The sequence below is a fragment of the Aulonocara sp. 'chitande type north' Nkhata Bay genome, linkage group LG11, assembly GCF_057382095.1.
Source record: "Aulonocara sp. 'chitande type north' Nkhata Bay isolate Kocher_YH1m ecotype deep benthic linkage group LG11, A_spYH_male_GT1.1, whole genome shotgun sequence".
Classification (NCBI taxonomy): domain Eukaryota; kingdom Metazoa; phylum Chordata; class Actinopteri; order Cichliformes; family Cichlidae; genus Aulonocara; species Aulonocara sp. 'chitande type north' Nkhata Bay.
In genome coordinates this window covers 35,704,113-35,943,136 of record NC_141354.1, presented here as the reverse complement: position 1 = coordinate 35,943,136, position 239,024 = coordinate 35,704,113, and the positions used below count along the sequence as shown (strand labels likewise).

At 40.1% G+C, this 239,024-nt stretch overlaps 9 protein-coding genes across 26 annotated transcripts; 5 read left to right on the top strand and 4 right to left on the bottom strand.

The window, feature by feature from the left end:
* Window positions 1–2,254: 2,254 nt before the first annotated feature.
* LOC147319667 (transcription factor HES-4-B-like) lies at window positions 2,255–3,377 on the top strand. Its single transcript, XM_086310081.1, has 3 exons — window positions 2,255–2,346; window positions 2,588–2,680; window positions 2,801–3,377. The coding sequence occupies exons 1-3, from the start codon at window positions 2,302–2,304 to the stop codon at window positions 3,329–3,331; spliced, it is 669 nt and encodes a 222-aa protein (XP_086166207.1). The 5' UTR covers window positions 2,255–2,301; the 3' UTR covers window positions 3,332–3,377.
* Window positions 3,378–13,983: 10,606 nt separating this feature from the next.
* Window positions 13,984–21,334, top strand: LOC147319666 (NACHT, LRR and PYD domains-containing protein 1 homolog). 8 transcript variants are annotated; one of them, XM_086312359.1, is made up of 11 exons: window positions 13,984–14,050; window positions 15,298–15,346; window positions 15,464–15,537; window positions 15,676–15,890; window positions 15,992–16,236; window positions 17,218–17,346; window positions 17,937–18,090; window positions 18,521–18,550; window positions 18,882–18,923; window positions 20,784–20,822; window positions 21,016–21,334. In XM_086312359.1, the coding sequence occupies exons 2-10, from the start codon at window positions 15,341–15,343 to the stop codon at window positions 20,798–20,800; spliced, it is 912 nt and encodes a 303-aa protein (XP_086168485.1). In that variant the 5' UTR covers window positions 13,984–14,050; window positions 15,298–15,340; the 3' UTR covers window positions 20,801–20,822; window positions 21,016–21,334. The 8 variants fall into 8 exon arrangements, with proteins under 8 accessions (XP_086168485.1, XP_086168490.1, XP_086168489.1 ...); XM_086312364.1 differs by having other exon boundaries at window positions 14,010–14,050; window positions 15,467–15,537; XM_086312363.1 differs by having other exon boundaries at window positions 14,029–14,050; window positions 15,303–15,346.
* Window positions 21,335–22,590: 1,256 nt separating this feature from the next.
* LOC147319665 (transcription factor HES-4-B-like) lies at window positions 22,591–24,413 on the bottom strand. 2 transcript variants are annotated; one of them, XR_015131423.1, is made up of 4 exons: window positions 24,311–24,413; window positions 23,894–23,986; window positions 22,943–23,773; window positions 22,591–22,809 (listed from the first exon to the last, which is right to left on the bottom strand). XR_015131423.1 is itself a non-coding variant. In XM_086310079.1 (3 exons), exons 1-3 carry the CDS (start codon window positions 24,371–24,373, stop codon window positions 23,252–23,254), a joined length of 678 nt encoding a protein of 225 aa, XP_086166205.1. In that variant the 5' UTR covers window positions 24,374–24,413; the 3' UTR covers window positions 22,928–23,251. The 2 variants fall into 2 exon arrangements, 1 of the variants encoding a protein (XP_086166205.1); XM_086310079.1 differs by lacking the exon at window positions 22,591–22,809 and having other exon boundaries at window positions 22,928–23,773.
* Window positions 24,414–29,887: 5,474 nt separating this feature from the next.
* notchl (notch receptor, like) lies at window positions 29,888–43,183 on the bottom strand. The gene is made up of 11 exons (XM_086312349.1): window positions 43,049–43,183; window positions 41,808–41,952; window positions 40,767–41,099; window positions 39,231–39,442; window positions 38,662–38,986; window positions 37,140–37,315; window positions 36,063–36,124; window positions 35,678–35,801; window positions 33,834–33,931; window positions 33,316–33,647; window positions 29,888–30,827 (listed from the first exon to the last, which is right to left on the bottom strand). Exons 1-11 carry the CDS (start codon window positions 43,098–43,100, stop codon window positions 30,317–30,319), a joined length of 2,370 nt encoding a protein of 789 aa, XP_086168475.1. The 5' UTR covers window positions 43,101–43,183; the 3' UTR covers window positions 29,888–30,316.
* A 799-nt stretch (window positions 43,184–43,982) lies between these two features.
* Window positions 43,983–50,509, bottom strand: LOC147319663 (uncharacterized). 3 transcript variants are annotated; one of them, XM_086312354.1, is made up of 5 exons: window positions 50,120–50,509; window positions 47,918–48,025; window positions 46,790–46,939; window positions 45,046–45,648; window positions 43,983–44,907 (listed from the first exon to the last, which is right to left on the bottom strand). In XM_086312354.1, the coding sequence occupies exons 1-5, from the start codon at window positions 50,130–50,132 to the stop codon at window positions 43,988–43,990; spliced, it is 1,794 nt and encodes a 597-aa protein (XP_086168480.1). In that variant the 5' UTR covers window positions 50,133–50,509; the 3' UTR covers window positions 43,983–43,987. The 3 variants fall into 3 exon arrangements, with proteins under 3 accessions (XP_086168480.1, XP_086168479.1, XP_086168481.1); XM_086312353.1 differs by lacking the exon at window positions 50,120–50,509 and adding an exon at window positions 48,358–48,549; XM_086312355.1 differs by lacking the exon at window positions 50,120–50,509 and adding an exon at window positions 48,209–48,348.
* tap1 (transporter 1, ATP-binding cassette, sub-family B (MDR/TAP)) lies at window positions 50,167–59,668 on the top strand. 2 transcript variants are annotated; one of them, XM_086312350.1, is made up of 13 exons: window positions 50,167–50,284; window positions 51,067–51,399; window positions 52,268–52,496; window positions 53,158–53,272; window positions 53,625–53,755; window positions 53,938–54,143; window positions 54,278–54,475; window positions 55,149–55,277; window positions 55,352–55,546; window positions 55,620–55,793; window positions 57,461–57,620; window positions 57,722–57,858; window positions 57,942–59,668. In XM_086312350.1, exons 2-13 carry the CDS (start codon window positions 51,079–51,081, stop codon window positions 58,161–58,163), a joined length of 2,217 nt encoding a protein of 738 aa, XP_086168476.1. In that variant the 5' UTR covers window positions 50,167–50,284; window positions 51,067–51,078; the 3' UTR covers window positions 58,164–59,668. The 2 variants fall into 2 exon arrangements, with proteins under 2 accessions (XP_086168476.1, XP_086168478.1); XM_086312352.1 differs by lacking the exon at window positions 50,167–50,284 and adding an exon at window positions 50,392–50,528.
* Window positions 59,669–64,312: 4,644 nt separating this feature from the next.
* Window positions 64,313–76,218, top strand: brd2b (bromodomain containing 2b). 7 transcript variants are annotated; one of them, XM_086312346.1, is made up of 12 exons: window positions 64,313–64,459; window positions 66,768–67,056; window positions 67,362–67,511; window positions 68,514–68,658; window positions 68,922–69,085; window positions 69,303–69,803; window positions 69,996–70,124; window positions 70,269–70,502; window positions 70,615–70,865; window positions 71,054–71,370; window positions 73,040–73,165; window positions 74,567–76,218. In XM_086312346.1, the coding sequence occupies exons 1-12, from the start codon at window positions 64,428–64,430 to the stop codon at window positions 74,695–74,697; spliced, it is 2,469 nt and encodes an 822-aa protein (XP_086168472.1). In that variant the 5' UTR covers window positions 64,313–64,427; the 3' UTR covers window positions 74,698–76,218. The 7 variants fall into 7 exon arrangements, with proteins under 7 accessions (XP_086168472.1, XP_086168469.1, XP_086168473.1 ...); XM_086312343.1 differs by having other exon boundaries at window positions 70,269–70,514; window positions 74,567–76,217; XM_086312347.1 differs by having other exon boundaries at window positions 67,362–67,499; window positions 74,567–76,216.
* Window positions 76,219–90,445: 14,227 nt separating this feature from the next.
* LOC147319660 (vitelline membrane outer layer protein 1 homolog) lies at window positions 90,446–95,448 on the top strand. The gene is made up of 4 exons (XM_086312341.1): window positions 90,446–90,723; window positions 91,597–91,709; window positions 94,032–94,335; window positions 95,370–95,448. Exons 1-4 carry the CDS (start codon window positions 90,511–90,513, stop codon window positions 95,370–95,372), a joined length of 633 nt encoding a protein of 210 aa, XP_086168467.1. The 5' UTR covers window positions 90,446–90,510; the 3' UTR covers window positions 95,373–95,448.
* A 5,295-nt stretch (window positions 95,449–100,743) lies between these two features.
* On the bottom strand, window positions 100,744–234,841 carry rftn1b (raftlin, lipid raft linker 1b). Its single transcript, XM_086312340.1, has 10 exons — window positions 234,233–234,841; window positions 212,356–212,539; window positions 172,354–172,531; window positions 161,609–161,717; window positions 153,868–154,330; window positions 145,414–145,617; window positions 130,448–130,566; window positions 112,074–112,177; window positions 106,688–106,763; window positions 100,744–105,957 (listed from the first exon to the last, which is right to left on the bottom strand). The coding sequence occupies exons 2-10, from the start codon at window positions 212,501–212,503 to the stop codon at window positions 105,310–105,312; spliced, it is 2,049 nt and encodes a 682-aa protein (XP_086168466.1). The 5' UTR covers window positions 212,504–212,539; window positions 234,233–234,841; the 3' UTR covers window positions 100,744–105,309.
* Window positions 234,842–239,024: the final 4,183 nt, after the last annotated feature.

The following is a 239,024-nucleotide window of genomic DNA, read 5'->3' as shown; positions in this document are numbered from 1 at the left end:
GGAGTGGAAAATAATTGAATCTGCAGCTAAAATTTAATTTGTAAGCTATATGCCGTACTGCATAAATATATGCTATACTCAAAGTTGGACTTTGAGTCTCAAGATAGAACATGACTTAAACATATAGTTGTTATAACCTTTCCACTTCAGCATAATGATGTGAATAGAAGTGTCATGTTACTATCAAGAATGCCATTGGATAGTTATATAGAGAGGGTCCTTTTTACTGAGCCCTACAGGCCATGTGCTCACTGCCTCATCCAGGGTAATATCTTTGCTTATTGTCCAAGTTTGAAGTGCTTTTAAAATATGTTTTACTGTATATAAAGCTTTCTCATTTTGAATTTATTGAAAGAAAAATAATAAAACTTTTGCAAAGGAATCAATACCACATGGACAGACCAAAAGGTAAAATTATAACAGCTCCTTTATACCCTTTGTGCGGATACAGTCTTTGTCTATTCACATGTAGGAAGTTCTCACCATCATGTAAGCAACAGCCTGATAATGAAGTGGGTGTTGACCTTGAATTACACTTAGTTGCTTCCCATCTTTGCTCAGTCCTTTGTACAACAAAGTCAGAATTACATATCAGCAGTACACAGAGGTTAGATGAACTGAAGCATTAACATTGCAGTCACTGATTAAGAGCCATTTTTGTATCCAAATGTGCTGAGTAAACCCAGCTTCAATTTTGAGTGTTTTTATACTTTGCTTAAAAATGAAACAGGAAACATTAAATTATATTTTTTTACAGTAAAAAATAAAAATAAAAAAATAAAATACTCTTCCTTTGAACTGTCTAAGTAATCAAAAAACGAATCTGAGACTGTGTGCCATCACGTGGGGTGTGGAGTTCAATCCGGAATCATAATTAAAATTTCGCATGTAAATTGTGGTCTAATATAATTAAAGAATGATAATGAATCCATATGTGGGACCTCTGGGGCTCCATGTTCTCCAGCCTGGGAACCACTGCCTCACACGTTAAATTAAAAGGGTGTCACGTGGGGTGTGTTCCCTGCTTTCCCACGGTCACTTTCCAAGATCAAAGGATTTGCACAAGTAAAGGTCGAACAACTGCGGGGTTAAACGGCGCGTCAGCACGAGACAGGGGCCCAAATGGCACGCGTGGTCCATTGTGACACGGAGGTGTCAATGCAAAAATTTAGGCTTCTTGCACGCTCCCCCTGCGGGGGTGACTAACAAATGCAAAAGTGTGAAGTGTGAATAAGGAGGTGTCGGTATTCGCTCTAAGGAACAAGTTTGAATAAGATAATATATTAAAGCACATGCAAATGGTTTTCCGAAATCTCTACCAAAACAATTTAATATTTCCCCCAACTTTTAATGGGAAGCAACGATGGCGCACGATTTAGCGTTTAAGTAAACGTGGGATAAAATGCAGTTTAACAACAATCAACCCCCAATCTACTGCGAATAGCGAATATCATATTATTCGTTTTACACACGTCAATGCCTTCTCGTGAACTGTTTTAATCATAAAATAAGAAACATTTAGTCCAGTTTAGACAATCTCAGGATTAACAGGACTATTGTCCTAACTTGCTTTTGGTTGATTTCTGTTTTTATGTTTTAGCTTTTCTGTGAAGCACTTTGTGATTTTTGTCTTGAAAGGTGCTATATAAATAAAATTTTACCTTACCTTTTTACCTTATTTAGAATTTCATTCACTGCGTAACCAGCTCAACGGGTACAGAGACGGCAAGGAAAAGTCAAGTTCCTTTAAATAAATCAGATTCTGTGTTGACAATACACGAGACTTCATAGAATATAAGACCCCAAATCTTACTGAAATATAATGGGATTAAAGCGCAGACACATGACCAGAAACTCCCGTGGTAGCGTTATAGGAAATGCATATGTTTCCAACACTCAAAATCTGGTTTTGTCACTCGGGGTAAAGGAGCTGTTGTGAAGCATTTCATTCAATGTTTGTCACCTATAGTGTGTACAAAAATGAGTTACAAATGTCATTCTTTTTATTTAAATTATTTTTTATTGGTTATTTTTACGTGTGAGTTTTTATGCATACACGTAAAATTTCTGCGCAATGGGGAAGATCTCCGTGTTTGGTGAATATGAGACTGTGATAGGAGATTTAAATTAATTAAATCTTGGTTGGGTTTTAAGGAACGACGAGGTTGAGATACCAGGAGGAGGGGTTTGGAGGAGGAGGAGTCTTTTAGCTACAGGGAGTCAGTAAAAAGAAGTCGAACAAGAGCCTCATTACCTGATCGGTGTCAGCCTGAGAAAGAAGGTGTTAGAGCATCTGCAACCATGAAGCTGCTACAGGAAGCCGAGGAAGCAACAAACAATAAAAAGGTAAAAAAAGAAAAAAACAACTTTGATTTTTTTTATTCACATGGGCAAATGCAGCCACTTTGACAAAGATTCTAATGAGGATTTAGTCGTTTGTTTCAATCAAATTGGAATTTAGACGCAGCTGCGATTATATTTCGTTTGTTTCTCGGGTAACGTCTGATCAACTTTGCATCACTTGTAACACAGAAATTAAAACAAAAAACAAAAACACTTTTAGACTTTTCTTTTCCTTTTGCGATAGTTAATAAAATCTCAGATGGAGAAACGTCGAAGGGACAGAATGAACCGCAGTTTGGAGTGTCTGAGGACCATGTTGCTGCAGGAGCCACAAGAAGTAAGATCATATTTTAGTTCTCTTTGAATATGGTTCATGAATTTCAGTACTGTTTATTTATTAATGTTTTCTTTTTTTTAATGTAATGTAAAGATCAGTTAACTTGCTGCTCTCATGCAGGGGTCCACTCAACACCGAGTGGAGAAAGCTGAGATACTGGAGCACACAGTCCTCTTCCTCCAGAACACTGCCAAAGGAGACAAGACTACAGGTGGACGTGGGGACCAGAAACGCTCCTTCCAGGACGGTTTCTCCACTTGCCTGCAGACAGCTTCGGGGTTTCTGGGCCCCGAGGGGAAAGGGTCGGAGCTCGGATCGGCGCTGCATGCAGCTTTTCCCGCTCGTTTGGCCCGTTCACACTCACAGCCCGAAGGTCTCCAAAGCAGAAACTTTTTGCCGCACGCAAAGTTTATTCTGCGGATGCTGAGGCAGAAGTCCAAGCTCAAACTCAAACAAGCTCAAGCACGTGCCTCAGGGGAGAAACGTTTGATCCGACCTTACCCACTCCCACTCCAACAAAGGTTTCCCAGAGTCCCCAAACAGCCTCAGAAACAAAGAGAGTCCGAGATCAGAGCGGAGAGAGGAGCGACCAAACAGAGCTCAGCCCAGAGCTCCCCCTCCAGCCACACTTTGTGGAGACCTTGGCCCTGATCACCAGGCAGGGACTTCAGAGCTATCAATGACTATAAACTATTTAACATAAACACTCAAAAATATTTAACAATGATTGTTGGTATCTATTTTTTGTAACTGAAAAGGATAGGTGTTGTAGTCTTATAAAGACGCAGAACCTCAGATCCTGTAAATAATGTAGCTAAATGTATGTTTTCTACCTGCGCTGTATGTGTGATAGGGTTAACTCACTGTTTTAAATACTTTTCAATAAGCTCTGTCAGTGGGGCATCCATTTAATCTGCTTACACAGGGACTCTACCGCGGGACACAGGTGAGCTGGATCAGCCCAGCAGTCCGGCTGGGATTGCTGCGCTGAAGAGCGAGTGAAGAGGTGAGTTTCACGAAACTCAAGAGCTTCTATTCTCTTTTATGAACTGCTGTGACTGAGTGTCCATACATCACATTTCCAGGTGTGGAAGCCCAGTGTTTGAGGCTGGGAGACCCACGCAGCTCCTCATATTCACCTCTCTGCTGGCAAGAGCGACATCTGTATCTCTGTGTAGGCTACAACATCACTTGTATTCAATCTGACGTTAAATCTTGTCTTTTTTGCACAATAATTTATTCTGGATTCTCCCTATGGTGAGCTGTACTCTTTAAAATAAAAAGACAAAAAAAAAACTACAACAACACGTGGTGTGGTTATTTTAAGATTAAAAGAAATCCGGAAGACTCTAGTCTGCGGTTGCTCTGACAGCTCCCTTTAGTCCGGATCAGAGGTGTGAAGCTCGACCTCCTGCAGAGTTACATCCTCCAGGTGTGAAATCTGAGCATGAAGCTCTGCAGCATCTCTCACTTCAAAGACCTCACAGAGAGCCTTCTGTATTCACTGAAAAATAAGATAAGATAAGACTTTACTGATCCCACAACGGGGAAATGTTTGCGTCACCTCACCTCAGCTCAGGTACAGATATCAGATAAAATGTTTATATAACTAGGAAGACTTAAGAAATCACGTATCATGTATTTTTCCCCTCATATTCATCATTTATATTCTTTTGTTGTTGTTTAGTTTACATTTTTCTCTACAATAATTTCTCCTATTATTAACCTGTAATTACACTGATGTTAGACTGGACCTCTTTGAGCTAATGCCACTGAATTAGTTCACATTCTTTTCCCAACTAGAGGAGCATCGCATCTTTGTCTTTATTCCTTATTTGAACAATCTGTCACGATAGCTTATCAGTGTATATGACAGGATGGAGCCGAACATCTGACACTGCTTATGGCTCTCGTCCGCGTTTGTTTCTCTATTGATTAGCGTCTATCCCATCACCAGCACCACCCTCAGCTGCTTAGAGGCCATTTGTTTTCTACGCGTGTCTGGTGTCATGTCCCAGGAAGCAAAACGCGTCTTAACACCTCATGTAACCCTTTGAGTTTCAGGCACAGAGGAAGCTTATCCTTTATTTGCCACAGTTTTCTGGTGAGAAATTTGTCTGACTAAGCTTGTTCTTTTAGTCTTTTTTCAGTGAGATAACCAAAAACAAACCAACATAGTAGTAGACTGTCTACACATGAAGTGTATTTGCTCATTCGCCAAAAGAATCTTTGTACTAACACACTAAATATCTATTTAGGGTTGCTTAGATATTACTGTCCAATGAGCTCAATGAGACAGATTTCTGTGCCTTTTTTGTAGGAAAACACGAGGGAAGCGGCTCTTTACAATGTCATTAGAGACTTTGAAGCTCTCAAGCTTCACTCAATCAGGCGGGCTTGCCTTATTACAACATACAATTACTGTGACCTTGGAGTTTAGTGCAGTATCTTCAACTGGTGGCCTGAGACCTTATGTGAGCCAAGCCCTTAGGTGTGCTCAATTTACAAGGATTTAAAAGATTCATATTGTCTGACTCGGGAATAGGAACTAAACTGGTTTGATTTCAGTTTTAAAACAGAATAAGTTGTGTTGATTAAGTTTCTGCCAAAGCAAAACAACTGTGTGCAACTAAGGTCCACTATTGAATTAAGTAAATCCAACATGCTCTTTTTTCAGTGTACTTGTTTGATAAAGTACACTTGATGAATTTTTATCTCGTGTATTTAAGAAGTTACGGGGACTGAATGTTAAAAAAAAAACAAACTAAAATAAAGAGTGCAGAACTTCGCACACAGCATACAACTCGAAAAAAAATTAGTATGAATTATGTGGATGAAAATCGATGGATGGGTTGTTGTGCATTTCTGAGTTGGTCAGGTGACTGATCTTAATAGAAAAGTATTAATTATTATAATTATTATTATAATAAAAAAAATGTCATGCAGACAGAAGTTGGATACGTGTCATAGTGGGAAACGTTTTGTAGTCGTGGGAATGTGGAGCAGAAGGCTCAGTCGTTGTTTTATTACCTGTTAAAATTGATGCTTCATTGTGTCCTTGGAGGAGAGGTGGCTCTCGGGTTCCCACGCACAGCACATGCTGGAGGTTCTCACGCGAGCCGAAAGTAATTTTTTGTTTTTGTTTTTTTTAAATTTTCTTTTGTTTTGTTCGTGTGACTCAACAATTTGAACAGTTACGCGTAAAAAGATTTATTTTACTTGGATCATAGATTTCTGTCAAGAATACTTTGTATTTCTGTATAGTTTTTTATATTTATATCCTGTTCATAGCCTGTACATCGCTTGTACTCACCACAGCATGTACATACTTATAGTTATAGCATATTCATAACATACGTTATAACATACCATAATAGACCCATTTCTGTAATATACTCACATATCTATATTATTGCTAATATATATTGTAATATATCTATATCATGGCTAAAGCACTTCTGGATGGATGCAAACTGCATTTTGTTGCCTTGTACCTGTGACATGTGCAATGACAATAAAGTTCTATTCTATTCTATTCTATTCTATTCTATTCTATTCTATTCTATTCTAACAATCTAATATAATTTCTCAAAAATCCAGACTGAAAACTTGAATTAAAATTGAATTCCTTGCAAGTTATATAAGATCAGAAAATGCGTAAGCTCAAGCTCAGCTCTTCTGTTGCATGTGATCACCTCACCTAACTTTCTCGTGGGAATCGGGCGGAAGAATGTCACACTTTATTACCTGTTAAAATCGATACGTCGTAATTAAGAGTAGCTGGAAGAAGAGGTGGAAATCAGTTTCCCATGAGCAGGGCTCCTAAAAATTATGCATTCACAGCTGGATTGATACACAGACTTCTGACCACGTTTTTTTAAGGCTTTCAAGGCTGAGGAAAACGGCTGCCAATATTCTGTACCGAGGGAATGATTATTAAAATGTGAAGAGTTGTGAATAAAAAGAAAAAAGTCAGACAACTACTGAAAGCTTTTCTCCTTGAATGAGTTTTTGTATTTCGCGTTTTGCGGGGCTCCATAAACATTTTCTTCCTAGCAGCGCTGAACCGAGAACCTGTCGCCTGAGGACACATCTCATTTCTCCTTCCATAATGATCACCTGGAAGTTTACAGTCATTTGTCTGATCTCACACTGTTTGGGCGGATGTTGGTCACACATGTAAATAACCCTCACACGAGCTGATAACACCTTTCACAGGCGCGTGCAGCTCTCATTTATCGCAGCAGCTGCACGCGCCGGTGGATTAATGATGGGCTCCCACAGCGGCGCCTTTCAGTCTGTATTCATCTTTAGATTCTTGGTGAAATCCCCTCGTAACCGGTAAAGATGATCCTGGAGTATAGAATGACTCAAATGCATTGATTACACATACCTATCATATCCCATATCAGTGACCAGCAGTGGTGAAAGTGGAAACAAACCTATAAGTTGTGTTGTGATCAGTATTTATCCTGTCACCAAACAAACAAAACAAAAATCTGAAATGTGTAATTAGTCCTGTCTGTTGTAATTTATGGCCCCTGACTGATCCCCAAAATGACATTATATTATTTGATGCTCATAAAAAACACAAAGTTGTGTCTTATTGTGCTGAAGTTTGCTAACTTGATTTTATTTACTGGTCTCATCTGTTACTTACTTTAGCTCACAAAGGCAGTGTTAGCCTGCAGTTTAGCTAACCTGTGGTCTACTGACTGCACTATTTAAGCTGCCTTTGGTTATTGTGATCCTGAGTTAAATGCAAATCGAGTAACTCTTTGACGTGTTTGTTGTTTTTATAATTATATTTCATATTTATTTGATGATATTTCCTTTTTACTTACATTGAACTGTCAAAAAACTAAACAACCATTCTTTCACATAGTGGGAAATAAGCTCAGTGGTCATGGGATTAATATACTTGCTTCACGTGTTGTTAATGTGATATCATTCTCTCAAAAATTCAAAACCAAAATAAAGATTGGGGGTGTTTATTGCAGATTGTAAAACATGTTGATCTTTTTATAGTAAGCAGGCAATGTTGCTCCCTGTTATGTTTAGAAACTACTGGCTGAAACTGGAGTCCTGGAATCCCAGTAATGTGCCAAGTTGCGCGTAAAAAGTTAATTTTATGCACGTCTCATGCACGAGACTCGGACCTTTAAAACACCAACTTCGTCAAATAATAAATTCCTCTAGTTTTGGTGACAAAACGTCCACTCTGAGTCAAAAGTCCTGATGGACTGTGTCCATCATGCTGATAGAAGCTTTAAACATTTGGCGTATAATATTGCTGTAGCGAAATATTAACATGTGATATTCCTTTATGACTACGCCGCATGATACAATCTGTACATTAATATATGTGATTTTCTATATATGATACAGTGATTTTTAAAGACAACACCCATATTTTTGTGCATCAACTGAAGCACTAACTGAGAAACAAGCAGCTTCAATGTAAAGACAATAAAAAATGAAGACTGTTGCCATGGTAGCAGGAATGTTACCGTAACACAGAAGCTAAAACTCAACTGTGACATCACCTTGACGTCATGGCTGTTCCTTTGATCTTTTTTTTTTATCTGTCAGTTGATTTGATCTGTTTCCCTTAAATAGAAGTTATCCCCCTTACACGCAGCACCTTGACAATACGTCGGACAAACCTCTGTTTTGCAGGATTGTAAAACTAAACGTAGGATCGTACTAGACAGTTTCTGTAATCTCCATTGAACTAGCTTTATAGCAAGCATGCCTCTCTTGCTTTTGACTCATCATGTGATTCCTTGGGCTTTTAAAAAGGCTCGACAGCTCGTGAGATCTGCTCTGGCACAACCACAGGCAGAGTCTTGTCCACCTAATACTGAGACAGATTCTGTAGCCAACAGGCTCACAGATCAAAGGTCACTGAATTACACAACAGGCTTGGAGTGCCTGAGTGAAAATCAGCAGAACACAGCTGAACAGCACACGTCTGTCATCAGCAGAGATAATTTACTGAACAATACTTGTTCTACACATGTGGATACACCATGTGATGAATCCTGTGAGCAATTTCACAGAGGTTCAGCAACCGTGACAACTTTTCTCAACATGGCGGTAGATGGCCTTTCGAAAATCAGAGGAATACTTCGAATTTTATTCCCTTTGACTAGAGAAGATTTTGATTATTCTACCAAAGTCGCCGTTGAGATAGGGCCAATAGGAGGACCACTTATAGTTATCACCTGTTGCTTCACTGTAATTTGTCTCATTTTCTTTAGATTTTGGGGAAACTGTCTGTTTAGACTCAAGAAAAAAGTTTCACAAGCTTTGAGCTGGGTCCATAAGAAAACTTTAGGCTCGGAGTGCCTGAGTGAAACTCAGCAGTACTCATATGAAGAGTTCATGTTTTTGACTGGCAGAATTAATTCACTCAACAATACTTGTTCTACACATGTGGATACACCATGTGATGAATCCTGTGAGCAATTTCATAGTGATTCAGAAGATGACATTTTTCTCGATTTGAACTGAAATTCATGAATCTCAGTCAAATCTTAGAGAAGAAAGCATCAGTGAGACTGACAGGACAGGAATCTGTCAGACAGACTGATTCCTTAAAATAGCAAGATGAGGTAAGTATTGAGCGTGTCTTTAAAGAGGCACAACAAAATCTTGATTTGGTTAAAGCTGTTTTAAATTAGCTATAAAATCTTGACTGGAGTATAACAATATTCATTAGACTCGTACCATCTTGATCAGGCAATACACACAACAGTTCAAAACGTACATCAACCCAAACAGCCGCGACAGATGGCTGCCCCTCCCTGAGCCTGGTTCTGTCGGAGGTTTCTTCCTATTAAAAGGGAGTTTTTCCTTCCCACCGTCGCCAAAGTGCTTGCTCATAGGGGATTGTTAAATCCTTTTTGGGGTTATCTCTCAAATACTGCAGGGTCCTTCCCTTACAGTACACAGAGATTTGGGATGACTGTTGTGATTTATGGGTGGATGACTGGATATGTAAAGCGCTTTGGGGTCCTTAGGGACTAATAAAGCGCTATACAAATACAGGCCATTTACCTTTTTTTTTTTTTTTTTTTTTACCATTTATTGCCTTATAAATAAACTTGAATTGTAAATAAAAATGTCAAATTTAAAAAGTAATGGTTTGTGTGTACTTTTAAGTGATGTATGTCAAAGTCAGCGCAACAAGTCAGTGTTTCTTGATATTTATTTATAATCACCTCTGCTAATTCTTGATATTTATTATTGAGTGAGCTGTATATATTAGTGCTATTTCTTAAATGTGTAAAATCTGTAACATATTGTATTGTTGAAATTGTTTAGTCTGTTACTGTTACTGTCTTGGAGCAACAGTAACCCACATCATTCCCTTATGGATTAATAAAGTATTCTGATTCTGATTTGTGTAGTATTTAATGATTCAGTAATGAATGAAGGTTGACCTTCTGGGAAAGCCTTTCGCTTCATGTGAAAAGCAGTGTTGTGTTAAGCTGCCTTGTTGGCCAAAATAGTTTACAGATAAAGCATGTCCTCTCTTGTCCTGTGCCTTTCATTCTCATTCCCTCTGCTTTATTGCTTCCATGATGTTAAGCTGATTTTATATACTGATCTGATGCTTCCTGGAGGTTTTTATTGAAGAAAAACTCTTTCTGATGAAAGATCAGCTGAACTTGTCAGATCAGTGTGCTGAAAGGAAAAGGTATAACATCTTTTCTGACATGCAGTGGAGCCCCGAATGTCTGAGACCAAGAGTGAGAATCCTCCTCTTGCTTGTGAATTTAGTTTTGACAAAGTTTATTCTGAAATGATAATATTGACTTAAAAATGCGATGGAAAATTTAATCTATTAATGGGCTTTTCTGTGTTAAAGACAACCCCTCTGCATGGATGTGTGTTTACATACTGCTTTGCTTTTAATCAGTTATTATTAAATTCTCTCTTCCACAGACTTCCCACTTTTGTCCTCTCTCACTCCGCTCACCCTCATAGAAGATGTCTGTCTCTCCCTGAATTTGGTTCTGTTTGAGGTTTTTCTCTGTTAAAGAGGAATTTTCCTTCCACCTTTTGCCCAGTACTTGCTCATAGGAGTTTATCTGATTGTAGTTGTTTTCTCTGTGTAACTGTAGGATCTTTACAATTTAATAATCCAGATGTTGGTACATGGTACCCCAGATGATGTTTATGCAACGTTTTATCGAGATTTGTTTACTTGTCTAAAACAGGCCGTTCATGCTATTAAGAAAAGAAAAGAAAAACCTCAAATGTTGCTGATTTAAAATAGTTCAACAAAGAAGATTGAGCCAAAATTTCTCCACAGAAATTTGAAAGATTGCCATTCAGTTTTAGATCTTAATGCCAAGATAAATGTAGCCTCGCCTCTGTCAGTGCGCCCCAGGGTGGCTGTGGCTACAGTGTAGCTTGCCATCACCAGTGTGTGAATGTGTGTGTGAATGGGTGGATGACTGGATATGTAAAGCGCTTTGGGGTCCTTAGGGACTAGTAAAGCGCTATATAAATACAGGCCATTTACCATTTACCATGTATTCCCACAGAGGAGTAATTTACTTGTAAAGGCTAAAAACAGCATTACGAAAACTGAAGTGTGTCAGTACTGCCCATCTTGTCCACACTGCTGAATACATGCATATGCATATTTTCCATTAAATTTGTTTTACTTCTCACAGTTGGGCTTCATTTGGAATTCCCTTTGGAAGTACGAGTGCTTTAGAAAGATTGGAAAGTGAGAAGTGTGCATGGATCACATCACGGTCTTCCTCACCTCTCAGTCAAAGGTCCTGATGAACTCTGTTGCTCTGTCCATGGTGCTGATGTAAGCTATATATGTATATGACAACACATGTTCAGTGGAATTTTAACAAGACACCCACATTTCTGTTTTGTACCCGAGATCCAAACAGCTTTAATTTGAAAAAACAAACACAAACAAACCACTAAATGCTGTTGCTAATGTAGCTAGAATGTTACCACTGCTTAACGTTTACGTCGTACCTCGTGACTACCCTAGAACAGTAACTTTGACGTCACCTCTGTGGCCGTAAACCAATTGTCGCGTTGATACTCGAATTCTTTCATATTTATCCCTGTAAAGTAAGGAGACCGTAACCCTTTATTCGATTAATTTAATTAAACCCTTTATTAATATTCTGGCGCGTGCGGCTCCCGTTACAAGTTTGAAAGACACGTGCAGATGAGAGGCGTCATCAGCTCCTGTGAGACAAATTTGACAAAGATCTGTGACAAAACCGAGCGATAAAGTAATAAATCGGAGGTGTAAAAACACATTTTTTTTACTGTTCTTTGAGGTAAAACCCAACATTTATGATTTTCTGCAGCCTGTCCTGGTAGCTGCCATTCATAAGGATTATTTCTGCAGAAAAAGAATCACATGACGGATTAAATGCCCCCTTTCATGTGCGCGAGTCATGGCCATCTCTGACGGAGGTTTTAGAAACCCCTAATGGAAAAAAAAGCCAGTCTGTGCTGAACTTCCTATGCAAAAACTTTATTCTGAGTATTTTTCACAGTAAGAGTAAACAGTTGACTTTTCATAAGAAGTTCCTGGTCTATAGACACGTTTGTGTTTATTTGTGTGTAAATGAATAAAAGTGTGTAAATACATAAAGTGTTAAATACCGTTTTCACCGCTCCATTTTGACGGAAAAGAGTTCGGTAAGGGGATCCCACACTAAATCAGCAATGAAAGTGTGAAAGTGCGCATATGCTCCACATCCAGCCACAAGCAGCTTGAGCTTTTGTTCTGTTTTAGATAATCTACACGGGATTTCATTTTATTTCACATTTTAGTCTGAATTATTAAAATGCGATGTTTGATTTCTTGTATAATGGTTTTCAAAAGAAACTTTGATATGCGTAAAATCCATGGTTTTACGCGCGACTCCTCACGTCGCCATGTTTGGTTACATGATCACAACAAAATAACAGCTTGTTTTGGACCCGTGTGACAACCTCTCACGTGTGTTTCGCGTGGGAACCAGAAAGTCACTTCCCCTCCGAGCACATTTGTTAAGTGAGGTATCAGGTTTAACAAGTAATAAAGCGAAGATTGAGCCTCCCTGCGACCAGAGAGAAGAGCTGAAGCACACACTCCCACTTAAGCAACATTTGTCTGCACGCTGCCATGTGTTTAGAGGGACAAACGCAGGTCTACTAGACTTCGTTTATTTATTATGACGGTGTTCGGAAAACGCGGTAACATTTGCTTTAAAAATAACGAAATCTTTAAAGACTTTAAGCTCAACTTTGATTTATAAGCAGATCCTTCCGCAACCGTGAGAAAAGCACACAGATTTGACTAAAATTACATTTAATACGCCGTGAAAGATTGCTTCTTCACACAGAATTCGTCGCAAATAAATAAATACAGTCTAAATAAATGAATACAAATGATCCAAATTTGATGAAAACATATATTTTAAATGAGAAATAGTGAACTATTTCTGTGAGGAACACAAAACTCCGATTCTATTAAGAATAAAAGCCTGAAAGCACACATTTTTTTCTACTTTGTGATTCTGCAGGTACTCTTTAATTTCTGTGGGGTTAAATTATTTTTTGTGTGGTGCAGGATTGATCAAAATCGCTGTCTCCTCCATTATATACTTTTTTTGGTCAAACAAAATAACAATTACAGCACTTATTTTACATATCAACAAAAAGTTATATACAGGTATAAGTAGTTAAGAACAAAGCAGTCGTCGAACAAAGAACATTTAAAGAACAGTATAGGTGAGAGATACCATAAAACAGCATACAAGTACAGTAAGGTGACCTATCATATAAAAGTAAAAACAAAAGTACGCACATACAATCTAGCTACATCAATTGAAAAGCTGCATCAAAAATTCAAGTAAGGTGTGAGCTAAGTTACACTTATCCAATGAAGCCTTCCACAGCAGGACTTCATTTTTAAAGCCAGCAAAACACGTTTTCAAGAAGCGACATTTGTGAATGAAAAATTTTGCAACTATAAATAAGTTGTTAATCCCAAAGTCTATTTTTTTATTTTCTGTTTGTAGGCCAAATCTAATTACTTGAAAGGTTAGAGAAGGGCAGTCAAAATTTTTAGAGGTTAACCAGTACTGAAAATCATCCCAAAAACATCTGGAACTAAAAAATATGCTCTGTAGTTTCAACATCAGTACTGCAGAAAGTGCATGCGGTCGTATCTATATTGAATTTCTTGTGAAGATAATCATTGGACGGATATATGGCATTTAAACAACCGGATGTTGCTACAGCTTGTCACAAACCAGGAAAAGAACCCGGAGATTCTATTGGTGGAACTCGGTCGGGAGGCGGGGCTTGTGTAGGATACAGGAAAAGGTATTTTTTGTCTTGTAATTGGTGTGAATGTTAAAAACACATAAACTTTTTTCCATGTAAGTTGAAGTATTAGCATATAAGACAAATGCACCGTTGTTACACAAACTGCATTGTGACTGTGCGCAGGGAAGTGAGCGTTCATGTTAGGAGTGAAGAGGCTGGAGAAACGGTTCGTGTGGGGACGCTATTTTAAAGCCTAGGCTATAACTAACTTTTAGACTTCACTGGTTTGAGCGTGTTATTGAAAGAGCCAGTGCTGTTTCCTAACCTTTTCCCCGTTTCAGAGCTTCTAATTTAAATAAGCAAGTCGTAAAACAACGGGAGAGAAAGCGAGTGAGCTTTATTTCCGCGTTTAGCGTCAACTGAATGTAACGCCATAGTTTGTCTGTATACGAGCTATCATTCAGTCTTTCTGCAGCAGGTTTTTGTTCTAAAAATGACATTTAAAGGCGTTTTAACATTTTAATATTCTTAAAAGTTATTTAGTAGCAGGCTGCTGAAATATGAGGTGGTTTGAAATTAATCTAAACAATTTAAAAATCGTTCGGTAGAGGATGCAGGGTGTCTGCTGTCGCCTCATGATTGCTTATCGTGATTTCATTACAGTGTAACTCTGTCCATAGCCTTTTTAATAGTTTGAATAACCTTTAATTAAATTCACAACATGTGAAAAACTCTACCCCCCCCCCCCCCCCCCCCCTCCTTTAATCTCACACAGTGGACGTAAGACAGTTTGATCATGAAGTTAAACAGCTTAAATAACTGAAGCAAAGTATGAATCCAAACATTTTTTCTGTAGATTCTTCCTCCTGCAGTGGTTTGTATATTCCACCTATTCTACTTTTATACCTTTCTTTTAAATACTCAGGCTAGACCTCTGCGTTCGTGATTATGGTGCTCTGTCAAAGGCTCCTCTCTTTTCCAGATCTATTTCAGCAATTGAGACATTGTTCAGTATAACAAAAGATGAGGTGCAAATTAGAGAAATGAGAGGCTGATTAGTCAGTGTTCAAAAATCATGGAATTTCTTGATGCAAACAGGTTTCCTCTGTGTGGAAATGACACTTCAGGAGACCCAGATTTAAGTTTTATCACTTGGCTTACTTGATAGGAGAGGACAGCTAAGGAATAAAATAGAGACTGATGTTTGAGTGTGTTTTATTAACTCTCCTGAAGCATCCTGACCTAAATTGCTTCATTTGCACTGTACTTTGTAGTTTGTCCACTTAAATTCTCTGTGTTTCAAGACAAGAAGCTTCCAGAAGCTCTGAGATCGAGGGTTGTGCAACTATGATGGTACTTTCATACATTCACTCACGTTTCTTTCATTAATTTTTTAAATATGTATTTGTTCATATATGTGGTGTTACACAATGTAAAATCTGCACTTATTTAATTGATTGTCTTCTGCAGCAGCATTCCAGCAACTGGACTAAACTTGAGCCTGGGGTGAACACTACAGATGCAGACAAGGCTCCAACTTACAGGTGAATTACGGGAAATCAACAGTGATTCAGATTTCTTTGCCAGAAGAAGACCCAGTTTTGCAAAATCTTAATTCTGCATTTGACATAAAATGAAGTGTTAAAAATGACGCTGTGTTCCTTTTTATTTTTTCACTTTAGCCTTCAGTCTGAAGCGGGAGACTTTGAATGCAGTGTCTCTGGCTTGCGCTGGGTTTGTAAGGAAAAGATCAGCTTTCAGTACCACTTCTGCTCTTGGGGAGGACACATGGAGAGAGTGGAAAGCAGACAGTACATGCCTGCAGGTCCTGTAATTGATGTTGCAGTCACTGCTGGGCAGTTAAGTGAAATGCACCTGCCACACTGGGTTTGTATAGGTAAGAGGACATGAAGAAGTTACTAATATATTAAAAAACTTTTGCATTTCTGATCCAAACTTTCTTCTTTCTCTTTGTGTTTTCTGTGTATTTTTGTGCAGATGACATCCCCGACAAGTTTGCAGTCCTGCATCTAGATGACTGCGGAGATTTTGTAGAAGAAGTGCGTGAGGTCACAGCATCACACGTCAAGTTAAACGAGTTAACTTACTTTCCGAAAGCAGTCGTGATGAAGATGGGCCCCCCTGTTAAAATCAGCTGTAACGTGTTGCTATACTACAAACCCAACACCCCATTCCTCAAACTCCACGTCTTTGTGATTCCAAATGATCCTGCTCTACAACGGGTAACTGAATCTGTATTTGTCACAGGAAAAATAACACAGACTCAGACTGACCCCAATAGAGTATTAGACATATGCTGTAGTTGAATGATGGCTTTAACTTGCAGGGCTGAAAAGTGGAGCCAATGCGGAATATGCATTCTTTCTAATTACTAGAAAGGGAAGACTCCTCTGGTCTACTCTAGGGAAATTGCGATTGTGTTTCAGGGACTTCACAAACTTTGAAAGGTGGCAATCTTACTTATATGGTCTGTTTCATTAGAAGATAGATGTTCAAATTTGGAGAGTAGTATTTCATAAGAAAAGTTATTTTAAGATAATTAAAAAAAGAATTAAGGGATAAAAGTGAATATTAAGAGAAGGAAGTCATTTTACTTTAAGATAGAATGTATACATTTGTGGAAAATATTTCAGTTTTCTTTTTATAAGCTGGCTGTAAACACTTGTTTTGGTAACCCATGGATTAATGATGTATGTGAATGCAGTTGCAGTGACAACAGAAAACGGTTAATCTTCATGTACGAGTCATGAGATCTGTCTGTCAGATAATGTTACATTTTACCGACTTAAGTAAAATATAATCTCACTGATTTATAGCCACAGCAGATAATAACATTATAAAATTGTTAATGAAAAGCTGAATATAAATTATATATGAAATATAATCCTAGAGTTCTGGAAACAAACAGGATACAAAAGTAGAGTGTTATAAATATTATTTTAAGTCTGCTTTGAATAATATCTTTATTCTCGGCAACAGCACTTTTTCTTCAAATGTATTTACACTAATTTAGAGTAAACTCCATACATTGTTTTTAAACTGTATTTAAAGACAACAGATGGAAATGCTGAGGCAATCCTGAAGGACTTTTGGACTTGACGTATATTTGTAGGGTCTTTACCTCACAACAGAAAGCACCTTGAGGCACCTGGTGTTGTGATTGGATAATACTGAGTTGAATTTTTTTTTTTTTTTCCTCACAGAAAGTGGACAAGCAAGAATTGTGTTATGGATATGAAAAAATTACCAAGCCACGCCCAGATGAGTACCTCAAAATGCATCATGGTTTCTCCCTCACAGCCGACACCGACTCGGCAGAAATTCAACCAAAGGTACGCTTTTTACACTCTGTCAGCAACTGTGGTGCTTTAGGATCAGAGCATTTTTACGACGGGTTGTAAATAGTGTGACCAGTATGGGTGGGAATCACAGAGGAATCTGCAGTAAGATATTGTCACATTTCTTCACTACTCTATGAATAGATAAATGCATTTGAATACACTGTCCTGTGAGCAAGAGTCAGGAAGATTTCTGGTTTCCATTTGTAGTCCACTAATAGTTCTTTCAATCGGTTACTTAGAGCAGGTTTTGCATTTGCTGGAATGCAATCTGGAAACCATCGGCTGTCACCCAAAGATGGTTTAGCTTTTTATTTACCTTGTTAAACGTCTCTGTTCCTCAATAAAGAACGTGTGGACATAATTGAAATACTGGCCTGAGAATCCACTGTGTGGACCAGAAGCACTGAAAAATTGGTGACTTTCACCAGAAGCTTTGTCATCAGACTTGCTGATAGATTTCCAGGTTAAGTCACAGAGCAGCTGCATATTCAGTTGACTCTTTGCAGTCTTTTATTTTTATTATTTTGCTTCTGATGGAACTGGACTAACTCCTCTCCCTTCTCTGTTATATTTTTAACTAGAAAATAACCCTCAGATATAATGGCCAGGACTCCAACTTCTATGAAGTGTACATTGAAAATCCCAAAGGATGCTTCAATCTAAAACTTCAGTATGCTTTGTCCAAAAAATATGAACCGGTGTATGAACCTGTCTGGACCTGTAAACTCCAAAAAGGTCAGTAATTGAAATGAAACAAATCAAATTTGTATATCCTAATGCACACTCAAAGGGTTAGATACTGTTATTTTTAATATACTATTGTCAGAAAACATGATATTCTCAAAGAATATGTTTTTAATATATTTTTACTTAAAGATGGAGATCATAGCTTTGATAAGCTTTTTTTTTTTTTTTTTTTTTTTTTTTTTTTTTTTAATTCATCCCAACCCACTCACCAAAGCTTTCAGGGTCCTTTTTATTTGGCTGGAGCCATTTAAATTTTGCTCACTTGTCAATTATTATTTCAAAGAGATTGGAATATGTCACATTTAACTATTAAATAGAATACTTCAGATAGCACGTAGCTTTTTGTATAAAATCTTTATGGTGACTGTAAAATAACATTTACTGTTTAGATTGTTATTTGCTTTGTATTTTATTTCAGACGATCATCCAAAGTCTGGTTATGGGGAAGGTGAGATCCAAACAGCTTTCGCTAATCTATCAAGTAGAAAAGTATTCAGTGTTGTGTTCTTGTTATTAATCTTTTGCATCTAGAAGAATGCATGTTGTGCAGTTCCACTTATAAACGGTTCATGTTAGAGACCCATCTGAAGTGATAAATGTAGACTTTCAGGCAATAAGTAATTCAAAGGTAGAAATGTTGTGAGTGCATAAGGGAGAGAAAGTTCAGGACAAATTTGAAAAAAGATTACATTTCAGACATTTTGAGAACAAAACAGTTAGATTATTTAGTGCCAGTGATTTATAATAAGTGTGAAGTCATTTTAATATTTTCTGTACAGGTCCAAGATCCTCGAGGGGAGTAACCGGTGTCACTACTGTTGGTAAGTTCACAAATATTAACTCTGCTCTCTTCTCAGTAAATGATTTTCACATTTCTGCGCTAAAATTACTCAGGACCTCACTGCAAACACAACTAAGACTGTAAGACAAGTTTAAAACTGAACTGAACTTTTAATCAAGAATGGAAACTGGGGAAAATAAACGAATACCAATATCCTAGAAGAAAAAAACAAACAGTGGGAGGGTGAAGGACTTTGAATGAGATGAGATGATGACTTAACAGAGACTGAGGAAGAACAGATTCAAGAACCATGACGGGGGGCAGGTGAACTCAGTTGAGCCAAAAAAACACTGGTTTGGGGCATCAAAGGCTACAGAGGGTAATAATTAAACAAAACTTTCCACTCTTTATACCCAGTAATACTCGTTCTGCTTCATCCACACTTACTGTGTACTCGGTGAAACAATAATTGTTAACCGTCACAACACTTAAAGCCAGGAAATATTCGGATAAAGTTTTTGTGGCTCTAATCTGGATTCGAGTCCTTTGATAGTGAATATCTGTTGATACAGAGTCTGATTCATATATTGACATGCAGTATCAGCATGCAATGTGAATATTTGTTGTAAAAAATATTTGTGCAGACAACCTTGAGACAAATATTTCCATCCCTCCCTCCCTCCCTTTATCCGGGGCCGGGTCGCAGGTGCAGCAGCCTAAGCAGAGAGCCCCAGACCTCCCTCTCCCCAGCCACCTCCTCTAGCTTATCTGGGGGAACACCAAGACGTTCCCAGGCCAGCCATGAGATATAATCTCTCCAGCGTGTCCTGGGTCTGCCCCGGGGCCTCCTCCCGGTGGGACACGCCCGGAACACCTCACCCAGGAGGCATCCTTGTCAGATGCCCGAACCACCTCAGCTGGCTGATTTCGATGTGGAGGAGCAGCGGCTCTTCTTTGAACCCCTCCCGGATGACTGAATTTCTCACCCTATCGCTAAGGGAGAGGCCAGCCACCCTTTGGGCGAAGCTCATTTCCGCCGCTCGTATCCGCGATCTTGTTCTTTCAGTCACTACCCACAGCTCGTAGCCATAGGTGAGGGTAGGGACGTAGATCGACCAGTAAATTGAGAGCTTTGCTTTTACGCTCAGCTCCCTCTTCACCACGACGGACCGGTGCAGCGGCCGCAGCACCAATCCGTCTGTCGATCTCCGGCTCCCATCACTCGTGAACAAGACCCCGAGATACTTGAACTCCTCCACTTGGGGCAGGAACTCATCCCCGACCCGGAGTGGGCACTCCACCCTTTTCCGGCTGAGAACCATGGCCTCAGATTTGGAGGTGCTGATCCTCATTCCCGCTGCTTCACACTCGGCTGCGAACCGTTCCAGTGCGAGCTGGAGGCCATCACCTGATGAAGCCAACAGAACCACATCAAAATATTTTTTCATTAGGTTTTATTCTTAATTTATGATGCATAAATGATTTAACACAGACTGTAAAGATAACAGAAAACCTGCAAGTTTAATTCTTACAACCTGCAGCAGGGATTTTTACTATTTTAATTATTAATTTGAAAAGCAGCTTTCATGCTTGGCACTTTGAAAGTGATTGTAGTATTGGACTAGTATGAATCTTCCCAGCAGCCTGCTCAAACATTTGTTTGCATTCAAACACAGTGTTGCAGGCCCTGTGCAGTCAAATGATCTGAAACTGTTCTGCTCTAATCCAGTCCTTTAAAATGTTTCAGCCTGGCAAATCTCAACTTCAAACCCATAGAGATGAATTAGGAAAATACTTCCCAAATCTAAAAAAGAAACGTCGGATGTGATCCTTTTGTATTCTAAATATTTATAAAATACTTATAAAAGCATCCTGTAATTTATCATTTTCTTCCTCCTAGACAAACACTGTGAATAAGCTGCCTGCAGTGATGCAGAAAGTAAGTAACATCAGTTTACTCTGACTTCATGCTGCAAATCTTAATGTGATAGGATGCAAGTGGATGATTTATAGTTTTAAAATTGTGTTAATAAGCTTGTGATTGAACTGGATGTGTAGCTTGTCATCAGTTATCCGCCAGTTAAGTTATGGTCAAGTCATACCCCTTTGTTTGTTTGACTTGACTTCATCAGGGACCAACGGCAGCATCAGATGGAGAGAGGCTTTAGGAGGGAGAAGCTCAATGAATTTAAGTTGTTTCTGAGGCACGGAAACATCGTTACTGAACTTTCTCGCATCCCAGATGACAAACTGGAGAACACAGACCAGTCAGGCCTGTTCGATCTCTTGCGTAGACTTACACTTAGCAGTCTGTGGAAGTGACCAAAGATTTTTTCAAGAAATGTAAAAACCAAGACCTGGTATATATGCCATCAGACATCATGATCCAAAGTTTCTTTTAAAAACTCACTGTTTATCTAATAAAATGTTTTGCCTTTTGATTGCACAGAATGTGGTCCATCCATCCATTCTTTATTTATTGTCACTTGTTTGGATGCAGGTAGTGGGGGAATGTCTTCACAGACATTCAGGAAGAATCCTTATCAGATGCACATGAGTCAAATAACAGAACCACAGTATAACAGGGGTTGGTGTTATATATACATGTACATTATATATAATATACAAGTATAATGGTGCTGACTGAGCCATAAAGCAGTAAAACTCTGTCAAGACGTTACTACAGTTATTTTCTTCAGAAGATTGAAATTAATGGAGAAAAGGTTTTGTCGGGGGAAGTTGCCTATAACGAGCTCCAGGGCCGGAAGTGATGAGGCATTCACGGTCCATAAATTGCACTTCATATAAAATGTGTATGAGAACTATAAGGATTCAAGGAGCTTTATTTGTCATTCGCATCACATGTTTACATGAGGTGGAACGAAGAAACAGAATTTAAAAAAACAGAATTTAAAAAGTATTAAAGTTTTTGGGTTTTTTTTTTTCAAAACAGAAAAACAAGTAATAAAATAATACAATAGAGTACCAACCTGAGTACAAGTATGAATATAGAATGTAGGTATAAATACTTTAGCAGCAAAAGGGCATGATGACCAGCATTGAGACGGTGTCACTTTATCACTGCTGGTGTCACATAAAGCCTGCAATATAGTTTGAAACTAACGCTGACGATAGGGGAAAAAATGCCACTGATTCTTACGGGGTTAAGACACGTTTTGCTCCCTGGGACCTGACACCACACACGCGTGGAAAACAAATGACCTCTGAGCAGCTCGGGGCGATGCTGGTGACAGGATAGACGCTGAATACAAAGGAAACAAACGCAGACGTGAGCTGTGTGTTAATTATGTGAAATGATCTTGACTTTAATGGATCCTGCTATTCTAAATATGTTTAAAGGCAACTGTGAGAAATGAAACTGGATGATGCAGAAAAAAGTGGATGTAGTTATTAATATTATTATTCATATTCATATTATTATTATTATTGAGTTGTCTTAAATTATCTGAACTATATTAACTAATCTTAATCCAAAAGTCTTTGAGTGCCAGTAAATAAAGTGCGACAATGGCTATGATGTCTTTGAAGTGAGAGCTGCTGAGCTCTTTCATTTCATGACCAGTCTTCACACCTGGAGGATGTAACTCTGCAGGAGGCCGAGCTTCACACCTCTGCCTCGGACTAAAAAGAGCTGAAAGAGTAAAAGGCCTCCGGGTTTCCTTTAATCTTGAAACAATCATCTGACATGGTTTTAAAGATTTATTTGGTTGTTTTAACTTTGAAGAGTACAGCTCGCCATAGGGAGAAATCCAGAATAAATTATTGTGCAAAAACCGACCAGAAATATCTTCAGATTGAATAGAAGTGATGTTGTACACAGAGACACAGGTGTCGCTCGTTCCACCAGAGAGGTGAATATGAAGGTCTGCGTGGGTCTCCCAGCCTCAAACCCTGAGCTTCCACACCTGGAAATGTGATGGATGGACACTCAGTCATTATCCACTACCGCAGCATGCTCTTTAATCATGACGGCACATAGTAGCAGCTTTTAGTAGCGCATCAAAGAGGACAAAATCTCCTCGGCTTCGTGAAACTCACCTCTTCACTCGCTCTTCAGCGCAGCAATCCCAGCTGGACCGCTCGGCTGATCCAGCTCACCTGTGTCGCAGCCTGAGAGAGTCCCCGTTCCCCTGAGCCACTTACGTGGCTGACTGAGCTCATTGAAAAGTATTTAAAACAGTGAATCAACCCTATTACACATACAGATCAAGTCATACTCGGGTATTTACAATATTTACAGGACCTGAAGTTATGCGTCTTCATAAGACTACAGTTTTTAAAAAGAAGTTGTGTGTTTTTGCCAAATAGTTTATAGTCATTGATTGTTCTGAAGTCCCTGCCTGGTGATCAGGGCCAAGGTCTCCACAAAGTGTGGCTGGAGGGGGAGCTCTGGGCTGAGCTCTGTTTGGTCGCTCCTCTCTCCGCTCTGATCTCGGACTCTCTTTGTTTCTGAGGCTGTTTGGGGACTCTGGGAAACCTTTGTTGGAGTGGGAGTGGGTAAGGTCGGATCAAACGTTTCTCCCCTGAGGCACGTGCCGGGAGTCTGAGCTTGGACTTCTGCCTCAGCACCCGCAGAATAAACTTTGCGTGCGGCAAAAAGTTTCTGCTTTGGAGACCTTCGGGCTGTGAGTGTGAACGGGCCAAACGAGCGGCAAAAGCTGCATCCAGCGCCGATCCGAGCTCCGACCCTTTCCCCTCGGGGCCCAGAAACCCCGCAGCTGTCTGCAGGCAAGTGGAGAAACCGTCCTGGAAGGAGCGTTTCTGGTCCCCACGTCCACCTGTAGTCTTGTCTCCTTTGGCAGTGTTCTGGAGGAAGAGGACTGTGTGATCCAGTATCTCAGCTTTCTCCACTCGGTGCTGAGTGGACCCCTGCATGAGAGCAGCAAGTTAACCTTCATGTTTCATAATAATAAATTAATAAAAACCACAAGTATGAACCACATCGATTTATTTCTATAAAATTCATAGAGAACTAAAAACTTCTCTTACTTCTTGTGGCTCCTGCAGAAACATGGTCCTCAGACACTCCAAACTGCGGTTCATTCTGTCCCTCCGACGTTTCTCCACCTGAGATTTTATTAACTATCGCAAAAAAAAAAAGAAAAAAAAGAAAAGAAAACCAAAGTCTAAACGTGGTTTCCTGATTTTGTTTAATTATATACCGCGTAAAAAGAAAAACTACCAAAGAAAAGCAAAAAAAAAAAGGAGCAAATGGAAATGACTAAATGATTAGAGGGAATTCAGCGCACTAAATTATACAAACTATTTCATATCTCCAAATTACTGAAATTTTGACAAAGCTGATGCTTTAATCTTCAATGAATCTGATTGTTATTGTGGTAATAACAGAGAATCACTATATGAAATGAAATCACGTCACTTGACAGGTATCTGGACTTCCGTTACCTTTCTATTATTTGTTGCTTCCTCCGCCTCATGTAACAGCTTCCTACCAACCGATGGTCCCATGTTCTGCTCTGGTCTACTGGTAACAGCTTCCTTCGCAGTCTGTTACTGATCTGGAAATGAGGCTCTAGTTTCCTGCCACTTATTTTTTACTGTGGTCCTGACAGCCTCTCAGACTCCTCCTACTTCCCTACCCCTCCTCCAGGTCCCTTGGTCTCACCGTTTGGTAACACTGCAAATGAAAAAATCCTAGATTTGTTTTTATTTTTGAACTTGTCTAATCTCGATCTGATGTCAAGAGTATAAAACAAGAAAATGAATCTTATGCGCAGTCGCGTGCGTAAAGTTAAAAAAAAAGTCTTGCGTCAAAACGTTTGAAAATTTAACTTAAAATAAACATAATTTTACTCCAGATGCTGTTCTGTTTTTTCCTGCTCTTGTGCTTCATTTGAAAAAGCTGGTAGCTCATTTTGCTTTGGGAGAGGGGGGCTATTTGCGCATGCAAAGCTGACACGTGCCTTAATCAAGGAAAGCTTGCTTTTTAGGAGCGACGGTGTGATCCTATGACCAGTTTTCATTTCAGAACTATTTTAAGTTGAATAAAAAACAATCACTTACAGGAGGAGAAAGATTTTCAGATTTTTCGCCGAGCCAATATAGGGGAGACCGGGGATAGTTGTAACATTTTTGACATTTCTGTCTGTAAATTGGAGCTCTTTTAAGGTAGTGGATTCAAAATGTTATGCAAAGTATTTACATGTCTCTGCTATTAAATAGTGCAGCTATTTTCTCTGCAGCACAATTACCCATTGCATGGTATGGCCTCAAACACAAAGAGTGAAATGTTACAATTAACCCCATAGTCTGGGTTAGTTGTAACATATCCTGGGGTGAAATGTAACACAATGAAATAAGGGTACTAACAAAACATTAACATGTAATCTTTGTTTATTCATCACATGAATGCACTTACATCCATTTATGTAGCTGTGTGTGTGTGTGTGTGTGTGTGTGTGTGTGTGTGTGTGTGTGTGTGTGTGTGTGTGTGTGTGTGTGTGTGTGTGTGTGTGTGTGTGTGACAGAATGCAGAAATCTAGCTTTTGAACATATTCCAACCCCCCAAAAAAGACAAATTATGGAATTTTCTGCAACTGAATATTTCATTAATTTTGGTTGGTCTTCCTTGAGTTTGGCCTCATTGGCTCAGTGGGCATTATAACCTACAACTCTTGCACCAATTTTGAACATAACAATGAAGCTGAAAAATGTAGTTGTTCACCAGCATCGCAATTCCATTACTTTTTATCATGGCTTACCTTGGTGTGGTCTGCAAAGTGCTTCAGAAAGATGAGGAAATCTGTTTCTTGCACCCATCCTGATTTATTTCCACTACCAGTACTTCCTACTGGTCCATCTCTGACACAGTGGTCTGCATAATGTATGTGTGGGAACACAAACAGTGGGGGAATTGTGTTGCCAATGGCATTAACCGCATATACAAATGCGACCAGTGAACCTCTCTCTGCTGATGTCGTTGCCCCAACTTGTTTAATATAAGTTAAAGTAAAAGTGTGGTAAGTTGTAACATCTGCATTATTGTTACAACTAACCCAGACTGTTGCTGTTACAACTGACCCAGACTCCTATAGCCATGAACTAGCTAACATTACAGCCAACGGCTAAAACATTAGCACTAAAGACCTACACAGAATATATCCCCACAGACATACAAATAACATAATTTAGGTTTGATGAGTTTAACTGCAAAGCAGATAATGCTATTAGAAATTGAAATAAAATAGAAAAACTTACTTTTTGGCATACAAATTACTTTTTTTCGTGTTAAATTGTCTGTGTTTGACGAAATGTGCTGATTTTTCACATGTGATAGCAGAACTGAGTTGGGCATGCACAGGATGAGTCACATCATTTGAAACTTAGCCCTGATTGGAGAAATTGGAAGTGTTACAACTGACCCACGTTACAACTATCCCCGGTCTCCCCTACTTAATTCAGAAAATTCTTTAATTTGTACAGAGAAAGCAGCATCGAAATGATCGAGATATTTCTCGTGGGAAAGGAGGAATTAGCGCTGCATTTACAGCTACCTGTTAAAATTGACACAACTCTGAAAGTGAGAGGCGACACTTCCCACGTTCGCACGCGTATTTTCCACTTTTTACAATCCAGACGCTTTTCTTTCCAAGCTCCTTAGAATTCCCACCGACATTCATGCAAATAAGATGCAGACAGAAAAAATTCTTCCAAGATATGAACAGATCTTTAAATTAATGCAGTTAAATGCCAGGGAACAACTAAAAAAAACATCCCGGTCTTCATGTAGTCAAAGTTGATTCGTCAGTTTTAATTCCTGTTCCCTTAAATCTACAGATACAAACATTTAGACACTAAAACAGCAACACATAAATGCCAGCCCGTTTATCACCGACTCACTGTCACTTTGAAAATAGACCTTTTGTCGCACAGTATCATGCAAATAATTATTCATGAACGCCGATAAAGGTAGTGTGAGGTTTGTGAATCACCTCAGGGTGACTTTGATATTCAGTGTGGCAACACGAGGCAACAGACACGTGCCAAAATACAATGACTATTCAGTAGATCTTTATTATTATTCACGGAAGTGAGATAGATTATTAGTAATGACAAATACGCCGTGATTAGAATTAATTGATAAAGTTTTTCAGAAGCTCACTAAAACCTACTACAGGTAGGAATACATCAATAAATGTGACTTTTAAGTTCATCCCTCCACAACTGGTCGCTGAAGATGTAACAAATATAAACATGTATGCATATATTTAATTACTGATTAAGGCATCTAATTTCCTTTAAACGTTTTACTTTTAATACATTTGTAGTAATTTTGGAGATACATGCAGACTGAATGGCGCGTCGCTTGGAGTTTTCCCTAATCCTCTGGCGCGTGCAGCTGCCCATACAAGTGGGAGAGGCACGAGCCTTTGAAATGTGTAATCAGCCCCTCTGAGACTTTACTTGCATATGTGACAAAAGAGCCGCCCACACAGCGTGAAGCTCAGGTAAATCACTCCGACCTTTTAGGCCATTATCCTGTACAGAGAAATGAGATGTGTCCTTATAAAACAGGCTCTGGGGTAAAATGGTTATGAAGACAAAGCCGAGGCATCTTTCAAGTGTCGAAGTTTTTAGCAGTGAGCAAAAATCTGCAGCAAGGAAAAGTCTCATGTTGTTCCTATATTTTTTTCATTAACATTTCTATATTCATGTCTGTAGATATTTGTCTTTTAATCATGACTGTATAACAACAACTTTGTGCACACATGTTTCGCCGACTAAGAGTCAGGAAAGTGTATTCTGAATTTGAGGGAGTGCGTAATTTTTTTAGGCGCATCCTTGAAAACGTGTGAAAAAGGGGACTGATATCAAAAGGTAACAGTAGCCTGTTTGTGTGTTTAATGTAAATATGTAATTTTCTTGTTTTCCGCCTCCTCTCCCAAAGACTCTTCTTTAGGATGTATCACTTCTAACACGTAATAAAGTGAGAAACTATTCTACAGTTCGATTCCCATGAGAGAGAGTTTGGTGAGGTATCCCACGGTAAACGATGGCGATAAAAGTGTGAATATCCATTAAATATTCAGCCAAACTCAATCAACATCAGCTTTTATCTGTTGTTAGATAATCTAAAAGGGATTTAATGTTAATACAACTTTTCAGTCTGGATTTCTGAATTGTTATGAGAGGTCTGCAAAGGGATCTTCAAAAGAAACCGTGACGCTAAATTCCATATTTTTATGCGGGACTCTTTAAATGGTTAAGTTTGGTTAAATGGTCACAAAAATGAGAACCTATTTGGGGATCTTGTGACAAGGTCTAACGTGTGCTGTGCGTGGGAATCCAAGAGTCACCTTTCCTCCAAGAACACTTTGCAAATGAAGTATCAGTTTTAACAGGTAATAAAGTGAAGATTGAGCCTGCTGCTCCACATTCCCACGGCCAGAAAGAGCTGCAAGAAGCAGTTTCCCACTGTCACACTTTTCCAACATTTGTCTACTTAGTGCTGTGTGCCACGACAAATGTGCATCCACCAAATTAAAAGCATTTTTTGTCACATGGTTTGGAAAACACCGGAACACTTGCTTTACGCACCTCTAAGTCTCACCATTAATATATAATCAGTTGCAAATAAAACACATTAGTACTAAATACATCCAAAGTAAAAAATATTTTTTTATATACACTGGCATTAGTAATAGGGTGTATGAGTATATTTGTTAGTAGTAGATGGGCTACCTGATTCCGGTAGAGAGCTTTTCGGGATGACCAGATATATCTGAGCTCTGATACAAAGAAATACACAAAGAAATTTAAATAAATCCAATAATTTTCTTTCACAGCAATAAAACAATAAACGTAAATAAATGTAACTAAATATACAAATTTATGTTGTGACTGTCATGTAACTTAGTGCAGAAATAATACCACATTTTGTGGTGTGCGTAAAAGTGCTTTAACGCTCACTGATTACATTTAATTCCACCTGTTTACAGACCTGCCTTCGCCACGATTCTCTTATCATGCAAGTCATTTACACCTCTGCAGCTGACAAATGCGCCTGGGAACCCAAATGCAGACGTGTAAATGACGTGCACACCTTGTGCTAGTTTTCGGGATGTATCAATTTTAACACTTAGCTGTCAGCGCAACTCTAATTCAGTCTTCCCACAAATACGCTCCTTCATCTGAAGAAAGACATTTATAAAAAAAAAAAAAGAAGAAGAAGAAGAAGAAGAAGAGGAAAACAAACGGAGAGAAAAATATTTTTTGTTCTGATTTAATTCAATTAGTAGAAAAAAGTCAAGAATGAAAATGACGATTTTTGTCTTTTTGTCAGTAGAAATCAAAACAGTTCCAATTGTAGCCAGAATTTCGAGTATAACAACAATAATTAATAAATAAATGAAATCTGTGCTGAGAACCATTCATCTGATAATTATTTAACTTAAAAATAATGAGACCAGAATATCTGCAGGACGTTTCCTCGGAGCAGTAGCTGCTGGCCTTGGACGTCACCAGAAAGAGGCCAGTGTTTTACGCATCACTGCCTGTGCAAAAGTGAAAACCTCGCACATCTCATCATAACTCATTTCTGCAGTCCCAAAAGCAGAATCTGACTGTTATTAAAAACGTCATCAAAGGCGATTCAGTTTTTATGGTATTTTACAATTATAGTGATTCTGGGAGCCGGTGGGGGGGTGGGACGATTGAAGCAAACATTTTAAGCAGTTTTAATCTATTTTTTTATTGTTCACTCTATGCACGCAGTTTCATTTAATTAAAGTTATTTTTGATTTCAGTTTTTAAGTCCCCGGGTAAGTACCCATGAGTTGTTTGAGTGCTGCTGCACAGTTGCAGGACTTGCTTCTACAAAGACTTTGGTTTTATCATTAATGCTTGATGATCGTGAGTTGAAAAAAGATGATAGATAAAGGACTTATGATAACTTAAGAATGCGCAGACTGTGGATGTAAATTAACGAGAAAAAAAATCCACAACATGTCAACAAAAAGTCACTTTATTGCATGCATCCCTGACATCTCTGTGCAGCTATGCATGTGTTATTCATTTATTTTTCCTTGAATATTTCTTCAATGAATACCAGCTGTTGCATATTTGAGTAGAATTCATCTTAGACATTCAGTTTTATTATTTACAAAATCTGAACATGCCATATAGGAGAACATTTACAACAGTATCCCTCAATCTTAACAAAACAAGAAAACAATTATTTACATGAGGCTGATTTAAAAAGAAATAATTAAAAAAGAGGTAATAAGGGAAGGAATATCTCTCTATGCTGTTGTGTATTAGTCTGACACCAATCCACTTAAGAAGCAATGGGCAAAGAAACACTGGATACAAACAATTAAAGTCCAGCTTAGGGCTTTGCACCGAATGACAAACTAAAACTGGGTGTCTCTAAAGGAAGCTGAATTTCCTTTCCTACAGGGCTGTTTGTGTGGAGTCACTCATGTTGTTTAACCTCTCACTTCTGGACTTCTGCTCCGAGTTTGTTGAACTCAGTGCTGCTTGCTCTACTCTAATAACACTGTCTCCGTTTGCAGCCGGCTGGTGTTCTGGTGGGGTAGCAGTATCGGTGGGAGGGGAAACAACTACTCTCTCTACGGGCTCATTGGGTGCTCTGTCTGACACTATAAGGTAATTGGGTTCTGGATGGTGGGCGCTAGAGCGGCGCTGCAGTGCATGCTGGGTGCAGGAAAAGGAACGCTGCCGAGGGGCAGGCTGGGGGGACAGGAAGTGAGGCGTGGCGGCTCTGGGGACTTCCTGATGCCTGTCACGGTCCTCGTCTTCTGATGTTACCTCTTGTAAGGTGCTGATTGGCCGAGGGGAGCGGCCCATGACCCGTGGAGGAACGAGAGCTGTTGCTGACTGGTTGAGCTGGGGTCGCCAGTTCTGAGGAGGAGGGTACTGCACTCGGCCCATGGACCAATCACTGGCAAGACAAGAAGGTCATCATAACATTAGACAGCATAAAAACAAACAAACAAAAAAACCTAAAGAGGTCTTTGGGAATGAACCCTTAAAACTGGAAATAACTGGTATTTTTGCAGTTCTGGGTATGGACATCAAAGACTTCACGTTTTTGGTGTAAAAGCCTGAAATAAGGTCTTGGTTAACACAAACTTATGTCCAAATGAATGTCTACATCTTCATTTTTTCTTCTGCAAATTCATAAATAACATAAAATAATGTCCCACTGATTAAATTTGAAACTTTTACATAAATAAAATATTAATTTAAATATTAATGTGCCAGTTTTGGCGACTGAAACAGCAATATATTATCTCTATTTTACTCAGTGCTAATTTCTGGGTGTCTCTGTTGGTTCAAAGAACTTATACATACACATGCAGCCACGGATGCACCTGGCTAAACCAAGCTAGCAGGTGTTAGCTGATAACTTAGCATTTCACCCATGTTGTCATTTCTTACCCCAAGAAAACAAAGATGGCAACAGCCAAAACATTCACACTGATGCACAGTGGCCATATTTTATGTACAGTCTATGTTAACAATATCTTGGATGAAAAATCAGCTAAATAACTTTAATTTTGTGACTTCAGCGTATCATCGAATGAATCTCCAAAGAAGTTCAACTATAACTACAGGAGATATTCACATTTGTTTTTATTTTCTTTGTTTTTTATGTGTTAAAATCATTATCTATTTTATTTTATGACATATTATCTCACATTACCAGGCCCTTACTATGCACATGTGGGAATATTTGCTAAAAGGTAGGTTTTATTCCCACTGCTGTCAAGTGCTTGCTCAAATGGGGTCGTTTGATTGTTGGTGTTTTGTATTATTATAGGGTCTCTACTAGAGATGGACCGATCCGATATTACGTATCGGTATTACTGGATCGGATATCGGAGAGAAATAAAAAATGCAATCTGATCCATTAAATATCAGGAAAACACCTCACAAAACTTGCGACATGGCATAACTCAGCTCATAACCTTAGCACGTCGGAGCAGTATGCTTCACATGATAGAGCGGCTGTGGCGTGCGAGAACTCTCGGCGGTCTGGTTGAGCATTTGAAGCCTCGCTACCAAACCAGCATTTCATCTCCGAGAAAGTTATCCCAGAGAGAAGTAAAGCAAGTGTGTAAGTTTCATCTCTGAATGTTTGTAAAGCATTCCCACGTTAAGCTTAACAACCGATATATGGAGTGACTGCTTCTCTCCCTCCCTCTCCTGCTGCTACTTCAATCATGAAACTGATCAATGATCAGCTGATCGGCTTTTCTGTCGCGAGTCCGTCTCTCTTGTTAGTTTATCGCCCACTTTGCGCCAGAAAGAGGAAACCAGCGGCTGAACAACAGCAGCAGCTTGATAAGCTGTTGTTAGAATTTATTTAATATTACTTTCTACACCAGGATCCTTTTCTACGTAGCTGACGGCTGGTAACTGTGCAGGGGCGGATCTAGCAAAGTTATGCAGGGGGGCAGGTAGGGCATTAACAGAGAAAAGGGGGCACAAAGACATACTTTTCTTTCTTATTCTCAGTTAAAATGTCTCGCTTTTAATAAATAATTATCTGAATCTTACACTCAAAGTTTTAATCTGATGTAAAATGTATAGATGTCCATTACTGTATATAGTAACTGTTAAGTCTAATATACCTAGTAATATCTAGTAAGCTATAGTACTTTTTCCTTTGGGAAGGTACCATCTGTGCAGTCTGCAATTCTTTTGAAAAAAGATGTTGAATCTATTTAATTATTGTGGAAAAATAAAAATTTATTGTGAATTTTCTTTACACGTGCATTAAATTAAAGTTGATTGCGTCGATTAAGCATCACGAGGCAGAGGGGGGTGGTTCCCTATTTTTTTCAGCTGGTAGTTGACAACCCTATTAGTTAGGCTGCTTAATATTTCCGCTAAGTACTCTTTAAAACACCAGAATAGGGAGGATGGTGCAGGTTTACGTTTATTACGTTGATCAGTATTGCTGAACTATGAAATATCTTGGGTGCAGTGTATTTTTTGCATACAAGTATAACAGAATAGCTTTAGTGTTTTGTTTTTTAACTTGAGTATGAACTTATACAAAATGCAGCGAGATATTAAAAAAAAAGTTTTATTGATTAAAAAATACACTATATCGGATTCATATCGGTATCGACAGATATCCAAATTTATGATATCGGTATCGGACATAAAAGAGTGGTATCGTGCCATCTCTAGTCTCTACCTTGCAGTATAAAGCGCCCTGAGGCGACTGCTGTTATGGTTTGGTGTATATGAATAAAACTGACTCGAATACGTTACCCTGTTGCCATAACACAAAAATTTCCCCTTTAGAGCCTATGGAGTATCGATCCATCCATCTACCTAGCTAAACCTGTTGATTTAGCTATAAGGCTGGTAAAAAATTCTATACTTTGATCGGCCTTATAATTCCAAAATCTTACTTTTGTACTGGTGGGGTCATATCCCGATGCCCTATGATACCAGAGAAGGAGGCACTTCTTCCAGGCAGGCCTTGTGAGCCCACCCACGGTGAGTACATCAGAGTGCGCTCCTCCCACATCATGTCGCTTCCCGTGTCCACAGGGATGGGTCCTCTCTGGATCTCATGAGCCAACAGGAGTTCCAGCACTTGGTGACGCATTCCCTCTCTGGCCACGTCAATTGGCCGGCGTCCCCTCCGGTCGTGCAGCTCAAGATTGGCACCATGAAGAAGAAGAAGTCTGGCAGTGTCATAGCAGCCATGGAGGGCAGAGAGGAAGAGTGCTGTTTCTCCCTAGCAAAGAAATAATCAGGAATACCACACATTACTTATATTTATGAACACTTAATGCTTCAGAAATTCAAACATAAATGTTACTTCTGTTTGCAATTCAAAACTATAAACAACAGAAGTGATGCTAAATAAATGTCAGGATTAAAAGTCTTCATTTAACACTAGAGAAAATCCATCAGAGCTTACCTTATTGTCTTGTAGGTCCACAGCAGCACCGTAGCGAATGAGGGTCCTTGCTAGTGAGAGGTGGTTTACTGAGCATGCCCAGTGCAGGGCTGATCTCCCTGAGAGAGACAGTGTGAGTGGAGGGGGAGGTTGACAGGGGAAGAAGGGAGGGAGTAAGTCAGCCAGTGAACAACTATTACACAACGAGCCCAGAGGATGAGGAGAGGGAGGATGAAGGCAGGGGATGACCTGCCTCAGCCAAACTGGAAAAGAGATGACGGGATATAAAGGTGGAAGAATAAGAGCTGCAGAAGGAGATAGATAGAGACACAGAGGCCCAAAGGAAAGTAAAAGTAAAAAAAAAGGAAGCATGAACACCAAAGCTAATATGTCCATCGACTTGAGTTTAAGTACTAGAGCACATTAACTTTGTTCTGAGTCAGAGGAGGGCAGCAGGGGAGCTGGAGAAGGAGAGAGAGGAAGTGATGGAGGTCACAGACAGCAGAGGACAGGACAGGAGGGACACAAAAAGAGGACGTGAGAGAGATGGGGTAAGTTACAAGTTACTCAACCCCTCCGTGTGCAGGTGTCAGAAAAAAAATGACTTACTCATGAGCTGTACATGTTTGGGTTCAGGAGGCAGACATCCTCTCTCTTAGTTATTCTGCTACAGGCTCAGACTGCTCATACTCCACATTCCTCTCTTTCAGCCACTGTGCATTGATACACCACTACTGCATGTCTTGTGTATCTCTCTGTACCTTTCTTCCATCTATCTCTGGGTCAGAGATTTTGTTCTGTAACTGCTGGCTCACAACTGGGCAGGTGTTTACGATTTGCATTGTGTTTTATTTGTGTGCTGTTGCACCCCAGCTATGTCAGGGGAGATTGGCCCTGCTTCTGTCATTGGTTTAATCCTGTTAAAAGGTAGTTTTAGGTACTAGGTTTATTTTTGTAACAGATATCAGAACTTTTACTTTGCCAAGTGCCTAAAGATAACATGTGTTTGACTATATCTCTGCCAGAGGTCTCTTCCTGTTAAACAGAAGTTCTGACTGTCTGATCATTGAGGGTCTCTCTCTGTTTTGAACTGGTGCTATATAGACTAAATTTAAACTTCAATCCACTCTCGTCTAAACAGATATTGCATTTAGACGCGTTCTTTTTTTTTTCATCACCCTGTACTGCACACTGTGAGGTGTGGGGCCACTGCGTGGGTGCATAGACAACCAGGTAAAAACTGTGAAGTAAAACTAATGTGAAGAATTGTTTGTGTTGTTTACTGAACAAACAAAAGTTTGCTGATGCCACTGTGCCGACGATGTGCACGTTTATTTAAGTAAAAATTAATATGGGTTGTGGGGAATGAACTTTGGCCTCTAAAGTGAGGCATGGCAGAAATTTAAGAACCACTGCTCTAAACAATGTAAGTTGGTGGTCCAACTCTGAAGAGTTGTTTGAAATATACAAACTTTGGTGATCCCATGACGTGAACCAACAGACAGTCAACAGTTCTGGTTTGGAGAGACATCACAAAAGGTATCGGCTGTAATGCCATTAAATTTCAAAGAGAGACCTTTTGAGGAACCGTTGTCTACCGGGTACCTTTTAATCTTTCCATTGTTTTTGTTTCTAAACATATAGTTAAAGAATTTTAGAATCATTAGCTTTAATATTTGTCATTTTGACCATGTTGTGTGTGTGTGTGTGTGCTGGAATGGCTTGGATTTTGTTCATTGTTACAACTTTTTCTTAAACCAAATGATTAAAGGAATAAACGTTTAGATTGAAATTCTATTTTAGGTTTATTAGGTTTGGTGTTGAGCCATGTTTTCGTGATAGTAACTGGGACCAGGAAGCATTACCAGTATGATCTGTATTGTTGACTGGCACTCCTGCTCGCAGAAGCTCCAAGACCACTCTGTCCAGCCCACTACGCACTGCTCGGATCAGAACCACAGACCCATCTGGGCCACACCACTCTGCAGACTGCCAACACAACCAAACCACAATGACGAGACACATAATCAATACAAACTCTGTCATAATGCCTTTTTTAAATTTATTTTAAAGAAAAGTTTAAACCTTCTTTTCTAAAATCTTGTTCTAAAGTCAAAACATAAAGAAATCTTCTTAAGTAAAACATGAAACTAAATACACCATCAGAATCTCTCTACAGTCACAGGGCAAAAACTGTTTAAATTCCTGGCATATAATGGCTTCTCGAAACATTGACATAATGAAACTGACCTGCTGAGGAGGACTGAGCAGAGGAGGAGGCATGGCATTCCTCTCCCAACCTCTAGGTGGAGCTGAGGGAAAGCAAGCAACGTTTCAGGGTTAAGGACATTATAAAAACAGGAAATGTATAGTTGTCACGAACATTTTATGTCCCACAATGCAATTTCGTGCTGCAAAGTGTGTTTGTATGAATCCTGCTTTACTATAAACTTTATTACTTTACTTTACTTTATTAATCACTTTATTCACTTTACAACAATAGTCTGTGAGTTTAGCTGTGAGATACTGAAGATACTAAATAGAGTGATTCTGGGTCTGACAGTGAATACAGTTTGAATTTCAGCTTTGTATGTGTGACATCTGTGGTGAAATGTTCAGCCTATAGGTGCAACAAATTATTATTTTTAATAATCATCTGGATAAAAATAGCTTAAAGCTCCCAAGTTTACTTTAATATTTTACTTTGAGAAACTACCAAAGCAATCAAATGCAAAAATATCAAATGAAAAACATTTTGGAGAAACTGGAAACACAGATTTGCTCTTTGAATCATAACAGTGATCTTTTCTGCTGCTGAGGTCCATCAGAAACCAGCATTTTGTGACTACAGTTGAATAAATTCAAATTCAAATTTTATTTGTCACGTACACAGTCATACACAGTACGATATGCAGTGAAATGCTTAGACAACTGCTCGTGACCTAAAAAAAAAAAGGCTATGAATAAGATAGGAAATAAATATGAAAAATTAAAAAGGGTAAATTTAACTAGGAAAGAATAAAATATAAATTAAGGTTAAAAATGAAATAACTGTACAACACAATTTAGAATGAAGGGTAAATTTAACTGGGAAAGAATAAGATAAAATATATAAATTAAAGTTGAAAATAAAATAACTGTACAACAAAATACACAATACACAGTATAGAACTATATAAGAATGTATTGTGTATTTTGTTGTACAGAATAATGACAGATTTGATTACAATATCTGCCATATTCTTTACAGCAATAGAATTTATGGTATATAGAGATTACTAAGCCAGATAGTCAAGCAACTGAGACAAAATACTGATGTTTCCTTACACTGTATAGCTCTGCGGGGCTGAGCGGCTCCAGCACGGTAGTGTTTCTGCTCCTGGGTCCTGTGGTCACAGATGGAGGCATCGTCCTGACGTCTGGAGCATCTCACACTGAGGTCCTCCATTGAACTCTGAGTAAAGTCTGTGTCACTTCCTATATCCTGGTCCCTCTTAAGAGGCCTGAAAACCAAAGCACAGTTTTGATACGGCACACTGAAAACTGCAGTAGTTTTCATGTGGGCACATTGTGTTTTCATGTCCTTTGCTTTACTTTCTTATTTTTCAGCACAGTTAAGAACAATAATATATTATGTAAATATCGGCTGATATGAAACAAAGGTATTCATGCAGAAATGAAGAGGATATCACTGGGATGTCTCAGGTCCAGAAATATCAAATGTTCCTGTTTTCACCATAAGCCCAGTACTATATCTTAACTATGGGTACAGTTATTGATTATATGCTGTTTCACCTAAGCTTTTGATTATATTTTGAGGTTAATCAAGACTTAAGTAGAAAATATATAAGTTAAAACATATTTAAAAATGCCCTCTATGATTTTCTACATCAAATACAATGTTTAACTTGACTAAAAACCAGAAATCCTCAAACTAGCTAATATAGAATGATAATATTTGAATATATATGTATCTAAAGCCCACTGTTACGCAGATGATACATGTTCACAGCTGAATTATGATTAGTCATAGATGGGAATCATTTAAGCGTTGATGTTCACCACTATTATGTAATGAAGGTAAAATCACTGCAGTCATGGACAAAACTTGTTTTCTGCAAGGAACAAAGTTCTTTGTAAAACTTTGTCATTTGTGCATGCATAAATGCATAAATGACTGGTGTGTCTGCGTGTGTGCGTGTGTGCTTATGATGTTTTTTAACTTTATGTATGTTTTACTGTTTATCAAATATTTCCGTATCTCACCTAACAAAATATTTCCTTTTTTTGCCTGCTATTTTGAACCAAAACTTGGTAAGCATCTAAATCGGCTTTTTATCTGTTGTACAGGGGAAAAAAATTGTTAATTCACAAAGGGGAAAATGAAAATATCATAAATAATAAAATTAAAAAGCAGTTGTCTAATTCTATGAATTCCTTTCTATATTTAGAAAAAACATCTTAAACACTTGTTATTTACATATCAGACACACAGACAATTTTTTAAATGAAATCTTGTAAACAGTTACCGAAACTTAACTGGCAGCTCTTTTCAAAACTCCTGACTCCTCTTTTATTAAAAATTCTGCTTGCTGCAATCCTACAGCAATTCCTGTAAGAACAACATGGTCTAGTTTTACTCTTCACCAACCACTGGTCACCTACCTTTAAGAAACTGGGAATTGTGTTTCAGGGCAGGATTAGATGAGAAAATGTACCAGGGTGAAAGTGAAGTGACATTCAGCCTTTGTAATAATTATACAGGATGAGCTCTCTCTTGTTACTGAATGCAATGACATCATTCCGGAGATTGGCAGACAAAACATCCTCTCAAATGAGCTCCACTCACCGCATTCGCATGGCATCCTCCCCTAGCGGTTCCCTCCTTCTCTTTTTTTCTGCTTCCTTGGCCTTTTTCTTTTTCTTCAAGCTGACCTTATCTTTCTCTCTGCTGGTTCTGACCCGTTGTTCTTGGTGTGTAGCATGCTGTATCCAGGCCTTGGCTTTGCTGTCACTGTCGGTGACTTTAGACCGGTGCTGCACCCTGTCAGTACTGTTCCTCTTTGCCCGCTGCTGCCTCACCCTCCTCACTACCAGGATTACCACGAGAGGCAGCAGCAGCAGAAGCCCAATAGCTATGGCAACTACGGCCCAAAGCCATGCGGGAGTCGGCTCTTTAAATGAAAAAATTCAAACAATAAAAGAAGACACAAAGACAAAAAAAAACACTTGAAAAAGATTCATTTTTATCTTTTTGCTTGTATCTATTTATATCTGAAATATGAAACACATCAACAAATCTGAAAATCTGCACAAAATGTACACACTGGAAACACAAAGGTGTTTTATAGTGTTTTGTTTGGATGAAATTCAAAGCTGGAAATGTGCGTGTGTGGGAGACAGGACATGTGAGCCTACCTTCAACTTCCTTTTCCTCCTCTCTGCTTCCTATTTCCTCTCGGACACCTCTAATGCTGATGACGGCATCCAGCTCTGAGAGGTTGGGGAAAGAGGTAGGTTTTAGTTCCTTTACAGCACGCAGGAAATTTGCGGCCTCAGTTGCATAAGGGAAACAGGTAGAGGGTGAACGGGAGCATGGCCTGTTGTCCACTTGGAGGAAAAGGAGGGAGCTAGGAAAAAGAGAGTAAGAAATGATTGGAAAAAACATGTATGTCATCTTTGAGCATTGTTTTATATGTATTTTCGCATGGGTAAAATTACCTTTGCAAAAAGTTATACTCTTTCAACAAAATAAATTAAAGAAAGAAAACAAAACACAAAGATAATTTCAAAACAAATAAAGCTACAAAGCTCAATTATGACTGGCTTATTGTAATTAATGGAGTTCCCCAAGGTTTTATGTGTGGCCCACTTTTTTTGGTCTTAATTGTGTTAATGCACAATGATCCAAAACTTTTATGGAGAATATGGAATTTCACATTTCTGTGAATCTTCTTTCCCAGTTACTTTATTTGCTTTAAATATGTTCAAGTCTTAACTATATAGATTAAGGACCAGATTTACTAACACACTATGCCCCAAAACTGGGCATTTACAAAGAGAGTGTAGTGACATGATTGCATCTAAGAAGTGGGAACACAGACTTACTCTGTTGTATATATATATTTAGGAGTTAACATTTAGGGAGGAGAATATTTAAACCAAGCATGTGAACGGATTTACTAACTACTCCAACATTTAAAGCAGAAAACAAGCATGTCTTATTTTTTGCACTTGATACTGAAATGAATTGACTGTGCCTGTGTTTAGAAAACAGTATAACTGTAAATCACCTAAAAGACTAACCACAGCTATTTGGGGAATGGGATATGCTATTTTCCCCTATTTAGCTAAGAGCTAACACTTTATTTTTTGAATGCAAACAAATTTAAAGTTACAGATTTTTCTACATCTCTGACACATAGCCTAATCTCTAACTGAAATCAAATGGATAATTCATTAATTCTACTCTACCTCTAAGCTCATTTGTATATTTTTGTATTTTTACACAGATATTCCTAAATAATTGTACTTTTGCTGTGTAATCTTATTTTACACAAATAAGGATATGTGAAATCACAAGAGGAAAAATAGCCTCAATTTCTTCAGCTTCAGGCTCTTGGATGGTCTACAGGACAAATGTAAACAGAGTGATATCTATGGCAAAGGTAAGAGTGAGAAAAATAGAATATTTATCTTTCTTTTATAATACAGTTATCGATACTCTGGTGCCAAATATCAACATTTTAATTAGAACAGGACTTGACAGGGCCACTTACTCCTTGTGGTGGTGCAGATTTGCATATTTTTAGAGTTATTATTGTGTTGCTTTGTCTTACATTTTTTATGTTGCCAGGCCAAAATGTCTCTTGTTACATAAAGGTTAAACAAAGAACATGCACTGTTTTTGAAACTCCCAATCACAATGTCAGAAACATTTGTCTCAGTACCCACCCATCTGAGTCTGCTGGTGACGCCTGCGCCAGCATGTTAGCAAGCTCCTGAGCATTAAAGTCGAACAAATTCCTGGTGGTGGCGAGGGGCACGGAGTCTCTCAGCTTGAGCGGTGACAGGAGGAGGACGCTGAGTGCCCAGAGCACGGAGCTGTTGAACGAGGCGCCACGTTGATGTGGGAATCGAGTGTGTAGGATCAGGGTGCCTTTAGCCCACACGGGGCTCTGGTGTTTGAAGCATTCGCTGCTGTCCCATCCACAGGCCGCGCTATCACATCCCTGATCACAGAGGGAGTTGGCAAAATGATCACGGCAGTAGTGAATGTGGCCCGGGCTGAGAGTCATGATGAGAGTGGAGAAAAACAAAACAAAAAAAGAATAGGTGATCTAAGAAATAATCTCAACTCAAGGTATACTGAACAGTAACAGATAACAGACTACTTGTACTAAGGTTACTTAATGTTTTCATTTATTCTACTTTTATAGACACCTTTGTGCTGCCTGGATCTCTTTAGTATTGTAGTTTGTATTAGTGTTTTTTTATAGTTTCATTTTTTTTTAAAGACTGAACACTAAACTTCCATAAATGATTATAAAAGTAATAATCAACAGGTTTTACTCTTAGATTACATTGATTGTTTGTATTTCTTGGCCCAGTTTCTTTTCCATAAGGTTTTCTTTAACATAAAAATAAAAGGTAACCACAATAAAATGAGGAAAAGATGAAGAAGAACAGGTGATATTACCTCAGTTTAAAAAGCAGAGCCACAAACTACATCTTAGTTGATCAAATATTTATAAGAAGCATTAGAATACAGTGCATAAATAAGCTGTTATGACTGTTTAGTGCGTCACTATCTTATTACCTTTTTGTTTCATGATATATGGTTAATCTATCTGTTCCTACACCCAAACATTTTGAAAAAAATTATATTTATATATATGTCAAAGTCGTTTTGAATTTATCACTAAGTTAAAAAATATTTGTAAGGGCTCTGAAAGTCAGAGGGCTGTAATGAAAAGAAGAACAAAAGTATTTTACTTGCAGGGAACCCTGTCCTTCAGGCAGTCAAAGCCGTCTCTGAGACACTCAGGGTCCGTACACTCTCTGTTACACGTCCCATCTGCGAACTTTTCCTTACATTTTCGGTTCACTGGGCAGTGGCCCCATGGATCACCAGATGCAGCTGTGGAGACAGATGCATATTAGACTTTAGAAAAAAACAAACAAACAACAACAACAAAAAACTGCACTACACCACACAGCGTGATTCTAGTATTCCTCACTAAATTAAAGAGTATTTGCAGATGTAGTATTTGTAGATCTACTTTTTAATTAATATTTTGTCCTCAAATGAAGCACACATGGGTATTTTAAACGGCAGGTGACTTTTATCAGCAGTGAGATATGTCACAGGTAAATAAACTTCCACAGCTCTCCAGTTTACTATTTTCTGGTACAGCAAAATAGATCCGAGGTCCTAAATTTCAGCTTATCTAACCAGACATTATGCACAGCTGCAGAAAATAAAATGACTGTACAAGCAGTTTTCTCTAACTGTTTTTATCTCCAGACCAGCTCACACACAAATTCAATCCACTCATTGTTTCAGACCCATTAGCAGCTTTTCATAACAATGCAGGTCAAGCCATAAAAGGTGGCTCCTGATTCGTACTGTTAAAGGGAACAGGAAATGAGCCTGACACAAACAGGAAGTTTCCAGGAGAAACGAATAGAAACAGGAAATGGAGTGGGTCGGGAACTTGATAAAGGTCGAAGGTTGTTACTCTGGCAATGAAGAATGTGATGGAGTTGGACAATGGGTTTGGCAGGTGTGTGCGGGACCATAAAGTCATGGTAGAAAAAAAAAGGATAGACAATAGAGCTGTAATTAGACATGTTCACTCGCCAGCAAAGGGAGTCTTTTGGATACGAGTAATTTTACAAAACTGAGCCAGGAAAGATTTAAAAAATATGTATATATACTGCTGACATAAAAAAAATAAAAACACTTTTCATTTTGTCTTTAACAAAACTATGAACTACATTTTGACGCAAGTGTGTTTGTAAACCATGTAAACTTATAAATATTTTACACATTGAAAGAAATATAAATATGTTTGTAACTGAATGCATTTTAAACCCCTCTTCTTTCAGAATGAGCTTTCTGATCATGACATATAGCTACAGGGTTCAGTTTGGTCACTCACTGAGCAGGTGGTGTGTTTCATGTAGGTTCAATAGAAAAAGGAATTCTTTGATGGGGAAGGGGGGTAACTCACCTTGACATGTCAAGCTCAGTGCCAGAAGAACAAACGTCCTCAGAGCTATCATCTTCAGGCCGTCCCGGTCACCAGGTGCTGCCCCTTCTTCTCAAAAAGCCGTCCTCCAGTCCAGCTGTGTGGTATTATTCCACTACAAACTGCTTCTGATGTGCCAACGCTCAGATGAGACTCTCTATTTCACGTACTGAAAAGACGCTGTAGCTCTTCCGTAGCTGCAGCCCGGCTGCTCAGAATGAATAGTTAACTGTGAGTGAAGTCACCAAATCCCCATCACTGCTGCCACCAACACCTTCCAACTCCACCACCCAGCCCACTTTGTTCACTCGCTCTTTTTTCAGAGGGCCCTGCGGATATCTGGACAACTTCCTGCCACTGTGTGGAGAAGAAAAGGAAGGGCGATAACCATGTGTGCATGTATTTGTGTGTATGCGTGTGTTTGTAATTCTTACTGTGACTCAGGGAGCTGCTGGGAGAGCCGTTACTTCATATTGTGTAAAAAGCAGCAGGGCGTGACGAGACAGATTGGTTTGGATTTGATGATTTCACACATACACACATCTGGGGAGTCCTAACAGCTTGACTGTGACTGCTCTGCCTTTGAAAGAATTCTGGAAATACTTCTGGTAGCTGTTAATATTTAATTCACAAGGGAAAATATCAACTTTGACACTTGAGTTGACTTTGACCTTTTACATCATACATATCGAAACGATAAAATAGCAGTTTTGTTGTGCTCTAACAAAATGATGCTCCAAATAACACGAACCACTCGGAGGCCTCAAAATGAACGTAGTGCTTAAATTGTTTCAGCTACATCGAGACAACTACACTGCTTCAAGAAGTGCAAATATAAAAGAAGGATCCACCATCAAGTCTCAAACAAACGGTGTATAATACAAAGTTGGTATTAACTTGGCAACAAACACCAACATTGGTCTACGGGTCACCGACTCTCTCAGGTTGTTGCCCTGGAGCTCCTCTTTCCAAGCAGTATTCCTCCCAAAGCTCATTAAACAAGTTTCCAGTTCCACCAAAAGAACAACACTGGTCCTTTTTGGAGTCACACAATCTTAAATTCATTTTTTTAAACACAGCACAGAAAACCTGGCGTGAAAGCGGCGCTGTCTTCTGATCCACGCAGTGGCTGTAGTAGTACCTGTAGACCTCGGACATGTTTGAGAAGACTGGCTCCAGACAGAGCTTAGAGGTGGACGTTCCACCACAGGAAGGTGACACTTTTGGTAAACTCTCTAGAAACTCCTTCAGGACTATATGCTCAGAAGCTTTACGGGATTTCCTCTGCATTCGCTTCTTACTGTTCTCCTCCGAATCGTCTAGCTGGGAGGCATTCTGGGCCCAGTTAAGCACTGACCACTCTCCAATCCCCAAAGTGGAGAGGAACATTTTTTTGCAAACTTGTTTTTTATCGCCATCTGCTATCAAATGATATCTCATTGAGACTGATCTTCTAGACTGAGTCCACGGTGCACGGGTTCTTTCCACCGGATCACAGTCCACAAGCCCAGCCACATAGACCTTCCTCTGAGTCCAGTTCATACACTGCCAGAAAGCAGTGAACAGCCCACTCCGCGTTTCGTCACTAAAGTCAGCACAAAAGCGGTTCGATGCCCTTTTGCAGGCACCGGATGTGCATCTTGGCCCCATTGACCTTTGAGCTTTAGTAATAGCGGCGCCATCTTTCTTTCTCTTGCTGGTGTACGGTTTTCCCTCCATCCTGAGTTGCTTCTGACGATTTTGTTTCCATGTTAGTGGTTTTGCAACTCTGGATTTCTTTCGGATTGCCCCCTCTTTTTCTGGTAGCCTGTTTTTGTCTTTGTCAGTTGCATTCATGTGTTCTGTAAAAACATGGGAACCTTATTAACATGCACGTATCATTATTGAGATATACCTCATTGCTTCTGCCAAAACTTGTGTAAATCAGGTCAACGAGTTTATAAAGTAACTGATAAACAGTCAAAGAAAAAAACACTCACCTTGAGTAACTACTGCAGTGTTGCTGTCTACAGGAGGGGCAGTCACAACTGGCTTTTTTTCTGACTTGCTCTTGTTTGATTCAGTCTTTTCTGTTGCCCAGTTGAGCACAGACCATTCTCCAATCCCAAGCGTGGACAGGAACATGTTCTTACATACTTGTGTCCGTTTGCCATCCACCATCAAATGATAACGAAGTGATACCGATCTCCTTGAAGGCAACTCCGCAGCCCGAGATCTTTCCACAGAGTCACGATCGACTTGTCCTGCTACATAGAGCTTTCTCTGAGCCCAGTTCATGTGCTGCCAAAATTCATTGAACACCTTCTTCCTTGTTTCTTCAGTAATTTCACTACATAGCCGATTTGTCGCTTTTTTGCATGCATCCGAGGTGCATCTTGGTCCTATGGCTCTTGGGTGTTTGGTTACAATCTCACCATCTTTCTTGCGTTTGCTTACATATGATTTTCCCTCCATCCTCAGTTGTTTCTGCCTGTTTTGCTTCCACTTTAATGGATCTGCAACTTTGGCTTTGGTTATTTTTCTGACAGCGCCTGCTTTATCCAAATTGGTGTTTCCATTTTGGGCAACTGTATTAAGATGTGCTGTACAAACAGATCAAAAAACAGAAAAACATTTTTGTTGTTATTTTTCATTGCTAGCACTGGAGGTCTGGGATTTTTCAGAAACAATGAAACAATGAAACAATCATTCAAGTTTAAACCCTCAAAATCTTTTCTCAGAAATATTGGGGATGTTTATTGGTCTTATTATTATTCTGATAGCACTCAAGCATTTCAGTTGAATGTTCATGGCAAAGAGACCAATTCTGAATACATTAAGAGAGGGAGATGGAGGGCAATGTACTCATCCCTAGTGAAAATTGGGTAAAAATGTGTCAACTGCAGTGGACCATAAAAGTCTCCAATACATGGCGAGAGTTTGGATGGAGACACTTAGTGAGATATTTTATTACACCAATTCAAAAAAGGCACAGAGGAGGTCGCGACTTATGTTGGAGGCTTTGTGGGACCTCTGGAGCTAAACATTATCATATCTTCTGGGGATGTAATGTAATTTTGGTCCTGTATGTGTAATCATATAAATTTTGTTTATGGATCTAAAATCCCCTGTTCATTTCAGTGTATATATTTGGGAGCTGTAAACACGCAAAACTGGAAGAAGTCTGATATGAGACTGTTGGCAATTCTATTGATTGCTAGCAAAAAAGCCATTACAAGGAAATGGTTAAAGGTTGAACCACCGTCACAGGAGGACTGCATCAATATAGTCAACGAAATCTACATTACGGAAAAACTATCATTCACTTTGAGGATTCACAGTGACAAGTTCTATGAGCAACGGTCAAAATGAACCAAATATGTTAAACCAATAAGATCTGACTTTTTGTAAGGTTCTGGAACTACGAGTGATACATGGATTTCGGGGATGTCTAGGCCCGGTGGCGCTGAAGCAGCTGACTTTTCTGTTGACCCAAATTAATTTAACTATATACGTAAAAGTATATATATTAAATAATAATGGATAAATGGATAATAATAACAATAACAAGAATAATTATAAAAATATTATTATAATAAATAATCCACCAGTGTTACTGAAAATTAAAATATATATATATATATATCAATTGAATGTTCACAAAATTAACTTTTTATAATACTTGCATGCACACTTATACATCCAAGTAAAGGTGGATGTACATTAACTCTTATCTGTACTTACTAGTGTCAGCACCCACAGGTGCTTGGTGATGTACAGGAAATTGGGAGATCATCTGCTGCTCAGATATTGTCATTGAGTGGGACCGTTTTTTACCCACTCCATCTTTGTCCATGTCAGATTTCCTGCTTGCATCACCGACATAGAGGTGGTCTATGTAGAGAAGCATACATTGTAACAAGCAGCAATGAGTTGACTGTCCAGAATTCTGTCAGCAGTAACTCTCCCCCTAGTCTCCACATGTAATTGTGCACACATCAACAGCCTGTTTTACATTGTTGTAGCCCACATTCATGTTCAGTAAATATGTCTGTTTGTATGAAGCTTTGTTTTGTTCTGTTTGCTTGTATCAATGGCTCTGTGGATTATTGAGTCATTTATAGGCTCAAACTCAGGAGGCAGGAATTGAACTCAAAATGAGCTTTAATGTTGATTTCCCAGGTGATAAACAGTCCAGAATCCACAAGACAAGTTACAGAAAATAGGACATCTATACATCTACACAGTAAATACAAGGGCTACAAAGACAAGGAACAGGTAGCTGGAGGGATGAATCAATAAAGGTTAAAAACACAAGACTATACAGAAACAACCCTAAAAAAAGAATATTAACAAAAATGAGAAACAAAGAAGTGAAACCCCAGATACTCAGAAGCTACTAATCAACTGTAATCAAATAGACACTGACATTGACCCTTAAATGAATAAAAAGAATCATTTAAAAGTGTAAAACATGCAAACACGTTTTTTTTTTGTGCCTTACCTTGTATATTTGTGTGTTCTGTGACTGGTAAATAGTCACTCGTGCCCCACAGGAATATTTGAATATGAAATATTGATATCATGTTGGTAACACAAACTGTGTACTAAAGATAATTCTTCTCTTTGTATGGCTTTGGCATACTTGGCATACAAACCCTTTTCACTTCCCAGCACTCACATTTGAAATGTAACATTCTTGCTAAACAAAAATATACTACTAAACCTATACTTCTTATTTGAAGTGACCAGAGTGGCCTGGGATTATGTTACAATTTGTGAATTGTTTAAGTCTGCCTCTGCTTGTTAGGACAGGTGAATACCTGATATTTTTCACATTTCATTAAACATTGCATGAGCTCATATACCCACCTGGTGGGATGTGATGGTGCCCAAAAGTCTCAGGGACTGTGGGTCTGTGGACTGGGGTTTCGGGGGTGGGTTTGGGAAGAAGACCAATATCCTCCATTGCTGCAATAGCTAAAACATGAAAAAGAAAAGAATTATTATTGTATTTTACGATTGATTTTAAAATCGCATTTTCTCCAGCCATCTTTCTTTCCCCTCTTAGGTCATCACTAAAATCAGCCTGAAACCCCGTCAGCGCAGCTGTTTACTGTGCACAACAAACCCATGTGGCCAAATCCAGATGTTTTAGCTTACGTAGAAGTAGGCGTTGCTGGGCCTGAGAGTCACGGAAAAACTGCAGATCGAGAAGCTGCTCCTAACGCGGTATATCTGGCTAAGCTCTCACCCTTCATGCAGGCTGAAACCTTTAAAACGACACATTTCTGGCGTTCGTGTTTGCTTACACAGCGTTATACATTTGAAAACGTCTCGTAAACCCGTCGCTTCCATCCAGACCAGCTCACAAATGTCCCCGCTGCCAACTGTTTACTCCATCGCGGCTCTGGCAGCGAAACTCCGCAGCAGTCAAATCAGTTAACTCGACTTTTATTTGGCTAAATGTTCATAACTGTATGCTCTGAGGGGCTTCTCACAGGCAGCTGCCATGTCTGAGCATGCGCATCCAGGCTTTCCAGGGTACATATACAAGTGACTTTGGTGTGACAGTTTATAACAGAGATGGGAGCTCAGTTTCACAAATGTATGAATCACATATGTGTAAAGTTACGCCTTAATTTCAGCCAAAGGGAAACAAAAATGAATATTATTGTTGCAAATCCCATAAAGTCTTCTGACAGTATTCTGATGCAGGCCATCTATGCAAGGATTATTTATATCATTCAATTCTGCGGTTACAAAGAGATTAATTGCTTTAGTTTGCACTAGAAGAACAATGACAACAATGTGCCATGTCTAACAACATGTAAATATGCTTTTATATACTGAAAAAAAGACAGTGTAAGAGCATAATTCTCCATAATAATAGGTCTAATGGGTCAACATAAGGGTTCAAATTAGAATTATTCAGTGGCTGCTCTCAGTTCAATATTTACCATAGTAGCCTATTTTATTTACCAACTGTGGTTTGCACCATTGCCTCACAGCAAGAAAACCCTTTGTTCAAATCCATCACAAGGCTGGAGCTTTCCTGCAGGGACTTTACATGTTCACAACCCTAAACTGGATAAGCAGAAGAAAGTGAATGGATGGACTTTCCTTGATTTTTTTCATTTAGTAAAGCATTCTACTTTTGAACAGATTACTGTGGATTTAATTAACAGTTATGATTACTAGGTACTAAAAACGCTTCATTTTCTCCAAAGTTAACCTCAGTGAACTGCAGTATAAACATGCTGCATACATTTTAAAGAAATCATTATCCCAAAAGTGCTGCTGCAGTAGAAATTTCGGAAATATTTCCCGACATAGAAACTAGAATACAGTGAAAACACAAAAAGGGATATTGTATTGGCTGAATCCAGTTTGAATTAGTTTAGAATTCTACATTTTAAACTTAAAACTTTTAAACTAAAAGTTTTTTAATGCAATAAAGGACTATAAATCTGTCGTTTTTTAAGTGCTGAAGTGTAAGAAATTGACCAAAGATGTATTTTATTGCTTTTTATTTTTTTCAAAATAAACAGCAAAGCAAACACATGCTTTGTGGTTTACAGGGGTTTACAAAGAGGGTTCCTAAAATAGTAGGAACACTTTTAGCGTTGCTTTTTCCAGCCATCAAACCGGAAAGAAGGGAAAGGAAGGAAACTGTCAGGGAGTTCAAAGTTTCTGTTGGGGGTTTCAGTGTCCAAGACCAGGCAAGAGACAACATGTGACCGTCAGGCAGGCAAATCAGGCAACAAATAAGCAGCCGCAAGGCAGGATGAAAAGAGGAATACCTCAGAGGAGGTTCATGTGGCTATTATTGGATGGGTTTACACTCAATGTAAACCAGTAAAGATAATTAAACAATATATATCAAAACTACATCACAAAACAATATACATAGCTATTTAGTCTACTATTGCTTCTGGGACCAGAATGCATGAATGAATGAATGAATGAAGAAATATATGAAAGTATAAAGATATATATCCAAGCGATTTATGTAATTACTGTGATTCTAGCTGTTGTTCATTTAAAACGAGTAAAAAGCTCATGCAATTGTACCTCCTCGCCACATGGGGTCGCTGTTGGACTGATTTTCATATCAGGCACATCCTATCAACTTTGCAGTGTTGGTGGCAGCAGGCACTCCACACACTGAAGTTATTCTTCAAAAACAAGATTTCTGAGTAGTAATGTTGAAATAAAAACGTCACGGTTTAAATAAAGGTAAGTTTTGTTTGTCGTTGGTCTTCGGTAGGAGGACGTATGTGGGACTTTCCATTCCAAAAGCTCTATAAATAGTTAGTTTCGGTTTCAGTTTTGCCAGTCAGTGGTTGTCGGTTCGTGACTGAACAGGCTGCCGGTTTGTAGATATTAAATTAACGTTATTTACTTGGTCTGAGGTTATATTCGAGTTTTTCAAAGGTTTGGGACGTTCGTCGAAGCAAATAGGTCGTGTCAAGGAAACCGAGTAAGTAGGTTGGATTTAAGGGTAATTATAACAGTTGCTATCCCCTGTAAACTCATGTAGTATACGCTATCAATGCTGTTTATGATAGTAGGTGTCAACATTTGCCATAATTGTTTGTGTTTGTGTGTGATGTTTGGTTTATTCACGGAGCCATTTCAAAGAAATCATCAGGGCAGCAGAAAATGAAAGTAAATGCAATCGGCAGCAAAGTGAAAGTAAATAGGGACCATTGTCCTTAAAGGGCATTCAAAATGTAGGCCTGGTGTTTGATGTTTGATCATGTTTGATCCGTCAGTCCCATCCACCCAACACTTATAGACGTAATGTCACTCTTCCAGGGGGAAAAGGAAATACTCTAGTGTACAAAGACTAGTGCATGGTGCGTTATAGCGTTAATATATGAGTATAAGCTGAAAAAGTTGCTTTAAAAAAAGTTTGCCCACTGGTGACACATAGATCATTCTTATTTTATGTTTTTGCATGTTTGCATATTTTGCTGATATTAATACTCAGCTGTCTCTGTCATTTGTTTTTGCAGAGTGTGTGCGTAATGCAGAAGATGAGCTACTTTTTCCCGGTGCTTTGCGTGTGCCTGGATGTGTGTGTGGTGCACACCATCCGCCTGGCCCAACTCTCGCCTCTCCTACTCTCTCATCCATTCATCACCCTATGGGTAGGAGCCCTGACCAGAGCCTCCCTCCTTGCCTTCCTGGCCTTCACCTACCCTGGAAGCCTACCATGGACTAAAAGCTTCGAGGGGATCCAGAGCTTAGGGGTCCTTTGCTTCCACTTCCCAGTGTACGCTACTCTTCTCTGGGTGCTGGGGCAGTCCACCATGGAGGAACTGTGGGGGTGGCACTCTTGGGAGAGGGTGAGTGTATGTGTTTTGTTGCCTACCATGCTACAATATGTGCAACCTTGGTGAGCAGCAAGAAGGAAAATATGAATTCATTACCTAATGCACTTTGAGGGGACATATCTCAATAAGAAATGTGCTTTTCTTTACGTGCAATAGCTATCTGTGAACTGCAGGATTCTTACCAGCTACTTTGAAGTGTAAAATGCATCACACAAATCTTATGATAAGAGTTGAAGTTTATTGTTCTATATCAGTAACTTCTCCTGCAGCAGAAAGTTGTAAAAGTGCCAGTTAAAACTGCAGTATCAGTAAGAACAGTCAAATATATTAGATAATGAAAATATCAGGAGCATTTAGCTGAAATAAGAAGTATGAATACAAGTATTTGTTAATGTATCTATAATCTACATTTTTTATGCTATTTTTACTTGGAATCTTTTTAAACTGTGTTACTGCTATTTGTGGCCACCTCCTTTACCACTGTTATTGCCACCCTGGAGGTCTTCAGTTCTTCTTCTTTTGTTTCATGACAGAAACCACTTAACAACTTTGTGATTGCTGCCAGCATGGATGGGATGCATAAATTGTTGCTTTCATGTCTTAAGTCTGATCAGCAGACAAAACACACATTTACACATTAATATAATGAAAAAGTGAATAATTTTTTTCTCTATATGTGTTTATTAGATTTCTAGTAGTAGATCTCTCAGATAATTGAACAGTTTCCAGTGTAATTGAACTTTTTTTGAGCAGAAAATAAAAATAATGCATAAAACATACTCAGCCTGGAACAAGATCTGAGACCAAAACCAATTTATTTCATCTAAGCTAACTAAACACACGTGTAATGGTTATATTAAACCTGTCCTTTGTCCTGCAGGTGTTACAGGGTTATATCGTGACACTAGTGGCCTGGCTCTACTGGAGTCGGTATGTGTCATCTCTTTTGATCTCCTGGGGCCAGTACATTTCATCTTTTATTAAGAGGACACCATCTCAGAAGCCAAAAGAGGAGACTGGGGCCTCTCTGAAGAGACTGATGGGATACATGCAGCCCTTTTTCTGGCGCTTTGTTGCTGTGCTGATACTTGTCTTTCTCTCGTCTTATGGTATGTGAAATAACACCTTTGAAGTGGGGTCTGTTGCGCTTCTTTCATTCCATCGTATTTATAGTATTACAATTGTGTATTCTCATATTAAACATCATCAGAGTGGCAAATAATGAGGTTAGCATACGTGAAAGTAAACCCTGTATGCAGAATGTCATGCTTCAGACTCGGTTTCAGATAGTTTTTTAAAGAGAGGGAGAAGGGTGATAAATGTGCCCGTTCCAGACAGTGAATTACCTAGAGGGTTGCATTAAGGCCCAGTATAAGATAAATAAGGATTATTGTGAACTTTGAATCATGTGTGGAGTCCAAGAATACAAATCTGGAGCCTAAAGCGTAATACGCCTCTTTTCGTTTAAATTAAAGCATGCATGTGCTTCTTGCCACTACAGTGTTTTGAAATTATATCCTGTAGTTATCATTGTGTTCGTGTCATTGTCCTCATGCTGTTAATTTAAGTATAGGAAAAAAGGTCTTGTTTTCTGCAGCACTAGCTGCATATCTGTAATAATGCCAGCAACATGAAACTGTAATTGTAGGCAATTGTAATTGTAATTGAAATGTAATCACAGTCCACTGACGCTGCTGAATGTAAAAGTTAACCTGGCAGTTGGGCTTTGCCAAAGATCAGTATGGTGATAATGTTAACACCTGCTTTCAGGTGAGATGGCTATTCCTCAGTACACTGGACGCATGGCTGACTGGATCATGAATGAAGAAGCACCTGACGCCTTCACAGAGGCCATTACAATCATGACACTAATGACCATTGCCAGGTAATACAACCTTTGTCTTCTTTGGTTATTAAAGTTGGTTTTTAAAAGGTTCTCTCCGTTTACTAACGCAGAACAATTTAATTAGAATAAATAAAAAACATGTGATCTGTTTGCTAAAAATTTCAGGGATTTTTTTTAATACTCAGAAATGAACTGAAAGAGTGTTGTGAGGATGGTCAGCGTTAACCTAGGATGCTTTTTACACCCGAGCTCCTGCTCCAACCCATGTAGTGTAGTTTCAGTCACTTCTGAGGATATGTGTACAACAGAAGCTTAACAAAAGCTTAAAGATATGGCTGTAATAATATTTTATGTACTTTTAGTGTAACTCTTCCTCTGCTTTATGTCTCAGTGCTGTGCTCGAGTTTATATGTGACCTCACGTACAATATCACCATGAGCCGCATACACACCTCGGTGCAGGGAGTCGTCTTCCAGGCCGTGCTGAAACAGGAGATCGCTTTCTTTGATGCCACTTCAACAGGTAAATTATGTACAAACTGTATATAAGATTAATGTTTCATTAATTAATAACTAAAACCCTAAAAGCCAATCTCAGTTTCCTCTTAAAAAGTTTTGTGAACTTGTTACAAATAATCCAGAAAAAAGAAGTATATATACACTTAAAATGCGATCCCTTTAAGAAGACTCATGCTGTACTGTTAGGTGAACTGGTGTCACGGATTACCACTGATACCAACAGCGTGAGTGAAGCTCTGAGCGAGGAGCTGAGTCTTCTGATGTGGTACACGGCTCGTTTCGGCTTCCTCTTGTTCTACATGGTGAGCCAGTCATGGAAAATGACGCTGCTCACATGCATGGGGCTGCCCATCATCTGGGTCATACCCAAGCTCACCGGACGCTTCCACCAGGTGATGTGAAAAATTTAGCTTTAATTACTTGTTGATCAAATCTCCTCTGATCAGTTACAATAGTGACAAATCAATAAAATATGTCTTGTTTTACTGAATCAAACTGTGTAGTTTAATTTTTCATTATATTTCAGACTATTGCTGTGCAAGTTCAAGAGTCACTGGCAAAGGCTAACCAGGTGGCCACAGAGACCTTCTCAAACATGAAGACAGTGAGGAGTTTTGCCAATGAGGACGGTGAGACAGAGAAGTACAGACTGCGCCTGGAGGACACTTACGCCCTTAATAAAAAGGAGGCAGCTGCCTATGCGGCTTCTACCTGGGCTAACAGTGTGAGTTGAACACTGATCTATGCTACAGAGTATTTGCAGTTTTTGTTTAGCCTGACTTGTGTGAATATGTGGCAGTGGGAGTGTCTAAAGGCAGCTAACAAGACATTTAAACACCTTTTATTTGTTGTTTTTATAGCTAGAAATTGTAACTGAGATAAATACACAAGGTGAAATCTGATTATAAATTTCAAAGAGGATCTATTGTGCTTTTCGGTGCATGCGAAAACATAAATGCAATCAGATCTGACCTTTAACCTGCCTACTCCTGCTCCTGCTGTTGTGCTGTAAGTTCAGACCTCTGGTGGTGTCTTTGTTGACAGAGGATGTTAAGCAGTGCATTTCTCGCACCTATGAATATATATAGGCCTTGTTATTAAGAGGCCAAACCCATCATTATATCACACAATAAGCAGTTAAGGAGTGTAGCAGATACCAAACATTTGTCCAGCTGCAATCTTTGGTGCTTATTATATTCTCTTGTTTCAAAGTGAAGTGCATAAAGGGCTCTAACTTTAAATCACACAAAGCAAATTTCAATAAATCTAAAAGAGGGCACACCAAGGTGGTACACTGTAAATGTAGACTTCAGCATCACGGTCAATTACTCATTAATACTTAATGTAACTCATTTTACAGTTGATCACTCTGTAAGCTGTTGTTCTTGTTTCTCCAGATGACTACCCTAGCTTTGAAGGTATGCATTCTGTACTACGGGGGCACACTTGTGACCAGGGGGGCCGTCAGCAGTGGAGATCTTGTGTCGTTTGTCCTTTATGAGCTGCAGTTTGCCTCTGCTGTTGAGGTGAGCCATCGACCAAGAAGAAGCATAAATGGATGCTCACTTTTTCCTCTTATTCATGACTACTTCTCTTTCAGGCTGTCATGCGATATTACCCACAAGTGAAGAAAGCAATTGGAGCCTCTGAGAAGATCTTTGAATATTTGGATAGAAAACCTCAAGTACCCCCAGATGGTACTTTGGCCCCTGAAAATCTTCAAGGACACATTCAATTCAAAAATGTTACATTTTCATATAATGGAAAATTAAATGAAGAAAATCTCGTCCTTAAGGTATGTACTAATTTGTCCTGTGCATGTTTTACTTCAAGTTAAAGCATTCCTTAAAATATACCTCTTTCACCAGAATATATCTCTGGAGGTAAAGCCAGGCCAAATCACTGCCCTCGTGGGTCTTAATAGATCAGGGAAGTCCACCTGCGTGAAGCTGCTGGAGAGGTTTTACCAGCCTATAGGAGGGGAGATTCTCCTGGATGGCAAACCACTGAAAAGCTACAAAGACCAGTACCTACATGACAAGGTTTGTGAATATCAGATATTTAATTCCATTTGTGTTTTTATTTATAATCTTTGTGCTTAACGGTGCCATGGGAAACACTCAACGCAAACATTTCTTTGGTTTGTTTACAAGAAAATTCCAGAATGCACCTTTAAAGCTGCATTAAGTGGGGTCTTTTTTTGGCCACTGGGGGAAAAACTGCTTATAAAGCTAAATTATAAGCTGTTAAGCTGTTGCTCTAAAATTATTAAGTGTGATGCAAGTTCTGCATGCAGTATTTTCAGAAGATCGATTTAATGCCTAAACATTTCTTCTTTAAAAAGATGAAAGGTCAATAACATCATATTTTAGCTTTAAAAGACCTGATCACAGTGGAAAAACAACAGTAAACACTTTTAGCCTGTTGGGACCCACTGAGGATAGTTTTCAGGGCCATATGTTTCTGTATATTATTTTTTTTTATGTTTTTTACTGGGATCAAATTTTACTATATCTTTTTTAGAAGAAATAAATGCAGAGGTATTATTGTTTTGCATTTTCTAACTAGTATTTCTCTTCATGTTATTTTTTTCAATTTAGTTTAATCTCATTTAAAGCCAGATTTACTAATACTTTGTGCCAATTGGTTTAAAATAAAGTGCTGTTGGTATTTACAAAGCGACTGCGAGTAAGAGGTAAGAACTGAGTTTGTGACTGACCCTGTTCTGTATGTCTTTCTGGGAGTCCCCTACTGAAGGAGCAAAACATAGGGAGAAAATCTTTTTAATCAAGCACGTAAAGTTATCTTTTTTTGTGCTTGATATTTAAATGAACTGACTGCATCCAAATTTAGAAAACAACGCAACTTTTGTACATTGCTCAGAAAAAGTAACTACTCCTACGAATACTGTTTTACTATTTGGGGACTGCGTTCACACGCTATTTTGCCCAGTTTAGTATATCTGGCCCTTAGTTCCCAGAGTGGATTTTTAATATAAATATAATTACAATTAAAATTGACCAGTTTCATTGCTAGGTTTTTGTTATTATGAAAGTAACTGACTCGCAGTCACAGGGACACCAACCGTCCCAGTAACTGTATGCATCAAACCCTCATCAGACTCACTGTTAGGACAAGTTTGACCAAAGGCTAAAACAAAATACATTTCCTGTATATTTTCCTTTTTTTTCAAGTGTCTAAAATTATTTCAGTTCTTTCCTTTTTATATAAGTGTATTTTATTTATTTTTTTAATTTCAGCTAAGTATTTTCTACACCTAGTTTTAGTTTAGTTTTAGCTAACAGTAAACTTCAGCTGGGAACAAAGACATCATCAACATCAACCTCTGTGGCTATTCGCACCTAGGGGTTTATCAAGTCCTCATGCCACAAATTTAACTCCTAAACTGAAGTTAAAGATACTAAATAAATCCTGTGAATTCTGTATAAAATGGAAATGGAATGAAATTAGCCCCTGAGCTTCAGCTAATGATGACAGGGAAGCATTTTCACAGATTACTAAATGTTTTTCCTCCAAATTCCTGTTTAAATTCACTCCTTTGTCATCTGTCTTATCTTGTTATAAGGATACTTATTTGTGCTTTTTCTTAGCTTTAATCTGCAGCTGATTTCTTTGAAGGCCCTGCTTAGAGTCTGCTGTGAATATTACACAGTCACTAATATCCTGTCTTCGTTCTGTTTGCTCACAGATTGCTGTGGTGAGCCAGGAATGTGTGCTGTTTGCTCGCTCTGTTCGAGAGAACATCAAATATGGCTACGAGCATGCCTCTGATGAGGAAATGCATAGGGCTGCAAATCTGGCCAGCGCCCACAAATTCATCATGGAACTGCCGAATAAATATGACACAGGTTCGACCCAGAATCTCAGCGTTTAACGGCACCACAACATTTCATATTTTCTAAGGCCCTACCTAAGCAAAAGTTTGTTGGTACATCCCTCTGTTTCATAGATGCCGGGGAGAAGGGTGGCCAGGTGTCTGGAGGCCAAAAGCAGCGTATTGCTATTGCTCGAGCTTTAATCAGACGTCCTAAAGTCCTGATTCTGGACAATGCCACAAGTGATTTGGACACAGAGAACGAATATCAAGTAGGAAATTCTTCATCTTTAGTGATTTTGCATATTTCTTAAAACTGTTTTTCCTTTAAAACCATAATAATTGTGCTCTACAGGTCCACCAGGCGTTGACGGATCAAGCAAAAGACTGCTCCGTGCTGTTGATATCCAACAAGATGAGTGTTGTTGAGAAGGCCAGTCACATAATTGTCATCGATAGAGGGATGGTGAAGGAAGAGGGCAACCACGAGGAGCTGATGAATAACAAAGGCCTTTATGCTGGCCTGGTGGAAAAGCAAAATAAGAGCTGTTTCCGAAATGAGGAAGAATTGAATTGAGATGCAGTGAGAAGTGTGAGCAGCACTCCAGGAACAGACTTGCTGGTTTTAAGACTTAGATCTGATTTATGCTTCAGCGGGAAATCTACACCTTAACCTGTGATGTAGCCATAAACCCCTGCTAACCCTGCAACCTAACCCGACATGCACCTCCAGTGAAATGTAACTACACATTGGGTGGATGCAACCCGAAGTTACTGTGATTGGCTTGTTCAGCATCATCGATTCCTCCTGTATATTTTGAGTGCTAGTTTTTCGCAGCAGTTTTTAAAGTTACGAGTGAAAGAATAACAGTGGTCACTTCAGTATAAGGAATAATAATCATAGCATCAATGTAAGGATTCACAAATGTCAGCAAACTCCTGGAGTGCTGAAACTGTCAGAATAGACATGAGAGAATGAGTACAAAGAAGTGAAAAACGGGAAGGACAAATATGTCTGACTGCGAAAAAAAACTGACCACTACAAATAGCAGCGACCCAGAAGAGAAAAAAGTCCCCAAATTACATTTTATATCTATCAGCTGGCACCACATATGAAACATCAGGACTTGACCACACAGTACACCAGCAAAGGCATAAATGCCGGCAATGACGTTTAACCCACTTAAGCAGGTTATGTGTGGGCTCTACAAAGATTCCCCGCAGAAGTCTAAACCAGGCCTAAAAGATGCAAAACTCAGGCTACATTTATATTGTAAATATTTTTTTTGCAGTGAGACCACCCCTTGTATTACAAAGGTTTGCTGGAGTTTACCCAGTAAGACTGTTGCACCTTAAAGTCCTTGAAGCTGTTATCTACCTACTCAGCAGTCCCTGAGAGTTGCATCCTGTCCCAAAGATGCAACCAGCAGACCGGTCCAGATAAAAATCCTCCGTCATAATAAAATAATGCATTTTCAATCAAGAAATCTAAATGAGTAAAGCAACTATAAACAATAATGTCTAGTTTTTGGTTAAAAAAAAACCATCAAATTTTCAAACAAAAAAAATCTGTATTATAAACCTTCAAGCCATGATTGATTTGCAGCTTTCCCTCCAATGCTGTGATACATCCAGACATACAGTTTTAAAAGAAAAGGCACAGTACCATAAGCAGTTTAGCAAAATCAGTGGTAGTGGGTAGATTAATGTTTCTTTATTATTGTCACATCACCCAAACCCACATCCCTCTGGTGAGCTTTTATATCCCTTTGGGTGTGATTGAGAGAGCTCATGGTCACCCACTCTTTTGCTTCATACACTTTGCTTCATACACTGTAGATGTAGAGATCAAGCAGCTAGATTCACTTTACTTTATATTGCACTATTTAAAACTGTGTTTCTAAATGTTCTGGATGGGTTTATGTGTGTTTGTTTATTTTTCTGTACTTTTCCCTTTATGGATGATTCTTTACGACTCAATGTTCAAACTTGTTTGCTTCCACAGAAAAATATTTACACAAATCATGACTTGCTCCATTGTTTTTAATATTCAACTTTTCATTAGTAAATCTTTTAAACAGAGCTGTTCTGTGGTGCGTGTGATTTATTAATGTAAAAAAAAAAATTCTCATAAAGATGTTTTCTTTGTAATAGCGTTAAGTTGTTGCGGAAGGTTCTGGGTGCTTATGCTTTCCGCTTTTGTTGTATGGTAAAACGTCACAATAAATTATTACTGTTAAATAACATGTGGATTCAAGTAAGTGTTAATAAAGCAAAAGTAGGTTTTGCATTTTAAATTCCTCAAAGTTGCCACCTCTTGCTTTGTTAACAGCTTTACATACTCTTTCTGTATACAGCATTCTTAACACTCTTGTAGAAGTTCCCTCATAAGCCGAGCACAACTTGTTGGCTGCTTTTCAACTATTCCCAAATTAACTCAACTGGATTTAAGTCGTGACTGTGGTCTTAATGTCCCCTGTGCCTCACAGTGAGGGCCACACATGGAAATCCAATCTCTTTTCCTTTATTTTACAAAGATAATGTGTCTGGTACCAAAAATAGCACAGTTAAACTCATGAGGCTGAAGTCTGGATTCACATGGGTCAGCTGATGAAATGTGTCTGCTATTTGAACTTCTGGAGGCTTTGATGTGGGCTCTAATCTGAGGCGCTGTTAATGGGCGAGGATGGTAAAGCAAATGGAACTTCTCTGTAACTGGGAATTTCTAGTTTTTCTTTTTTTGGTTTGACCTACATGAGAGCCAATTTCATCAAGTGGAATAGACTTAGGGATGATTTAACACTTTTTGCACTTTTTTAGTTACTTGGAGACCAGGCAAACTTTTATTTATTCAACTGTCTGCTGATCAGCCATGCCACATTAAGATGAATTTTTATGGTGTGACATTCACTGTCTTCATTTGAATTTCAGAAGTCAGATGTCCTCGGCTTCCATAGGACAACAGGTTGGGTACATGCTGGACAGGTTGCCAGCCTGTTGCATGGCCAAACTAAGTTGTTATGTGTAGCTAAAGCACTGGCTCATGCCTTAGGTACATCTTTTATGCTAATGATTCCATCATCATTATCATCATCATCGTTTATTTATATAGCACTTTAAAAACACACAAGGGTGACCAAAGTGCTGAACAACAGAAACATAATAGATACCATAAGAATAATAAATACGATAAAATAATAAACTAGCGAAAACAATAAAATACAAGTCAGTCAACCACTGAGTCAAAAGCCATTGAATAAAAATGCGTTTTCAATCTGGATTTAAAAACCATCACTGATGTCGATTGCCTAATGTGAAGAGGAAGATTATTCCAAAGCTTAGGAGCCACAATAGAGAACGCTCGGTCTCCTCTCAGTTTCAGCCCTGATTTGGGGACTGAGAGCAACAGCTGCTCAGCTGACCGGAGCGAATGAGTGGGGACATAGGGCTTCAGCAAATCAGACAGATACGCAGGTGCCAGACCATTTAAAGATTTAAAAACCAATAAAAGAACTTTAAAATGAATCCTAAATTCAATTGGAAGCCAGTGCAGGGAGGCCAGAACCCGAGTAATGTGCTCAAATTTCCTTTTACCAGATAAAAACCGTGCCACAGCATTCTGTACTAGTTGCAGGCGTGTCAGAGTGCCCAGTCCAACCCCTATTAAAAGGGAGTTACAATAATCCAAGCGTGAGGTTATAAAAGCGTGGATAATAGTCTCCAAGTCACGCCTTGAAAGAAAAGGTTTAACCTTCAACAGACGCCTGAGTTGATAGAATGACGATTTCACCACCCCATTCACGTGGCCATCAAAGGTAAGTGCAGAGTCGATTTTTAACCCAAGATTGGTAATCGAGCTCTTCAGGTGAGGGGTCAGAGCAGCAAGGTCAACATCAGGGATATCAGAGGAACAATTCGGGCCAAACAGAATTACTTCCGTTTTACGTTCGTTAAAATTTAAAAAGTTTTGAGCCATCCATGACTTAACATCACTAAGGCAATCAAGCAGGAGTCTAATTTGGGAGCTATCAGAATGACTGAAAGGAAAATAAAGCTGGCAATCATCAGCATATAGATGAAATGAAACTTTATGTTTACAAAAGATTGCACCCAGTGGCAGGAGATACAATGAAAACAGTAATGGCCCAAGAATAGATCCCTGTGGTACACCCCATGGCAGAGGGGCCACAGAGGACGATGACGAGCCCAACTTAACACAGAAGCTCCTGTTTGAGAGATATGATTTTATCCACAGGAGTGCAAAGCCAGAAATGCCCACACAATGCTGTAAACGAGAGATCAGCAGGTCGTGATCCACTGTGTCAAATGCAGCAGTCATATCTAGTAGTATAAGCACTACGTGTTTACCACAGTCCGTCGCTACCAGGATATCGTTCATAACCTTTATGAGAGCTGTCTCTGTGCTATGAAACAGCCTAAAGCCGGACTGAAAAACTTCAAACATATGAGAGTTGTTTAGATTCCATGATCAGTACTAAGTGGCTTTACAAAGAAACAAGAAAATATTCCTCTGAAAATGATCAGGTACTAGGTCTGGACTGAAAAAGCAGCCAGTGTCCAAAGAAAACTTTGAAACTCCACCAGAAAGCCTGAAGAACTATTGCTTAAGGCCACTTTAGAAAAATTTAAAGAATGTCTGACTCCTTGGAAGCAAAGAAGAAATGAGTTGTGACCTGAGACTTTTGCACAGTACTGTAGTTATTGGGTTGTTTTTTTTAGATTTTTATCTCACTGTGGTGAACCTGAACAGCAACTTGTGTTTTAATCAGCAGGACTCTCTTTGTTTTTAATAGGAAAATATATGAGGGTGGTCTTCTTCTTTAAGGCAACAGGGGTGAAAATCACCTGGCCATTTTAAGATGAAAACTTCAAGTCCAGCAACAGATCCGGTTAATTTGATACTTTTGTTTATCACCAGCTTGCTATGAACAGTTCATTATGAAAAAATACAATAAATCCAGGGGTATACAGCCTGTGTGTGTGACTGTGAAGGAATGCATCATGCCACATTTCACTTCAACAGTGCAAAGTGAGTCCAAATTAGAATTTCCATCAAATATCTACCCTTGTTTTGTGTTTTAGCCATCACAGCATACTACACTGTGTAACATTAACAAGTACAGGATAAAATAAAGTGTAGGTTTCCACCATATCATTCAACTGAACAGAACTTCAAGCAGCTAGACACAGTAAGGTTAACTTGTAGGTAAATTTGGACTGATTTTATATAAAAGGCTTCGATTGTAGGACAAAATACAGCTGACGAAACAATGCTATTTTCAAGTTGTTTCAATAAATACCGAAGTGATCAAATTGTTAAACGGTCTAACAGCTGATCGGTGATTCACAGCTGAACTCAGCATCCCTGTGCTGTGTACAAGACATTTACAGCTGATAGCTGGTTTGTTTTGCACCCTTTGCATAACGACGTTTACTTTCTTTATGGAGGTTTCTGGCGTGAGAGTGCAGAGCAATAAGGTTTAAAAACAGCTTTGTTTCACCAACTATTAGTCAGATGAACAAATCATAGCTTTGTAATGATGCTATGCGAATTTTAATGGTTAACATACTGCAAACCAAGTCCATCCAGTTACAATTAACACAATCCTGCATATGTTAAAACTCTCCAGGTTAGGGAAAGGTAAACAGTCTATCCTTTTTACTACAAAAGTTTTGAAAATTTAGCTCGAGACAACAAAAATGGCAAAATAGCTTAAATATTATAGAATATAAATGCCATTATTTTGGCTTATATGCAACATGGCAAAACAAATATGAACCCAAATATGTAAGTAATATTACGTAATAATAACAATATGTTAAAGAAAAATATCTCCATTTAAAATATATATTAAATATCTATTTAACACAGCAAAAATAAAACTTAATTTAAAATGCTTACTAATGAATACGTTTACGTAAAAACTTTACAGTCAATGTACATTGTAATGAAAGTCGTGCGCACAGTACAGGGTAGAAATAAACTGTTGAAGCACAGATGATGCATCGCTATACAGATGTGTTGCATAAAAGATTTATTGTATCTGTCCTTGTGGCATTGAATCAGTCTGTTGGAGAATGTGCTCTATGGTGCAGCAGTGACGAGTGAAACCCGTTGCCATTGCTTGTCAACAATCCCAGTCTCCTCTTATTTTATTTTTATTTTTTGGGAAACTGCACATGTATCTGTCTTTCTATCTATCTAGACTGCAGGATACTGTTAAACATAGCTTCTTTAAAGCGGTTAGTCACGGAGTTGGAAAAAAAGATGTCCATTTTTTTGAGGGCATCAATCACAAAGCAGCTAAGGGGGTTATTTCATGAATGTGCCGCTTTAAATGGAAACATCTCACCAAAAAAAATAAAAAAATAAAAAAATACAGTTGCTACCCAGGTATTCCGCAGTGGGTTTAATAAAACGGAGATCACCTGCATGACAATCCAAACTCTCTTGAGGACAAAACATACTAATCCATATAGACAGAGAAGCGTTAGTCTGAAAATTACAGCAATTATTAACGCAGTGCGTCGCCAGATAGCTCATTACTGTATAAAAAATCTGAAACATGCAATATTTTCAGAGTACAAGATGTACAGACTGTGCTGTTTGACTGACACCTGCTTACAGCCAATTATGGCGCGGAATCATCGTCCACGTGACAGGAACGACGCGGCACTGCCACGAGAGGGGTTTATATAGGGTCAAGCGGAAGCGCTTAGTCGCCATTTCATTGCGGAGTTGGTCGCTGAGCGTTTTGTGGAAGTGCAGCGTCAACAGCGGCGAAAAATTGGATCGTAACAACACTCCGCCCTCACCCCAATGGAAGCCGCCGTCAACCCACCTCACGACAGGTAATGTCCGCAGTGTTTCGGGTCAAACTGAGGACATTTGCTGGGCTTTGTAGTCCGCGTGAGGATGGGAATTATGTAATAAAAACCACATTGTTGCTACGGTGACGTTACCGTTAGCCTCCGAGTAGCAAAACAGCGCTACCTCGTCAGCCAGTCTTATGATACAGCCCGCTTACGCTAGCTTACACAGGAGACTCAACTCTGCACATATTTCTGAAGTCCTCTGAATCTTAATATTTGCACACTGGTTTTGTGGAGCCTATATTTCCGTTTTCTTTAGCGTTTAGCTTCTAATTAGCAGGCAAATGACAGCTGCATCTCCATCGGCTAGGTCAGCCTGGTGCTCCCCGCCGGCTGTCTGTCTGTCGTGTCATTCATTGCTCATGCAACCTGCTGTCGCTAATGTAAAACAATATCATATAAGAAAACTAGTTATAAATAACCCGTCCACTGTTCCCCTTTCCCCCCACACACAACCTCTGCTTAACTGCAGCTTGGCAGTCCCAGGTGTATTGTTATATTTATAAAGCGCTGTTGCAGTCTGTCTCCGCTAGCTCGCAAGCTTAGCTTCCAGCTCGCAGCTTCTGTGCTGGTGAACAAACGCCCTGAGACTGTGGCAAAATGGCTGAAATTGCCTGATGGCCCGAGGGTTTTATCAAAATTTTTAAAAATTCTTTTCCGAGCAGTGCTCTTTAATAAATGTGGCGTTTGTGTCTTTTTGGACCCCTTATGGTCGTCAGATATTGGCTTCTGTCGTTGTGAAGAAGTGTTTACAAACAGCGAGGGCGGGGCGTCCAACCACGCGATCAGCAGCTGGTGGACTAGGAGTCTTTGATCAGTTTGACTAAATAATAACGACGGGTTGTTCAGCCTACGCTAATTTGTCTCTGTTTAGTAAAAACAGAAGCTGGTTAAATGCAGGTTCAAACACTAAAGCCATAATAGTCACATGGAGCCAAGTTGATAATTAAACGGTGTTTGTGTTTTTGCACAAATGTTGCGACTTTAGGTAGATTTTCTTTCACATAATCTTGTGTTCAGAACTAATTTGGAGAAAAGCACGTTAAGTTTTAAAATGCTTTCAGTAAAACAGCAATTCTGAATGTTTTTGTTCTCTGTGTGTGTTATTGGATGTATATTTGGATGTTTTTTTTTCCCATTTAATTGTTAAATGCTTCAAAACACTAAAGTAAGTAGAGCTTAAAACATTTGCCTGGAAATAGAAAAGTTCTTATGTTTACTACTCTGCAAATTCCTTTTTTTCGGCACCCTTAATGCTGTTTAGTAGTTATTTGTGCTGCTTGTATTCTGTTTGATGTAGAAAACCGGCTCATCGGCTTAGCCATTGTTTGTGTGTCAGTAGGGCATGTGTGTATTAAGCTGTGGTGCTCAGATGGAGGTGAGAAAGGACCGACTTTCTGTGTCCTTTAACTACATGAACTAGGTGACCTCTGTCATCGCATGGTGCATTGAAAAGTGCTCTTTATGGAACGTGGTGTTGTTGGACTACATCCAAACTGGAGATCATAACTTGCAGAGATGCTGATATCTCAAAAAGATTGCTTTCTTTTTAATTAACTCTCTTAAGGCCCATGGGGGAATTTGTTCTCTGCCCTGTTTATTATGGTGCATCTCCAGGGGAGACCACAGTGCTTGTGTAAGGCATTGATTGGCATATCCTCCATTTATTCCTTTGTGTGTGGGGAAAACCAGAGGAAACATTTTATCTGGAAAAGATAATCATGTTTATAAGTACTTATCTAGCGTGTCACTGTTGTTTGACTTTGAGGCTATTGTTTATAAGATTTATCTAGCTAAGTACAACTCTTATACTTTTTAGTAGTTTCTCTGTTACAACTTGATAAAGTGCAACAGTGAAACGGTCAAAACATAGACATCATCATCAAAGAAACTGAACCCAAACTTCTGAAGATTATCCAGACTGCCTGTATGTTTCTTGCTGAATTGCATATTACATGACATTGACTTTATTGCCTTATCAGCAGCATTCTTATAGGACAGTCATGGCTCCCATGGCAGTGCTAAAAGTTGCAACCTATAGATGAAATCCTGGTTTCCTAGATAACCATTGGGGGGGGGGGGGTCTTATATTTTTCTTCTTTATCCTCTCCCACCTTAAAAGTTTATTTACAGCCAGCCAGCTTTTTCCACATGAGGTATTAAGGTAGCATTTCTTTCCTTCTTTTCCTTGTAATGTGGATGCAGGGTCTCTTTTTTAAATTTTTAAATTTTTTTTAATCATTGTCATTAATTCTTCTCCTGTGCTTTTACATCTTCCTCACTCCAGCTCTCTGGTTGGGTTGTCCGGTGGTATGATGGACCAACACACAAGCTCGGGAAAACGCATTCGTAAGCCCTCCCTGCTGTACGAGGACTTTGAGAGCCCCTCCCTACCCCACACAATGCCCCAGGGTCCCCCTGCCCCTCCACAGCCCCCAGTGAAGGATCCTACCCGACCAGGCCGCATGACAAACCAGCTGCAGTACCTCCAGAAGACCCTGATGAAGTCTCTTTGGAGGCACCACTTTGCCTGGCCTTTTCAGGAGCCCGTGGATGCCTACAAGCTTAACCTGCCGGTGGGTTGAATCCAAGTGCTTTGATAAACCACTCGGAGTTTGAATGTGTCTACTTCCAGATGCTGAGATAAATATCCAATATTCTGTATTATTTTTTGGCTATTATAAATGATCCTTTCTGGTTTGTTAATAGATGATTGTATCTCAGGTTTTTTGGGGTTTTTTTAAAACATATTTTTAACATCTTGGGACCATTATGGAAAAGGTGTCCACACTTTAACAAGTAAACAAGTGGGATTGGTATTTCTGTAGAGCCATAAATTAAAAAGTTATTAATTAAAAAAAAATGCATTTTTTTCCCCAAGGATTACCATAAAATTATCAAACAACCCATGGACATGGGGACCATTAAGAAACGCTTGGAAAATAACTTCTACCGTAGTGCATGTGAGTGCATACAGGACTTCAACACAATGTTCACCAACTGCTACATCTACAACAAGGTAGGTCAAAAGGTAAAAAACACATTTTTATCCATGTTATTTATTCCATTTTAATTGATATTTGTTCCTTTCTCACAAGCTAGCATTCCCTTTGGATTGCATTTATTAACACAGTGATCTTACACTGAGCAGGCGTAGAACTGTGTTTTGTCAGCTCAGAGTGAAAAAATAAGTGTTAAAGTACAGTGTTTAATGATTTCTAGCAAACCAGTGGGGAAATCTAGCAAGATTTGGTGTTTGTTTTTGTTTGTTTTTTTGTTTGTTTTTTTTAAATGACTTGACCAAAGTTGTGTGTATTTTTGTTAATGATCCAAGCAGAGGCACAGAAATTTTAGAGGCTATTTATTTTTTTTTTAACCCTTCACCCTTTCCCTTTACTTTACACAAAATGCCCTGTGATTTCTCTGCTATTCTTCATAGCAAGAGAACATGTACTACATGTGCTCCTCAGCATAACTTAAGGGAAGCAAGGGAAAATTTTAAAGTGAAAGACAAAAGGCCTAATGACTGCAGAAATGTGCTACATGTAAATAATTTTGCAAAGCAGATTCAACTCAACCTAGATATGTAAATTAAGCAATGGCTTGTGTGTAACAGATCATTTCAATGATTATACAAACTTACATTTTGCATTAAGTTGTCTCGTAGATAACCATATGAAGTGTCTTAGCCTGGGATTTCTATGGTGATTGTTAACATCTTTATGTGGGAAAACAGTGGTTTAGTTTATATTATTATTTATGAAATGTAAGCACTAATCTTAGGAAATTCTTTTCAAGAATCTGTAATTATCTGTTTGATCTATTTACACATAACAATCAAAAGGGATGTTTTTAAAATTGCATGAATGTTCCTGTCAGTCTGTTAACAAATATACAAAAAAAATACAAAACCTTTATTGTTAAACTGAAATGACATTTATGCAAAAAATAGTACTTACCGTATATATTATTTGTGCTCATGTGTTGCTTTTTTTTTTTTTTTTTTTTTTTTTTTTTTTTCCTCCCTGGTTAGCCAACAGATGACATTGTGCTGATGGCCCAATCCCTAGAGAAGATTTTTCTTCAGAAGGTGGCCCAGATGCCCGAAGAGGAAGTTGAACTTCCTCCTCCAGCTCCTCGGAACAAAAACAGCAGGGGAAGAGGTCGTAAATCTTCTGGTAAGTAGGGATGGAAATCGAGAACCGGTTCTACCAAGAACTGGTTCCTGGTAGTCGAATTCTTCAGAATCGTTAGTCTGCTTGCTTATCGGTTCTTCTACTTAGATATGCAAATTTGATTGAGCCATATTTTGGCAATTAAAGATGTTAAGATGTATTTATTTACAAGCAGGAAGGCATTATGAAAGCAACATTTATGATTGAGGTGGTGTTGTTGTGTAGCTGAATTGCAACTCTTAAATTTAATATTCTTTATCTACCAGCATCAAGGGCTCAGCAGGTGCCAGCAGTGTCCCAGTCAGCCTACTCCCCCTCATCCTCAGACACGGGGGATTCCATGCTGGCCAACTCTCCCCAGACTGTGCTAACTAAAAGCCTGCCACCAGCTAACATTATGGGTTTGCCTCCTACACAGCCCACAACCAAGGTATGTAAGACAGAATGCTGATTAGAAAAATTTGCATATCTAGATTTTAGCATGCAAAATCGATGTTGAAACACTTAAGTTCTTTTTTAACAGCACTAAATGTGAAAGTAAACTGTCCTTTGTTAAAGATTTAGTATTTCAGTTGTCAGGATTATAAACCGTGTAACAAAGCCATAATAAAGTGATCACAACAATTTCCAACTTTTTCTTTCTATAGAAGAAAGGTGTAAAACGCAAAGCAGATACCACCACACCCTCTACCATGGGCTTCACTACTGTGGGCATGTCAGGAACGCCGCACATGGTGGGCTTGGGGAAAGGGGGACACGGGGGTCAAATCCATGACACGTCCATGCACACGGTCTCCTCAATGGGAAGCATAAGCTTGGAGACCCCACCTGGGATTGGGCTCGTCAGGAGTCCTGGAGGCCCTGTCCTGCTCCAGCCAATGATGGCTGGCACTGGACGCAGAGTTGGCAGCGGACGCCCCATCAAACCCCCCAAGAAGGACTTGCCCGATTCTGTTCAACCTCAGCCCTCAAGGAAGGGAAAACTCAGCCCGCAGCTGAGGTACTGCAGTGGGCTGCTGAAGGACATGTTATCAAAGAAACATGCTGCGTATGCATGGCCTTTCTACACACCTGTGGATGCAGCTGCACTCGGACTTCATGACTATCACGATATCATCAAGTGTCCTATGGACCTCAGCACCATCAAGGTGACTTCGAATGCGTGAAAGTGTGCTCGCAGTACTTTAATAGTAATATTTCTTTTTACTAAACATACCATGTTGAAATGATAAAACACAGAAGGGGGAAGGATTTTAAATGTGAATGTAAAATGCAGTGGGGAAAAAAAAAATCTTCTATTAAAATCTAATAAATGTCCAATTCCTGTTTTTTACAATCAGAGGAAGATGGACTGTCGTGAGTACAGAGATGCTCAACAGTTTGCCAGTGATGTTAGACTGATGTTCTCAAACTGCTACAAGTACAATCCACCTGATCACGATGTTGTGGGGATGGCACGGAAACTACAGGTGAGCAGCAGTTACATGGACCAGGCGCCCTCACAGAGGCTTCTTCAGTTATATTTGCTACTTTATTACTCACTTTCCTCCTTTCTTACCATTTAACTTTTTTTTTTTTTTTTTTCTTTTTCTTTTTTTCCCCCCATGTCTCAGGATGTCTTTGAGTTCCGTTTTGCCAAGATGCCAGATGAACCACACATGGAGCACACAGCCATGTCCATGAGTGGGCATCAAACATCCTCTTCATCATCTTCCTCCTCCTCATCCTCCTCATCTTCCTCCACCTCTGAGAGTGAGCCTAGCAGCGAGAGTGAGGAGAGTGAGAGCAGCCCAAGCTCAGACAGCGAGGAGGAGCGAGCACATCGCTTGGCTGAATTACAGGACCAGGTGTGCACACAAGTAAGATATTGAGTAGCTACTATTGAGGTATTGGAGGGTGTTTGTTGCATCAAACTAAACGTGGAAACAAAAACGTCTTTAATTTGTATATTTTTCTCAGCTCCGAGCCGTGCACGAACAGCTAGCTGCTCTCTCCCAAGGCCCCATCGTCAAGCCCAAAAAGAAAAAGGACAAAAAGGACAAAAAGGAGAAGAAGAAAAAGAAAAAGCTGGAGAAGCGAAATCGAGGAGTCCGAAGCAGAGCAGGCTCTGAGGAATGGAAGATGCCCAGCAAGTTGAAGAGCAAATCTGCCAAAGCAGGTGGCTCCCAGGCCAAGAAAAGCCAGGGGAAGAAGAGTAACAAGAACAGCAAGTTAGTATAAAGAGTGAACCACCACACCAGTGTTGTTGTTTTTTTTTTTTTTTTTTTTTTAAACTTGATCTCATCTTCATCATACTTCCTTTTTGGGGTTTAGTGAAACAAATAATTATACTGTTCAACCAGTTAAATGTTTTGAATGCAAAACAGCTGATAGCTGTGCTCTTCTTCTGTTATTTCAGGACTTCAAAGAAGCCTTTCTACCCTCAACTTGCCACTTCCATGTTACCACACTATGACTCGGAGGAAGAGGAAGAGATCGTGCCCATGTCATACGATGAGAAGCGCCAGCTAAGCCTCGACATCAACAAGTTACCAGGCGAGAAGCTGGGTCGTGTGGTCCACATCATACAGTCCAGGGAGCCCTCACTGAGGGACACCAACCCTGAGGAGATTGAGATTGACTTTGAAACACTCAAACCATCCACACTGAAAGAGCTCGAGCGCTACGTGATGACATGTCTGAGGAAGAAGCCCCGTAAGCCGTATGCTGAACAAGGTAGATAAAATGACCACCAAGACAGCACCAGCATATTCCTGTTTAGCAATATCTTGGATGTTTTTGTAATTGACAAGTTATTGAGTATCAGAACCTACTATCAGTACCTAACATGTGACATATGTTAAAGTCTGTAATGGCTAAGTACATCTTATGTAGGAAAAAATAGACTGTTAAACTTGGAGAGTAAAGTTGATGCTGAAGAAAGAACCTGTAGTTTTGACTCATGCAGCCACACACGGAGGGCAATTATATATTCTTATTAAGGGCTGATAGCGTCTGCGTCCAAATGCCCCTTCACTTCCCAAAGTCAAACAACCTGATCCAGTGTTGAGGTTAAATGGCACAAATGCTTTTGATTCCTGAAAGTTAACCGTATACTGGCTCTCACAGTTGATATAATCAAATTCTTGGAAAGAGGCTTTACAAGGCTGAGTGGATACTTTCTGCCTCTGCATTTCTAAACCCAGTATGTATTGTACTGCTGTAACTAAACAAGTTTTTGACATCAAAAACAAAAACCTAGTAGTTGTTTTTTTTTTTTTTTTTTTTTTTTGTAATGAATGTAATAAAAGCTTGTGAGCGTAGGCTCTAGATTCTCTGTTCAGGTGACACATAGTAAGTTAGATACACTTGTAGTAAACAAATTACTGATTTATGACTGAAAATGTACTAATGCAACAGTCTGTGGGTGGACAGTGAACGCCAGTTAACCAAAGAGTATGAAGTACAATGGTTGGCAAGAGTTTTACATCCTGTGATGAATCTCAGTGCTCCATGATAAACAGCATCCAACATCTGTAAAGAGCGTTCATAGTGGTTGGTGCTTAACAACAAATGATACATAAGTTGATATATAGAAAAGATTATGTATATTTAAAAAAAAAATAAAAATTAAGAACCTTAATCGGTGCCATCTAAGTTTGGACTTGGAAACGATTGTACACTAGTTTTAATGCAGGAAAAATAACAGTTTTCCTGCACAAAAATATCTGGTTTTCATGACAATAGTGTGTAATATTTCCCTGACTGGACTGACAAGAGAAATAAAACTGTAGCAGAGGATTACGCCTATCTGACAGGCATGTAGTTTAGTTTAGTTTAACAGTTTAACCACATCACCTCGGTGTTCCACTCAAATCTTTCTATCTAGCGCCCTCCTTCATGTCTGTCAGTGACAGAGAGGCTAGGTTTCCTCTTGACATTAAGTTCTGAGTTGACGTGTATTTGATTAGCTCTTTGGCTACACAGAATGAAAACCTGACGGGTAAAGGCCAGAGTCTAAGGAGACAGACTTGAGACTGAAAGTCTTAATTTCACTACAAATCATTTCTTTGTATGTTATAACTTCTCTCTGCAGCAGATGCTAAGCTAAAGCACCAACAAAGTGAATAGAAGTAGCTAAAGTTGATAGTTTCTTCAAATATTTGACGCTGCCCCCTGGTGACTGGTCACAACTACAGCATGTAGATATGACTGCAGAGCTCAGCGTAGCACTACTAAGCTGCTACTTAAAATTAGTAAAGAGAGCAAGAAATTTAATCTCTGTATTTAACTTGACACTACTCAGTACTGACTTAGAAATGGTGTAACACAGTATACTTACCACTGTATTTCTGTTTGGTCCCCAGCTCTGTAACAACCTTTTTATCATCTTATATTGCAGCAGCAAAGAAAGGCAGCATTGGCAAGTCTAAAGAGGAGCTGACCTTGGAGAAGAGGAGGGAGCTAGAGAGGAGGCTGCAAGATGTCAGCGGACAACTCAATTCAGTCAAGAAACCCACGAAACCTAAAGGTAAGCTCTCACATCATCACATTTCTGTGTGGATGCAAACATGTCTGGTTTTCAGAGCAGCTTACAGATTCTCTACGTTACTCAAATACTGTGCACTTCAATAATTCAGCGAAGATGGCACAGCGTTTCAAGTGTAGAGTTGGCCTTTGCTCCCTGTGCGAGTTCCCTCAAGTACTCCAGACATGCATGTTAGGTTAAATAGTGACTCTAAATTGGGAGAGACAGAACGGTTGGATTTGACTTGTGTTCTAGTTTGTATAGTCAGGACAGTCTTTTCATATAATGCTATACTTGGTAACAAACTACCTTAAAAATCCCTCTGAGATGTAAATGTGTTTTGGTTGTGTAAATCTACAGTAAGCCATCATAATAATATGGAATGCCTCATGTGTGTGAAGGTGTCTGAGACTTTTGCTGATCATTAGAAAACCAGTTTGTTTATTTCTTTAAAGTGTGGACAGGGCTTTTGTTTCGCTTATCTGCATACCATAATGGGCTTTTATTTGAGAAACACTCGTAGGGGTTTTCTTTATTATTTTAGGGTCTTAACCTTACAATAACAGGCAACTGTTGTTGTGATATAGTGCTATATAAATACAATTGAATTGAAAATTGAATTTCATTAAAGTATCTTCTTCTCTCCTGCTGCTTAAAGATTGTATGAAGAGTAAGAACATTCATCGGCCTGTAAATGCATTAGTAGCAGGGAGGGATTAAACCAGGAGTGTAGATCAGAATGAGCGAGAAAAATGGCAAAGTATTTAAACACCATGATTGTGTGCTGAAGCGGGATGCATAGTATTAGACATGTGTGCGCCTGTGCCCCCACACAAGCAGGGATTTAGAAAGTGTTGAGCTAAAACATACCTTTTTAAACCGTGTGCACACTTTCTAGAGCGATTCAAGCCTGTTATGGTGACGTTTAGACTATATTTAAGGCTGTACATCTTAAGGTTTTTCCTCTTTTGATTTGCAAAAGAGCACAATGTGTACAGCTGGCTTTAGATGGAAAGAAGATACTATTTCTGTGTTTACACAGATTAAGTTGTGAATCTAGAGTTTTATGCATCAGGCCCCTGGAGTTTATCAGTCTTTCTACCCTGTGTGTATTTGAGTTGCAGTTTTAACTTCTGTTTACATGTTATCCCCTGGCCATTATATCACATCTGGCTATAAATGAGCTATTCTTTTGTTTTAGGAAACTTTGGCTCCAGTGGTTCACACTCTCCATCACTAGACTGTTTGTAGAAGCAGAATTGTCTGTAAAAACCAGATGAAATGTGAGGTTTTGCACGTATGGGCTGTTTTGGCAAAGACGCTGAGAGAAACACTTCAGTGCTTTCTTCCTTTTCGTACAGGTGCATCCATTAAACATTCTTCTCTTTGCTATTTTCTCCTCAGTGGAAAAGCCGAGTGCAGTGGAGACTCACGCCCAGCCATCACGCCTCAGCGGAAGCAGCTCCAGCTCAGACTCGTCCTCTTCCTCCTCCTCATCCTCTTCCTCAGACAGCAGTGATTCAGACTCGAGTTGAGATTGTTAGCAAAAAACTAAGAAGTCAAACGCTAATGTCTCAGGGACTTGGGCTGGCCCAGGACACATCACGCCCTGAAGCGATAGTTGGCTGAGATTGAACACTGCAACAAAAAACACTCCAAATGGACTCCTGTAATCCTGTAATGTTTTGAATGTTGGACTGAGGGATGTGGAACAATGTCTTTGTGGATTATTGTAGAACCCAAACACTAAATGCCTTGTTCTCCCCTTCCTTCCCTTTGTAAATACTTGTACAAATTTATGTTTCTTTTATAAAGAAGATTTTTATGGGGATCCCTGAAGAGGGAGGTGGAGTAATAATTAAAAAAATTGATGTGGAAAGACGGGCCTGACTGAAAAATCTGTTTGGCTGGCCTTACACTGTCTCCTTTTGGTGAAAGAATGGAAGAGCGTCATATTTTATTTGTTTTCTCCTCCCACCCACATATCCTCAGATGTTACTGGAATTGAAACCAGCAACCTTTTGGTCTCAAGCCTTGCTTTTCTAACAATTTTAGATGAACCCCTAGACTCAGCCTTAATGATTGTTCATAACGGTTACAATATTTGGAGAAATCCAATACTGTTGACAGATATGGCAGCCTCTGAGCTGCATTTCAAAGCATGCTATGGGATCTTCCATATTCAGGTCAGTTTGAGATTTAGATTTCTCTGTTATGTTTACATAAGTTCTCAGTTTAACAATAACATTAATGCTGCAGTCTGTTTTAGTACAATATAGAGTAACAGTTTAATGTACTATAAATACAAAGTTTAGCAGCTAAGATAGATATTCATTAAATTTGTACAGAGTTTTGTGGCTGCACTGTTCTCCTAAAAAGCCACCAGCTATTTTAAGACCGACAAGTCTTATAAACACGTCTCAAGCTGAACTCATTTCTTACAACTTACTTTGACGTTTTCATCCTTCATTACATCAAACAGTAACTCGAGTGTCCGTCTATTTCTGAGCTGAAAGCAAGCTGCTGAATGTTATCATGTTACAGTTTCTAATTTCCATATTAATTTCCTGAACATCTGAAGTATTGCATTACCATTTCTTGCAGACCTCTGTAGCACTTGAAAACACTGGCTGCTCAGCGCTGACTGGAACAAATAGTGACGACTGATTAAACTCAAGCTGAAAACAACACTTTTCCTGTAAACTGATAGGAGAGCCCTCATTGTACATGCATAGTTGAAGCTGTTGATGAATGTTCAGTAAAGATATGCTTGTATATAATTCAGCTGTATTTGCTGTTGCACAAACTAATGTATTTCTGCTGTTTGGTCTCCTTTTTCCCCTCCCAGTTACCCTTTTTGCTTTTTTTATTTTTTATTTTTAAGAAAAAAACATGTTATCTCTCATTCCAGTTAGTTGTCTTGGTTGTTTTCTGAAGAGGATTCACATGCTGCCTCTCAGAAGCAAACCTTTCATTTGACAGGTGTTTATTAAAAATAACTTCTGTAGAACAAATATGAGATGTGGGAGTTTTGCTTTGAAGCGTGTTACGCAGCTGCAATAACTGCATATGGATAAAGTTGATCAGACAAACCAGAAAGGTTTAATTTTGTATTATTTATTATATTTTATTAATTTTTATTAATTTTTTTTATTAATTTTTTTAATAATATAAAGATTAATTTTATTCATAAATATTTTATTATTTATTTTGTTAAGCGATGCGACAATCAGTGAGCAGCAGTGTGGCTTCATGTTTTGAGAGCATTGGTTTGGGTGATGAACAGGTTAAGAGCATATTTGTGTGACAGCATAACAAGATTAATGGCCCCATGTGGGCTGTGAACTATAAAGTTAGCAGTTTGCCTTTCCCCCCCTTTCTACTAATATATTCTGACATTTAGAAGCTCAGCATTAATAACAAGGAAATTGCTCCAGCAGGTGGCAGCAGTTATTCATATTAAAATCTCAGTGAAAACCAGCAACTGGTTCATGTTAAGACCGTCATCTCCGAATCCACTGGTACCCAGTTTGATATTGGGGAGGGACGACCTTGAAAAGGTGAAACCTGCTCTGTTGGTTATTTTGAAGCTCAAAAATACCAGAAGGTGTTTAATGTGTTGCCAGTGATGCTGATTAACTGCCACCCATAATTGTGCTGGAGCAACTTTTTATATCAGAAACCTTTGAAAAAAAAAGAAAGAAGAAGAAGCAAAAACAACACAGTGATGTTTTTGCTGAAATGGAGTATGCTGTAAAAAAAGGGAATACATCCTGTGGTCAGTTAAAATTTACCAGCAGGGGCATTTGCATCAGTATTATAACTAGTGTTCAAGAGACTTTTTGAATGCCTCTTGTTCTAAAATGTTACTATTTTTATCCATTTGAATATTTTCCCAGCCAGGCTACATCTGAACAACAGAAAGCATCATGGTTGGTTACCTGCCAGTGTCTAATGGAGCCAAAAAGCATGGCTGCTAACAATTTTTGGAGCAGCTTGGCTGGTGTTAATAAGTAATGCTCCACATTATTTGAATTCTCAGCCCATATTTAGCTCATGCACAGACACTGTATTGCTCACAAAAGCTGCTTTAAACAGCTCGACTGCGCACAAAAATATGTTATATTATCATGTAATATCGTAGGTGGTGGTTAGCACTGTCACCTCACAGCAAGGAGGTCCTCGGTTGGAGTCCAGTCATCAGTTATGTTATGTTGATCCTATCACCTGTAGTGTATGTCCTGAAACCTTGCAGGGCAATGGATGTGTCACCGCAGACTGGCAAAGACTCATAGGTGAGGAGAGAAAAGACTTCATTTGGCATCTTCACTCATCTCTTTTCACTCTCTGTGTGTTTATAGATCAGTTTGCATTTAATCTTTAATAATTAGTTATTATTAATCTCTGTCTCTCTTTCATAGTGCTTGTCTAATCTTCCTGTCTGCCTCTCCTAACCCCCCAAACAGTCACGGCAGATGGCCACCCCACCCCGAGCCTGGTTATCTGGAGGTTTCTTCATGGGAAGTTTTTTCCTTCGTATTGTCGCCAAGTGCTTGCTCAAAGGGGGTCACTTAATTGTTGTGTGTTTCTCTGTGTTATTGTAGGGTTTTGACCTTACAGTACAAAGCACCTTGAAGTGACTGATCAAATAATTTAACTTTGAAATAGAGATTTTGTTTTTCTTTGGCAAAAATAATAATAATAAAAAAAAATGTTGAATGAAGCAACAGGAAAATGTACTAAAGGCATCAAAAGTAAAGGTGTTCCACCTTTATAATAATGTCATATTCTGTGTTATCATATTGTTGTGAGTAAACAATGATTCTAATATCTAGACAATTGTTGGAAATAGGCCACTATTAATTAAAAAAAAATCAGTTTTCTACCAAATTAAACTGTAGCAGTATGAAGGGAGCAAAAGAGTGCAGTGTTGTTATTGAAAGGAGTCATTAAGGAGCATTCTGATGTTTGATAGAAAAGCAGGTGAGCAAAAATCCCCAAGCTGCAGGTAATCCTCCTGTAATCGTACTTATATTATGAGTGCAAGTTAAAGTGAAACCCACTGTTTTGAATTATCTTGCATCCTTCTTTTGGTGTGAACACAGATTAAACTAAAATCATTATGATTAAAAATCTATGTGTCGACTCTTTTGCCTATTGACATTGCTCTTAAAATATTTATATATTCTGTGTTTTCAAAGAAGTATGAAATCCTGGCATTAATTGATCTTCTTAATTTTAACTTATAGTGCAGAGAGCAGTACAAGCACAGATACTCAAACCTCACCCAGGAGACGTCCAGGAGGCATCCTAGTCAGATGCTGAGACGACGTTAACTGGCCAGGGGAGATCACTGTCATGTATGTGCTCCGGCAAATCTACAGCAACTGTGTGACTCTATCATGTCCCAAATCTCTGATACTCAACAATCTGTTTCCAGCACCTTGTTGGTACTACCAAACTGTAACTAATGAAGTGACCAGTGACCCTCCAATATCACTGCTAATTACAAAGCAGTAGTTCTGAATAAATGAACTGTGAAATATTAGACTGTCAGTTGTTTATAACAAATCAGTTTTAGAGATGAATGTTGTCACTATTAGGATCAGGCTCACATTTTCAAAGTCTTTGTGCATCTGCTTTCAATATAGAACTATAATAGTAATATCAAACTTCTTGTTGTTACTTTAATTACTATTTCAGACTGAAAGCACCAATGATGCAGACACTTTAACGTGTGTTCTTCCACTTTGCGGCACAATGTGTTTATTTATCTAATAAAATATAAGCAAATGCGTGCTTTGGCATATTGTGCTGTAATGCATTTAAGGTTATTGCGTTTGTGAACTCATGGCACACATGAAGGGAAGTGGAAAATGTTATTCCTTTATTCTGCACTGCAAGCAAAACACATTGAAACGAAAGAGGACAATTGTATTACAGAGTCTCGTGTGTATTAACCCTTCATCACAACAGTCTGTGATCACTGGCACATTCACGTAGTCACCATCAATTATCACAAGCTTTTGGGCAGATCTCTGCTCCTGCAGTCACCGCCTGACACAAATGATCAGTAAATAATGTTTGTCGTGTCTGCTTGCTTGTGTTTTAACACCGGCGCAGAATGGCAATGCTCCAAACTGCCTCTGTCTCTGTTGGATTTATTTGGCTCAGGCCTGAATCTAATTATTTTCACAGTGATGGATGAGATAGCTGCCACATTTTAATATGGGAGTGTGTGCAGCTTCTGAGGAATGAATTCCTGTGTGTTAACCCCCCCAAAAATCTAAATTCAGCAGCTTTGATTTTGCATTAACAGAACATATATATTCAAAGGGCTAAAGTCTTTCATACCTTGGGCTTTGTAAAACAAGATCAATATTTCAATTGGACTCCACTGATGGAGCAGACAGAACAAATGCTGAACAGCAGATTGGTGTCTGGAAGTAGCAGTGCCGAGTACCGCAATCATGGCAATTATGTTACATGGGAAAGAATCGAAGTAGACTGACGACTTTTCTGTTTGCTCATTTACATGTAAGTGCTGCTATTAAGTATTTTTAGGCATGACAACAAAAACACAGCTGTGCAAAACCAAAGCACTTGTTCACTGCAGCATGGCCCTTGCATATCCGCTGGTTTATTTATTTTGCGAGAACAGGATGGAGTTTAGTTCTAGAGCACAAGAAGGTTTAGGAATGTGATTGTATCTATATGATTTTGCAGGAATGATGAGGTGGTGTTGTTTTTCATGTATTCCTGGTTAGAGTATTAGATAGTTTGATGAAATTACAGCCATATTTTAAAATGGAATAGAAATGCTGAATTGTAAAAGTGATTTTCTCACAATTGTGACAAACCACAGGGAAGATGACCCAAATGTAGGACACACAAAAGGCAGAGAGAGTTGATCTATATTCTTTATCAATGCCAAGGTTGCACACAGGAAGCAAAGCAAGGCTCACCAGGGGCAGGCAAAAGGCAAAAACCAACAAAAGTCTCAAAATGCATGCACAAGCAAATCAATTGCAAACTGAAGAAAAACAAGAGAAAATCCCTGAAAGGTTTGAGGAAAAAAGAGGACAAGTAGGCAAATGAAAGACAGGAGGCATGTAGAGTGGCTTGCCAAAGTATTCGGCCCCCTTGAACTTTCCCACATTGTCACATTACAGCCACAAACATGAATCAATTTTATTGGACTTTCACGTGAAAGACCAACACAAAGTGGTGCACACGTGAGAAGTGGAACGAAAATCATACATGATTCCAAACATTTTTACAAATAAATAACTGAAAAGTGGGGTGTGCGTAATTATTCAGCCCTCTTTGGTCTGAGTGCAGTCAGTTGCCCATAGACATGCCTGATGAGTGCTAATGACTAAATAGAGTGCACCTGTGTGTAATCTAACATCAGTACAAAGTCCCGTTTGCAGTTTGCCACAAGCCATGTGGGGGACACAGCAAACATGTGGAAGAAGGTGCTCTGGTCAGATGAGACCAAAATAGAACTTTTTGGCCAAAATGCAAAACGCTGTGTGGCTGAAAACTAACAATGCACATCACTCTGAACACACCATCCCCACTGTCAAATATGGTGGTGGCAGCATCATGCTCTGGGGCTGCTTCTCTTCAGCAGGGACAGGGAAGCTGGTCAGAGTTGATAGGAAGATGGATGGAGCCAAATACAGGACAATCTTGGAAGAAAACCTCTTGGAGTCTGCAAAAGACTTGAGACTGGGGCGGAGGTTCACCTTCCAGCAGGACAACGACATAAAGCCAGGGCAACAATGGAATGGTTTCAAACAAAACATATCCATGTGTTAGAATGGCCCAGTCAAAGTCCAGATGTAAATCCAATCGAGAATCTGTGGCAAGATCTGAAAACTGCTGTTCACAAATGCTGTCCATCTAATCTGACTGAGCTGGAGCTGTTTTGCAAAGAAGAATGGGCAAGAATTTCAGTCTCTAGATGTGCAAAGCTGGTAGAGACAGACCCTAAAAGACTGGCAGCTGGAGTTGCAGCAAAAGGTGGTTCTACAAAGTATCGACTCACGGGGCTGAATAATTACGCACACCCCACTTTTCAGTTATTTATTTGTAAAAAATCTTTGGAATCATGTATGATTTCCGTTCCACTTCTCACGTGTACATCCCTTTGTGTTGGTTTTTCACGTGGAATCCCAATAAAATTGATTCACGCGGAAAAGTTCAAGAGGGCCGAATACTTTTGCAAGCCACTGTAGGTTGAGGTGACTGGCTGTTTAACTGACCACAGGTGAGCCTAATGATGGCAGAGCAACCACACAGAAGGGAAAGCAGACGAAGCCACAAACAAAAACTGAGAACAATGTAAAGAAACAAAGAATTCCAACATAATACTGGAGATGAAAAGAATCACAAGCAGTCATAACTTATATTTATTTTTTACTTTTGGAATTATAAACCATTCTTTTGATTTATTGATGTAATATGGATTTTTTCTTGCAATATTTCTGACATATGTCTTCATGACTTTTAGAGAGCACACAATTTATCAGCATGGTATCTACAGTTTTATATTTTCTCATAATTTTTCTTTTGTTTTTAATTTCACTTTGTTTCCAGAGTGGTGTCGTATTTTGGGCCCTGGTCCAGCTCCTCGGTTCATCCTCTCTGTGAAACAAGCTCTTTATTCCTTTTTTAACTAAGCCAGCTGTCTTCTGATTGGCTGACATTCACACACAGAGGGTGTGAACAGGAGGTGGCTGGGGCTTATGACATGATATTTTGGCTCTTGTTTACATTATACATCTCCAAGAGTAGAATCAACAGTCCAAAATCAAGTATTTTAAGCAGTACTTGCACTGACCTCATTATTTGAAACTTCTTAACCCAGCATCCACTAATTTAACAGCACATCTGAAAAGCCTAATAAACCCTTTAATAATTAATTCTGATTTATTACTACATACATTCTCCTAGTACCTATGAGTATGCTTGATGAAGTAACGAGTGGCTTCCTTTAAACAGCTAACCTACCACTATTCCTTTTGTCTTACTGGCAGATGTCTGTTTTGTTTTGTTCATTTCCCGTGACATGCATCGACACAAGATATCAGTTAGCCTTCGTTTAACATTCACCAACATGACAATGAAAGTGAGGATTATAAAAAGAAAAATGTTTTATTTGTTTTGCCAAATGCTTCCTCTTGGCAGCAGAACAAGGGTCTACATTTGTTTAGCAGATGTGCAATAAAACATGATGGATCATAGTGTCTCAGTTGTCTGTACTAAGCGATTTTCTCACTGTTACAGGTGGCTGTGTGTACCAGGTGATATATGACTATGAGAATGGTGACAACATCACAGACACTCTCTTCTTTGTGGAAACAAACAAACAAAAACACAACATAAAAAGTATATATGAGACTCAGACTGTAGCTCATTATGAGAACCGGGTCAGGAAAGTAGTGGAGACTCATTCCAGTATCAAAGGAAAAACTATATAGATGTAGGTGTTTCAGCATTTTCTTTCCTCCTAAAAATTAAGCCCTTGTTTCAACTGATTTCTACCTCAAAAAAACAAAAAACAAAGAAATCCCAAATTTAGTCAGTAACAGCTGCAAAACAGTAATGAAAGCCTAACTGAACAACCCTGAGCTCTATGGATGAGAAGCACATTAAACCTCCTTTTGCAATGCATCAGTGACACTGACTCATCGTTTTACGGTTGATGAGACTGAACCTGCTCTAAAAATTTTCAGCTTCACCTCTGACAAGTAGAAATAAACCACAACCTGCCCTACATCTGTTTTAGTCTTAGGTCTTGTAGGTGGCCTCTTCAGTGAATGATCATGCTTGACAACCATTGAAAAAAAAAAAGCCAAATATATATTTTAAATAAATACATGGACACAGAACACAAGGCTCTACATGCCTGCCGGTGCCTCTTCATCTGGATGATTTCTTTATTAAAAAAGGAAGCAGTGCTTCCGTTCCGTCCATTTTTTTTCATTAAATTGCTCGAAGAAAATCATTTAACCCATAATTCTCTGTCCTGACTCACTCTGCTTTGAAACATGCTATCCAGCAGCTAATTTAGCCAATTTTTGCTCTAATCCTTTTTATGCCCCAGTGCCTCCAAAATGTTGAGGTCCATCTGACCAAGTTGGCTTGATTACAGCTCTTTTGGATTTTCTCCTCAAAAGGTGAAGTGAGCTGGCCGAGAGGTGGCGGTCCTCATCTATGAGCTGTCTGCTCTCATTTGTTTCTCAGCCAACTGGACTCAAGACTTTAATCATACCTGGAGCTGCCACCTAAGACAGGCAAATACTTTCCAGAGTGAAAAAGGCTGACTGAGAAAGAACTTTATTCAGAGAGATTAAATTCCCAAATATAAGTAGACTTACATGTGTCTTTTTTTAACTCAAGTGTGCTTTAATTGATCACCGAAAATGAATAACAGTACTCACAAAACTGAGTTAAGTGTAGGCAATTAAACTCAGGACCATAATTCCAGGAGACCGGCCAGCTTCTGTGATCTGCTCTCTGTGTTGAGTCTGCTGGTGCGTTCACATCATGGATATAGCTTTATTGCATTAATTTTTATCTGACTATTCAAGAAGCTCTTATGATTGTATGATTAAAAATACTAAAATTGGCAGCATATCGATTGAGATTACAGTACTTTACACTGAATAGTGGACTTGGCTGGCATTTCAGGATCATTAGGTTTCAAATTGCACATTTAAAAGAGTCATTAGACCTCCGCTGACATGAATGCCATCCATGGGAAATTCATAATTATAGTAACTCAGTGCTGATCTTAACATGGCAGTCATGAGCTTCTCAAAAGAGCCGCAGTTCACATTTTCTCCAGGAGTGGTCCCTGTTGTGTTGCCATGCTTCCACACCTACCTGCTCTCTTGCCCCTAATTCCTTCCCTACACCAGCTCCATCTTCTCCCAGCCAGTTTGTCTATGTGGTCTGAAATTGAAATTCTATGTCACCAGCTGTTGTTGTATACCTGCCAACCTTTCACTGCCTTCAGCATGGATTGTGCATGTCTACGTGGTTTCTTTTTTAAATTTGTTTTCCCACACATTTATTATGTACTCAGCCTAAGATGTAGTTGTCTTGAATATCTTTGTAGTATTTCTGCATCTCTGTGTAAGTAATGCTTGCTGATCTTAATAAAATAATATTTCTGTCTGAAAAGGCACTGGATCAGAAAATCACATGCTCATTCTGTGACTACACTGAGATTTCACCAGGTCATTTTGCCCTAGGTGCAGCACTAAATACACGAAGAAGGCAGTTTGTTTCGGATCTGCTTTACTGCAGCTGCCAATCTCATGAAATACTGCAGTTTCGTTATAAATGCTAATATCAGAGAGATGCAAAAAGATTGTCCTTTGGATTTGGTGTTGCATTATGCAGCTTGTCATAAATGGACATTTCAGGACACATTCTTGCTGCATTTGTTGACTTTATGTAACCCGACCCAAATCCTAACAGTGGTTTATTGCTGTACAGCTCTTACTTTGAAGGAAAACCCGTTTTTCTGAAATTTAACCAAACATCAAGTGGAAGCAAAAATGAAATGTGAAACTCTCCAAATGCTACAAGCAGTCCTGGCGTCCTGACAGCTCGGTGTAACCAGTTATGTAATACATTCTGGTAACTTTGTGTCTCAGATAACAGGGCACAGTTTACGTTTTATAAACTTCTCTGAGATGAATGGCTAAGGAAGGAATTGTAGTTACATAGTAACTATGTAACTACCTATGTAACTATGTAGTAGTGCCTTAGACCTCTGTTTGATGCACATGAAAAGCGAGCAGTGCAGTATTATATATATATAACAAATATGCAGTTGAGTTGCCTGACCTACACAGTAAAGATAAATGGCACTGTGGGAAGGTGACATGCTGTTTCTGCTGTTTCTTTTTCTGCGTAATTCACCTTGTGACATGGCAGAGCTCCTCTTTGATCATTTCTGCCAAGGACTCGACTGACACATTATCCTTCAAAAAAAAAAAAAAATGAACCAGACTGAATAATAGCCAGAACCAGAGTTGGCTTTGTGTTATAATCATTTTATAAGAATAAAGTGTCAGACCTGTCACAATATTTTTCCCCTTAGCATAAGATTTCTGTCTTCACACTTGTGTATTAAATAAAGTTGATAACATTAAAAAACAAGACCATTTCAAAGTCAAACTTTGACAGCAGTCTAATTTTAAATATACAGCGGTAGTGTCTGATAATATGTGTACTGGTAAGCTCAGCTACAGCTGGAAATTGATTCCCTCCTACATATCTAAAAAGTTTTAACTTGGTACCAAATAATCAAGTCACAGTTAATCACAAAATAATAACAATAGCAATAATGTATTGTTGTTATTTAGCTGTTCCTCTAACAGTGATGCTGTTGGAAAGCTTCTCTGTTCCATTTTAACCATAAATAGATTTTAAACAATTGAATATTACACAGTATGTTAGTACAGAGAATTATCACCAGACTGCAGTTCACCTTCAGCTTTATGAAGAGGGGGGTGTCGGGGTGAAGGTGAGAGAACACAAGACATGAAAACTAAATGAGGGAATGAATGAATGAATTATTATTAGACTTAATAAATAAATATCAGGGTGAAACAAAAATGGCAACCCAAAGAGAGAAGAGTCGAAAACACATTGACGCACATGAAGCAGAAATAAACCCACACAGTAGGGAACAATCAAACTAATGAGGACAGGCCGAACAATTACAAAGAAGGGAAAGGAACCAACATCAGGAAGTGAAACCAAAACAAACAAGACACAAGACCCACAAGACAACTGAAGACAAATAAGACTCAGACATCAAGGTCAACAGTAATCATAAAAACTAGAAACACAACAAAACCCCAAAAATATAACTGCAACCAGAACTCAACAAAAAATCAGGACTATGACAGTTTCATCCACACAGTATATGACAGTATGGACACAGCAGGCAGTTATTTAATGAAAAACAAAGAAAACCTTCAGAGCACCAAATGGCACACAGACAAAGTAAAAAAAAAAAGATCAACAAAAATGATCATAAATTCATATGTGAAATAATGCAATAACTAGCTGTAAATTGTAACTACTGAAATCATGCATCATTTTTTATGCTTGAAGTCATGCTTGGCTTCTTGAAAAAACTCAATATTTCTGTGAGAAGTTATTAAAGACCAAGAACGTCTAAAGAAAAGTGAACACTGGCCAGAAAAGCTACCGTACTCCAAATGCATGTTGATGTTGCTCTATTACTTCTTGATATGTAATTAGGCCCCAAAAATGAATTAGCTCGACTAATTCAAAGTCTAATGCTGTTGAGTGAAATAACATTATATTCAGCTTTCAAAATCACACAACGTACACATAATTGGAGCAAAACTCCTCTCCAGGCTGTGTAATTAACACCAATCTGTGGATATGACCTCTTTTATTAGTAACAACAGCTCTATGTGTATGAACAGGTAGTATGATTATATATATGCACAAGTATATACAAGAGTGTAGTCGACTAAAAGTTCTTCAAATTCAAATTGGAATCCATCTCTGTCTTTTCTTATCCTGCACTGAAAACTGGCTACCAATTGTCTGTGCACGAAGGGACTTTAAGATATTTGGTGTAAAAATATGAGCATCAGTGTGCGAGGATAAATGTATGAATGCATTAAAACTTTATCACTGACAGTCTGTTTCATAAGATAAGGCCGTTCTCCTTAATTCAAGAAAAATGGGTTTGTTGGGTTTTATCTGAAAACAGCGATAAGGTTGGATGTCTGAGCACATCCAGACAAGACAAACAAACTATTTAAAATATTCCTCGATCTCTTACAGTCATGTGAAGCTGTTGGATTGTTAGATTTCTTTCCCCTTGATATATGTAGACAAGTGAAATTGATTGTTTTTTAAACAGCACCTGAGGATAAAGATGGGATACAGAATCCCACAGAATCCCAAAGAAAACAAGGTTTTCCATGATGTATTCTATAAAAACATCAATACATATAGTATTCTTCTAAAGCCTTGGCATCAGAGCCTTGTATTTCTCCCTTTAGCAGAAATACCCTCTTGTAGGCGTTATGCATAACCGTACCCCAGTCACCTTTTGCAATGAACACTCTTCCATGTAAAATTATTTTAGCTGTGAGATGTTTTAAGGTTTTGCATGTGTTACATTTTCCAAATTGATCACAAGATTTAAATTGATTCAGATCCTTGCGTCTACTAGCTCATTCCATCACACTCCATTTCTTCTTTTTGCACCATTCTTTGTTTACACTGTATATTAAAGGTCAGTGTGCTGTTTAACCCCCAGCCCTCATTCCCATGACTGGGATGAGGGTTAAACAAAATATGTAGAACCCAGAGGTATATTTTTTGTCATATTTTAGTTGTTTCTTGTCCCTGTGCAACCACAGAGAGCCTTTGGTTTGCAAATGATGCTCATTCCTGGTCGTGTAATTTTTATAGACAATATTGTGAGGCACAGCCAAGGGTTGGAGGGTATCAGATTGTGTGGGCTCAAGATTTCATCTCTGCTTTTTGTAGATAATGTGGTTCTCTCAGCTTCCTCCTGCACACTGGGTGGTGTGCAACTGAGTGTGAATCATCTGAGATAAGAATCAGCACCTCTAAGTCTGAGGCTGTGGTTGTAGGCCAGAAAAGAATGGAGTTTCCATTCAAATCTAGGCAGTTCCTGAGTTGCTTCCCAGAGTAGAGGAGTTTAAGTCTTGGGATCCTGTTCCTGAGTGAAGGGAGAGTGGAGTGGGAGATTGACAGACAGATTGGCACAGATGTGGTACAAGTCTGTTGCGGTGAAGAGAGAGCTGAGTGTGAAAGCAAAACTATTGATTTAAAGCCTGATCTATGTTCCTACCCTCACCTGTGGTCATGGGCTGTGGGCAGTGACTGAAGAATGAGACTGCGGAAACAAACAGCAAAAATGAGTTTCCTCTGAAGGTTGTCTGGGCTCAGTCTCAGAGATAAGGTGGGGAGCTCGGTCATTCGTGAATGTCTCAGAGTAGAGCCGAGTCACCTCCTCATTGAAAGGAGCCAGCTGAGGTGCACGACCTGCTGGGAGGAGGCCCCGGGGGAGACCAGGACACACCCGAGAGATGTCTGGGCCTCACGATGTTTACTGTGTGTTTATTTCAAGTATTTCATGTTGAGGTCAGAATTGCATCGATTGGTTTCATCTTATAAATCCAACACAAATCATGTTTGCTTGAGATTTCTGAAAAATAAATGATGTCAGAGTCAGAGGATGGTAAACAAGCTTTTAGATAATTGCAGTTTTGGTGAAATGGTCATTTCTAATTTGCATATTAATTATATATTTTTTGTAATAATACTATTCTTGGATACTATTCTCTCTTGGATGACATTAATGATGTTCTGAAAAGAAATAAGGTTTATTCTTAATTTATTTTTGGAGGACCTCAATCAGTAGTCTGTGTATATTAAATATGTCAGTAGGATGAGGGTTAATGTTCCACTTCGTGTTCAGCTTTCAGGGGATGCGCTCAGATTATCTTCATGCTCTTTTTACTTGAATTGAATCAATGACTGGATGTAAAATATGTTACATTCTCTGATCCTTTGTCCTTTTGTTGAAACAGAGCTGCTGGTCCTCTCGTTGTCTCTCTTTGTGTGTTCCAGGTCTGAATGTGACAAGCAAACATCGCTCTGTTCTTTAGTCAATATCTAGATCCAGCAGCAGGTGGGCTTTGCCTTTTGGCTGCTGGGCTCTGTGCTGGGTGAGGTTAGGTTTGGATTTTGTTGAGCATAGCTTGAAATGTGCTTCTGGAAAGTGACTTGTGTGGCAAACTTGTAAAACCACAGCCCCTTTTATTTTGTGTTTGTTTATATCTGCCTATAATGCAGTTGTCAATTTATCTTTAACAACCTTTTCGCCTGTTTTGTGGTTAACCAAAGAGACTATGGTTTCTAGAAAGAGTGGGAGTGGTTATGTTCATTGTTATTGGCTTGGAGATCCCAAAGTGTATGTGCTTCTGTTTTCATTTACATTTTATGTTTTTACTTATTGTTACTTTGTAAATAAATTTACTCCAGTAGAGCTTTTCTTTATGCATTTCAAGAAACGGTTATAACTTGACTGATGTAGTTTCTGGGAATGAAACCAGACAAGATGCCATAAACTTCTTTCTAGGGTCAACAGGGAGCGACTGGTCTGTTTTCAAAAAGAAGCCAGATTGTGTAGAAATCTATGTGAAAACATGGATTATGTCACGCTATATTAATTAATACAGGATGATTTTTCTTTTAAACGAGCACCACTACTTTCAGACTAATAAACCATTACTGTATGTGTGTGTGCTGACCTCAGTTTTTCAGTCAGCTCAACCTTTAATGAAAAAAAAAGTGATGGACAAAATGCTCAATCCATGGTTTTCAACAGTAGTCCACAAACCAGTGAATGATGTCATGGTGGTTAGATGCATCTTTTATAAACAGCCGGTGCCCTGAGGCAACAAAGCAACCCCAAACTACAACACTTTTCCCGCCGTGGCTCACAGCTGGTCTGAGGTTGTTCTGAAATGTGCCTACTGTTACTGAAGCCAAACAGCTCTATCTCTGAGTCATCTGTACACTGCAGATTTTTCCCTAAAGAGTTGCCTGTAGGTTCACTCACTAACTCCAGTTATCCTTTAATGTTCTTTCAGAAAAGAAATGACTTTCTCCTGGCACACCCGAGCCCAGTTAAATTTGTGAAATCTGTAGTTTGGGGATGTTTAAAAGCCCTTTCCAAACTGAAATGCATCAGCAATAGTTCTAAGAAAGAGTCTAATTATGGGAACCTGGTTATTATTTTAGTGGATTTGATGGTGTTGTGTCAGCCTTGTACAAAATGAACAGCAGCGTATGTCAACATTACTAATAGACACTGTTTCTGCTTAGTTGTAGCAGACAAACTCTGCAGTCTATATTTGTTGGGAATAGTATTTAACAGTTCTAATCCTTGCAAGATCAACTTCAAGAATTTATAAGTGCAAAGGTTTGATTATGCAGAAATATGTCCTTATAGAGTTTCTGTTCCATGCATTCTGTGAAGTAAAAGATGAGTGGTCTGAAAGCCTAAAAACAGAGCCTTCATCTCTCCAAACGTCACTAAAATCGAAATCTTTTCTGGTTCCAACACCAGCTGTTTATTCCCACATCACTCTGTAATGTTCCTCTGTAAATGATTCATTCTGCTACAAGTGGTGTATTTCAGAATCAACAGGGAAGCTATAAGAGCTTTGAGCCCGAGGCCCCTTTCACTTGTTAGTTGGCCTTTCAGATTGAAACACTGACTCACTGCTGTCAATATGACAAGTCTGCTCGCCGTTGTGGCCGTGCTGGCTGTGCTGTCCGCTGGGTTCTGTGAGGAGCAGAAGAACTTCTTGCAGCGAGCTGGAGTGGCTTTCAACAGCAGGGAGTATAAATCTCTGCTTACTGTGAGCAACGGAGAGAGGTTTGGAACCTGGACCTGGCCAGAGATGTGCCCAGAGAGTTTCTTTGCTGTTGGATTCAGTGTCAGGGTAAAACAACGTCTCTCAAAAATGCTATAAACGTTACTTTGATTAAAAATGCCTCTACTGCTGCTGATATGACAAACGAATGCCTTATCTGATGGTTTTACACTTCCAGCAATTTCACATTTCACTTACTTTTCCAACCCAGTAATACTGAATATTAAATAAAAATACACAAAACCAAAAACACCCCACCCAAAAAAACCATGACATAAAACTCTTCAAAAAACTTCTCATGAAGATCAAGATATCGTAGCCATTATTATACTTTTGGTACATGCTGTTGTTTACACCGATTTTTTGTTTTTTGTCTCATCATTTTTAACAGGAATTGAGGAATTGATTTTACTTCCATGCTTCAATTTATGATACTTTATTTATTTTAGATGTTTGTTTTCTGGATTATTGCTCATCTTTCTTTGTTGTTCCTTTTACTGGTTAATTCATATGTTTGCTTGATTGACTTTTGATGAGCCTTTATTGTCAGAAGAAATGAAAAAAATGATCTTTTTAGAATTTGAAATAAATAAACTTAAAATTTGTAATTAAAAATCAAATTTTGGTTCCCAGATCATATTTACCATAAATTTAATTGTTAATCCTCTCCATACTGGCCTGATGATTTCTTCATTGCATGATTCTAGTAAAGAAGATGAAAGCCGAAATCTTTTTTGTGCATTAAACAGCATGCAGTGTAGATACTGGATTTCTCTCACTGCCTCAGATACTCTGCAAAGATGAAAGTGGAACCTGAAAGTGTTGTGTAACCTGACGTGAACTTTTATCCTCAATGTATCTGCTGCTTTACCGAGAAGCAGATAACAAACTGGGCTGATGAAAATCGTTTCTGCTTCTGGGAACTGTCCTCTGTTTTCTCAGGTGGAGTCTAACCAGTACGGGAGTGATGACACTGCTCTGAATGGGATTCGCCTTGTCTGCGCAAAAGATGGAAACCGCAACTTCCTGTACACTATTGAGTCCCACACTGGCTAGTAAGCAGTCATGAATTACACTAATCTCCATCCAGTTTTAATATTTGCCTGAACTGTTTATTCATGCATTAAATCTCAGTTATAAGCCATGAACTACAATTTGGGTTGCCAGATTATGAAATTTGGAGGTGTTTTAGTCTAGGTTAGGTGTAACATATGTAAAAGCAATTTTTAAAATAATTAATTTTCCTCCATTGTGTACCTGGTATACAAGTTTATTTATATATTAACCTAAATTTTCTTGCTACAAAGTGCTACATATTTCAAATCAGGTCTCAAATAATAAAAATACTTCAAAAATAAAGAAAGATGCAATACAATACACAATAAAGATTAAATGTGCAAAATAAATAAACACAAATTTATTTACAAAGGTAGAAAATATTTGAGAATTTTACAAAAGAAAAATAGAGTGGAATGAAATAAATTTGTAGTGTAATGTATTAAAAAGAACAATTTTTTTTAGATTATTTTATGAATAATGGTTATGGTATTTTTCAAGCATCATAGAAAAGCAAAACCCTCCACAAACTCTCTACAAACAGATGGGCAAGAAAACAACATGTTAAACACAAAATCGAGTAACTTATGAGATAATAGTAATAATCATAACAATAGTAATAAACATGACATTGTAATCTGTAGCGAGAATAGGGAGCAGGTGTAACAGTGAAGCTGCAAGGAGTAGATACATAGTTTAAATACCCTGAGTCATCCATCCAAAGCAACAGGCAATGCACAAGAGAGGTGAAGAAGAGAGCGCGGTCCGGGTGGAGAGGGTGGAGATGACTGTCAGGGCTGATTTGTGACAGAAGGAGAGCAACAAAAGTGAAACAGAAGGTTTAAAGATGGTAGTGAGACCTGCTGTGATCTATGGTTTGGAGATGGTGGCACTAACAGAAGTGGCAGAGTTAAAGATGTTAAGATTTCTACTGGGAGTGATCAGGATGGACAAGATTATAAGCGAGAACATCAGCAGGACAGCTCAGATCAAGCAGTTTGGAGACAGAGTTAGAAAGGTGATGCTGAGATGGTTTGGACTCGTGATGAGGAGGGATAGTGGATATATTTGGCAAAACGTGATGAATTTGGAGCTGCTGGGCAGGAGGAAAAGACGAAGGTCTCAGAGAAGATGGATGCGCTGAGAGAGGACATGCAGAAATGGTTGATGTAGCAGTGGAGGATGCTAGGGTGAGATAGAGGCATATATATCTCTAACTTGAGAACAGACTGAATGTCTTTCCATGTGAAAGGAAACCAGTTTTACCAAAGTTAATGCATATGTGGAATATCTGTTGAACCAGACTGAAATGAGAGATGAAATACAAGGTAGTTTGAAAGCTTCAGAAGCAGATCTCCATTAATAAATAATATGAAAGGGCTCTTTCTTCTTAAGTGTAGGCGAGTCTTTCCTAACTTTGAATACAGATAATAATGAGCAGTAGATGTGAAAAGTTGTGATGCACTGTGATAGACAAGGGTTCACTGCTGTTCAGTATTCAGGGAGAAGTGTGACGGTACAGAGTATTTTCATAATCTGAGCCAGACAGACAGATTTATGGGTGAAACATTACAGACAGCCTTCAGTTCTATCTAAATAGGCTGACATGTTTTTCATGTATTTTTATGTTCTGGTCCCTGTTATATTTTTTGCTTTGTTGTCTTTATTTGTCTTTTTAGTTTCTCATGAGTGTATGCCACTCATTCCTTTCATTTCCTTGTCCATTTACAATTTGTGCCTTCTGCATTTAGTTTTTTCCCAGAACTTCCTGAATGAGGCATACATGGATACAATTGTGTGATCAGCAAAAACAAGCATAAAAATGATATTTAAGTATTCCATAGTCATTTATGTAGAAAACCCACAGTAGATCAAGCATAAATCCCTGTGGTCATATTTCTGATGGCATTGATTGTTTGTGCCACCCACATTAGCAGTTTGGATTCTCTCTGTTGTGAAGATCTCATTTAACCTGTTCACAACAGATTTGTTACCATTATCAGGTAGGTACGGCTAATAAATACTTTGTGTCTTATTGGAAAGTGGCCTCATTTGTACAAGTTTTATTTCAGGAGGTATGATCAAAATGTTGAGGTTGGAGCTATCCACACTTTCTAATGATCTGTGTAATATTTTGTATTTTTTATGGTTCAAGGTACTTTGGAAGCAGCAGGATGCTGGAGGCTAATAGTTTTGTACTACGCTCAGAGAGGAAATGAAAGCATTGCTTCTGCCACAATCATAAATATGTTTTGGATGTTTAAATGTCAAGCTTATTTTCCTCCCCTTCATTTCCCCTTATTTAATCTGTTCCCGCCCAGCTTCGGTGACTGGTCCCAGCCTCAGTACTGCCCGAGCGGAGTGCTAACCTCTTTCCAGATTAGTGTGGAACCCCATCAGGGTCTGTTTGGTGATGACACGGCCGTCAACAACATCAGGTTCCGCTGCAGCAGTAACCCAACGCTGGAGGGGCCCGGCATGGGATGGGGAGAGTATGGCCACTGGAGTGAGGAATGCCCTGATGGAGGCATCTGTGGCATCGAGACCAAGATGGAAGAATACCAGTATGGCCTGGATGACTCCACCCTGAATGATGTGCGTTTCCACTGCTGTGCATCTCAGCAGGTAAGATGAAGGTTAAATTGTTAGACTACAAATATTTGGTGAAGCACACGTGAAGATTTACATGAATGTGTGTGTGAAGGGCTATATTTGAGATGACCTGTGGAAGAGAGAACAATTTTATTTCAGACATGTTACCAAACCAAAATGGTAAAATGGTAACATTGACTCTAACCTACGGACATAATATCAGCTCAATGAAATCTGGAGCAACTAAATTGCAAAAAGTTGCAAAAAAAGCTATTTTTACATGATGCCTTTGCACATATATGCAATAACAAACAGAGAACATGTCTGTATCCCAGAACGCTACACATGTGGTATTTTGAGTGTTTTTAAAATCACAGCCAGCTGGGCGACTCTGCCTCAGGATTTCTAATTAGCTTAAGAGCTTTTGATGATCGTATGAAGTTTTCTCCAGATGTTTCTGTATGATGGAGATGGAGGTTTGACTACTTGAGGAACTTTACCGCCAGATGTTCACATATTTGGAAACATTCAGATATATTTCACAAGTCAGTATTAGTGAGAAAAAAATGTAACACGCAGGAATGCTTCAGAATATTTTCTTGCTTACATTGCTAACTTGCCACTGTTACGCGCTGAAATCTACGTGATTTTAGCCATTCTTTGTACCGTATGTTCTGAAAGACAATAGAGGTAAATTATTCAGTAGAGATTGGCTGAAATTTCAGCTGGTTTTATCGATGGTGATTAGAGTTTAGCCTTTTTGTTTGGCTTAAACCAGCTGGTCATGGCACGTGGCTGGTTCTGTTGGAGGAATCTTCCTGTTAAAAGGTAGTTTTTTCTCTCCATTGTCTCCAAGTACTTGCTCATAACAAAACTTTAAATTTCTCCGTATGTACAAAGTCCTTCACAACTGAATACTCAAATTAGTTATTGCTACAAAAGTTGTCAGAGAGTTAGAGCAAAGTAATGAAGCTAGAAGTGAAATATTTAAATGTCACATAACTGGTGGTGTATACAAAATGTTGCTGTTGCTTTATAAATGTATGATTTGTATTTTTTTTCCACAGTGACTGCCAGCTAAGAAGCTCAGTCCAACATCTAAAACTCAAAGAAGACGAATAATAAAAAAGCTCATCTGAAATGTGACGTTCCCTGTGATGTTTTTTCAGGACCTGCAATGTCTCGTGTTTTTTTCATTTGTCAAAAACATAGCCGAGTGTCACCTTCAACATCAAAAACAAAACGATTAAGGAGCTCTGCCTCAGATCAAGCCCTCATTTGAAGATCCACCATGTCATCCCCTCATCAGCATGAGAGCGGCATGTTTTCATATCCTGTCAAGTGAACCAATGAGTTCACAGTAAAGTCATAACAAGCATCAGCCGCTGACACAGCCATTTCCTAGAATTCCTACTGGAACTAAGGTAATTAGGAAACGACAAGAGAGGGGGTATTAATTAATTTACAGTTTAAGGCCTGACAAAGGTTGATAAGACACCGATTGGCACACACAGAGGTAATTTTGCTAATTAATCGGTGAGCAGTTAATCTGCTAACACAGAGTGCGTACGGAGGGTTGGGGAGGGAAGTGGAGGATGTTATCAAACTCCGAGGTAATGGTTTTCAGAACATTTTGCAAGTCAAGGAAAAGCGATTACAGCCTCTCACGTAGGCTTCATCTACATAGGGCCTCTTGGTTGTGATAATTAATACAGCAGTGCTGACCTCATATCTAAGTTCAAAGTGTACTTACTGGTGCTGATGCTCAAGTGCACTTGTTGGCATCCTCAGAAAAACAGAGATGCTGACTTTGACAGGAGGAGAGGTCACATGGCATATAGTTGTGTTTAAAGTAAAAATACATCTCATCCATCATTTGAATTTTCCCTTAAATGTCTAAAAAGTAAAGGGAAATGATATATATGAGCGCAGATGGCCTAAGGTGCAAAAAACTTATTTTCTGTCTATAGCATCTTTCTTGTGAAAGTCATTATAAACTCGGCTATATGCAGCCAAACTCAGTTAAAAAACAATAAAGTGATAGAGTTAATGGAGTAGAGTAGAGATATGAATATTCTAAGGGCACCAGCAACACAAGGTGGATTTTTAGAGAAATGAGTGCAATAATCCAAAACCCTCAAAACTTTTAAATTACCCTACTGATTATTTCCTAAGTCACTGTTTGGATAAAGCTTCTACATTTACAATAGGTGCTCCAGCCTGAGCAATGACTGAGTCATCACACTGAATATAAAACTAAAGACGGTATAAAAGATAGACCCTGAATATGATCTTGGAAGTTAGCATTTTGGTCTTTTGTAGCAAGAAGCTACTATAAAAGGGATAAGTTATCAGCTCCACAGACACACATATTGGCCACTGACTAGAATTTAACTCAGCAAAAATAAAGCATAAACTTCTTAGATGGTCTGCGCAACATTGAGGTGATGATCCATTAAAAATGCTTCAAAAAGCACTAACACAGTGGAGATGTTCTGTGTACTGGCTTGAAGTAGTTCTAAAAACCATTTACTCTCCTCAGAGTTATTCTGAAGGAGTAAATGATCCATAGAGGCTCAAAGTGTTTTTTATTTTCTATTTTTTTTGTGTGTGTGTGTAAAAATGTTTTTAAAGCACTAAAGTTGAACATTTTAACATAGGAGTCTCTGGGGATTGACTCACTTTGGAGTCAGTCTCAAATGCCTCCTGGAGGACCTGCAGTTGCTGACAATCACACATCGGCTTTTAAGGCTGCTGGTGTTGCCGCTTGGGCAAAACATCACAGGTAGGTTTGAGGAAAGATTTCAGTTTGGGTTGAAAGAGTCGACCTTCATTGATATTGTTACGAAAATAAATATTCAAATCTGCAGAAGGCAGCACGAATGCTCTATTTCTCACATGGCTTCAACTGGACACCACACAGACTTTGAAGCAGGGAGCTGGCAGGTTAAAGACAACAATGTCCATTCTCACTCAATCAGGTGTTCACATTTTGACATGAACCTCTGCTGGGTAATCTCTGCTTCTCTGAAAAAAAAAAAAAAAAAGTCCAGGGTTGCAGTGTGTGAAATTGGCTTTGGTTATATATATATGAGACCGTTAAAGTCCCCCTTTAGACATATTTAAAGCTAAAGTCTGGACATTATGTTTCTGTAAAACCGAAAGATTCTTTCTTATTTCATATTATGAAATTGACATTTTTCCACAAACTGAAAAAATGTAAAGTCATTGTTCTGTGTATTACAGCAGTGCTGCCAACACTCTTAGACCTTTTTTTCTCTCTTTGATGAACATTGGATTTGACTCTACTAATTACAGAATAGACGTCAGACAGTGGATTTTTTCAATCAAATAAATATTAACTGACTCAGCACCAATACTAACAAAACCATTAGGAGTTCAGTCTATTTTGAAAATAATTTCTCTTTGCATTAGGCCTCAGTTAGTCACTAGATGGCAGTGCTGCACTGAAAGGGACTTTAACCAACATCTCACCTGTAACAGTGAGTTTTATGGCAAGATGCTGGCAACATAAACATTGTACTCTGATTTTATTCACTGAGTGCTGTGAGTTCTAGATGTATCACTCCATAGCTGAAAACACTGCAGCGCTGTAGGCTCCACTCCAGAGACCCTTTGGGGACAGCATTGGAACAGCGTCAACCCCTGCCTGAACACTGTTACAGCATCCCCCAGCATATGCATGAAAACAACATTTTTTGAAGCCACAGAGAAACCTCATTATTCAAAAACGTGCTTCCCTCAGCAAACTGTTTTATGTCATTACCTGTGGGCCCTGGAGTGGAACCTTGTGGATGTAGCACCCTGAGGTCACAAGTTTAATATACAAACCACAGGATCACTGTGTTTCTTACCATTTTAGTGGCTCTCCGGTGGGTCCCCAATCTGCCTCAAGAGCCATTAATGCCTCCTGCAGTGAGGAGAATGGATATGGTGTTTTGGTTGAAGGCAAAGCCTTCCTCGTAATGACCTTACTCTCCCCTGGGCTCTCAGCTCATGACTTATAGATCACACCGGCTGTGTTGAATCAACTGTAAATATAGTTCAGCTCAGAAGCACCATAGGGTTATTATAATGCGTGTCGGTCAGAGATTTTATGTGATACTGTGATGCATAAGGGACAGTTTTCAGCCTGAATTGGGTTGTTTTGATATAAGAACAAGAGAACAAAATGGTATTTCTGTGGTGTTAGTGTGTAATAACTATCATGTTGATCTATTCTAAGGTTCACACAGTAATGAAGGTAATAACCAGATGGAGCAGAACTTTAAAAATTATCCTTTCACAGAGAGAAAATCTTAATATGAGGCTATAATTCTCTGCTGCATTATGCTTCTTTCAACATTTTCTCTGCGTTCAGTGGCCTGAAGTTGTCATTTCACGTCTTTCTGTAGTCCTCCAAGGATAGACTGTCCTTGTGCAGAGCGAGAAGTCTGCGTTCTGAATAACTTCTTTTCTGGGTTCTGACACAGAGCACTTTATGAAGGACAGCCATTGTGTTTCATGATTCTGCAGGGTGTGCGTAGATGGCTGGAAGGCTCAAATTCTTTTCTGCTGCTAGTACCCTTTGAAAGCCATTTACACGATCTTATGTCTATATGCCACAGTGTGACTTGTGCTGTGTATGAATATCCTTGTGTTTGAGGTATAATTTGAAATATTAAACTTCCATTTCTAACATTCTGCAGAAATATTTTGTGGCCAGATACATTTTTTCTCAGAATCGTAGTTTTACAGAAGAGGAAACTTATGTTGTTACATTGAATAACTAAATTGGTATAGGAGACATTATAAGAGATAGACGTGGCACTCAAAGAATCTCTAATAGAAGTTGAAGAATTTAGTCACAGTGTGCAGTGGTTAGGAGAGTTGCCTCACAGCAAAAACTGTGTAACATTTCCATTTTCTCCCTGTGCCTTCCTGCAGTCCAAAGACATGCTTCTTAATTTAACTGGTTATTCTAAAAAGACCCAAAGCTGTGAATATGAGTGTGGATGACTCTTTCTCTCTGTATTAGTCCTGTGACAGACTGGCAACCCGAATCAGGGTGCACTCTGCTACTTTGGCCTGTGACAGTTGGGACAAGCGCCAGCTGCAACCCTGAATTGAACAAGTGGTTGAGTGGTTGATGAATGGAAGGATTCACTTTTGCTTTCCTCCCATCGATGAGCAAATCACCAGGAACTGAAACAGGAAAGCTCCCACTCCCTGGACTTCTAAAGTCAAAGGAGAGCCTGCTTGCAAGAATTTCTTGCATGAGCTGTTGACCAAAACTGAGCATTTTGTGAGGAGTTTTTTTTTTTTTATTATTTAGGAAAGTTGCTCAAGACAGTTTATACAGTTACAGCTACATTGCACCATCTGCCATTTTGATTTTCTAACCAACTGACAGCAGTCACTGTTGACCACCACACCTTCCTGCTTCTTACACACAGCTGTGCATGCATTAGCAAAAAACCTAGTCTTTTTGGGGCACTAGTAGCTCCTTGTCTTTTTTTTTTTCAATTACAAAAAACCCATTAATTTGATTTCAATTTACATATCAATGCTATATTCACAAAACTACTATACTATATAATGTATACGATGTTGAAACAAAAAGGCTTTTTTTGAATGGAAACTTCTGCTACTGAATTTAGCCAGAATTTTTGATTATTTAAATGTTTTAATTTAATCACTTGAAATTTCAAATTATTTTCTCAGATGTTTGAATTAAATGTTGAGATAATAACCCAAAACTCCTGGATGGTAAAAAAAAAAAAAGTATGAAAAACAAGCTTTCAAACCTTTTGTTTGGAAATTGGTGTAAATATTATTTTAGCTATTTAACTCTGTTCATGACTTTCCATTTTGCACTTTGTCATGAGTGTCCCTTGCTGAGTTCTGGCTAAATTGCAGTCAATGTCTATACAATGGGATTAATAGGAAGTGTGTAATGGCTCTCTGTAGGTCTTTCCCCAAGCTCACATCTGAGGTTCAGGGCAGTTTCAGCAGTGTGGTGACAAATAGATCTACTTGTTACAGGAGGCCAGATGGAGGTAAGTGTACTTATGTTTTACTGTATCTGCAACCTGAATCTTCATTAGCTTCAAATTTTAATGAAGAGCTCTGACTGTCGGCCTACAGGAGGAGTCATAGCAAAGCCATAATGGTACGAAATGCTGTACAAACATAGAAGTGAAAGTTTTGGAGAAGAGGGCATTTTAAATCTAATGTCGGGGCAAAAACACCAGAGTATTTAAGCTTTTTTCCTCCTTTCACTATTTTATTTCAATGAATATATAAGTCATACTTAGAAATAAAGTATAATATATGAAAATGCTTTAGCATGTTTGCCCCTTAGCTTCTTTTTATTTGCAGCTGTCTCACTAAGCAAGGCTCCTTTAAAACTTTCACATAAAAGAAGCACGGACACGTGTACACATTAAATATAAATCATTTTATAATATACAAATTGTACAGATGTCATGAACAATAGGAATGTTGACACACTCAGGATAGCAAAGATAAAGAATACTTTTTTTCTTCCGCGATAGCGATGCAAAAGACAACGGCACATGATCAAACTCAACATTCAAGATGGCAGCTGAGGTGATAAAAAAAACTCACATCAGAGACAAAAATCTAAGAATACATTTTGCAGAGGCTGTGAGCAAGCTAAAGTGACAACACAGAAAAAAACAAAACAAATAAATGACGGCATCCTATTAAATCATGTTCTGCCTTTTCTGCTCTGCCCATTTCACACCATAGTAGCACACAGGAAATGAACCATTACGTTTTTTTTTCTTTTTACAGCATTACCAAGAATGATTGCACCAGCGCCACTATTGAGGCTCAGAGACAATTATGCTGATATAAGACAGTATGTTACCTTTCCTTACAAGAAAGGGGAGAGGGCCGTATATTTAATACTAACGTTAGATCTCCTTCTTTTCACAGACGGCTAAGTTAACACGGTTCAACATCATTTAACTGATGAAGTGTCAGATCCTATCTCACTTTTCTCTCCCTGTCTCTGTTTTTTTTTTCCGTTTTGTTTTTGTAGACCACAAAAATCACAATTACCCAGAGTCTCTGGAGTGTACTCATGTCAGAGGTTAGACTGCACAGCAACCAATCAGCCCTTATCAGGGGGAGACGGAGCCCCCTAAGGCCACGGCCCCATGCTGGATGGACGGATACAGGGCCGGCTGTAACTTTTTGTCAAGGTTATGATCATCCATATTTGTGGATGAACAACAGGAATGCAGCGGGAGTCACAAAGCACTCGTGTCAGCTGAGATCATCTCATCGTTTTCATTTTCCAAACTCTGTTCCCATAGATAAAGACGGATCTGAGCTATGTGTTTTCACAGGATGCCAAAGGGGAATAAATGTCACAGTTTTTAGATTAAAAATGTGCAGACATGCAAAAAAGGCGAAAGAAAGGAACGCTGAAATAAATTCATATTCATAAAACAGATGGATGACAGTTAAAATGTTTAGCGTGACACTGGGGAGAAAGAAAAAATTGATTCAATCTGAGGAAATAAGCTGACCAGGATTTAACAGGGGAATTTCTCAAATATTCATAAAGATCTTGTCTGCTCTCAAAAGATGCCTTTTGGTGTTGCCTTTCATAATTTATATTTATTGTATTCCGACTAAAACCGTGAAAGTGACAGCTGAGTCCTATTTGCTCGTCAGCTTCTCTGATGCAAGAGGTGGCATTAAATATTTCTTGCTTATTATTATGCTTATTAAAGTTCAAACAGTCAAAAGCAGCTGAGTCGATGACGTTTAAGGAGACGGAAAGAAAATAAAAGAGAATACTATAATGTGACTATAATATGACTTCATATCTTCATTCAATATCGGAGTGGTTATTTGTCACGTGCTCGTGCACACTCCTGTGTACAGCTGTGGAAAATCCATTCTGGCTCAAACATGACCCTTGACCTCGTCTGCCATTAGCGATGACCTCACGCTCACAGTTCTGGTCTCCGTCATAGTGGAGGGCGAGAGGACAAGGAGCATATGCTTCAGGGGGGTCACGCATGCAGCGACCCCTCAGTTCAAAACCCACAACGGCCCTCGGGAGGTAGCTGGAAGCGTCAGTCAGCGATACATTTTTGCAAGCTTTAGCAGAGGCAACACAAAGCCCACAATAAAAATGTCCAAAAACAGAACATTCACAATAAAAAAACACATGTTCAAAACATGTTAAGAATGATCCAAAATATAATACCTTCATATAGACACACACATCTTTATCCTGTCCTTCTGAATCCCAGCAATAAAACATTTAACAACATCTTCAAAATACCAACACTGACTGTAGCAAAACGTTCCCGTTTGACTATAACAAACACTTAAATCACCATGGTGCCTCTAAAAGACATTTCTAATAGCAGACTGTGGGCCATTTACAGTATAGTGATAAGGCTAAACTGGTCACAGTTTTATATTCTACTCTACACAAAAACATCTGCCATTTTACATTGAAAAATCTCAGCGGCGGGTGGATTAATCTCCCGAAAGGAGAGCACTTATTCAGCATAATCGATCTTACTTGTGTGTAATTGAAGAGTTTCTTCTCCAGGAAGGATCCATTTTTCTTGACCAAGCTATCATTTATTCTCATGAAACAAAATATCCAAATTGTGACAAATTATACTATGTATAAAGCCAGACAGAAGGTAGTTTAAGTTCTTTATAAATCAAATGCTAACGCTTTAATAAATAGGCTTTCTGACATCTTTGTGATGAGATATAAGTTCTTTGCAAAAATGCAACACTTTTTTTTTTAACACAAACTCTTCCTCCTCAGTGCAAATGATTCCCCATGACATCACTGTTAATATGAAGGCTATTTGCTTCACATTGAGGTGTTTTGCTGTCAATACCTCCTCCCAATAAGTGACCCCCATTATAAATGCATGATTACTGACAGATACCCCACTGACAAAATCCATTAGTGAGCTAATGAGAGCTCCACACCGTGAATGTTGCCACTTCCCTCCCCTCCTGTTCCACCTTTTAAAATGGAAAGCTACACGATGCCATGAAACAGCACATTAGGACTTGGTTATTGTCAGAAATGATGTCTGGTAAGAGGTGCTTAAAGAGCTGGAGGTAAAATAATGAAGGAAATCTCAACAGGGAATGTGGGACACAAACGGCTGTTACTTTAAATGAGCCTATCCATTTCTTTTATTTGACTCTCTTATGCTCTGTGGTCTTTCTCTTTTACTGCAGCCTTCTTCTTTATTTCAATTTCTACCTCTCAAATCTGGTCTCAATAAACAACGAGGCTACGACATGTTCTGACCACACAGCTTAACCTCGTTTCCACACTGACAACTACTTTCATTTTCAGCGACTGACTGGAATGTAATTAAAAATGCAACTTTGCGCAGGAATAGATCTCCTGTATGTAAAAGCTAACTCTGAATATGAGTTCGGCCCTCGAGGTGCAAACATTCAGCTGAATTTCACATCCTTATCTAGCTTGGCTTTGAATATGGAACATTCTGTATGCAAGGTGAGCACACCAAAGAGTGATTATCGGCTCTGTTTGAAGCACTTGATGGCTTAGAGCTCAGCGTAAACAATTATCTGTTCAGCCTACTTTGGATTGCCTGTCGCAACAAATGCCTTTCCCATCACCTCTATGAGCTTTCTCATCCCTTCACATTCGAACTCACACGAGAGCAGGGTTTAGGACGATTCAGGATGTTTTTCTAAGCCTACTTGCCCTTTATATTGTCAGATGGGTTAAAGAGGCAGCCAAGACCCTACCTCTTTTTTTTTCTGTTTTCACAGCTTCATAAAGCAGTAAGAGCTGGTCAAACAGGTAACTTTATCGCTGTAAGACAGGAAAAGCTTACCATGCTCTGTTTTCTCTCTGTTAGGACTTACTTTTATATGTATTTGTGTTTGTGTAAAACAACATCATTTAGGCTAGCTATTTAACCCTATTGAAAAGTTGCAAGTGGGCTGCAACAAGAATAATAATGCAAAGCCCCTGGCCTTGTCAAAGGCCTGGGAACACCAGGAAGTAACACAAAAAAGTGAATCTATTCCTTTTTGAATACCTGATTTTAGAAGATTAGCAACATGCAGTAGCAGCAGTTCTTGTTGAGAAGCTGCTAGATTGTTAGCTAAATGCATTAGTTAAGTCACATTACCTAAATCAGCTTCTTTCATTTCGTCTTTCATCTTTAATATAAGATCGTCTGGGCTGTCTGCTCCCTGTTGTTTTGCTGTCAGCATTTTAAACCATTACTGGGAGCGTAAAAAAAGCTCTTAAGCTAGCAGCTATTCTAAATATAACTTAGGTTGGCTGTCAATAAGAAAGAAGTTCATTTAGTTTTTTCAAAAGGTGCATTTACATTATAAACTGCTTCACTAAAACTGTCAACAAACCATTCAATTTATCAGGAGCAGGTTACAGTCTGATAGATGAGGCTAAATTCATGTAAATTTAGACGGATAGCTACCAATAAGCTTCTTTGGGGAACGCCTTTAGCAGTGAGTCCAAGACAGTGTTTGATCTTACTCTTAGCAATTTGGTCAACAGCAACACTCCTCGCAAACAATAAATCCAGTAATCAAAATGAATCCACATTAGAAAACATTTTAAATGCTGGGTGACCAGGCCTTTAAATGTTAGCTTCATTCTGCACATGCTCTGATTTTGGCATCCTCCTCAGTGCTCTGGTCTTCCTCATCCAGCGACGCCACCCTGACTACCACGCATCAGCATTTCCTGTTTTAGATAGTATATACATTCAGTATGTGTGGTTTTAAATGAAGTTCTTTCCAAGCTACACTGAGTTAGGATGTGGGGGGTATCATCAATGAGCAATGGGAGGTTTGGAGAATGCTGCAGCGATGGGGACCAAAGCCCCATTAATTTGGATTAGGGACAACACTGGGAACCAGTTCTTAGGAATGGGGACTGGTAGGGTGGGGAATGAATCTTAACTTTAACAACTGGGGCTACTCTTGAGTCTCCTCTGGGCTTTGACATGTGGCCTGTGGATCAACCACAATCTCCTTGGCAATGATTTCCGTGTGTACTGATTCTTCCGTTTTGCATCTGACTGCATTATCTCCACCTTCATCTTTCTCCTCATCTGTCTCTACCCCATTTTCTATCACAACTTCAACTTCCGCTCTGCCCTCGTCCTCCTTTTCTTTGGTCTTGCTCTCGACAGTTGCAATGGTTTTCATCACTTCCTTGAACTCTCTGTTTTCAGAAGGCTCTCCGTTCACTTTTGATCCTTCTCCATCCAGTGCTTCTTCTTCAGTGCCATTTTCTGCTTCTTTGTCTGTTGTCGATGCTCCTCCATCTTTCTTTGTGACAGTCTCCATACTGATTTCAATACCATCATCATTTTTTCTATCCTCCTCACACCTTGCCTCTCTCTCTGTCATTGTCTCACTTTCTCTTGCTGTCTCTCCCTCTGCTGTGTTCGCCTTTTCATCCCTACTCTTATCTTCTTCCTTTTCGACCTTCTCTCTGTCATCAAGAGGCTTGGAATCTTCTGTTTCCTTCTCAACTTTTGTTTTCTTTTTCTTCTTATTTTTTGCACTATCTTTGATGCAGTTCTTGTTGGACTTGCTTCGGGGCTTGAAGATTAATTTCTGAAACATTTACATTAGTATGTTAGTGGAATGCATTGTAACTCTGCAAATATGCTTTTGGCCACAAAGCAGTGTAGGCAGACTTAATTAAGAATGGATCACTGTAGATCTAATATAGCGCTGGGATAACTAGCTAATTCAGACGAGTCTCATTGATGCAGAGAAGGAAATTGAGGCTATTGTGAGGGGAATTACTGGTGGCCTTGAGGCCTTCGGACTGACCAAACAAATAGGCAAAAATTGAATGCAATATGTCCTCAATTACTTGAACAACTTCTGAAGGGTTCACACACACTGCAGGGATAGTGATAAACTGCACAGAAAAAGCAAAAAAGAAAGCAAATCCCTGACTCTTCTGTTAAATTTGCTGCTGTGATGCCAGTTTAAATTCGGGTCACAGAAAGCATCAGCATAGATTCATTCCACTGCAGACAAAGGTTAGCTTTAAAGGTTATCACTGTTATTTAGGCTAGCCAAGAAAGAATTATAAGCCTCATTCCCCAAAACAACACACTTGTCTGTTGCTAGAGAGCGCTTTATATCTAAAACAAAGAGGTGCTGGTTCACATTTATCCAGTGCTGTGTGTTGGCCAGCTAAAACAAAAATTGTGGAATTGGAGGTAGCAAAAGGTGATGTTGACCTTGGATGTATGAAGAGCAGGTGACAGAACGACTAGTGGGAGATCCCACGATATCCAAGAGATACAAAGAGGAATGTGAGGTCACGTACCTTTGATTCCCTCCTCTTTCGGCCTAAAACGGGCCTCTGCAGGAAAACAATCTGTTTGGTGGACAGACTTCCATCACTAAAGGACACGGGGTCAAAAAGAGAAAGGGAAAGAGAACAGACCATCAGCTGAAATTGTTGGATCTTCAACAAGACATGATTTTTTAAAAAACATTTTACTTATCAACGTTTAAACAATTAGAAATTCTGCAACGCACAGACAGATTTTTCTTATTTCAATATTTTTCTTCTTTCTGAGTGCTTGAAAAAGTGCTTTCTTAATCCAAGATAAATATGCACAACTGATTGGAGTAAAATGCTGAGATAACACGCACTCTTTCTGACCATTCATCAAGATAGTCAAATTAACTGCCGGCCACTGCTCATGCTTCACACTCTTATCTGACATTTAAGGATATAGGCACACATTTGTAGCCCAACCTCTTCCCTGCTGTCATCTGTAAGTATCATTTCTCCACTTTGCCTTTGAAAGATGCAGAAAAGCAGCTCACATGGAAGCAGACAGCCTGCCTTTTTGCAACTTATGAACATGTTCTGCTGCTCTAAACACGCACTTCTTCTCTATTTCTGTATTCCCCCGACATAATCCTTCTTCCCATGCACATGTCTCACTCCTGTGTTCTGAGAAGGATAATCTGCAGAAGTACTCGCACAGTACTGACAGATTAATTGTGGCAGGAAATGCAGATTTGTTTCTGAGTGGGCTTCCTGTCTCACACATTCACTCTCCAGTCTGCTCATATTTTGTCATGTGCATCCCTTTTCTCAGCCCATTGTGCTCTCAGTAAATAGCTGCCCGCTCAGTACTAACTCTTATCTCATGTGACAGCCTGTTTTGTGACAGTTTTATTGTTTGTTTCTGTGTTATTCAATCCATTTTCTCTTGCTATGATTGGATATGGCTTAAAAGGAGATATGTCCCGTGATAATATCTGCCACAGGTTCAATAACACATGCGCATAAAAGTCGGATGCTTTCTAAACTTAAGCCGCCTGCTCAACTTTGCACTTGAAGAAAGATGGCAGGTTTATGATCACTGCAGAACCTTAGGAGCCTGCTACAAATCTCCCCCTTCCCAACATCAAATAGACTTGAGGCTCCTTTAGCAGAAGGCTTACTATCTAAACCATCCAAAGCCTACCACAACCTCTTTTTTTTCCATTACCTCTTTCCTTCCACCATTTATACATAAGCTATTTTCTAAGCTGTCAAGAATGCTGAATGGCTTACTGGTGAATCAAAGCTGAAAACTAGCTGGAGTTTCCAGCAAAAAGCCCCAGCCCATTAAGTTAGAAAGGAGTGGATGGCTTAGAAAATCACAGGCCTTTACTGAACCTACTTTTGGCTGTCAGTGTCAGCTGCACCATTATAACCTGAAGCTATACAGAACAGCAATAGCCTGTGCCTTTTTTTTATGTGTAAATGTACCTGCTGGTGGCTTCATCTGTAAGGGGGAAAAGCCCGCTACAGAACTCAGCTGGAAATTGCCTCTTGAAATAAAAAAAGAACAAAAAAAACCTGACACATGCAATCAAACACCAGTGGAGCAAACTTTTGCTCCACAAAATTAACACACTGTGTAAAACACACACACTATTCCCGATATTAAGCTTTTAATACGTTTGGATACCTGCAATAACGAACAAGTTCGTCAGAACCTTCTTTGTCTCCCTTGTTGTTGTCCCCCCAGTTAATGTAGAGAAATTTGCAGTCACTGTAGTTAATGGCTTTAAAATGTAATTACCATCTACATTAATTGAATGTGGAGAACATGAACGCATGCTCTGAGACAACTACATGAATTAATGTTGTGTGGAGAAGCCGCTGAGCACCAGTTAGCATTAATTTCAGACGCTGCTGAGATCAGTGACACTTATCTGAACCCTCCAGATGAAGTGCAGCCTGGAAACCCTCACACTATGCAAAGCATGCATTTGCAAATTTTGCGTTTAAAAATGGAGGAGTCGACAGCACAAAAACAAGTGTAATGACTACTGCTAATCTGAAATAGATCATCAACCATTATTTTGGAGCGCAAAATGTTTTTCAGGCAGGGAGAGAAATGAGCGCTGTCTTGTACTGTATCTAGGCCGACTCTGATTAATTAGCCATGTTGTGCTGTTGTGTTGTGGCATTTTGAAAGAGAGGAGAGAGGGGGCCGTAGGAAAAAAACACAGGATGAAAAAATAGAGGTAATTAATCAGCGATGCAGTGTAGCAACAGCAAACATGACCAGCTGAGGTGGGGGCAGAGCAAACAATCGGTAACTGCACTCATAGAATTACTGCATACATCAAAGTACCCTATATTACGAAAGGACAGCTTCACATTATTCAAAGCCGATCTTAAAACGATGCTTCGTGTCTGTATACACATTAAAAGAATTACTGTCAGCTGACGTCATTCCTCAAGCCCATACTGAACCTCATACTGGGTGCAGAGAGATTATTCTTAAGCGATTCTTCTGTAAGTTATCTGCAGCTCTTGCTCTGCATTAAATTGCTTTCTAAATTTAAATGGGTGCATAAATTAGATGCCAGCAGTCTAAGTTTGACAAATCAAGATGGCGTGATCTGGAGTCTTTTTCGTATTTCTTCCACTTCTTTTCGGTGCTGAGGGGCATGACAGAAAGAGAGAATCTGGACTAAAACTTTTTACCCAAGATGGAGCCCTTACTTGAATGAAAATTCATCAGCTGGGATGGGAAGCATCTAAATGCAGTGAGATCCCTACCTGACACTATGTGACACGTTGTGTCCTGTCCCTGCATCTGGACATGGCTCATGATTCAAAAAGATTACTTTAGCGGATGTGTTTTATTGTAGCACCACAGAGACATTGTGCTGAGGTTAGTGTTACATGGCATTTTGGGGCTGCGTGTACTATATCAAGATATTTCTGGCACATGTTGCATGTGATCTGCAAGCATTTGAAGCTTTTTGTATATCAAAAATGACAAAGCATAGGGACACTGCTGAGCTGTTCATCACACAAACTGACATGTAAAAATAAGAAATATCAGTTGTGACCACATGGGACTAACTCATACACACTTTTGTAATATCAGGGGACTCGTGCACCTTGTATTCCTTTGGTTGGGTTTTTTCGGCTGGTTCCTTTATGGTTCACCAGAGTGGATCATCTGCCTCCATCTCACCCTACACCTAGGCTCATTTTCTGTCACACCAACCCTCCGCATGTCCTTTTTCACTACATCCATGAATCTTCTCTGTGGTCCTCCTCTTTTCTTACCGGCCTGGCAGATTAGTCTAATATATCCACTATCCCTCCTCTGAGCCTCACCTCTCTAACTTTGTCTTCAAATCACTCAGCCTGAGCTGTCTCTCTGATCTTTTCATTGCTAATCCTGTCCATTCTGGTCTCTCACAATGAAAATGTTAAAATTTTCAGCTCTGCCTCCTGTCTTCTTGTAAGTGCCATTATCTCTAAACCATATATTATAGCAGGCCTCAAGACCAGATTGTGCCCCAACCGTGTCCCACTTGCTGCTGCCCTGCTCACACCTATCCACTCCACCCTGCCCTCTCTTCTTCACTTCATTGCTTCGGATTGTTGACCCAGACATTTAAACTCGTCTACCATCACTACATCTGTTTCTTGCATCTTCACTGTTACACCTGTCTCTCTCATTCGCACACATATCCGTCTTACTTCTACTGACTTCTATCCAGAGCATACCTCCACCTCTCCAGGCTCTCTTCCACCTCTTCCCTACTCTCACTATTGATCACAAAGTTGCTTGTGAACATCAGAGTCCACAGAGACTGCTGCCTGACCTCATCTGTCAGCCTGTCCATCACCACTGCAAAGAAGAAGATTCCTGATGGCTCTGAGTCCCTGTCCTCATGTATGTTGTGCACCGTCCTCACATACTTTTCTGCTACTGTTGCAAAGTTCCTCTCTTGGGGCACCCTGTCATATGCTTTCTCTAGCGCTACAAACCACAGTGGGAGATATAAATAATCAGGTAATGCTAAGAAAATGTCTAAATTAGGAGGCTGAGAATTCTTGTCTTTCACATCAGAGGTTAACACACAAACAATGCCAATTATTGGTAGCTTGTTAAATAAAATGCAATCAAATGATTGGAACAGGTAGATAATTTACAGGAAATGCTGAGTTATATTGGCTTCATGTCTTCACAATGTTATGTGTGAACTGAGTCATCTTTAACGTCTGTTGCACACAAACTAAAAATTGTGTTACAACAATGTTAAAAATATAAACGACTAAAACATTCAGGAATTGGATGTCACAAACGGCACAAATCATCCTCTGCGTGTTGTGGAACAAACTCTGTTTTGAAGTGAAGCCTTCAGTGTGACTGAGAGCATGCGAGGCCTTTGACCAAAAGCGGATGTACACTCATACAGCAGCGATGAGTGATGAGTCAGCACAGGCTTAGATGAGGAACCGTTACATTTCTGTGAAGAGATTTTCCATCAACAGTCAGAGCTGCAGCTGCTGCGCTGCTCAAAGCTCAGCCTACATTAGCAGAGATTTAGGTCAATTTCTGCCAGAACTGTCATATTTCTTTGTACAATAACTTGCGCATATTATATATCGCACCATGTGCCAGCTTTCACAGGAATGTAGCATATAACTACAAGTTTATAACTTTAGATGTGAATTTTAACTTGTACGATAAGCTTTTTACACAAGACCCAGATTTCCATTTGATGTTTCTTTTGTTACACGTGAGATATTATGTTACTACTTTGCTACCTACTGAAATTAATCTAGTTATTCATGCAAAAGTTATGATCAGCTTCACCTCAATGAAGCAAAAAGAGCAAAAATGCTGTAACTACTTGTTTTATATACACCTTCAACATAAGCCTGCACTCTTTTAATGAGTGTGTCGTTTAAGGGAGACAACCTGTTGCTAGATGTATCCCTATGGCAGGGATATTAAACTTTATTAGTAGGAAAAGTTATAAAACAGTTAAAATACAGTTAAAAGTTCAAAATCAATCCCCTCCTTCACATTTTCTAAAGCTGTCCAGTGGGCCAGGTTGGAGTCCTGTTCCATGAGATTTATGCACACATATGGGGTGAAATAAAGCGTTTTGGACACGGTTATATTAGGGAAATGGGATTCAGTGTTTATTTTCTAATGTGTAGAACTCTCGAAACAGATTTTAGATTCCAATATATACACACATGTAGTTGTAAGTATTAACCTCTTGGAACACACTGAAATCCTGCAGCTCTAGTTCACACTTGTAAATGGACTTAAAGCAATATTCATCATTATAGTTGCTGCAGTTCCTCCTGGCTGCCAACAGAGGTCATTAGATGTCACAGATTACTTGATCCCCCTTTAATAGTCAGACAATGGGATTACCTGTTAGTCTTGATTACAGGAGTTGGTAGCACACAAGTAAGCCTCCATCCATATGTGGCCAGAGACTGAAGCAGAGGAACATAATCAGCCTTGACCTGCAAACCCTGTGGAGAAAATAAGATGCCCATTACAACTTACAATCAACTCAAACAGCCCTAAAAATGCACATAATCCTGATCTTTTATCCCTTAAACGCCACATAAGCGAGCATATTATATTCCAGAGTGCAACTGTGATTACAGCTGTGAAGCATCAAGCTATGAAATGCAATCAAGAGCTGTCAGCTTTGCTTAGAACTCAAGTCTCATTTAGAAAAACTGCCTCCCTCTCAGATATGATGGCTTTCATACCATGTATGTCTGAAAGGTGGTTTTCAACCGCAGCGGACACAGGAAAGAATAAAAACTGAGACATAAATCAAGTGCTACAGAAACTCCCCGGCTGCCATGAGTCAACATTGCAACCATCTCTATTCCCAACAGGTATTTGTCAGCACTGTAAGTCCTTGAGCAAACACACTACTCATGTGACACTGCTCACTTTGTGAAAACATTTTAATACCATTTGAGCTATTAAAATACAATTAAATGAACCATATCCATGTTGTCTGAGTGATGGATCTAAATCAAACACAGGAGCTTATTTAGGCTCGGGGTGGGGGGCACATTATTCAACGTTAACGTTCTCAACTAGGGCTGGGCCATATTATACCGTTCACGGTAATACCGGTATAATGTTAGGCAACGATAGGAAAATGAAATATCGCGATAGAATGGGAGTAAAACGCGCATGCGCAGTGCCTTTGTTTTCATACGCACATGGCCGATTGTTGAGTGAAACAGATGAACCAGAATTGGTTTGTAAAAATGGTGCAACTTCAGTGATGTGAAACTGATTTGGTGTTTGTCCGTCAGATACACGACAAAGCACATTTTTTTGCAGAACATGCAAACGGCCGTCGTTATTGTCGTATTTGTCGGACTAAGATGCTCTTAAATCTGGGAGTAATCTGGGTCCTAAACTCCGTATACTTCAGGTCAAACAACACTGCAGCATCACTGAGCGTTAAAAACTGTCTAAATTCTTTCATCTTTAATAAAACGATCAGCATTGCTGCTTTACCAGGTGTAACTATAAAGTTTAACTTCCAGGCATCCATGAAAACAAAAGTTATTACATTTAACGGAGTTAGAAGTTAGCAGGAAGCTAGCGGAAGTTAGCTCGCTAGTTTTGCTAGTTACCTAAGCATGATATTGCATGTTCTGACTGAGAGATTTCTGAAAAAAATCAAACGTACAGCTCTGCTATCACTTCCAACATAAATGAAGACAGGAAACTAAACAGCAGTGACGTTTGTAGGGTTACTGAAGTTGGGCTAGCTGGTATATAATGATGTGCTACGTGATCGCTAGCGACACAGCTATATTAGCATAACATAAACAGTGAAGCTGGAGGACGAACACTAACACTTTTCCACTTATAAAAGTTAACGTTAAGGTTCTTCATGGTTAGAGACAAATGCAATCGCATGGCAGGATGCTGTAAACGGACCAAACTTCAGTCAGGAGAACAACTGAGATAATCCATCCACAATATGAGGTTAGTCATTAATATACTGCAACATGGGAATAGAGCAGCTGCCAGAGAATTCAACATTAATGAATCAATGGTACAGAAGTGGAGGAAGCAAGAAGAATGAGTTTAATCAAGTTTGATTTATCTGACTGCTTTGTTTCGCTTAATGTGCCTTATAATCCTGTGCACCTTATGGTCCGAAAAATGCGTACTGCACACTGCAGTTTAATGTTGCAAAGCACCTCTTTTTAACTTCAGTGGATATTATACATGGTTATGCTCAGGATATGTCAGCCCATTTCTACTGGAAATGCCTTTTGGTTAAACTTTCAGCAAGGAATTTGCATTTGCACTGTTACATTTTTATAAAGCTTTAATGTACATAAAAACCAGCTTCTTGTTTAAGTGAAAATAAATGGAAGGTTGTCTTTTTGCGCTAGTAATGTTGTGGAGTTGTATTTTGTCTCGCATCAATTATATCGTCGGTTATATCGTTATCGCAAATTTTCAAATATATATCGTGATAAATATTTTTGGCCATATCGCCCTGCTCTATTCTCAACGCTACGTTGAAAACACACGCACCTACACACATGCACAAATTCATGGACACACGCTTTTGTGAGAGGAAGTGTGTGTGGTTTGCCATCGTGCCATGTTAGACGTCTTCTAAAAATGAAAAACCGCAACGCGTGTCAGACAGATTTTTTACACCTTCAACAACAAATGCATTTGCACGCGCGCACACACACACACATGCAAAACACACACACACACACACCAACAGATTTACTACTTATTTAAACACCTCAAAGAAAGACCCCATCTTCACCAGGACTCCTAGAAATTAGGGGCTATGTATAATTAAGATCACTTGAAAGGCAAAAATAAAACAAAAGAGCATTCAAGCCGTTACAGTTCATCATTTCCAGACTGTTAAGCTCAGTGGTGCAGTGTGAGGTCTGATATGAGTCAAGAAGGCAGCGAACATGAATAAACTACACCACAGAACTCCACAGGGTCTATTCATAGTGCAGCGATCATCTGTACAAGAGACCTGAGAATATTTCACACCTACACATGCTGCATTAGACGTCATGGTAATGAGAAAGATGAGGCTCTTCTCTATTTAAAGCTGCACCAGCAAAATTTTTCTTCAGCCTCCGTCACAGAGATGTTGTGCCAGACGAGCGTCCCTTTCTCACTGAACGAGCTGCCGCAAATTCATGAATATAGGCTTCACAGTGAAATCCAAACCAGAGGCAGACCAGCCGTTTTTTAAAAACTCTTCCTTTGTTTGGTAATAGTACAAAAACAAATCAATGAGCTATGTTAATCATGCCATTTTCTGAAGGCAGTCTATTTTAATTACCCCTGCTTTGTAGCAGGGATTGTATATAGTTGTCCACTGCAATGTTGCCGGTGATAGTGTTTGTCTGGTGATGAATTATTTTTTATGATAATAGATCGAGTTGGCAATCTAGAGGCCACACACTTTTCTTATTTCTTATTTGAATTCTCACAGACGTCTGCATGTAACATAAATATTAAAAACGTAGTCTTGGAACTAAACTTTTTTGGTTGTATGGCATGAGAGAGTTGAGAGGCTTTAAAGAAACAGAGATTACAGCCATAAACTGTATATAAAAGATGGAAATGGCCACCGTCATATGAAGTCCCAAAGTGAGGAGTAGAGCTTATTGAGAAACTGAGGTAGACACAGACAAGGGAGCCGGTAAGGTTGTTTACTTCACAGACCTCTATATAACCAGTTTTTTTAAACCAGAGAATTTCCCCCCTGATGGCCTTTAAATGATGCATGTTTAAGACATTTATGTTGTATAATGGGTTTGTAGGCTGTGTAGATATGATTGCATTTTTCTGCATTCACAAAATAACTGTGATGTAAGTAATCGCAACAGTCACACTTAGTTGTAGTGAATGAGAGGACTCATAATATTAGTTCTTCTGCTCTTATCAGTTGTCTACTTCATGTGTAATTGTCCTGATTTGCTGTTATGTTGTTCATTTATGTCTATTTGCCTGTTATCATGAATTGACTCACATGTCATTTCAGGCCTGACACTCCTACCTTCCACACTTTCCCACCTTTCTGTTCACCCTCATTAGTCCCTGCATATACACTGGCAACATTTCCCTCCTTTGTTAGATTGTATTTATGCACCTTCCCTCAGCATGGCAATTTTTTTCCTCATCTGTTTGTATTTTTTTTTTAACTTTTTCTGCTCATATTGCCTCTTTTTTCTTGGCTGCCAGCTTGCTTTTCACCCTGTAAGAGACTTTTACCTGGCGTACTTGACTTTATTTTTATCCTGCCTGTTTTCTGTTCTGCTTTTGGGTCTATTTCTCTGAGCGGTGGCATACAATGGTTACATTATATAATGATGTAACACACATGTATACACAGTAAAAAGTGACCACTGTGCAGAAGACATTATCGTCACGACATATTTACTGTAAGAATTTGATTTTGTTTTGTAGCATTCATATTTTGGGAAATAACTCTTAAATGTGACCAACGCTTAAATGTGATCTACTGAGCTTTCAAATTTTCTCTCCAATGTTTAATGTGGACACTCACATTAAACATAGCCAGGTTATTAAATAATGAGGTCAGAGTAAGTAAAAGTAATCCCCTTGAGCCAAAAGTACAGGCTGGTTTCAAGTAACAGGTCAGCTTTTAAGGGATCACAATGCTAACACACCATGAAACACTAACTTATTGTGCGATAATCGCACACAAATATGAATAAAAGAAACAACCATGAGAATGATAAATGGACTGGCACTTACTTGCTGCTTCGCTATTCTAAACACTCAAAGTGCTTTTTTCGTATAAGCCACGTTCACCCGTTTAGACAGACATTCATGCAGCACTTTCTTTCACACGCTTACACTAATACACCAGTGGATACAACAGGAGCAATTTGGGATTCAGTGTCTTTCTCAAGGGCAGCCAGGCATCAAACTACCAACTTTGAGATTACTAGATAACCAATTCTGCTGTGCCACATCCCCTAAATGTGAACAACCACTATTACATGAACTACTATTAGTATTAATACAGCTGCTACAGCTGAAATGCTATTATTTGACTAGCTTTTATGGCCAGCATTTGTTGTTTTAATGCACACTGTGTATAACTAAAAATACTCAGCTCAAGTGTTTCGATAGTTTATTACTTTGATACTTTTAATGCCTCTACCACTACCTCGACTAATGCAGTCTGTGTATATAACTTCAGCTGATTAATTATAATTCCACATCTAGAAACTTGGATAATTTACATAACTATTCCAGCTGCTGTGACTATATCACTACTACCCTCTGCTGACTGCGACTGGATTTCATGGTAATCATACAGAAGAATGAGCACATCACTGACAAAAAGACTGATCAGCACACAATGCTCATTGTTTTCTACGAGACAGACTTCAAGCAAAAACACTTAAACCCATCCCATTATGCAACTCTGCATTTTTCTTCCAGAGATTCTTATTGATCAGAGTGAAGCAACATGCACAAACAGACCTAAAGCAGCCACACATCAAGCTGTAGGTTATAAAGAGCTAATCGTTCGGATACAAGACACAGCTCCAGACATTATTTACACAAGCATTACTTTCTAAGTTCCTACAGGGAGCGGTGCATCTACATTTTTCGGTGGTTTATGTTGGAACCACTCCCAGAAACAGGCTCTCTTTCAAAGCCTGCCCAGAAAGTAAATTGAGAAATAATTTTTCTGTAATGACTTGCTGTTCTTTGGAGTGGGTGAAAGTTAATCACAGTCCCTGGAGTGTGGCTCTTGCTCTCCCTGACTTATTATGCAGGGCCACCTCGCTGCATCAGCACTCCAGCACCAACCTGTGAGGCTGAAAAACAAAGCAATCACACCGCCATCTTTGCCTTCGATGTTATCTGAGTGTGACTATAAAGGAGGGCCACACAGTCAGAGGACAGAGAAGAAGTATTTTAACCGCCATGGTCAAAGCTAGTTAAAATTAAATCCATTTTTTTCTAAAAACATTTCCGCCTTATCCTGTAATAGGGTAGCTGGGCTATCTTAGTAGGAATGAAGGACTCTGTCCTTCTCTTTCTCAGCCTTTAAAAGCTGGTTTCTTGCTGTTTAACCTCCCCTCTACCACTCTCAGACAAGGCACGGGGATATACTACCCAGTTTTTGTGAACATAGACCTTTAGACAAAGTATTTTTTCGGGCCTGCAGCAGACGAGGGTTCACATCAGCTCGATGTTTAACGTGCACTCTGTGAATCAGTGGTACGAAAACACAGCTCGGCTGTTTTTTCTTTAAACCCTTGACTCTGAACAACATAACAGCCCATAATTCTGTTTTTCACCGTCTCTGACTATATTTGAAGGCAATCGAGGTCAAAAGGCTTGCAGACTCAGTCCAGTAATAATGAAGCAAATACCATTTAATAAAAAGACATTCAGATTCTGCAGCTCCTGATAGGTTCGTTCAACCCGGTGTGTTGTCACAGCAACAGAAGATTCAGCATCCACTTTTTAAAGCCCTGTAACAACCTTTTCTGAGTGTCAGCAGCCTTCATCGCAAAAGTAAAATATTCAATATTTTTAGCTGACTTTTAAAGGTATTGTCTTCAGTGTTAAAACACTGAATAGCAGCGTATTGAGTGCTGGTCTTAGATGCTTTTCATGTCCAATTTGTCAGCTTGCTAATGGAAAAGCTACCATGCAACCATGCTCCTCCAGTAGAGGCAAGAGGTCCTTAAAGACTTCAAAAAATTCAAATCATAAAAACGCATTGTGACATTAGAAAGTGTACGTCTACAGACAGACCCATTGGTGCTAATAAAACAGGCACATTGTGTCCACTTTGTTATGTTTGAGCATACACAAAGTGGAATTATTAAGGAACGTCACATGTCCGGTGTGTTTTCAGGCACCACATAATGCTGCTTTGTTAGATGTATTTCACCTTTACAAACAGGGTGTTTTGGGGCATTGGTGACGCAGCTGGGGCAACATAGATGACTGAGAGATAATGACCCATTTTCAAGACCTACAAAGGCAACTTAATGACTTTAGGGGTGTGGTATAAGATGCAGTTTTAACAGACAGAAAATCATGTTTCATGTTCACTTTTACACTAATGTTCAACTTTTAATTTTTCCTGAGGTTAAAGCCTCAGTTTTGACCTTCAAAACATACATTTATGAAAGAATATAATCAGTAGATCCATTTAGTACTACTTGTGACTGTGCAACACAGTCTTTAACAATACTATCTGTCATTGGTAAACAAGATATTTTTAATATTATCTAATTGATTTTATTTGCCATTACTCTACCGTTATCATTTATGTGCATTTACTTTTATAATTGTATTTCTTCCTTTCCTCCCTTGTCCCTCGGGGAACCTTTCCTGAGCTTAAAACTGGATTACTGCAACAATAATAAAGCTTACAGAGTGCATTCAATCTTTGGCTTTTATAAGGCATTAGCCTACTTTTGAGTCAAGACTAGGCCATGTAACCTGATAACACATGATGAGGTGGTTGGGCAAACAAAGGATCAGCTGGTGCAGATGTTAGTGTTCATCATATGTCAGTGAGGGCTTTTATTATGCACTTTAGAAGACACAGAAAATATGGCCATTTGATGGTTGGAGCCGACAATTAAAAATCAGTCTAAGATCAGAAAAGCCATCAGCTTTAAAAGAAGCAGATTCAATTATTTTATGTTATAAAAAAGAGAGGTCAAGAGAACAACTGTGATAGGAAAGGCTGTTTTTCTCTTCAGTTAGACAACTGGAGAGGAAAGGAACAAACAGTGAAGGTTTTGACTTAACTCAGACACGTACAAACACATCAGAAGGGATTCATTTCAGATACTTCAGACACTTTGAACTTGACACCTATTTTCCTATAATGCTTTTTTCTATTCTCATCACCCCTTCATGCTACAATAGATTGGCAGAGGTGAGAGACAAATCTGGTATTACAAGGAAAATCCCACAATTAAAAATGTGAAAGTGAAATTATTTGTTATCAGTGAAATTTACTGAAAGTTACGGAAGCGTAGAGCTGCCACCCAGGCAAAAGATAAACAGAGCTATATCACATTATAACATGAAAAGTTTATTGTTCTAAAAATCTACTTTTCATGTTTGTACAACATAATATCGTTATTATTACAATATACATAATTATCACGTTATAACAAAAAACCTTTCACGTTCTTACAATATAAATATTAGATTGTACGAACATGATAATTATGTATATTGTAATAACGTGATATTATGTTGTACAAAAATGAAAAGTATTTTGTTAGAACAATAAACTTTTCACGTTATAATGTGATATAGCTCTATTTTTCTTTTGCCTGGGTGGCAGCTCTACGCTTGGGTAGAAAGTACTTAAAATTTATTTGATATTTAACTAATTATTATTTATGATATCGCAGTTGGGAAGATTAAATGAGGGAGTGCTGTTGTGCACCTTGAGGCGACTGTTGTTGTGATTTGGTGCTGTATAAATAAAACTGAACTGAATTCAGGTTATTGAGCTAATTGGTAAATCTGAAACAGAAGATACTGCTTTTGTGCATGGTTCCCCAAAAGAAAGAAATAACTAACTGAACCAAATTTGTACGGCCTGAATATATAATCACCTGAGAAGCTTTCGCTGCTATGGCTGGTTGATGTGGAGCCACTTTTTATGAAGTTGTAGTTAAGTTAGGAACAGTACAGGCAACAGATTTCTATCTGCATTATTTGGCAGCATTTTCAGCTCTAGGACCTCCCTTTCACACAGGAGCACATCTACCTGCCGTACCGAAATAGACCCACAGTAAAGAACAGTACAGTACAGTCAGCAGGCATCAGTAGAAACAGATGTGACATGGATCGAAACTACACTAAAATGTAGTAGCTGGGGTTGACATGTGTTGCAAAGTGGCTTGTACATGCACTGTGACTCTCAACAGGCTTAAATAGTGTGTCTAAAGCTGACACAGTAAAACTTGTTTACAGCTCATCTACCTGGCGTCTCGTCATTTCCGGTTTTTTCTCGAGGGTCGTCACTTTACCGCATACGTGGACCACAAACCCTTGACGTTTGCCATGTCCAAGGTTTCCGATCCATGGAGTGCACGCCAGCAGCGCCAGTTGGCAGCCATTTCTGAGTTTACCACGGACATTCGGCACGTGGCTGGTAAATCCAATCATGTGGCTGACTGTTTGTCCCGTGCGCTGGTTTCTCCCGTCTTTCTCGGCATAGACTACTCCGCCATGGCTGCCGATCAGAGCGGTGACCCTGACATCCTCGCGCTTAAATCCACCCAGACGGGCCTCATACTGGAGGACAGACCCGTGCAGGACGGTGGTCCCCTCCTCGTCTGTGACGTTTCCACCGGCCGCCCTCGCCCTGTGGTTCCCGCTTCCTGGCGTCGTCAAGTTTTTGACTCGGTACATGCTCTCTCTCATCCAGGGGTCCGGGCCTCTGTTAAACTGGTCAGCTCTAAATTTGTTTGGCCAGGCCTTCGCAAATCTGTTAAGGAATGGGCGTGCATTCCCTGCCAGCGCGCGAAGGTTCATAAACACACCAAGGCGCCCCTGGAGCCGTTCTTCATACCCGGCAAACGTTTCGATCATGTGCATGTCGATCTGGTGGGTCCCTTGCCGCAGTCACAAGGTTTTACGCACCTTTTGACTGTTGTTGACCGGACCACCAGGTGGCCGGAGGCGGTCCCCCTGGCGTCCACTACCGCAGCAGTGGTGGCCAAGGCGTTTTTGTCGACCTGGGTCTCGCGTTTCGGCCCACCCGCGGACATTACGTCAGACAGAGGCCCCCAGTTCATTTCCGAGCTTTGGTCGGCCATGGCTGATGGACTGGGGGCTAAAGTCCACCGCACAACCGCATACAACCCGCAGGCTAATGGGATGTGTGAACGGTTCCACCGGTCGCTGAAGGCTGCCTTTCGCGCCTCCTTAAAGGATGGCAATTGGGTTGACCGCCTCCCGTGGGTTTTGCTTGGGCTGCGCTCTGCGGTTAAGGAGGATCTCGGCGCTTCCCCAGCTGAGCTAGTGTTTGGTCAGCCCCTCCGCGTGCCTGGAGAATTCTTGCCTGAAAATCCTCCTCCCTGCTTCGATCCATCGGTGCTCTCTCTCACCCCGCTTTTGCACTCGCTTCGGGTTCCTGGTCCGGTGCACCATTGCGTGCCTGACACCTTTGTTCCAAAGACTTTAGAGACTGCTAAGTTTGTTTTTGTCAGGCACGATGCCCACAGGACACCGCTGCGGCCGCTGTATGACGGCCCGTTCAGGGTTATTGAACCGGGCCAGAAACATTTTGTTTTGGATTTTGGGGGTCGAAGGGAGACTGTGTGTGTTGACAGACTTAAACCAGCACATGTTCTTCCGGACAGTGATGTAGTGCCGGCCCAGGCCCCTCGCCATGGCCGACCTCCTGCGCTGGGGTTGACAGTCTCTGGTTTTCCCCCCAGGACTACCCCCGGACCACCAACGTTTGAGCCTCCTCCTGCCTTTCCTGCTCGCCTTCACCAGCCTCGTTCACAGGATGGACCTTCCTCTGCCTGTTCTCTCCCTCCCAGGTTCAGTCGTGCGGGTCGTTTGCTTAGACCCAGGGTCCTGGACTGAATGGAGACCTGACTGTGTGTTCAAGGGGGGGTATGTGTGGCGGACCACCAGGTGGCTCCATTCACACACAAGTTGAAGGGAAGTGTGGGGGTGGAGATTTTGGCGCTGACTATATGTGAAGTTCTGTCAGTTAATAAAGTTGTTGGAGTGAGACACTGAGACCTCTCCTGTCGTTGTTACATACCTCCACACAGGTAGAATTTCAACAAGCTTCTAAAAGATCGAGCACTTTGCTCCATTTCCCAAATCTCTGGATCGATGTCCTGTCTCTCAAAAGACAGATTTTAAAAATAAGTCTGCACTAAATGGACTTGCACCTAATTACATTTCTATATATTCTCAGAATTAGAGCCTTTTAGTTTTTATGGCTCCAACATGTGGAACAAACACCTGAAAGCTAAACTGTTATTTAATTTAAATCTGGGCTTAAAATGTGTTATTTGAAGTTGCTGATCAATGAACCAACTTCCTCTGCAACTTAATCCTCGATTTGTTTTCGTGTCTAGTGGATGGTTCCCCGTGTTCACATATGGTCTGAAGATTTAGTCATTACAAGGCAGAGTATAACAGCTGTCCCAGGGACACAACATAGAGGACGGGGTTCTCCCACAGTTTAATCACCACTTTGACATTGCTTTTTTAAAGGGTGCAGCAGAAACAACCTGGGCTACAGCAGACATTAGCGCACCAGATATATATGACTAGCCATCTGTGAGCATGAGAAGCAACTCGAGTCTTGTTTTTTTTTTTTACTTTTAATTGTTGTTGTTGTTTTTCTATCATGATTATTTTCAAAATTCAAGATTCAAGAGCTTTATTGTCAATACAAGAGTATACAAAGTATACACAGTATACAACGTACCGAACCAGTGTGCTGTTTCACCCCAAGCCCCCCATGGTTTCTAAGTATATAAACGATATATCTCCAAGAGATATAAAACTAGGAATTACAAATAAATAACATGCTAAATTTTGGTAAAATGAAGGGATCAAAACGTACTAATTACTAATTATACAATACTATAATAATAACTATGCAATACTAACTGTACAATAAACAAAGACAGGACAGAGACAATACAGAGTGGATTGTGCAGTAGGCATTAAATACCAGGTTCAAGTTATTGTCAGGATATTGTACACGAGACAGGACGAAGACATGTGCAAGATGCAAAATGTGCAAATATAGTATAATTTAGATGTATGTTCAGTAACTATGTGACTGAGTGTGCAAATAAGCATATTGTTCCCAGGTCCAGTTTGTAGTGGATTTGTGAAAGTTTTTGTTGTTTTTGAGTCTTTTGGTGAGTATTGTAGCGTGTTTGTAGAGGTATGTGTATATCAGTCTTGTGGTGGTAGTGAGTTGAGGGCTCTGACTGCGGGGGAAGAAGCTCTTGCAGTGCATGTGACATGTGACAGTGACATATCGTGACATGCATAGATGTTTTAAATGTCTCTTTGTTTTCCACTTCATCTCTCTGGAAGGTACACTGGATTATCTGGATAGCGTTGTACAAATAAATGTGTCTTGACTTGACTACAGAGAAGTATAGACTGGGTGTGTAGAAGGGTATAAACTGAGCCTTCAGCTGAGCTGGGCTGTCACTGAGATGAGTAAATCTGCTGGGATTGCGGCTAAGCTGACCTGAACAAAATGTGCTTGATTTTAGTTTCATCGTGCATCGATGAAACTAATTGCTAGATTTAAGTTTTCCATAACCCTTCAATGTGACAGAGACCATTAATTGGTAAGTAAAAAAGAAAAAGAAAACTCTACAACTGAGTCCTTCATTTTGGGGGCTTACAGAGATACGAAATGTATTGGAAGGAAACCATCCGAGAAATTTAAAGGGAGAGAGGTGTTTCATGGAAGCAAGGAGATCATTGGTTAGTCTCCAGGCAATACAAACAGTGAAGTAAAAATACAAAGATGTTGAAATAGTATTTGGTGCATTTAGTAATGCTATCATTTTGTTACATGGTACATGTTACTGTTTGTATACCTTACAGAAACTGCACCCTATAAGCCTAAACCTCTCCCTCTGTCCTGCAGCTATCAGCATCATCGACACATTGCCTGACGGAGCGGGTGCGACCTCTCACTTGCAGGAACAGTGCAAATTACTCTCCTTCTATGTAGGTCAGCTCTTCTCTCACCTCAGTCTGAGGAAATAGAGATATCATGGAGAGGTGATTCACATTAACGATCGTCTCTCTGAAGTACGTGTACACATCCAGGCCACAGGCCACAGCTCTCGCAGAACATAAACCAAATCAGATGTTTTTAATATGTAATTTTATAATTTGTATCCTTTGTTTCTAGGGCCATCGAAATAAAGTCCATGACCACGAGCGGAACAAATAAAATGTGAAACGTAAACTATTGAACTCGGTGGAGAGGGATTTTGTGTGCACCTGATTGCCAGACGATAGGAGTGACTGAGCACAGACACAATAGGTGTGTGTTTGTGTGTGTTTCTGAGATGTGTTAAAACCATTTCTTCAAAGATTCCTCACTGCCATACTGATGCTGTGATGTGGGGCCCTAATCCCATTTTAGACATCATTTAGTTTCTGGAGTCTGTGAAGCGCTGCTCTTCAAAGCCAGGGATGCAAGTGAATTCTTGGAATGAGTGACAACAATGTTGGCGCTCTTAAGCTCCTTTTCGCTTCCTTTGACTTTGGACTGCCATTCCTAGAATTTGAACTTCACTGATATTAACTTTTAATGTTTTTCTGTAGGAGGAGACACTTTCTCTAAAGTCCCCCTGCAGATTTTCTGGTTTGTCTTTTGGGTTAGGAGTTGTTGGGATCAAGGCGTGAGCAAGCAGGCAATATCAGTGTTTGAAGTGGCGAAGAGAACATTTTACTCAGTGGCAGTTGTACCATGATATCCATAGTTTTCAAAAGGAATAACAAAAACTGTTTACAAATGGTATGTGCTCGAGATTGCTTTCTTTTCTTGAAAAAATAAAACAAAACCCAGCTTTTAAAAATCTGTTTTTTGATCCTTTTAAAATCTTAAGTCAGACACATAAGATGGTAAAAACGCTGCACAAATATAGTGCTTTTAAACCTTAGATAAGTTTGACAAAGAGTTTCAAAATGAGTCGTCCCACTGGGAGGTATTTGACCTGCAGTGGGAAGTGGCTCAAGGTTCATCGGTTTGCCCAAGGACAATCAGGCAGGCAGGAGGGGGGGGGAATCAAACCGCCCCCCCTGTAATTAATGGTCAAATCAATCAAACAAAAATAAAGTTTCTTACTATACTGTTGGTGGTACAGCCTGTCACTCTATGGCACTGCCATTTGTGCTTGCTCATTTGTACTCTAATTTGTACCTTACAAAGACTAGTTTTGAATATCTGGTCAGAGATGTTACATTATACCTTAATATAGCGGTAAACAATCATCTTTTGATAGGGTGCTTGTACAGCATAGTCTGGTTGTAAGGACAACTAACAGCTTTATCCACCTCACATCTGGATCTACAGCCAACCTAGAGTCACCAATTAACTTAACAAGCATGCGTTTGGACTGCGAGACAGAATTAGCTGAAGGAAACAGAGCAGTGCTAATGTCTGCAGCACCCTGTGGTCCATAAAAAAGAAAGACAGAGAATATAACTTGTTTTTCATTCGACTTAGATTTTACAGGTTTACTGAACACAGAGACCATCTCCTGTTTTACACCTCAAAATGGAAGAAATTGTCTAAACATGTAGAAATTACTAACTGGGCATAGATCCAATAATTACCAATAAATACCTGTAGGAAGGAACTGGGATGAAAACACATATAGTTACAGTTTTATATACAACTATTTCTGTGAAAAACGAGCTCTTTCAGCTTCAAATTATTTAGCAAAGCCACTGAACACAGTTGTGTTTTATCTTCTTGCAGTACTAATAATATCCATAAAGAAGGAAGTTTCTCATGGTAACCAGAGAGCCTCTTATCATTTTTCTAAGTTATGTATGAAACGCTGAAAACCCCTGCACAGAAGTAATAATTCCTTCGAAAGGTTTATTTATTTATTTTGCTGTGATTATAGGTGGAGTAGCAGAGCCATTCTGCATCTCTGCTGCACCTAATTAGAGTAGCAAACATCCGTGCCAATGTTATTGCTCTGCTAAGAGGTATTTCAAAGGGTCAGCAGCAAAAACACATTTTCTCTTATAGCTCCAGTGTACTGTATGTGACCATGAAGTGTAATTTCAATTTTCTATGTTGATAGTTGGACCTTTGGAGAAATTGTACTGTTCAAATTCTTTCACCTTCATTGAATTGCACCACATACTAGCAAAGCATATAAAACCAACATTATGTGCATGATTGGATACCAGTGAAAAAGGTCAATGTGTTCTTTTGGGATCTGGGTAAATTGACCCTTTAAGAATGACCCTTTCAAGACGAATGTCAGTTATTGTGGCTTCATATTGATTTCAGACCTTTCAAGTCATAGTTTTCCTTTTAAAGAGGTGTAAATAGTTTTCTGTGCTTTTGTAGAACCACAAAAAACCTGCACGTTTGGGTCATGTGACTGCGCATTGGGCAATAATCATATAACTGCAAACTGCTGGACCTGAATTTAAAAAAAGGTAGGGAGGATATAAGGAAAAAAATGCAGCTGCATCACATGTCCCATTTCTGTTTCCCCACTTCAGTTTCCATATTTAATATAAATACGATATTTTGTAAAGGCTTAACCTTTGGGCTAGATAGAACATTTTTCCATGTACTATCTAACAAATATTTCCCCCATAGCATCTTAGAGCTATCCATAAAATCTTTGTACCATGTTGAGAATTTAAAATATCACTTGTTGCACAACATGCATGCATCATAATAGACCTACCACTGTGTCCAGCTAAGCTGAAGTGGATAATGGGGCTATTTAAAAAAACATTTTAAGAGGTATGAAAGGTTTTCAGCAACATCACACTCCTCATACACATCAGGTCCACTAAGCTGAATATCACTTCATCTTTTAATAAAACACACACACACACACACACACACACACACACACACACACACACACACACACACACACACACACACACACACGCACAGGTGTTTTTGTGGCTCTGGTTCTCTTTGCCTGCTTTATCTATATACAGAAAGACTGAAGCACAACACTAATGCACTTTGTTCCTCTTGATAAATAAATTCTCCTGCAGTGACTCATGGCGAGCAAACATATTAAGACCAACCTTGACTGAAGTGTGCAGATGCACATGTTTTCTTTGGTTATTGCTCCTGTGAAGCTCAGTGAAAGAAAGGAGGGCTTTCACTACATTAGTTTCGAGGCAGTGTCTGTATTGATTTTCCCATAGGACATGAGAGATGAGAAACTGGGCCTAATTGGAGTTTCATACCAGAGACTCTTGATGAGTTATTCCTTTTCAGACACTTCACCACAATCCATATGTTTCATATTTGAGTGGTTTTTTTTTTGCTCATATTGAAACAAGTATGCATCAGACACCTGACCAAAATCTGTTTGCTAAAGGAAATGTCTGCAGGAGCTTTTTAGCACTGATGGCATTTTTATGCACATCTACATGCTTCACCCACTTTACGCATGCTTTCAATTTATTTCTCTTGATTGTCACTGGATGCATTTTGTTGTTTTTTGTGCCGTTTCCCTCAAGGCGCTGCTCTGCTGTCATTTAACAGAAACTGTTCCCATAGCACTTACGTCTTAGTTTGTCAGTTTGACATTTATTGTTCTTGGTTGTTTTCTTCTCTTTCCTTTAATTTGCTTTGAAGTCAGAATATTTTGCCCTATGAATATTTGTTTGTCTCTCACAGCTGTTTTTGTCAAATAATTTCTTATTAAAACTGCATTAAACTAAATGAATGTCCTTATAAGACAAACATTTTCTTGTCATTTAATTGGTAGCCTCTTAGTGTCATTGTTCCGGCTATTTTAACAACATAATAAAAATCTAATTAAAAACAAATAACTAAAAAAAAAAGAGCTAAGTTCCAATAGGCAGTTAGGCCCCATAGTTTTTGAATAGATTGCCTAATTTCCTATTGTGGCTTTTTTGATCCCTGTCACTTTGCAGTCTCCACTGCAGGATGCCTGCACCTGCATATGGATGGGGGAACCAGGAGAGGCCTGTACAGTAGCCACGGGATGAGCACTGTAGAGTCAAAGCTGATAACCAACTATCACCTCCGTCACACACAGCTGGGTGAGAGACCCTCGGAGACAAAGTCATCTGCAGGCATCTGTTAATGATCCTTCAGCAAGTCCACCTACTGAAACCTTCTATGACTTTTGCTTCTCTTTTATAGATCCTGTTGGCCAAATGCGCTCTTTGTAGCATCTTTGCTCCAGCTGAACTAAACAGTGACTTTGAGCTTTCAGGGAGGGCAAAACTGGGTGTGTAACAAATGACTGAATATTTCATTTTTATTATTACTTTTTAAATTTTTTTTTAAATAATTTCTGGATGCTGAAATTAACATTTTATCAATCACCCTGGCTCACAAAAATCTAACTTATTGCCTTTCCATCCTCTTAATGAGCGCGTTTCCACACTCGATGTCCAACGCTGCTGCCCGGTGAGAGAGCCACAATGCCAAAGAAAATCTTGTGGGTATCTCTGTAACATCTGACAGTGGCAGTATTTGATGCTTTTGAATGAGAAAATGCTGAAAATATGTTTACCAATTATTTTTAAAATTGTATGACTTTTGTTATTATTACATTTACTATAGTAGACTCGTTTTTCTACTTTTAATGGTGTAGAAAAAAGGGTCTACTATAGCACTATTTTGCACTTTGGTTGAGATATAGCATTAAAAGCTCAGCACTTTTCACATCCAACTCACATCCAGATTCAGCTCGTTCATAAGTGAAACTAAAGACATTTTTATCCCTTCACTGATGAGCACTGACATTCCTGAGATGATACACTCCTACTTAATGACAATATAAATGGTCACATGCCCTCACTGAAGTGATTTGTTTTATCACTCTTTTTCTCTGAGCTTCATAAATCCTACAACCTGTCAGCATTTTGGATAAATAAGTATGTTAAGCACTGAGGGGAAAAGAAAGTGACGTATATAAAGAAGAAGAAAAACACCTTCAATCAACATTCAGCCTTTTTTTTTTTTCATTTTAATTATCCTGGCACCGAAACAATAATGAGCTGTGAGGATACTTTGCATATCAATTTTCGGCAGTTATCACAAATAATGGGGATGATGTGCAGCCCTGATCGCCCTGACAGAGTGTGTTGTCAATCTGATTTGGCATGGTGCAGATCGGTGGGGTGAAACGGTTTTTGATAAAGTCCCAGTGGAGGAGCTGATTGGATCTCCTGGAAAACTGGGCGTTAGTTTGGCATCATTCTCGGTTAATGTGTCTGAGGAAGTCTTGAAAGCCATTAAGCTGTAACAGTATTACCATTCACCCAGACGAGGGGAGGCTGTACTGCTCCTGCCAGATGACTGCAGGAGTCTTTTTAGTGGCACATATGGCCATCGGTGCTGGGCTGGTCAATCAGAGAGCCACATTTGGGGGACAAAAGTCTCCTTTCACACTTGGACAGCTACCGGCTGCAAAAAGTCTAAATTCAATTACAGAGATAGCATCTGAAAACACAGACACACAAAACCGAGCTCGTCCACACTCAGCTGCATGCGCAAGCATGTATACATGCAGACACACACATACATACAGATGAAAGGCAACGAAATGGCCACAAATCCTTCCACTCCAGACAGGAATGAATTTCCAGCTCGGAACTTGTTGAGGAGAGACACTAATCATCACGTAGATAAAGGCTTGTTTGCTCCTGATAAGGGGAGCGACTGCGACACATGTCCCATAAATTGAGATTTGTCCGATTTGCCTTTGGGTTGTAAGGAAACGGTTGGCTGAAGGGCCACGATATCTAAGCGATAACTGACTTCATTGCTAAAGGACTATACTCTTAGAGAGGGGGGCACAGACTGGACTCTGGCTTTCAATGTGTGACTGTACATCCTTTAAAATATCAAAATCTCCAATTCCAAAACAGTCACATGTATGAAATGTACAAGAGCATAAATCCCCCTCTACTAGTGACAGACAGAACATAACCTAGGACAAAGCAAAAATCCCTCCACTCACATCGATGACGGTCCACTGCTCCACAACGATGGCATCGTATGCCGGGGTGGCCGCGTTCGGCTCACCTTCGCTCGCCTCCTGGAAGATGAAGACACTTTCCACTGACTTAGGCAGCAAATCTAAAGAGAAGGGGAAAAAAGTAAAGCCATGAAAAGAGTATTTACTGGATGGAGCGTGTCTGTCTTGTCTCTTCTCCGTCAGGGCCTCCAGGCCAGCGGAAATGGAATGATATCAGCCAGACACATTCACACACAACCCTTTATTACATAGCCAGTGGTCCTAGCCATTTGTATGAGCATTAGGCACTTATGCATTATGCAAGGAGACAGTGCTGAAGAAAGGAGCAGGTATTCCCCTTCTGGGACGTTAAAAAAGAAGATGAAACGTTACGAGGATCCAGAGCCTGCTGGTCTTAATGCTTGACGGTTAAACAGAGGCTAATTATAGCTAAAATAGGATTAAAAACTAGATGTACTTGGTGTCCAGAGGACTGAGAAACGCTGCTTTAAGAAAGGTGGACAGATTTTAGCGATGGCAAAATGTAGCAACCAATTTAATGAAGCCGGGTGTTAAGGTACAAAGCATAAATCCTTTTGCTAAGCCTGCATTATTCACCTTAAAAAGACTTAAACTGAATGAATCACATAGAGACACTGACATTGATGCTTTAGGCCACTTTTCAGATTGTGTGCTCCTGACCAAATAGATTTTCCAAGCTTCTCTTCTGTTGGAGGCTAACAATTGCAGGATTGGCATCTGAGAAAGAAACACCACTCTGGCCCCCATGAGCCAGGACCCCTCTCCACCCAACGTCTCTTGTTATTCACTTGATGCACATGCACATTACATCCAGGCGCACATACACACACAGACAAAACACGAGCCTCGTGGTCCAGTCTTCCCAGCAGGCCTGAGAGCTTTCTCATTACTCTCACACCATTTACACACTAATATAGTTTGCTGGGGCCCAGGCACCAATACGAGACACTCCACATTTCATTACTGGGCCCTAATAATAGGGGGATGAGAGGTGGCTGGAGAGCCTGTGGAGAAAGGCGGGGACAAGGAGATAGAAAAAGAAGAAGGAAGTAAGCAAGACACAGGGAGAGATAGAGTGGAGAATGACATTCTCTTTTATTTCCACCACCCTCAAAACCCATTCTGGACCCATGCATGCACAATTGAAGACATCTTTCAAATGCAGACGTGGTCAGTGTTAACCCCCTCCTGCCACTTTGCCTTTGCTCTTCCTCTGTTCCCTCCATCATCCCCCTTCTTTCCCCATTCCTGCACTTTATTTAATTCTTTGGCCCGTCCTGCTTGGCATATTACTGCAAAGAAACCTTTCTGGAAGGTGTAACACACTACGGACTGATGTCGGTTCTCTGCAAATGCAACAGGGATCATTCAGGTGAGATCGACAGGGTTTCTGTCTCGTTGCTCTACAGGGAGCAGCCTGTCTCTGGTGATAATGCAAACAGACTCTTGGCAGAGGAGAGAAAGAGAGCGAGAACCAGGGAAGTGGAAGAGAAGGAGCTGGTTGCTGGGGGCGTTGAGTCCATCAGGGGAATGCGCTGGTTGCGTGCACGAATAAACATTATCTTGTGCCTATTGACTGAGAGCTGAGCTGAGCAGCCAGCGGGCCGACTGAGAATAAGTTGTTTACACTTGCAAAAAACCACAGTGCAGCCTCAGTAAAATTGTTCTCCATCCCCTTGTGACTCACACACTCAAGGTCGTGGGGCGAGACATGCAAATACAGCTGCACTAAAAACAGAGAGAGACAGTGTCGGGGCTAAAAGACAAAGAAGCAAATGGCAGGGGAGAGTCAGATAGCTGGAGTGGCAAGGTGACAGCGAGTGAAACGCACCAGCCGATACCAGCATCCAAATGATACAGGAGAGGATCAACAGCAGGCACCTAGTGGGTGTAGACAGTGCTGACACACACAGACTGAAACTTAAAGTGCTGAGTGTTTAGTGTTTGCCTGCACAGGTGTTTGTATGTAGATGCGAGGTCCTCGCCTGCATCAAGTCACTTCGGAAGCTGCTTGTTCCTAATATTCATCGACATGTACACAAACCTGCTCTTGTGGATTGATTTCAGACACACGATGATTAAATCAAGCAAACAGTGGAACAGAAAGCACTCTGGATGTTTTTCCAATAAACTCATGTGCATCACTGCTGCAAACACAAAAAGGAGTTACTATCTAGAAAACAACAGGGTGAGACGTATAAGGTCATAACCTGAAATTAACAGACTCATTAAAGGTTTTGTTTGTTATATTAAAAAAAATGTTCTAACCCTACGTTCCATTTATCATTTGTTTCCATACAATTCAATATGCACACTAAACAGAAGACTAGAAATAGGCCTGAGTTTTGTAGTCTATCACATCTGTTAGACATCAGATTTTATTTCTTTTTGGCAGAAGGCATTCTTTTGTTTCATGTGCAAGCCGTTTCAACCGTTGTGGTTCACTGGGACTCTGAGTGGAGCGGAACCATAGTTGACTCCAACTCTATGTCCCCTTTGGACAAATCCACATGTTTGTCCACGCCAACGTATCCTAACGTCTTCATTTTTCAACTGATGATGGATACACTTTAAAAAGAAGTAAATTAATTAATATTTGTGTATTTTTGTATCAGTCTATCAAGACATAGTTGGTTAAATTAGTAGTTAAACATATTAGTAATATAAAGACAGTTTTCACTGTGGTAGCAGAGCAATGTAACTTGTGTCAATTTTTCAGGTGGAAAATGATAAAAAGTGGAAAACATTTTACATCAGGGTGTTGATGACATTTTATCTGTTTGCTTGCTGCTTCTGATCAGTTAGTGTACAGTGAATTTTCAGAGGCACAAACCAATGATGTGGTTCTGAGAGTCTCTGTAGCCTTGACTGCTTTTTTTTCGCTCCTACATATAGCTATTCCTTATAGAATAGAATAGCCTTTATTGTCATTGTACAGAGTACAACGAAATTGGAGTGCCACTCCCTTGGTGCAAGATTCAATAGTAAATATAAATGTAAAATATAAAAAGTACAATAAAACAATCGCAAGTACTCAAACAATAGTAAGTACGATATATACAGGATAGCAGCATTAATATAATGACAGTATGAATAGCAGCATAATATAATGGCAGTGACGGTATGGTATAGCTAAGCAGGTTCAATTGTTTTTGTGCTTATTTACTACGGTGATAGCTCTGGGAAAGAAGCTATCCCTGAATCTGTTTGTCCTGGTTTTATGTGACCTGTACCGTCGGCCTGACGGTAATAGGTAAAACAGTTGATTGCTGAGGTGAGAGTGGTCCTTGATGATATTGTCAGCTCTGCTGAGGTACCGAGAGTTTGCAGTGACCTCCAGGCTGGGCAGAGAGCAGCCAGTGATCTTCTGGGCTGTGTTGGTGACCCTCTGCAGTACTTTCCTGTCCGCAGCTGAACACCCTGCATACCATGTTGTTATGCCGTACGTTATGATGAACAAGTTTAATGCAACTCCTTTAAAAATCTACTCTTCAATCAAACCAGTGTGTGTGATAGTGAATCCTTGTGTGAAGCATGAGCCATCTGAGTGCATTCGTATTTGGTCTCATGCCCAAAGACACTGAAGTGCTCCCAAATGTGTGAATCCGTTTCCTCGCTGGAACTCTGAGATTTTCTGTCAAAACCTACATACAGTTACATGAAACTGTATTGAAATACATGCATGTATCCTGTGCCAACACACCCACAAACACCAATTCTTTTTCTTTTCTGAGTTTCTTTCACAGTTTGATTAAAAAAAGAAACTTATTGGAATTTCATCTTCACTGCCTCTCACTTTCTCTGTCTCTCTCCCTTTTTTCTGCCTCTGTTGACTGCTTTTTTTTCTCGCCCCTACATATAGCTATTCCTAGATGTGGTGTTTCTTAGCTGACTCAATTATAAACTGTAAACAGCTAAAATGTTGCATAATTTATGATCTGTTGACAACAAAGCAACTATTTGGAACAGGTCGAACAAGTGAATCAATAGCTGAGATGTTAATTGAGCTGTAGGAGTTGTCTAAGACATATTGGTGGACATGTTTGTAGTTTACAATGGTGGCTGTAGCTCAGGAGGTAGCGCAGGTCATCTACTAATTAGGCTGGTTGTTCGATCGCTGACTGCTCCACTCCAGCATGCCCAGACGCTGAACTCCAAGCCTCTGATGTGTTCGTGTGAATGTTAGATAGAAAAGCACTTAGGAGTAGAACAGTAGTGCTGGTGTGTATTGTGGAACCAGCCCGTTTACAAACAGCTGAATTGTATCTCTGACTCCAAATGTATTTATTAATACATTTAATCTAGTTGCTATTATTACATTAAAAATTCATATTGTGAATATTTAACCTTTCTCAGCGCTATTAGCCAAACCAGTGAATGTGAGTGAGCCCACTTTACTGCTGGCGAGCTGGAAAGTGACCATGCCCCAGGTCATGTCTGCTGACATGATTTAAACATGCATGCCAGGTGCCGCCTCAGAGAGTTGGAGACAAACCGCTGACAGCTTATCCATATTTCAAACAGGACGAGTGGACATTCGCAGCGAGGGACAACTGGAGAAAGGGATTTCAGTGTCTAATGCGTGCGGATTGGATGTGGCTCTTCCCCATAGAGCCAGATGCATGACAGCTGGCAGGTCTGCACCTTTGGGTTACCAGGCAGACTTCAGCTGGTGAGGAGGGAACAGAGGGTGGGCAGCTTAGTGACTGGAATGCCATAGAGTGTCGGATACATGGGTCACAACTACATATGGGTAAGAATACAACAACTTTATTTATACAATAATGTGTATTTTATATGAAATATGAATTTGTGATCGGTAATATCATCCCTTCGTTTCCATCTTTTGCTATGCTAATAAAGCCAAATGGGAGTTATTCAGAGACTCTGTAAATGCTCTTTTGGACCCAGCTAAAGAGAAATTCTGAAAGTGGCCATTTTTCTTTTCTGACAGCTGTGGAATGGATTGATTCTCCATCCTTTTGGGAATTACATGCGTGAAAACAGGCAATTATGCAACTGCATTTTTGTGACTAAAGCTGATGTGGGAGACAGCATTTCTCACAGAAACCACCGTAAACATCAGCAACATTTGTGCTTCCTCACTACTGTCAGACTATTTGTTACCTGTGTGCCTGCTGTGATATTGACACATACAAAAGGATAATCCAATCAAGTCATTTTAGACACTTGCAGGTCATGATGAACAAGTTTAATGCAACTCCTTTAAAAATCTACTCTTCAATCAAACCAGTCTGTGTGATAGTGAATCCTTGTGTGAAGCATGAGCCATCTGAGTGCATTCGTATTTGGTCTCATGCCCAAAGACACTGAAGTGCTCCCAAATGTGTGAATCTGAGATTTTCTGTCAAAACCTACATACAGTTAAATGAAACTGTATTGAAATACATGCATGTATCCTGTGCCAACACACCCACAAACACCAGTTCTTTTTCTTTTCTGAGTTTCTTTCACAGTTTGATTTAAAAAAGAAACTTATTGGAATTTCATCTTCACTGCCTCTCACTTTCTCTGTCTCTCTCCCTTTTTTCTGCCTCTGTTGGCTTTGCCCAAATTTAGAAAGCAGTAAAGGTTGACTGTCATGCATATGAATAGCTCAGTGTCTCACAACCGGGTGACAAATCCTCATTGTGGCTCTAGAGATAGCTTAAGCTATACAAGTAACAAAAGCAAACTCCTCGTCAACACCATTACTGTCATTTCTTTAGTAAACAAACTCAGCCCCCCCCCCACCTTGGTTCCAGCTGGGAGGTAGTGCAAATTTGTATGCTGTGTTTATGCATGCGTTTGTGCAGATATAGGCTTATGTGTGTTTCTGTTTGCAGCAAGCTCCCCAGTGTGAATGAATCTTTAATGCACGTCATAAGATTGGAGCTGTATGCAGCTTAGAATCTGTAAATTTAATACAGCTATAATATATCCGACCTTGTGATCAGGCGAGGTCTCCACAAACACTGCTGCCACACCGGCCAGCACTTTCACCAGCTGAGCGATTCATTGATGCACACACATACACATGCGTATGCAAACAATGCCACTTAATGCTTTCTCATCCGGCTTCACCATGGAAACCCTTCTTTAGAAGTAGCATGGGGACACAGTGCGCATCCCTTTGGACCGACCTGACTGTCAAGGTAACATAGCACTTAGAACACAAGGCCTGAAGAAACATGATTTATAAAGTCCGTCTCAACAATCAGTGAAACAGGTTGGTTAACATGCTCAACGTCAAACCTGTACTTTTATAAGTATACACGGGTTTATTGCTCCATGCAAAAAGCAGAAGGTCTTTGAACTACAAAACAGAGAAACCACATTAATGGTACTGATTAATTGTTAAACTTGTCTAAATATGAGAATTTTGAATGCATGAAGATCCGTGAATTGGAACTATACATATAGGTAAACAATTCAGAGATATGAAAGCCTTATTAATGCTATGTACTAAGATATTTTATCAATATTCTGTGGTTTGAAAATGTATTAAATCATTAATTATCCAACCATACAACCACACAATCAAACTAGTGTATCACAAAATAATCATGAGCTACTTCTACCACAATATGAAAGTGTCATCAATTTAAAAAGACCACAAACATTATAAGAGCGATAGATGATAAAATCATAGATAAAAATCTACATGACAATTCTGTAAGTCACACACGGCGGCAATGGCGTGTCCAGCGGGGTGGCCTGGGGGGGCACAGGCCACCCCCCAAACCAGACTGGCCACCCCAGGTGCCACCCCAAAGGCAAAACAATAAAATTCAATCAAATATCAAATGTCCGATTATGTTTTCACGGTGACGCTCAGATATCCGAGTGTAAGTGAATGCAGCATCGCTTCTGCGCTATGCGCATCACGTTAGCAAAGGTAGGAGAGCCAAGCGCGAAAGACGGCACTGCAGGAAACAATTTTTCGGTGAAAGAAAATGAGGACAGAATAAATGTCCCGGTAAGTAATATCAAGTTTGTTGAGTTTAGTAAACTTCGGTGAAATTAGAATACCAAGGAAAAAATAACACTTAAAGAATTATTGCAGCCGTGGAATATTTCAGACAGTATGCTACTGAGGGGAGCTAACATAAGAGTTATGAGTTATAAGATATAATCTAAGTCGTAACATTGCTGTATGGAGCTGCAGATTTGGTTGCAGGTTAACATAGCTGGACTGGCCATCGGGCATACCGGGCATATCCCCAGTGACTTATTTTTTTATTTTTTTTGTAATGGCATGAACAATGAGAGGTGGTGGATTGGCCAGATGCAGGTCGATGTGTAGAAATAACTCCGTTGTTTGGTGGTGGCTATGACGGGGCTTCCACAGAGGCAACAGGTGGATGAGGGAAGGGGAGGCAGGAGGAGAGACCCGAAGCAGCCACCAGTCCGAGTGTCAGGTGAACTGAACTTCAGGTAAGAAGTTATGACCTGCAGTCTATCTGGGTCAGATATAAACCAAGTTTAGGTGGAGTTTATTTTCATGTTGCTGACTTTTTACTGTCAGTTGCAATAACTCATACTGCGTTCTAGCCAGTTTGACGGAGTTTTTATACAGCTGGGTGGGTGCTATGATGTTACTGATAGTGAACTTTATTTTATTCATAAGGTTAGTTAGTAGAGTTGCCAACGGCTCCTTAAAAAATGGAATGGTCCCTCATTCAGAGAAAATATTACGCGTTTCATATTGAGCTGAGAAGAGACGCAGTTTGTCCCGGACTTTAGCTAGAATGGAAAAAAGACACAAAGCTGGATTTATTCTGTCCTTACGCTGCACAGCTGGCTCTTCTTCTCTCATTCTCTCCCCTCCCTCTCCTGTTGCTACTTCAATCATGAAACTGATCAATGATCAGCTGATCGGCTTTTCTCTCTTGTTTGTTTATCGCCCACTTTGCGCCAGAAAGAGGAAACCAGCGGATATTGCGCTAAACAACAGCAGCACGTTTAAGCTTGATCAGCTGTTGTTAGAATGTATTTAATATTAATTTCTAGTATCAGCTGATGTTTGCTGGAGCCACAGCTGTAAAGCTGCTGGTCATGATGTCTGTTTAGATATGTGGTGAGAGGGAAACATGAAGATGAAACCAGGAGATGTCCTTACTGAACCATCAGAGCTGAACAGGTGATGGAGAAACAGGTTTAACTTTTAGGTGACATGAATGAGTTGAAGTTATGAACTGTTTCTGAGAGACAAATAACACCAGGATCCTTTTTTATGTAGCTGACAGCTGGTAACTGTGCAGGAGCGGGTCTAGCAAAGTTTTGCCAGGGGGCCAGGTAGGGCATTAACAGGGAAAGGTGGGCACAAAGAAATACTTTTCTTTCTTATTCTCATTTAAAATACCTAGTTTTTATTAAATAATTATCTAAATCTTACAACCAAAGTTTTTATCTGACGTAAAATGTATAGAAATCATACATATACCAACAAGACTGTACATCACTGTCACAACAGCATTTGTTTTCATTCAAAGGCTTTATGGCTTTAATACCTGGTAGTAAAAATGCCCAATTTTTTTGTCCCAGTCCAGCCCTGCAGGTTAATACTGGCAGTGTCACCATGCCAGCTGACTGTATTTCATCATCAGCCAGTGTTGTTCTTTATCAATATTACCAAAGTTTACCATAAGGCAGCATAGAAAGTATTTACTTGCTTTCAGGTTTTATTCAAATGTTAGTCTTTTCATTTGTTTCCCCACTTTTTTCCTGTTTCAAAATCAAACACCAGTTTGTGAGAAGATTATCTTCTTTTTTTAACAGGCAGATAAAGTTTTGCATTGGCTAATTTGTCAATTGTTTGTTACAAATGTTCGTATTTTAATTTTCAAAAATGTTTTTGCCCAAAACATATGTGCACTATATGTCAGTAAAAATACTATGCAAATATTGCTGTCCTTGAATGCTGAATAAACACTGACAAAGCACTGATTGTATCTCTTGTACTTTATCAACGCAGTATCTAAAAACTTTGCACCGTAGTGGTTAAAATCTCATTCTAATAAGAGTTAAAAGTGCATTTGGTTATTAGGTTTATAGGATTATTGAATTATGGTTAAGGGTTGGTAGAATTTTTTTTTTAAACATTATCTGCCAATTAAATCTGCCACCCTTCTCCAAATCTGTGCCCCTACCTGGCCCCCCCAACAAAAATTTTCTAGACACGCCACTGCACAGCGGTCGTCCAACCTTTTTATGACCTCTGCTTGGATGAATGTCAGGTGACTGAGCATATACTGGGAAAAGTAATTTCAAACCTTTTTTTGGGGCAAAGTCAACAACAGTCTACTCTTGTGGTTTCACGTCCCAGTAACTCTTGGAATTTAAGTTACGGATCTCCTTGCTTCAAAATAATCCACAAGGACTCTCTTGTTACTAAGACATGTATCTTGCCCCATTTCACTATATTTTTAGTGCATACACGTGTTCACGTTGATTACATGAAATATACTAAAGTACCTCAAAGTACCCAATGAGCCAATCAAAAGCCAATGATATTTCCTCACCCATGTATGGGTGACAATGGTCAAAAAGATGAGGGTCATTTTTTTGGCATTACTTGGTCTATATGCATGCTGTCAATACAAAGTAGTTAAAGTGTACTAATAGAAGTACAGAACTGGAACACAATGATAGACAAAAATGAGAAATACTGGGGATTTCTATGATTACTGGTTACTGACCAGTAATCTGACCTGATTACTGGTTTTCCACCAGCGTTTGACAGATGGTTTCATCTGTGCCAGGCTTACTAAATAATCATTTAATATATAATCTGATAAACACTCTAGAAACCTTTGTATAATGTTGACTCCTGGCCAGTCTCATTGTCCATAACTCCTTATTTCACCATAATTTAGTTTTGCTCTTTTGGGAGCTGATGATAAATACTTGTTATGCATGGTTTTCTTGGTATGGGTCATTACTCCAAGCACAGCTGTGTTTTACTGAAAAAATATCAAAATGAAATTCACGTTGTACTTTCAAAAATGTCAACTTGTCATTTATAATCTGCTGTGGATTACACAGCATTACCACTGCTCTGAAGTTTCCAATCAGGCACATTTGTGAGATTTTAAGCTGATGCTCTGAGCATTTTTCCCCCAGGGTAAAAAATGCCTTCAGGCTATTTGCCTGTAAGCACGGCAGATGCTCTTCAGTTGCCAGAGCTTGACTTTGTAACTTTGTAACAATCCCAATCTCATTTTATTCAGGCTATTTTGTAAGGAGCTGTCTGAGTTATAGATTTTCTGAAAGAAAGGACTTATCTGTCTAACACAAACAGACTTTGGAACTAATTTGGGAATATCCAATTTGAATGATGTATTTTTATATTGTGGTGGCATAAAGACCTCACAAAATATAACTGCACACTGTATGCGAATTATTAGGGACTTGCTCTCCCCACACGCGTAAAGCAGGGGTCAAAAGCTCCCTGTCAATTAATATACACATCACAAGGGGAACAAAAATAACCTAAGTATAATGAACCCGTGGCTGTTTAAAGCCTTTCTTCTGGCAGTGCTTATAAATAAGGGTTCTGTGTCAAATGTTAATGGACATGCATAATCACACAGCTGCTGAAAAAATCCTGGGGGGAAAACTTTGTCATTAGCAGGTCATTTTTCTGTTGGCTGCAAATCAATTCATGTTATGAATAATAACAAACAGGTAGAGAGGATGAAAACAAGGCATCTTGTGAAGAAACTTTCCAGAATGATAGCTGTGGGATTACTCTGTTTTCTTAATTGAATCAATGAATTTACTTCAAATGCAAACACAACTGGCAGCAGCTTTGATTAACAAATGATTTATATTAATATGTAGATTAATTACAGGATCACTTCCTGAATAACAGTAGGTTAGCGTTTGACTTCATGCTAAAACCACAAATTTACTATAAGATATTATGAACCTTACTTGGTTGAAACAGATAAAGGCTATAAGCTTTCACTACAACGTCTCTGAAAGCTAACTTGAAAATATTGTAAGAACGTTATGCATGCTAGCTGCTCTTCATGCAGTTGTGCCAACTGCATGCTAACATCAGTATGGTAATGTGCTCAGTGTCACTATTCTAAAGCCCCGTCAACAAGTGAGACCCATTGCACATGTGCACATCACTTTGTAGCTGAAAGCTGGTTACTAGATATGGCAGGTTCTGGCTGCATGGATAACTCGCTATGTATTTAGCAATATTCTTCATTTCTATTAGTCCTTTCAATCGCACGCCTTAAAGTTGAGGTGAGTTTAACCCAGTGCCTGCCAGCTTAATGTCACTAACGGTCACTTATGTCACTGCTGATATTTTAAGGTCTCTGGCAGTTACAGCACTACTAGCTTCAGTTCTGTGTGAACAAACTATAGCTGAGTAGTTTTCAGTATTTATAAAATTACCAAGTGAAGTTAAAAAATGTCACAAGTCTAGCTTATATGTTGCCTTAATAGTGCTAAAAAACAGGTAAAAACATCCACCGATCCAGGTGAGACATTACTATAAAAATAAGATTTCAACATCAAGGAAAACACAGGGCATAAACAAATCATCAGGATTCTAACTATAAACTCTATATACAATATGCCCACAACTAGCTCGACACTGCCACTGGACATTTTTTAAGCCTAAAGCAGAGCTAGGGAGTTGTCAGCTACTACTAGCTCTTCTTAGCTTGGTTACTCTGATATGTGATGTGAATTTAGAGTTAAAAAAAATACTGACTTAAAATAAAATGTGTGTACAAGAAAAACTCATCAACTGCTTTGAGTATATTTCAGAATAAATGAACCCTGAACAAGTTATGAAAACATCCACTTGTCACTCAAATGATCTCCCTCCATATATATAATTTATATATCCAGGTAGAAGTCTCATTGAGACTGAAAATCGCTTTTTCAAGAGCGACCTGACCAAGAGGGCTGCAGTTTTACTTATGCATGGCCTCCTCCACCACCTGTGCAGCAACCAATGCCTGACTTTGTGCACCTTGCGCTTCATTTCTGCTGTAAAGGTGAGTATATTAACATGTGAGTCTATTGGGGATCCCTTGCAATAGATGCAGCCTCAAATGACCATTAGAGACCCATGTGGGAACAGCTCTTAATGAGACTCAGTGTCTCATTTACAAGAGAGATCAACTGTACAAATAAAGGTTAAGTAAAAAAATGAAAAATGAAATAAAAAACTTGATTCCATATTTCAACCCTGGATGTCGTTCCCTGATTCAGTGAGACATTTTATAATGAAGCTAATACAAACTAAGCCAGCTCAGTATTATTAAAGTAATAAAAGATGTAGAATTCAAAGCGGCACAACAAAATTAAAGTGAAAAAAAAAAACAGGGCAAAAGGTCAGTCTTAAAAAAATAGAATAATTATACTCATTAGACACACATGACAACCTAGCCGCTCTGTCTCGAGGCTGTAAATAAGGCTGTCACTGTCACTATATCCTCCCATCCAACCACATATCTGTCAGTCCGTCTCCTTTATTGTATTGCTGTCAAACATTTACACGTTGTTAATGAGGTTGAGATGGTCCCCTGCAACACGTAGACTGTCTCGTTCTGAATTCAGAAACTCTTTTCAAAGAAGTTGCTAAATATGGAGACGGCAGGAATGGATACCAATTCTAAAGCCCTAAGCTGCACGGCTGTTTGATGTAATTAGCTGCTAACAACAAACGGGTGCTGCTTTGATGTCATACTGCCAGCTGCTCTCAAGAGACCAAAATCCAAAAAGTACAGCATTCACCTCTATAAAGTTGTCTGTTTTCCAAAGTGGTTGAGCATAAGCTGTGAGGCAGTGAAGGTAGAGCGCGCAGCTGATATGCTTTCTATCCTAACGAGTAAATTCACTGTTCAAGAGATGCATATCTTAGCAGCACGAGAAAAACGCAAAATATGTTAGAGGACCCTAACAGGCAGAAAACATTGAATCATAATAATACACTTCATTACTCCATTCTCAGGACATAAAATATGCAAGGAGGCACTAATTTGTTATCAGGTTAATTATCTGTGTTTCAGAGTTACTGAGGCGTTCACTTTCCCAGATTAATGAATTATGACTCTTATTTACTCTGGCTGGCTTTTTTCTCCAGTGTCAGAGTAAAGCACAGAGCCGCTGGGGTCTGATGGAAGAGGAAAACCCAAACAGGAAATAGTTTAGAAGAGGATACCAGCTTCGTGACTTACATCTTCCAAATGTATGAAGATTATGTCAGAGATATCACACTGATGGAACTGCAGTGATGCAGTGTCTTAATTTACTTCAAGGCCTCTAGCATTTCACAGTGCTGACCAGCAGCTAATGTTAGCCATACGATGTATCTCATCTTCATTCATGTGTAGAAAAAGTATTTCAAAGAGTTCAATGTGTGCTACAATGTGATGCAGAGTTTAAACGTTGAGATTTTTTCTAATATTATGATAGAACGAGGAAAATAAGCATAATTTCAGCTAGTTTTCTGATTTAGTCTTTGGGCGAAGGATCTGTTACCAAAACTCTGGTCACTTAAAAACAGATTCTACAAAATCATGTAGAATGCTTACAATGCCAATGTTAAACACGTATAATCAAGCTCAACATCCTAGTGTGTTTGCTAGTGTTTCACCCAGCTACCGTTTCCCTGTGTTTTATAGATAATCTCAACTGTAATTAATTAAACTCATTATTCAAGTCAATTTTTCTGCAAAAACTCTTGCCAACTACTTGTTGAGTAGTAGTTATGGGCTATGGAGAACAGCTGCTAGCATCTGCAGCAGTCTGCTAGCAACCAAAGCAACCTAGGGCAAACCAACCATGTGGGGGGCTTTTAGAGCAACACCCTCTTTTCAACCAATTTCACCTAGCAACCAGCCAGCAACCTCCAGCAACCACTTGAGGAATGGTTGGGGAATGCACAGTTTTCCCTACTGGTTATCTTACTGGTTGCCTTAAGATATAATTTCTAATGTGATTAAGAGCACAACTTTTTTTTCTGATAATCCAAATTGTTTGCGTCATAAGTCAATAGTTCTTTGTATTGTCGTACCATTTACTCATATACTTTTCACAATACAGTATATCATTGTGCAGTACACTGAGCTAACTTGGTGGAAGGTGACTGGAATAATAAGACTGGCAAAGACAGTTGTGTTGCTTGTGTCATAGAGAGGACAGAAAAATGGCATAAAATAGGTAAAAGCTGTGCAAAAAGACTTCAGAATTGTCTGTGAACTCATTATGAGTATAGCCAGTGATCTTTTATCAAACGTTTATAAAAAATAATAATAATCCTTAATTGGGGTCAGAATTTCAAACACAATAGTGATTTCTTCTGCAGTTGTCACATAGCGTCTATGTGAAGTTTCCATCCTACAGGATTGCACCACTTCTTGACACAGAAGGAGAAAAAGTACAAGAGCAATTTACTAGTGTTAATCAAATATAATTTCATTGCTTTCTGGAAGAAAATAAATGTTAGCTAATGCATAATTAATGCCATACAGGGCAAGGTGCATCATTACCTGTCACAGTCTTTTCATTTTATAGAGGTTGAAGTGAACTGAGCTTCTGCCTGACATTCACATTTTTACTGGCAATACAGTGAAAGGAAAAGGGGTAATTTGGGAAACTTTTTTATATTTAATAACTGTAATAGCTTTGAGCATGCCAGTGGAAGAGTTATTCTGCTGAAGCCAAGAAGCCAAGCAACGATAAAGACTCTTTTGATATTTAAGGGAATATGAATGCATTATTCAAGTGTTTTTACATTTCAAACCCATCATTCTGCTTGTGTGTATGTGGCGTTTACCCAAAATCACAGTGTGTGGAACAAAAATAAAACCCACACTGAATATTTTCTCCAAAAATAATTTTTCTTAGAAAGCATGTATATGCTGCAGGAACAGCGAGTCAAGCCTGCTTACCATTCATGTTGCCCAGGTGGAAATATCCATCGACCAGCGAGGCTCCGTTGTTGAAGTGCTGGGTCATGTGATCCAACCAGTTGGCCTCCACCCCTTTGACCCCTTCGTCACAATTTTGAACTCGCAGAGGCACCTTGACAGTGTAGTACTTCACCTGGCCCTCTCGGACCGGTGGGTGGTTGTACAGCGCCAGCAGATCGACCCCTGTTTAGGCAAGACATAAAACAAAACCAGTCACAGTTTTATTGGTTTTAACTCACAAAGGTTTATGACAATACAGATGTAGCCTTTATGGAAGCCCCAGAATTTACTGTATTATTACTGAATCAATGCTGTACATTGGCTGCAATCCAAAATGTAGTTTGGCACTGTCTGTAGGAGGACTTTCCTTCTCTTCAGCTGCCAGAAGTTATACGAAATATCTGCGTAAATGGCTGCCTGAGAAACAGCCCTGTTTTGTTGCTGTAAAGCAAAGGACTGTCTGCTGTATTCAGCTATAAAAGGATGTAGAAATGAAGCATTTCTTCTCAATCTTTAATGACTACTTTGGAAAATTTCTATTTCCTGAGACTTTTCAAAACTAAAAAAAAACAGTTAAAATAAATTGGAAGTACATTTATTTCCTATGAGAACAACTATCAAGGAAACTCTGCCAATGCGTGGACAGTCAACAAGCTTCTTGGCCAAGAAAAGCTGGCTCCAGTGTTCATGGTCACCAGCCATCAAAGGCAAATAACAATTTGTGTGCTTTCATGTTTTTCAGCAAGTTTATTTTCATTTCCTGGGGAAAAAATGTGAGACTGAAAAGATGAAACTTCTCCACATGAAGCTGTCTATTACTAAATAAACAATACAGTAGAGGGGAGGGTTTGCGTTGGTCTTTAAAAAGATAAAATACAAAAGCTGAGCTCAAAAAAATGAGCCAGCACTGATGTGTCACATTGAATCAAAAAGACTTTTCAATAAACATCACCCTGAATTGTCAACAATTAAAATTTTAAGGCCTTTTTTTGGTGCTACTTTTGTTTCAACAAGCCAAGATTATGACCGTAAGCAACAACAAAACTGGAGTGCACATAAAAGTAAAAGTTAAAGTTACATTCATTTTGTGGTGGTCAAGAAGATTTTAAGAATCTGATACATAACTTGTGTGAAAATAGTATTTTTCAGGAAAATGTGCATGTTTCTTTCTGCATTGTTTTGTGTTAGATTTGTGTTGTCCTGCGACCCGGTGTGTAGAATAAATCTGTATGCAAAACACTGTGGTATAAAATGTAAACATTACCATATCTGGAACAAAGGCTCCACCTGACAGGTGCGAAATAGACGAGAAATGAGAAAGTAATACAAGCAGAGATTTATGATGCCCCAAGCTGGACTCACAAATACGCTGGAAATCTTTTCCAAGGATGCTGCTTCTCCAAAAACAAACGTGAGTTGAATCAAAAGCATTTTAAAGCTACAATTTATCCTCCTCTTCTTTTTAATGTTTTCCAAAAGTGATGTAACTCTGCTGATGCAGAACTTAAAAGGGAGCGTTTCATTGTAACCAAGTTAATTCATAGTATAACCTTGAATAATACATTAAAAGCGCTGCAGCTAGCTGTTGTTTACATCAAGCAGAAATATGCATAATGCAGTGGGCCTCTGGAGAGAGAAACAGGCTTGGAAATTTGCCCACAGTACGTATGTCACTGCTCCTTGCTCATATCATACTAAATCAAAGTGTAAAGAGCCTTATTTGTTGTGATGTGCGTGAGTGAAATATTTGCTCTGCTTAGCTTTGAAAAAAACACAGAACATGAGATGTGAGCGGGGGTTCGAATCGGGCCGAAAGCATTTCAAATCTAGCCTGGTAACATTTTCCCCTTTCTTTCCAATGCAAATATCACGCTGTCATTCCCCAAGTGAACCAGATGGATGAGCAGAATGTGCGGCAGTGCCACCCACCCAGCCACACACGCACTTGGGGTGGGATGATGGCGGTAGGGGGGAGTCATGGCTCAGTGGCTTTGGTTCTTCTGTCTGTCCATCCGTCCGACAGACACCCAGGAAGAATGAATAATTTATAACCATTTCTTGTCTGGCTCCTCTGACTGATCTGACAGCTGGCCACCAAATTCTCTAAATCTTGTCATTTGTCACTCCTGAGAAAAGTCAAATCAGCAGCAGTGCACTCACACACCCTCCCCTCATGTTACCCGTGCTACAACGAGGACAATATGGCAAAGAAATCTTGGACAACATGTGACCACAAAGTGACTTCCCATTCAGCACACCTCTGATTTGCCAAAACAACACAATTTCTTAGTGTGAATGGTTTTGTGGAGGGCTGCATGGGATTAACTGCTTTACAGTTTATGTGCACGAGCCTGAGATGGTGCATCACTGTAGTTTGACCCATCAATTCTTTCTGTATCTCTGTGAGCTTCAGGCAGGCCATGAAGATTTGAAAAATTGAATGAATGAAAAATTCTGTCATATAACTTAGTGATTTAAAATCGCTTTGGGTTACTGCTCTAAATTTTTGTAACCGCAGCATAATTAGATAACTAACATTAAAACCATATTCAACACAGATTACTTCATTTCTGTTGATGGCAGTGTTGTAGAAAGTAGTTACATGTGTCATTTATAACAGCTTGACATAATATAAGAGCCAGTCTGTCTGTCTCACAGTATTAGTCATTTTCTGTGTAATAACTGTTTTTTTTTAAATGCATTATAGTTTATTACTGTCTAAGTATGCTACAATTATGGCTTCAAGGCTACCATAATTCAGGCAGAACGGTAGGGACCTCATTTTCTGAGCCTCTAAGAGTCTTTTTAAGCAGTGCTCTATTCAGTGGAAATACACAAAAACCACACAGAATTAAGAGCCTTGCCTATTTAGCAGGACACGGCAGGGAATAATGTACCAGAATATAACATAAGAACACTGACTTCAGATGTCCATCATGGTGGATGACAGTAGCTCAAACTGGAATCCAGGCTTTCATCTGGGATTCTTGAGTTTTTCAGAAACTATTATGTGGAGACACGTGGCAGTTACACCCATGACAAAGCATTCGAAGCATCATTGTTGCATGAGGCTTTTACTTTTAGTTATAGTTAGTTATATTGCTACAGTGCATCATAAAGATTGTGAATATGGCTGATTTTTGGACCAGCCGGATTGCACTAGGCAAATTTTATTTTAAATGCCAGTCAGAAACGTATAATTTCTGACTGGAAAACCAAGGAGTTGGTGGTGGATTTCCAGAGACGCATACCCACACTGTTCTCAATGTCAGCGTGGTGAACATCCAGGGAGTGGACATTGAGATAGTGGACTCAACACTGATGCTCTTTACAGGAAGGGTCAGAGCAGACTCTACCTGCTGAGGCGGCAGAGGTCATTTGGAGTCCAGGGAGCGCTTTTAAAGACCTTCTATGACTCTGTGGTGGCATCTGTCATTTTTTACAGTGTTGTTTGTTGGAGCAGCAGTTTATCGGCAGCTGAGAGGAAGAGGTTGGATAAACTCATCAGGAAGGCCAGCTCTGTTCTGGGATGCACCCTGGACCCAGTGCAGGTGGTGGGAGACAGAAGGACTCTGGCCAAAATAACATCTCTGGTGGACAGAGTCTCCCACCCCATGCATGTAAATGTTGCTGAACTGCAGATCTCCTTCAGTGGCAGACTGCTGCATCCTCGATGCATGAAGGAGCGTTTCCGCAGGTCCTTCCTTCCTGCAGCTGTCAGACTGTACAATCAAAACTGCTCCCAACAAACATAGATGTTTACATCAGCGCTGTAACTTGGCACTATTTTATCAACCGATTCACACTATAAGCAGGGCTTTCCTCTTATCTGTATTTAATTTTATTTAATTTAATAACGGTACAGTACTCTGTTTTTGGTAACCATTGTCCTTGATGTAAATATGTAAAATTGTGTATGTTTCTGTTCTGTGTCTTGTGTACTGTTTGTTTGTATATGTGTCTTTCTTGCTGCTGTTACACCCAAATTTCCCCTTGTGGGACAATTAAAGGATTATTCTATTCTATTCTATTCTATTCTATAATCATTTACTTGCTTTTGTGGTAGTTACATTGACATACCAGTTACACGACAAGGAAAATAATACACTACACGCACACACACACACACACACACACACACTCTGTAATCCTCCTTGTGTAAACTGCATGGGAGCAGTTACTTTCTGAAGGAAGAACACAAGGTTAAGCAATCTTTCAAGAAACTAACCAACATCAATCTCTAAAACACATCTCCTGCCAAGTTCCTCCTGAAGCCAGCAGGACCGAGCACTTGTGCTCAGTGGCCTGTAAATGACACACAATAAAAAACAATAGCAGGACTATCATTTGCTTTTTGGATTCAGGCCGAGAACAAGACTTTCAAGCCAGAAAAGTCACCTTATGGGCAAATAAATGCACCTAGTCCATAATTTTTCTTAATGTTTCAGATACATCCTGTGTCACTTTTTTCTGCTGCTGGGCAGTAAAAATGTAATTAATCCCCTAATAAACGATCTCTGAAACACACAGATACAGAGAGCATGACTAAGTCCTTTGAACCTAATCACATGAACGCATTACATCAACAGGCAACAACTAGGCCTTTCAGAATAAAGTTTGTGCAGCTAACTCGACTGTTTTTGTTGCAGCTGACGGGGCCAGCTAAGAAGAAAACAAGCGCATGAATGTGGTTGGGAGTTTGAAAGCATGCTGCTTCAAAGGCTCATCTCATGGCAGCTCTACTGTTCAAATAACGAGGTCGGTGGCAGCGGCACTGGCGTGATCTTAGCAGCGCAGCTTTCCAACTCCGCATGTCATCATTAAATCTGAAAAGCTGGACACTGATCCCATCAGAGCAGAGATAATGCTGATCTCAGTGATGAAAACCGAGCAGCTGAAAGACTCCTTCTGTACGCATTATGAAGATTTCAGACTTGTATGTGTCAGAATTAGAATTTCATGTACACATTTGTAGTTTTATTTAACTTAAGATATCTCAGGCATTTAAACAGCTGACAGCAGATTCCACCGATCAGGGTAAATTTCGGTTAAAAAAATGGCATCCATGTGTTGCTCTCCTATTTTATCTAAAACACAATCACTGTCAGTTTTACAGTATTTATAGGTATTGTCTTTTTTACAACCAGAAAAGTCAGTGGGGGAAGGACATCGAGATTGACTTTGAGCTAAGGTTGTAAAAAGTCATTTTCCTTAAATACTGAAGAACAATAAATACTTAACATTCACCTTTTGTCACCATTGAATTTTAAAGTATGTAAACAAAACAAAACCTTCTTTACCCATCAATGTAAATAAGGCTGCAATTATACTCCAGTGTTGATGTGAATATGGACAGCTACAATTTCTAATCAGTTTGATGTCTGCTTGAAGGACTAATGCACATTTGTTGCCCTGGGAGTTTTGCTTTTATAGATGAGGGAAACTGGAGAGTACACAGATGTTAGCACTGAGCTTTTTGTTCACCCTCTATAACATCTAAATTTATATCATTCAGACCCCAGCAGACCTGCATCTACTTGCAGATTGCGTTAAGTGCTTTCAAATGCACATACATAACCATATCGTACTTTATTGACCAGGATTAATTAGTGCAGGAAAAGATAACTTAAAAAAATAACTGTTGAATTCAAAAGTTACTTTCAGAAGCCACAGTTGTCATTCAGCTGTTGCCATCATGATACGCTTTCCATTTGCTCTTCCACTAAACCATTTCAGTCTTCAAACTTACAGGCTCAGTTTCTATCCAGAGCTTTGGTCTGAGGGAGGGTGTTCCTCTTTCAATCATAATCCACAGACGTTTGCCATCTTCACTGCCAACACTTGCACAGCGTTCACCCCGAGATCTGAGGATTAGCATGGACAAGCCAGCACAAGCAGAGACTCTTGGGCCTCCTCAGCAGACTGGGCATTAGTAAAGAGCGACAAGGGAGCTTGGCAGGCTCCCCTAACACCCCGGCTGGCTGCTACGCCGGCGCTGCTGGCGTTGCCGCAGAGATTCAGGGCGATGGAGGTGGGGATAGAGAGAGAGCTGTGAAGCTGAGGGAGGTAGAGGACGAGGCAGTGGGGGATTATCTCACTGCAAAATGCACTACATGGAGGCCCAGATGGACCAGTGGGCTGTGGTTTGCTGCGATGCCAAGTGTGTGTTACCGCAAACACATATAGATAAAAATACATGCAGACAAAAGCAAAATCTTCCATATCAATGAGTGCATTTATTATTCAACACCTCTTATTAGGTGCTTTGAACCTAAACATGCTGCATACTGTGCATACTGAAATGCAGTATATGCATTAACACTCCCACTGGGACGTGTGTCTAATGCACAGTTTGCACATTGCGCCGACACATATCACAAATAGGTTCTGTGGAGGGATGAGAGACTGTAGGGGGTGATAGCGGTGGGTGTCTCCATCTGTTAATCTGAAATGCTCAAATAAAGCCGAAACTATAAATGTCTGTGCTGATTTCAACATACAGGAAAGGGGGAGCTCATAGGTGTAGCTGTGCTTTGCTCACTTTCTGGAAAGACATCAGTCGAGTCATGAAATGTGCACCTCCCAGAACTTCAGAACTCCACTTCATCGGTTAAGCATGAGTGTGAATTCGTAAACAAGATGACTCCTTTTTGTGTAACAGATAGAGAGGATTGCATCCCAAGGCAGCACACTGTTGTGTAACATTGAGGCAATCACAAGAAATGACACCTCCGCAGTTGCCAAGTGTTTCAGGAGGGATGTACGACACAATGCTATTCTTCAGTTAAACAGCCAAAAGGTAGATAAAATCAAAACATGAAGCCATACAGACATGTAGACAGATAATAGCCTAAGACTAGAAACTGTGTGACAAAAGAAGCTTCGGTTTAGTCGGTCCCAGTGACAGCAGGATTTAGCCCGTAACTAATGTGGCAGAGCTGGTTATCAATTATAGTTTGATTAAAGGAGACCTAGTATGCTTTCATGTGTTTTCTGTCATTTACATACTGTTACAGTGGTGGATGCTCATATTAAACAAGATCAAAGATGCAATTGAGTCTCAAATGTGTTTGAAAGCAGCAGCTGTCCAGAGGAAGGCTGGCTTAAAGAGAGGGGTAAGGGAACTTAAATGGCTTGTTTCAGAGAGAGGATAAGCCATTTACTCAAGTGACTTTACATTTTGAGTGTCTTCAATTGTCAATAAGAATGTTTTTTAATCACTTGTCTAGCTAAATGCTTAAAACAAAAAACTAGAGAATTTGAATTGAGGACAACAATAATGTAGATTATTTTGAAATGTTAATCATGCACAGCTACTCTAGTAAATTCCCAAGTATATAGGGCCAGAAATTAGATGTGAACAGGAATAAACACGAACCCGCAAAGTACGTGTTTTTAGCCAATTACTGGGAAGTGATAAACGCTTCAATATCATTCATCCAGCATTTGCAATATGAAATGAGTCATAGTGAAGTAGCCCGGGTTATATCAACATAGTAGCAGCTACGGCGTTTCACAGTTTGAAGTTTTGACCTTTAATTATCTTAATTATCATTCCCTCATTAGGCTTTTCTGTGTAATTTGTAGGGATAGCTGTGTGGTGGGTCTCGTGTCATTTGGACTTAAGAGTCTTGTCAAGTGTGAAAGCTTTGTGAAGTTTTGAAATTTTGACCTTTAATTATTGTTCCCCCAGTGGACCAATTAGTCCTATTTAGTTAAAGGGGTCTATTCACACAACAAAACTGTTTATTTATTCAACTGACTAAAATGATGTGCAGCTGTGCTGAAGCTTTTTGTTTTATATGCCAGGACTTTGTGAGTATTACATTTTTAAAAATGCCTATCACCTCTTTTTAGAAAAGATAGTTGTATCCTCATTACTCAAGAAAACTCTTGAAACTTTATGTGTGATTTTTGGATATAAAGTTGTTATTACAGATATATTTTGTTTAAAATAGGGCTACTGATTTGCCGGTAACATTTTTGTGAGCCAGTCGCCTCTGTAGTCTGTTAATCTGAGTTGTGTCAGTGCTGTCGGGCTTGAAGATAACATGTTGACCTCCTGATGGAGGAGAACCTTTAGAACTGGTTCTAATCAATAGGTCTTTTGTGTTCTCCTTGATGATTGAGTGCAGTGATGCTACTTCCATAAAGTGGTACTCATGTGTCCCTGCTTTCCCAAAGTGTTCTCATCATGTAGTGATATATATCGCCAGTTTGTCAGAACCAATTCACTACTTGAAAAAAACAGACATCTTTGCATCTCTGTGGAAAAATAAAAAAGGTTTCAGGTCTTATCATCACATTTCTGCACTCTTTCCCCAGATTCATTTATTTTTCACAGCTCTGAAGTCCTCATTTACATGATTTTTCCTTAACACATCTTTTTCCTCTTAGCTTCAGCGCATGACGGTAACCATGGAGAACACTTACCGTCACCTCTCCGCAGCCGGTATCTTGGCCTCTCCTTTGTGTCCGTGCTGCTGTCTTTGTTATTATTATGAGATGCTGAATCCTCCTCTGTCAGTGCCTCACTTTGTTCTGACACAGGAGATGCTGCAGGTGAGACCTCCTCCACCCCTGGCCCTGATTCATTCCCAGTGTTCTCACTTTGATTCTTCTTCCCACTTGGTTCTTCTTCTCCAGCCTTGCCAGAGGCTTCGTCATTCCCTTCCTTCTCCACCACGTCAGCTCCAGCTTGAGGTTCTGCATGATTGGTGGGGCTTGAGGGGTTTGAGGGGCTACAGCTTCCCAGGGAGTCAAGCACAGAGCAGGGGCTGGAGTGCAGAGACAGAGAGGGGGTGTCGGGTTCTCTGATCCTGGTACACGGGGCTCCGTATGGTTCCTGGACAAATCCTACAAACATCACCCCTTGGTCAGCGGCATCCTGTATCTGCTGTTGGGAGCAAGGACAATGAAGAAAAAATATTAAAAGCCAGAATGATGACAACAAATGATTTACAGTGCCTTATTTTTGGTTAAATTCAAGTAAAAACAATCAGTGATTTGACAGAAAATAAATCAGATGCTGATTTATATCAGTATTATTAAGGCAACAACATGTAATCATTAGGCAGGGATAGCTCAGTAGGTAGAGTGGTGGCCCCATGATCGGAAGGTCGGGGGTTCGACTCCACTGAACGGCTACCCTGAGGTACCCCTGAGCAAGGTACCGTCCCTACACACTGCTCCCCGGGCGCTGCACTGGTGGCTGCCCACTGCTTCACTGGGTGAATGGGTTAAATGCAGAGGAACTATTTCCCTATGGGGACTAACACGCACACTTTATACTTACTTTACTTTACATAATAAAACATTATCTTTTTGAGGTTCTGGAACCCTGGTGGTACCAAATCTGAAGTTATCTCTGTATTTGTGATCACAGGACATAATTTTTGGTTACATCTCATCACAGAAACTGTTTATCTACTATTGGTGATGCAGAGTAGCTGCCAAAATGAGATCTTATAATCATCAGCTGAAGACAACTCTTCTGAGGAAGATCGAATTTTATCAGACTTTTATTTTTAGTCATGACTCGAAATGAAACCTTGAAAAATGACCATTGCTGCCAGAGGCTAAGTCAGCAGGCTAATTATTCTAATGTTTAACATGCAAGATGAAGATGTCCACTTGTAATTTTATTGACATTTTGGAAGCTACAACATGAGTCAGCTGATCAATTAAGTTATCTGCAGACTAATTAGTGGCAAAAATAGTTGTTTTAGCCCTTGAAATGTCTTGAACAGTATCCAGTGATCAGGATCCAGATTAAGAACAAGGAGAGCCCCAAACAAATCTTTCCCAAGAGAGCTGAAACTAAACTTCAGGAGTTGGTTTGAAATCAGATAACTTGAATTGATAGTTTTTTTCTTTCCACGGCTTCATGGAGTTGTTTGCATCTGTTAAATTTTAGTTTTCCCTTCACTTCTCTTTATTCCTTTCCGGCAGCGTCTCCAATCACAGTTTTGATTAGATTGGAACAGCCACAACCCTGTACTCAGACCTGGGCCACATCCCAGATTCAGCGCTCTATTGTTTTCTCTGTCTTGTTGTTGTCTGGCCTTTTATGTCAATATTGGGGTTCTGCTACAGAGCGAGATTGAAACGTTAACTGTCAGGGAATGTTAATGATGCCATTCTCCATTTCTGCCCTGGTCCACCAACCAACCCCCTCTCCAAGCCAAGGCGGCACCCATCTCTATCTCGAGTAACATTGAGGGAAGAAAATAAAAATCTAATTGCAGGTTATTCACTATGAAATTAAATTGGAAAACAGTCACATTGTTTCCAGCCATATTGTTTAATATCAGCTGAATGCTCTCTGTGTGCTTCCACATCATATTCCCCATACCAATATGTTGAAATGGAATTGCTGAGATAAAAGGGAGCAACTGGTGTATCTCATTTAATGGTAATGCAGGCAGTCAAAGAGAGAAATGAATGGCTCTGACTGTATAATGTTGGTGCAGTTGATAGAACAGTAGATTCAAACAGCAGGCTGTAATGATTGAATTTATTTTTGGTGCCATTATTATTGTTATCATCATCATTTCATTACACCCCTTGCTTGACAATGTAGAACCATTCAGATTAGATTTCTTTCTCAAGAGACATCTTGACAATAGACCACCAGCATCGGGACTTTTGTTAAGACTGCAGATAACCACAAAGATAAATGACAAAATGAGAGTCACAAACAGTGCGTTCACACAACAACAGCAGAGCCAAAGCAATGCATGCACAAATAATGTCAAAAAGAGTGAAAAAAGAGTAGTTTCCATTCACTAGAAAATCAAAACTGCAAACATTTGCTTGCATTGCATCCTTATATCAATTATTTGTCTTTTTCCCTCCTTTGTGTTGCAGTCCAGCTGCTCTTCATTTCTGCTCCTCATATGCATATACAATCTTTGTCTTTTTCTAACAACACAAGTGCTTTGAACACAAATGTTAATCTGTACAAAGCCATACCACCACTTTTAAGGTGTATACAGTGTTGCTGGGGTTAGCACCAAATCACAACAGCAGTCACCTCAGGGCTAATTTATATTGTGAGGTAAAGACCCTACAGTAAGACAACATATCATAAATACTGATTTGATCTCGGGGATTTTTTTTTTTTTTAGCTTTTGGCTCCTGTTTGGTTTCACTATTGTTCCAAGTGTACCGCGAGTCCTTGGTTCCTTGCTCTATTGTGATTGTTCTCATCATTAGTTTCAGTTTTTGTGTTTCCTTGTGTCATCGCTTTTGTTTGTCTTACATTTTATTTCCTCCTGATTGTTTTGATTGTCTGCACCTGAGTCTTATTTCGCTCACCTGTCTCTTGTCTATTAAGTCCTCTGTGTATCGACTTGCCCCTATATTGCTGTGCTTTCATGTTTCTCTGTGTGCTCTATGATCTCTTGTGGGTTTGGGGTATTTTGTTAGTTTATCATTCTGTTTACAGTTTGAATAAATGCTTCATTTTTGTTTGAATGCCTTCAGTGTCCTGTGCTGCACATTCTGACACAATAAAAAAAAAAACCTGACAATGTAAACAGATGCAAAGTCAGAAGATCACAGGTTACAGTTATGTTAACTACAGCAGCAATCCAGCAATAATGGAAAGAACTTGGATGAGTAGAGAAACAACAGTGCATCATTAGTTTATGACATGAAGGTCAGTCCAGCGAGTTACCAGCATCACAAATTGCCAATTAACAATGTCTCAAATTAGAGTCAATGCTTCATAAGTTCACGCAGGAGGAACTCATCATCAGCACCAGCTGCTGGGAGGAGTCTGTGTGAATCGGGCCTTTAAGGCTCAACTGCTTCAAAGGAGCCACTACTGAGGAAGACCTAAATGCACCTTAAGGCTCTGTAAGAGATGTTTAACTGAGAAGGACAGTGATGGGCTGCTTCATCAGATGTTCTGACCTCGACAGTTACCCAACTTCAGCGCAGCTTCAACTGTTCTGGCATGAGATGAACTAAAGAGTGGAAAAAGTTTGGAAACTCTTTTAAAACTTTTGAAAAAACTCCAGGTGAGCCGAAAGTGTTCAAAGTCATTAATGGAATCTATTTTGACACCTTTCTGCAGCTTCCACAAACCTATTTGTATCTTCAGCAATGATCTACAATGCAAAATGTGATGAAAACCCCTTAAAATGTCTCCCAACTTTTGACCGTTACTGTATGTTTATATGTTAATAATGGTGAAAATGTGTTTCTGTCAAAAACTGTCCAGTCTTCAAGTGTTAGTTTTTCTTTGTTTAGAAAACAAATGAGCTTTAACGTCTAACAGTTATTGAGCATAATTATGAATAGTTACTTTGTAATTAGACTTTACATTTACTTAAACACAGAGAAAGCAGTTTGACAGCTTAAACCTAAAAACTGCACCTTAATGCCTGTGTGTAAATGTCTTTGTTTTACTCAGTTTCAAGGCATTTCATAAGAAAACTGAACTTATTGGAATATCACTGTCTACTAATGAGAGTAGTTTGATTTTTTTTAGATAAAAAGAAGAAGTGGTTTGAGAGTTACTGCAACTACAAGACTGCTTGTTTGGCCACATCAAAGAAGGGTTAATGTTATTTCTGAAAATGAGAACAATTGCTAATTCAGGAGTCGTGTCCTGCATATACTGCTGGGGATAAAAGAGTAAATGGAGAATAAAATTAAAAATCAGCATTCCTCTGAACTTCTCATTTTAAATGAACACACAAGTCACTCTGGCCCAGATGGAGCCACCTCAGGTCAAGAAAATGAGGATTTGAGGTCGAAATCACATCATTTCTCTTCATTAGCAGAAATGATGCTGAGCACAAACTTGATGAAAAAATATTCAGGAAGTAGCTTCCCTGATACTGCCACCAGAATATCAACAGCCTGTAGTGAAAATCCCATTTCAATTTTGACTTGAGACCACATTTTCTATTTCCCCCGTAAGTTATTAAAGTGGCACCAGGAGGAGGTGTCTGAAGGTCAAGATGAAAACCCCGGAGAGAGAGATAGAGAGCGCAGACAGAGTGAGGGTAGAAATGACAGAGGCTAAAGGGATAATGACAGAGACTGAGACAGAACGGAAGAAAAAGGACTGAATATGAAAGTTGAAGAAAGGAAAATGGAGGCAGCAATAGAATCCAAGAGAGTATCTCAAGAAAACTGCCCTCTTTGCTCCTTTCTCTACCACTCATCCATGTCCACTCTCCTTTTAATAGATTTGTAGCATGGCCTCCTGCTCCTACTTCAGCAGGCGTGTAGCCGCTCAGTAGATTAAAATGATAACCAACTGTAATGAGGTCCTACAGGACTGCAGTTGCATGACTAATCGAAGGGCAAAATGCAGAGAAAGGTTCAGAAGCGGGGCTCAAAAGGCCGGCATCGGGGCTGGTAATATATAGATTAGGCAGGAGAGTTGAATCATGATGACACAGCATTTCCAGCCTGCAAAAGAGGAGGGTGTGTCGTATATATCATCTGAAGTGCCATTTCAAGCAGGCTTTCAGCAGCAATGTATTCACAACAGTGACATATGATACACAGCCAATTCATTATTAAATCAGTGATTTCGAATCTCTGGCTCCTGTTTGGTGCTTTCATCTTCTCTATGGGAAATACATCTATGCAAGCTGCTTGGTTTGCTAATTAACATTAGACGTGAACCATGAGGGAAACACGGCTTTTATCACAGATAGATATGTGCAGCTTCACTGAGACACGGGGGCAATATTCTGTATTTTAAAGTTATACGATAACTTTAAAATACAGAATACATTTATTCTGCTTCATATCTCAACATGAGGACCAGCAGAGGATTATCAATACCACAAATCATAAACACCAAAACCCACTGAAGTGCTAGCTTGTTTGCAACTAGCTCGTGGACAAGCTAGCAGCTACAGAACCAATCAGAGAATAAGTGGAGAGCAAAAGACAACTGTAAATAGAGTGGATTTTGACTAAGATTCAAAGAATGAGACCACAGTTTGATACCAAGTTCTCATTAAAAAAAACCATCACGTTCACTAAATAAATAAATGAATAAAAAGAACTTTTTATGTACAACTCTGGTTCTAATAATTTGGGTTTGCTCCTTTATTACTGTAAGAAAATAATTTATGAGACAGCAGGTGCTTACGCCAGGTGTCACATAAAATTCTACCAGAATATTTCAATGATATTTCTGATAACAATTTCATTTCATTGATGCTTACTGACAGCAGCTTTTCTAAGTGTAAGTAAATAAAGAGTATTTTCCATCCTTATTTTCCACTGAACTCAGTGGAAATGACGCTCTTTCAAGTTTGAAGTGTGAAACTATTGAAACAAGGTGGCAGCAGCAGCTTTAGAGTGCAACAGTGACACAGCGTAAGTCAAACATAAGCACAAATGTATTTGAAGTCATTTTAAGTATAAAATAACTCATGAACATTTTAGTTTAACAGAAACTAGACTAAGAGAACCTTGTAACTAATCAGAAGCTGCACACTATTGTCACATAATAAAGCTGAAAAATATTCTCCACCAGGGACATTGTATGTTGGGTTAAGCTTTTAAACCAGCTGCTTAAACGCCCTGCTTTTCCACCCTGTAACCCCATCAATAAAGTCCATTCACCATTCATTTTGAACAAAAATGAACAAAGTGCAGCTAGCAAGTGCACCAGTGGTGCTCTGTTCAATTATTTGCTTACATTTACTGCATGTGTCTTCTCCTTCATCGCCTTGTTGGTCTTAATAGTGTGTTTTTGCTTGAAGTGGTGAAAAATTGTTTTATATAGGAAGTGAGCTTAATACAACTCTAACAACAATGTAACAATGATTTTAAACTTTGACATTAATTTAAAAAACAAACTAAAAAACAAACAAACAAATCTTACAATTATGGTTATGTGGTGCAATTATCCAACTAATTAAGACAGCTGCCGATTACGCTGTTACTATTTTAATACATCAGCTGTTTAACACTGAATCGGTCCAGCTACTCTGTATTTTATACCAAACAATGTAAAACAAAATTAGCAAGCAGGAGAAGAATCTGTTCTTCTGAGGTGAGATGGAGGTGCAGGTAAAATGACTCTATTGCTGCTCATTATTTGCTAATTGTTGGTGGTCTGTCAGTATTTGGGTCAGCTAATCTCATTTTGGATTGGATCTAATTATGTGGGTCGAGGCTGGAGATGCTCGGGTAACCTTTGATCAGATCCCTCTTTTATAAAATAATTATCTTGGGTTTAGGTAGATTTTTTTTACCATTCTTTAATCTGACTAATGCTCATACTAGACGGAATTACTTACTGTAGGTCTGGTGCCCTCTCTATGTGTCACAGCTTTTAGTTAATAATCCTAAACTATAATATTTTGCAAAGACTGTGGATCTTGTACTATTTAGTCACCATTTGCAGAACAACTAGTTTTCTTTGTAGATAATTTGCCATCATACTCATGGCAAAAATTGTTGAACATCAGAGCAGAAATGTGATTTTTTTCGCGAAAGAAAAACAGACAGGATTGCAGAATGTGGACATGATGTTGAGAGTATAGAAAGAGCACCTACTGGCTGCTAAAAAAGAGCAACACATAGCAAACATCAGGGAAATCTGTTTGTGTGAAACTCCCCTTATCAAAAACAAAATATCAGCCCATTTATCTCACATTTAAATCACCAAACATCGGTATCCAATATCCATTTGGCTCTACTGTATTTTACCAATAACAATTCAACACTGCAGATATGACTGAATGAAAGAATGAAACAGAATGAAAGTTGTAATGTTGCTATTAATTTGTGGAATATTTCCATCTTGCTACTGTCCGCGTTTTATCAAGGTGTAAGGTTGCAATTATGTCAAACTTTGTCACTCCTCTTCATTGGCAACTTTGCTCCAAACATTCGGTGACAAGGTGTTATTAAAAGATTACAACATGATTGCTTGCTGGCAGAGCTGTAGGCATTTAAGTGTTGTGTTCTCTGGCTCTTCAGACAAGGTGACATGCTGAATAAAGCAATTTAAGGTTTGGTGGCAGAAATAATGACGTCTAGAGAAACCACCAACTACATTCATCTGCTTGGAGTAAAAGCCACCGCAATTTCTCTGCAATCATCCCTCCCTATCTCTTGCTATCCTCTTTCCAGCTGGGCACAACCTAACAAGACATTCAGCTTGGCATTTGTAAAACAGACCTACCTTCTTGACGTAGCCCTGGATGAGCTCTGGGGTGGGCACCTGCTCAGCAGACAGGCACTCTTCCAGCTGTAGTTTGCATGGTGGGCTGACTGGCTGGCTCCTTTCCACCCTGCATGCAACACAGTTGGGGTGACAATGAATTTCAGCCTTCCAGTGAACCGGCCTGTTGAGCAAATGCTCAGAATACATAAAGCCACCGATGGAAACCCACCTTCACAGCCAGCTTAAAATGATAAAATTACAGTCACAAACAGGGTGCTATTGACAGACCCAGGAATCAAATACAAAGAACCCTCTATCAACAAATTATGCTGCATCAAGAAGCTTTGTTAATGCTATTGTTGCCCAGTGGGAGGTAAAAGAAAAATACAATAACACTTAAGTGAGGCAAAGATCTACATGGATGAAAGAAAACACACACAGTAGGCAGAAATTTCAATGCAAATCTCATCTGCCCCCCCTCCCCCCTGCAGCCCTCCCCTTTGAAGCCATATCAGTATTTTGAGCGCAGAGAATCTATTTATATGATATTGTATTTTCCTACTTTGTCCTCTGCAGGAAATCCCAGAGCCAGCCCCAAAGAGACTAATGCCCCAGCTTCTATCTCCCAGCTTCTCATCCTGTTGACAAGGCGAAGAAGCCCCACACACAGTTTTGCTCAGGGTGCAGCTGAGTCAGTGTGCACATACAGTACGTGTTTGCGTGCAAGGGCTGTACGTCTGTGCTCTGCATGAGCTCTGGCTTTACACGGACACCTGATGTGCAGGAGGGTAAAAGATGCATGCATGCAAGCTGCTGTGTGTATTAGGGGCTGCCCTTGCAACTTCTCAGTTCAGGCTCTGAGTGAGCGTACGTGTCTCATCCTCTTTGTGTGTCGCTGTGTGATCCTTATGCTTTATCGCAGTGATTTTCCTGCCACGGCTCCACTGGATGTATCAAAAGGAGTAGTTTTTGGTGAGATGTGCTAAGAAATACGTCAGAATATATTTTCAATGCAAACAGACCACAAATAGTTGTTTTCTTCAGGTAATTTAATAAATGTGAATTTGTATTAAGATATGCTTGTTGGTGGATTATTTTATGCTCCCTGCACTTTCCCCTGGTGAACTAGCCATCACCTGGCCCTTCAGCTCACAGATGAGTGGCATAGATAGTTTTATTTAACCCTAAGCAAAAAAAGAAAATAAACCCATTTACAAAATGACAAAATACTTCTTTAATGTTTGGCCGGCTGGAGCCTATCCCAGTCGCCAGTTTGTCTCGGGGTCATACTTACATGAAAATTACAAATTAAATGGCAACTGCAGTCTCTGAACAAATGACATCTATAGAGCTTTGTCAAACTGTGTTTTTTCCAAGCTGACATTATCGCGAATGTCCTTATTTTTCTGAAATTTCCAAAACAAGTTGGTGGGAATTTCAGGATTGAGTAGGGAACTGCTAACTTCGTCTGAGATAGCAGAAGCGAACTTTAAGTGCACATAGGCTTAAAGGGACAGAAGCTGAGGCTGTTTCAGCCAGAAAATGTACTGAGAGTCTGCATAAATGGCCAGTAAAAAATGAAAATCGCACTTATTTTTGAGCTGTGAATCATGAAAGGTTTCACCAGTAGAGCCCCAGAATAAAATACAGAGCTGAAAATGAACATAATAGCACCCCTTTAAAGCCCAAACTGTCAGATTTTTTTGGCATAAAAGACACTTTTATAGTTACTGGGAAACCAAGAGCTCATTTATATATATATTTTTTCATTTCACTCTCATTTTCAAGCTATTTTTTTCTTCCTTGTCAAAAACATCGAGCATGTAAAGTAAAATATTGTATTGCATTTTCACTTTAAATCCAGGCCTATTTGCATATTAGACCTCAGAGTATGAGGGATTACTGAGTCACTTCACTTGATCGATTAAAAAAAAAACAAGCAGGGAACGCACATACTTTGCTGTCACTGACACCCATCGCTCAGTGTATACTGCTGCCGCAGCATACAGCAGAGCAGAAACTGGGCCGGCTGACTTGTTAAGCAAAAATTTCACACACTCTGTGAAACATTCATTACGACGAGCTGGGAGCTTCTTCTTCTTCTTTTTTTTGCAGCGTCATAACAATCAAAGGCACAACGGCAAAAGCCTGGTGGCACTGCCAGAAAAGGTACATGTATCCCCTGTTGGTTGCGACATAAATCTGAACCAACCAGCTCGGCTGGGCTTCAGGCACTTCTTCAGGAAACAAAACAGAGAAATGGAGACAGAGATGCTGTCAGCTAGTAGAGTTTACACGGTGCAGCAGAGAGGGAAGCATTTGTTTTGTTACAGTCTCAGTTTTTAAAATGTGATTTCACATTTTCGACCTTATGAAACATGCTTTGAGAAAACACCCAGAGGTTTATTGTGCAGTTATGTGACAGAAGTTTCAAAGCATGAAACAAAGTGTCCTTCACTTTACTGGCTGTTGAAGAAAAATTAAAACAACGTCCGATCATTTGCCATTCAAACAAAAGTGATTCAGTCCCTCTAAAAGACTTTAAAATAAATAAATCACTCTGAAGCGCAATCATTTCCTTTACTTTTGTGCTATTAAATGTTTTCTATGGAGGAGGTTTGGAAAATAATACTAAACGTTCATGGAAGAGACTTCTGCAAGCAGAGAGAAGGAAAGGGCAGGGGAAACAATTCAAACTGAGCTCTCAGTCCTGGAGGGAGGCCTTGGGTTAAAAATAGCAGCTGCATCACCTGCAGTCCATCTTCACTGTGTGAAACGGTGACTTTTCATGCAGCTTGCAGCACCGGCTGTCAACCCCTAAAGCCTCGTGTGGTTAGACGGGTGTCAAATGCCTGCCCACCTATGTGGAGCTCCCTCCTGTGTGAGTACACCTGCTCCACTCCATCCTCTCTCGTCTCTTGCCACAGACGGGTCACATGCTTTGTTTCTCCATAGAACATCTTTTGTTAGACTAATCACTCCCACTGGAGCTGAACGTTCACATGGAAACTAATTGCATATTACCTGTTAATGGCTTGCTTTGGGATTTGTTTTAGCATTGTAGTGGCAACATCATCTGTAAATCTGTGGTTTCCAATTACACTTTGTTCACTGAAGTATGAAAAGTGATTCTGTTGATACATTATTGTTTTCCAGTGGACACCAAACTGAAAAAATGTCCAAAACAAGTTTAGTTGTTGTCTATTATTCAAAATATTATTCTCAGAACAACGCTCTGAAGATAACTTTTGGCGACTCACAGCTCGATTAAGAAGAAGAAGATATTTGGTTAGCGATTGGTAATTCCTGGCAATAACCGGTTACTTCTTTGGTAATAGCTGAGATCATAGCTGTCTCCCCATAAACCAAAAACAGACTATTTACCCCTGAGTGTTGCTCAATAAAGAGTTAGGTATTGCAACATCCAGTCTGAGAGCCCACTGGAAATCATCTGATGACTTAACCACTTGGGAAAACAGGCAAATTTTCTAGTGTAGCAGAAGGCCTTGCACTTGTCATTGTTTATAAATACTGACACATCCATCCACCCATCCATTTTCTTCCACTTATCCAATTTAAAGATGCATTTGGGAAGGAGCCTATCTCAGATGTCATAGGGCAAGAGGAAAGGTACACCAAGGACAGGTCGCGAATCTCCTGCAGAGGTATCACAGGGAGAGGATACAACTTGGGCTCACCATTTCACCTAACATGCATGTCTTTGGATTGTAGGAGGAAGCTGGAGTATCCAGACATGGGGAGAGAGTGCAAACTTCACCCAGAAACGCCCCAGCCAGCTGGTGGATCCAAAGCCAGGACCTTCTCGCTGTGAGATGACACTGCTAACCACAGCAGCCCCAAGCTGCACTAAATATGGATGCATTTAAAGCAAAGCAAATGATAAATCATCACCAGGTGTTAATCAGTGTTTTCAAGGTTTCACTTTTGCAAATGTTGTATATTTTCTGCTCTGCACAAGGACTCTTTAGTCCCAACAAAAGCCTAGTAAATGATGATCGAGTGACAACAAAGACAAACCAGAAAGGTACCAGTAACAAACATCTTGTGCCCTTCTCACAGATGCTGACACCCAAAATATACATTTTACAATAAAGGTAGATGGACTGGTTCTTACAGAGCACTCTTCTAAATCTAATTCTAATGTAATGACTGCTCAGAGTGCTTTTTGCTGCAAACCACACAAGCCACATTGACCTATTTACACATTATTTGTGGGTTCAATATCTTGCTCAGTGGCACTGAGGGAGCTGCTGACTGAACGACTGGTTAGTATATGACCAGCTCTACCTCATGAGCCACAGCGGGACACTTAACAACTCAGTTCTTTTGTTAAGGGGGAGCTGTGGCTTCACTGTTAACCAAAGTGGTGGACATACTAACCACGAGAGCTGTCAAAACCTGATTACAGCATTGGATGGATATTCTTCAACTTGTGGGCCAAACTTGCCTCCAGCAACCTGAAAACCTCTCAGCAAATGACTTATCCCCTCTTTTACTTGCCCACAAAAACTGATACCATTGCTGAAATCACAACCTCTCACCTCCTGTATTATATTTCATAGAAATATATAGCTAAAACATACTTTCACTTACACTAAGTAAGCATGTGTGCATTCAGTAAAATGCTTTAAGTCATTACTTTAATATCACCCAATTGAGGAAATGGCTTGAGAATAGTTAAACTGCACTCTCTGTATGCAAAAAAAGCTTTTCACTCACACGGCAGAAAGGAAGTCAAGGGTGCATAAAAGCATTCCACGGCAAAGTCAGCGAATGACTCAAAATATGAATTTCCTTCTGGCCTTTTTGCATCAGAAACAAAGTCGTGTCAGTCCTCTCCCACCCCAACTCATCTATTGCTATGACGACACAGTCAGGGTGCATCTGAACCCATGTTTAGCACTCTGCCACTGTGGTGCTTTAATAATACAGCACAACTCTTCTAATGTCACATTTTCACAGGTTCGTGAATAATTTCACCAGAGCGAATCCCCCCGTAATGGTTTTCAGACCGTACCTCTTTATTTTCCTCCTTCTCCATCCCTCTTGCACACTGTCCATCCTTATCCTCCCTCTCAATCCCTCTCTCTTTCATCTCTCACTTTCCCTGCAAGCACACAGGAGCTCTTTGCAATTACCCAATAATGATGAATATATCCCATCAGACATTGCCTGCTGAACTGTAACCCTATTCCATCGTGACCAAATTGAACACTGGAAAATTTGACAGTTGACATTTTAAATTTTCAAACGGTGCAATCCATTTTGTATGCATTTCTTCTTCTTTCCCATTGCAGGATGTAATGGGCTTGAACACCACCAGTGACAAATTAAAATATAGGGTTTTTAAAGTTTTACCCCCCCCAACAAGATGTCAGTCAGGTGACTGCATCTGAACATGTGTAGATGACATAACGGTGAATGTACACAAGCTCTCTGTTAAATTCCCACAGCATCACCCCGTCCATTTGAATTGCCTTGTTGACTGAGCCTTTCACACTGAGGTTAATACTGTAGAGACTTAACTGGGATTGTGTCTGCAGACATACTGTGCATGTCAAATATAAATATAGCTGCTGTACACCAGTCAGCTCCTCTATTTTGACTTTCACTTTGTTTTCTGTATAGTCACAAAAAGCTGTTCATTTTGGAGTGATGGATGAATGGCTGCCTGCTGACATGTTTTCATTGTAACCCTCCACATCCCCCCAACCCCTGCACCCCTCCCCACCTTCTTCTTCTTCTTTTGATCCCTGGGCCTGACAGGGAAAGCGAACAGCAGAGGAGATGTTCTCCTTTCTGGTTTTGCTGATTTCTCTTCCCTGATCCCCTGGTGGAGTTTTGGATTCCCTTGGGCTGGTGCTGATGTGAGCAGCTGTCTCCACGGTGACAGACACTGCAGATAAAGCCTGGGCCTTGCATTCGGTTGAGGCCATCAAAGGATGGTAAACTTCCCTGCCCTTTTCACTCAATCTCTGTCTCTCCTTTTTTTTTTAAACAGCATTCAGCCTTCTTTCTCTCTTTTTCTTTCTATCCAGCTGTGATTCTCTTTCATTCCTCTTCCCCCTTATGGTGTCCCTTTTCACAGGAGCAAGGCAAGCATGTCTTTAAGAAAAAAAAATACAAGAAATGCAGTCTATTCAGCTGCTGCCCTTTCACTCAATGAGTCAATATTTTTGCTGTCCAGTTTTCCAGAGCAAAGGGGAGCAGAGACCATGTGCACAAATATCTGTGCATGCCAAAAGTGAGCCTGAAGTGTTCTATACAACAGCATCGGAGGTGATTACTAATGGACACAGAAGGGAGGGAAGATAAGGTGCCATGCATTCTAACTACACCAAACCCCTGCAGGTGGGGCATGGGTGTCCAGGGGGGAAAAGGACTGAAACTAATTTGAATAAATATGATTTTTGACAAATCTGCAGATGCTACCGTGTTGACCTTTATTTCAATAAGATTCAACTTGTGATTTTTTTTGGCTTGTGAAGGTTTCACAGCATCATATAGGGGCATTTCATTAATTTTCTTTAATGTGTAATTGTAATATAATCCATGCATTTGGTGTTAGCAGAGTAAAAGTCAGCTTTATTTTCTGCATAAACAGAAAATAAAGCATCTCTAATCATCAGGTTTAAAATGAATAACTCAGTTCTATTTTGCAATCCTTTTGATAGGAAGGATCTTTATTATGAGATACAAATGTCATATGCAATGCACTTCAGTATAAGCCTAATATATATGGTTATCACTGTGGTTTTAACAAGTGCTAAACAATGATTCAGAAAAATGACGCCAAATGGAGGTGCCAAAATCTGCAGTTCCTGAAGCAGCCACTTGGGATCCATTCCAAAAATAAAATCAGTAAATTAGTCAATAAAATCAATTCCTGTAGATTTCCATGTTGAAATCTCCAATTATCCATTCTCTTAGGTGTCACCTCAGTTAGAACTTGAGTTAACAAATAATTAAAGCATTTCATTCATTCACTCTCTCACCTGCACCTTTAACACAGATGTGACACATCAGAAAATATGTCATTGTTTTGGTAATCGTTATAGAAACGAGTTTGTTTGACAGGCTCTGACGAGCATCCTACTGTAAACGCTCTCTCGAACTCTCCTCTCCATTCATTATTTCCAGAGCAAGCATGCCTCAGATGACCGTATAGCAACTAAGTCTTTTAAAAATGTTTTTCCCTTTTTCTGGCAGAGACGTCACTGTCTCCCAGCGGCTGTCAGGTGAGTGACAGTAAGCAGGGCATATCGTAACGACGTGCACTGCTCAACTCTGCCAAAATTACTGTAAATAAAGATAAAACAGAAAGTCTGACAAACCCAAATTAAGTTGTCATGCTTGCTGTGATGAATTATCCCACACTGTGGAGGCTGTTTCTCATACTGTACAACAAGAAAAATCAGTGGAGGGTTTTTCTTTTTTGTTTTGTTTTTCGCTGAAGGGAGAAAAACAAGCCTGATATCTGCAGCAAACACTAGCAGGGATGAGGAAAAAGAAAGAGGTAACTTAAGACTGGCTCCCTCCTCCGATGAATTTAAATGATCATCAGCATACAATTGCACAAACTAATTTGTTTACTTCTCATTTGTGACTTTTTTTGAGCTGCATTATTTATCTTTTGTTCTGTTTTGTGCAATGCTTAGTTTGCTTGTTTATTTTCTTTCTGTTTTATTTTCCATAAGGATAAACAAAGTTTCATTTCATGTTGTTTTATTGAAACTTTGTCACCTTCCTGGTTGCATGCCTGTTTCTGTTTTCAAATATTTATTTCTTTGAACATCAGTATTCCTGTCAGAGTAAGCCTCCCTTTAGTTTTATAGTTTTTCTTATATGATCACTCTGTGGTTGTGGAACAACTGTTGGGGCACAGCAGCTCTTATTATTACACTCCTTATTCTTGGTTGCTTGTAATATTGGGTATTGGTTTTCTGCAGTTATTGCATTGTCGCTGTGGGTGAAAGAGTTGCTAAATGACTGAAATGTCACTGTAGATTAGTGACTGTGGTGTTGCATTTTTGCTCATCAAGTAAAGATCTGCAGGAACAGTTTGTCAGTCTTTAGGAATGTGGTTTAAAGGAACAGCTCACTCCAAATTTAGCTAATTTTTTTCTCTGAACTTTGGTGCTTTTTATATATTTACATTGTTTCGTGTGACACAGGAATTAAAAACAATGTGACAACTAGATTATATCTCAAATGCCTCCAACTGTCTTTTCTGCTCCATCTGTGTGAGATCCAGGTCTGCATGTCAACTGTGACTCACAAGCAGCCACAGGAGACACAATGGAGCTCTTTAGTGGCACCATCATGCAGGGATGAGCTGAAGTATTTATGAGGGATTTAGAGTGTAACTGCTTTAAAACAAACAGGAAATAATAAATGATCTGAACATGATAGCTTTTTTAGCAACTACTTCTTCAGTTTCTCAGATTGATTTGCACAGTGGTTAGCATTGTTGCCTCAAAGAAGGTCCTGTGTTTGAATCCACCATCTGGAATCCACCAATTTCTGTGTTATTCACAGTAAGGTGTAAACATGGCAAACGTGGTTATTTTGTTGGCTGCAATCTATTTTTGTGTGTTACGCAACACATTGTCAATAAAACCTGCACTGTTAGGAATAAAAACTGGTAATACTGTAGTTTAAAGTCCACACTTTCAACACGAGGTAAGATGGAGACAAGGCTCAGATCATATTAAATTGGTTTCTTGATGATGGGTTGACTGTACTCACTTGACCTCCACAGTCACCAGATGTCAATGCAGTAGGACCTTTGAGGTGTGATGGACCAGTAGATTTGCATCCTGGAGGTGCAGCCAGGGTGTAATTTCCAGGGGGGTTATGACTGCGATCTTGACCCCTCCCCCCCTCAATGTTCAGCACAAAGTTACGCTGATGGATGCAGCCAACAGATATACAGCAGCCGTGTGTTGCTATCATGTGAATTTGGACCAAAATGTCAGAGGAATCCTTCCAGCACCTTATTGAATCTATGCCACAAAGAAATAAGGTAGGCCTGAAGGCAAAAGGGGGTCCAACCCAGTACTTGCAAGATGTGCGCAGCTCTATTGCATTCCTGGGAAAGGCAGAGACTTCTACAACCTGGATAACTCATATCCAAATAATCAAGATAAATAGTACTGCAGGACGTAAAGTGCATAATTTGATTTTGGATGTAATGTTCCTTTAAGCTGTGAGGAATTTGATTTTTCTGAATTTGATGCAGCTCAGGTAGATCAGAGAGTCATCTTTATCCCGAGTGTCACGCACATACATTTATATCAAGACACTTTAGTAGAGACGCAAATGTAAAGACAGCAAGTCAATGGGGCTCAACAAACAATCCAAAAAACAGGCGAAAGGATCAAGTGCTGTCTGTCAACCCGTACACACTCACACACATTCATGCCCTGCAGCCAGTGGACAGTTTTTGGTAAACAGGCCTGAATTCTTAGCTGGGCTTCAGAGCCAGACACAGCAGCCACTGGGGCTTCAACCTGTCTGCATGTCACTGCTGCCAGAAAAAGGAAAAAAACATTCTCTTCATAGATTTTGTCTTTTGGATTGTCATGTTTTTATTTTAACTGACTTCACAGTTTGTGGTCCTGAATAAACTGATCACATTTCATGACCCTTGGGGCCATCAAATCCAGTCAAAACTCTGTGTTCTTCTATTTACAGGACAAGCGATATTAAGAAGAAATCGGACCGGTCCGAAAGTAACCATCACCCCGTGCTGTCATTCACTGCTCCTTTATGTCCTTCAACCACCATTGGACCAGCTCCCTGGCGTCCTGCCTCAACTGAAATGTGCGCCCACACCCACAGTTATCAGGAAAAAAAAGGCGGGGCTCAGGCACGGGGCTGGAGGGCAGATGTAGGGGGCAGTGGTGACTTTGGGCCATGCAGCCAGTTTTGGCTTGAGTGCTGAAAAATCCCATGTGACAGCTTGCAGAGCCGCAAACAGATGTTGTGATGCTGTGCTGTCAATATAGCAACACTGGAAGGTTGTACAATGAATATGAGCCTCCACAGTGTGTTTTCAGATTACAATGATGAAAATCTTTTTACTATTATGCATTCCAAAAAAAGAAGTAATTTCTGAACTATAACACAATAGCCGTAAACATAACCATTATGTAGACCCCGATGTCTGCCACCAACAAGCCAAGCTACCATTTTTGCAGAAGATGAATCAAAACCTGATTCCCACTAAGTGTTTTTCTGCATAATGACACCAATTAAGGTACATTAGTAATCTTAACAGGCTTTCTTAAGTGACTATAATGGCTTCATCATTTTGTGCAAACAAAGGTCTTATTCCCACAAGTGTGGCTAAGATGTCTAAGGCCCATGAAAGATGATTGCCTCGGGGCCAGACCCCAGTCTTTGTTTGGTAAAATACTTTTAATAAGAGCCCTCAGTTTAATGGTAGGCCGATTCTTGTCCAAAAAACGCCCCCCAAAACCTTTTTTTCAGTATTTTGTTTTACTTCAGAAAACTTTAAAGTAGTAAACATTAAAATATTGAAATATGTTTACTTTTTTACATCCTCTTTCAAATATCTGTATTTGCAATTTTAACACAAACACTTTACTGACAGTGTGCCATCTTTTCGGGACATGAAGAAAACTGTATGTTGGTTGAGTAGGAATTAATATTTGAACTCTCTCCTATGTAACAATAGTCTTAGCTCAGCCAGTTACACATTTAAATGACTCTCTTACCCGTCATTTAATCGGACCAGTATGGCCCTGTAGAGCTGGTACTGTGGGCTGTTAGACTCTGGACCACAGGGATGGATGAATGGATGAACAGCAGCCAGAATGAAACCCTGCTGGTAAAGCTCCTGCAGCTGACCTGGCAGCTCTCGCACTGATGAGAGGCGCAGAGTGGAGGTCCCACCTGAGAAAAGAAGTGGGGAAGAAGTGTGTTAGAGAAAGATGTTTGCATGTGGAACAGGTTTAATGTGAGAGCTTACAGCTTAGTGATAGCTGCAGAAAAGTTCTCATGAAGGTTAAGTGTCATTTGTTTGTCAAACAAAGCAATCAGGAGTATTTGTGTTCATTTAAGTTTTCTGTGTTTTCCTGTCAGCCACCACTGCCTATGTTCATAATTCAGCCATTCTTCTGTTTACTCTGAACAAATTACAGACTCTCCAAAGCAATCACTGCTGTTGCAAGAGTGGGTTTTTCTCCTGGCAAAAACGACAAAGATGAACTAAATTTCCTCTAGTATGAAGTAAATTAAATTTACTTATTTGTTCACAAATCCTTTTAGTGCACATTTTCACACAGGAATTTACACAGAATGCAATTTGAAATTACACAAAATCAGATTTCCCTCATGGACTGATCGTAACACAAGGTATATGTACATTTTTGAGGCAATGATTAATTTTAAGCCATTAACAGAAAGACTTGCAATAGCAACTTTTTGACACTGACTGTCACAGTGACAGATGCTTTCCTTTCCCCCCATTTAGTCTCTTGGCCTTTTTCAACCTTTCCATATTTGGCTCTTCTCTACCTTTCTACTCAATGTCCTCAGACTTTCCTCCATTATGAATCACCTGCTCTTGCTCTTTCTTTCGTCACACTCACCCATCGCTGACTATTTTTCTGGATCCCGGCATACAAAGTATAGCAGCATGTTTTAACCTCACCCATTCTGCCTGTGCATTCATTTAGGTCCATTTTCTTCATCAACTATGACATGCACACTTGTAACACTTATTCTAGCCTTCATGCAGCTCAGTGTGTAGAGAACAAAGAAATGTCTAAGGTCACAAGGGCGTTTACCCCTTAACGCCTGGGCTATCATATTTAATCCATACAGTTTTTTGAGGTTTTGGGACTTCTACTTCCTCTAATTTTTTCTCTTGAAAAATCTAAATAAATTTCACAATACACTTTTGAACAATTAAAAAATCTGTAACAAATTGAAAGTCAAACATAGTAATTAAAATGTAATTAATTTCTTAAAGAAATTTGTCAGACGCTGCAATAAACTTTCCATTTTTTGCATTTTTATGGCAATTATTTTACAGTTGAGGCTTTAAGGGGTTAAAAAATATACTAATGGAGGTACTGAGAAATATTTCTCACTGCAGTTCTTGGAGTTTGAACCATTTCTGTCACACAACCTAATGACAGAAATTACCATCCTTTGTCACGGCTGTTAGCTCCTTTTGATTCACCCTTTTTTCTCTCACTTGAGCTCTTCGTCACTGTACAAAGTTTCTAGTCCAGATAGACCTGCCTACAATTACAAATCTATTGACAATTATACCAGAAAGCATAACAGATATTGTCTTCAGATACTGATTTAAGAGTCATTTCCATTTTCTTGGCAGTTAGCTTTTTGCTCCAGCTCCACAATCTGTGAGTTAAACAAAATCCAGTCAGAGCTGATTGCTATGGCTCTGTATCACAGCAGCCCTCTATGTTCTGACACTCGGAGTTGCTCTTAGCTCAACTTAACTGTCCAAGAAGAGAGGATGGAGCCCCGACATTAATGAGCAGCAATCACTGAGCTTCTAAAAAAAGAAAGTTAAGGCCAGTGCTGCTGCTAAAAGCTCCTTCTCAGCATTATTTTTCTTCCAGCAAGGACCCCAGACATACACTTGAGGGACAAAAACCTGCAGCAGACAGCAGCTGTCAATGGTTTCACTCAGGGAGCAACCAGCTGTAATACAACAAGCCACACACAGCTTCTGTCAGACAACATTGCCAATTTGGATGTATGGTAATGAGTGTGGGAAGAGAGAGTGGTTTAGTTCAGGAATGAAAGTAATTGCATTAGAAAATAGAGCTTAATATCTGGATGAAGAAGAGGAATGATGGAGAGTCACAGCAGCAGTGACCACATAACAAGAAAGTCATAAAGACGTAAAGATGGGGCCTGGGCCTGGATGGATGATGGCTCGGATCACAGCAGTACGCTGTATGGGGCAACATTTACTGCAGGCTAAACAGCTGGGGTGAGTGGGGGCGAGCCAAGATAAAGAGCTGGGTGCAGAACGAGAGACCGCGGAGGGAAGAGACGAAAAAAGGAGGATGAGGAGGTCTGGTTGTCTTTACAAGCTGTCACAAGACATGGGAAATGTCACTTTGGCTAATTAGAGTCAATGAAACTACACAGAACGAAAGGTTCAGATCCATGGGAAAAGTCAGTCTGCTAAAGTTCAATGGGAGGTCAGAGCGAGGGCGAGTGTGGGTTCACCTGACTGACGATGCCAGCAGTGCTGTTTTTTTGTGTTTGGTCTCAGGTAGAGTCAGCAATGCTAACAAGCCTTTCAAATGATCCCAGTACAGTTCATGAAAAGAATGAATCATCTTTAGAGAGGTAATCAGCGTGCTTTTTTGCTTAACTTATCAAGTAAAGTTTGATTGCACAGTGTAGTGGCTATGAAATAATGGCATAATCAGCATTTAGACTGGCTCCCTGCAAGCCTTGCTTTCATTATGCGGTTCTGTCTGCCACCGTGTGCGAAATCTCTCAGGAAAATTAAGGCTTGACTGCACTACCAAAACAGGAAAAGGATAGCGCTTTTGTTTTCCCCAGTAGCTATAGGTAACTTGCCCATGTAGCTGAAGTGGCAGATGGTAGAGTAACTGTGGAAACTTTAACAACAAGAAGAGTTATCAGAGGAGGCAAAGAAGGTGTAGAGAAGAGTGATAAATCAGGGTTCAAAAGCCATATGGAGTTAGCATTATTACTACTAAATCAGCAAATGATTAAACTTGCCTATTCATTAGCCTTTTGCTAACACTTTGTTTTTAATTTTATTATTATTTTTTGTCATTTTAAAGTTATCTGGTCCATGCTACAGGAACGCTGGGGGCGAGACTGGCTGTCACTTTCACTGAAAACATCAGAAAACCCCAAACTATACAATGCACATTCTATTTTTTTGTAATCATGCGGCTCTGAGCTTTTTAAGACATCACTAGACAAACGTGCATGTGAGAACATGCCCATCACAGTTGAGTCTGACATAGCCAGTCTTTAATCTGCCAGCTCCCTACTTGCAGTGTGACCGTCACGTCCTGCCTCCAGCACGCTCTAAACTACACAGAGAATATCCTCTGAGTGAACGACTTCCTGCTCCGTGCTGCATGAAAGACTCGACAACAATTGAAAATATCCTGACCTGATTATCTCGTTGTTGTCCAAAGTTCATGTGTAGAAACTGCTCTGATGTTCCTGAACATCAAAGGAGCAAAGGCTAAAAATATCCACAAACACTAATAGTCTATTCAATACTCCAGCCTCTCTCTGTGTATTGAATTCCTTGTGCTCAAGATGCAGGGATTTTTTTTCTTATATATTCTCACAGTTCAACACAAGGACACAAGGAGCCAGATTAGGGTCAGTCAGTCAGTCACCGCGCATTTAAACTCGTGACACTCACACTGTCATACACAGTCAGTGTTGTTATTGTGTGAATGCTTGTGAAGCAGTGAATTATGACATACCTCCTGCATGTGTGTGAATAAAAAATATATTTTGTTATCACAATAACAAAAGCAATTAGAGCTGGTGCTGCTGGATGACATCACCCCTTCAAACGTTTAATGTGATTTCTATATTTTTTTGTACTTTTGGATATTAAAAAACAAAAAAACATTTTCAATACCAACACAATGCAATGCCTGCTTATTCAGCATTTATTTCACCAACCCAAAACACTTTTATAACACCAGCACTGTGGTACATATATGCAATATTTCAGGATGTGCTTTTTGTGAGCTTACAGTATGAAATCCTTATGCAATCTTATTTGTGTAGCTATAATCTAATTATGTGCTCAAATGTATTCTGGGATGATTGTATTTTCTTAATAATTTTATAATGTAATCCCAATTACATGCGATCCATTGCTGCCCTCTCTTTGCACTTTGCAGACAAAGTCATCTAAAGCTCACGCATGTGACACTGCATGCTATAACAACAATGATGTGTTGTGCTTTAAGCTGGCTACGCTATATCATCAGGTTTGCAACAGAGGCACAAGGGATTTGTGGAACAACCGTGCTCGTGCCAATCAGACAGCAGCTCCTGTGATGTAGATACAGAGCTGATTCAGTCCAAACCGCAACTCTTCCTTCTGGGTACAAATCCAGAGATTCATTGTGGAACGGCTAAAGTAGAAGAAGAAGATGATGATGAAGAAAAAGACGAGGAAAGGGAGAAAAAAATCACATGCTGTTCCTCCAGGGAAAAAGAATGCTTCGGCTAAAAATACTCCTCCAAATTTCTCAATCACGCTCTGTCCTACTGTGCCACAATGCAGGAGCTTTAGAAGTTAAAAGGCGTGGAGGAATTAACACAAAGAAATAGGCCGCCATTGCAAATGGGCGAAACGTATTTTCCCCTCCTCCTCTCTCGCTGCTTTCCTCCACTGCTGACTGCCTTCAGAAATGGAATTAATCCTTCTGTGATCTGTGATTTTGCTTTTTCATTCCTTCCCTTTTCATTTTGGTGCAACACGAACACCCTGTCCTTTCCCCGGAGGAATGCTACTGTGTGTGCACGTGGTTCATGAGGTGCTAGATATGTGGAAAATGAAACCAACTTTGCTTGCTCTCTGATCCCCTTATTTGAGAAGAGTAAATAAGGAATGGTTTCAATTAGGCAGTGTGAACACTGCCACTGGCAACTTCTTAAGTTGGCCTTAATCACTGTGTGAGCTGCTAATAATCTCAACCAGAGGCCTTTAAATACAGAGACTCTACATTTATTTATCAGACCAAATTTTATTTATCATGCTGTCCCCAAAGCAATATGATGCCCAGTGCTGAGTTTCTCTGAATTTCTTGCTGTTGTAAGGATGTTTACTCTGCCCTAAAATCATGTTAGCCAAGGAGAATCGCTTTGTTTGCGTAGATGAGAGTAAATTAGCCACCTTATAACTCCTCTATGCAAGTGTCGGTGTTGTTTTTGTACTGCAAATATTCCGGCCTTTTTGAAGGAGTCTGTGGTCGGTCAGACAACGAATCTGGTAAACCTTACATGCAAACTGGCAGCCAATTACTTCACTCCATCTTTTTGTTTACCCTGGAAGAAAATTCTTGCACATATCAACAGAGAAGAGCCCTAAACTAACAGGAACAAATCGCTTTGTGACAAATAATGAGAAAAAAAAGAGCTTCTGGCTGACAACCAACAAATTGGTTTTCTGGAAAATTGTGTAAGCACAAAGCTGTCAGATAGAGACTGCCATTAAACACAGAGAAGGAGACAAAGGAAAGGCGTGAATGTATGTATGGATGGGGAATGATGGCTGTGTCCTCTGGATAACAGGAAGATGCAAAATCATTTACTCACCATTTGCTGTGCGTGACAGATCGTGGTTAAGCATAACTTAGTGCTGCATGAGTATGACTACTTATTAATATCAGAGTTTTGCAGTGATCCTCTGAGCATTACAGGCAGATGAGGGAAAAACTGAAGCCATTTAAAATTAAAAACTGTGGAAAAGGCCCATAAAATTAATCGAGTCATGGTGTATTTCTTACTTATTAAACATTCTGACTGAAGTTAAAAGTTTACGATGTTGGAAGCTTTCCAACATATCCATGATGCAGCCTCCAGGGCTGGTACATGAAGTCCATACACAAGTGTCACAAACTGCAGTTCCTGCAGTGGCCACTTGGGGTGGCACCAAAAGTAACTCAATCCCCATAGACTCCCATGTTAAAATGTTTCACTTTACAGCCGAAATAAACATGTTTGAAGCAAAATTTTAATTCAAAAAGGTGAAGTGTTGAAATTTTTTTTTTTTCTATTTCGTATTTATTTATGTTATTTATTCCACTGGACTGGTGCTTTTTTGGAGCATTTTGATGGAATCATCTGGCAAATATTATGACCTAATGTGAGGTGTGTGCTGAAATTTTGTTGTATTACATTTTTGTATTTTATTTATATTGTGATTACTGCTTACAAGCGTTAACGTAGCACTATATCCTCTCATCTAAATATCGTCACTTTGAGCTATATTTGAGGCTTCAATATGTAAAGTCCAGAAAACCGGTGGGTAATGTCGCCTTGATCCATATTTTATATGTAGTTGGTGGATAATTATTTTAATAACTGCTAGATTATAGCATAAACCTTTACAAAAGCTACTTAATGAAGCTTATAGAATTTCTTTTCTGCTGCTGCGTCTCAAGTTCAATGGATTTGGCCATTTACTCATTACAGTGCAAAATGATGTAAAAATGTTAAACTTTTAAACGTTAAACTGTTCACACTCTCTGTTCCCCACATCATGATGAGGACCCTTAAGTGTGAGAGTAATGCACAGGGTCTCCCTTTAGTTAAATTTTGCCTTGTCGTCTGATATACTTCATGAGGTCCCTAAATGTCTGTGATAGACAGGATGAGACTGCAGGCAAATGTGTGCTGCTGGTGTAGTTGCTGTCAAGGGACACTTCACTGCTGAAGGAACATTTCAGAGAAGTTTGCAGCAATGGGAGAAATCTGAACTGCACAGACATTATGAATGGGTATATTTTAATCACAAACAATATATTTTGCTGAACCTAATCAAATAGTTTTGTAGCCTGAAGCCAAGAAAAGAGTGAGAGAAGAAGATATGTCAAAAGCCAAAGTTAATTGAACATGTAAAAATAGCTCTCCCAGACAGAACTCAAACATCTGCCTTCTGGTCGGGCGGCATGTGATTATATTGCCACCATTTCGCTGACCTCTTAAAACTTATTGCATATTGCTTGTCATTTATTCTCATAGTGCACTATACATATCAAAAAAATTATTCTATAGGCATTCAAATTAAATCGAGAAAGAGGTCCTGTAATGAGTAAGGCGTAGGAATGGACTGAAGCCTCAGAATGACAAACTCACAGATGAAACAGAATATCAGTTATAAAGAAAATGCAATTAACACAAGTAATAAGGAAGAAACAATTGGAACTAACTATGATAGACTGCGTGTGTGTGTGTGTGTGTGTGTGTGTGTGTGTGTGTGTGTGTGTGTGTGTGTGTGTGTGTGTGTGAGTGAGTTCAGCAGAGTTCATAGTGAAGATGTAAACAGTTTGAATATGCGTAAATGAGAGAGTTCAGCTGAGGAACAGAGTAAATAATAAACACCCGTTCCACTTACAGTGTTCCTGTGATGCTGACCTTCCACACTTGGCCACACATATTTAACTGACTCATCACTTGGAACTGGCAGAAGCCCCCATTTCACATGTTCCATGTCTGGAAAAGATCCAGATATGGCTTAAAAGACTTATATTTACACCAACAAATCTGATCGCATCTGTCTGTGTTTTCCTGTCCTGCCAATCCACAGACCCATAAAAGAGTTCAGCCCATGTGTTAGAGATGTGACTGAAGCTGTTTGCCAGTCACACAAAAAATGACAGCCTGGATGACGAACGGGAAAGGGCTCCGAAGGAGATCTAAGCAACACGAACCGTGATGTTCAGCGTTTGCCAAGATCATCACAACATGCAACACCTCACGGACGGGGATGCAGGAATGCTGGAGCCGCTCTCTGTCGCATCTTTTAAAAGTTAATACATATGCAAATTTCAATTTGATTATTTAAATGCTATTATCACAGTGTCAATAACCTGGAAGTAGCAACCTCTGCATCCCACTTACTGAGATGCATTCAATTACCTTTTAAGTATGCATCATACACCTCCTTAGCATCTACTTAAGGTAGTTTGGGCGATTGGATGGTAATGCCTTCCAATTTTTCTCAGCAACATTCATTGTGCATTCAGACTAAATATTTGCTCATATCAGTGCAAGAGGCTACGACAAGAAAAGATTAATGTGTCCTTTCCCTGAATATGACCCAGATGACCTACTGGGACTGGTGTTTTATAGCATTTTTCTAGTGTTGCTCGCCCTTCAAAATGCTGGCATCAGTGGCAATTTGGGTTTCAATATCATCACCCCTTTGACATGCTGACTGGAAGAGCTGGTGGAATCAAAACACCAACCTTCTGATTTACTAGATGACCTGCTCGACATCATCAACCACAGTTGTTTATGTGCTGGTGTTATCACCCTGAGATTGGATCAAATATAGTGGTGCCTTAAAAGTGAACTTTCCAACATGTATTTAACATTGTAAAACCATCATATTTTCCTAATCAGCTCCTTTCAGTGTCCAACCTTAACCAAACAGAGAGTGAAAAAATTGCCATCCAATAAACATTAAAAATAGTTCAACATATGAGTCAAACCCCAGTGTTTGTGCCATAACTACCTCACCTCACCTACCACCTCAGGCAGACCTTTTACTATTGCGGTGGAAACACTCTTATGTAATTTTAGAAAAGCCCATGATAAGCACAAATAGCCAATATAATGATGTGGTTGGACGGCTTGTTGGAAAATGCAATCCAGGATTAGAGACAGAGGCATGCGTCTGAAAGCATGTGGCATAGCAAGACAGGTTTTTACAACTCTGGACACACAGACAGATTTATTTATTTATTTATTTATCCATTTTTACCTTTTGTAGTAATAGTTTTGACTCCAACAACAAAACACAGTATTCACATTACAAACCACCTAAAGGCAACCTCACACATATTTGATTGTCCCAGAAAGCAATGTTACCGTCTGTGTAAGATATACAAAGTCATGCCATTACATAGCAGACTTTATGTAGTGAATATGCATCTTCTTAAACACATATCTAAACATTTACAGCTTTCAATTGGATTAGTAACCTAAAAAGAAATCTACTTTCTACTCATTGTGATTACAACACAATGACTGTAGAAAACACAGTCATTGTTACAACCCAATATGATCATAGACTGTGTGTAAAGTGTATTTGTAGTGCGACATCCCTCATTTGTTTTTGGACTACATGTTTTGAAACTTTATCGTTAGCATCGCGTTCAATATGTGCAATTATTTTTGGACCCATAAATGACCATTTTTAGACGAGACAACAGAGTGCTAACATTTCAGCTGATGCTAATGAGCAGTTAGCAGGTTGCTTAAACGGCATAGGTGAAACTTACAGATCTGTACATTTGCTAATTAGTGCTAAGTAGTCCCAGAGAGTTGATTCCGTTCATTTTGATGTATTATTTTCAGGAACGTGCATGTTTTGAGCATGCATCAAGATATAGTGCTAACTAGCACATTATGGAAGTAAAATATGGGACTTTCACTGACCAAAACTAGAGCACATACTTTTTGGACAGTCTAGACGTCACAGGAAGCCATGAAGTCATGTTGTACTATCAAATAACTCTGTCAGAAATCCACCAAAAGGTACCAACAGCACAAATGGCCCAATTTGATGACGCAGACTTAGCAGAGATCAGATTTAGCAAGCAGCTATCAGCTACAGCAGCCTGTCAGCATTTCCAATGTGTGTGTGTATGTGTTAGTCCCCATAGGGAAATTACTCCTCTGTATTTAACCCATTCACCCAGTGAAGCAGTGGGCAGCCACCAGTGCAGCGCTCGGGGAGCAGCGTGTAGGCACGATACCTTGCTCAGAGGTACCTCAGAGTAGCCGTTCGGTAGATTCAAGCCCCCGACCTTCCGATCACAACCACTTTATCTTCTGAGCTACCTCTGCCCCCACTTCCGTCAGTTAAAGCAGCCGCATTCCTAATTCTAGGCTTTAACAATATCCAAACGGATGAATTTTAGGGGGGAAAAAAATCAGAAGAAAATGATTCATCCCCATATAGCTCTCATGAAGGAAAAATTAGCTATGGGGACTAAACTCAGATTTGGTACCAACATTGTAAACATGCTATTTTAAAAGATGAAGTCATTTTAACCAATTACGGGAATTGACTCACGATGTTGCCCACTGAAGTTTTTGGCAGTTTTGCACAAACCAAATTAAACAGGTCGCTTCAGTTCAATACTATCTTTGAGAAATATGACTGCCTCTGAAACGCTTTGGTTTGAACACTTTTCAGCTCCTTGCTTACCATCTTGTAAACCTTGCATTTCACGCTTGCTGCTATCCTCCTTAAACAAGTCACCGCCGACACTCATCTCCACCAACTCCACCCTGCATATACTCAGCTCTCCACCTCTCCTGTGCACCGTCTGTTGTTTCGGATGGTTGACTGCATATTTAAACTCTGTTGTGTTCTGTTCATGGTTTATCCAGGATGCATGTAGGTAAGGCTTTGTTTGCTTGTGCAGAATTAGAAACACTTTCCTCTACCTCCAAGATTTTGTCAGTATGCTCTTGAGCAGGGCACTAAATCCTAGACTGGATAAATGTTTCTTCTGTATTGAGTCCCGAGCACAGCACAACACATGTATCCTTATTCTACTTTCCATACATAAATGTGACTTCCTGGGAATAATAAAAGTTAAAAAATGAAAAAATTAATCTGTCAACTTTGAATTGAATCCCTGCCTCTGACACTGGCTCACTTCCCCTTATAAACCCATCTGCCATGTAAGCACCTCTGAGCTGGAGCCTGCCGCATTTCCATCACTCACCACATTTAAAAATAAATGAGTAAATATGAAATTAATAAGCTGAAAGATTGGAGTGCCGAGGCTGTGCGCTCACACACGTCACGCACCGCCTCTGGGAGAAATGGTTCAACCACATTTGCATGGGGGAGAAAATAACCCAGCATATATTATCCACCCACTGCAACTGATTTTTGATCCTGCTGCTCCTATCTGTCACATCTCTCATTCGGTGATATTGACTCATATCATCATGATTAGAGAATTGTTTGTTTCTGCTAATACTAACAGCTCAATTAGTGGCTGATGTGTTCATACTGGTGGATAGAATTGCAGAGGACAGAGTGTCTTTATTTTCTTTCCAATGAAAAGAAGTCATTGAAAATGCCGCTGTGCCACTGGGGACGGGGGGAATATATTCCTGGTACGACATCAGCGTTGCTTAGTACCCGTTAACACAGACAGGGTGGCACCTGGTGATTCTCAGTGTTGTTTCATGTAATGTACCTGTAATGAATATTTTCATAGCAACAATGAAGTTGACTGTTTGGGTTTTTCAGCCCAGAAATTTAAAATTGGTTTTAGCTTCATTTTTATCGCAGCTGCAATTAAAATATTGGGATCTACTTTCTCAGACCTAAAGACAAAGACCGATAAAATTTGTCCAAAATGGCATCAATAATAAGGCATCTCAGGGGGTTACTGGTCACCCAGCTTTACACCCCTGTCCTACATTCTTCTTCGGTCATGGATCACAGTCCTTCAGTGCATCAGTTACTACTGTCTACTCTAAAGTTGAATTTGCATTAGATTAGTCTTTTATAATAACTACAGAGTGATAACTGTGAACTTAGTCTTGCACAAGTAAAAATCACACCACAAACAACGTACTATATTTTGCCAACTGGGACTTTTGGAAGTTTGTGTGTCCTCTACACATGTTTCTGCCTCTTTCCTGAATGAGAGTTAAGGAGTCTGCATTAGCAAGTCTAAATGAAAGTTAGGACAACATTTCCAGCACAAATTAATGAAGGACTCTTGTTATATCATTCGTTGAAAAAGCAAGGCCTAATTAGAGGCGTAAACTCTCAGCGGGTGATTAGATGGATAATAAAACGTGAATAATATTAAAAATTAGTTTGCTTGTTTTTTCCAAAGTAAAGTCCTTTGTTATGTTGTCCTCTTTGGGACACCTGGAGTACTGCAGTAATGTTGCCTCACAGCAACAAGGTCCTGGGCTTGAATCCAGCATCTGGCCAGGACCTTTCTGTGTGTAGTTTGCATGTTCTCCTGTGTGTGGGGGGGTTTTCTCTGGGTACTCTGACTTCCTCCCACAGTCCACTGAAATGCATTTAATGGCTTAGGTTAGTTGGTGAGTCTAAATTGCCCATAGGTGTGGATATGAATGTGAATGATCATCTGTTGCTCTGTTAGCCCTGCAACAGCAGACTGCCGACCTGTCCAGGGTACACCCTGCCTCTCACCCTGTGGAAGCTGAGACAGCCCCGCCCCCCGGCCAAAAAAACCCCAAAACGTATATATATTGCTGATTTAAAACTTTGTCCTTTTTAAAGCATAACTAATAGTTTTTCAATCAAGAAAACAATCTCACATATGACTGACATTTAACAAATTGTTTTCTGAATTGTTTTCTGAACTCAAACTGCAAAATAAAAATCTCCAGAAATCCTTGTTTTTGGCTACCCAGCTATAACTCAAGAGGTGACTGTGTGGCTCTTTTTATCTATGCATATATGGCTTTGTGTACATTCGACAACACAGCAGGGAGACACTTTGTTTTTAGGAGCGTTATTTAGTTATTTTCTGTTCCAAAGAAACCACCATGTAGTGCTGCAACATGTGTTTCCCAAGCAGAATTATAAGCTCTTACAAGTCTGTGCTCTCTCATAAAGTCTTAATAAAAGCTAAGCAACATGAATATACTGTAATTGGCCTTTTGGAACTGAAGGCACCACCCTGCTATTCTCTCTGTGAAGTAGTCATATCGTTATTCAGTGTCCAATTAAAATGGCCTTAGTCTCCTCAGGAGCGCTCCAGTCCTGTGAGGACCACCTGCAGCACCCTCTCTCAGCCTCAGCAGTCCGCCTTGAGTCATTAGCCTTCATACGAGCTCAAAATGGAAATGCCAGCAACTCCTCTGTCTGCCGCCTCTTTTATTTTTCCCTGCTCTCCCCCTGCTCTGCTTTCTCTCATCCCTCTCCCACAGGAGGGGGAAGTTTTCTCTGCTTGCGTCCTCTGTACATTTAGCCCATTTTTCTGCCTCTGCTCTCGCCAGGGAATCTACCCCACTACCATCTACTCTCCTTCGCTCTCTCTATCTCGCTTTTACCACCACTGCTCTCTGCTGCTTCCCCTCCTACAAAAACCCCCGCCATCCATTCCCTACTGCGTTAAGAAGAGCAAAATCTTTGAAGGGTCTCTTCTGCTCTTAACCTCTTTCTCTGCCTCTACAATTGAGAGTCTATATTCTGTATTTTCCTCTCATTTCTTGTCCTTAATGTCCAGATAGTGGTTCAAGGCAGGAGAAGGTACCAGCAGTGTGATAGTGAAATGAAAAAAACAGCGAGCGATAAGACCTCAACTTGGCTAGCATGGCCAAAACCAATATTTGCTGTTCATTGTAAGTCACAAGTTGTGCACAGTCCAAAAAGCCTATGGAATTAAAGCATTCTCAAGGAGAATATAAAATACGAAATCCCACTGCGGACAGGCCTGTGTGGCATAATTATCAAACTTAAATCTCTAGCGCAGAACTTCTATGGCCCCTTATAAGCCTGAAACGAGGAACAGCTCCAATAACAATAATCCCTGTTTGTCATTGTACTGGATCAATTTCTTTTGTTCAGACAATAATCATCTACTGAATGCTAAAATCATTTTATTTAGCCTCCTCTTTTTCTTTCCAGCCTTTACTTCATTGCTTGCAGTGTGTCTGTTACTGTGGTTGAGCCACTTTTGAGTGTTAATAAACCAGTAATTGGTACGCCCATCCCATAAGGTTGACCAGCTGCCCCATTTTATGTGAGACTGTGCAGAAATTTGAATTTTTGTAGCCTATTAACAGCATAACCTCCAACTCCACTTTTAGGATTAGACATTTTTGCTAAAACTCATATTTATGGCTGGATAAGGTGACTCTGAAACATCTGAAGCCTTTCAAACCAGACTTCTAGGTAACCTCTGATGCATGTCTCCTTCACTCCTGTCTTTTCATTCCTTTGGCGTTTTCAGTCAGGGCACATGTCTGCTCCTCGCTAATGCTGGATCTGCTGGAGGTCTCTTCCTGTTAAAATGGATTTCTTCCTCCCTGCTGTCACTGTGTTTGCTCACGGGGGATTATCCGATCATTGAGGCTCTCTCTCAAACACTGTAGAGTCTTTACCTTACGATACAAAGCTCCTTCAGATTACTGTTGTTGTTGTGAACTGGCACTATAAAAAAATTGAAGTGAATTGCAGGAAACACTTAAAGCCTTAAAGTCTAGCTCCAAACTATTTCTGTGAAGAAAGCAGCGAAGGCTGTCATTATGGGTCGACTGCAGGTTAATCTGTCACCCTTTTCTACCACCTGTGCTGCACACATTGGGAAAATTGTAAGTAACCACAAAGTCACGAGCTATGCATATTTTAGAGGAATATGATGAAACTACTACAAATAAAATAAAAACACAGTTAAAAGAAACACTAGGAAACTATTTTATCACTAGATGAGGGTGGTGGAAGGTGAGCCTGAAAACCTTTTTGAATTTTGTGACAGAGTACAAAAAGATTGTGCTAATGTTTGGTAAGCTTCTTGGATTTTCAGCTTTCAAGCTTAAATCACAGTTAACAGGTTAAGCAGTTATTGTAATAGACTTTGCAAGACCTACCTTCAGTTTCCCAACACTAAAGAGTTGGGAGAAGTCACTTAAATTAAAATATCACAGGATGTAATCATAAATCTATAATCTTTTTAGGTAGTTTTTAATATTTAAGCTCGATCACAGTTCCACACTGTGACTAGAAAGCAGAAACATTGCCTTACGTTGGTTAGTATCTGACCACCATCGCACCCACACAGGGTTTAAAATTCTGGTGTAGTAACAAAAACAAAGAAGTCGGTGGGCATAGTCAATATTTTATAAACTTCTCTGGCAAGGCAGACAGTTGGTGGTTCTTTGTGTCTGGGGGTGGGCGTCCGGGTACACACCGGCTCACTCCTTGGCGGCCGCTTGTCGGGGCCTGGGGCCTGGGGCTCGCTCGGGCCCCTTTGGAGGTGGGGTGCCCCCGGCCTCTCGGCCTAGGGCTCGGTCACTCAGGCGCAGCTGGGGGCCGGCGGAGCTCACAGGCGCGTCACTGCAACTCCCCCTGACTTCTGCTCCGCGGCTGCTGGGCGAGCCCTCATCTGGGACTCTCCTCAGCTCTTACTGGGACAGTGGCGCGGCTGCCCCTCTGTTGGTCTTCCATGGTCTCTTGTGTTCTGGGGGCCTCTGGATGTCTGGAGTTTTGATCTCCTCCATACCCGCTTCACACCCTGGAGGACGGGGCTGTGGCCCCCCCACACTCCCTAGCAGATCATTACATGGAGAAACCTTTGGAATGCAAGCGTGCTGATCCACACAGGTATGCACACATGGGTATTCACAGACGCGGACTAAAGCTTTCTTGGCTGCTGCCTCAAAGCACACTGTGCGCTGTCTATCTTGCGTGCTGCACAATATCGTTTATTACTTAGTAAATACTGATATCTATGACTAGCTAGTTTATTGTGATGGTGCTTTGTTTTCTCTATTATTATGTTGCTCTTTGTTGTTTGCTGTCTCCTCTGTTTGTTTTTGTTTGTTTGTTTGTTTGTTTTTTTTTCTCCATACAGGTGACCCAGGAGTTTTTTTTTTTTTTTTGTCTCTCTTCCCCCCCCTTCTCACCGTCTCTTCTCCCCTTTGGTTTTCTTTCTTTCTCTCCCCCTCTCTCTCTCATTCATTCCCCCTGTCCTATTTATTAAAAAAAAAAAAAAAAAAAAAAAAAAAAAAAGGCAGACAGTTGGGAGTTTATTAGAGTTTACTGCTTTGTAAGATAAAAATAAAAAGGTCATCAGTCATGGATCATTAATAACCTGTATGAATCACAGAGAAATTCAGACAGTAGTTTAATTAAAAACAAAACAAAAAATCCCCACAAAGATATTTTATTGACTCTATTTTTTCAATTTCTTTTTCTGTGACTGACATAAAGCTGAGTTTAACTTGATCAAAGTACAGTGGCTCAGGGTGCACTGATAGACAGAAGGGATACTTTTGTCAGCTGTTTGAGGAGATGTGCTTTAGTAGACTTTAGTCTTTAAGCAGAGCCAATCTGACACCATTATTATGCACAGACACACAGAACGGTGCATGAAGCAGCTCCTGAGCTGCGATGCATAAAAACACTGCACAGATGTCCAGACTGATTGTGTTACGCTCATTAATGACATTAAAAAAAATTAGCTGCACTGAAAGGGACAAAGTGGCATAGGCACATTTAAAATTGCATGAAAATCTGATCCTGATATTTTGTTGATACTTTATTTATTGAACATATTGATTGTCTTGAAAGCTCTCCAACTTGAAATTCAGTTGCTTTTAGGGAAAACTCAGCTCTCTCTTGAGGGGTGTGCTCTTCCCCGACTCCCCCATAATTCCAGCACTGTCTCAGACTTGTTCTTTCCAGATGTTTAGCAGATACGTTCACTGTGTGAACCATCTTTGATTTACACCAACATCTGGTAATTACCACTAAACATGATAAAGAAATTAACAAAGCCATCCTTAAAAATGTAGATCTTATACATTTTCAGCTTTAAAGATCCGTGTTACATTTCATTGTGTGGCCTCCAAAGGAGAGTAAACTGTACATTATTGTGTAAACGAAAAGAGACAGAGTTAAGTTGGATTTACTGTCCATTACATCCCTGCAGGGTGTGAACACTATCGACCCCTCTGCCTTTTCACCTCTCTGTCTGTGAGGATGTAAGGAGCAGCCAGGGCTCCTGCTGTGTGGACTAATCCATGCTTCTCTCCCCATCTTATGTCTCTCTCTCTTTCTCTCGCTCTCTTTCTCGTCCAGGACGCCGTCATTAGCAGTCTCAGCTCAGAGTGCAGCTCGGTGAGGCCCTGGGGCCAAAGCTTTGTGCCTTAATTACCTACCTAATGAGTCACTGGGAAAGTCACTGGGCCTGCTGGTGCCTCGCTCTCTCCCCCTCGTTCTTTTCTCTCTCTCTCTCTCTCTCTCTCTCACACACACACACACACACACACACAAACCTACTGTATTCACTCCATTCCCCTTTGACTTACATGCTTACTCACTTATGGTGCGCACACATATAATCTCACACTTGCTCTTGCTCCTTCCACCTAATGACTGCAGTTTAACTCACTCACTCACTTTCTCGCCTTCTCACTGGTTTACATGTGGATGGTTGACAAATTAAAGGAAAAATCTGAACTTTTGACCCCTGTAGCGAGCAGACCGGGTTGGTGTGTCGTCTGCATCGTCCATGTAGTTGCTGCTCCACCTTTCTTCCACAGTCCAAAGACACGCGTGACGGCTTAATTGGTGATTCTGAATTGGCTGCTTGTGGAAGACATGTGCAGGGTGTACCATCGCTTGCGCAAAATGAGCTGGGATAGACTCCAGTCCCCTCGCCATACTAACTGGCACTTAAGTAAATGGATGGATGGGTTTGCAGGGTCAGTGCAAATCAATACAGAGTTGTTGTGAGTGATCACCTTCATTCAATGATGATGAAAAATTTCTATCCTGATGAGGGTGGTCTCTTCTACAATCACAATTTCCTCATCCATAGGCCACAAGGTGCTCAATAAATGGGATGATGAATATGTTTGTTAGATATCACTCTCCACTAACATCAATATGTCAAATGAGGGAATAACTTTCGTAAAATTAGTGTCATTCCTCCAGTAGAGTTCCAGAAACAAAGGAAAGCCCAACATAAACTGCCTTTGTATGGTGCTGAACAACTTAAAACCTGCTGGTTCTGTCACCATTCCTGCAGCAACAGCATTCCTGGTTTCAGTTACTTGTTTGGACTCTTGGACTGTGTTCTACATAACTGGCCACATCTGAAACTACTAAAAAGACCACCTGTCCTCACTTAAACACCTAAACAGTTCTTGGTAAATCTCCTTTATCCTCTTTAATTTGACAAACAACAATACGGCACATCACAGACAACATATGGCAGCGTGATGGCTTCGTACAGCCCAGTTACTCTGCTGACTCTGAATAAACCTCTGTTCTCTTTGTGTTTAAATACAGAGGACTCATTGTGCTGTTTTCATGAACATCTTTCTGTTCATGCCAAAAGACATAAAACTGCAGCTCACATAACTTGGTAAACAGCAGTTCCAGGACTGCTGCTGACATACAGAAATCCACAAATGCAAGTAAATAACAGCACCTATCTCGGGTGATAAACTATATTGACTATATAACGGATGATTACAATAAAAGGTTCATTATTGTCTTAACTTTTTTACCACATAGACACAGAGCATGCTGGGTTTATTGCTAAGGCTCAATTAATTTTCTTACTAAAATGTTACGCCTGCATTTCCAGAAGCTTCCACTCTGCAAACACTGTTTTTTGGTGAAAAAGTGTTGCTGTAGTGCAGCTGGAGGCCAAAACCTGAGAAACAGTGTGGTAGGTTTAGATCGTCTGTCTGTCTGTGGTTGCAGACAGATTTATTTATTCAGTGAATCCTGCATTGAATTGGTAAAGAAGCCAAAAAAAAGAGCAGTAATAATTTGTAGAATCCCTCCTCACAGCATTATAAACCACTGTGTTGTGTTTTGTCATCTGAAAAGTCTTCAAAGCCAGTCGCACTCTGTGGATTTGCTACCTGAGGCAACACTGCCCGGCAGCACAGTTCCTGGTTTGAATCACTACTTACGCTCGCTTGTTAATTCTTTTACCAGCTCATTCTTTCTTACCTGCTTTGTATTGCTATTAGCCCCTTAACCACTCACTTAATCACTGAGCTGCTTCTGCTCACGTGCGCAGAATCAATCAGAAGCACCTAATCAGCAGACCACATACTGAACGTCGGAGCGCAGTTATTCTAATAAAATCACATTATATTACAGAGAATTTCTAGACACCAGACGCACTCTCTGTCTGTGCTTTTGCACCTCCTGCGCTCTCCCGCCTCACACTCTCACAGTAACACAACTGATGGGATCACACCTGCATGCAGAACAGAATAATTCGCTTCCTAGATGCTGCGAGTGGACATAGATGCGCTAATAATGTGGGGCTGAACTGCTTCTAGGTGCTGAATCCCAAAGCCATGAAGCTCTTTATTAAACCAGTTCAAGCATAACGATTACACTGAAAACAAACAGGAGTTAATCATGTTTTCAGGGAGCTATTGATTTTTCATATCACTCATATCAGTCTGGCATTATTCGAGAAATGAGTTCCTGCTCTAATGAAATCATTCCCGGAATGAAAATCAAGTTGTTTTCCTTTGACCTTTGCTTTTAATTAACACACTTGTTCATTATGACAAATTTGGATTATATACTGTTAATCATGAGAGTGAATGCAAAAAAAAAATAGCTGAAATTTCAAACACTGGCAAAAACTCTCCTGCACTTTTCTTCCTTCAAATCCTGACTCCTGCAGTTTGTGGTGCTCAAAAATCAAACCACACAGAATAAACAGGAGGAAAATGGTAAATGAAAAATTGGTGGAGCATCTGCCCTGGGGAAAAATTCAAAGTCTTGGCCGGAGGAGCGAGGAAAATCTCAAAGTAGAAAACAAACTAGACATGTTTTTTTTCTGTTAAGATGCCCTTGAGCAAGGTTCTTAACGGCCAGCTTCCCTGGTAGTTTTGCTGACTGGCACCAGACTACGGTTGTTCTGGACCAATCCTAGGTCTTAATGTCCGTAACGAAGTGAGTGTGAAGGGCGCTGCTGGATAAGAGCACACAGCAGAGGTTTCTGGGTAAATAAACATAAAAACAAATAGCCTGGATGGCCAGCTACATGTTAATGCAATTGCTTTTCTTTGTCTAGACACAGCATTTAAGGCTATTTGGGCGAATGTCTAAATACATAAGCATTTCTCTGTATCCAGAGCGCCAGGAGAAGCTTTTACTGGAGATGGGGGTAAAACCAAGTGAAATTCATCTACTGTTCCCTTCGCTAAATGACTTGAATGCTGTACGGCTTAATGAGAAAGCATGGAATCTCTTGATCGGAGGATAACTACCTGTAATTTGTTCTGCCAGTAATAAGGTTTCTATATAGAAAAGGAAAAAGGTCTGCATCTTTTCTCTCTCTTTCATTCTCCATCTCTCGCTCCCTTTCTCTGAGGAACTCAAGTGTGCCTCCATCACCAATCCTCTGGCTGACAGGAGGCCTCCAGAGTGCGTTTTGTCCGCACGACGCCACCTCCTCCGCTGACAGCCCTCAGTTGCCTGGAGACGTTGCTTGAGAGACAAGCTGCGGTAAATGAGCAGGTTGTTGATCAAAGTCCACGACGGCTCCACTGCTGCGTTCTCAACAGCGCGCCACTCAGGCGCCACACACCACTCTCGCTTCCTGTTCTCTGCTAACTACAAGTTGTGGGCTTTTTCCGTACAGTACACCCTGACATTAGCCTCCTGTCAAATTGCATTTGAAGCATTTTCTCCCAAGACGTCCCGGCTTGATTGGGGGTGGGGGTGGGGTGTGGGGTGTTCTTCCATTAGCAATGCAAAAGACTGCAAATTTGAATTTTAAAACATGAGGTTCTGCGATGATTAAGCTCTCTGACAGGCTTGGGATGTTTTGGTGGCACCGTGGGTCTGCCATTAGATGCTTGGAGCTGCTGATTGTGGTGCATAATTTGCTCTGAAGGCTGCAACCAGGGCAAACAATTGTTGTTATTGCTGTTGTCACCTGTCAGCCAAAAAAAACCAAATTCACTGCTGGTAAGGAGAAAATCAGCTCCTTATTGTCTTGTATGATAAAATGCTCCTGAGGATTTTTCACCGTTATGCCTGTAAGAGTCTGGTTGGTGTGTATGCTGCCAGTGGGAAAGCAAACATTCAAGTAAAAGTAAGCAATTCATCTACACTTGGAACTGCATCTGCTGGCCAGTAACAGCACTTTGTATTTAAAATGGGCAACAGCAAGGTGGAGTGATGTCCCTCTAGCTAAAAACTGCCATAAGTTCTACCACAAGCCACTACTATCCTACTCAGCACCTGACCTAATGGTCTACAATAGAGAAAACAGTGTGCACTATGGCACTTGAATTGCAGCTTGCACCAGAAAAAACTGCCATTTGGCTTAGGCCAGGTAGTTAACCTATTATGCTCAGTTCAGCTTCTCGGTTTAGCTCCCTTTCCCTTCCCATTAAGCCAGCTGTCTACTGCTTGGCACCGTCCCTGAACTAAAAAGTTTATTGAAAAAACTGACATCTGAGATTTTGGTTCACAGGGACAAGATTTTGCACACCCTGACCTTATTATTTGAAAGTTTAATCAGGTTCAACATAAAAATAAAAATTACCAAAAGAAATAAAAAGCATAAAATGTTTACTACAAAGTTGCAATTTGCTTCTCTGATGTTTTTCAATTTTCGTGAAGAGGTGCATGTTGCTCAGGTGAAACTTGTTTTGCTTCATGGCAGTCTGCATTGGCATTTATCAAAGTCGCACAGCTTATAATCACAGTCACAAAAGTTGCAGCTGCATCTTAAAAGCAACATCAGCATTATGTCTCAGCACGCAGAACAGCTCAATGACTAATTGTAGGGTTACCCCCAGATTCCTCAGGCCAGTAAGCAACAGTATGCTTGAAAATCTCACCATGTGCTTGTGAGTCAAAGGTTTTTGAATGTAATCATTAACACTCTACCAAGCAGTGTCTAAATATTACAGCAATCGGTGTTTTTCCATCGCGCAATAGTTTTAAAAACCTCACATTCTGCTCTTTCTTTGTATGTAAATTCCTAAAATAAAAATACTTAGGGGAGGTCATGAATGATTAATGAATCCGAATCACTGGTAAGTTTGGACTAAAGGATGAATCAAGGTTCAAAGATCAAGAAGGAAAAAGAAAAGAAAGACGTTGTTTTGGCCGTGTAGTAATTATGACCAAAATGATATATTTTTTATAGAAAAATTTCTGAAACCATTAAAAAAAATTCACACCCAATATGAGCAATGGACATAGCCGCTGTGTTGTCAACCACTGATTTGTGAGGTTCCACTTTTAAAACTGAGGGATGTAGTACACTCACACTGCAGCGACTTGTCAAAGAACGCCCCGTTCGGAAGCACATCCTGCCTTATTCTCCATTTTTACTCTAATGAGGCCCAAAGATTGTAAAATGCACATCATGCTACATGCAATAAGATTGCAGTCTGGTCACTCAGACCACAAACTCATCAGAAAAATGTTTATTAAGGCCACAGATAATTAGAGTGTAGCATTGTTGTCTCATAGATTTTTATATACAGATATAAGCTTACATATGTTTTTAATTTTTTTAATGAGAGAAGTTGCCATCTCAGTGCAGATTTAAAGTGCTCCTCCATTAATTTTACAGTTCAGTCTTTTATATTCTGTCTATGCATTTAATAGTTAATAGTGTTCTACCAAAACACTTCTATTACATCGCTCAAACTCATAACTCATAAACAAAAGGGGACATGCGACGCTAATCTTTGGTTACTACCTATAATGTTATACGAGTCAGGATTGACATTAATGTAAAGTGCTACTTGACTGGTTGGCAGATGCGTGCAACCACAGTGCAGTAATTCTAGTCTTTTAGCTCTTAGGGACATTTAATCTTTGGTCCTTAAATATACTCTAGGGATGTGCAAGCGGACAATTTACCATTTCTTTTCATATACTGGCGGCTGACGTGACCCATGCTGTCCCCCTGCGGTAATTTCTTGAATGAGAGGCAAATTGTAAAGAGCTTTGAATAAAAGCCCTATATGGAAATGCAGTCCATTTACCGTTCCATATAAAATGCATAAGTAGTCATTATGCACACACACCACCCCTTGTTTTTCCTGCTGCTTGTCTAAAAGTCTGTCAGTGGCAACTGTCAGATAATCCTCTCAGCCTCTCTGGTCACCAGGTAGAGGGGCTGTGAACTACTCCCTGAGTGCAAGATAAACACGGAGAAGTGGCATTTAGAGGTGGAACAAACTTCCAGAGGACATTTGCCACATTCCCATCATGGCCATCTTTTAATTCCAGGTTGAAACTTGACCTTTACTACCCATTTTGGCTTCTTCTTCTCTTAAGTTTATGTCGCCCTTTCTGGACTTCTGAAAGATTTTGATTGGTTAATCTTTTCACTTTATTGCTGCTTCTGTTAGTGTATTATTTAAAGTATTCTGAACTGCCTCTTTCCATGTGTTAACTTTTTACTATTTTATATTTTGTTTGCACAATTTAAGCTGTCACATACCGTGGAGAACAGGTCTTAAATCTTATCTATGAACTAACTACAGCTGATAAATAGTAGTAACGTTGCTGATGTAACACCATAACACAGGAGTAAAGATGGGCACTGGGGAAAAAATGAAGCACTTGGTGAGTGCGCACACACACACACACACACACACACACACACACACACACACACACACACAAAAACACTCTTACAGCAAGCCCTTGACATTCCTCCAGCTCAACCATTGAAATGTCTGCAGCAAGAGCTGTTTTTGCCTCCTCAATTACTACTCAGGCCCTGACGGGAGAAGAACCCGACATGTCACTTCAGATACTCTGCTAGGAGAAAGCCTGTCCAAACTACCTGGCTGGGAGAGGTTCAGTGTCAATGTAGAGCTGCGACAAGTACCGCAGGTATGAGTAGGAGTGTCAAAGGTAGCTTTAGGGACATCACAATTTGATGCTAGATGTGCTGTGATCTTGATTTGGGGAAACATCTGGGAATTTCCACCTGTAGAAACGCACTTGTCACATTTTTCTCTCACCTCTGACATCTCAGCTACGCTTCTGCTACAGCTCATGGGTTAGTAACTACAACTGAAATCATTTCCTGTTGGAGTGGAGGGGTGAAGAGTGGAAACACTGGTCAATGTAAATATACCTGAAATGGACAAAAAGTACCACTAAAAACCAGATAAAAGGTGCCGTAACATCAGTGAAACGTAAAAACAGGCTCCGCCAACCGTTAGTCTGTTCCACACTTACAAGTCGCGGAGTCAGTCTAAAAATAACAACAAAGTGTGAAATGGTTTCAGGCTTGCATATTGCTCTTGACTGTGAAACTGTACAAGGGCTCTGGTGACCTGCTTGTTGCAGAACAGAGCAGTTTAAAGTTGCATCCGAGCTTTTTTCTGTCCGAGTCTCGAAACACTCAACCCACTTTCGACCTGAGACGCCCGTCTTCTTCCTGTTATTCTTAATCTGCCTTCAGACCGTACATTAATGTATAATAATCCAACCGAAATACAAAGATGAAGTGGTTCTGGTTAAAAGCCAAGTGATTTACATTATAGAAAGATGCAGGTCAGGTAACCCTCTCAAAGTAAATTGAGTTGTAAAGTTGGCACGATAAACCTGCAGCACCAAGCAAGCCAAATTGCTGTTTGACTGCCAAGGTGGACTTTGCTTAATTTTCTTTTCTCTTTGTCACAACAGTTACTTATTCTTCAAATGTTACATGATTTGCTTATACTGACACTAAAAATTCAGTAAATTTAATTTCCTGGCAGAGAGATAACATCCATTTATTAAGCTTGAATGCCATCACTGATCAATATCCAACCTTTAACAACTAATGAGATACTACTTGATGCATCTTCAGCGGCTCAGTGAGGTGCTGTACTTAGAAAACTATCATTTTCTATTGAGCTAAATGCTAACATTCACACAGCTAACATAGTAACAGTGACTGTGCTAAGCTACCTATTTACTAGGTACTATCCTGCCATGCTTACTGTAGATTTGAATATTAAAAAGCTGGCACTTGCTAATTAGCACAAGCACAGTTGAGGCTGATAGGAACACCATAGTTTGCAGGCATTTAATGAGATGAATTTATTTTCATATGGTAAAAATGAAACATGCTAAACGCTTATTCTATACTTATATATGATAAGACTGTCTGCACTGAAACAGCACCTTTTCTATTCTATAAAGCATTCACACAGCAGTCCGTTCAAATCCTCACAGCACCAAATACAAATTCTGTCAAAGCCACTAAAGTCTTAGAGAGATAAAGTGATGCCCACTGGCCGATGTGCTGTGATGCACCGGCCACAGTGAGACCGATGTCTCACTCCCCTTTTGTCATGAATGGATGACTGTGATGATGTCTTTTGGACCAAATTTAAAGGCACAGTAAAGCATCAATTTTAAGTGCATAGCTCTAATGTAAGGGGCGCCGTTTAACCCAAATTCCTAACTTTTTCTACTTCTCCTTATCAGTGTTTAAGCCTAACCAGCAGCTGAAAGTAGAAAACAAAGTAGAAAACACCAAGCTCCCAAATGGGGCATGAACCGCAGTCTGCTGACTGACAAACTTGTGAGCTCCGTATTCCAAATGCAAACGTTGCCGCTCTTTAAAAGAGCAACATTGTCTGTCAGCACCCATATTATTAAGACACCACTGACAAAGACCCCTTGTCCACATCTCTGCAACACCAACAGGATCTGACAGAACAGCATTATCTGATGCTCTGAGTGGAGAAGACTTGAGGTTCACTGAACACTACATACACTGGCATGTGGCGGAGCTGGGATGGAACTTCAAAGCCCAGACATTTATGCCCAACCTGAGGGGTAGACTATGAAATAAAAGCATTGGGTTAGTGAGGTATGCTGTCCCTCAACACATAACCCAGTTTTATTTAGACTTTCAGTTTTACACGTAACATTAGGAAAGAACTGCAGCACCGAGACTCCACTGAGACATACAATACATACATCAAGAATTAAGAATGTTTTTTTGCTGTGATCCGCTCTTGCATGTATTACAGTTTAACATAATATTTTTTTCATTTTCCTCATAACTCTCTATGACCTATTAGTCTGTGTTTAGCAGCACTTGATTGATCAATTTTGTGTGACAGAAGAGGTGCATCAGATTCGTGTTTTATGTGAGCGTGCACCGAACTGAAAGAGAACGTTTTACAAAGAAACTTTATAGCCAGTATCTGAGGTTGCAGAGCAAACTTGCTTCTTAGTACACCCCTCTGCTCTGCCACCTGAGCCACAGCCATCTATCTTATCTGAATCATGCTTTGCTTCTGCTATCATCATTCAGTGCTGGCACCTCACAGCCTGGCAAAATAAACTTGGAGGAGAACAACACGAGGCAAGGAGAAACAAAGACAGTTCAAATCTGTTGGACGTTAAGGCAGCCTGGAAGGCACTTCATCCTGCACATGCATGTTAGTGCAGCTGTGTCAAAAGAGCTTATGATTTAACTGTCTCACAAATTACATTATTGTAGTATTCATTGATGCATGTGGTACACATTTTAGCTAAATCACTATATGCGTAGCAGCTAAGACTGCAGCTAAATGCAGCTCAACAACACCGAATGTATCTGTGAGCTTTGAGGATTTTAATATGGCCGAAGTTGTTGTAATTCATCTTGTGATGGCCATGAATGTCCGTACCAATTTATTCAAGAGTTCTTGAGACATTTCAGTTCAAATCAAAGCTTCACTACAGGCCAAAGAAAGGTAGTTCCAGCCTTATATAACAACTAGACAATATATCATTTAATCCTCATTCAGACTTTGAGGTGGAGGTATATGGATGGATGGTTTTAGACAATTGAGATTTTCACTGGGCTGCACTGGAGGGCCATTGGGAACCAGAGACCAGGCGTATGCTAATAGGAACACAGTGCTAATCCATCACCCGTCTCTACAGAAATAATTAAGTCAAATTATAGACAACCCCCGCAACCGCACCTTAATCTCCCTCCAGATGGGGGCCCTGCCGTACAACAGGTGGCCTCTCCTCATATGAACCTGCATCCCACCACTGTCATTTGAATCCCTGCAAACAATGGTGGACCAGAGGAGCCAGACATCCACGAAATATGAGACGCGTACATAATTATGATGGAGCGAGCATACATGTGTGATATCTATTTCATAATTAACCACCTACTGTGACTCTGACACCTGTCTGTGTCTTTTGTCTGTGTTTCTAACAATGGGCTGAAAAGGGGATGCAAAAAGCCAGTGCGTTCAAATGGCAGCCTTACATTGTAATAGTCCAGAAAGATGGAGTCGTCGTGCTCTGTTTTTAGGAGTCAAAAGAAGCAAACACAGTGCCTGCACTCAACATACTTAGTACTTTATTTGATTTTTCTAGGTTTTTTTATAAATTTTGCGGCTTGATAGGAACATAATGAGACATATTTTCACAGCTGTGGTGCATGTGGACATAAAACCTGGACAAAATGGTTTTAAAACCGAGGTTTAATTTAAAAAAATACAGAACATTATCGTAAATCGTTCAACTGACATTCAGCTGCAAACCTACCGCAGGTAAAACTGCACAAAGGTGACGAGCGCAACCTTCATTCCCCTGCCCGTGATAGTGTCTGCACAGCATGTTTACACATATCATCATACAGTAAACTCTACCTAATCAGTGTGCTTTTGCCCTCAGTCACAGAAGAACACAGAATTATACATCCATGTTGCAGCTGGGGATGATGAACTCTGATTGCTTTCCCCTCGTCCCTCTCCCGTGACTGCAAATTCATCACACCGACAAATCGCTCCCTGCATCCCACGTGGGTGTGAGTGCAATCAAACTGTAACGTGCACACAAGTCGACCCCAATCAGCACCCTGTTTTCGAATGCCACCCATTGATGTGATGGGTTGAAAACATAAGCAGGTCTGAAGCATCTCAATTCCTATTTGACGGTGGCTTCGGGCAAATTGTTACTCTGTGCCGGCAAGAGTGAAATCACATTAAAGGCCTGCGAGCGCACCGTACCCGCAGATAGGTAACTCACGGCACCGTCTCTCATCAGCTTTGCAAAGATTCAATTCAGCTTTGCTCCGCAAACATTTTCCGTGAAGTTCTCGCCCCGTTTGTCAAATACACTTAAATAAAGCAGCTGCTTTTTTTCACTTATTGATGTCATGAGTAGTGAAGGCCTTACTGGAGAACTGATTTCAGAGTAAACTGTCTCGCAGAGGGGCGGTGCTACAGAAACATGCACTGCTTCTGCCAATTCTTTCTAACGAGTAAAAACTTCAAACAAGCTTTTGAAAAACGTTTGCTTTCCAAATCCTAACACGTCCGCTGGGAAGGGTCAAGACGACTTCAGAAGATACGGATGTTTTAGCTGAAGTTGGTTAATGGGAGTGGGAAAACATCTGGCAGAAGGAGACAGACTTCCACAACCATTTACAGTGGAACTGTCGGGATATGTCAAAATCATTGTCTTTCATCCATGCGGGTGATTCAGCACTCGCACAAACCAAGCCCAGAAGTTGGATTGAGGGGACGAGTATTGTGCTACGTCCAGCAGACAGTCGTTAAGTACATTAATGAATGTCTGTTTCTATGGAGGGCCACAACTACCAAAATGAAAAATACATTTAGAAATAAATATATTCATCACTACATAAACTACTGTGCCAAAATGCCAAAATATGAAAATAAATGCTTATTTATGGTTTCTTTTCTTTGTATTACTCTTTTTTAGTCGTATAATTTCCCTCTTTATTTCTTGTTTTCTGTTTTTATTGACATATGCTTTTAGAGTCATTGGTTTATTTACCTTTATTTGGCTGTTTTGAGTCTCTGTACTCTTGAAGACATCAAGAAGTGAAGGTGCTTCTTAATTGCAATTTTATCTTGATGCCAAAGCAAACACCAGACATACGCTGTGCTGTGTTGCTGTCTCCATTTTTGATGGAAAAGCTCCAGCACCTACACCTCATCTAAGAAGGAAAAAAACAACCTTTGTTTTCCTGTCAGTGTCTATTATCACAAAACTGAAGACTTTCATTTCATTTTCAGATAAGTGCTACCAGAAAATGACACCTTTTCTAATACAGTGATTGATGGCAGTGAAAAGCAGGCTGGCTCCCGTCAATGTCATAAGTAATTTTTGTTTCAAAATCGGAATTTCGGTTAGCTGCTTGCTTTCCAAAATACATTCATGGCATTAAACAGAAAATAACAAATGTTCAACACTTTATTTAAAGCTGAAGCCATTCCAAGCTGATGTGAAGGACACAGTGTTGAACTGAAAGCAAGTTTGAAACTGTTTCTATGTCAGCTGGAAGAAAGCTGAGATTTTCAATATAAAGCTGAAAAATCATAGTGATTCACAGTGTTTGCTGTATTTTCACTTTCCTAAGAAAAAGAACGGAAATGGTGAGACCGTGCTTTGTAATGTCACTGAGCAAATACTCGCTGCTGGAAGAAAAATCATCACTCAGATTTTGATGATTGTTTGTTTTCACTTTGGCTGAGAGATCACGTGACTCCTTCATGAGCTGAGAAAATTGTCCGACCTCTTGAGCTCATTAAATCATCTCGCAGCCACTGGAGAAATGCATAAGCATTCCTTAAGATAAAATCAACCTTTTTTATTTCAGATCATTAGTGCCAATATCTTTACTTTTTCACAATGATAACTTGTCTAATTTGTCTAAGCATCTATACAATAGCTATCATCTGAGATCTGAGAGAATAACAACATGTTTGGCCTGGGCAACGCTCTGTTGTTGCAAGTAGGCAGGAACTGAGGTCAAGGCTAAGGTCACTTCCTGTACATTCTGCTTGTGTGGCTTCAAAGGCTCCTCACTGTCTAACAATAGCTGTAGCTGCATGAAAGAGCCCCTTTTTATTTTTTTTCACACACATAAATACATTTGTTCCTCTTCGGGAGGTGCTACCAGGGCCAGGCCAGAGACCAGTGGAGGTGTTTTGTTAAATTTAGATTGTTTGCTCCTCTGCTGTGGAGACCCTGATTGCATTTCAACACAATCAATACTGGCATATTGGATCTGAGAGAGAGGGCAATAAGAGCCAATAAAGCTTTGAGGGGGCGCTCGGGCGTATTGTCTGTCAGGCAGGCAGGAAAACAGCAGAGGCCGCGTTAGAAGAAGCAATAAACAGGAAGCCTCGACAAAACTGTGCCGCGTGCAAACACAGCTAAATGCGAGACAACCCGACGTGGACCAAGACACAGAGGCTCTGAACAGATATGTCACCCAACAACATGTGTATATGTACAAAAACATACATATAGGAGCCTCAAACACCACCCACAGTCCCTATCTCAGATTCTATCTCTTCCCCTCATTTCCTCTCTTTTCAAGACGCTCACAGTCACTTGCTCATCTGATGACGCACACAGGTTCCCCACCCACATGCAGAATTAATATCTCAAAAATAAAACCCAAAGAGCCCCAGGATATGTTATTTTGCCATAGCACTGGGAAAAGTCTTGATAACAAGGCCTTTTAGAAAGCGCAGTTATGACTGGAATCTCATAAATCTTCTGGGATTTTTAGATTAAAAAAAATCCAGATGCCTCTGCAGCTTTTTTAAACTTTAAAATGCCTCTCTAAATCTCACTTGCCATGGTACACCTGCTTCCATTTAGTTTTTTCTGTTATTCTCTGGCCCTCTGACCTCCCATTTTATTCGCTACCCTCCCATCTCCCACAATAAGAACTGCCAGCTGAGAAACCTGTAACACACTCAATGAGCAGGCTCGAAAAATCTGATTCAAAACAGGTGCAGAATATTTTGTATATATATATAGAATAGAATAGAATAGAATTCAACTTTATTGTCATTGCACATGCACAGGTACAGGGCAACGAAATGCAGTTTGCATCCATCCAGAAGTGCTTTAGTGATATAGATATATTACAATATATATTAGCAATAATATAGATATGTGAGTATATTACAGAAATGGGTCTATTATGGTATGTTATAATGTACACGGTATGAAGTATGTTGTGAATATTCTATAACTATAAGTATGTACAGGCTGTAGTGAGTACAAGCTATGTACAGGATATGAACAGGATATAAATATGAAAAACTATACAGAATATGAAATAAATAACTTTACAGAATCTGGGATATACAGCTATACAGAAATGGGAACTATGCAAGTTGTAAACAGTTGTAGGATTAAAGATTATCGAATGTACAGAATGATTATTTACACAGAGCTATACAGTAGTGCAGTTAAGATAAGTGAGGGTGTAGATAGTTTCTACAGAGGCTATATAAAGTGCTAGTGGTTGTGAGTGGTGGTTCAGTCCATGTTATTATTGTGTTTGAGGGTACAGTTGTCCATTGTGGGTGTGTGTATGTTCAGTCCATGAGTTTAACGTGGGTCAGATGTCAGGAGGCAGAGTTCATATATATATATATATATATATATATATATATATATATATATATATATATATTAGGGGTGCAACGATATTCGTATCGATATTGAACCGTTCGATACAGTGCTTTCGGTTCGGTACGCATATGTATCGAACAATACAACATTTGTAATTTATTTTATCAACTTTCCTTCTGACGATGCTGTCTGTGTTGAGCGCTCAGTGAATCTGCGTTCGACTACTCCGCCTAGGCTGCACTGTCGAGCGCAGATCCACTGAGCGCTCAACACAGACAGCATAGTCAGGAGGAAGAGCGCAGGGCAAGCTAGCGAGACAGAAGTTAAGCTCTCCTTGCAAGATGGACCTCCCCCACTCTCATTCAGATCTGGCGTTTGGAATTATTTTGGTTTTCATGTGACGTATGACCCTGAAGGTAAGCGAGTCATGGACTAAAGTAAAACAGTATGTTGGATGTGCCATGCAATGCTTAATTACATTGGTGTGAACTAGTGTGTTAGCGCAGTTAGCTCGTTAACGTGTTGGCCGTCTAGGCCCATGCACGGAGCGATCGGCGGTAGCTCGTTAACGGAGATTTGCCGTGTTGTGGCGTTAAGGTCATTTCAACGAGATTAACCTGAAAGCACTAGTGGGAACACAACGAATATGACTGCACATTTACGCCGACATCATCCTAGTGCAAAGACAAAAACAACAAGCATGCTACTAACTTTAGCCGAGTCATTTAGACAGCTGTTAGCACGTGATTCTCCTTATGCTGCTGAGAATATAGCCCAGAAGAAGCGGATAGTATAGCTTTTATTTTGGAAAGAGCCATTTCTCTGTAATAAACTCTCTTTTCCAAAGATGAGTGATTCCTCAATCAGATACAGGGCTTGCAAAATCGCTAGCCTGACGTCCTGGAGCTAGCGATCTTTCCAGTCGGGCTACAAAAATCTATCTCTTCCCTGCCCGTCGGGCTATTGTAGGAAAAATATATGTCAATGCTTTTGCATTCTTTCAGAAATGTAGCTGGGTAATTATGTCATTGGCATCGGTGAGCCACTGTCAATATGTGACATATTGAAATCGCGTTTGAATTTGCGCTTGTTTTTTTGCTTTCACTTTGCAATGACAGCACTGATCTGTGAGTGATGATAATTTGTGCACCAATTCCTCTGACATCGTCTTATTAATTGTTAGCTTACTATGCAAACATGACAAGTGAAATCTCCCGCAGCAAGCTTAAACATGTGAGAGGTTGATCGCGCAGAGAATCGCTGAGCTTATGTGAGTCCGTGTGTAAAAGTAGCAGTATATATATTTTAGTTCTGCTGAGCCAAATAAGACAGGTCGGGGTGAAGAAGTGACAGCCAAAGAAAAGCTTACCACAAAACGGAGAAGTTATGACAAATGAGACTATAAGGCAAAAAGAAAGTGCAGCTTTATGGTTTCATGGACAAAAGAATTTCTGTGGCTGCAATATGACGAGCTAAATAACCAGGGCTGCACATAAGTGGTCCGCAGGTGCGCATTCGCTGTCAAAATAAAAAACACGCACAAGGGTTAGGGTTAAATTTAAAAACTGTACTTTTGAGTTAAAATATATATTTATAATTTTAATAAATGACAAATTAAAAAGGCATGAACATTTTTTTGTATCGAAAAAATATCGAACCGTGACACCAAAGTATCGAACCGAACCGAACCGAACCGAACCGTGAATTTTGTGTATCGTTGCACCCCTAATATATATATATATATATATGTATATATATATATATATATATATATATATATATATATATATATATATATGTATGTATATATATATATATATATATATATATATATATATATATATATATATATATATAATGTGTGTATGTGTGTGCAGAGGGAGAGAAATAGAAGACACACACATCATGTACCTGAAGCTGATCTGGGTTAACTACAACAAAGCCTTCAAACACACGTAGCAGCCTGCACAGAGTATGCAGCATTACCAGAAAAGCTAATCTTAAACATACTGCTGAGCAGGGAGGGAGGGCGAGGGGTGGGGGAAGAAAGAGGAAGGAACCAGGCAGAAATCTGCGTTTCCTGTTGCTGAAAACTTTGTCAGCAGTTGCAGCTGGTTGAAGCTTAACGAATGGAACCTGCTGAGCTCCGGCTCTGTCACACGCGCCTAAAATGCTGCTCTGACATCTTTGTCTCAGCAAACGATGGCTTGGCATTTTGCTGCCTGAGTGGCTCGAAACAATACAAGCAGCACCCACTAAGTGTGCCACTTACTATGGATGGAGGAAGAGAGAAGACGCTGTGACACAAGCCTGAATTTGCACTGCTGGTTTGGCCGGCGGTTCATGGAAGATTCCACGATTTTCCACTAATCACGCTGAATACCTTCATCAGGAGCTCTCAGTGTGAGATAGACGAACTGTTCTTAAGGAGGTCCAGATTATAAATTCACTATTTTCCTAACATAATCACCACTTGCCCCTTTTGATTTCTCAGACCATCAGAAATACATTTCCGATTCAATTCACTTTGGGCCGCATCTAATTTACAATTTGGATTTCAGCTGTACAGCCACACTCTGAGCACTGGGAATATAATGGAAATATAATGTAAAAACCAGATGACCGTGAATTCTGTCTTCAATGTCATTCTCCCCTCCAATAGCTGCGATTCAATTCCACCTCTCAAGCTGGGGAGCCAGGGGATAAATCCAGGCTCCCCCGCCATCCAAGGACTAATCTCCCCTCGGAAAGCCACTCCGGCATGCAGCGTTCCTGCTGACCTCTCCCACAGCTCTGTCTTATATCTGAGTGGAGTGACGGGAGGGAGCTACTCCTGTGTGTCACTCACCTGCCGCCACAGCTACAGCTCATATTAACAAGGGGACTCAGGGCTCCAGGGGTTTTGCATATAAATGATGTGTCTCATTCCCGAGATGATATCAAACGGTGTGTCTAGTCCTTTGTGTGTGTGTGTGTGTGTGTGCGTGTTATGGTCTTATGCCTGTTCACCAGTTTTGATTTCAAGGACGACATCTTTATTTCTCCAGTATTTCCCGACCACATGCCACAAAGCTGCAACATATTGAGCATGTTTTCAATCTTTCATTCCTCCTGATGTTTTTAACATTTCAAAAATCACATTTTGGGAAATAAGATTCGTGCCACGCATCCCTGAGTGTGTTCGCTTGTATTCACAGTCAAATGGCTCCTTTCCACGCCATCTAACGCGAGCTTTCTCTCAGTTCCCCGTGGGGTCATGATCTCAATATCAAACAGACTCTCTGTTTTTGTTTTTTTGCCAGGTCTTTCAGAGGCGATTGAATGCTATCAGCAGAGTGACCGTGAAGCTGAATGCATGCTTTAAAATGATAAAGAAACATGAGGCAGCAGCAGCAACTCATCACGCTCCTGTTTAGTGCTGAGCTTTTATTACGTAGAGCTTTCCACTGATTTACTCTTTCTTTCATCACCGTTTTTCTGCAGTAGAAGGTGTTATTTTCATACATTTGGTAGCCAGTTAGTAGCCTGAGGGGCCATTGGGGCGGGAGTTGCAGAAAACTATGATCTAACACCGTGGCAAGCAATTACTATAAACATTATTCACAGAGCAGTAGTCATAGTAATGCAAACTCAACATCATGAGGGCATATGGCCTTACTCGAGAAGAGAGAGGTTAAAATAAAAGCGACACAGAGGCCGATGTCTTTGCCACATTTATTCCACAAGAAAGGTTTTGTCTTATGTCAGATTTGTTCACACAGACAGTGATAATGGTTTCTGAATCACCACTTGACTTTCACAGTGTTTTGTAGTGCTCTCCCCTCACAAGCAAAATGTTATAACATGTGGTGGGTGATGCTTACACGCCAGAACTGTAGGATGACCATATTAAAGATATCTACTCTCAATGATGTCACTGAGCGCCAAGAGTAGAAAAAACTGACTGAAACAGCTTTTAAGAGCAGCCTGAGGCCTGTGCTGCAGTTATAAGTACACTGTTACAACGGTGAATGCACAGTTTTTCTTCCCGTTGTCTCTGTGTGTATACAGCCTGTGGGCACTGAACCACCAACTACCTACTATTCAAACATGTTGTTTATGAGGGGCAACCAATCAGAAGCAACGCGGCCCATATGAGGAGGAAGCAAAAGTAAAACAACTTGTTTCAGACAGCTGTTTTAGTTCTAATGGGTAAACAAGGTGCATGTTGTTAATGCAAAGCTACTCTAATAGGATAAAACTGTAGAGCTGTGAAACACAATGATAGGCCATATTTAATGAAATCACAGTACATATAAATCAGCTTTTATGTAAACTGTGACAGTAAAAGAACACCACAGATAAAGCAGATAAGCACAGGCCAGCACGATCTGAATTTGACTCTGAGTTTAAAGTTTCGGCTTCCGACATCAAAAGATAACAAGAGGAACGCTCACAGGGGGATCATTATAGGGTGCCACTTAAAAGTTACAGTAACACTGAGCTGAAAGGGAGGTAAAAATGGCACGCACTTCTCGGGATTCTTGATTCTGCTGCTTTAAAAACGATCACAGTAAGGTACTGCGACAAAGAAGGTGAACTGAGGTCAAACAGGAAATAATAAATGACTCCTGGTTAAACACGTTGGTGGTTTTTTGGTTCTATTTTGACAGAGCAGTGCAGCACAGTTGCGGCTTTAATCGCTTATGAGTTCAAGTATTTTGGCCACTTGTAACACTGAAGTCAACGTTTATCTCTTTTGTTTGTGCGTGAGTATCCAGCAGATGCGGTGCACATTGATTGTAATGGTCTCACTCTTCTGCTGATTAACAAGTGGCAGTCACATGCTACCGAACGCCGGAACGAGACAACAAAACCATGGAAGAGAAACCGACAAGCCGGCGATCGTAAACCAATGTTTTAAAGTGTTTCATGAAAAAAACATAATCAGTGCTTTTACTGCACAAGAGATACATTTGCAACACAAGATTGTTGTCTGTGTGTCTGTGGCTCAGGTGGAAGGTCGGGTTGTCCACTAATTGGAGGGTTGACGGTTTGATCTCCACATAGTCTGAGATGATGGATTGTTTTTTCTTTTTAATTTGTTGCTGGCTTCACAAATCAATACATTACACAAACCAAGAATTATGGTCAGCATAAGGAGTTACGGTAAAACAGTAATTCACCAGTAATTGTATAAAAAGTGAAAGTATGTGCAAAATGCAGACGAGGTAATTGTCTAGAGAATTCATAGTGGGCCCAATGTGTCCCGCCCCTGCACGCTGTAGCCGCTGCCCAAAACAAACAGACGTTTTCCTTTCATACTATCTGCTCTTTAGCCGTGGTTTGAACCTGACTCACCAGACATTCACATGTGAAAAAGACTACAGCATGCCTTACAGGACCGGCGGGGCTGGTACATGCTTTGGTACAATACTGGGTTGGAATGAAACCCACATCAGAAAACTCCACAGGGTACCTTTTAAGAGCAGTAAAGACAGTTAATTTTAAGAGTCATAAGTGATTAATTAAGAAAAGTATGTGTAATTACCTAAAGATGTAGTGTAACAAATGTTCTGTTGGCGCTGACAATGTAAGTATCCATAGTTATGTCCCTGCCCTACAGCTCTACCACAGACTATTTTCATATTCATAATCTTTGACTCTGCCTTAAATATTTTACAGGTTTCCTGGAGAAAAGGCCAGACACATGAATCATTGCCTACACTTACATACATGCTACAAGGTAATTACAGCCATGAGTAACACACTAACCCTTCAGCCTGAAAATCTGCTGATGCATGAAGTGATTCAGACACTCGACCGTGCTCCCAGGATTATTTCTCAAATGCAATGTGTTCCTAGCTCAACTCGGCAGACACACACACACACACACACACACACACACACACACACACACACACACACACACACACACACACATATATTTTAAGAGATGAACAAAGGCAGAAACATAGACAGAGGCGCACTGACAGTGACAGAGCGATAAGGCAAGACAAAACTGATTACAGTAAGTACCAACCCCCATCATTAAAGAGCATACTTGAAGATAATAATGTGGCCATGAACCAATGACAAACGCACGCAGTTCAACAAAAGGGAGGCACCCATCCACCTCCCGCTACCCCTTCAAGCCCCACCCTCATGTCAGGTCCCATATGACGGAGGATAGAAAGCCTCCCTGCCCCCCGGACGCCCACATTCCCCGGCTCCTTCATCCATCCAGTCCAGTCCGCCTGACAAACTAATGGAGACTAATCAACTGCCAGGACGAACACGTTGCACACTACATCTCCCTGCTTCCCGTACCATCCCCCCGCCTCCACTGCAACAACCGCCACCCCACCAAAACTCACCTCCCGCAATCATTTTAGCTATAACTGTCAGGGGCAGAAATAACAGAGTGATAGCTATATATAGCACCCTGACTCTCCGCTGGCCTAGTACATACACATACACACTAACGCACAGCCTTGTCCCTGCGCACATTCATTCCCCATTAGCTCACCTTAACCTTTATGACCTCCATTATGCGTGTGACCTTATTCTAATCCTAATTCTAGATATAATGTTAAATTAACCTTCACCTGAACGTTGGAGTCAGCGTCTGTCTATTCAGTAGCTACAGGTCGGCAGGTAAGTTTACACTTTGTAAATGAATGTCTTTTCCAGCAACACAGAAACCAGTGAGCTGAGTGTGTTTACACAGAGTCTGACAGTTGGATTCTAATCATTGAAAGCACAATACCCATTTGCCTATGTTTTATCTGTTTTTAAAAGTATCATCCAGGTTATGACTAATAGCCTAATAATAATGTGGGATTAGTCTTCTAAACGGCCCGAGGTGTGTGTATGCTTCAGTGCGGTTTCTTTGTTTTGATTCTGCGGGCAAGCTGCAAAATGTCATGGGAGTGAACTGGAAGCAAAGCTGAGTCTTTGAAAAATGAAAAGTACGCCTTGCAGTTGAAAAAGAGGAGGGAGCTCTGCTTTTGGGGGGCATTAGCAAAATTACTTTCCTGTAACAACAGCATGAAGAATAATGGTTATGTTAGCATGCTTTGATTAGTATTGCACACTTAATTAGGACCAAAATCTTGTCCGTGTGCGTGCAGACTACTAATGCTGTCTCCTCAGATGACCATAACATATATATCAATATATGTATTTATATATGCATTGTGTGTGTGTGTGTGTGTGTGTGTGTGTGTGTGTGTGTGTGTGCCTACGTGTTTGCACCAAGCACGCAAACAGAAGAACAAAGTGTGTAAAAATGAGTTTTTTAGCAGCCACCGTAACTAAGCACATATTTTCTTTATCTCGTGAGTCTGTGTGATTCATGCCAGCAAAATGCAGCTCAGGAGACACCTGCTGCAGTGGGAACTACCACAGAGGCAGTTTGGAGTGTAGTGGCATTGTGTCTATGTGTCCTTCTGTCCTTCTGCCTGCCTGTGGACAGATTCTGTTAACACACTTTAAAGACCGGTTTAGTCTGACACCTGTGCCGTCATTCCCTGCACTTTAGACTCCCTATAATGTTTATCTTTATCTGATTTAACTTAGGTTAAGTTAAACCAGATAGGTCAAAGATGGATGTGGTGTGAGTACTCTCACCACAGCTGCAGCTGGTGTAATCTCATTGCTTAAAACTAGTTCAATTTAAAATACTGTACCTAGAATTCTGTGCCGCTTACTTGAAATCCAAGCAGTTTTCACACAAATCATCTTATTAGTAGACGTTTCGTGCCATAACAAAAGTGAAGATGTGTGCTCCTCACATGCATTACAAAACATACAATGTAATAGCCAAACCATGAAGTTTGGTCTCTGCATCTCAGGAAACAGCACCAACCTTCATTTAGGACAGGAAGTAGAGGCGGGGGGATTTCTGCCTGAATCTATGTGAATATGTGGGCATCGGTATATGGATTCTACCCTGTAAAAACAAATGAATCATTTCCATATTTCTTTCCATGGCTCAAGCAGTCTCAGTTTGACTTTAGGCGTAATCTTCATCGTTAGCATGTCCACTTTCTTTCCAGCCCACCAGGCAGGTCGGAGAGCACAGACATTCAGGGCAGCTGAATCATTGTAAAATCACAGTAAAACTAGCTGAAGAGAAACAGCTTTGTGACCTTGAACAAAAAAGTCCATCACTGCAGCAGGCCACCTTTTACTTTGTTTGCATCCCCTGCTAGCAGCTTGGACCCTACCTCCCATAATTGATGGTCGCCAGCAGGAAGTTTGACATGGATTGGTCTGGAAAGTTCTATATCATTAGCATGACGTGAAAGCATGACTGACTAATTGTCAGAAAAGAAATTATAATGGATGTTGCTATACAGGGAACAAGCACTAATTAACACTGTCATTACAAGAAAATGCTGATGAAAATTACAGCTTTTATTCCACGAGTGATAGATTTCTTCTGTGCCTTAATATATTTTATTTATTACTGGCTGTTTGATATTGTACTATTTTTAGAAGGGGACTAGACAGATTAATTGTACTGGAGGTAAAGAAAATCACACATAGAGCACAGAATGGTGTATTTTGTTGCAGGTAATCCCTTGGAAAACGTGTGAGGCACGCTGATCCCTTACTATGCAGAGATATGATGCAGCAAAAGCCTTGAGCTAGTCATATAATTTCAGCTGTGCATGTGAAAGATTAGATTGTTATGGCCCAGCAGCACAAAAAAAACATTAACATATCAGTTACAATACACTGATCAATAGCAGTGATTGTTGCACAGAGATTTGTGTACCTCAGTGGTAAATATTGTGGGTTGCACTCTAGCTGTGGTTTCTGAAATTAAAAGGATCGAAGGTTTCTTTGAACACATTTAAAAGAAGGTTGTCCGTCTTACCGTCTTTGCCGATGAGGAAGTCCAGGTAGCGGTATGTGTAGGCCATGCCCACCTTGGTCTCCACCTGTGGCCTCTTCAGGGTGGAGTAAATCTTCCCTGGACTGTTCTCCTCTGAAACTGGTTTCATCTTGCGTAACCCGCAGCCCATGGCTCCACAGTTTTTAGGTCACTCTTTACAAAGACCCTACAAAAAAATGGACAAAGTGCTTCTTTAGCTGAGCTAAAAAGTAGACATTGCATTGCAAAAAACAAAAACAATAAAAAGCATGATTTAAAATAGATTATAAAAAAAAAAAAAAAACTAGCGAAGACTTATTCAAATTTAAAGTAGAGCTCTTAACAGCTGACAGGCTCTTGTGATCACTGGGGAACAATTAGCATTCCATTGTGATGTTTCTGTCACTCACAAGTTCATAATAATTCAAAGACTTACTCAAAGTAAGTCAAATAACTCAAAGACTCAAAGACTTCTGAGATATAAGTGTTCTGTTTTCCATCTTGCTAACCGAGCTACAGTTGCAAGAGAGGTTTATCTTTTGCTTTGTGCTATGGAAACAAATTGAACGGGAACTACGGATGGATTTTAAACTGCAACTTATTGCTTATTTGAAAAATTATAATAGCAAATTATGTGAACTGTAAAACTAACTGTAACCCCCCCCCCCCCCCCCCTAAAAAACAAAAAAAAAAAAAAAAAAAAAAACAACAACACCCGTGCACAGGATTTTGTGCACCAGTGGTCAAAAACAATAAAATACAATAACAATATATAGCTACAAACCATAACTTGGCTTTCCAAGCTTTGCAAATGGCCAAAAGTACAATGTTGGCTCTTGCTACTTTAATCAAAATGGGTATAATTTTGTTGTGTTCATATCTGCTGTGAGTTTCAATTGAGAGTTTTAATTCCTTGTTGACCACCCTATTAAATAAAGCTGTTTCCATTGATTGATTAATTTGCAGACGAGGTAACTGTTTTGATCCAATGAAATTAAAAAGTTGTTAAAGCTGCTCAACTTTTTAAAATTCCTCCAGATGTAAAAATGTCAGCAGATAAAAATAAAAGATGTGTAATTTGGTCTTTTTTTACTGAATGAAACAGGAAGGTCGGGGTTAAGTGTCGTATGGTAGTCCAGTTATTGACCTTTTTTGCTACATTAGATAAATTTGTAGTACAAATTTGATTTACCGCTCATTTTATGATTGTTTTTGTTTCATGTGTTTAAATGATCACACACGTTTGAATGGCCAATGCCAAACAAATGCAGACGATTCACTCTGGTGGTCACCCAAAAGAAGAAGACTACATCTGGGAAATTACAAAAAAGTTAAGATTTCACTGAGTACTAACCTCTTCACAGTAAAGAGGACAAACCCCTGGGTGCAGACCTACAGAAGTGAATAAAGCTGTCTAAATAACAAACAAATCTCCTAACCATATCAGTGCATATGTGATCACATTTTCCAGCTATGCATGTGAAAGGAGCATTAGTTTAAATTTCTATGACCGAGTAGGGCAAAATCACTTTAATGGATCTGTTACAATGCACGGATCAATAGCAGTGATTACTGCGCAGAGGTTTGTGTATCTCATTGGTAAATATTGTGGATTACGTTGTGGATTTTTGGCAAACCTAAGTAAGTGGTCAGGTACAGTCTCACAGGTCCTCAACGAGCCAGGGTTTAAAATAAAGCTGTTTAAATAACAAATAGACTTTCTAACCATGTCAGTGTGAAGAATGTGTAGTTCTTGTGCATCACTGATTCTTTATTCTAATTTTAGGTGATAATTATTTATCTGTAGTGAATGCCTAGTGTGTGGCCATTCTATATGATATAGCTTTACTATTTCATGAAATAGTCAAATGTATCAGTTTCAACATTAAAAAAAAATGTTTGTGAATAACAAACAGCTTTATGAGATTTGCAAATCACTGCATTCAGTTTATATTAACATTTTACACAGGATCTCAACTGTTTAGAAACAGATAATGGAAAACCTCCATTGTAGTACTAGTACCTGATAGTGTACAAAGTGTTTAAATAACACACTTATTGATATCAGTGAGCATCCCTAAGCAAGGACCAGACATGCACATGGACATGTATACACACGCGCAGGAAAGCAAAGATTCTTCAGACGGAAAACTAATAAAGGACAGCGTGTTTGGTAAACCTCTGTACATTAACATGAATAAATAAATATTCTTACAACCTGATTCCTAGGGAGGCCAAATTAGCAACAACCAGAGAGTGAGAGGCCTTAAAGGGCCAGTACTACAGATGCCACCGTGTCCCAAATGCTTTGTGCCAGCACCACTGCCTCTCTCCAGTGGCTTCATCTGGGAATAGGTGACATTTCATTGTGTTCCACTGATTAAACTCAAGAACGGATGGATGGATGGACAGATGGACAGATGGATGGCAGTGGCGCCCTCTTATTCCACCTTACCTAATGAAGATCCCTCTCTATTACTCCATTATTCTCTGTACTAATTACAGCACATCGAAGGGGTTTGGCAGAATCGGAGTTGACCGTTGCTTCAGAGACAACAGGACAGGAAATGAGGAGGGGCACGGGGGTTCCGACGTAGGAAGGAGTGGGAGGCAAAAAAAGGAACCAGCTGCAGACGGGGCTCTGTTAATGAGGTGAACGGCAAGAATGAAAAGGTGAGAATCAATCAAGGCAGAAAGAGGAAACAGGGGTGGCCGGGTTGGAGATTGTTCGCATAAAAGGGGTTTGGGTGGTGGGGGGGCAGCGGGTAATGCATGGCAAGTAGAGTCCAGAGAAAAAAGAGAGCGTGCAATTAAAGTCGGCTGAATAGAAAAAGGATGATCAGCATACAAGATGGAAACAGAGAGAAAGAGTGAGATTCATCACGGCTGTCGTGCCAGTGTTTCCAGTGGCACCGACATGGACGTCTTTGTTGGGCTTTATAAATCTCAACGTGTATAACAGTCATATTTCTCCAGGCCTTGTAATAGCGCTCAGAAATGGACCACAAGCTGATGGATTTATAGCTAATACCAGAACACAAGCACACAGCTACCAACCCAGCAATGCAAAGACGCTAAGGATGACTTCACTGGATCCCTGAATGCCTACGTTTGCTTGAAAAGTGAAAGGACACTTTTTTTTCCTTGATACTTTTGCAAACATGTCAGATGTCCAGCAGATTTAGACCCCAAACTGTCCAGCTCTAAAGAAATGGTGCTAACCAGCTAACCTAACACGCAAGAACAAAAGGTTGAGAAAAGATCCCCATGCAACACATAATGAGTACAAAATGTGTATGAAAGTAGATAAATAGCATGAACAGGTTTTTACAAACTGCTGTGATAATGTTACTAATGTAGACATTTTTACACCTGTAATCAAGAGGAATGCACAGAGGGTGATGTTAGTGAATGGTTGAAATTATACTGAATTGACTCTCTTTTAATATCCTGAAAATATTGCATTTTACTCTCAACCAGATTTAGACATAAAGGTGAAATCTTTAGAAACTGGTCAATCAGCTTTAGCCCAGAAAACAGTATCCATGTTTGGGGGGGGGGGGGGGGGGGGGGGGGGGGGGGGGGGGTTGTCCTCTTGTTTTGTACAGTGAAAGCTTCAGAAGCCTTCTAAATAGTTGCAGCATGTTTCTTATGTACTGAGGCATTATCTGTTTCCCACTCAGCACGTGCCAAGCAGGACTAGTGTCTTGCTTCCGTTTCAAGAACACAAAAGCCAAGCACAATCTGCAGAAGATGGCACAGTCAAAGTCTCTAAAAGCGCTTCAGTCTCCCCTTAAATTGTCACTCAGGACTGCACTACACAGTGCTACAGTTCATCGCGCAGCATCACAAATGACTCTGCCATCAAAGAAAACAAAGTTTAAAAAAAGAGAAAAGATCTTTTTTCCCAAGTGTTGGATTCCTACTGTTGCCTACAGTTACTTGTAAATAGCTTTTATCATTTCTCCCTCTACCCTGGAGAGAGAAGGAACAACAAGAGGGAAGGCGAGGCTCTGTCATGTAGTCTACACGAGATGGAGAAGAAGTAGTCAGAACAATGGGATGTGGAGGAAAGGGGATGGGTTGTGGGGGGTTGTGGGAGGGGTGTTAGAGGAAAACAAAGTAAAAACTGGAGGAACTCGTATTTGCATAGCTCCTTGAGCCCAGAGAGGAGGCAGTGTGAGGTGAAGCCAAATGGGAGTATTTTTAGAGTTGAACCGATGGAGGAAATGTGACTTATTTATCATTTTTGAGGCACTTTCTTGCCAGGAAACTCTCATCTGAGGTTGAAGCTCTGGCCAGTTGTAGCACTGAAATTGCCCCCCCTCTGAAACAGAGAGTTAGGGATGCTTTACAGGGCTGACAGATACTGGGTAGTTATGGTAAAGAAAAAAAAGACAGGAAGAGGGCCATTGATTTCCCTTTTGCTGAATTAGCAACGATCCTTTTGCCATTTTGCTCCATCTTTTTTCTCTTGCTAATGGCATTTTGAGGTTTTATTTGATAAGAGGTTTTATTCGATAAGATTCCCTTCTCATAAGCCAAGATTGACATTCAGATGCTTTGTTGTGGCTGTGATGCACTTAGTTTTGGCCCTTACAACAAAAACATCCCATAGCACTTTGTATTGTGCTGAATGCGATAGACAACATGAGGGGAGACGTTTCCCTTGTCCTGCTGCTTTTTTTCCCCATCTGTCAATCAACAACAATGATTCAGTCCAAAGGTCTGCCTTTCTTTCTGTGCTCACATTGATCCCTTGAGTTCATCGCCTGTTGTCTCTTAGGATTTGGCACATTATTAGACCTAAACAAATTGATTTTCAGACACTTAAGGGCTGGAAATCTCCACAGATATATTATCACCAGGCACATATTATTATTTTTTTATGACTGTAAATTTAGCATTTGATTATTGCACATTGTTGTTATTATTATTATTATTAAATTATTATTATTAGTAGTAGTATTATTTACTTATTGAAATAGTAAGGATTCTGAAAAGCTAAACATCTGGCCACCAAATGAAAGTCTACAGCCATGAACTTCACTGTTCTTTTAGCTTTGTTTTGGTCTCTCTCAAAAGTCAATTCTACTTGCTTACTGTCGTAGGGTAGGACCCCACAGTATTAGAAGGAGAACCTACAGTAAATGACAAATCACTGGGAAGAAAGCACTTGGTTGGCTGAAAGAGTATGGAATAAGAAGCATAGAGAAGGCAGAAACACCAACAAACAAGCCAAACACAAAGCAAGACAAAACAACACAGACAAAAGTTAAACACATTAGAAGAGAGAGCAGAAAAGCAGCTTCAGTCTGTGGTAGCAAAATTCAGGAATGGATTACGGTGGCCTAATGTAGAGAGGATGTTTGTCTCCCAAACTGATAGTTGAGCCCCCAGAAGAGGCGCCTCACAGCTGAAGGCACAAGAAAGTTGCCGTCCGAGAGCATTTAAGTATAATATGAGGTTTTTGAGATATGATGGGACCTGATCATTCAGAACTTCAGCAGAAGGATTTTAAACTATAAACTGCATTTACGAAGCATTCATTGAAGAGTAGCCCGTAGACTGGGTAAGTCTACGGGCTTTTAGTTGACTCTCGCTGCAGAGTCAACTAAAAATGGATAACACGCTAAAAGGTGGCGATCAAAACCTTTTACTTATGAAAACAGCCTCACTTTCTACCAAATTCTAATTGTTATCCTTGTATATGTCTTGGATTTGGTACTGTGTATGGTTGGTAATTGAGAACATTATGGAACAATTGAAAATCTTCTATCTGTAAAACCAAAACAATGAAATAGTCTAAAAGGTGCCCAGAAAGCCTCCTGAAATGTACAAAGACAATAAGTCTTTGTAAATTTGTCAATACATCCAACAGCCTTCAGAATATGAACATTATTAATCTTCTGTTAATGAAAATATTGGATTGAGAAGCTTTACATTCCAGTTTCATAATTAGGAAATTGCACATCAGTGTGGACGATGATCGCACAAAACCCCGTCTTCAGCTTACAGGCTTCACAATACCAAATGAGTTACTTAATGCTGTCTGACTGAGACCTTCCCCACATTACAGGACCGTGTTACAAGGCTTTGATAGTAACATTGCTGAGATCAAACCCAGAAGCATGGAAAGCTTCAGAGTGGATTAATGCAAGAAGACATTAATTAGGACACTGTGTTCGTGTGTTCTTCCCTGTGTAGTCTCCCTTTTAAGCCTACTCTCTTCTTTTCTCACTCTCTCTCTCGCTTTGTCTCCCTCACCCTCTTTGGCTTCTTCTGACTTTTGATCTTTTACAATCTGACAAGTAAAGGGGCGCTTGACTGTGTATGGTGATGGGTACTGCTGATCCAGTATCATCCATGGGTATTGTGAGGAGTACTGCCAAGAGCTCTACAAGGCTGAGTGGTTAGAGAGACCGCCATGAAAATGAGCGGACAAGACCGGCCTCACATGAGGAAAAACAGCACTGGTTGTTGGCCGAAATGCATTGAGTGACTCATGTCTATGCTTTCTTGACAATCAACCCCTCGTAATGACTTATTTTGAGAAAAATGCATTTGCTTGTTGTCCAAAAAGTCCAGAAAACAGTGTTGGAACAAACCAATGTGGAAGTGCAGCCCCTTGAATGGCCGCTTAAGGCTGGTTCCAATCTCCTGTGACAAAATGCCCAACTTTACAAGAGAAATGAATACTTTGTTAGCCTGTTTCTGTGTCTTTCTGCCATACACTATGCTAACACCAGCATCTCTGATCCAATTAAATGATTTACCGCTTTACCTGAACATGCTCAACTGTCAACTTTGTCTTCAGGCTGGAAATGAATAAGCTATATGATGTGTCTCTGTCTCTTATCCTCAGACACTCCCTATATCCAAGTTGTTGAGCCTAAAAACTAATAACTTGTAGTTCTTGCTAACATTATCTTAACTTTGCACTGCACACTTTTATTAAAATATGGTTGCTTGTGGCTTTAAAAACATATTGTGATGGATATACTCTTAAACACTTAAATGGCGGTGACTCTGTTAGGTGGAAGCAAAAAGAAGGTGAGTACGGCTCAGTGGGTGTGACATCTTTAAGCTAAACAAAGAGACTTTTGCTCAACTACCAACAACTGCTGTTGTCATAATTTCAGCGTGGTTTTGCACAAGTGGTTGACTTTCACGAGTCGCCTTTTTGTTCTCTCTTTATAAAAAAACAAAGTTGTACGTTTGAAGTGACGATTAATTTTGTCCAATTTTTAGCTGAGACTGCACCTGGACCCCATTTATAATTATATCATCATGTATAAACAGTGAATACCATAGAATAATAACTGCTGGATGGTTAAATTTCACTCACCTTTAGTTGGTGATCTGTTAAAAAACTGATGACATACACTCTCAGCACACTGACTTAAGTCACTGCCAGTCTTTGGTATATTTGGGAAAACCCCTTTACCATATGCTGCCACGTATACGTGTTACCATGGTTACCGCATTAACCATACTTCCGGGCTAGACTACATATTTGAATAATGATTTTGTAACAGTTCACCATCAGCAGATTCACATTTGCCAGCATGCTATTGCTGAAAAATCTCACAATCCTGCAGTTTCTCTGCATTACTTTTATACAACAGTCTTATGTGACTCACGAGTTTACTAGCTAGACCAAAACCCTTCCTGACCCTCTCTGACCCTGGCTCTAGTCTCCACCAGTGACTGGCTGGCATCGGTCTAAATGAACTAGTCGACACTGGTAATATTGATTGAACTAAACAACTTAGTTGTGAAAGCACCAGTTGCCTAAATTTAACATGACTTTCACGAGTGTTTTTTTGGGAACAGACTCTTACAAAAAGCCTTGTTCATGGAGAAATCACCAGATTAGCAACTGATTTTTCCAATAACTCGGCCTCAAAAACGTCCTTCACTAACCCTCTGAGTTTCTGTCTCATTTCTGCTGCTTCGGGTGACAGCATGAGCTAAAAGCCTGAGAAGGTTTGCACACTTTTGTTGGAAATCCCCTACTCTTCCCTTTCTTTCCTCTTTTGCCCTTGCCACCCTGAATCTTCAACTGTGGGAAAACAGAGAGGATGGAAAAGAAGAAAGAAAAAAGACAACGGACACTCAGGCAGGATGTTAACGCTGTGACCTTTTGTAATGACACGGTCCTTTCAAGAGAACGACCTACACTAAGTGCGTTTACATGCACTAAGTAACCAGGTTATTCAGAGAATCAGGTTAAAAGCGTTTACATCCCCTGTAGTATCATGGTTATGGTAGATATGTGTTCATTCGGTGCCTTAGAAACCAGATTGTGTGTTCAGCGAAAGTGTACAGTAACAGTAAATTTTGCTTCCCGTTTTTGTCTTTTTATCATGTTCCAGAGCCCACGTAAAGCACAGCAAGAGACAGACAGACAGGCAGAAAGCTAGAACTAGGCTCTGCTGCAATGTTCAGCTTTCAAAATACTTCCTTAGATGTATATAGAGCACTATACAAGGTGGACTTGCATGCATCACTTATTTTAAGCTGTGTTTCCTTTTCCATAGTGTGTATATAAAAGCCGCACATAGCCACCATAGTGGCACAGATTCCTTGTTGACTCTACATACTAAAGCCTCGTTTCATTTCTGCCGTGCTGGCTTGTTTTTATTATATTGACCAGAAAGGGTAGCGCTAACGCTAGCAACTAGATCGATGAACTACATGTATACATTTCGACACTCACTGACACTGAAGCACTTTGGATGGGCGGCACCACACATTAAGGCATAAAACGTAACCAATTATTTTACTTAAATATGAACCAGAAGATACAAAAACGGTTGAGAGGTCAGGTTTAGCGATCTGAATTGGTGGATGATGAGGCCTAGCAGACAGCACTGAGCCACAGTCAACACACACAGTCTCAGCACACATCTCAGTCACCACAATCATGGCCCCTCCTACTTAAAAGCCGTTACAAAATCCAAATGGGTGAATTTATTATTATTTTTAAACATAAAAATATTAACCAATTATGAGGCAGAGGAGAAAATTCACATGGAATCCAAAGACGCGTTTCTGTAACAGGCTGTAAACGTGCTGTTCATGCTGTAAAGTTGGGTATTTTAAAATGGTGGGATTGACTCGCTTTTGGAGCAAGCCTCAAGTGGCTGATCAAGGAACTGCAGTTTTTGGGATTTTAGTATGACCACAAAAGTTGATACTTGCTCTTTCACTGTTTGCAAAGTCACAATGTCGTTATTGGTATATTATGAAAGGTCTTATCATCATCCATCTTTAAAAGTGTTTTGGGAATCATGCATGAAAACAAGCAGAGAAAAACACAATCTGGCTCGCAAGCAAGCATCTCAGTGTCTTTCAGCCTATGTTAGTAAAAGCAGAACTGGATCATAGCAAGCATAAAAATGAACAGTGAAAAGTTGGATCATAATGCACGAGTTGATATTTTTGCTGATCGTTGATATTTATGTTCACCATGATACTGGGTATCTGACTTTGAGATAAATGAGTATGTTTTAGTACTGATTATGTTCATTCTTTGGTCAGTAATTCTTTTACTGTAGTTCTCTTAAAGCACCAACAGTAGTAACATCTTGCCTAGCATCTGAGGGAAATTCCTTTTTTTTACTGCATTATGTAGCTACATTTCAACTATGAATGCTGTAGTTACATTTGAATGAGTTTAGATAACATTAAACTGGCACCCTATGGCGGACCTGCAATCTACAATATATATTGCATTCAGAGGAAAGTTCTGTTATATCCCCAGAAACATCTGGGTTATTTTCCCATAAATTCTAAATTATTCTGGGTAAAACTGCACAGCTTGACAGAGAAGGTGAGTTATATTATTTTAAGATAAGATAAGATAAGATAAGATAAGATAAGATAAGATAAGATAACCTTTATTAGTCCCACACGTGGGAAATTTGTTTTGTCACAGCAGGAAGTGGACAGTGCAAAAGTTATGACGCAAAAATTAGAATACAATAAGAATAAATACAGTACACAGCTGTACAGAATAGAATAAAATAATATACTATATACTATTTACATTATTAAAAACAGTTTTAGGGAACACTGGTGACTACTACGGATGTAGATAATCACAAGTTACCATCATGAAGGTGCATTACATTTATGTGCAGCTGCATTTCTAATTAGTAACTGGTAAAAACAGTGATGGAAATCGTCAGTACTGAACTAAGGAGATGCTGCAGTGTGTTACAATAGCTGCAGAAGATAGAACAAACTGGTTTCAAAAATTAAACTGATTAAAGTGATGAGTAACATTCAGAGAACACTGAATCTTACAAAAAAGCTTCAAATTGGAAATGTTTCCAAATCAAACCTTTACTTACTCTCAAAAAGATGGCCATGGTTACTAAAAGAGACATTTTACTTCTTCCAACTCATTGAATTTATATTTCCTGTGAATGCCCAAGGACGATACATAATGGCAAGTGCGCGGCACAAAGTAAAAATGGAAGATAGAGGGTAACGGGTTTAGGCAGAGAAAATCATCAAATAAGCAACGCGGTCTAAGAATCTCAGCCGTTTCAAGGCCCATAGCATCTATGTGGTTTACTACAGCCTTGGCCAACCTCTCCTTATGGTCTCAAGGCCCGGTTACAGCCCATCCACACACACACACACATATCCCCACAAACACATTCATCGAGGGAGCTATTGCCATGGGAACCAACCCCTCTATGACTATTCCCTTCTCAGGAGAAGAATAGGCACCAATCTGTCCCAACCTCTCGCTTTTTTTATTGTCAGATTCTCTCTTTCTTCTCTTGTTGTGGCTGCTATAAGCTCTCAGCCCACCTCATCACCTGGACTGATTCCCTGTTTCCTGGTCTCCTCTTTCCACCTGTTTCCCTCCTCTCCTCCCACATGTTTTTGACAGTCATGAGTTTGATTTGTCATGCATAATCTATCCACAGTGGGATTTGTACATTTCTCACAAGTGAAAAGCAAAACATTATTTCAAGTCAACCTGCACAAAAACCTGTCTTGGTTGTTTTTGCGCTGTAGCCAAAGAAACATGGTGAAAGAAAGCTTGTCATTTCAAGAAAAACGAGAGAAGAATATCCTGTTAAACAGAGAAAACTTGCTGGTTGCCCCCTAAAACACGGAGGGGTTTGAAGAGATTTCCTGTGAGTGACTCATTGCTTTCTGTGAACTTGCTCCAGGCAGGTCATTTTTTATTAAAGCCAGCCGGAGCTAAGTTCTGAGATTTTCAGACACCCTATCGACATGTCCGTGTTGGACATTAACCAATCAATACTGCTGCAATTTTCTTGACCACCCATTACAACAGAAGTCAATTTGCCTTATAGAAATATCAAGAGGGGTGTTGTTTTCTTTTTCTGTGCTTTGAGGGTAAGCTACACAACTGGCTGAACACTGGCTCTCTGGTGTTTGCCGTCTTGCCTGGAGGATTTATCCTAATATGCTGTCTCAGGTCTAGAAAAAAGCCAGAGGCTTGAATAACTTTGTATCTTCAAAAGCACGATCACTGTCATATTGCAGCCGAGTGAGGGAAAATAATCTTTGCCCAAAATCTTGTAACCGAGCATTTCAGACAGAAAGGATATGAGCTCCAACAAAGGCTGTCAGGAGCAGTCAGGATGGCCAGCCTAGTCTCATTCCTGGTGCACCAGTTAGCCTTGCTCATTTACAGAAAAAAGGAGTTCGCTGGTGTCAGAGCTTAATGCACCTGGTTAAGGCTTGAGTGAGGCAGTTCTGTCACTCTCAACTCATCATTTCAGTGCATTTTTCAGTGCACAGGTGTGCTTTCCTAAATCTAACCAAACAATTTAGTTCCAAATCCTAACTTAGCCTGGCGTAAAATTAAAAACAAAAAACAGCATAAAGAAAAGCAGTACAAAACACTGAAATCCCTCACTGACAAACCTACCACCACCATGCCTCTTCATCTCTTAGTGGCCAATATTATCGCTGCTGATGCATCAGGGCAATGAGGCCTAAGAACACCATTTGCATAATGCAGAGATGCGGGTAGTTTCTGTTTAAACAGTATTATATTACAGCTGGGGATGAGAATACACTGCGATGACTTCCTGACCCTGTGAATACCCTAATAGAGAGTCGGTGACATTGTACCTCCAAAACAGTTTTGTCTGATAATCGCCTGCCTTCCAAGCACAAAGGGGGTGTTTCAGAAGTCGAGCATTTAGTCTGGATAGCGATTGTTTTTTTATTTTTTATTTCAAAAACTGATCGGATTGTACCATCCCTCTGTCTGACTTCCTGCCCTCGTCATAAGCTCTATGCAGCATGACGAAGCTTCCATCAAAAATAACCTTGGTGCTTAGTATAAGTGATGCAGAGCAAAGAAGCGCTTGTGGGATGTTTCTGAAATGTGCTGCGGTGCATCTAGTGGAATCACAAGGATTGGCTCAGTGGACGCAATTAGTTCCGGCGGTCGTGTCGTAGCCAAAACAGGACGCAGACACCTGCAGTGTGATTCAATCATGAGGACTTCAAAACCTCCTGCCTTATCTAGCAGCACATGATGTTTACTGTTTAATCATTCAATTAAAATTATGCCAATTATGAATTCTTGTTTAACAAATGACATCAGTTTGAGTCCTAAATACGCATTGTCATGGAAATTTCTGCAATTATACATTAAATATCCCCTAGTATCCATTTTCTCCTTCTGAATGCATATAATATTGATATTAGGGTTGTTAGTCACCCTCAAGCATAGCGAATATTTACTGTTTTTCACAATCCAAATCCAATTGTACATATAGATAGATAGATAGATAGATAGATAGATAGATAGATAGATAGATAGATAGATAGATAGATAGATAGATAGATAGATAGATAGATAGATAGATAGATAGATAGATAGATAGATAGATAGATGGTTTATTCTGTCATACATACTCAGTGCAGAGGAGTGTGCACATTATGGTTTGTACCAACCAACGTTTGCCAATTACCTTAATCAAATTTCACACCCCACAGGGGGATAGACTGTGCCCGGATCAGATAGCAAACATAAGTTGATTAAAACATGTTTGCTAAAAGACTGGAGTGAAAGAAAATCAACACAGCTTTAGGAAATACACAAACTGCTGGCTGAGAGAGAGGATGAAAAAACATCTGAAAAAATATATAACTGCTACTGTGTGCTGTAGAAAACAGGTTTAAATGGTTCAGTGATGAACATTCAAGAATACAATATCAGACTGATTTGTTCACCTGATTTTACCAAAAATAGTACAAAAACAACATGTCAAATGTTTGCTGAAGATATTTTTGAAGCTGCTACAGAGCCGTGCTTACAACTGCAACTCATTTCTTTAAACAATACTTCGTAAGCATTTGATGAATGGCAATACCAATTGTGCTAGTTTTGATGTAGTCTACTGTTGCAATGCTGCTGGAACACAAGAAGAATACATTGGATTATATAATCTGTTGCTCCAAAACCTGTATATATCGATTAGCATTAACGCTGCACTAAGCATTTGTCATGGTCCTGGGTCGTTGACCCAGCGTTTTGTTTTGTGATTATTTCCCTCTGTCTAGTTATTCTGTGTCCTCCCCCCTTGTGTCCGGTTCGGGTTCTAGATTTCCTGTTTTGTTCTGAAAGTCTGTGTCTGTTGTCATTGTGTTCAGCTTGTGTCCTCCAGTCATCATGTGTATTCAGATCAGCTGTTCTTCCCTCCTGTGTGCGATTACCTGATTACCTTGTGTGTGTATATTTAGTGGGTGTCGGTCTGTGTTTGTTGTCGGCTCGTCTGCGTTCATCCATGTATCACTGCGTTAATCTACATTCATCTGCGTTAATCTACATTCATCTGCGTTCTATGGTGTTCCTGTCTCTGCGTCTCTCTGCCCCGCACCCCTTTGTATGGTCCCAGGTTTGTCACTTAGTTTCTCCCAGTTTAGGTTTCCGTTTGTAATTACTCGTGCTTCATTGCCTGTTTTTGCCACTACCACCCTGTAAATAAAACGTCACTCGTATCATCAGTTTGCTGCATTTTGGGTCCTCCTTTTCCTCCACACCACACGGCTCCCTCCGCCAGCCGTGACAGTACGAGCCGACCAAACATGGACCCAGCAGCATCCGCACCGTCCCAGGAGTTTCGGGAGGAAGTGATCGACAGCGTCTCCAGGTTGGTCAACCTGTGGCTGGAGCATGAGGAGGAAGAGCTTCACCACGCTGTAGAAGCTAGGCTACAGCAGCTGATGTCTGCTCACTGCTGGCTACTCGACTCTCTTCACCCGCTCGCACAGGACTTCATCCTTAACGAACTTCACCTCCACCCTCCAGCCGCTACCGCTTCCCAACCCAGCCCGGCGGTGAAGATTTTGCCCGGCCCGCCGGAGGTTTTGCCCGGCCCGCCGGAGGTTTTGCCCGGCCCGCCGGAGGTTTTGCCCGGGAGGAAGCAACGATCGCGCCGTCGGCGCGTCGCCCCACAGCCGGAGGTTGGGACTTCGGAACTGCCGGCTGTGGTGAGTGGAAAAGACACTCCGTCTGTTTCGCCAGCTCGCATGACTGTTTATTCCGGGGCTGTGTTTGTTGAGCCAGCTGCCCAGCCGGTAGCTCGGTTAGCTGCCCTGCAGCCGCTACCTCAGTTAGCCACTCAATCTCCACCTCCATTACAGTCACAGCCAGACCTATTAGACACCTTGTTACAATCCGTGGCTCAGTCAATAGCTCAGTTGGCAAGAGACTCATCAGCGTTATTACCAGCTCAGCCACCTATTCAGCCACCATCTTCACCAGCTCCGCCTGTACTACAAGTCCAGTCCGTCCAACCGGAAAAGCGCTGTTTTACACCTGTTCATGTCAAGCAGAGAGACACACCACATAACGCAGTTGTCAGTCCGCAACAGCTGGCCAGCCCAGAGACTGTGACGCACTCCAGGGCCTCCCCAGAGGCTGGGTCCCAGCCCCCGGCCGACTCTGGACCCCTGGAGATTAAGAAGCCAGCTGAGGACTGCATCCGGCTGTCGCTGCCTGAGCTGGGTCAATGCTCTGTGCAGCTGCAGTCTGCCTTGTGTTTGCCAGAGGCCCGTGCGCCTGCTGGATCTGACCCGTACCTGCCAGAGGCCCGTGCGCCTGCTGGTTCTGTTCTGTGCCTGCCAGAGGCCCGTGCGCCTGCTGGATCTGACCCGTACCTGCCAGAGGCCCGTGCGCCTGCTGGTTCTGTTCTGTGCCTGCCAGAGGCCCGTGCGCCTGCTGGTTCTGTTCTGTGCCTGCCAGAGGCCCGTGCGCCTGCTGGTTCTGACCTGTGTGTTCCAGGGGCCCCGGTGCCCACTGGTCCAGAGACAGTTTTCGCTGGGGGGCCCGAGGAGCCCGTCCAGCCTCCTGCTTCGCCTGCTGGGGGGCCCGAGGAGCCCGTCCAGCCTCCTGCTTCGCCTGCTGGGGGGCCCGAGGAGCCCGTCCAGCCTCAAGACTCGCCTGCTGGAGGTTCAGGAGAACCTAGCCAGCCTCCTGTCTCGTCAGCTGGGGGGCCCGAGGAGCCCGTCCAGCCCCAAGACCCATCATCGCCACCAGCTGCAGCCTCTGTGTCTCCATCCTCGCCAGCTGCGGCCTCTGTGTCTTCACCCACGCCGTCGCCTGGTCCGGCTACTGCTTCACCCACGCCGTCGCCTGGTCCGGCTACTGCTTCACCCACGCCTGGTCCGGCTCCGGCCTTCGTGTCTTCAGCCTCGCCTGGTCCGGCTCCAGCATCCTCGTCAGCATCGCCTGGTCCGGCTCCAGCATCCTCATCAGCGGTCTCGTCTGGTCCAGCCGCTGCTTCGGTCTCGTCTGGTCCAGCCGCTGCTTCGGTCTCGCCACCTTCGGGTCCCAAACTGCCGCCTCGACATCGGCGGTCATCTGCCAGGCCGCTGGTGGAGCGTCATCGTCAACATGGACGACCTCCTAGACGCCGCCGCTGCCTTCCGCGCGGTCGGCCTCCAGACTTGTGTCATCGCCGCCGTTGCCGCCGTCCGCACGGTCGGCCGCCTGACTTGTGTCATCGCCGCCGCTGCCGTCCGCACGGTCGGCCCCCTGAGCGGTTTCCCTGTTGCCGCCGCTGCCGTGTGCACGGTCGGCCCCCTGAACTGCCTCCACTCCGCCACCGCTGCCTTCCGCTCGGTCGGCTTATGGATCTGCGTCGCCAACGTGGCCGGCCTCAGAAGATGAACTGTCCGGGACTTCTGAGTTGTCAGCCTCCGGGCCGGCCTCCTGAACTGTGTTTTGTTCTCGTACTCCAGCATGTGTTTTTGTTTTGGACAATTCCCTCGGTTCGCTGGAGCTTGTTTTGTTCGGTGTTGGTCCCTCCGTCCTGGGCCCCCGCCGCCCGCCCTGGGTTGGTCGTCTGTTTTTGTTTTGGGCTGTCTGGAGCCAGCCCTTGGAGGGGGGGTACTGTCATGGTCCTGGGTCGTTGACCCAGCGTTTTGTTTTGTGATTATTTCCCTCTGTCTAGTTATTCTGTGTCCTCCCCCCTTGTGTCCGGTTCGGGTTCTAGATTTCCTGTTTTGTTCTGAAAGTCTGTGTCTGTTGTCATTGTGTTCAGCTTGTGTCCTCCAGTCATCATGTGTATTCAGATCAGCTGTTCTTCCCTCCTGTGTGCGATTACCTGATTACCTTGTGTGTGTATATTTAGTGGGTGTCGGTCTGTGTTTGTTGTCGGCTCGTCTGCGTTCATCCATGTATCACTGCGTTAATCTACATTCATCTGCGTTAATCTACATTCATCTGCGTTCTATGGTGTTCCTGTCTCTGCGTCTCTCTGCCCCGCACCCCTTTGTATGGTCCCAGGTTTGTCACTTAGTTTCTCCCAGTTTAGGTTTCCGTTTGTAATTACTCGTGCTTCATTGCCTGTTTTTGCCACTACCACCCTGTAAATAAAACGTCACTCGTATCATCAGTTTGCTGCATTTTGGGTCCTCCTTTTCCTCCACACCACACGGCTCCCTCCGCCAGCCGTGACAGCATTAATCAAAAAACCTGATACTGAGGTTATAAATACTTGAGCACCAGTATCCCCAGTAATACTAAAACTACTTTCGGATTAGTTACTCATTTGCAGCTACTGTTCATGTGTTCAGCTGCTAGTGAGGGGAGGTACAGGCAGCCTTATATCCCCTCCCCTCACTAGCAGCTAAACACGTAAACAGTAGTTGACATTCAAAACAACCAATGGACATTTTATGAGGAATTTTGTGAGCTCAGTAAAGCTTGTGTATCAGCAACACTTTTGAACAGTTGTCTGTTAAATTATTAACCTTTCCAGCAAACATTATCATTAGCCTTTTAGCTTTAACAATCAATTGATTGTTAATAGCTGAAGCAAAGTGAGCTGTGCCCCAGAAAAGACTGCAGTCTTATTTATATATTTTTTCCTTGCATGGTGGATTTTTAACTGCAGTGTTTATTGACACTGGTTTCGGATGTGTTCCTAATCCAGTGTAGTCATTTCCACTATAGTAGTGCCTGCATTTAAAAGAAAATAGAGATATCTGCAATTCAGTATTGGTTTTAAGCATATAGATACTACAATCAATTCTCTGAACTGTGTAAGTTACTTTATGTAATGCAGATGATGATATTCCCAAATTCTTTGCAGTTTTATGTTGAGCAAAAACCTTCCTAAGCAATCATCCACAGAGTGGTGAAGTTTGAGTTTGAGTTTCATGTACAAAAGGTTTGCAATTTCTTCAGGTAATAATAATAAATCATTACTAAAGTCATAAATCTGTCGTTATAAATGTTAGCAAGTCATCAATAAAGGTTAATGAATCTGCCATTTAAAAAAAAATCATTTCAGTAGTATAAATGTTGTCAAAGTCATTAATAAAGAGTCATTAGACACACTCTAATAAGCTGTCACCAAAGGTTAGCAAGTTATTTGCATTTCTAAATGTTAATAAATCATTTATAAAGGCTTTTTAAAAACAATAATCAATCATAGCTGCAGGTGTAAATGTTGAAGGAAGAGGTTTTATATGTATATATTTGCACATTGTTAACAAACTTGACCTGCTGAAGCCTGATATTAAATTCAAATGAACTTTAGAAAGCATTTTTAACACAGAGTGGGGACATACGAGCAGGAGGAATGATTACATGTGCGCATGTGTGAATTGTACTAAGAAAGAAAACAAAGGCACCGTAAATGTCATGCAAGAGGGTGAACACCAGCCAGAGGGATTTTTCATAGCCTGGCAAACCATACATTGTTTTATTACTGGCAACTAATCAATAAAGCTGGCTACTGTGGCAAAACTTCAGAAATCTTTGTGGGGGGTTTTCTAATGGTGTGAGTAATACAAATTAATATCTAATGTACAAAGACTAGATGTAGATATTTGTACAAATTAAACCAGAATTATCTGCATATACAGTTACTATCACTAGTGGTACAGAGAGAATGTTTCTTGTAATTTCAGTGAATTAACCATTTGGACATGTGGTTACTTCACCTTTTGCCCTAAGAAATTGTGCTATTTTCAATGTCATATTACAGCAGGGTGAATTCCAAACCACAAACGCTTCCACATTTCCAAAAACCAGTCCGCAGAATGGTCAATGTGAGCGAAAGCCACATGGGGTTTCTCTGGCGAACTTTTTTTCCTTTGTGTGTGTGTTTGTGTTAACAGTGTTCGCTGCACGTGTGTTCATATTCTCAAGTCATATGTATGTATGAATGCTCACATGTGCAGCACAGCATGTGTTCAATGCATGTTAATACATGTACACTTTGATGTGCACAGTGTGATGACAGACCACATGGCTGTTGCGTGGTTATAGTTTCCTTCTGTTTACATACTTTGTGATCTTTCTCAATAAATTATCATGGCTTAGACTTAAATGTCTTTAAGTCAGTGTTACAGTTTTTTACAGACGCTAGGACACATTTCCCAATACTTAGGTCACTTTTGCAAAACACTTCACACAATCCTCCTAACTGACCGTCAGCTTGGCAAAGCAGTTCATTTCACATTCAAAATGCACTACAACTACCAAAACACTTCATTCAGGTCTCAAATAAACTCATTCTTCCAGAACACTAGCAAAGGTTGACAGCCGACAAACACACTTTGTCACCCACAAAACAATGACCTAAAAAACACTACACAGTGTTTTCTTGTGTAAAACAAGGACACATCTCTGTTTATAATTTCAATATATGTTACTGGAATGAATCAGACATCATGCAGAATTCGTTAATATTTGTTTATGTATTTTTATTTTTTTGCACTAAGTAATCCCAAAATACAAGAATTTGTATACACACCATCCACTGATACACATACAATAGTAATGCTAATCTACTCGGTCTCCTCCATTTGGCCACAGGTTCTCATCCACATCACATCTTATGTCAGCTAGGGCAATACACCTAGGAAATAATCTTCTGGCATGCCAGAATTGAAGGAGTTGAAAAATTGAAGGAGTAACACCTGTGTAGATGTTCATCTCCAATGAGAATAAGCTGTGGCTGGTTAAACTGCATTTTTAGATTTAAAATATGTTTCAATAAAATATTGCTGTTGGATTTTGCTGTCTTTTCAAGTTTTGCATTGTGTTATTGTTTTGGCCATAAGTTTAACAGTTTTGAAAACAGTATGTAAGCACATGCAAAATGTCCTGTACGTACAAAGATTTTTGGCAGTTGTTGTGTCTGAGTGAGAAGATAATTCATGAAATTTGAGAGATGTAGTCATTGAATGCATTTTGTGCCAAAACAATGATAACTGGTCCTCAGTTTAGCCCACATAGACTTCTGTTGTGCTCACTGTGTGAGGAGTTTTGCAAACGTGACCTAAGTATTGAGAAATGTGTCCTAGCGTCTGTAAAAAACTGTAATGTGTGTATGTCTTTTGTGTGTAGGTGCACACGTTTCTTTAAAATTTTACTGTAAAAGCATCAGAGGGGAATATTTTGGCAGGCCCTCAAATACTTAAAGGGCTGTTTGAGGGTAGAATTAGGTTTAAGCTAGCAGCAATGAGGGTCATCACAACAATAAAAATGCTGTTTGTGTGTGTGTGTGTGTGTGTGTGTGTGTGTGTGTGTGTGTGTGTGTGTGTGTGTGTGTGTGAGACAGACAGCCTGAGACGGAGAGAACTCCTGACCCACCATCGCTGTAGCGTTAACACACCCCGACGTTCCGCAACTCACCAGCTGGAACTAATTAACAGCAGTTCACTCACTTTCTGTCTCTCTCTCTCTCTCTCTCTCTCTCTCTCTCTCTCTCTCACACACACACACACACACACACACACACACACACACACACACACACACACACAGCGATTTTTCCTCACCCCCCCAGCTTTTCCTGTCTCTCATGCCCTCATCTTCCTTCACCCTGCCACCCTTCCCTCAACCCCCACCCTTCCTTTACCTCCTGCCATCCCTCAGCTTGTTTTTTCCCTTTAAACCGCCTCCTCTCATACATGCACACATGCATGTAGTGGATCACATAGTCTGGGCATGTAAACATCCACATGTGCTGACAGACATGGATTTACCAGCACGCATGCTGCACAACACAACACATGGGGAAACCCACTCCCTTGACACAGTGCAGTACAGTAGCACACAAATCACGCACTTGCTTGAATTTCTCCTCACTATTATAGAAGGCACTGTCAGGGTTTGGTCTGTGATTGGATCCTGGTTGAGATAGTTGGCATTCCCAGCACAACTCTGTACCATCCATCATACATGCAGTGCAACTTAAAAACAGCATGACCTATTGATGTGAATGTTTAAATAAAGGGTTTATTAATAGAGTAATAAACAGGTGTGGGGATGCAATGTAACACATTCACATTACTTTTGTTGGCAAACTCATAATTCCTAAAATCAGTGACAATCAGTCGTGTCACTTGCATTATAGAAGTTTTTTAAGTATCTAAAAAGAAAAAGATGAAGCATGCTTTTCATCTACATTTGCACAACAGTTACTTGACCTCAGTTACTCTCAGGGATATGAGACAATAATTTCGGGGAAGTCATACGACTTCTGAGGGGGAGATGTACATTTCTTACTAACCATGAGTGTAACCGTCAGGTCGGTGCAAACCACATCTATGCATGACAGAAGGAGCTATGTACTTCTGTGAACAAAACATCAAATGTTTACAAGCAGCTGCAACAGGTAACGTGTTAACATGAAGCTAGAACACTGGATCAGCAGCGATTTTCAAGCTGATCATGTGCCGAACCCAACCAAGGAGCCAAAACTTGATTTTCAACAAGTAAAAAAAAGCAGCGGTGAAGAGGTTTGTACCAGTGTACAAAGAAGAGGAAATGCTGCCTCTGCAGTAGAATCACTGTTAAAATTACATGTTTCTGCGCTCTATTGGCTGATAACTTAGTAACCTTGTTAACAGCTTTGTGATATTACTTAAAGATTTAAAGACAAGTACTCTTATTGTGATAGGGAGTTGTGCTGATATCTGTCATGTACAGTTTAACATCATATTGTTAACTGCCAGATAAAGAAAAAGTAAAGCATGGTTTGCAAGACACGGTACTTTTTACAGAGTAGATCCATAATGGATTACTTTTTAAAAGCATTAGGTGATGTGTAGTACAATACTTTTACCCGGCACTGATAGTGAATGAATACATTCAAATGAGTGCACGTGTGTTTGGCAGCAGTAAATTTATAGCTTGTTGCTTAATACACTGCTCAAAAGTCAGACTTGTGGCGTGCGGCAAGATCTAATGAATGAAATCTCAGCAGTAAACAACTGCTACCATGCAGTCCAAGTTTACAGTGGCTGCTGTCCAGAGACACGGGCGTGCGTACAGTAACACATCTGCTTGAAAGTTCAAATTCATTCACATGCTCAGGAGCATGGAAACACAAAACAAACTTACCTCTTTCACAATTTGCTTGAAAAGTTCACTGCTTGGACACAAACGCAGCAACTGGACCAGTGCTTCCTGCAGAGAATCGCATTCTACTTCGAGGGGGGGAGAAAAGCTCAAACGCAGGATGGGTTCAGGTCCTGTCCGACAAGCTGTCAAAGGCTGCCGCGGAGCTGGTTGGTTTAAAGGAACCACAATCCTCCGGGCAGGCAGGCAGGCAGGCAGCAGAGAAACAAGAGCGTTGATTCTGTGGGCTCAGCAGCAGCAGCTCCAGCGGTTTGCTTCGTCTTCCTCTTCACCACCTATTAGAGCTCAAACACACTTGCACGCTCACTGTGCTTAGGTCATGCTCAAAGTATGACTGTTGTATACCAATGTTTTGCAAGCACAGGGAAACCACATCCTGTCACATATTTACCTCCCTCTCCTGTCTCTCCTTTCCTTTTCAACCTATCTTTCTATATAGTGCTCTCTCTCTTTTCCTGGGTCTTTCTCTCGCTCCCCTGTGATTGTCTGAAGCAACTGAGCGCTCTGACCCAGCGTCTGTTCAGAGCAGCCTCTCTGCCTCAATGTCTGTCTCTCCGGCAGCCGCACCAGTTCCACACGACTGACTGAAGAATCCATCTGAGGAGAGGACGGGGGAGAAGAGATGGGAGGGAGAGGAAAGGGAAAGAGGGAGGGGGAATGACAGAGGGGAAGCGGGGAGGGGGGTCTTCATTGGGAAATACCAGAGTTAGAGAGAGGGGGGAGGAGTAGGGGGAGGGGGAGGAGGAAGGGTGGTGGGTGTTGTTTAGAAAGTAAAAGACTTAAGAGACGAGGGCAGACAGAAAAAGTGATCAATATTTCGTTGGGAGAGGGAAGTAGAAGGAAACCAGTCGAATGCTGTGCCACATAGTCGATATATTCAAACCTGCATGCTGTGGGAATGACTGAAGAGTTTTGGGAGCTGGTGATAAGTTTGACTGAAATAGGGCTGCAACGGTTGATTTGTTGAATATGGATGTGTGTGTGTGTGTGTGTGTGTGTGTGTGTTTGATTCTCAGCATTTCACTTGTCTGGGTCAGAACCTGTTAGAGCTCTGTATTTATTATTTAAGCTAGCTAGTATGTTTGACCCCTGTCTGGGAAACAGGAGCTCTTAGATACATAAACCATGATTTCCACAACAACAACACTGTTGATTCATGCTGGGACCGTCTGTCTGAGCATTGCCTCTGCAATGCAAAACATTTATTGACAGAAACAATCTGCTGACAGATTTGATAGTTTCGGTTTGTCAGTAATTTAATATCTGTATTTTTCCAGGAAGTGTCATTCAGATCAAAATCTATTCTAAAAGAGAGGCAAGTGTAGATTTTTATCGAGCCTTTTTGGATAATTGCTTTCATTGTCTGGACCGCAGTCTTAAAGTTCTGCTTCACTCTAATATCTGATATTCCTGCTTTAACAACTAAAATAACTCCACGATCAAGTTAGCAGTCGCTGAGGAAGGGCAATTTTAGAAACAACGATGGTGTTCAAATTGCGTAATTCTGTACTTGAACTTGCTATTTTTAGTGCGCTGACACAGCGCTGCGTGCTGTTTACACAGCACTATTTAAACGTTTATAACTGGCAAAAAGCTGAATGTGAAATACTGTAAAATCCTTACCGTCAATGGTCATCATCTTGGCTTTGTAGCAGAAGGGGAGAAACTACTAAACAGTTTTTATGCATTAAGAGGAAACATTGTCGGGACTAATGAGGAAATTATAACTACCTATCTAACAGTTCTATCAAGCCCTGAGGACAGATGTGGTGTGAAACTTGGGGTGGGGTGAAAGATTGTCATCTTCAAGTATAGAGTATTAGATAAAAGTCAAGTTGGAACCGTTAGCTAGGGTAAGAAAAAACATCTAATGTAGCAATCATCATTTCCTGTCTGCACAAAACTTGCTGTGTTTAATTTAAGATAACACAATCTTGTTGAGTCAGGCACTACAGCAGCACATTCATATCGCACTAACAGAAGTGTGCAAATTTAATGAGAGAACAATCAGATCAAATATAATGTCAGTTATATTTTTATGGCGTGCATTCATGTTAAAATTCCTATTTGATATGTAGGCTTACAATAAGTATGATTATTGTCGCTTTATTTTCTTACCGTAATTAACTTAATAAAGTTCACGTTGAAGCTTAATATAAATACTGACAAAAACACGTTCACCTTTACTGCAGTTATTGTCACTCACGAATGAGGACGAGACAGCAAGAGCGATTTTTTCAATTTAGCGAAATACATTTGGTTGAATTCGAGAACAAGGTGTTGAGGTCACTTATTCAGAATACCTGCCGAATGAAGATTTTTTACACAGGCCACTCATTTAACTGAGTTTTGCATTTGTTTCTCAAGGTTGTGGAGAAAGCTTTGGACAAAGAGAGCTGTTTCCACAGCAGCTCTCGGGTATTAGACAAAAAAATATTATGCTGTTTTTAAGCCATGCTTGTCTCCTGTCTGTTAAATCACAGCTCAGGTTAAAAGTGGAATATTTTTACCGGATGTTGGATGGATTCTGATACTGTTTACAATCCAAATAACTCTTTTATACCAGCTATGTAATAAATGTGTTTGAATAGACCAAGACAGCAAAATGAAAACACATTAACCCGAGAGAGAGTCGTCATAAGCACTGTTACTAACCTGTTAAACATCAAACATGTTAGCACCGTCATGGTGAGCACACAGTTAACATTTAGCTCACAACACCTGACAATAGTGCCTGACAGAGATGCTAACATGCTGCACACTTTAGTTTTATTAATCTGCATATACAGTGAGGCTTTCATTAGAAAGAAAGCACCAATCAAAGTTTGCTGTCAAATAAATGTAAAAATTTATGACAACAGTAAGAAGTCATTTTTAGATATTCTGTAAAGTATCTAACAAACTGCCGAGTGTGAAGCAGCGAGAATGAGGATCAGCACCTCCAAATCTGAGGCCATGGTTCTCAGCCGGAAAAGGGTGGAGTGCCCACTCCGGGTCGGGGATGAGTTCCTGCCACAAGTGGAGGAGTTCAAGTATCTCGGGGTCTTGTTCGCGAGTGATGGGAGAAGGGAGCCGGAGATCGACAGACGGATTGGGGCTGTAGCTGCAGTAATGCGGACGCTGCACCGGTCCGTCGTGGTGAAGAGGGAGCTGAGTGTAAAAGCGAAGCTCTCAATTTACCGGTCGATCTACGTCCCTACCCTCACCTATGGCCACGAGCTGTGGGTAGTGACCGAAAGAACGAGATCGCGGATACAAGCGGCGGAAATGAGCTTCCTCCGAAGGGTGGCTGGCCTCTCCCTTAGAGATAGGGTGAGAAGTTCGGCCATCCGGGAGGGGCTCAGAGTAGAGCAGCTGCTGCTCCACATCGAAAGGAGCCAGTTGAGGTGGTTCGGGCATCTGACAAGGATGCCCCCCGGGCGCCTCCTGGGTGAGGTGTTCCAGGCATGTCCCACCGGGAGGAGGCCCCGGGGCAGACCCAGGACATGCTGGAGAGATTATATCTCTCGGCTGGCCTGGGAACGCCTTGGTATTCCCCCGGATAAGCTGGAGGAGGTGGCTGGGGAGAGGGAGGTCTGGGCCTCTTTGCTTAGGCTGCTGCCCCCGCGACCCGGCCCCGGACAAAGCGGATGAGGATGGATGGATGGATGGATCTAACAAACTATGCTCCCAGTCCTATACAGTGCGGTCATGACATTGGGCTCTTGTCAATGTCACGTTTAGCCTGAGAGGTGATTTACTTGCTCATTTGTTAGGAAGCACTAATCATATTGCTAAGATGTTTCAAAGAAAATCAGCCTCCAGGCTGCAAATTAATGACATGTCTCTCTTAAAAATGGAGATGTCCTGCCTTTGTTTGCCCTTTAAGCTCCCTTCTCGAAAGCACACAGAGATACTGCCAACACCCATATCTTAATCTGGGAAATGGGAGTCTGATTTTGGAAGGGCATTTTTCACCTCCAGACTAAAACGGTGTGAGGGGTTGTTCTGGTAAATCATATCTTTCAAACACTGGGAGGCTTAGAGCTGAAATCACAGCATAAAAGAAAGTTTAATTGTTAATTTTTGGCATAAATTTGACTGGTTTTCCAGCTGTTTTAACTGAATGAAATCAAACAGATGCCAAAATGCTGGAGCCGCTTCGACTGGCACTGAGACTTGAATGGCACTAATGATCACCCACGGTGTAATTGTCAACATGATTTAACTTAGTGTAACAGCTAAAAAAACAAAAAGTAAAAAAACAACACAGAAGATGACATTTACATGATGCCATCTTCAGACCTTACACTTTAGTGGTTTTATTGTTTAGGTGCCAGTTAGGCATGTCTGTAACTTGTGGGAATCTTGACCCTAATGACTAAAACGAACACACAGGTCATGCTGCAGAATGTTTTTTTCCACTGGAGAACTGTGGGACGATGGAAATGGGACACACAAAGTGAAACGAGTTATAAAGGTGAGCAGCCAAGCATAGTGTTTATGCAAGCTGTGTTTGTGGAAGCATCAGTCTTACATGACTGGCTGAGGACTTAGACAGACAGCTGATTGGATGGGAAAATGAGTGGAGCGAAACACATCAATGAAGGAACATAAATAGGTCCCCTCATTTTGCAGTAAAATAATAGGAATGTTCAATCACTGGATCTATTGTTATTACTCAAGGTTTCATTCATTTGTGTTCTGTCTTTGGTCATCAACTGCCTTCCCATATCCTCTGTAAATAGAGATGTGACAGTGCCCCCTAGTGTTCAGTGTGTAAGATGGCATTGTG

Excerpts from the sequence above, each read along its gene's own strand:
- tap1 (XM_086312350.1), top strand. The coding sequence starts at position 51,079 with ATGCAGAAGATGAGCTACTTTTTCCCGGTGCTTTGCGTGTGCCTGGAT. Across the intron at positions 53,273-53,624 it reads ACACTAATGACCATTGCCAG|TGCTGTGCTCGAGTTTATAT; the intron begins GTAATACAACCT and ends TTTATGTCTCAG. Across the intron at positions 57,859-57,941 it reads ACACAGAGAACGAATATCAA|GTCCACCAGGCGTTGACGGA; the intron begins GTAGGAAATTCT and ends TGTGCTCTACAG.
- LOC147319666 (XM_086312357.1), top strand. The coding sequence starts at position 14,078 with ATGTTAAAAACACATAAACTTTTTTCCAT. Across the intron at positions 15,538-15,675 it reads GACAAGGCTCCAACTTACAG|CCTTCAGTCTGAAGCGGGAG; the intron begins GTGAATTACGGG and ends TTTTCACTTTAG. Across the intron at positions 18,091-18,520 it reads GACCTGTAAACTCCAAAAAG|ACGATCATCCAAAGTCTGGT; the intron begins GTCAGTAATTGA and ends ATTTTATTTCAG.
- rftn1b (XM_086312340.1), bottom strand. The coding sequence starts at position 212,503 with ATGGGCTGCGGGTTACGCAAGATGAAACCAGTTTCAGAGGAGAACAGT. Across the intron at positions 130,567-145,413 it reads CCACCTGGGCAACATGAATG|ATTTGCTGCCTAAGTCAGTG; the intron begins GTAAGCAGGCTT and ends CCTTCTCTTTAG. Across the intron at positions 112,178-130,447 it reads AGCAGTGGACCGTCATCGAT|GGTTTGCAGGTCAAGGCTGA; the intron begins GTGAGTGGAGGG and ends TTTTCTCCACAG.
- LOC147319663 (XM_086312353.1), bottom strand. The coding sequence starts at position 48,403 with ATGGAAGCGACGGGTTTACGAGACGTTTTCAAATGTATAACGCTGT. Across the intron at positions 46,940-47,917 it reads GCACCATCACATCCCACCAG|ACCACCTCTATGTCGGTGAT; the intron begins GTGGGTATATGA and ends TTCTCTACATAG. Across the intron at positions 45,649-46,789 it reads ACCTGTGGGTGCTGACACTA|CACATCTTAATACAGTTGCC; the intron begins GTAAGTACAGAT and ends CTGTTTGTACAG.
- notchl (XM_086312349.1), bottom strand. The coding sequence starts at position 43,100 with ATGATAGCTCTGAGGACGTTTGTTCTTCTGGCACTGAGCTTGACATGT. Across the intron at positions 41,953-43,048 it reads ACTGAGCTTGACATGTCAAG|CTGCATCTGGTGATCCATGG; the intron begins GTGAGTTACCCC and ends CTGTCTCCACAG. Across the intron at positions 36,125-37,139 it reads GCCCCGCAGAGCTATACAGT|CTCCACCTAGAGGTTGGGAG; the intron begins GTAAGGAAACAT and ends GCTTTCCCTCAG.
- LOC147319667 (XM_086310081.1), top strand. The coding sequence starts at position 2,302 with ATGAAGCTGCTACAGGAAGCCGAGGAAGCAACAAACAATAAAAAG. Across the intron at positions 2,347-2,587 it reads AAGCAACAAACAATAAAAAG|TTAATAAAATCTCAGATGGA; the intron begins GTAAAAAAAGAA and ends CTTTTGCGATAG. Across the intron at positions 2,681-2,800 it reads TGCTGCAGGAGCCACAAGAA|GGGTCCACTCAACACCGAGT; the intron begins GTAAGATCATAT and ends GCTCTCATGCAG.
- LOC147319665 (XM_086310079.1), bottom strand. The coding sequence starts at position 24,373 with ATGGGACCATCGGTTGGTAGGAAGCTGTTACATGAGGCGGAGGAAGCA. Across the intron at positions 23,987-24,310 it reads AAGCAACAAATAATAGAAAG|TTAATAAAATCTCAGGTGGA; the intron begins GTAACGGAAGTC and ends TTTTTGCGATAG. Across the intron at positions 23,774-23,893 it reads TTCTGCAGGAGCCACAAGAA|GGGTCCACTCAGCACCGAGT; the intron begins GTAAGAGAAGTT and ends GCTCTCATGCAG.
- brd2b (XM_086312342.1), top strand. The coding sequence starts at position 64,428 with ATGGAAGCCGCCGTCAACCCACCTCACGACAG. Across the intron at positions 71,371-73,036 it reads TAAGCCGTATGCTGAACAAG|CAGCAAAGAAAGGCAGCATT; the intron begins GTAGATAAAATG and ends CTTATATTGCAG. Across the intron at positions 73,166-74,566 it reads GAAACCCACGAAACCTAAAG|TGGAAAAGCCGAGTGCAGTG; the intron begins GTAAGCTCTCAC and ends TTTTCTCCTCAG.
- LOC147319660 (XM_086312341.1), top strand. The coding sequence starts at position 90,511 with ATGACAAGTCTGCTCGCCGTTGTGGCCGTGCTGGCTGTGCTGTCCGCT. Across the intron at positions 90,724-91,596 it reads CTGTTGGATTCAGTGTCAGG|GTGGAGTCTAACCAGTACGG; the intron begins GTAAAACAACGT and ends CTGTTTTCTCAG. Across the intron at positions 91,710-94,031 it reads ATTGAGTCCCACACTGGCTA|CTTCGGTGACTGGTCCCAGC; the intron begins GTAAGCAGTCAT and ends GTTCCCGCCCAG.